The sequence below is a fragment of the Ovis canadensis genome, chromosome 17, assembly GCF_042477335.2.
Source record: "Ovis canadensis isolate MfBH-ARS-UI-01 breed Bighorn chromosome 17, ARS-UI_OviCan_v2, whole genome shotgun sequence".
NCBI lineage: Eukaryota > Metazoa > Chordata > Mammalia > Artiodactyla > Bovidae > Ovis > Ovis canadensis.
Genome location: NC_091261.1, coordinates 81,994,585 through 82,240,315, shown reverse-complemented (window position 1 = coordinate 82,240,315; position 245,731 = coordinate 81,994,585). Strand labels below are relative to the sequence as shown.

The window sequence follows — 245,731 nt, the reverse complement described above, 5'->3', positions numbered from 1 at the left end:
CGCCCACGTGACCACGTGGGTTCCTGAGCCTGCCTTCTGCCGCGGCCTGCGGACCGCACCCCTGCCTGGATGGTGGGCGGCCCCCCCCCCCCGGCCCCCGGCCCCGCCTCTTGTCCCCACCACGCCCGCTGCCACCGCCCCTGTGGTCCCCGCACCTACCCGCCCTCAGGCCCCTCCTCACGCCGCACCCGTGGGTGGATGGGCCGCGGGGCTCCGGGGCAGTGGAGCCTCCTGGTGCCTGGCCCTGCCGCCCCACCGCCTGTGCCCGTCCAGGCCCCCTTCCCGATGGCGCGCCTCCTCGCCCCTGTCCCGCCCTGCTCTCAGCCCACTCCCTGTCCGCCCCCACCGCTGGCCCACGTGTACCTGCCTGTGCCCACGTCCTGCCTGCTGTGTCTTCGCCTCGTCGCTGGGTGCGCCCACGGTTATCCCCCCATTACTACCGGCACGCGTCCCCCCAACCCTGCAGAGCGAGCGGCTCCTCCCATTCCGAGGTTCCCATCGCCCCGCGCCCCTCACCACACCTGGCTCGGGGCTCAGCCTTGTCTGAATGGACGGTCACCTCCCTGAACACGCTCTCACTTGGTCCCAGGCTCCAGCCTCCCCATCTCTGGCCCAGTGTCCCTGGCTCCCCTACCCGCCTGAGGCTGAGATGACTTCCGCCCCCCACAGCCTCGCAGTCCAGGCTCACGTCCAGCTGCTCCCCTTGCCACGTGTCCTGCCCCCGGGAAGTTCATGAGGCCTCCAGCTCCACAGCCCCTCAGTCAAGCCTCTCCCCACCTCAACAGGAGGTGCCGTCTGTCCCAGCGCCGCCGCCGCGGGCCCCTGAGCCCCACCCCTCCTCGCTGGGCCCAGGGCTCCCCTCTCGCCTGCATCACCGTCCCAACCCCCGCGGCCTCGGGCTCAGGCTCTGCCTCCTCAATATTGTTCTCTGCAGACCGATGCTCTGAGAACCTCCCCCAGATCAGCCGCCTCTGGAAGCCGCCAGGAGCGTTCTGCCTCGCGTTGGCCGAAAGCCAGAGTCTCTGCAGTGGCTGACCCCTGGCTCCCCAAACTTCCTGCCCCGGCCCCCGAGAGCTCGGAACCAGCCGGGCCTGGGGTCAGGATTCCTGACGCCGACTGCAGGCTTGGGGTCAGGCTTGGGACTGCAGGCTTGACGGATGACCCTCAGGTTTGCCAGTCTCCTGGGAGTGGTCGCGGTGCGACCAGGGGCTCTGTCAGGCAGGTGTTTAGAGGCTGAGCTCTGTCCCAAATGTGGGTGCATGGAGGGGGTTCTTTAGCAGAGAGGAGGTTAAAAGGGGACTTTAGTGGGTGGTTCTCACGCAGGCTGACCAGCGTCCTTCACAAGGACATGAAGACACAGAGGTGATCACAGGGACACGGAGGACAGTGGCCACCCACAAGCCAAGGAGAGGCCTCAGGAGCAACCGAACCAGCTGACACCTTGACTTTGCACTCCCAGCCTCCAGACTGAGGCTGGCCTCTGGGCCTCCGCACAGGAACCTACTGCTGAAGCCGCCTGGTCTGCAGGGCTTTGTTTGGCGAGCGTGGCAAGCAAACAGCCTGGGCTTTAGGGACAGAGACCAAGAGCTGTCCTCCAAAAGGCCCCCCTGGTGCCTAAGACCCCCGGCTGGCCTGACCCAGCAGCCTGCAGGGGTCTTGGAGGCTGGCTCCCTCGGCCAGGCGAGGGATGAAGGCCCGCTGTGGTGCCTTGAGGTCTATCATCTGAGCGGCTGATAGCTTCCTGGGTGACAGTCAAGCCCGTTAGAAGTAGCTGCTGTTGGCATAGCAACCAGGAGCCATCTTGCGTGCTTTCCAGATTGAAAAAGCTCCCTGCTTCAGAACTGAGGGGAGAAAGAGGCAAAAGCAGAAATGAAATTGAGTTACCGACGGGAGCGGTTGCCATGGCGCCCCGCTGGCCTTGGAGCGTGCCAGCTGCTCCGGGGGTCCCTCCCTTCTCCGGGCAGATGAGGGTTTGAGAGGTGGTGAAGACCAGCCCCTCACAGTGTAGGAGGGAAAGAGGTGTGCTTTAACTAGAGAGGGGAGTGAATAATGGGAACTCATATTTTGAGAATAGCTATGAGGCCAATATACAGAGCTGCTAAAAATCTAAACTCTCAGGCTGAGAACTTGATTGAAATGCTTGCTGACGTGCAGTGTGTCTGTGGTCCCGCACCTGAATGTTGGACTGTGGGGGAAGACGCCACCCCGTCTGCCATCCCATCCCGGAGACGCCGCATTTGAACCGGCTCCGGGGGACGGCGGTGCAGCTGTTCCAGGGTCTGTATGCTGTGCATCAGGCCTTATCAGAGCCTTTCTTTGTGCCAGAGTCTGAGAGAGGAGGCAGCTGGGCCTGAATGAGCAAGGCATGCCGCTGCCGTGCGGGAACATCCTGGCAAGGGGCCGAGAGAAGAGGCGGCGTGGCCCCAGGGCACTGGACAGGGCCTCCCGGAGTCCCAAGTGCAGCTGGGTGTCACCTGTCCCGGGGGTGGGGGCCTGGGGGCGGGCAGGGCGCTCAGAGCGTGGGCGAGGTGGGTGAGGACATGCCACCACTTGCTGAGCTGCTGAGGTCATTCCCTACTGACCGTCTGTTCTTACCGATTGTGCCGACAGGGGATGTCCATGCTGGTCCCGTGGTTAGCAGTCTGCACTGCACTGGGGCGGGTTCGACCCCTGGTCAGGGGACTAAGATCCCACGCGCCGTGCACTACGTTCGGCCAGATGTTAAAAAAGGTAAACGAACCGACAAGCCGCAACGCTGGGCAGACGCCTCTGTCCACGCGGCTCTTCTCCCAGAATTACTGTCTGGAGCGAGAAACCCAGTCCTGGAATTCCGGAGTTAAAACCCAGCTTCTGACTGGCCCTGTCTCCCTGCCAGGGGTGTTCACCGACAGCCCACCAGCACGGCCTCACAGCTTCGCACATTTGGCGTTTATCACTGCTTTTGCTAAAACGAACCAAACCCAAACAAAAGCCCTAGGAAGGAGGGCTTGCGCACAGCAGCCCTCCATCTTCGCTTTAATTCGCATCTCCCTACTTCCTAACGGCCCAGGATACTTCCCCTCGTTTAGCAAAGTTCTTGGACTGCCTGTCGGTCGAGAATGAGGCAAGGTGTTTGTGTTTGTGAGGGTCTTTTGATGCGCTGAAGTTTTCTTCTTGGGCCCTTATGGCAGCCGTGTCCCGAGCTCCTGTGAGGTCACCTGCGCGGTGGTCCTTACGAGTCGGTGTTCACATCGGATGTGGAGATGTTTCTCTCTAACCCGCCAGTTTGTCCAAAGTACTGGACTGAAAGGTTTTTTGCAGCCATTTTTCGAGTAGTCATGTACAGATGTGAGAGTTGGATCATAAAAATGGCTGAGCGACGAAGAATTTTGACACTTTTGAACTGTGGTGTTGGAGGAGACTCTTAAGAGTCCCTTGGACTGCAAGGAGATCCAACCAGTCCATCCTAAAGGAGATCAGTCCGGGGTGTTCAGTGGAGGGACTGATGCCGAAGCAGAAATGCCAATACTTTGGCCACCTGATGCGAAGAGCTGACTCACTGGAAAAAAACCCTGATGCTGGGAGGGATTGGGGGCAGAAGGGGACGACAGAGGGTGAAATGGCTGGATGGCATCACCGACGCAATAGATGTGAGTTTGAGTGAACAACACAGCAGGGGGGCGTGTGTGTCCCCAAGGGCCTGAGCACCTCTGCCCCAGGGACAGGGGCTCAGACCTCATCTCTCTCCCCCACCTCACTGCCCGCAGACCCTGCTCGCTGGCTCCGGCCAGGCGGGCTCCCACCCTCCAGGAAGCAGTTCTTAAACCAGGCTGGGCTGGGGGTGGGCAGAACCCCTCCTTCATGGCAAGCCGGGGAAGGTGGGGAACCCATGCGCCACCACCTGCAGGCCACCCAGAGGGATGGGGCCCCTGACGTCACCCAGCAGGTGTCTCCGCCCTATGGGGGGTCTGCTCGACTCCCCCCAGGCCCCAGGGACGTTCCAGGACCTCACCTCCCTTTGCAGCAGCTGTGCGGCCCCCAGCAGGCGGCGAGTCCTGGAAGGGGCCCGGCCCCAGCTAGAGGGGCAGACGGGGGGACCCTCACAGCATCGGCCGCCTGGTCCTCACCTCACCCTGTGCCGTGCGTGCTGCAGTCATCGGCTGCTCGCTGCAGGGAGTGAACCGGGACCCGTCTGGAGCCCTCTGCGCCTCCTGGCCAGGGCGGGCCAGCACCGATGGGTCACTCGCTCCCCTCAGACACCTGCCTGGCCCAGTGCGTAACTGCAGACACACGTCCACGGATGAGGCAGCTGCCCCCGCGGGCCCTCACCAGCCACGGGCTCTCACCAGCCGGCGCCAAGGCTGGATGCTCTGTTCTCCGTCCTGACGAGCTCATCCCAGCCACCTCCAGACCTCCCGGAGGTCTCGACGACATTCCTGGGACAGGAGGGCGACCGCAGCGAGCCCACCTGGGGCCCCCGGGGCGGCGGGTGTCCTGGGGGCCGTTTCTTCGCTCTTTCTGCGGCACCTGCTCTTCCCCTGGCCCCGAGGACCATCTTGGTTCCTCTGGGGAAGGAGCGGCAGGCTCTGCAGGAGGGGGACGGGTGGCATCCAGGGCTGCCCACCCACCTTCCTCTGCGGGCGAGCCGAGCTCAGCGCACAGGAGGAAGGGCACTGGCGACAGACGCCTGAAAACCCCCGCAGCGTGGGCGCGTGTGTGCGTGCGTGCAGCGCAGGCTTTCACAAGAACCCAGCCCCCCGCTCTTCAGCGAAGGTCAACACGGCCTCCCTGGCCCGCGACCAGGAGTCCCCATGGCGGGTGCCCCCTGTGGTTGTCACCTGAGTCCTCCTGCTCCCTGGGGACCCCCCGTCGCCCGGCCCCCAGCCAGCCAGCCCCCCATGCTCACGGTCCGGGAACACTCCAGCGGGGAGGTTAAGTGTTCTCTGCTTTGAGAAAGTAACGAACCTCGCTGAGGGTGGGTGGCCAGCTTGCGTGCGCCTGAGCAGCCGGTCTGCAGACTGCCCCCACCCCCAGCTCGGTCCACACAGACCCCCACCTGCCCCCAGCACCGGGGCCTGAAAGCTGTGCCCTGGGCCACGCCCCACCCCAGCGTGTGCCCTCTGCGGTCCCCCAGCGTTCCCGTGGCTCACACCTGGCTAGCCACCCTTGGGCTCAGTGGAAAGGGGGTGCTGGCTCTTTCCAAGCCAGTGGTCACAGCAGGGAAGGGCGGGAAGCCATCCTCAGATGTAGCCCAGCCCCAGCTGAGTCAGGACAAAGCCCCTGCTTCTGGCTGGTCGGTGGGAAAGCGCCTCGACGCTGGCCGTGAGCACAGTGCTGTGTTCAGAGCTCCTCAGGCCTGCGCGTTAAAAGAAATCAGGAAACGAGATGGAGAGGAGAAAACAGAAATCACTCGCCCAGAAGTCAGTGACTGAAGATGCTTTAATGTTTAAAAACTATTTGGCTACGCTGGGTTTTCGTTGTGGCACGTGGGATCCAGTTTCCTGACCTAGGCGCCTCCACTGGGAGCGCAGTCTTAGCCACTGGACCACAGGGACGTCCCCCGACGCCTTCACTCCCGCAGCGAGGGGCTCCTGCCTATTTCCTGCATCCACAGCACAGGGTGGCTCTCCCCATCCATCGAGAGACAGAGACCTGCTCTCAGGGGAGAAAAAGACTCAATTTTCTCACCGGTTGGCTCTCACATGTGCGAGTTTGTGGCCCCACGCGGACTCGGAAAGCACCATGGAGCTGCCGGACACAGGTCCTCTTGGCTTTTTCCACCTGGAAGCCCCTTCCCTCTGCAGCCAGCAGGGTCTGGCTCCGACCAGGCCCTCGGCCTCTGTGAGCAGACTCGCCCATCAGCTTCAGGGCTGGGAGCCGGAGGGTCGCTGGCCCAGACTCTTCCAGGGCGGTCTGTGCTCAGGGGACGGGCCTCCCCGGCTACCGCGGGTGAGCCAGCCGGGCCCCAGACTGCACGTGCCTCCCCGCACCCCACACCCTGCTGGCTCGGCTGAGGTTGCACCTGCCTGCCTTGGGGGCTGTCGGCCGGCCGGCCCTCCCAGCCCCGACCTGCCCGGGTCAGGGGCGCCCACTGATGGCCCAGCCCTGCAGGCCGGCTCCGGCACAGGCCCCCGGGACTGCCCCTCCTCAGCAGGCGGGCGCCTCAGTGGGACAGACATTGCGGGAGCCACCACCCCGTCCAGAAGACGACGGTGTCCTCAGCCGCCCCTGGTGCTGAGCTCCGCCCCTGCGGCGCCGGTCTGGACACGGCCCCCCTGACTGGCCCCGACTGCCCCTCCACCCGGGACCCTCCGCGGTCACGGTCAGCCCTGGACGCGCCAGTTCTGACTCAACAGAGGGGCCCGGGCTGGCCAAGCAGCCGCGAACACTGCTGGCCAGACGGGCCGTGACGCTGCTGACACGGGGGCTCGTTGGGACAACGGTGGGGAGGGGAGAGTGGTCAGGCTCCTGTGCCCACTCAGAGCAGGGCCACCTGACCACCTTCTGAAGGACGAGGATGACAGCAAAGCGCGTCCACCTCTGCAGGCACAGCGGTGCCTCACACGCCCGCCAGACACGCCCGCCAGACACGCCCCACCGGGGCGGAGTCCGCTCACTTCCCCGGAGGCCGTGGTTTCCTCCCAGACAGACGAAAGACAGGTCTGCTCAGCAGACACCACGGTGAGGTTCGGGCAAGGCGCCGTCCTAGGCCCCCTGGCCCACCGCTGTCCACAGGCCGCTGCGCGACACCCTGCAGGGCCCAGAGCCGCACGGCCCACAGTCCTGCCCGGGCTCTGCTCTGGTCTAGAGAGGTGGCCGCTGACGCTGAAGCAGACGCAGGGAGAGGCGGGGCCGGGCGACGTCCCCCACGGCCAGAGGTCCGCAGGACGCTAAGCCCGGGGGCCTTCGGGGCTCCAGCCAGAGCTCCACCGCCACCACCAGGAGCAGTCGGATGGGCAAGGGCCGGGCGGCGCCCCGGCTTCCCGTGGGGATTCCAGGAACCAAACGTGCGCAGTGCTACTTCTGCTAACACGGACACGATTTAATGATTCTAATTTTTTTGTTTTGTTTTTAAAGTCAGGTGCCATAAACATTCAAATAATCCATCTTTTAGAAAGTACGTTTACAGCATCAAAAGAATTAAGATGAAATATAAACCTTTCTACTTACAATTTTTATACAGATTAACCAAATCACAAATACCACAAATAAAGGTTAAGTTGTAACAATATAATGAATAAACATTCAGATTCTTAATAAAATCTTCCTTTAACATTTGTTTTTAACTTACCATTATACTAAGTAATCTATGCAGAATTTTGGGGCACAACACCAAGAAGGCACCAACAGTACGAAGCAGATAGGAAGCAGGCTGGACCTTTCTTGACGGCTCTACGCGGAGAACGCACAGGGAAGGCCGCGCGCTCCGGGGGGGCCGGTGCAGGCCTGGAGCAGCCCCGGTTTCCCGTCTCTGACCTGCGATGCCACGTGGCCGCCGTGCGGGAGGCCCTGGGTTCCCGCTGCTGGACACGCCTCTCATCTGCGCTAAGAGGGTCACTTCAAACACCAGCACAATTTTAAAGCACAAATGCTTTAAAACGTATAAGCAGGAGGACTGCTCAGATTTTCAAAACCACCACTTCTACAAAAATATTTCCCTTAAAAACTTGGGATTGTCCAAAACACTGACTTACAAATATAAAAGTGTCATGGAAGGGCCTAAAGCGTGTGTGCGTACGTACGTGTTAACATACCATCATGTACTGTAGAAAAGTTACCAATTTAAAACCGTATCAACACGCAAGCAACCGAAGGTCAGTCTCCGCCGCACCATCTGCACGTCACTGGCGCACGCGCGTCGCAGGCCATGCCCCCGCCTGGCTCGGGGACAGACCGGCCCCGGGGCCCCCACACGCGGTCGCGGCAGCAGTCACGTGGACACGCCGCCCTCGCCCTCGCCCACGCGGCCGTCTTGAGCCCTGGCAGGACCCCTGCTGCCTCCTTAGGAGTTTTCTCTCGTGCTCACTGAAGGGACTGGAATGTTTCAACAGGAATTTTTTGCTTACATTTTAGACACCGAGAAAGCCATCGGCCCCAAGCTGATGTGCAGGGGGCAGTCACGGCGGCAGTTGGGGTCACCGGCGTGAATCCACGCGACCTGACACGCACGCTTCGAGAGACGCAGGCAGACCCACAGGGGGAGCCTCACGCACCACAGCCAGCGCTCTTCGCGGGCGCCTTGTGTAGACAGCTGCCTGGCCCGCTGAGCCAAGCCTGCGCGAGTGAAAGGCTACAGGGACTCCCGCGCAGGGTTAGTCCTGCCCACCAGACCCACAGACAGCAAGGGGCAGGGATGCCCCAAGCCCCCAGGGGTTAGTAACCAAGGCTGGGGCTTTCTGTCTGGTTAGCGAACTGCAGGCTCTCCTCCTAACACTACTTTGGAATGTTAGTAGTAAGCACAGAGAAATAAGCGCGATAACCCGCCAGCGCTCCTTTTAAAATGTACCCGGGACAGCAACCTCCACCTCTCGCCGCCCTGTGGGCCTCCACCAGACAGCTCTGTGCACGGAGGTGAAGACACGACCCTCGGGGACGACACCCAGATGTGGTTCTGGCCTGAGGGGGGAGTCCAGCACCCGCTCTGGCCTGAGGGGGCGAGCCCTTCCTGGCGCTTGACTGGGACACAGGCCACCCTCTAGAAAGAACCAGAGAACCCAACTCGCGACTTCTGGGTGTCGTCGGGGTCTGAGAGGACACCGCAGGCCTGTGGTCTGGGCAGAGGAGCATGTCAGAACTGGTGCTCTGCTCTGTGTGTGTGTACGTGGCCTTACACAAACCCGGGTGTTCGGGCAGCGCCCAGCAGGGAGGGGGCCCGCCGGGCTTCCTGGTCTAAGCACAGCCTGAACCTGACTGTTGGTTCGGACCCCATGATCCAGAGGAAATCGACACTGAATCTTAACGTGAGCACAGAGATAGAGGACGCCCGTTTATTTTCAGGACTGTTCGTATTAGCAGGCAGTCTTTATATAACCCACTCTCCACTGCTGTCAAAAACCAAACAAGAAGGAAAGGACCGCTGAGAAATGGGAAGCTGAGAACTGAGGGACTTTTCCTAAGTGATCTGTGGAGAGCATTTTCCGTGGAGCACAACTCAGAGGTCACAACAGAGTTTCGTTTCAACCACAGGCCCGTGGCACTTGGACTCATCTCCGCACAGAAGCTGTAACAGTCATGCGAGGGGACAGTGACGGCTGGACAGGCAGAGTGCTGCGCACAGAGCTCGGGGGCAGCCGGCGCGAGGGCCAGGGGCGCGGGCGGGCTTCTGCGGGCGCCCCACGCGTGAGCGGGCCCTGGCACAGGGCAGCGCTCGGCCAAGGCGCGCCAGGCTTTAGCACACACTGTCACACCGGAGGTGGAGGGCGGACTTGAGATGCTGGCATGCTGCAGGAGGGAAGGAAGTGCGCGGCAGCTGCTCCCGAGACGCGGTGTGCCCCGGCCCGGCCCTCGGGCGTCGGGCGGGCGCCCCGCGGCCTGCGCCCTTTACCGGATCCCGGGGAGCCGCCTCTGCTGGCGGGAGTCCCGCAAGCAGGCAGGGCCGCGTGTGGCGCGTCCCTCAAGTGCTGTGCCCCCGACGGGCCTCCCATGCAGAGGCGAGGCGGTGCCCTACACGCCGGGCACGCAGCGCACACCTGGCGCCCGCGAGGGGCCAGGGTGACGTGAGGCGGCGGGAGTGCAAAGGGGGCTGTCGCTGCCGTGACGCGCCCAGGAGATGTGAGCGGCAGGGCACCGGGGCAGGGCTCAGGGGAGGAGGGCCCGCTGCATCTCTCGGAGCAGAAGGCGGGTAGTGACTGAAGCAAGGTGGGCGGGAGGGGCCCTGAGGGACGCACAGCCGCAGGTCACCGGAGGCGGCGCACACGGGGCCAGGACGGCGCCCTGGCCGGGGGAGTTCTTTGAAAGCACAGAAGCCACAACTACCAGGAGCCGCCCCTCCGACGGCTCAGAGGAGTCAGGTGGACACGCAGACGGGCTGGGGACAGGCGGGTCAGGAGCTGCAGGAGAGCCGCGGGGTCTGCGTGCCGTCCTCGGGCCCACGTCCTGTGGGGAGACAGACAGACAGATCCTCCGTGAGCCATGGACGCGCTGCGGGGAAACGGCAGTGGCGGGAGGACAGAAAAGCGGGAAAGCAGAGAAACTGCTGCAGCGAAGGCCACCTTCCCGGAACCGCCCACGGGACGGGGCTCACCTCCAGCCCCGGGGCACCCGCCCTCAGCCGCCCCAGAGACCTGCCCAGGACCCCACCCCACGGCCGGGCCAGCACCACGCTCCCAGGCGCCCTTCTTTGGCCACAACTGACAGTACGTGGTGGGCTCTGCTTCGCAACCAGTGGTGAAAGCGGCGCCCCTACCTCTGAGGTGTGGCCCACAGGGAAGCCTCCCAGAGGCCTCTCATCTCCCCCTCTGGTCTCTGTCTCTTTCTGGCCGTGCTGGTCTCCGCTCTGCACGCAGGCTTCTGCAGCTGCGGTGTGCAGGCGGGGCGCCGTGTGCTAACCGGCGGTCCACCCCGGGACGCACGCGTCTTGTGAACGCCCGTTCAAGTGGACGCTGTTGCCCCTCTTGGCAGGACGCCCGCCCCCACTCTGGACGGGCAGGTGGGCCAGAATCACCACCCAGAATCACCGCCCAGAATCACCACCTCCCAACCAGCGCTGCCTTAAACGCCCCAGTTTTCTCTGCCCAAGCGTGATCAGCACAGCCACGGGCTGGCCGGAAGGTGAGGCTGGCAGGCTGGACTGGGAAGGGCAGGAAGGGACCCCTGCCCCCCCGAGCCCTGAGAGGCGGCCCTGAGGGCCCACCAGGCCTCTGGGAGGCCCCAGCACCCCTCTAACGTCCTGTCTCACTTGAGGAAGTCGCATTCCAGGTCAAACCCGCGATCCCTGCCCACAGACCCGCAGTCTCACCGGGAGCAGGAGGACCTGCGGCTCACGCCCTCCCCCGGGACCACCCTGGGGGAGGGGCACGAAGAGACCGCGCCGAAGCCCCTGCCCTCCGACGCCCAAGCTGGCCTGTCCCAGGCACTTCCCAGCAGAGGCCTCAACCTAGTCCTGATCCTCCGCGACACACTCACTTCTCGAGCTCTGAGAGAGGCCGCGTGCTCTCCCCTTCCACAGATTCTCTGAAACTGAGATCAGTTTCCTCTTTGGAGCGCTTCAAAACACCCAACCATCACTGCTGTACGGCTCCCCACACCTCGGGCTGCAAAGCTTCCATACGAAACCCCCCTTTAATGACACCTGGTAACACCCTGTCTTCTTCGCCAGGACTTATTTACGGTTAAAGCTCCAGGTACCTGACAAATTTAAGATCGGTATCCCGGCTGGAATCTAGCAGTCTCTTCAAAAATGAGTTCTTTGAGCTTCTCCTTGGGCAAGTCATCCAACTCCATGTCAAACTTGAAGGGCGCTTCGGCGACGGGCTTGAAGACAAAGCGCACTCTGAGATGAGGGAGCCCCTGGCGGGGCTCTGGGCCCCCGCCCGCAGCACCAGCCCCCGGGGTGGGAGGCGTGCCCCGCGCCCGGGACCCACAGCTCTGGGCTCCCGCCCGCAGCACCAGCCCCCCGGGTGGGAGGCGTGCCCCGCGCCCGGGACCCACAGCTCCGGGCTCCCGCCCGCAGCACCAGCCCCCCGGGTGGGAGGCGTGCCCCGCGCCCGGGACCCACAGCTCTGGGCTCCCGCCCGCAGCACCAGCCCCCCGGGTGGGAGGCGTGCCCCGCGCCCGGGACCCACAGCTCTGGGCTCCCGCCCGCAGCACCAGCCCCCGGGGTGGGAGGCGTGCCCCGCGCCCGGGACCCACAGCTCTGGGCCCCCGCCCGCAGCACCAGCCCCCCGGGTGGGAGGCGTGCCCCGCGCCCGGGACCCACAGCTCTGGGCCCCCGCCCGCAGCACCAGCCCCCGGGGTGGGAGGCGTGCCCCGCGCCCGGGACCCACAGCTCTGGGCCCCCGCCCGCAGCACCAGCCCCCGGGGTGGGAGGCGTGCCCCGCGCCCGGGACCCACAGCTCTGGGCCCCTGCCCGCAGCACCAGCCCCCGGGGTGGGAGGCGTGCCCCGCGCCCGGGACCCACAGCTCTGGGCTCCCGCCCGCAGCACCAGCCCCCGGGTGGGAGGTGTGCCCCGCGCCCGGGACCCACAGCTCTGAGCTCCCGCCCGCAGCACCAGCCCCCGGGGTGGGAGGCGTGCCCCGCGCCCGGGACCCACAGCTCTGAGCTCCCGCCCGCAGCACCAGCCCCCGGGGTGGGAGGCGTGCCCCGCGCCCGGGACCCACAGCTCTGGGCTCCCGCCCGCAGCACCAGCCCCCCGGGTGGGAGGCGTGCCCCGCGCCCGGGACCCACAGCTCTGGGCTCCCGCCCGCAGCACCAGCCCCCCGGGGTGGGAGGTGTGCCCCGCGCCCGGGACCCACAGCTCTGGGCTCCCGCCCGCAGCACCAGCCCCCCGGGGTGGGAGGTGTGCCCCGCGCCCGGGACCCACAGCTCTGGGCTCCCGCCCGCAGCACCAGCCCCCCGGGGTGGGAGGCGTGCCCCGCGCCCGGGACCCACAGCAGGCAGCGCCCCCGCACTGCGCTGGGTGGGGAGGGCTGCGGCTGGCGGCCCGGTGCGTCCAGAGCCAAAGCCTGGAAGCTCACACACTAGCTCAGCACGTCCCAGGGGCGGGGGAGCCTGGAGGGCTGCCGTCTGTGGGGTCGCACAGAGTCGGACACAACTGAGCGACTTCCCTTTCACTTTTCACTTTCATGCATTGGAGAAGGAAATGGCAGCCCACTCCAGTGTTCTTGCCTGGAGAACCCCAGGGACGGGGGAGCCTGGTGGGCTGCCGTCTATGGGGTCGCACAGAGTCGGACACGACTGAAGTGACTTAGCTTAGCTCAGCACACGCCAGCGCCTGTCTGTGAAGAAGCCTCACAGTGAACAGAAGCCTCACGGCCGATGAAAACTGTGGTGAACGGCCATATTTACGTTAAACAGAACGAACCCTGCTTTTTCTAAATTTAGATACAAAAACGTAAGAATGAGATGGAAAATACTCCAAAATTTTAATAACAACTATCCGTGTAACCAGACTACAAAGTGATGTTTCTTGTGTTTTCTGGTGTTTTTTAAGTATCTCCTCTCCATATAAATAACCAGAGTCAGCACTGTCTCTGTGTGTCAGAGATCCTCCTCACACGCTCAGTGCTGCTGTTACCAGGTACCCCAGACCTCATCCCTGCCATCCTCACACCAGGTCTTAAGGGGTAGGAAAACACACACCCCAAATTCAGCTCTGGCCCCCGAAAAGGGGGAAAGGAGGAAACTCGCGGTTGCTCTCCCTGCGGGAGGGCTCGCTGTGTGGGGCCCTAGGCGCGCCGTCCTTCTGACACCTTGGCGCCCAGGGCAGTGAGAGCCCGGGTCTCTCCTTCTCCGCTGCAGCCCTGTCACCACAGGGAGCCGGCCGCCACTGCGCCTGGGGCAGCTGACAGATCCGTGCGCACTCCCCCTCCGCCCAAGCAGGCAGCCCCTGCCGGACTCTCACCTCGTCGCTTGGATCGTAGTACTGCTCCAGGTACGGATGGGCCAGAGCCTGCTCCACCTCGATCCTCTTGTGAGGGTTGAACGTCAACATTTTGTCCAGTAAATCCAGAGCTACAGAGAGAAAGGTTTTGCAGAGGTGAGAAACCAAAGGGGCAGTCACCGCACCGACCAGGCACTTCCTGTTTATTTAAGTCACGACCCACAAGACCGGGGCACTGAGGGGGCCGGGCGCGCAGGGGGCCTGCTCCACCTGAGCGTCTGACGGCAGAGACCACACTCAGGAAGGTGGTACGCTCTGCAGAGGCTCCACAGGGAGCCAGGATTCAGGCCCAAGGCTGCCCACAAAACCCGGCCTGGTCCGAAAGCACGGCCCCACCCTGCAGGGTCGCGAGCAGAGGCTATGCGTATTACTGCGCTCAGGTCAGCTCCAAGGTCACTTTGGCTGTGGCCACTTCCTGCCCCGTGGCTTCAGCCCCCTCCTTCCAGTTCCGGCTGACAGGCCTGTGTGAAGCGCAGGCCGCTGGAAACATGTTCCCTGCTGGAGACAGCAGGCACACAGTGTGCCCACGTGCGCTGGGCTCTGCCCCCATGAGTCGCCTCTGAGGCCTGCCACCCCTACCCACCTTCAATGAGGAGTCCATCCAAGTAGTAAACCGCTTTGCATGTGATGAGAAACTCCACACAACACAGGACGGTTTTCACGTCCATAAAGCGAAGCGTGAGAAACAGCAGGATCTTTTTAAAGTCCACATAATGAATTTCTACCTACAGCACATTTTCCAACTAGCGACAGGGAAACACGGGGCGCCTGCTGGGCCCCAGCGGCCCAGGGCCTGCCCCCCGCCCCTGCCCAGAGTGGCCGTCTGCCTCAGGACTCGCGACCCTCGTCTGCAGTGGTCAGAGCCCCCAGCACTGCCTTTAACCCCCACCTCCTGCTGTTGCTAAGAGGGACGCACCCCAGGCGACGGGCATTCCTAAATCAGACCTCGAGTTCCTTCAAGTTCAATCCTAGGCAACAACTTCAAAGGAAAAGAGCTCTTCTCTTTTCTTTGCTACTGGAGAAAGGCCTGGCCTCCAGCCTGCTCCATCTGAGCCACGCGCAGGGACAGGAGGCTGGGGGAGGCGAGCCGCGGGCAGGTGCAGGCCGGGAGCCACGCCGCACCGAGTCCTGCTGTCTGCGCACACGCGTCGCTGGGTGCGGAGGCCACCAGCCCTCAGAGGCCGGATGGCACCCCGCCGCGACCCTGCCTCTCCAGGATCCCACGCTGTCCCCTAACTCGGGAGCACAGCTCTGTGCCTCCACTGTCTGCCCCATGGGTCACTCCCCTGCCAGGCCCCAGGGCAGCGTGCCCGGCTGGCGCTCACTCTGAGCCTCCTTACCCACCAGGCGGGACTCTGACTCAGAACAGGGCTGCCACCTGTCCCGTCCACCCTCCACCCTCGGCTCCAAGTCCCGAGCGGGGCCAGAGGAGGAGGCCGCCTGTGCAGGCTGCGCCACCACAGCCGCGCTTCTCAGACTCTGGGCTCAGAGCCCTGCTGCCAAGGCCCCCAGGAGTCAGCTGCCACCAAGGGCTTCACCCCGCAGGCCCCAGGAAGGGTCGTGGGGCCTCAGGGCTGAGGAGCACACGGCCGAGACCCGCGGGGCCCCGGCCAGTCCTGCTCTGCCCTGAGCACGCCATCTCCTGCTCACGAAGGCGGGTCAGGCCCTCCCCGCAGCTGGCACACATGCCTCAGCATATCCTACAGGGAAACCAGGTTCCCCAGGTGGCCTTCCTGGACATCCCTCCAGCGGGCCCTCACGCATCCTTCTGGGAAAAGGGGACCCTCTTCCCTTCCAAGGCTGACCCTGCCTGCTGTATCCTGGCCCCCACCCCCCGGGGTCCTTTCTGAATCCCTCAGCCCTCTGAGTGGCCACCGGGACCTGAACTGGAGGCCTCCTCTTCCACAGGCTCCAAGGCCCTGCCCCCCATGCTGCCCAGGGAGGACTCCCATCCACCCCCCGAGAGTCTCCGTCTTCACCCCCCGACCTCCTCCAGGACCTCAGCTGCCGTCTGCTGAACTCTCCTGACCCCGGAGTCAGCTCAGCACCCACCGCACGAGAGACAGGACGCTGCTCACGGCCCCACTGAGAATGTGGGTGCGCGCGCGTTTACAGGGCGACGAGGAAGTCTGCATGCTGTTCAAACGGCGGGCTATCCGACAAATGGAGATACATTTCTCACAAGAACTGCGGTTTTTTAAAGTTCAAAAAACAGGGGACTTCGCTGCTGGTGAAGACTTCGAGCTTCCACTGCAGGAGCGTGAGTCTGACTCCCAGCTGGGGGACAAAGATCCCGTGGGCAACTCTTGCCCAGGGAAGCAGGGAGAGGCTTGGCCGCAGCGGCCGCCAGGGGCGGGTGCTCTCAGGACACAGGCCAGTGTGAGCCTGGAGCTGCTGGAGGCCACCGTGTCACAATGAGAAACGAGGCTGGCCCACAGGAGAGGCGGGAGGAGAAGGCACTGCTCATCGCAAAGCCAGACTTGGTCACAGCAGCTGTGCCCGGAGTCCATGGCCTGCTGGTCCCCAGGCTGGTGAAGCCCTCTGGGCTGAGGCCGGTCAGGGGCTCCCGTGGAGGGCAGAAGAGGCCTCAGAGCCGGCCCTCCAGTCTGAGGACTCCCCGCACCCACAGGCTGTCCCACCGCTCGTCCCTGACACGTCTGTAGAACCTTCCTGTGCGTCGTCTTCCACGCAGCTGAAACCACGCGATGTGCGGCAAACGCTGTTACCTCCTCAGTGAGCGCTGCTCACTCGTGTTTCCCCTTGCTACGAACACTTTGTAAAAATCACGCTTAGGGGCTGTATTCCCGACTCTCCCGTGAGGTGGGTGAAACGTGCCCCATTCTGAGTTAAGGAAAACGCGCAATGGTGAGGTCAGTGACTGCCCCAAGGCACAGGCCCGGGCGCCCAGCCGGCCCCCGGAGCCAGCCCCAGAGTGCAGGGCCGAGCAGGAGTGTGCAGCTGTCAGCCTGGAGCGCAGGGGCGCTGGCAACGCCACTTGGCCTGGCGCAGCCTGTACACCAGCCACGCCGGGCCCTCTACATTCTTCCGTGATCAAACCTACCGGCCTCTCCTTCACTTTTGTCTTCTTGATGTGTTTGCTTTGAAAGCTCAGGAAGATATTTCTCCCCCATGTAGACATCAGAAAAGTACTGACTACTCTAAATATTGTTAATTTCTAACAGTATGACTTTTAGAAAAGTATTTGATCATCAGTTGTTTTACAATTCACTCTGATGTGTGAATAGTGATTTAATCTGATTTTCTTTCAGACAGCTATTCGACCAGCCCCGTACCGTCTGCTGAAGAATCATCTCTCCCCCTTCACCACAGCAGCTCTGGAGAGAATCCCAAGCTAGGTTCCTCTGATGGAAAATCTACGCTACTACTGGTTCAAGGCACTCAGCAGCCAGAAATTGTTGACGAATGTGAAAAAAAACTCAACCTCACCCTTAATTAAAGAAAAACACATTAAAATGCCGTTTTCCTATTTGGTTGGCGACCCCACAAGTTCAACATCCAGAGCTGCTGGGACAAATGTGACAAAGCTGCCGACCTGCCCCTCAGCCTCCCGGGCGCCCCCGCACCGGCCGTGCTGACTCCAGAGCGCCAGCCGTGTGCAGAGGGTGACCCTCCCACAGCAGTGACCACACAGGCACCACCAAACTGCAATGACCTTTCAAGGCCCACACCTCATATAAAAAATCATATCAAAGGCGGTTTCCTGTATTTAAGAGGCTTCACCTTCTCTTCTCTGTGAACCACTATTAACGAGACAAACCCAGACGACAAGCTCCCTGCGAGCAGGCTCTTGCCCCGCCTTACTGCTGCTGCACGCCCAGCGCCTGAGAACAGATGCCCGTCTGCTTCCTAAGCGGACACACTCATCTCCGCATGCCGCAGTGGGAGAGCAGACTCGAGCTGCCGGCAGGTCAACCGGCCCCCACCCCCTGCAGCTTCTCCGACTACAGGGAGCAGGGCTGACCGTGAGACGTGCTCTGACCAGCAGGCTGTGGCAGAGGCGCCCTGCTCTCAGCCCCTGCAGCCCTTGCTCTGGTGCTTTTGGGGCACTGCTGCAGGCACGGAGCGCCCCGTCTGGCCCACTGCAGGACGAAGGCCAGCAGACCCGCCCGACCCGTGGGCTCAGCAGCTCCCCGGGGGGGTGGGGACTGGCCACGCACAGGCACAGTGCAGCTTTGGGGACGATGGAAACGCTCTGCACCCTGACTGGCGGTGAAGCTACAGGACTACACACATTCATTAAAAGTCAAAGGCTTGCACAACTGAAAAGGGGGAGTTTTATTCTATGTAAATAATTCTATGATAAACCTGACTTTAAAAATTATCCAATGACAAGATGACTCTAAAGACATGAACTTAATCCAAGTTAAGAAGCACCAAAAAAACCACCACGTGGAAAGCTAGACATCACCTCCAGACCCTCCGCCCACGGCCGCGCGGCTCCGTAAGAGGGGAGAGCAGTGAAGAGCCAGCACCCACCAGGGCCGTGTTAGAGCGCAGCAGCCGCAGCCCCGGGACCCAGAGCGCTCAGGACACAGGCGGAAGCACACCTACCTTTGGAGTCAGCATTCGGGAACAGCCTGTTCCATGGCACCTTATTTTTGTGTGGAAGAGAGAGCAGATAGTTTCTAGCTTTTAAATTTATTATACAATTCAGGTCTTCCTGCGACGGGGATCCAAGAATACCTATTGGATAAAATAATCTGCTGTCAGTTATCAAGAGCAAGGAAACCCAACCACGTGGCCAGCAGTCAGGGAATGGGCCCTGGCGCTCACCGTCCTCTCACCACCTCCCAGCGCTGGACTTTCTTACCGAGTTTTTAATCAAGGACGAATAGGAACAGCTCATGCCTACGGCAGGTCCCAGAGCTGCAGGAACTCGTCTCCACCCCACCTCATGAAGGCCTCTGCTGTGAACACGGGCCCCAGACCCTGAGGACCTTACCCAGAATGTGGTTCAGCTGGTCGAGGTAATGCTTCCCGGGGAAGATGGGCCTGTTGGAGAGCATCTCTGCTAGGATGCAGCCCACGGACCAAATGTCGATGGACTTGGTGTAGCCCTGCAGCGGGAGAAGGACAGAGTGACCCCTGCCGCCCCAGGACGGCGAGCGCGGCCCGCTCTCTAACTCGGAGGCGAGTGGCAGCAGCGGGCAGAGACAGACACAGCCGGCTTTCTTATAGGACACCAAAACCAAGACGGCTTGATTTCATGCCCCTCTTCAAAGCAGATTCACTTATTAAGTTAGAATTCCTATAGTAGACCTCATTTCTTTTATCAAACGATTTGTGAGAAAGAATTAAAATCCCTACAAGCTGAAGCCGGGAAAACGAGAAAGCAGTGAGCGGCCACTGACTACTCTCAGACGTCTGTGGGCCAATCACTCATTTTGGAAACTTGGAAGTCACTCAAAAGGGGCGCTGCTCCATTTCCAGAATATCTTTCTTCATTCTGAAAACCATTAAAACAAAACAGTAACCACCCGTGATCTCAGGAAACCACCACCAGCGTGCTGGCCCCGTTCCGCTTCTCGCCTTCTTTTCCTATTCATTTTTCAGCCCCGGCCCGTTTCTCGCCTTCTTTTTCTATTCATTTTTCAGGAATAGCTTTTCTTTTACAGGAATTTGATGAAAAGACATGGGAGAATTACCATACAACAGTGACAAAAAGCTGTTACTGTACTAGGCAGAGTTCTATGGAGAAGGCTTCAGTGTCGTGATAAGCAGAAAAAGAAATGTGCAGAGCAGCTACAGGGAAAGAAGATTCAGTCAAATATTAAAGGCCACGGAAACGTAGCAAAGTATTTTTTGAAAATCAAAGACTTAATGATCAGAGCTATACCTCTGATAAAGCGGGCTGCATTTCAAAATAAATCTTTCCAATAAGAACTGGAGGCTTAGGAGTATCTCCCTAGAACGTCCTAGTAGTTATTAACATGCTGCCTACCGATGCTGCTATGCTAACTAACAGCACAATACCCACAATTAGGTGGAGACCAACTGCCCTCAGGCAGCGCCTGAACCGCTGCTAGGGACGTGCAGACTGAAGCAGTGAGTGGCGGCTCATCCTCCAGTGACTCACAGAGAAACTCGCACACCGAGGGAGAACGAGGCAGCAGAGGCCAAGGGCGCAAGCGGCGAGGGGGCGCCCTCGGCGACGTGGGGGGCCCTGCGGGCTGCCCGCCTCTCACACAGCCGCGGCGTCCTGTCCCCTTGCCACTCACTCTCACACGCGCAGGAGGCTCTCCCAGCATGCCACACGTGCAATCAGACAGGAGCGAGCCTGCTCTCCCGATGCTGGGCGTTACAGACCTCACACGGCTGTGGGTGTCAGCAAGAGCCACCAGGCCGTGGTTTCACGTCGACGGGGCAGACCCCCGTCCCCCGCCGGGTTCCCAGCTTCAGGCCAAGACTCTTCTCCACTAACTCGAACCAAAACCGCAGAGTTGAGACTGAAGGCAGCGCCAGGTGAGGAGCCAGCATGCTCAAATTGAGCCAAACGCTGGAGAGGCTGGCAAAAACGAGGCCACCACTCTCCTCACTACAATGCCTTTGTGGTAGTAGACAGCAGTTAAAAACAAGAAATACCTAATTCACGTTAACTTTTATTTTAAAATACGTTTAAAAACCCACACACTAAAAATTTCTCCGTTCTAACTCTCGTATAGTAAATACTGACGGATAAAACCCACGTAAACAAAACCCGCTTAGGCTGTTGGATAAACACTTATTAAAGACGCTGAAGGGGTCTGGGGCACAGGGCGTTTGAGAACCCTTGCCTTTCCCATCCCTGCCCTATTTCTGCGAGTTAAAAATGCTATCAGGTGAAATGTCACAAATACACAGAGCACTCGAGATGGCCAAAGCTGGGACGGTGAGCACTTAAAAAAAAACGAGGAAGATAATGGACAGCAAACAAACAGAAACCCCACGGCTGTCACGAGTCCACAAAAATGTTTCAAAACAAAGATGGGGTCAGAGGAGGAGAAAGAGAAAAACCGACGATCGCTCCTTCACGGACGGATGCCAGCTCATCACTGTGATTTAGAGAACCGAGCTCTGCAACCCCAGCAGGAGTGCTGACAGACACAGCGGTGTTCACGGGCACCCCGGGGAGAGGCTTCCGGGAAGAGGGGCCCCAGATCCCGCCTCTGAGGGGCCTGTGCAGCCGAGACTGACCCGGAGCCCTCAGGAGGAGCCCGCCCCGAGAAGCAGGGAGAGCTCGGGCGGGCGTGAGGCCACCTCTGCACCCCACAACCGACCCGGGCCATGGAGGAGCGGGGGGCGGCCCTACACGGGCACAGCGCAGGAGCCGCACACGCCGCTGTGAAGACACGACTGGGCCAGCGCCGGACGAGGCCACCGTCCGGGCTTGCGGAGGGCTCAGGATGCCTGCAGGGAGAGGGCTCAGGATGCCTGCAGGGAGAGGGCTCAGGATGCCTGCAGGGAGAGGGCTCCAGGAAGGCCGGGAGAGGCGCAGCTCCTCAAGTCAGTCTGACAGGGGTCCCAGAGCTCGGTGCGGGGAAGTGAGAGCAGAGCGGGGAGCCCGCAGGCAGAAGACGCCACGCCGGTGAGGCCAGGAGTGCACAGGGCTTCCCCCGACCCAACCTCCCATGGGTGCAGGAGAAGAGGACGCCAGACGCACTGCTGGGAGGGGCCTCTCGGGCTGGAGGAGCCACGACTAAGAGGGCCCAAACCCAGTTTCTGTGACAATCACCGCGCAAGAGCGGAGGCCGCCCTCCGGGGGGGGGCTCTGGAGACGGCGAGGGGCCCCGCCGCGCCTGCGGGCGCCCCGGCACGGAGCGACTCTCACGTGGCCATCCACAGGAGCCTGCCCTGCGGTGCTGTCTGCCGCCTGGAATTATCAGAGAATCAACACAGCGTTTTCTTCTGCGAGACATGTGTTATGCCGAATTCTTCTTTACGATGGAATTTACTGATGGAATTTTACTTCTACAGCTGACTAACCCCACGTATGACACCAAGAGTAACTACCTGCTTTAAACAAATTCCATTTCCTCCCCAAAGCAACCTAATGCGAGGCCCTAGTCCTTCACGTGTCAAGGCTGGAGGGAGAGAAGCCGGCCCACGGGCCATGCACTTCACTCACTGCCCCCGAGCCTCTAGGGACGACTTCTGGCTCCGACACCTGAACGCGGCCCAGCGACCACTCTCCAGCTGTCCTCACACACGTCACGTCACGGCAGACGGGACGGCGCTCTGGACTTGAGGCCTTGCGACGCAAGACTCAGGATGAGAGAGAGGTTTCAGGCGCGCCGGCCGCAGGCCAGACACCGCCTGCGCGGGCCGTGCTGAGACTCGCGAGGCCCCGCAGCCGCCCCCGCTGCCGCCGCCACGCGCCCGGCCACTCGCGGCTCTGCCCGCCCCACAGGCTCTCTGGTGGCCTCCTGCGAGCGAAGGCCCTGCTGGCAGTGTGCTTTCCCCCTGGGGGCGGGACCGCCACGCCACTCTGAGAGTTACAGCAGCTCCCAGTTTCCCTCACCAATGTTTTCTTCCAATTTTATTGCAATTTTGCTGAAGAGGCTTCTTCATTACCAGGTAGGTCTGACTCTTACAGGAGAGCCCTGGTCCGCGCTCACAGACGACAGTGCGAGCACAGAGCCCAGCGGACAGGAGGAAGCCACCCGGGTCGAGGAGGGCTGCCCGGGGGGCGGGACGCAGGCGGCTGATGGCGGGAGCACGCCCCGCAGCTCTGTAAGCCAGCACGAGCCCAGCCGAGGGCCGGGACGTCAGTGCTGAAGGGAGACGAGACGGTACCTTGGGGCTGGCCAGACAGGCCCAGCCTCAGCCCACGCTGACTGCCACTCACGCCCTAAGTCCTCTGGTCTCCCGGATTTCTTCTGATGCAAACCTGGCCCTTACCTTGGAGTTCAGCATGATCTCTGGAGCCCGGTACCAGCGCGTGGCCACGTACTCGGTCAGGAACCCTGTGTGGTCGTGGTCCGGATCTGCAACACGGGCCAGGCCAAAGTCACAGATCTAGGGGAAAGCAGACAGGACAGCTTCTGAGAGAGTCAGGGTCGCCAGCAGCAGAGCCGCAGACACTGGCGGGACACCAGCAGTGACGGCGGCAGCAAGTGCCACCATCCTCGGGCGGCAGAGCCGCGAGGCAACGGCACACACCCACCCTTACCTGCTCCTCACGACAACGGGAAGGCAGCCACCTCGTGTCAGGAAGGAACAGGTTGGAGGGTCTTGCCCAGAACACAATTTCAGCGGTATGCAGCCTCTACTTATCTGCTTACCCACAGCAAACCTGCTTAGGCCCCTTGATAAACAGTTCTGCACGGAGAATAAGGTCACTCAAACCAGCCCCCAGTGAGCGCTGGAACGGTCACCACTGGGACCAGCTTCTCTGGCAGGGCCTCTCTCCACACGTGACCTCCCCCGCCTATTCTGCCCACCTCCTTCCCCTCCTGTAGTCAAACCCACTCCCAAAGCTGTACAAGTCGTTCCACATACTGAAGACGGATCCTTACCAAAAAAAAAAATCCAGCTTCTAATTTCTCCTGACTCACGCAAGCTGGCCTTGACCACGCAACGGTCGGGGCTGCTCCAGATCACAACGTGCAAGGAGAGTAACCGGAACCTATTTGGTCCCCAACAACTGCAGGACCTTTTAATTCCTAGCTCCTGGGGAACTAATCCGAGAGAAAGAAAGAGGGAGAGAGATGCTAACACAGACTGGAATCCAGCAGAAGGCAGCCTGGAAGACAGAGATCACTTTGGAGGCTGACTGCTTTAATTCGGTTGAAAAGTGACAAGGGTGAGCTCAGTCCATAAAAACAGAGATACGGAGGCAGGGATATTCAGAAGACTTAACGGACACCAGCCTCTGCAGAGACCCCACAGCTGGAGGTCGAGACAACTTAAAATGACTCTGAAGGCTCCGCCCCCCTCCTCAGGGCTCGTGGCTGTGGAGGCTGGCACCCGCCGCGGCACCTCTGACCCCCGGCCCTGCCGCTTCCTCGATGCAGCCCTCTGAAGTTCTGCGTCCACGCTGCCCAGTTCCGTCCTCTGAGCCCGTCAGCGCGTCTTCAGGAGGAGCAAACGCCACGCCTGCTCCGCGGCTCTTCCAGGGCCGTGCTCTGGGCACTCTGGACAGGGCTGCACAGTCGCTGCGGTGTCTTGAGGCCCCTTGGCCTCCAGCACCAGCCTCGCCTCCACAGCCAGACGGCTTGCTGAGGCCACCACACCCGGGACAGCTGCAGGCTGACGGACTGTCTGCGTGTCTGCAACGCGCCTGCGCCACACACCACCCCTTGGGCACCCTCGGCTCACACGGCGTGGCCGGGTCCAGACCTGAGTCACAGCTCTCTGTGGTCAGCGGAACCCCCGGTGAAAAGCCTGCATACAGGCCCCCAGATCAGCGGGCTCAGTCCTGGGGCTGACATCTCCACCTCCTCCGGGAGCAGAACGGAAGCAGGAGCCGCACTCGGGAGGCGGACAGGACCTCCGCCTCTACAGAGACGGCCCACGTGGTGAGAGCAAGCTAAAGACAGCCGCGGCAGAGGGCTCCGCAGAAGAAAGCCACGCCGACGCGACCCTGACCCCCATGCCGGCCACAGCTCTGGGGCCGAGCTTGTATCGAGAGGGCAGGGTTCATCTTCCCTCCTCTGGAAGCTGGGCAAGCCTTTCTAACTGCCTGAACCAAGAGAGCATACTGGAAGTGGTGCCACGTGACTTCCGAGGTGAGATCATCAAAAGCAACGTGGCTTCCACCTGGGGAACTGGGAGCCTCTGGCCGTGTCGTGGGGACACCAGGTCACATGGGCGGTGTGTAGCCATGCCGTGGCACTAACCACCAGGCCTGTGGGCGATGGTCTGAGCCTCCAGGGCGTCTCTCAGCTGCGGTCCAGAGGCTGAGCCCAGAGCAGTCCCCCCACCCCGACCCCCCCGCTGCCTGACCAAACTTCTGACCTCAGAAACTAAGCATTCAAACAGACTACTGCTGTTTCAGGCCATGACATCTTGGGGGGCTTGAGAGAGGCTCCAGCCTGGGTGGAGGGGGGAGGTAAACAGGCATCCACGTGGGGAGGCGGCAAGAGCCCCCAAGGGAGCAGGAGTCTTGAGTAGCGGGCCCAGGAACGCACGGCACCAACCAGCTACGTTGCTGGGAGCTGCGAAGCGGTGACTTCTCTGACTTCATCATCCTTTGTGCCTTTATCAGCTGGCATTTACTTTTGCCGTTATTCATCAACCGGGGCTTTGTGCCTACCTTGAAGTCCAGACCCTACTGGGAAGACAAGGCAAGCGTTTCCTCCTCCCCTGTGAGTTACCAGTTTCCAGAAGAGGGAGCTGGCTTAAGGAGGACCATGTTTTTCTATTGGTATCCTGCGCTCGTAGTTGATAAAAATTATTGGCTATAATTTAACGAATCAAGAGGTACGCGTAGGGAAACTCTGTTCACGGTCATCCACCGAACTCATGCGACGCTCACTGCAACACTGAAAGCTAATACAGCATTGACCAAAACACTGCCAAGGCTACCAAAAACACTGACTACAGCTCTATACAGAGGAAGGTAGACAACCAGGATACGGTACGAGAAACAGAAAACGACCTGGTCAAATGTCCTACCCCTCCTACCTGGCGACCTTTGGGCTGAGTAAATTCAGATTCTCCTAGAACAAAAGCCCCAAAGATCTTTCATTTCGTACCTTTTGACCCTCCTTTCTAGGCCCACCCAGAAGCATACACGCTGCGACCCCAGCAGCCGGGGCTCCCCTGGGGCTGCTGGATGGAGGCTCAGCAAGCAAACACCCGGGACAAACACTGCTGGAGATGACATACCCCTGAAGTTTCACTACGAACACGCTGCCAGCAGAGTCTCCAGATAGGGTCCACAACCCTCGCTTTTCTGTGGCCCTGAGAAATAAACAGGGTGCCCGCAGGAAGAGGGCCCGGGAGGGCCAGGAGAGGCCAGTGTGTACTGGGTCTCAAGGCTGGGTACCAAGCACGAAGCATGTTATGGAAGCCAAAACCGGAAGCTGACTGCTGTTGGCCTTGACTGTACAGAGTCAAAAGCTAAAGGTCTAAGACACTTGAAAGAGCTGACACCCTGGTGGCTCAAGAGTGAAAAATACTAACACAGAAGTCAGTGGAAACAGGGAGAAGGGACCTAATTACCTGCTTGAAAATTCAAAAAAAAAAAACCTAAATAACAAGACATCAGTAAGGCCACCGGTTACAAACTTTCTAGGTCTGGGGCTGTGGGACGGCATCAGGGCCATCCCAAGGTCTGAGGAGGGGACAGGCGTCCGATGAGCTCAGAGCCCGCCCCACTCCCCGGGTCCCTGCCTTGCCTGTGGGACACGCTCCCACGGCAAGCCCGTGACTGGGTGACACGCACGCCACACTGCTAACCGGAGTGAGACTCTGAGTGCACGTGCCCACGGGGATGGTGCATACCCCATACGGACATTTTCCAACGGGGGTCGACTGCACTGCTCTAAGCATCTGAAACATCCTACTGTGTTTCTGAGTCTGTGTTAAACTGGGCTTCGAAAACAAAGCCTGGATGGTGCAGATGGCCGATAACACAGATCAGCATGGGAGCACATCCCGGTGAGCAGGGAGTGAAATTGCCTGAGGCAGAGACAAGCCCACCAGCAGGGACAAGACAGCAGAGCAGTATGCTTCTGTGCTTCCTCTTCTCAAGGATGGGCATTTTCAAGCAAAAGTCAACTGCTCCCAGAAACATTACATACTCAAAATATTAAGAATAGCCCTCCAAAACCAAACAAAAGCAATCTGCCCTAACAGGACTGTGGTGGTAAGAAAGAGAAAGAAAACAAAGAAAGCAGTAGGAGACGTCAGAACAACCACTGTAATTTCCAAGAAAACCACTGAGAGCTGGCCAGGTCTGCTGCTCCTGAGAGCACCCTCAGTCCAGGCCACCCTGGCTCACGTGCCCAGACCCACGGACAGTGCCCTGGTGGGAGGGCGTGAGGTTGACTGAGAAGGACTTTAAGAGGCAACAGAGTCCACCCCAGCAGTGTCTGATGCAGGAAGCTGTCCCCACCACGTCTCATAGGCTGTCTGCTACACAGCTGTAAACACCCGAGACGGCAGATAAGCTAGCCATCTGAAGACAAGGCCACTGGCAGTTCCGGAAGGTCCTCCAGGCAGGGCAGGCCTCACTCCTTCGTTTGCTGCCCCTTCTGTCTGCAGCCCCCTGCGCCCGGCACGGCCACTCACCCACTGCAGGGCTGGCATGCTGGGAGGGACGGCACGAGGCCACCTCCTTCCTGGCGTGTCGTGGCCCCGGCCAGAGCTGGCGGCCTCCTCCTCCGGGCCTGGAAGAGCCCCTTTCAGAGCCTCCGCCACCGCAGACGGCGCCACAAACACCCGCGTGACCTCTGAGGCTCGCGGGCGGCCCGCCTCTCCTGCCAGGACCACCCCGCCCCGGCAAGCGCGGCTCGGCAGCGGGTCTGGACCAGGAAGAGCGAGGCCTCTAGAGCAGCTCCTTCTTAACACCGCTCTGGGTCTCCTGAATTTCTACACGCATTTCAGGATCAGCCTGTTTCTGCAAAAACAGGCACCTGGGGCTCTGACAGGGACTGCATGGAGTCTGTGGATCACACTGGGGAACACTGCCATCTTACGGACACGGAGTCTTCCGATCCGTGAACATGAGGTGTCCTCTCAGGCTCACACGCGTTTCCACTGGACTCTGTGTTCCCGTCATCGTATCTGAGCCATCTGCAGACCTCCCTCCTTGTTTACTTCTGCCACGTATTAAAAGACTAGCCTCTTTACATGCATTTCTTTTCGCCCTAGAAATGCTGCCAAGGATTTCTGGTGGTAATGCGAATAGCAACAGATACAAACATGCCCCAGGAAAGCGAGTTTTTTCAACTGCTACACCCGAAGTGAGAGCAACCAGGGGCTGACCTTGAGATCGCAGGTGGTGTTGAGCAGCAGGTTGGAAGGCTTGAGGTCCCGGTGCAGTACGTTGGCTGAATGGATATACTTTAGCCCTCTGAGGATCTGGTAGAGAAAGTAGCAGATGTGGTCGTTGCTGAGGTGCTGCGTCTTCAAGAGCTTGTAGAGATCTGTTTCCATGAGGTCCTGTACTATGTATCTGTTTGGAAATGTTAAGGTAACTCCGAAATAGCTGCTTACACTCAGCAAAGCACTGGAAACAAAAGAACAGCCTACTATTCACCCCGAGGCCCAGGAGGGGCAGGAGAAGCTGATGGAGGGCTGGCGCCCTCAGTGGAGCAGGGCCTGGAGCTGTGGCCTCCTCCTCAGCTCCTGTGAGATGGCAGGTCACACACCCGCCTGGTGCATGCACTGATGCCCCAGCAGACATGAGCAGGACGCGGGCATGAGTCTGCTCCGAGCGGCCCACCACCAACAGGAGCCTCTGGCGTCGCTGAGGGGCGGGCGGCATCGGGCACCTTCTCCTCTGGCCCAGCACCAACTCCTCCTTTCATTGGTCTCTGACCTGCCTTCCCGTGCCTCTCCTTCCCCACAACAAGCAACCGTGAAACTTCTGGAAGCACAGGCTGAGAACACACTCGCTCCTAAATTCAGCCCTCAGCCTCCCTGCCTGGCTCTGCAGCTCAGGCTGAGACTGAGAAAGTCAGACAGAGCTGCGCCCTCCAGCTGTCCGGACCCCCCGCCGCCCTCAGTCCCCTCGGAAAATAAACCATGAACGCTGCCCGCGTCTAACCTCGCCACCGCGTGCTTTCACTAGTGCCTGCGGTTTCTTTAAACTCATGTCACAGATTACACACCTTCTACAGACTCCCACTCGCGGGGACAAGAGTTTGGGATGTAAAGGAAACACGACTGGAAAACGTGTCATCTGAGAGAAACGTGATTTTTGAGCCAACAGGTAGAGTAGGACAGCAGGCAGCTGGGGGGCACTGCACTGAGGGTCAGCAGAGCAGCAGGCGGCGGCAGGGGCGGGGCATAGGGCGGGGCACCCAGAGGCAGAGGCTGGGCGCCCGGGGGCAGGGGCGGGCCCCTCGGCACAGCCACACCTCCAGCCCTGGGGCCTCGTCCAGAGTTCTAAACACCGGCCACAGTCCCCACACAGCCTGAGCTCAGCTGGGCCTGAAGATCAGAAGGGCTAGCCGCTCAGTTTTAAAGATGAGATAACTGGATCCAGATGTAAAATGCTGCTCAGATCAGGACAGTTTGGACCTGAGCAGTGCTGGGCCGGGCCCCCTCTTCCACAGTCCACGGCTCTTTCCTTTCCACCATCATAACCAACCATACCTTAAGCGGGAAAAACATGTTCACCAAAATTCTCCACAATTGCACTTACTGAAAGGAAATCTTTACTGAAAGTGACAGAGAAAAATTGGATTTGCCAAAGATACTGAGAGTAGCTACCGACCGCTGGAAAACTGAAGTGGAGAAATGCTGCCGATGCGCGTGGCAGAGTGACTGGCAAGCAGAGCACAGCTCCCCTCCCACAAGCTGCACCCCCTGCCCTCCCCATCAGCAGGGCGTGACTCCAGCAGGTGACGAGCAGCTGCCCAGGAAGGATACACGTCTTTCATCTGCTCGATGGTCGGCGCCCGAATAATGTCGTTGATTCCAATGATGTTCTCGTGTCTGAAGCGCAGCAAGATCTTTATCTCTCTCAGTGTCCTCTGGCAGTACGTCTGGTGCTCAAAAGGGCTGATTTTCTTGATGGCGACTCGGACTTTGTTGACATTATCATAAGCAGAGCTAAGAAAAGAAAGAGGGGGTGAGGGGAGACAGCATTAACAACAGGCCCCAGGACACTCTGGCAGAAAGAATGAGGCGGTAAAGGAGTAGAGCACCCGTCACTCTGGGCAGAGGCCTGCTCCGCACACAGGAAGACAGTGTGCTGTCCACAGAGAGGCCCTCACAGGGGCAAGTGCGCGCGAGGCCTCAGGACGAGCAGAGGGCCCGGCCTGCCAACCGTGCAGATGCCCGCCCATGTGACGGCCCAGGAGCACGGGCACGCCTGACCCCACCGTCCCTGACAGCAACTGCACCTGGGGAGAGCCATCACGGCTGCCTCCGAAACAGCTTCCCACAGTCGCACCAGACTCCACCGACTCAGCAACAATGCTCCAATGACCCTCAACCACGTCTTCATCCCAAGCAAAATGGACCCAAGAGGGCAACACCGATACACTGCAGGGCACGGGGACTGCAGTCACCCTCTTGCAGTAACTTGTAATGGAGCTTAATCTGAGCAAACCCCGCGTCACTCTCCTCTACACCCCAAACTACAGCTGTGCTCCAATGGGGGGCGGGGGGCAGGAGGGTGCAGTGACTGGGAGCAACAGCAGCATCTTACTTGCAAAATGACACTATTTCCTTCTCCCCACCCCCCAAGAAACTTGATCAAGACGCTTGGCTGCGCTGAGCTCAGTCGTGTCTGACTCTCTGCAACCCCATGGACTGTAGCCCACCAGGCTCCGCTGTCCATGGGATTCTCCAGGCAGGAATACTGGAGTGGGTCGCCATGCCCTCCTCCAGGGGATCTTCCTGACCCAGGGGTCAAACCCAGGTCTCCCATGTCGCAGACAGATTCCATACCGTTTGGGTCATCTTATAACAAAACCTAAAAAGTATTGTTCAAAACATACTCTCACATACACAAAGAGGCAAAAAAAGAAAAAAGAAGAAAAAGAAAAACACCTCTCACAGTCTTAACACAGGGCCCAGTTCTTTCCAAGGTGTCCTGAATGACTCAGCAGAATTCCACGCAGAAGCAGCAACGACCACACCTTCAAGCCCCTTGCTGCACGCCTTTCACAGTGTTTTGACTGAAGAACCATGTGAAACTTTTAAAAATGTATTTCAGAAATTATTCTTAAGTGGGAAAAAAATCACAGGAGAAATCCTAGAAAACTGGTAGCATATCCTTTAAAGAAGAAAGCACAGTTATTTTGGAATTCCTCACCAATACAAAACTATTTGAGAAATAAAGAGTACTTCTTAGAAAGAGGTGCAAAAATACCTTTAACCTCACGCCCACCTGAGAGAACAGCCCTAAAATTGGAACCAGGTATGCTACTTAAAACAGATACACACTCCCCCGAATAACGGAGGACGTCTTTCTCCAGCATTCGTTACGCTAACAGGGCATGCAGAGACCACAACCACTCCTGTGCCCTGAGGAGCTCAAGCCCCAGTGAGCACCCAGGCGTCTTACACGAACGTGGCCTCAGGCCCCAGATGAATTCTCTCCTGAGATCCAAAGTGGTGGGGAGGCGGAGGTCACAGCCAGAGGTGAGCACATTCAATTCTTAAAACGGTAGCTTCCTACTACTCAGCAGTAAAAAGGAAACCACTGGTAATATAATGCAGAGGAAGCGCAAAATAATTATGATGAGTGAAGCCAGACCAAAAGAAAAGTGCCCCCCTCACATAAAATGCACACTCATCAGAGGACAGAGAGCGGGGCTGCTGGAGGAGGAGGGCTGACACGACGGACATGGAAGCCAGGTAACTCTTGGAGGTCCTCGATATTCATGATTGAAATGTTCTGATAGCTTAAGGGGAGTATAGTATGTCAAAACTTAAAGTGTACACTTTAAAAGTACACACTGACATACTGATTACCAACGACTTCTTAAAGACACTAATTTAAAAAGAGCCAGGGGTCCCTGAATGCAGGACCAACCTCAGGGCCAGGGTGCAATTCCAGAGCTGTGTCTGGCGGTGAATGCGGAAGTAGAAGCCCACAGGACTCGAGAGGAGACTGTTCACCAGACGGGAGAAACGGGAACCAGCGTGAGTCAAGGACGGGCAAGGCATGCTGCAGCAACCTCATCTCCGGTTGTGACGGGGCCACAACCGCAACAGGAGGCGCCCCAGAGCGCGGTGGGGCCCAGCCACACTCGCCAAGCACTCCCTACTTCTGAGGCTCCAAGTCAGCGCCGGGGCAGAGCCAAACAGTGGTCCTCCTCTTGAGACGGTGGCAGATCCGGGAGGGAAGAGACAGGGACAGACGGCACGCACGCCTTCACCGATTCTCAAGCCCGAGAAGCCGCCGCGTAGATGACACCCAAACTGAGGGCGCCCAAGGGAGAGGCCTGCAGGGACCATGCTCTGAAGGGTGAGCAGGTGTTCCAAGGGGAGCAAGGCCCAGAGAAGGCGAGAGACACCACACGGAGGGGAAGCAAGCAGGCTGCCCGTGGGAAGGCCGGCCCTCACCCGCCTGGCCCCTCAGCTGGCGGTGTGCACAAAGTGCGGGGAACACGCCGCCAGGAGCCCCCAGAACCCCCGGGGCCCCTGAAGCAGCGAGCGGACGCCCTCTGGGGTGTTTGCCACAAGGGCGGGCCGCAGCAGCAGCAGCTCACAGCAGGGGCTGGGCGCAGAGCTCTAGCCGGGAGAGAAGAGGGCTCCTCGGGCCCGTTCTCAGGGGCTGCTGATGCCCAACTCGGAAAAGCCTGAGAGTCGGCAATTCGAATCTGGTCTAGGTCTTCATGAAGGCCTACCTGTCTCAGGAAGAAGGGACAGTGTGTTTCGTGTTTCGTGCATGCCAAGTCGCTTAAGTTGTGTCCAACTCTGCGACCCTGTGGACCGCGGCCCGCCAGGTTCCTCCAGGCAAGAATAATGGAGTGGGCTGCCATGCTCTGTTTTCTTGACCCAGGCCTTGGAAAGAAAACAAGAGGATGGGTGGGGGAGACAGTGGTCTTGTACTTTCTGACGTAAGGTCTGAGGAGGCCTGCAGGGGATTCGGATGGAGGAAGGAGAGGCTCTGCTCCCAGCAGCAGTGAGGAGGTGGAGGCTGGGAGTACGATACGGGAGCGTTTAACAAGCCACAGAGAGGGGCACTGCTGGAGAGAAGCAAGGTCTGAGGACAGAGCTCAAGAGCAGACAGAACACCAGGAACTGGCCAGAGCGTGAGGGAGCACCTGTGAGCACCAGGAGAGAGCGCCATGTCGGAAGCACGGAGTCCCAAACAGAAATGCCTGAGGAAGATGAGAACTGGAAGCCATCTGCTGACTCTGCGGGGGGGACGGGTGGGCCCTGGGTGGCGGCTGGTGGGTGGGAGTGGGGACAGCATGCAAACACGCAGGTGACCATCTTTAAAGAAGGCGAGGAGGAGCAGAGTGGCCGGCAAATCAAGGCAACAACCAGAAGGCTCGGGCGGTCAGGGAGCAGTGGAGGGTCAGAGGCTGGGGGACCCGGCAGGGTGGAGAGGAGGCTCCCCAAACTAGGCAGGGCTGAGGAGGCAGCGTGCATTCAGGCAAAGCTGCAGGGCCCTCCCTGCAGGAACCTGGGGCTACAGAGCGGGGCGCGTGTGCGACTTCCACCGCAGGAAGTCACAGGGGTTTTAAGGGAGGCAACACTGATGTCTGCCGCGAAGCTCCCTCAGGAGGCAGACTGCTGAAAGGACAGGTGCACGGGCAGGGCAGCGGGCAGTGGCCCTCTCTGCCAGCCTGAACCGTGATGAGGCCACCGCTCTGCAGAAAGCAGGGCCTATGCCACCAACCCCATGTCACCCAGCCTGGTGGCGCGTCAGCCGCACCTGACTCTGTGACCCCGTGGCTGCGGCCGGCCAGGCCCCTCTGTCCACGGGATTCTCCAGGGAGAATCGGGGTGGCCACTCCCTCCTCCAGCGGGTCTTCCCGACCCAGGGATCTAGCCGGGGGCTCCCCCACTCAGGTGGGCCTGTTCTCCGAGTCCCTGGGAAGCCCTAGCTTGGTTCCGGTTCAAATGCTCTCCATTTAAGCAGACTCAACTCCTCAAGGGCAGAAGCACACATCCTAAATTGCTTATGCCGTCTTCCGAGGAGCTAGAACCAAATTCTCGGGGAGAAACCAACAGTGGAGGAGCAGAGACGAAGCTCCCCAACACAAGAACTTGGAGCGTATGTCCATACCCTGTCCCCGCCCCCGCACCTGCGGGCGGGCAGGCTGCACCTAGAGACTCGCTCCAAAGCACAGATGGTGGCACGGGAGGGACAGTCACTCCGCAGTGGAGCAGCCTGGCAGATCCCACCGCCCCCGAGTGACACCCCGTGGATGCCTCCGGTAGGATGAGAAAGGCGGCTCATCTCTGTGGTGCTCTTTCCCAAGCCTGCCACCCCAGTCCAACAGTGAGAAAAACGTCCGCAAACCCAACGTGAGGGCTAGTCCACAAAATGACTCGACAAGTTCTCCCAAGTCGTTAAAAAAAAATAAAATAGTCACAGAGACAGGAGGCAGACATGCAACCAAATCCATGTCGTATCCTGGATTGCATCTTGGAACAGAACAAGGAAATCAGTGGAAAAGCAAATTCCAAATAAAACCCGGAATTCCACTATACCAGCGTTGGCTTTGATAAGCACATTACAGTCACATACGACGCTGATATGAGGGGAAACTGAGCAGGGGCTTGTGGGAGCCCCCAGCACTATCTGCAACTCTTCTGTAAAGCTAAAATTATCCCCACAGAAAAGTTTGTCTGAAAAAAGTCTTCCACTTAATAATACTTCCAAAACTGATGAAACAATTAGCATATAGAAAATATGGACCTAATTTAATAAGTAGAAGGAAACAATCATTTCACAGTTAGCTACTCTAACCTCTCGTAAAAATAAATGCCCAATGGAACAAAAATATTCCTAAAAAGGTAACTGAAAATTTTACCTAATTGAGCTGTAAGTTATATTCTAACTTCAGTCACTGGACAAACATTTACTAAATACCCCAAGCAGCCTAATTATTCATGCAGGTTGAAATAACAGAACATCATCCCTCCTGCCTTCCTCCCTTTGCGCATCCTTAAGAACAGGGATGATATCTGAAGATATTCACTGCAAAACTGCCTAAAAGAACAAACCGTATTGCCAAACATAAGGTTTAATACATTGTGGAATATTAATAGGTTCCTGTGCAGCCACTAAACTAAGTATGAAGACTGTACTAACTATAAGTGAGCTTCAAAATAAAACCACAGACTGCAGCTTAAAAATACTCATCCAGAAGAGCCGAACTGCAGAGCAAGCGCGGACGGTGGCCCGTGAGTGACTCAAGACGTGACCTGAACTGTCTCTGTCTTACTGCCTCTGTCTATTCTACGGGAGGAGAACCGCTGCGGTGCAGGTAACGTCAGATGAGGCCGCCTGACGGGAAAGCCGAGTTCAGATGCGTCCCAACATTCCAGACACCGTCACAGGGCTTGCTTCTAGCCACGATCAAAAAACAGAGGCTGATCTGCTCTCTTAACTAAAAGGGAAAAGAGACAGGGTTTATGGAACAACGGTCTGCAGACACCCAACAGCAGGCAGCACAGGGCAGCGAGGCGAGTGCTGAGACAGCCCCACTTTACAGCCCGGAGCGTCCAGGCTGCAACGCAGAGAAGGGCAGTCTCCTCAAGAGGAAACGGGACTCGCGATCTGGAGCGCCCGTGCTGGCCAGAATTTGTGAACCAGAGCACAGGGGAGGAGGACGTCAGAAGGCTGAGGAGGCTTCCCCCGACCGTCCAGCTCAGGACCGATCCGAGCTCACGCGCACTCCAATTCCAAGGCCAGGGAAGGAGCCACCAGAAGGAGCGGATGGGCGAAGCCACAGGGAACGAGAGTGGGAACAGCTCCCGTCCTACCGCCGCGCAACAAGCCCAGTCCTCAGAGAGGTGGTGACTCGGTCCAGGGGCTAGATTAGCCTTTGACTGAGGGCTATTCTGGACCTGCCGTTAAAACACTGAAAAGAGAGCTCTGATAGGGACAAACTGTTCCAGGAACTTGACTGCGTCCCAGGGAAAAACTCCCAAATATTCAAAGGAATAAAAAAAAATCTAGCACTCAGTGTAAAACCCACAATGCCGTGCATCCAGCCAGCACTACAAAGGACCAAAACGTGGGGCTTCCCTGGGTGTCCCGGGCTAGGATCCACCTTCCAAGGCAGGGCACATGTGTTCAAACCTGGTCCAGGAACTAAAATCCCACATGCCGTGGGGCAACTGAGTCCATCCACTTCAACGAAGACCCAGTACAACCTAAAACTCCCCCCAAACCCAAACAAACCAAAAAAGAAACCAGGAAATGTATTCAATATCTTGTAATAACCTATAATAGAAAAGAATTTGAAAATACATACATTGAATCTACTGAATGACTTCACTATCCATCTGAAATATTACAAATCAATTAAAACAACAACAAAAAGGCAAGGAAATACCATAATGAAGAGAAAAGAAAAGAAAAAAAGACCCAGAAAACAGATGATAGAATCAGCAGACAATAATGTTAGCAGCTATCATAAACATACTCCACACACTCATGGAGGTAGGACATGACATCAAGGAGAAACGTGCAAGAAACACTCGAGGAGAACTTCTAGAGATGCAGAGTACAGTGCCTGGAGCCAGCGGCAGAGCACACTCTAAAGGGAACCTGGTGGCCTGGAGGACGCAGTGGACACCAGCCAGAACGCCACGCGACGGGGAAAGGTCTGGGCGCAGGGGCAGACCTTCAGGGAGCTGTGGGACAAGGCCAAGGGGCTTAGCATATACTTAACTGGAATCTAACAACTTCACAGGTACAGAATCCGAGGGAAAGTGAGTATTTCTAGAAATGCGCTAAATGCCAAGGAGAGACGCATACAGATGCTCTTGCTACACTGGTTTCAACTCAGCAACAGGCTCCACTTAGCTGAGGCTGTCCTTAAACAGAGGGAAACCTTATTCTGATGCCCACGTACTAGCTGAGAGATGCTGCATAAGATACTTCTGGTATCAAGCTGAGATTATAGAATTATTTCTGGATTCCCACTGGGACATATAAGGATAATCTGGTATATTCCAGATTCTGAGTCATTTCAGGTCTGTGTTTGCCAGCGAGGACTGACAGCAGCAGTCTTGCTTGGGGAGAAAGTATGTAAAGGAAAAAAGCGGCCTGCTTCAAACTGCTCCAAGAAAACTGCACCCTCATTCTTTAAAAAAGCATTATTTCAAAATTTCAGTATTTCTCCCCTGTGGTGGCGAAGAAGGCAATGGTGCCCCACTCCAGTACTCTTGCCTAGAAAATCCCATGGACGGAGGAGCCTGGAAGGCTGCAGTCCACGGGGTCGCAAAGAGTCGGACATGACTGAGCAACTTCACTTTCACGCACTGGAGAAGGAAATGGCACCCCACTCCAGTGTTCTCGCCTGGAGAATCCCAGGGACGGGGAGCCTGGTGGGCTGCCGCCTGTGGGGTCGCACAGGGTCGGACACGGCTGAGGCGACGCAGCAGCAGCGGCCCCTGTGGTGGCGCTCCTCTCACCGCTAGCGTTCCTTTGGCCGCATCCCATGACATCGACCTTGAGCTCCCCTGCTTTTCTCCAGGTACATGGGTCTGCCTGGGGCCCTGAGGGCAGAGCGCTCAGCACAGTCACTGCCCTCCACGGCTGGAGGTGCCCACACCAGTTCCGCTTTCGACGTGGATGCTGCCTTCTCACACACATTCTGGGGCTGCAGACGTGAGGAGCCGCCCACAGGGCTGCCTTGCCAGCTCTCCACGCTCCAGAGCCTCCTCCTCTCAAGGTCATGTTTGCTACAGGGCAAAAGGGGCTCAGCGAACGCTCTTCCACCTTGAGGTAGTGGCCTTTAAAGCAGACGCCCAAGGACAGGCTGGAAGCAGCCGGGGGAGGGGTAGCTGAGAAGGCAAGTGTGGTGCTGAGCAGGGATGGGGTAGACCGGTGAGTCAGCAGACCCCAAAGAACGCCACAGGGGGCTGGACCATACCACACCAAGAGCTGCACTGTTCCAAATGGGCAGGAGGTAAGAACAGATGCTCGGCGTGACCATACGCACGTGGGAAAATGACGGGCAAGTCGTAAGGGAAATGCAGATTAAAGCCCCACAGCATGCCCGCTAGAATGGCTGAAATGGAGACAGCGGCCATACCCAGTGCTGATGGCGACGGGGGAAAGCTGGGACTCTCACAGCCTGCAGGTGGAGCTACAAAACGGCACAAGTGCCACGCTAACGCTCAGTGGCTGCTGAAAAAGTCAAACGCACGTTTAGCACACAACCCAGAAGTTCCAATCCTCGTCATTGACTCAAGAGACATGAAATCAGATGCCTGTGACAATCGCCGAGATACAGGCACAACCCAAGTGTCCACTGTGTGTGTGTGTGGGGGGGGGGGGGGGGGGCGGAGGGCAAGCGAGAGGCCGTCTGCAGCTCACGATGGAGCCCCACTCGGCCACGAGGGAAAAGGAAGCCGTGTTCTCTGGCACAGAGCAGATGGGCCGTGAGGGGCTCTGCTAAGCGAGGCAGGCCAGACAGAGAAAGACAGACAGCACGAGACGCCACTTATACATGGACTCCGAAACACAGAAACGAAACCACCCAGGCTCACAGATACAGAGAGCAGGCCGGTGGCTGGCAGAGGGCAGCGGGGAGGAGCCAGGGGACGGCGGCCACGAGGCGCACACGTAGAGGCTGACGAGAACCAGCCCCGGGCGTGACACGCAGCACAGGGCAGACGGCCAGCGCCGCCGCCTGACCCCGCGCGGCGCCAGACACGCACTCGCTCTGCCGGCCACGCTGCAGCAACGGTGTATGCCGAACATACTTCAATTATGAAAGAAAGAAAATACACGCCCGTGGAGACCTGCCTATAGGAGCTTTGTTCGTAACACTCACGACCTCGGAGGACGCCAGAGTTGCCAGCAAGGAAAGGGTAAACGATGTGTCACCACGCAACGGGAGAGCGCTGAGCAGCAAAAAGGGAAAGACAAGGACGGGCCGGGAAATCCACGCCAAGGGAGGAAGCCAGGTAGTGAGCACCCACCCACAGCTCTAGGCAGGCTGAGGCTGGCACGCGGGACAGACAGCTGGACCGCGGCTGCCTGAGCGCGACACTGACCGCACAGGGCAGAGGCCTTTCTTGGGGACACAGCGTGCCCTGCGTCCTCTGCGGTGGGGGTTACACAGTGCGGGCACTTGCCAGGGCTCACTCAACTGCACAAAGGAAAGGTGCACTGTGCTGTGTGTAAATCATTCCCCCAAAGGTGATTTTTAAAAATTGAGCCATGCTACAAAATGGTGGGGCTAATCTTCTTTCATGGTTCATACTGAAGACAATTTCAAGACAAATGTTCAAGACAGGCTCTGAGCAACGGCAGCATCCTTAGACTAAACACCCAGGCTTCCACAGTCATTCCCAAGGCTCTGACGGAGACACAACCTTTCTGGGCCATTCAGATCCTCCCCCATCCTCCCTGGCCCCCTGCCATTACAGTTACTTCACAGCAGAGGGTCAGTAATATTTGTGGATAATAAAATTTGTCTAATAAAGGAGGTAACTCATCATGCATTAGGCTCACATACTGTACACGTTGTTAAGCAACTAAAATGCTACTTATCAGCTGTGAATGGGTTATTTTTAGAGAAAGCTATTAAGCTGTTCTCTAAGCTACCCATTTTGGTGAACTTTAATTATTTGAACACAAAACTACAGTACTTTGTTTCACAGGCCCGGAGACCAGAAACCCATTCAGGTGAGGGTCTTCAGCGGGGGCACAGGGGAGTCAGGGCCGGAGGACCAGGAGCTGCACTCCAAAGAGAGGACGGTCCACTTCAAACGGCCACCCCTGCTCGCCATCTAACATGTGCCCCAGGAAGTCAGCAGGGACAAACAGAGGCTTGGAGGACCATCCCCAGCACAGCCAGTTTAGAGGAAAAACCCAAGTTTCTCATGAACTGAACAATGTCAGAAATATTAACACCCACTCAGACACGAGAAGGACTAACACACAAAAATGTTGAAACTGGAAGCGCACAGCATTTTTATCTAAACTGAAAAGAGCTGCCTGCACAACGCAGCAGGTGGCGAGAGGTTACGTAACAGATGCTAAACTAGGTGAAGAAGCAAACTGCAACGTACAATTATAACTCTGAAATGCCAGTAAGGAGCTCTCCGGTCAGAGCAGCAGAACTAATTTTACTTCTTTCCATTAAAAACTTTCTGCAGCTGAAGCTGTTGTTCTTTCTTTCCCCAACCCATCACGGCAGAAGCAGCAGGCAAGGAGAGGAAGGCCCTGAACCAAGTCTGCGATCGCTCACGCTCGTGTTACACAACAGGGGCCAATCGACTCTCATACACTCCTGGAGGGGAGGTAAGTTATAGACCCTCCTGAACAGGCTGGTAGCACAGTCCCTACCAAAATCATACACCTGCACCCAAAACGGAACACCAATGGTAACAAATGGACCTAACTGTATCTCAAATGACTGACTTAAGCACAGTGAAGGGCATGAGGGACTAGAAATCAGCCTAAGCAACGTCAGGAAACGGCATCGGTTTCTTTGGCCCCATGGCATGCCCCCTGCAGTGAAAGGGTGGCCGAGCCTCAACCATGGGGCCAGGGCAGGCCCAGGAAACTGGGTGCTGAAAAGCTAAAGCAGCAAAGGGCTGAACACAAGTCCTGTAACCTAGTCAGTGACCTTGTTTCTCACAAGGACAAGGGTAAGCAATTCTGAATCTACTTTATGTATAAATAGAATGGGACTGGACAAATAAGCAAACGGACGCAAGATACTGAGAGCCAAGCCGGCGGAAGGCTCGCAAACCAGAGGGAAGGCTACAGCCGGCCACAGGGCGCTTGCTGCAGTAGGAGCTGAGACACCGGGAAGAGCTCACAGATGCGTGTGCGCGCAGTGGGCTGCTCCACACACATCCGTTTCCCAGCTCTGTTCGCGGAAAAGACCCAGAAGCCACAACACCCAGCAGCAAGGAGCACACTTTTAACAACTAAGAATGTACTCAAACAAGGGTGGGGTTGTCGAAAGGGTCAATCTGAAGGCACACACACAGGTCAAAAGCGAAACAAAAGTGGAACGCGAACGGGCTTCCCTGGTGGCTCAAGCGGTAACGCGTCTGCCTGCAATGTGGGAGACCTGGGTTTGATCCCTGGAGGAGGAAATGGTACTCTTGCCTGGAAAATTCCATGGACGGAGGAGCCTGGTGGGCTACAGTCCATGGAGTTGCAAAGAGTCAGACATGACTGGGCAACTTCTCTTTCAATTTGAATTTTGAAATGACAATATTGGGTTATAATCCACAAAATAAGACCAATACCCATGAGTTTACACTGATACACATAAATAGCTGGATGGGGAGAAGGAACGGCTCTTTCTCACAGAGGCAAACCTGCGTGGAGTGCCCAGAAGGAGCAGGAGAAACAGCAAGACCATCTTTAGGGAAAGACCACAACGATCTTTCAGACAGGACCCACGGATGGGTCTTAATCCAGTGAGGAGGAACCTGAGAAGAAACAGAGCACCTGGTTAGGCTCAAAGAACACCCACTAAGACATCTATTAGCTCCAAACGGGTAAACAGACGGACATCATCTTAACCAGGTGATTAAAGTGAACGTCTCTAGGGATGAAATATTCCGACAACAGAAGCCCGATACTCTGTAGTGAGGAAGGCACGTCGTCATTCCTGTTAGAACTGCACCATCTCACTGCACCACGAAAACACAAGCAGACACGCTGCGGAGCAGTCTACAAGAGCAGTCCAGTACGCGCCACAAGTGGTATCACCCCGGAAGTCAGGAGAAAACAGGAAGTGTCACAGCTGGAAGAGACTGCGGAGACACCACAGGCTGGAGGGAAGGCAGCAGCGGCGGGAAAGCAGGGAGCTGCACCACCAGTGATTTCCTGCTTGTGGAGGTGTCACTGCAGACACAGTGTCAACTCCGAGGGCTCAGGAGAGCCCCCTGGATTCTCTGTAACTTTTCTCGAAAATTACCTCAAAACAAAAAGTTAAAAAGTAATATTCTTCTGTGAAACTTGTACGCATATATACAAATATTTGTGTGTGCATTTGTGTAACAGATTTTTTAAAAGAGCAGAGAATGAGAAGCACCTGAAAAGAGGGAACCAGACTAAGCCTAAAGGACACGGTTACTGGTGTGATAAAAGGTGAGGAAATATGGGAGAACAAATTAACACTCAAAAGGGTTGCTGACATAAATGTTCCATAAATGGTTTTAATTCATACACCAAAATGCTGAAAGAATGAACACGGCCAATGGTTCAAGCCATGATGGGGCTGGGATCCCGGCTACTCCCGCCTGGCAGCTCTCCAGCGTGGCCACTCGAGGAACAACCCACAGAGCTTTAAAAGCCACCGTGTCTCACAGTCGGAAATCGGCTCAACTGGTCTAGGGTGCAGTCTGGGCAATGCTGGGTATTGTTTCTCAAAGAGCCCCAGGGTGTTCTAACGGATAACTGAGACTGAGCCTCGCTGCTGCAGCCCTCTCATCCTCCGCCCACCCTGGCCTGGACGGGGACCTCGCGGGGGCCGGTCTGCTGGGGACGAGGCCTCCCTGCAGAGTCAGATGGAAGGCAAACGAGCCCTTCCCTTCAGGGTCCCCTGCTTCTCCTCTTTCACCTGGGGGAGCACCTAGGAGATCATACTGATGAGGAAAAACGGAACCACATTTAAATGAATAATACCAAACACTGGAATTACTTTGGAGACAGAAAATCTGGTCCCCAGTATCTTCAACTGTTTAAAATGAGATTTGGGGGCTTTTTGTTTTCTCTTTAGGCTACAGCATTTCTTTCAACTTTAAGTGGGTTGAAAGTTAAAAAAGAGAGAAAGATGACATCCTGCTCCCAACACTGTCTCACTCCACCCTCACCCCACAGGCATTTCACTAGTTTCTTCATTCTTCCATTATTTCCTTATGCAAACACATACTGACTTTATTTATATGTTTTGGAGTGGAATGATTTCCAAATCTAAGTAGGCATCAGAATCATCTGGGAGCCTTAAAAACTGCGGGTACGGGGCTTCCCTGGTGGCTCAGGGGCTGAGAGTCCGCCTGCCGACATGGGCCACACGGATTCCATCCCTGACCCAGGAAGGTGCCACACGCCGTGGAGGAGCGAGGGCTGCGGGCCACAGCTGCTGAGCCTGTGCTCGGCCACACGAGAAGCACCGAAATGGGGAGCCCGAGCTCCCCAACAAGAGCTGGGCCCCCGCTCACTACAGCTAGAGCAAAGCCTGGGCTGCAGTGAAGACTCAGCAGCCCCAGTAAAGAAAAGAGTTTTAAAAACATGTGGGTACTGTTCATCCCTACAAACCTCCAACGAGCAGAGTCTGAAACTCTTTTTACAAAGTCCCCTCAAGTGATTCCTGTGACAGCCAGCTCTGACTGCACCTCCACGGTGCTCATCCACGGGTCTGCCCCTCCACCCTGTTTGGTGCCTTGGGAGCATGGCTCCTTCCTGGCCAGGGCAGACCAGGCAACACACACACCCACAGGCTGAGCTGGGACAGCTAACTTCTCTCCTCAGAGCAGCTGGGGCTGCGACACAGACTTTAGGACACCCCGGGGCCAGGCTGGATCAGGAACGTCCGTCTGGAGGGCTGCGCACACCCAGACTCCATCCTGCAGGCCTGCTGCTCCAGGGGCGCCACTGCCCTGACCCTTGACCCTTCCCAATTCCTCCCCTCAGGCCCTAGTTCAAGTCCCCGTGCTTCAGTACCAGAGAGTGCACACAAAGGATCCCCGAGACTCCAGAGACCCACAAGAATTCCGTAGGATACTGGTCAGCACACCGAGAATTTCTGCAGAATTACTCAAATGTTTCACTGCTCAAGTTACTGTGGCAATCTTTCTGAAACCAGTTTCTTTTCTTTTCTCCCCACATTATCTCTTCACTTTCACCTTCAAACAATAAGTACATCTGCCATCAAACACCAAAACCCAAAACCCAGACAGAAAGAAGCACAGCCAGAGGCAGGGGCTGCCCCCAGACACCTCCCAGCACTGACCCTCCACACATTCCGAGGAGCAGCTGATCTCCAGGACAAGTGCTGGAACTCAGGCCTTTACGCCAGAAAGTCTGCCCAAGGGACAGACTGGTATGGATCTGAAGAAACGGCCTTAAACCCACTCAAGTTTTATTTTGGGTTAAGTTACAAAGCCCTAGTCTTGGAAGTCCTGAAGCTCCTGTGCCATCACAATTTCTGTGCTTGGAACCATGGGCAATTCTAACCACGCTGAACCTCAGTATCTTCCCCATAAAGTGGAAAGAATACTTCCCTCTCACGTGCAGGGTCACTTGGAAGAATAAGCACCTGCAAAATCACGCCGTACACTCAGTACAGATGCAAACAGCGCCAGTGCCGCCGAGATAGCAACCGCTTTAGCAGTTTCAGCCCGACAGTCAGCCCCAAATTGTCATATTATCTTTTTAAAAAATATTGCTTAACAATTACATCAATTTCCAGCTGATCACTGTATATTATTTTAATTTTCCTTATATTACCATCAGATATAAAAATTATGCTGATGTTTAAGAATTCAACAGCTCTATAGAATTTCAAAAGCACCAAGTCCTACCGTAGAGACCAAGGGTCTCAGTCAAAGCCGCCCAGTGGGAGGGCTAGGATTCACACTCGGAATTCCGTGTTCTTTCCATTATGCAAGAACGTGCCCAGAAAGTTTACACAACAGAACTTTGGGAAGGGAAGCATTAACTGAGAAATGGTACAGAATTCCTCCTCCTCTAAAACCCAACAAAATAAACATATTACAAACAAAGAACAAAGATAAGACTCCACTGAAGCAACACAGCAAGCAAATTTTAAAGGGCAATGCAGGAGTTGGGAGTGGCCACGGAGTACAAACCACAAAGGCCCAGGAGACAAGGCGCAGGCCTGGGGGAGTCAGGTCTCCAGCCAGAGGTGAATTAGGGCAGAACGGGGCTCGTTAACAGCATTTAAAGTGTCACACAGGAGAACGCTGAACGAAGAGAGACTATATTCTGCAGAACCTGACATATTACCAAAGAATTTTAAACAAAAAAGAAGTCTCAATTAGCAGAAACAAGATCTGAGAAGAAAAGAACGTTAAGCAGTATGTACATTTTAAGATAATAACTTATAAGACAGCAACAGCAGAAATCGGCTAAACAGGGAGACTGCAGGTGAAGCCGTCACAGCTGGAAAGACTGAAAGAGAGCCAAGGGCTCTGCTGGCAGCCAGCGGCTGGGGCTCCGCACTCCACCGCAGGGGCGCAGGCTCCACTCCTGGTCAGAGAACCGAGATCCTGCGAGTCGCACAGTGCGGCCAAAAATGAAAATGAAGGAGCTAAGCTACAGTAACAGAGGCCCACAAAGACTGAAGATCAACTGTTCAAATCAAACGCTCAATAAAGCTTAAAAACAGAAATTAAATCAGAGAAAATAATCACGTCATGGTTTTTGAATTGAAAAAAAAAAGGTATCACTGGCGAGAAAAAACGAACAGTGTGCCTACCAATCAGGGCTAAATCCAAGTGGAAGAGATTCAAAGAAGGAGCAGCAACGAAGTGGCACGGAGGGAGACAGGCGGCACAGAGGGAGACAGATGAGAAAGCCGCGCCGCCTGGCCGCCAGTGCGCAAGAGTGCGGCTGAGGCCACTCAGAGTCCAGGGAGGAGCACGGACCATCCACGCTAACTATCCGTCAGACTGGTTTTACGGAATCAATGCCAAATAGTAACTAAAGCCTCCGAAAGGTAAATTCTGACAACACAACAGTAAAAGAGTGGAACGCACATGAAGAGAAGCCAGAACGCAGAGGGCGCGGCGCCCTCAGCTCCACACAGGCAGCAGGCTCCCACACGGGCTGGCGGCTGCCGGACACTGGAGGGACTCTGAGACTAAGTATCCATCCCATCTCAGAAGGGCATGGCGCCCTCAGCTCCACACAGGCAGCAGGCTCCCACACGGGCTGGCGGCTGCCGGACACTGGAGGGACTCGCAGGGGCAACTTCTTTTTGGAGTGATAAAAACGTTCTGAGACTAAGTATCCAGCCCATCTCAGAAGCATGGCCTCATTTTTCTTTTTTTAGATCTCTTATCAGCTGTTAACACTTACAAGAGTTCAACTGGAGGGGATTTGCTGGTGGTCCAGGGGTTCACTGCCAAGGGTGTGGGTTCATCCCTATCGCGCAAGGCTCGTGGTTAAGAGTTCAACCTGAGAGGTATTCCTCACTCTGGAGAGCTACCAGAACCAAGGCCAGGCACGAGAGCCTGGAGCAGGAAGCCAGACGGCCTCCGAGTCCTGCGAGCGGGGACACGGGGAAAGAAGCCATCCTGATGGCACGCAAACGTCGGCCTGGCCAGCCCACTCCACCAGAGCAGGAAGACAGGCAAGGATCCGAGGCAGGGCCCTGTAAGGGAGTTAGAAGCAAACATCTGGGCACAGCAAGAGCAAAAAGCCTTATGATACTAAGTTACAGTTAAAAACAGTAAGCTAGATCAATGTAACAAGCAGAGTCCAGAAAGACGCCGGTGAACACCTCTAAATCTAATATGAAGAGTCTTGTGAAATTAGACAAAGTGGAAAGCAATGAATCCTGAGAAAACCTGTACTATTAACACGGGATAAAATATGCGAAACACACAAGCCTAGCGTTCTTCTCCATAATAACTTCCACACAGTTTAAAAGACTAAATTAAAGTGTTAAAGGGCTTTGTGTATTTCACCAACTCTAAAGCAATATGAGAACACACCAAAGAATTAGTTGATGAGTGTGACTACATAAGTATTTTTAAAGCTTTCAGAAAAAAAAGGTTTTCAGAACATTAATACTCAGCTTCTAGTGTATAAACGGTCTTATAATTTGAATATAGTTTCCCTGATAGCTCAGTTGGTAAAGAATCTGCCTGCAATGCAGGAGACTGGTTCGATTCCTGGGTTGGGAAGATCCCCTGGAGAAGGGAAAGGCTACCCACTCCAGTATTCTGGCCTGGAGAATTCCATGGACTGTACAGGACACAGGGTCGCAAAGAGTCGGACACAACTGAGCGACTTTCACTTTCAAACACCAGCTAAGTGAATAAAACTTAGAAAAAAGTTTGGCCTCACAAATATCCAAAAACAAGGCACCTATAAGGTTTACCTGACTTCTATTCAATTACATGTAAATTAAAGAATAAGACCACGTTGTCACAGCAAGAGGGAACTGGAGCTGGGCTGGGGCACACAGAGCAAAGGGCTTTTAAAGATAAACAAGGACAGGTTGGGGAGGGGTGTGGGTGGGGAAAAGACGGACAGAGACCACGAGAATCAAAGGCCGTTTCTGACCTGGTCATCCGTTTTTGAGAAGTAGGCTCTAAGAAAGTCACTCTGAGAGGGTGGGGTCCTGTTTGTGATAAAAATGTTTACAGCGGCATCAGTTAAAAATAGTGAAAACCTGAAGCAATCAAATGTCCAACAAATGAGGAACAGTTACATAAACCACCTGTTTTTAATAACATTAAACGCTGACAATCCATGCTGGGGTCACAGGTACATGAAACGGCGGTGGGAACAGGACCCACAAGAGTGTCGCATAAGCGTTCGGCAGGTGAGACGACGGCAACCTTGCTGAGGGCAGGCCCAGCAGAGCAGGGGAAGTGAGGCCCAGCGTGGGGGAGAGGGCAGAACCAGGGGCAGGCCCCGGGGAGGGGAGAGAGAAGCCTGAAGGGACTGAGGGTTCCGCCCTCCTTCCTTCAGAGGAGGGAGAGTCACCGATACACAGGACTGCGGGTGAGGTCACCCAGACAGCGTGCACCAAGAGCAGAGCCCACGGGCCAGGAACAAAGGCCAGAGGCTCGGAGACCCGGGTGTGCGTGAGCAAAGTGGGGGCAGCTCGTGAAAGAGGAGATGCTTTATAACATCAGATTCCAGAGAGGCCAAAGTCTCTGGGGCACAATCACACGGCCAGGGCAGAACCGCAGGCTACAGTCCTGAAGGGCTGAGACAGCAAGGCCGAGCAGCCGAGTCCCGCGTGACGGCGAGAGCAGCCGGGCGGCACAGCCACTCAGGGAATCCCACCGAAGGGCAGGGGCAAGCGGCTCTCCCCTTCCGACGCTGGGGACCCTGAGAGCGAGCTCTAGGCTGACCAGCGGCGGAGCGGCGTTGGGCACATGAGCAAAAGCTGATGTTCCCAGTTAAGAGCCTGAAACCCAGCTTGCCGAGCTTTGAAACTCTTTCGCCACAAGGGCTTCTGGTGCTCCAGTGGACAAATCCGCCTTTCAGGACCGAGCAGGCAGGTCAGACCCTGGGTCCGGGCACGCCCCAGGGCAACCAAGCCTGCAGGCAGCAGCTGGAGCCCGAGGGTGGCCCAGCTGAGACCTGATGTGGCCGGAAACATTGATCTTTTCCAAAAAGTTAGGCAGTGTGTATACATAAAAAATATCTTTCACCACAGAACTGGCTAATACACCTTGAGAAAGGTAAGAATGTGACTTTTAAATAATGATTATTATTTTAAGTAAAAAAGAAACATTGTACAAAATCCCTATTCACTTAGCAGGCCTCTAATATCAGGAACAAAACAAGAGTCTCTGGCTCACCCCTTCTCTTCAACACAGTATTTGAGGCTCCGGCTGGGGAAGGTAGGCAAGAAAATTAAATAAAAGGCACACAGCAGCAAAGAAGTAAAACTCTCTCTATCTGCAGATGACACAATCTTATATACAGAAAATCCTAAGGAATCCAATCTAAAAAACCACTAGAATTAATTAACAAGGTCAGAAAGTAGAAGAATACAAGCTTAATTTATAAAAATATACAATAAAACCAATTGTATGTATTTCCAATGAACATTCCAAAAAAGAAATTAAGAAACCATCTCCAGGGCTTCCCTGGTGGTGCAGTGGTTCAAGACGCCACCCGCCAACGCAGGAGACAGGAGTTCGACCCCTGTTCCGGGAAGATCCCACACGCCACAGGACGACTAAGTCGCACCTACGGAGCCTGCGCTTTAGAACCCGGGATCCGCAAATACTGAAGCCCACAGGCCAGAAAGTCGGTGCCCGGCAACGAGAGGCCACTGCAGCGAGGAGCCTGCACACCCCAGCTGGAGGGCAGCCTCCACTCGCCGCAGCTACAGGAAAGCCCTCGCAGCAAGGGAGACTTGGCACGGCCAGAAGAAAGAAAAGACTAAAACCAACACGCCCACTCACAGTGCCATCAACATGAGATACTCAGCGATGGACTCAACAAACGAGAGGCAAACTTACACTCTAGAACTCTTTGCTGAAAGTTTTAATTCAAACAGACAGGAAAATATCACATGTTCGTGGATCAGGAGACAAGATACTGTTAAGATGGCAATACACTCAGAGTTGATGTAAAGATTCAACACCATCTCTGTCAGAAACCCAGACTTTTCTTTGTAGGAACTGACAAGCTGATCCTAAAATTCATGTAGAAATGCAAGGGAATCAGAAAAACCAAGAAAATCTTGCAAAAGAAGGACAGAGTGACAGGAACCACGGTGCCCATCCGAAAAATTTATTGCAAAGCAAGTAACCAAGTCGGTGTGGGGTGTGGTGCTGGCACAAAGAGATACGGACCAATGAAACAGAGCAGAGGGGAGTCTGGAAACACCCCCATTTCTACGGTGAGCTGGTGCTCCACAAGAGGGGCAAGACCGCTTAGCGGGGAAAGGACAGTCTTCTCGAGGAAGGCTGCTGGGACGACCGGACAGCCACACGCGGCCGGATGGAGCTGGACCCTCACCTCACACCACAGACAGAAATCAACTCTAAATGGAGTGGAGACCTAGATGCGAGAAGTAAAACTAAAAAAACCTTTAAAGAAACCAGAGGGGTTGTCTTATACGTGGGCTGCTAAAACCAGCAAACACACTGCTTCACAGACTGGGCAGCTCACAGGCCGCAGACACCTGTTCCTCACAGTTCTGGAGGCTGCAAGTCTGAGACGAGGGCGCCAGCACGGTCGAGTGAGGACTCTGCTCTTGATATGCAGAGGTCTCACCATACTCTCACACTGTATTAGGCTGACCAAAAGTTCTCTGCGTTTTCAATATGATATTAAGGAAAAATTCAAATGAGCCTTTTGGCCAACCCAACTGAAGGGGCCAGAAGCTCTGTGCAGTGTCCTTTACAAAGAGCACTGATCCCGCCCGTAAGTGGACTATGGACCTGCGTGTGTGCAACCGAGGGACAAGTTCCAACCCTGAGAACCAGTTCCAGTGGCCACGGCCCCTCCCTTCAGGCTCTGCTGAGTAAAGAGCTCAGGGGTTGTGGGCGTGAGGAGTGCAGACTGCTATCTGGAGATGAGACAGAGAAGACAGAAGGCGCAAAGGAAACCCATGCTGCAAAGGACAAAGCAGAGCCCTCCTGCCAGCGGGGGTGCGCAGGCCACCAGGCAGCCCTCTGAGCATCACCGTACTGACTCAGCCCGTGAGGCCGCACTGCTGGTAGTTTACTTGAGTTGTGTCATTTTATAGCTCTGCTGAGCCTTGGAGATCTAGTCAGCAGGCATTAAAATGTGGTACACTTCACATAAAAAGCACTACAGCTTTAAAGCTTAGCCACATAAATTCACACATGGAAGAGTCAGAGCCCTAAGAATCATCAGCACATTTTAAGACAAGTGACGACGACGGAGGACGAGATGGGTGGACAGTGTCACCGACTCGATGCACACGCGGCCGGCAAGCTGTGGGAGCCGGTGATGGACAGGGAGGTCGGCACGCCACAGTCCGTGGGGTCGCAAAGAGTCGGGCACAGCTGAGTGGCTGCACTGAACTGAAGGCAAGTGACATTATGCTAAACAGACACTGCGATGAAACAGTTACAGGAGACAGGAGCACTGCACGTTGCAAGTCCATCAGATTAATCCACGATGTCAGTGTTTATAAATAGACTACAACCACGGTAACAGTCGCTCAGTCGTGTTCAACTCTGTGTTCAACGATACAGTCCATAGAATTCTCCAGGCCAGGATACTGGAATGGGTAGCCTTTCCTTTCTCCAGGCGATCGTCCCAACCCAGGGATCGAAACCAGGTCTCCCGCACTGCAGGCGGATTCTTTACCAGCTGAGCCACAAGGGAAGACCATGTGGTATCCACTCAAGGCAGCAGATATTAAGTTTCCAACATCTCACTGAAATCTCTATTCTATTTTAGAGAGTTTAAAAAGTCAAATACAGCTGTGTCAGCTACAATTCCATTAGGTGAGTCCATGTAACAGACGACTTCCCTAACCTCCAAGTGACTGGTTCTCCTCCCGGGGAATACAGTGACTTGCTTGCCAAGTGAAACAGGGTGGAAGCGGCGCTGGATGTCTTCCGAGGAGAGATCACGGAAAGGTGCTCTCTGGGGAGAGCTGACCAGCCATGATGCGGGGAGGACAGACAGGCCTCCACAGGGGAACTGAGCCCGCGCCCCTCAGCTCTCCCCACCATACACAGCAGCACCAAGGTGTCAGCTGGGTGTGGCTGGAAGCAGATACCCCAGCCCAACTGAAATCCTGGCTGCAACCCTGGGAGGCCCTGAGCCAGAACTGCCCACCAGGCCCACTCCTCCATTCCTAACTCACAGGAAGTGTACGATAAATATTTACTGATTTACTGACAGAAAGCGAAGAGGAACTAAAGAGCCTCTTGATGAGGGTGAGAAAGCCGAGTGGAAAAACTGGCTTAAAATCCAGCATTCAAACATGAAGACCACAGCACCCGGCCCCATCACTTCACGGGACATAGATGGGGAAGCTGTGGAAGCAGCGACAGACTTTACTTTCCAAAGTCATTATGGATGGTGACTGCAGCCACGAAATTAAAAAACACTTGCTCCCTGAAAGGAGAGCTATGATGAACCCAGAGAGTGTTAAAAAGCAGAGACATCAATTGTTGACAAAGGTCCGTGTAGCCAAAGCTATGGTTTTTCTAGCAGTCACGCACACATGTGGCAGTTGGGCCGTAAAGAAGGGTGAGGGCTGAAGAACCGATGCTTTCAAACTGTGGTGTTGGAGAAGACTCTTGAGGGTACCTTGGACTGCAAGGAGATCAAACCAGTCCACTCTAAAGGATAAGGAGATCAATCCTGAGTGTTCACTGGAAGGACTGATGCTAAACATTTTGGCCACCTGATGTGAAGAGCCGACTCACTGGAAAAGACCCTGATGCTGGGAAAGATTGAGAGCAGGAGAAGAGGGCAGCAAAGGATGAGATGGATGGCACCACCAACTGAATAAATATGAACTGAAGCAAACTCTAGGGGCTAGTGAAGGACAGAGAAGCCTCGTGCGCTGCAGTCCATGGGGTCGCAGAGCCGGGCATGACTTAGTGACTGAATAACAGTTAGTGTTTTAAGTCACGGAGCTGCAGGGCATTTATTACACAGCAACAGATTCATACCACAGCAACGGAATGAAGAAAACCATGGTAACAGAAAACTCTGTAGGGGTCATTTAGGAAAGGAATGAAGGGAATGTGAAGACCACCTAAGAACGTCTTCCTTCCAGAACTGGAGCTTCCAGGGCACAGCCAAGCCACAGGGCAAGTCCTTCCCTGGGCTGTCAGGGGGACACTTTAACAATCAGCTGTGAACCACAGACACACACAATATGACGCTCACAACTGTTAAGTAAAGCAAACCGAGGTATAAAACCAGGCAAACGCTGCAAGTCAGGGAGGCGAAGGCTTGAGCAGGGGCTGAAGGGAAGGACGCAGCAGGCTTCTGGAGGGCCATCACTCCAGTTTCTTGATCCGGGTACTAATTACCCAGTTAGTGAAGACTCACTGGACTAAAAAGTTTTTACGTGCACCTGGCTAAACGTATATTTCAGTAAAACATTTTGAAAGATAAAATACTATTTATTATTGCTATTATGAATAATAACCCATGATTAGTGCTTTTCTTCAACTACAGGCCTCTCATTAAAAAAAAATCTGACCACCATGAAACAACTAGGCAGTTTCACTGTGTGCATTAAAACAAGTTTTAAAAAGTCCAGGGCTTCCCAGGCTGCTCAGTGGTAAAGGACCGCCTGCCAACGCAGGAGACACAGGTCCAACCCCTGGCCCGGGGTATCCCGCACGCTGCAGAGGCGCCCAGAGCCCGCGCTCCGCAAGGAGAGACGCTGCCGCAGTGAGCAGTCAGCGCGCCGCCAACAGGGAAAGCCTGAGCAGCAGCGGGGACCCCGCACGGCCAGAAATGGCTAAAAAGGGAAAAAGCCAGTTCACGCTCACTCCAGAAGCACGCTTTCCAGAGACAATCCCAAAACCCCTCGGGGGAGGAAGTGTCCGTGTCCCCACCGCCACTCCTCACAGAGGAGGGCTGGCCGCTCCCACCCTCTCGGCACACGCCTCCCTCTGGCGACTCACTCTGCCCCGCTGAGTGGCAGTGGGACCTGAGGGCAGTGCCCACCTCCTCCCTTCAGGAGGCCGTGAGCCTCACCTGCAAGGCCACCCCAGGAAAGCGCAACTGAGAGGCAGAGGTTGGAGGCCCCGTTGTGGAGCTGAGGGGAGGGGAAAGCCTCCCAAAGCCGCCTGTTGCGTTACGAGGGTCAGAGTGCACGCGCACGCTTGTCGCTGCTGGTTCAGCCGCTCAGTCGTGTCCGACTCTTTGTGACCCCATGACTATAGCCCACCAGGCTCCTCTGTCCGTGGGATTTCCCAGGCAAGAGTACTGGAGTGGGCTGCCATTCCCTTCTCCTGGAGATTGTTCCAACCAGGGATGGAACCCCCAGCTCCTGCTCTGGCAAGTGGATGCTTCACCACTGATCCACCAGGGAGGCCCAGCTTCTATACTGACCCTTAAAAACAAAGAAAGATCTACGGAAGACAGTAAGCCACATCTCCCAGAGTCAGCCCACGCGGACCACAGCCTGGCAACGTATCAACCCCAGTCTGACTGACTTCTAGAATCCCACTAAGAACCTACAGAATAAAAACAAAACATTCCTGTGACGCTAACCAACGCCGCAGATGAGCTGAACTTCAGCTGCGACAGCAAGCAAGGCGCTCTCTGACTGCCGGCGCCCGATGCCACTAACCAGCAGCGGCGACACCAGCCAGCCACTGAGAAGGCGCTGTCACTGCGGCCTCGGCACAAAGGGAAACTACACGTACGCGCATACACGCTGACTTCCGACTGTGAGCTCCCTGCGGTGTTTATTACGGGTTCCTCTGAGGCAACAGCGTTGTTTCATTCATATTTCCATCCCAGCAACTGCTTAAGACACTCTTTATTGAGTCGCATCCATTTCAGCCCCCAAATATTTAGTGCTGATAGACAACACACCAGACACAAGAGCAAAAAACTCACGGATACAAGCTCCCCACTTCACGCACATTAGAAGGGCAACTGTCAAAACCCAGAAAGTCAGCACCGAGAGGACGGGGAGAAACCGGACCGCCTGGGCACTGCTGGGAGGAAGGCGCAACAGCGCAGCCGCCTTAAGAAAACCGGCAGGACGACGCCCCTGTGCCTCAGTGGGTGAGACTCCTGCTCCCAGCGCAGGGGGCCCAGGCTCAGTCCTCGGCCAGGTCACTAGATCCCGCAGGCCACAGCCAAGAGTTCACAGGCCGCGCCGCTGAAGATTCTGCACAGCCAAACACACAAGCACTAAGGAAGAAGGAAAAAGGACCCACAGCCGGCCCCACAGCTGTGCGTCCGAGAAACACCTCAGCCAACGTCTATCCTACTGGCTTTCCGATGATGGGACCTCCAAGAAATGAACGAGAAGAGAGAGGCAAAACGGGGAGAAAGGGCATCTCAGCGTCAGGCAAGCGGGTAGGCAGAGCAGGCTGGATGCCTGGGAGGCAGCTCTAGGTGCCTGCTGCGGAGTCGGTTGCTTCGTACTTAGTAGGAGTGTCGATATAAGAGGAGGAATACTTGCAGATGGTTCCTTGGAAAATGCGACCTGGACGCTCTACATGAGAATCTTTTTATAAATACTTGAAAATTGAGAGCATACAAATTAAATTCACAGGAATGGCTTATCAGTTACAGCTAACCACCAGCAGCACATTGTCAGGGACATTCTTAATATCAAACTTTGCTATCCTCGCACCGAAAGCCGTTCAGAAACTGTGGCTCTTCTGTTGCTCATCTAGGCTGGTCTTCTCACACCTCTGAGCTTCAAAAAGCATGGAAGAGACACCTTCATGAGAAGTGAAGCTAGCTGCAGCTGAGGAGAGCGAGGAGTCTGAATCCAGATGCGCTTCAGGTCTCGCTCTACAGCTGACATACACTCCCGCTGGCCCTGCCTCTCCAGCAGGCGGCACTAATACCAGCAAGTTCCAGGGAGGGCAGGAGGGAGCGCTCCTCCAAGCGCTGTTGGAGGCAGAGGCAACCAGTGCAGGTGTGTGGAGGAGATGCGCCTGAGAGGAAGGAGGCCTCGAACAGGGCCCAGGGCTTCTCGGGGACACGCGGCCCAAGTCTCTCCAGGACGCTCCTCCGGGGCAGGCCGCCCAGCACTCCTGCCTCCACCGCACACACAGCCCAGGTCAGGAACGCCCCCGGCCAACCCAACAGCCAGAACCAAAGCAAAGCCCACATGCAATTAAAGCGCGGCTGGAGGAGGGGTGAGAACCACAGGCACCAGATACCCTGGCCAGGCAGGCAGACGAGGAGAAAGAGCAGCGGGCAGAGAGAGCACGAGGGACAAGGGGCCCAAATGTGACGGGGACTGGCAGGAGGGGCATCCTCTAGTGACCTTCACCTGCAGAACCAAGGCTGAGCTCCGGAGGCAGCATCCTGCACCGTGTGTCTCAACTCCAAGCCTTCTCCCGATGGCGCCCAACCGACACGCCGCCTTCCGAGACCACTCCGGGCGTTCCTGACCTGAGGCACTGATCTCACACCTCCGGGTCTTTGCGTGTGCGTCTACCTCGACTTAGAATGCACTCCTCAAAGCAGACTCCCAGCCAGCCATGAACACCCAGCCAGGCTTGTGAAGCCACACCTGCACGGCCCCGGCACGTTCTCTGCATCATGCCCAACTCCACCCACTGCCTGAACGAAGAACTACTACAGGGCTGGGATCACGTCAATCTTGGTATGCAACACTGCTCAGGAGGAGTTTTCTAGTGAATGACCTTGCAAGAAAGGTTTTCTTAAAGGCTAAAACATGACACAAGCAAAAAGCAGACAGCAGGTATGCTGTTACTGTCAGAATACTGTCTGATTCTGTCAACTCGAATCTCCGGTTGAGCATCACAGGAACAGACAGATGGGGAGGCCCTGTCACTTGCAAGCTGGGTGTCCGTGGTCCTGTTCACTAGCCTCTGCCTCAAATTTCCACTTATTCACAGTAACCACCTCTGCACTGTGGTTGTGAGGATTTATTAGTGTGTGCAAAAAAAAAAAGCAAAATGCAACAAAGTGTTGGCTAAACGGGAGATCTGCTAGTCTGCCTTCATCACAAAAACCACAGGACAGGGCACTACACAATCAGGAGCGTGGTCACAATGGGGTTTTGGTTGGAACTGCCTGGGGGTGTTTGTTTAAGGTCTCACATGTTACTAAGCCAAAGGACTAGCGCAGAAAGACACAAAGAAAATCATTTTCCCTATAAAACAGGTCCAGCTGTTCAGACAGCAGTGATGTTCAGAGCGACATGCTAGGAGGCAAACGACCTTGGCGCAGCCGCAGCATAAACAGGCGTGCCACCTGACACGCGAGGCTCCCTACAGACCCAGCTTGGCGGTTCTCCAGCATCTTCTCTTGGCGTTGTGCCTGATTTTATCATCACTTTTCACTCGAATTCGTTGGGGAATGGGACAACTCTGCTTTTGTTTCTTGGCCTGGAATCACTTGATTCTGACAGTCTTATGAGAAGACACAGCGGAGAGCAAACTCAGCCACACACAGGACGGCGGGGAAGACGAGTGAGCCCACCTGTCAGGGGAGCTGAACGCCAACAAATCCAGCAGCTCCTCTCCCAGCGGCACAGCGCTCCCTATAGTATCAAAGCAGTCCCTAGTGACCCCGGCTTCCGCGGGCCCCTCTGACAGGGCACACTACGCTCCTCTGGTCTCTGACCACGCTCCCTCTGCCCTTTTCTGAAACTTGCCCTCTAAAGACACCTAAAGTCAGGCATTTCTTCGGCTCAGCTCTCACTTTTTTCTCATCTTGTCCGCTCTCGAGGCTTCAATCCCTATCTCTGTGGAGATGACTCCATGATCTCTGTCACATCCAACAAGTGTTTCAAACTGAACTTACCCGAAACACTTTATCTTAGACGATTAAGCAAAGAGCTTCAATTTTCCTCTTTGATACCATTTTTTCCAGTTTCCCGATCCTTATGCCCCTCACCTCCTCAGCCTCCTCTTCTGCTCATCTCTTAAAAGGACTCACTTGTTCCCTTGTCGGTCTTCCTATCTCACTGCTTCTTAACCTTCCTGGGACAATGGAGCTTTTGAGAATCTAGTGAATGTTCTGCGCTGTTTACTAAAAAGATAAAGACACAGCACATATGCGTGCCCCTCACCCCTCACCGTGACCTCAGTGAGAATCCGTCCTTCACTTGGGACTGTCACTGACACACAGCTTCACCTCCAGATTCTCCTTCCCTCGTATTTTCAAGACGCCTTCTGGATACAGCTTATACGGCCCACTGCATCACAAACGTTAACAACTCCAAACCAGGAATCGCCGTTTCTCCTTAAGAAGCCTCCTCTGCTGATGGCACTCCTCCTCTCGTAAGGGCATCCCCATCCCCCCCGGCCCCCACGCCAGAAGATGTGAAATAGCAACTATGGCCATGCTCTACTACCAAGCCTGCTCTCAGAAACCGCTCTCAACTCCAATCCCACCCCTCTCAGCCTCTCACCCTTCAAGACCTCGTAATCCTTTGCTTCATCCCACACCTGCCATGAGCAGAAGCCCACCACTCTTCTGACAAGAGTCCCATTACCGACTCTGTCTTTGTAAAGGCTCTCATCGCCATCTGCCACAGTCCTCGCCTGCTATATTACTTCACCTCCAGAAGGTCACAATAGCCTCGCTGATTCCCCACCCATTTTTTCCCCGTAATTTCCGCCAGTGTTGACCTATCCCCCTCCACGCTCCAAAACTGACCATGCGCCTGCCTCTTTTTATTTTATTTTTTTCGCCTGCCTCTTTTTAAAGACACTGGTGCATCTTCAATGTGCAGATACAGCCAACTCAGGTCTGCCTCTAGCTTCTTCTATGGTCTGCCGCCTGAACGCTTCGCCAGGACTGATTCCACGGCTCAGACTGTCAGTCTCAGCTGTTATCTTTCTTTCTTTCTTTTAAATACGGAGCACTTCACGAATCTGCGTGTCATCCTTGAGCAGGGGCCATGCTAATCTCTGCATCGTTCCAGTTTTAGCATATGTGCTGCCAAGGCGAGCACTCAGCTATTATCTATCAAAATCACACTCTCCCCTAAAGGCCCAATTCAAACTCCACTCTTCATCTTTGTATCTTCTACATGAGGATTAGGAAAAGGACGCACAGAAAAGGCAAATTCCTAAGGCACTGATTCAGGAAATGAAAGGAAAAAAACTTTTCCCTGAAAATCCTTAAATCTTTCTGGAAGCTGGGTGGTTTTTTTTCTAAATTACTATTCAAATACTAACATTTCAAACAAGAAACCCTCCTTAAACCCAGCATTGTTAACCAACATTAAAGGCTAATAATGTACAATGTAGCTTAAATTATTAAGTAAATATTAACCTCAAAATAAAAAGGTATAATCTAGACCCAGGATTCTAATTCCAGTAGTATCTGTACTTTGATCTTAAGAAAGGAACATCACAGTAAGAAGACTTAATGCTTCACCTGATAAGAAACTGAGGTCAAATAAGTCTACAGCAGTGATAGAAAGCTACCAGACCTAAATCAGCTTCAGATTAGTAAAAATTCTTATCAGATTAAAAAAAAAACTTTCAACTGAAATGTCATAAAACTATTTTTAGTAGTTATATTAAAGGGCTGGAAGATGTCTGAACCTCTCACAGAGGGATGGGTTCACAAGCAAACTTCCCAACAAGTGAAACAGCAATGAGATGTATCACAGAAGCAACGCTGCAGGCAGTATATTCTACTACGATCTAGGACCTTATTTCCTTTAAGCCTGACCTAATCCAAATTTTCTCTTCACTCCTAAGCCTTTTGAGTTCGTGTTAATTTTCAGTTGGACATAGTGAAGCATTTTGCTTCCAAAAAGAATGAACACACTCAAGATTACTTAGAAGACTTTAATTGAAAATCTTTTTTGAAAACATGTTAACACTTGGCAAAAATTGCCCTCTATGGTATTTATAAAACTATGATCATTCAAATTTGAATACATTTTTGAAATAGAAATGTTTATAACAGCAGAACAAGCTAAAATCCTAAAATTAGTCATTACATTAAGGAAAGCAAGGGCTCAGACGGTCAAGAATCCACCTGCAATGCAGGAGACCCAGGTTCGATCCCTGGGCCGGGCAGATCCCTGGAAAACGGAATGGCAACCCACTCCACTGTTCTTGCCTGGAGAATCTCAGGGACAGAGGAGCCTGGCGGGCTGCAGAGCCCATGGACTCGCAGAGTCAGACACGACTGAGCAACGCGCGCATGCGCGCACACACACACAAGCACGGTGTAACGGAAAGCGCTGCAGCAACGGCAACAGGGCCTCAGTCTAGGGTCTCGGGTCTGACTCTGGTTGCACGGCTGCAGGAATTGGCTTCACCGGGAAATGCTTTCTCATTTGACGGGTATCATCACCTTTCTCTCCCTCCAGATGGCTGTTCAAATAAAATGAGGTAATGGACCTGGCACAGTACCTACCACGAAGCGCTCAACAAATACTAGCTTCCTTCGTTCAACAGAAAAGACACGCTCCCAAGAAGATTCAGGCGTGAGGGTGTCTACACTCGCACAAGTCTTCACCAGCACAAAACACGGCAGCTAGTTGGTTCTAATGAAAAGCCAGACCCCCATTTCACGAACGTTTCTGAGGACACACTGGATGGGGACGAGAGCCTGCATGTAACTCTGGAGGACGCCGTTAGAGCAGGGCTGCACACACACACGAAGACCACTAAAATGCCCAGGAATCGGGGTTCAAACGTCTGCAGCCTTTAACGCTGGTAGGAGAGCTCACGCTGCGCGAAGAAAAAGCAAGTCAGATTGGGCCCAGCTCCGGATGACTACTCTAATGAACCAGGAGAGCGACGCGGGCTCATCCTCCTGAGGCGCTAGCAGCGCGGCACTAAAACCCGTTTCGAGGCTGAAAAGAATGCACCACGAACGCCCGCTCGCAAGCTTGCGCAGGAGAGCCCCCGGCGTCGCGGAGGGCACCTCACGAAGGCCGCAGGCGACGGGAGGAAAAGACCACGGGCTAAGGTCGGGGCTGTGCACACCCGCCGCGGCGAGCGTCCGAAGGAATTCGCGGCCGCGCTGCGCGCCCCCGGGCGGAGGGGGCGCCTCGGGGGCCTGGCCCCAGCCCCCCGCCCGCGCCCAGCGACGCCCAGGCCCCAGGCCTCCGCCCCCCGCCCGAGGCCCGCTCGGCGCGCAGACGGCAGCGCAGCCCGGGGGGCCGGGGCCGGGGCCGGCGTCCGGCCGCGGCGCGGGCGAGGCCGCGGCGGCTGCCCCGCCAGGCCCGGGCGGGCGCGGCGGGCTGCGGGTCGCGGGCACACTCACCACACCATGCCGTAGGCGCCCTCGCCGATGTACGAGAGATTGGTGTAGCGCGGCCCCACGTCGAACACCTGCCCGCGGACCATCTCCGGGCCCGCGCCCGCCGCCGCCGCCGCCGCCATGTTGGCTGCCGGGCCGCCGCCGCCGCCGCGCTGCGCTCGACGCTCCGCGGCCGCCGCTCGGCCCACGCCGCGCCTCCCGGGGGACCGGGCCGCCGCAGCTGCCGCCGCTGGCCGGAAAGGAGCGGGGAGGCCGCCGCTCGGGAGAGCCGGGGAGGCACCCGCCGCTCGGACCGACTGCCTGCCTGCCTGACTGACTGACGGGCGGGCCGGCGGGCGGGCGGAGGGCGGGGCGCGCGCCGAGGACGGCGTCGGGGCGGGGCCGGGCGGCGTGCGCGCAGATTGGCTCCCCGCGTGCAGGGGGCGGGGCACGCGGCCGGCGGAAGAGGCGCGCTGGGGGCGGGGCATGGCGGCCGGCGCGGCGGGGCGCGGCCACGGGCGCTCGAGGAGTTGGGGGCGGGGCGGGGCGGGGCGGGGCGGGGCGGGGCGGGGCGGGGCGGGGCGGGGCGCCCCCACCCCGCCCCCGCCCCGCTCGCCGACAGCCAGGCGCTGGGGACCCGCGCGTCAGACCCGAAGGCCTCGCCGACCCCGCCGCAGCCAGCCGTGCCCCGGACCTGGCCTTTGCGCGTGCGCGGTCCACACGAACTTGAGGCCTCGACGCCCGGATAGAAACCGGAAGAGGGACGGAGACCGAGAAAGATATCTGCATCCTGAGACAGGGTGAAAACCCAGGGGTGGAGGCCGAGGGGAGAGTCTGGGACGGGCGGGGCCCCTGCTCGGACAGAGGCTCATTCAACGGGTGTTCCTTACCGTGATCCTGCCGGTCCAGGCTCCCCGGAGTTACCTTCCAGCGGAGACAGACGTGGATGGACAGAAGAAGCGATGAGTCGCAAGGAAGACTGGGCGGGAGACGCCAGTCGTGATGCTGTTATGAAAAAATATGAAGCAGAGTAGGAGGTTCGGGCAACCTAGACAGCATATTAAAAAGCAGAGACATCACTTTGTCAACAAAGGTCTGTCTAGTCAAAGCTACAGTTTTTCCAGTAGTCATGTATGGGTGTGAGAGTTGGACTACAAAGAAAGCTGAGCGCGGAAGAATTGATGCTTTTGAACTGTGGTGTTGGAGAAGACTCTTGAGAGTCCCTGGGACTCCAAGGAGATCCAGCCAGTCCATCCTAAAGGAGATCAGTCCTGGGTGTTCATTGGAAGGACTGATGCTGAAACTCCAGTACTTTGGCCACCTGATGCAAAGAACTGACTCATTTGAAAAGACCCTGATGCTGGGAAGGATTGAGAGCAAGAGGAGAAGGGGATGACGGAGGATGAGATGGTTAGATGGCCTCACGGACTCAATGGACATGAGTTTGAGTAGACTCTGGGAGTTGGTGATGGACAGGGAGGCCTGGTGTGCTGCAGTCCGTGGGGTCGCAAAGAGTCGGACACGACTGAGTAACTGAACTGAACTGAAAGAGGTTCCGGAGTAGGGCATTGAAACACTGAGAAAGACATTAGATTCAGAGACTTGAGACCCAGATCGGTAGACATGAAAAGAACCTCAGACATAGGACATGCTGAAATAAAAACGCAAAGATAGAATCACTGAAAACCAGAGCAAAAAGATCTAGAGAGAAGGAGACAAACACACTGAGGCTCAGAAATAGTCACAGACATCACAAGTTCAAAAATAAGAGTTGGGCTCTTGAAGCAAGTGAACACCGAGAATAGCTAAGACGAAGAGGGGAAACCCATCTCCCCGCTGCTTCTGGACCTCCAGCCACGCCCTCTTTGGAGGGGAATCAGAGTGGGAGACCCTGCATCCTGACTGTCCAGCGCTGTGGTCTTGAGAGCCTGGACTTCCAGGCATCAACAAAACTCAACTAGACAATCTCCAAGCAAAAAAAATAAATGAACCCTCTAGGGAAAGAATGTGTGTGCAGGAGAAAACGGAGTGCTGGAGCCAAAAGCTCCTTTGCAATAAATATATTTAGCCTGTGAAGCAGAACCCAGGTTTAGAAAGCACCTCATTCTTATTCTCAATTAAAAAGAGGACATTGGTGTGAAAGAACAGGCTGAGAAAATGGAGCGTCTCCTGAAATTAAAATCACGATAGCCAAAGTAAAAGTGGTGGTCAGAGCAGTAAAAGGCATATGGAACGACGCAGAAGGGCCGATCAGCAACGTAGAAGACAACTATGAGGAAAAGTAAGTGATGAAGCTCCTGGAGAAGAAAACGCACAGGAGAACGCCACAGAGAGTCGAGCTATAGGCACCCCCGAAGAAGACAGCAAATCCATTAGACGTGATAAATTATACCGAAAGAAATTTTGCCTTCGGTCTAAAAAGATCTGGGGTGGAGGGGGAGAATTGAGTGAGTTCTCTGAATCCAGAAAAATAAACAGAAACCAACTTCAAGAAATAATCTGGAGGGGCCTCCCTGGTGGCTCAGTAGTAAAAAAAAAAAAAAAAAAAAAATGCCCAATGCAGAAGACACTCCCTCTGTCCCAGGTCCGGGAAGATCCCACATGCTGTGGAGCAGCTGAGCCTACACGCAGCAACTGCTGAAGCCCGTAGAGCCTGCTCTGCAACAAGAGAAGCCGCTGCAATGAGAAGCCTGCACATGGCAAGGAAGAGTAACCCCCACTCTCAGCACCTAGAGAAAACCCACACAGCAGGAAGACCCAGCACAACCAAAAGTTAATTAATGAATTAAAAAAATAATAGTCTGGAAAAGTCCTGAATTCTCAGAGATAGAAAAACACAGTATTTGATCATTTAAGAGAGAGAGAGAAAAAAAAAGGACTATTTGAAAAGCTGAAAGCTGGGCCTTCCCTAGTGGTCCAGTGGTTAAGAGCACCATCTAATGCAGGGGACGCAGATTTGATCCCTGGCTGGGAAACGAAGATCCTGTATGTTTCAAAGCACAGCCGAAAACTAAAAAGCTGAAAGCTGGTTTTCTGCAGATGTCTCCTCTGTAATAATAAAATGCCAAATAAAAATGGGAACAAGTTGGCAGGAGTCTGAGAGGGTAGGTTATCCATTAGACAACCTACAGGGGCTTCGGCTCCACGTTTTCCAAACTGTCGACGATTACCCGCAGGAGCCCTGCACTCAGACCGCAAGGTAGAGCTTGAACCTTGGCTTTTCTGCTTACTACCTGTATGACTTTGGCCTCAGTTTCCCCACTCTTAAAACAGAGATCACAACAGCACTTACCTCCCTATTGCACAGAATAAGACAACAGATGCAAAGCTCCTGGCACCTAATCAGTTCAGTACAGTTCAGTTCAGTCGCTCAGTCGTGTCCAACTCTGCGACCCCATGAATCCCAGCACACCAGGCCTCCCTGTTCATCACCAACTCCCGGAGCTCACTCAGACTCACGTCCATCGAGTCCGTGATGCCATCCAGCCATCTCATCCTCGGTCGTCCCCTTCTCCTCCTGCCCCCAATCCCTCCCAGCTTCAGAGTTTTTTCCAATGAGTCAAGTCTTCGCATGAGGTGGCCAAAGTACTGGAGCTTCAGCTTTAGCACCATTCCTTCCAAAGAAATCCCAGGGTTGATCTTCAGAATGGACTGGTTGGATCTCCTTGCTGTCCAAGGGACTCTCAAGAGTCTTCTCCAACACCACAGTTCAAAAGCATCAATTCTTCGGCGCTCAGCTTTCTTCACAGTCCAACTCTCACATCCATACATGACCACAGGAAAAACCATAGCCTTGACTAGACGGACCTTAGTCAGCAAAGTAATGTCTCTGCTTTTGAATATACTATCTAGGTTGGTCATAACTTTTCTTCCAAGGAGTAAGCATCTTTTAATTTCATGGCTGCAGTCACCATCTGCAGTGATTTTGGAGCCCCCCAAAATAAAGTCTGACACTGTTTCTACTGTTTCCCCACCTATTTCCCATGAAGTGATGGGACCAGATGCCATGATCTTCGTTTTCTGAATGTTGAGCTTTAAGCCAACTTTTTCACTCTCCTCTTTAACTTTCTTCAAGAGGCTTTTTAGTTCCTCTTCACTTTCTGCCATAAGGGTGGTGTCATCTGCATATCTGAGGTTATTGATATTTCTCCCGGCAATCTTGATTCCAGCTTGTGCTTCTTCTAGCCCAGCGTTTCTCATGCTGTACTCTGCATATAAGTTAAATAAGCAGGGTGACAATATACAGCCTTGACGTACTCCTTTTCCTATTTGGAACCAGTTTGTTGCATGTTCAGTTCTAACTGTTGCTTCCTGACCTGCATACAGATTTCTCAAGAGGCAGGTTAGGTGGTCTGGTATTCCCATCTCTTTCAGAATTTCCCACAGTTTGTTGTGATCCACACAGTCAAAGGCTTTGGCATAGTCAATAAAGCAGAAATAGATGTTTTTCTGGAACGCTCTTGCTTTTTCGATCATCCAGGGGATGTTGGCAATTTGATCTCTGGTTCCTCTGCCTTTTCTAAAACCAGCTTGAACATCAGAAAGTTCACGGTTCACGTATTGCTGAAGCCTGGCTTGGAGAATTTTGAGCATTCCTTTACTAGCATGTGAGATGCGTGCAATTGTGCCATACTTTGAGCATTCTTGGGCATTGCCTTTCTTTGGGATTGGAATGAAAACTGACCATTTCCAGTCCTGTGGCCACTGCTGAGTTTTTCAGATTTGCTGGCATATTGAGTGCAGCACTTTCACAGCATCATCTTTCAGGATCTGAAACAGCTCCACTGGAATTCCATCACCTCCACTAGCTCTGTTCTAGCGATGCTTTCCAAGGCCCACTCGACTGCTCGGTATATGTCATCTCTGATCACTATCGACCCCACCCAGACCTGTCCCTCATCTCAGGCTTCTGGGTCCTACCACCACCCAGGTCCTGCAGCTGAGGTCTGGGGATGCTCCTCGCAATGCATCTTACCTTACTCCCAACCCCTCCCTGCATCTGACCCATTGCAAACTCCTATACATTCTATTTTTTCAGTATTTTGGAAATCACTGCTACTCAAAGTGTGGCCTTCAGACCAGCATCAGGTGAGGGTCTGTTCGGAACACAATATCCTGGGCCCCACCCCAGATCTACTGACTCAGGATCTGCATTTTAACAAGATCCCTAGTGGTTTCATATGCATCTGACACTTTGGGAAAGCACTGTTTTATTTTCTTTTTAGCTGAGATATAAGTGATGTATGACAGCGCCTGCCCTCCACCCTGATTTTGCCCGCTCCCCGTGCTCCAGACAGACCAGACAGCTCTCAGCTCTTTTCTGCCCTCCAACCTCGCCACGTACCTGTGTCTCTGCGGGTAACGTGTCGTCTCCTCATTCTTCTAGCATCTGTGGGCGTTTTAAAGTCACTGACTTTCTCCGGAGAACTTCTCTTGCCTGGTTCTGTGGTCGCTAAGCAACCCTGTGATGAGAGTCTGGCTTCCCTTGTGGTCTTCGACAGGGAAAGTGCACTGACCAGGAGACAGCCCTGCTCAGGTCCTTTGGCAATTGCTGTTCCCTCCGAGATGGGGTTTAGATACACATCAGCCTCTGCCGAGTCAGGCTGGCACGAGCCAGGCCCGGTGGGGAGAATCACCTAGCTAGACTGACAACGACAAATTTCCAGAAGCAGGGAGCTGAGAACCTGAGAACATGGCTCTGGAGAGCCAGGAGCCCACGGAAGCCGCTATCCAAGCCTAAGTGAAAGTTGCTCAGTCGCGTCAGACTCTTTGCGACCCCATGGACTATACATACAGTCCACGGACTTCTGCAGGCCAGAATACTTGAGTGGATAGCTGTTCCCTTCTTCCGGAGATCTTCCCAACCCAGGGATCAAACCCAGGTCTCCCACATTGCAGGCGGATTCTTTACCAGCTGAGCCAGCAGGGAAGCCCAAGACCTAAGCCCCTGCTTAGAGGGCTTGCTGGATGTCTTCCTGAGTGTCCCTCTAGAGGCGACAGTGCGCAGATCTGTGGTCTTGGAAGACATGGGCATCTGTTGTTTTCTGCCTACATTGACCCCTTCTCCTTCTGGTAGCAACAATCCAGTTTTCTTTCTGTGGGGGGTGAACTCTCCCTTCTACACACTTAGAGCATTTGGCCCCACCCCCCCAAGTCAGGAATAAGCTTGTGACCCAGGGATCCCCAGTCAGAGTCACAGATGTTGGTTCAAAAGATGAGCGTGAGACCTGATCCAAGCCAATGGCACTTAGCCCAGCCTTCTGCAGAAGCAACTAGAAAGGGGCACTTCCCTTCCGCCAAGGTTGCCAGGGCAGGGGGTATGGGACTGGGGCCAAACACGCCACAGCCTGAGAACCACCCTCCAGGGTAAAGCTGGGACGGGGAAGCAGGGTCCAGGGACGGAGCCAATTTCCTGACGACACGGTCTAACGATTCAGCCAAGGCTGGACTTCACAAGTGCGTGAGACAATATCTATTCTCCTTTTTAACTGAAGTCAATTTGAGGTAGGGTTTGTCACTTGCAACCACAAGAGTCTGTGACTAATACACGACCCAACTAACTCCCTTTTCTGCAAAAATTGCTCAGAATCATACAATAAATCACTGGGACATGAATCAGAAACTCATGAATGATGAAATGAGAGAAAAGAACTGGCAGTGAGCCTCGAAACCAGCTAAAGATGGAGAGATAACTGAATAAAAACACCACTCAGTAGAGACTGAGGCTGATGAGCTGAAGTAATTGTTGTTGCTATGGTAACAAACAAACGGCAAAAGGGAAAAATTGAGAAAGAGAATTTTTTTTAAACCGGGGTTTTAACCTCAGATTAATGCAATGGAAACCAGAGAGGAAGATAGAGGGAAAAGCAAGGTACTAAGCCTTCGTTTTGCATAAAACGGAGAAAAGAGTTCTTGTAAAAGATCGCGTAATTTCTTTTTTTTTCAGTGTAAAAAGTTTTATGTCTGCCTGATCGACTATTTACCGCTTTTGTTGTGGTCCAGTCGCCGCGTCCTGACTCCTCTGTCCTCCACTCTCTCCCGGAGTTTGCTCAAGTTTGTGCTTATGAGTCAGTGATGCTATCTGGCCATCTCATCTTCTGCCACACCCTTCTCCTTTTGCCTTCAATCTTCCCCAGCATCAGGGTCTTTTTCAGTGAGGTAGCTCTTCGTGTCAAGTTACAAGAGATAAAGGGAAGAAGGTAATTCAAACAACAAAAATCGAGACCTATAACCAGAGGTGTAATAGACCCTTTCCTCACATTGTAATCAGAAAAGAAATGGCAAGGAATCATTAAAAAAAATAAATAAAGTCAAAATACTAGAAAATTAGATGACAGAAAGTTAAAGTAGGTCTAACAAATAAGGGAAATGTTAAAAAAAAAAACACCTAAGTAGCTAAAATCCCTGTATAAAAATATGAAAATCTCAGCTCAAAGGACAAACTCTGAGTATTTACTGTTGTTAGCAAAGATGGTCAAAAGAGCAGACAGACATTGTATATTAACACATGCATTTGGAACCTAGAAAGACTGATAAACGTGTTTGCAGGGCAGCGATGGCGACCCAGGACAGACTGTGGACACGGTGGGAGAAGGGGGGGACGAACAGAGACGGCAGCCTGGAAACATGTTCATTACCGTGTGCAAACCAGGCAGCAGGTGGGGATTTGCCTTGCGACACCCTGGATGGGTGGGGTGGGGAGGGAGAAGGGGGGTGGCTCACGTGGGAGGGACGTACGTCTACCTGTGGCTGACTCATGCTGAGCTATGGCAGAAACACAATATTGTAAAGTGCTTATCCCCCGATAAAAAAAAGACAAGACGCGCCAAAAAATACACACAGAATAAAAAGTCATTGCGAAACCAACTTCACCATATTACACAGCAGCAGAAAACAGGAGACGAATAATCTTTGGAAATACAACGAATAGAGAAGCCCAGCTAGAGTAAAGTTTATCACAGTGAAACCCATGACCTAGATGGGGGCATATACAGCCAGGATAAAGATAAGGGGAACAGCACCATAATAAGGCTTAAAAGCACAGGCAGAGTCCTACACCTACATAGAATGCAGAAGATATCTTGCCACAAATAGGCCTTTGCTTTGATTGCTGACTTGTTTGGCCATGAGGCATGTGGGATCTCAGTTCCCAGATCAGGGACCTCACTGGTAGCCCTGCAGCAGAAGCCCGGAGTCTCAACCGCTGAGCCACGAGGGAAGTCCTGACCGGCAAAACGTTATACTACGCATATCTCACCACCAAAAGATCAACTGGCTACATTTCCAATAGCTGATTTCTGGAGTCTCTCTAGTTCCATCGAACTGTGGGTCTACCCTTGTGGCAGTATCAGAGTATTAATTCAAAATTTGTCTTTTGGCTGTGCCATGCGGCATGTAGTTCCCCAGTCAGGGGATCGAACTTGCTCCCCCTGCACCGGAAGCTCGGAGTGTCAGCCGCTGGACCACTGGGGAAGCCCCCGGACTGTCTCAATCACTGCAGCTGTAAAGGAAGTCTCAACGTCAGATGCTGGGGGTCCTCTAACTTCATTCATGTTTTTCTAAACTGTTTGAAATACTATATTTCTTTCGACTCCCAATATCAATTTCGGTCATGGCTTTCCTTCCAAGGAGCAAGGGTCTTTTAATTTCACGGCTGCAGTCACCATCTGCAGTGAATCTGGAACTATGACCAACCTAGACAGCACATTAAAAAGCAGAGACATCGCTTTGCCAACAAAGGTCCATCCTGCCAAAGCTATATGGTTTTCCCAGTGGTCACGTATGGATGTGAGAGTTGGACTGTAAAGAAAGCTGAGCGCCGAAGAATTGATGCTTTTGAACTGTGGTGTTGGAGAAGACTCTTGAGAGTCCCTTGGACTGCAAGGAGATCCAACCAGTCCATTCTAAAGGAGATCAGTCCGGGGTGTTCAGTGGAGGGACTGATGCCGAAGCTGAAACGCCAATACTTTGGCCACTGGATGCGAAGAACTGACTCACTGGAAAAGACCCTAATGCTGGGAAAGATTGAAGGCGGGAGAAGGGGATGACAGAGGATGAGATGGTTGGATGGCATCACCAACTCAATGAACATGAGTTTGAGTAAACTCTGGGAATTGGTGATGGACAGGGGGGCTTGGCATGTTGCAGTCCATGGGGTCGCAAAGAGTGGGACATGGCTGAGTGACTGAACTGAACTGGTCAATTTGGACTGTGGCGCTGGAGAAGACTCTTGAGGGTCCCTCGGACTGCAAGGAGATCAAACCAGTCCATCCTAAACGAAATCAGTCCTGAATATTCATTGGAGACTGGTGCTGAAGCTTCCAAACGATTTCTTTCAATTTCTATTCTTTTTAGCCTTGCCATGTAGCCTGGCCCCTGAGCAGAAGGGGTTATGGTCAGATGGCAGAACTTCCCCACATGGTCATTTAGGGCCAAGAACAGGAATCCAACTCTGTCCCGTTTCTTCAGAAAAAGTCACTCAGTGGTCCATATACATATCATCTGCCTATTCTCTCTGGTAACCAAGGAAATGCAATGAAAACTACTCGAGTTCAACCCCTGGGCTGGGAGGAGGGCATGGCAACCCACTCCAGCACTCCTGCCTGGAGGATCCCACCGACAGAGGACCCAGGCGGGCTATACGTAGTCCACGGGGGTTGCTAAGAGTCGGACACGCCTGCAGTGCCTTAGCACGCGCGCAACCAAGGAAACGCAGCAAAACCACGAGCAATGCTGTTGTACACGCCGTGCTGGCTGCGCTCAGCCGCGTCCCACTCTCTGACCCACGGACCGTAGCCTGCCAGGGGCCCCGTCCATGGGATTTCCAGGCAAGAAGGCTGGGGTGGGCAGCCATCGCCCACAGCAGGGGTTTATACTCCTTACATCGATGAGTTGTAGAGTCCGGTGGAACCAAGCGCAGGTGAGGACGGGGAGCGTGGACACGCCGTGTGCCAGGGGCTGCCGCACGGCACAGGCCCTTTGCGCAGCCCTCGGCGGGGGTGAAGATGCGTCCTGCACCCAAATGGTCGCCCAGCTCCCGGTACCAGGCTCTGCAACTGCCGTGTTGAAACTCCTGACGATTTATCCCAGGGCCCCGTTTTGCTCTGTATCAGGCCCTGCAAATTCTGTGGCCAGTCCCAGCCGGAGGTTCCACTCCTCAGTACGTGGGCACCCGGACCCTGACCGAGGATGTTCACAGCAGCTCTGTTTCTGCAAGAAGCCAGAGCCCCACCCCACCCCCTCGCCCCCAACACAGATGAATCCCAGAAGGACACCATGAATAACAAGGACAGGGAGCAGAATGCGGCCAGCAGGGGCCCCGTCAGAATGACAAGCAGGATGAACAGGCAGTGTCAGGAGACGCACAGGCGGGCAAGTCCACACAGAAACCCTTTACAGCACGAGGCAGAGGCTGGGCAAGGTTGCTCCCAGGTTGGCTGATAGGCCCATAGTTACGACCAGTTACGTCTCATCTGTGACTTTGCTTCTCATGCGTTTGTGTCAAACGCTTGATGGAAGAACCGGCCCAGGCTGGATGAGGGGGCCGTGACAGGCGGCTGTCCTTGGCAGGGACGCGCAGGCTGGACACAAGCGGCAGCTGCCTAGAACTAGCTTCCCCCCTGAGGCCCCGGTCACACAGGGCTACACAACGGACCTCAAGAGGACCAAACTGCGGCCTGTTTCCGTTAGGTGTGTCCACGCTGTCCCGACTCGTACATGTCTGCACCTCGTACATGAAATCTGTTTCATTTCGGCAACTTTCTGTTGCTTGCCTTTCTGGGCAAAATGGTGAATTTCATTTTCAGAGGTGGGTTTTTTTTTTGGTTTCATTTCTAAACATCTACCTTGGTTGTTCTGTTGCACACCCGGAGTCTTGGTTTCCTTCTCCTTTCCAAGATCTGTCCTGTCCTGCCTGTCATTTCACTTCCATAATTTAGCAATGGAGGCGGGGGGGGGGGGGGGGGGGGGGGGAGGGGGGGAGGGGAGAGGGGGAGGGGAGGGGAGGGAGGGGGGGAGGGGAGAGGGGGAGGGGAGGGGAGGGGAGGGAGGAGGGGAGGGGAGAGGGGGAGGGGAGGGGAGGGAGGAGAGGAGGGGAGAGGGGGAGGGGAGGGGAGGGAGGAGAGGAGGGGAGAGGGGGAGGGGAGGGGAGGGAGGAGAGGAGGGGAGAGGGGGAGGGGAGGGGAGGGGAGAGGGGGAGGGGAGGGGAGAGGAGAGGGGGAAGGGAGGGGAGGGGAGAGGGGGAGGGGAGGGGAGGGAGGAGGGGAGGAGGCAGGTGCCCCAGTCGAGCTGTGAGAAGCAGTGGGAAGTGGTCTCAGGAGCAGCCTCCTGTGGCACCGGGCGGGACCCCCGCCGGGCCTGGGTTGGCCCCCAGGAGTCTGCACGCACCCCTTGGCCCTGGGCACCCAGATATCCAGGCCTGAGTACCCCAGAAGCAGAGCTGGGATGAAGTGCAGCTTTATGGGTGGGGCTGGCTGAGGGTCTGTCCTGACAGGGCCAGAACCAGGGTGGGCATGGGGCTCCCGCACCCTCTGCAGGGACTTGGGGGGGCAGTGCTCACTGGCTCTCCCGGCTGGTTCCCTGCCTGTCTCCCCGCCTCTGGGGGCTGTCAGCAGCTCTCCCGGGCTGGAACCTTGACCTGGTGGGTACAAGACCCAGTGTCTGGTCCCCGCTGGCTCCCAGCTCTGTGTGTGTGTCTCTGCGTGCACGTGTGCACACGTCCCCCATCTGCCCGCAGCCCAGCTTCAGACACGTGAGGCCGCTCAAGAGGGAACCGTTAAGACAGCCTATGCTTAAGGAGGAGGCTGCCGGCACTTTCTGCTGGGAGCCAGGAGGCGGAGGGGGCGGGCAGGGCGAGACAGATGGCTGAGTGGGTGGGCTGCTTGGGAGCCCCAGCCTCCCTTGGTGGCGGGGGGGGGGGGGGGGGGGGGGTAGACAGATCAAGCTGCCTCCCTTGCTGGGGAGGGTTGGTTCGGAAGGTGGGAGACCACTGCCCCGGCCATGGAGCCGGGGGCAGGCACGGGGAGCTCAGGGCTGATCCGGGAGTGCCCGGCAAGGCCCACGGTGACGGCTGGCAAAGGCATGGCATGGGGGCGGCCGGGCTCCCTGCAAAGCACCAGCACCACCTCCCACCCCATCTTGAGACACTTGGCTCTGAGTGCCCCACACATGATCAACTTGCATGCTCCCCACGTTCCTGAGAGCTGAGCTCAGCCAGAGCACAGAGGACCTCCCGTCTAAGTGCGAGGGCGGAGGGTCTCCGGCCTTGGCCTCCCCAGGGATCAGGCCCCCAGTGAACGGCTCTCCTGCTGCTGCGGCCCGTGGGCTCGGGGACAGGAAGCAGGTGGGCCGGTGGCTGGGGCGCTGTGGGCCGGCAGGGCTCTCCCGAACGGCCCGCTCGCTGCAGGACTGCTGGACGGCCCCTCTCACGCGTGTGCTCTTTGTGGCCCCGTGTGGTCCACCAGGCTCCACCGTCCACGGGATTCTCCAGGCAAGAATACTGGGGTGGGTTGCCATTTTCTCCTCCAGGGGATCTTCCTGACCCAGGGATGGAACCTGCGTCCATCAGCAGCTTCCAACACCACATCCTGATGGCTGGGGGACAAGGAGGTAAGGAAGCGGAAGAAGGCAGGACTCCGGACTTGGTGGAGGGGTTCAGAGCTTGTGGTTTATTGACATGAGCATGGGGGCCCTGGGACTTGTCCCTCAGATGGGGAAACCGCCACCCCGTCTGGGAACCCTTCACATGGAACACCGCTTCCAGGAAGCCCGCCGAGATGCCCACAAATAAACCCCTGGCAAGGCTGCAGGCACATGTGGAGACTTGGAGAAGAGTGCAGGCCTCCGGGGATGCCCCCAGGGCTGCAGCCAGAAGCCAACAGCTCATCCCACCCAGGCCTGCCTGATCCATTTGCCTAGGGGCCGGGAGCAGTGGAGCCGTCCACCGTCCCTGGGAATACTGCAGAAGTGGCCAGGACACCCGAGTCCACGGTGGAGCTCCAGCTGCGGGGCACGGGTGACGGGGAGGGAGGGCCTGAAAGCTGGCCTGGGGAGGGCAGGGGTCACCGTAGCCGACTCAGGACCCCAGACTGACAATCTGCGCCTCTCCCTTGGGGCCTGGCCCCTGCCACTCTCCCAGGCCTGGACGCTGAGGGTGGGCTGCGTCGAGGGGCCCCGCCTGCCCGCCCCTGCTGGCTGCAGAGTGGCCCCACTGGCAGAAGCAGGGCTCAAGGGCTCCGGCTGCCATCTTCCACACAAGGCAGGCGCCGGAATCCATAGCTCGATTCTTCCCCAGCCTACTTAATGTTAAGAACAGACACTAGTAATACTTAATCACCCCTCCCTGCGGGCGGGGAGGGCTGCTAGCCTTGGCACCATTGCCCCTGAAGCCCCGGGCAGCCCCATGCCCTACCGAGGGGGCATGGAGGCCCAGGGCCGCATAGTGACCAAGGAACAGAGCTGGGATTAAGGGGGGACCGTGGACCCTAGACCGGCGCCCCCACTGGGGGCCATCTTAAGACCGTGGCCTGAAGGGGCAGTGGGTCAGGACTCGAGGAGCCGACGGTGCCCAGTCCAGGTTGGGGCGGAGGGGGACAGCCCTGCAACCAGGCGCTGCAGGAGGCCAGCCCCTCTCGGCGGGAGAACAAGGGGCGCCCCCTCGACGCCCCCCCTCCCCAACCTGAGGGCCAGCTGACCCCTGTGCCGGGAGGGCCTGACGAGGGGCTTCTGGCTCCCGGAAGGCGAGACCTTCGGGTTAGATGGAGTGACACCTGCTCACTTGGCCACCAAAGCTCTGAGCTGCAATGACCAGCTTAAGAGGCTTTTAGAGCGAGCCCGGGACCCCGCTCAGCCGCTTCATTCCTGCTGCTGGGGCTGGGGGCTGGGGGCGGCAACGCTGAGCCTGGGAACCGGCCTCACGAGGGGCTCTCAGCCCCCTCCCTGGGTGAAGAGGGCCTGGGTTCCCTTAGTGCAGCCTGTCCTGGGCCCTGCTGCTGGGGGGACTCTGACCGCCTCCTCCACGCACCCCGCAGCCTGGGGACCCCCGTCCTAAGCCCCTCCTGCGGCCCAGTCCCCAGTGACCTTCTCTGAAGCCTCGCCTAAGTCACCCACCACGCTTCCCCACCCATCATGAAGATCCTACGTCCTCCGGCCAGAGGATCCGCCCCGCCCCACTTCCAACTCCATACCAACTCGGGGGGAGCCAACCTATCACGCACTTCCTGAAGCCTTGGAGCTGCAGGGGCCAGTGGGTGACGGGCAGAGGAGGGCAGCGAAGGCTGGGACCAGAGCAGACTGCCTCTGCTCTCCCGCTGCCTCCAAACGCGGCCAGGGCCCCTCGGGGGTGTGTCCTGATGAAACCAACTCAACCGCTGACACGCCAGGCCCTCCGGAACATCCCAGACAGCAGCACGGACCTGCCGTCAGGTGGAGCTCGGTCCCTTGGCCTGGGGTCCAGAGACTGGGGGATGGGACCAGGAGGGTGGGGAGGCAGGTGGGGCCACGGTCACCCCAACTCTGGAGCCCTGAGGTCTGGCCCAGGCCGTGCAAAGGCAGAAAGAACTCTGCTGGGGAGAATTCTGCTCAAAATCACGCCACTCTGACAAAACAAATCCTGCTTTTGTTAAAAAAAAAAACACAAAAAACTGAAGCGTGCTCCGGGCATCCAAACCAGCCCAGCGGCCCCAGCCTTGCCCATAGCTGTTTAAGGCACTTGAATGGCTTATTTACACCACCTGGAAAAGGATGTTTCTCAATCCTGATTGAGGGGAAAAAAAATTTCAGTAATACTGCAAAAGGAGCGTCTCACAAAAAAAGAAAATCAATACTTAAAAGTGTCCTAGGGAACAAAATAACGTGTAACTCCTTAAGTTGCATGACCCACGGAACCTCTCGGCACTGACAGGACGTGGACCCAACCTGAAACACTGCTTCTGAAGGAAACGCTTCCCGGGGAGAAGACGAGCAGAGACGGGACAGGCGTCCTTGTCTGGGCGTCCCCTCCTTGGAGCGCGAGCTGCGTGTGGGCACCAGGGGGCCACGGGTGGGCGCCCCGCCTCTTTCCCACGAGGCCCACCCCTTGCACTCAGGTGCCGGCAGCCCCGGGCACCCCCCAAATCCTCGGTCACGGGCAGTTGGGGGGAACAAGAAACCTCTGCGCGGCGCCCAGGGCACTGGACGACGCCCGTGGCCCCAGCGCCCAGCCACCCCGAGCGCAGGCCCGGTGTCTTTGGTGTGGCTGCGGCCGCCACCCGCAGCCTGGGCCCCGACCCCGGCCCCTCCAGGAGGGTGCTCTCTCGAGGCGGTGGGGGGCATCGCCTGCCCACCTCCTGCCGGGTCCTAAGGCATCTGTGGGGGAGGATCACGGGGTGGGGGGCAGGGGCCCGCGCCTCCTAGCTGCTCCGCGGAGTGTCAGGCTCTGGTTCCAGCAGGTCCTGGGGGTCCCGCAGGAAGACCACCACGACCGTGATGTTGTCGTGTGAGCCCCTCTCCCGGGCGGCGGCCACCAGCTCCTCGGCCACGCGCAGCCCGCTGCCCCGCGGCCCCGCAAGGTGGCTGCGCACGAGGCCGGCCACCTCCTGGTGGGGGACCACGTCGAAGAAGCCGTCGCAGGCCAGCAGCAGGTAGTCCTCGGAGCCCGTCAGCCCCCAGGAGGCCGCGTCCGCCTCCCCAGACACGTAGGGCTTCTGGAAGACGTCCCCTGGGCCAGGCGAGGGTGGTGGGGAGGGTGGTGAGGGCCGGGCGCCCTGCTGCTGCCCTGGCCAGCCTGCGGCCACCCCACCTCCGAGGCACGGCGGCTCACGGGGCACACGGCTGCCAAAAGGTAGCTTCGCGCGGCACCAAGTGCTCTGGGCGGCAGACAGAGCAGGCCGGTGAGAGGAGGGGCTGGGAGGGGCTGGGAGGGGCTGGGAGGGGCTGGGCTCCTGGGGGGTGGGGTTAGAGAGCCAGGAGGCATTTCTTCAGCCCTGGGGGGAGACGGAAGCCCCATAGTCGCGGAGGCCGAGGGGAGGAGACAGAATGCTACTTTGTTTTTAAGCTAGAAAACGCAGGTGGCCAGCCTCCTTTACAGACCGCCCCAGGGCCACCTTCAGCCCTCTCGGGCGCAGCCGAGGGCCTCCCCTGGGCCCTCCCGAGAGACTGTCTTAAGGTGACTGAAACTGCCGTTATGTAGCTGGGAGGCAAGCTGCTAAGGCGTCTGCATGTGTGCCCCGGGTTCACCCGAGCCCCTCCACAGGTGACCCTGCCGCGCCGGGCCCCCTCCCAGCCCCTGGCCTCCTTACCAATGGCTCTGGACACAGCCAGGGTCCCGTTGACCCTCCAGCAGTCCATGTGTGACACGAAGCCGCCCAGTGCCTCGATGCGGTCCTTCTCGTCCTGCGGAGACAGCCAGGGTGTGCCCACGCCGTCCGAGGGGAGGCCAGCTGGCATCCAGGGCAGCGCTGGGAACCGTGCGGCGGGGAGGCAAGCCAAACCACCTGAACTGCCCCGCTGACGCAGGCGCGGCTGAAGGTGCCAGTGCCGAGGCGGATGCGCGCCCTGTCCCCGCGCAGCTTTTCGGGCTTGGGGAACATGCTCGCGGCAGCGGAGAGAGCCAGGACCCAGGTCGCTGAGGGGCCCTCCGCTGCCGTCTCTCAGGGACACTGTGCCTCCCCTGGGCAGGGCTGGGTGACGCTGAACAGGCCCTGGACGAGCCCTGGGCCCCTCTACCCGCCATACCCCCGTCTGGCTCCCTGGAGCTCCACCACGGGGCTCCAGGCCTGAGAGGACCGCACAGGCCCGGCCCAGCCTCGGGCCCTGAAACTGTCTCCAATCTCTGGAAGCTCCCCGAGCAGAGGCGTCTCCAACGCGGCTGCAGTCACCCCCATGCCTGCCCTGCAGCTCCCGCCTCTACCCCCCGCCCGGTCCAGGCGGGGTATCCTGGGGCACGGGCCCCCCACCAGCCCGGCCGCCCTCTCACCCCAGCCTCCCCAAGGCCCAATCCAGGGCTACTGGCTAGGGGTGGGTTCCCGCAGCTCCGCTCAGCCCGGGCCCTGGCCACTGCGTCCGCCCACGGACCCCACCCTCCCAGCCCGCTCACCTGTGCCCCCCACTTCTGAGGAGGCTCACCCATCGCCTGCCACCTCCCCCGTGCAGAGCCCGGAGCTCCACGACCCCAGCCCTGCTCAACTCACAGGTGGGTGTGTGTGTCCTGCAGCCCCTCCAGGCCCCACACCCCCAGGGAACATCCCACCAACAGCTCCAGGGCCTCAGGCCAAAGGCACGGCCGCCCTCCTGGGTGCCAAGGTCTCCCGGACTCTGCATCCCTGAAGCCCATACCCTTCCTTTTCGCCCCCCTCGCCTTCATGGGCAGGCCCTCCCCAGAGCTGCCCGACAGCCTCCCCGTGACCCGGCCCCCAGCTCGCCCTCTGCTGGCCCCACTGTTCTGGGAGCTGCCAGGCTCCCTGCCAAGTGGGTCCTGGAGTCTCAGCGGCAGCTCCTGCTCACGCACCCTCCCTGGCCTCCGGCAGCCTGCCGCGGGGTCTGCGTGTGTTCGCATCCCTAGCGCCTCCTCGCGGCCTGCTGCCCCAGGCTCGGCCCCGCCCAGCTCCGACCGCGCGCCACCCCCGCCTGAGGCCTCCCCACCGCCCGGTGCGCCCCGCCTGCGTGTCAACCCTGCCTCCTGGGCCACCTGCCAGCGGGCTCCGTGTCGCTGAGACAGGAAGGGCTCTGTGAGATTCCTGGCAGCCAGCACGCCCAGCTTTAGAGGACCCGCTGGGGCGGGGCAGCCCCCTCTGGAGGAGCGCCTGGAGCCCCCTGGGAGGATGGGGCCCCTTACCTGCCGCTCGGGTCTGTGCGGCTCCATCAGCTTCACTGCCTGCCCCTGCTGCACCAGAAGAACCTGGGAGTCCCCGAGCCAGGCCACGTGCAGGGTGTTGCCCGCGATGAGCGCGCACACGCCAGTAGTGCCACTCTGCAGCCGCTGGAGGGAGAGGGCGCAGGCGGGTGAGGGGGGCGAGGAGGCCGTGGGCAGGCGCCCACCCTGGCCAGATGCCCCCCCCGGAACGGCGCTCAGTGGCAAACATGAATGGACCCACGCACGCAGGGACCCCACGGCGTGAAAGGGGCGTCTGCATCAAGTCGGCATGCACAGACGCTGCCATCTGCGACATCAGAAAGCAGACGGCTGGGGGGTCCAGGGAGCAGGGACCACAAAGGCTGGAAGGAACTTTTGGGGGTGACGGGGATGTCTGTTACCGCAGTGAGGGGCACACGGGCACAGAAACACGTGCCAACATCCCCCCAGCCGGTACTCTGGACACATGGAGCCCGTCACGTGTCAATTACACCTCAGGAAAGGCGAGTCGGGATCGTCACAGCCTGAGCTAAGCACCTGCTGCAGGGAACTCTTTCTCACTCCTGGGTGCCTGGGCGCCCACCCCGGGGTCTCAGACCTGGAAGCTTTTCTGTTCAGATGCAAAGTCCAGCCTTGTTGAGGGTCTGTGCTCAGACTGTGTCCCCTTCCCCACACCCCCTCCGGAGACACCTGGCTATTTCCAGGTCTCTAAAACCATCTTAGCATCCACCCTGCGGGGCTGGAGGACCCTGAGGTGCGAGGGGAGGCGAGGTGGGCAGTCAGGTCAGGAGCCAGATGCCCCCTTTCTTCTTTCAGAAACAAACGGTGGGTCCGCGTAGCTGCCAACACCGGCAGTCCGGGCGGGCCTGCCTGGGGGGCCGGGGGCGGTGGCTATAATGCTGGGACAGTAACACCTTGACTCTGTCTCAGTGATCTGCAGTCGGTCCCCTCACATCTCCACGGCAGAAAGCGCACGCGCTGCGATGGAGGCTCCAACGACGGGGTTTTTAGCAACTAGCCGTTGTTTCAGGAGCCTGCTGCGTTCAGACATGACGCAGCTGCCTGCTTGCAGATGAGGGCAGAGAGCAAACCCAGCCTTTATCTGCCGGGAACCTGACAGTCACGAGACTTGCCTCCTCACTGCGTGCACGTCGTGGAGGCGGTCCATAACCAAACCCTTGAGGCCTCTGAGGTCTGCCTGCCCTGATCCTGTGCTTCGTCTTCTGCATTTTACGATGTGGAGACAAACCGAGGGCCTTCTGAACCCTGAAGCGGGCCCTCGCTCCCAGAGCTGACTCCAAGAGAGCGCTAGTGTCTTCCCGGACGCGCTCTGTGACCTGCTTGAGCCAGCCGCTCTGGGCCCAGGTCCTCAGCACTTGCGTGGCTCCTGGCCCAGGCCATCTTCCCTGCCCTGATGGCTGGGGACCGCCCTGTGGGCCAGAGCCCCTAGGCCTAGTCAAACCATCCGATTCTCAGCTTGCCACGGTGCCTGCCCACGGGAGCCAAGCCGTCCTTTGTCCCCTGGCCGACCCTGCAGGCTTCCCGCATGGCCCTGGCGTGGGGTGGCGTCTCCTCTTGGGAACCACAAGGAAGAGCCCCGCACCTGTCATCCCGCCGCCCCTGATGACGAGACAGTCTCGCTGCCCGCCCCATGAGGCCTGCACACCCTCTGCTGGAGAGAGCCCCACGCGGGTTCCAGCCACAGGCCCGTCGAGGCAGGAGCGAGGGCCCGTCCTGGCACCCCCCAATCCGCGCTCACCTCTCGCCGGGCCTTCCGGAGGAACATCTCGTCGGTGCAGCGGAAGGCCGCGCGGAGGGCCTCCGCGGGGTCGGTGGCCAGCTCTGGCCGGTGGGCGGCAACCGCGTGCGCGTGCACGGACGCGTACCTCGCGGCGTCCGCTCCTCCGTGCCCGTCGAACACTGCGAAGTAGGCGCGCTCCACCGAGTCCTGGCGGGGAGTGAGGGGCGGGGTCACGGCCTGGCCGCCCCGGGCACTGGGGGACGCACAGCCTTGCCACCAGACAGGCCGAGCTGTGGGCGGGGGGTCTTGGGGAGGACGACCCTCGGGAGCCTCAGCTTCTGCTCTGGCCTGGTTGTGGGGGCGCGTGGACAGGGGCAGAGGCCCCAGGCGGCTCTAGGGGGTGGTGGGTGGGGTGCAGCTCGGCAAGCAGGGGGCCGAGTGGGCGGGTCCCGGGCCTCCCCAGCCCAGCTGGGAGGGGACGATGAGCCTGGCCACCCAGTCCCCGGCAGGTGCTTATGGCAGCGGTGGGCATCCCACTTGCTTGGGGCTCCGGCCGGCGGCCCCGCTGGGCACCAGGGTCCCCTCCCACCCCGGGCCCCACTCACCTCCAGGCCGAAGAGCAGGTTGAAGGCGGGGAGGCATACGTGCCGGTCCTCCATCCTGCGGCGGGCGTTGCGGATGGCGTGTGCGGAGACCAGCCACTGGCGCTGCGGGGCCCGGGCCGCCGGCGGCACGTGTTGCTGCCACTGGCCGCACGCCTGCCAGAGGTGGTTGAAGAGGCTCCGCGCCAGGCCCGCCGCGTCCAGCACTGAGGGGCAGGACAGGGTCTGTTAGGGAGGCACCCCTGCGGACCCCGGGGCTCCCTGATCCCACCCCCTGCTTCCCAAGACCCCTGGAGTCCATGAGCCTGACTGCCCAGGCCCCTGGACACAGCAGCCTAAAGATCCCCGCTCACAGCCTGTGTCACCAGCTACGACATGCCTGGTTTGGAAACACACACGCACACAGGAGCCCCTGCCCGACTGCATGGCTGCACCCCCAGGAAAGAGCCAGAGACGCAAAGATAACTTAAGAACAAGTACAAGGCCGCCGCTGCTGCTGAGTCGCCTCAGTGGTGTCCAACTACTAACTGTGCATTAATGAAAAACAACATACATCCAAAAACAGAGTAAGTTACGGTCTGTTTTCCCAATGAAGATCAAGAATTAAGCTGTTATTCTCGTACACAGCGCCCCGGAGAGCGGCCAGCGGCCAGCGGGAGGGAGGAAGGAAGGCGCTCCTGACACACAGGGGCCTGGTGACTCTCCAGGGAGCCCCGCTCAGCGGAAAAAGCCATCGTGCATGACATCACTTATCTGCGTCCTCTAATGATAAGAACATAGGGATGGGGGGCTGTCAGGGCTTAGGGCGGGGGCAGGCGGGTGTCAGGGAGGCCATAGCGGTAAGGCGCCGTCTGTGTGGAATGAAACTACATCAAGATCCTAGTCTTGCTATTTCATCGGTTTTCAAGACGTTACCACTGGGGGACAAAGATGAGAGGGTCCTCACTGCCACTTCTCACAACTGAGGCCACAGCTACCCGAGTGTCAAGTTTAATTTTAAAAAGTTCAAGGATGGAACGGAAATTGACCTTGCAAGCATACGAAGTGCTTACGTCACAATCTTTTTGAAAAATCAACACTAAGGGAAAAAAACTGTGAAAATAAGAGAGAAGGGAAATTCCACATTTGATCATGAGAACGTGGACGCCTCTGATCCATGCGGGCCCAGATTTCAGCGGCAGGACAGTCACAGACCCCACAGGGTCAGCAGAGGATGTCTGCAGGGCAGGGCCCCGGGCCAGGCTTTCCCTTAAGGGCACTGTTTGGTGCTCTCCCCGTCTCCCACTGCAGCCAGAGGCTGGTTTTTGTTTTGGGGGCTGTGTGGGGTCTCAGTTACTGCACGTGGGATCCAGTTCCCCGACCAGGAAATCTACCCAGGTCCTCTGCATGGGGACCGTGGGGGTCTCAGCCACCACCGGGAATCCCAGGAGCTGGTTTTCAAACAGGTCCATAAACGCTGACACTTTTCCTTGCAGAGTGGGGCCCAGCTCTCTGGGATGGGGCGGGCAGAGGCTCCCCCTGCCCTGCCACACTGGGTCTCAGTCACACCTCTGCCCACAGCAGGGGTTCTTAGAACTCCCGAGCGATGCCGGTCTTGCAAGAATGGCGTCGAGGGACAGACTTGCCTGCGCTCCACTCCCATGACGGGGGTGAGCTGATGAGCGTGGCGGGCCCAGGCCTGCTTGGAGGGCAGGGAGGGCTGAGCCGGTCCCCCTACCCTGGCCCTCGGAGCCCCCAGGCCTAGCTCTGGGCTGTGAGCCGCGCCAGCTCCTTTGCGCCAGCAGGTGGTGCTGGCTTCCCGCCGAGGGGCCAGGGGCATTTGTGGGCTGGCAGGCAGGCCTGGCAGGGGACAAAGGCGGTCTATCATCGCCTGCCCGCCAGCCTTGGGGCAGGAATGCGTGGTGGGGCTGGGCTGGAATGCGGCTGGGCGGGGAGCAGGGAAAAGGCCGTGTGTGTGTGTCCCTCTGACCTGCATGTGGCACTGATGCTGGGGGTAGTAAATCACGTCAGGCGGTAGAGGTGCCAGGTAGCCCCCTGTAACATATATGGAGCAAACCGATGCACCGCGGGCTCACGTTACATGTCAAACATCAGTTGTGTCTCAATTAAAAATAAGGACAAAGCAGCAGTGGGTCAGGAAGGGGCATGAATGGAGAGACCTGAGGAGGCTCTCGCCGCCTGCTCCCCGGGGCTGGACCCTGGGACCCACCCTGTCTCCCGGCAGGCATACCACCCGACCCCCGCACCCTCGCCAGCCCAGCAAGCGCGCAGGAACCCAGGCCCTGCTGATGGCGGGCCCAACGGACGCACCCCACGGCCTGGCCCGAGGCTGCAGTCCCGGTGCAACCTGAGCTGACCTCCGCCCTGGGGGAAAAGCCACCAGGAGAGCGACAGAAGGGCCTGCAGAGCAGGCCTGCCTGGCGGGAGGCTCACTCCTGGCCGGGCGCCTCCGGGCGCGGACTGCAGGCTCGGGAGCAGGGCACTGCTCTCAGGGACCCCCAAGTCACCACCCGCCGGCTTCCCAAACCTTTGCAGCTGAGACACGGCCTGGACTCTGAATTTTCCACCCCTGGACCCCACGGCCCTTGGACCCCGCGGCCCCCGAAGTTGGCTCCCAGGTCACCCCCCACGTGTCGTGCAGAGGTGGGAGGGCAGGCCCACGAGGGCTGCAGGCACCCCGGGCTCCTCCGGACAAGGCTGTCCACCGCCCAGGCTGCGGGGCTCGTCCTGCACGCTGGGGAGGCCTCTCCTGGGGCTCAGACTCTGCCACTGTCGTGAGCCTGGCACTGCCCACAGCGAATGGGAAGGAAAGGGCCCCCCGCAGCCGGTCTCCTGCTAAGCCCCCGGGGCCCCCAGGGGGAACTCACGTATCACAGGGGCCTTCTCCTCCGCTCTGTCCCCGTCCTCCTCCTGCTCCGGCAGCTTCCTGAACTCAGAGAGGTCTGACCGCAGCAGCTGGGAAACCGCCTCGTGGGCCAGGCAGGCGGCGAGTGATGGCGGTGCGCTCCTGGGGGTGGGGGCCTGGAGTGAGGGGCCTGTTCCTCGCCGGAGTCGGGACCCTGGGGTCTGCCCCACACTCCAGGGACAACCCCGGCCCCCTTCCCCTCAGGGCGGTCCTCCGGGAAGGAGTGGCGGCCACTCGCACACTGCCCGAGGCCAGGATGAGGAGGTGGACCTCGGGCCCTTGGGGAGCCGGATGGCCGTCCAGGCAACACCGTTTACGGGCTGGTGCCTCGCTGGGGCTGCTGGGAGGGGGGCCCACGGACGCGTGGGCTGAGTCTACGGGACAAACAGCCCAACGCCCAGCCTCAAGACAGCTGCTGGTCCCCAGTACCAGCCGGGGATCCCAGGGGGTTGGGGAGCCCTACGAATCGAGTCCTGTGTGAGTCTAAGCCCAGCGCCTTGGCACGTGACCAGGTGTGGACGCTGCGCTGTTGCAGAAACTACCAGTTATGACGAGATCATGCTGGCGTCCTTACTGAAGGGGGAAACGGGGGCAGAGACCCCAGGGAGACACCCTGTGAAGACTGCTGAGCGGCTCTCCAGCTGAGGACAGCCAGCAACGGCCAGAGGGACCGGCCCCGCAGACACGTGGCTCTGTGACCCCGACCTCCAGAATCTCGGGACAACACGGCTGTCGTTGAGGCTGCCCAGCCCGTGGCGCTTCGTCGCCATCACCCCAGGAATCCGGGGAGTGCCACACCCACGGGCTGTGAGCCCCCTTCACTTGGGGCCCCGAGGCAAGCAGGCCGTCCAGGCAGCTGGGGAAGGGGCTCTGGGGAGGCGGCTGCCAGGGTGACAGGGTCATATCCTTGGTGTGGCCAGAGAAGGGATGTGACGCCACCTGACCAGGCTTTTTCAGGCCGGCCTGGCCTTGCCACGGAGGGTGGGCCTGGCAATGGACCGGAGGGGTCGGGGCTGGTGTGTTGGGCAGGGGACCGGGCAGATCCGCAGTGCGTCTCAGGCTCCCCAGAGGCCAAGCGGCCTGGGGCAGGTGGGCAAGTGGTCTGGGTGGGAGAATGGGGTGGGGCAGAGCAGCTGAAGAGGGCTGGGGAAGCACGGTGATGCCAGGGGAGCCACCTGGGCTCGAATCTGGGAAGCGAGACCTGGCTGGCCGCTTCCCAGGGCAGACAGGCTGCACAGAGCTGAGGGTCAGCGCAGGCCAGGGTGAGGAGCAGGAGGGGCCAGGAAGCCTCCCGGCAGAAGAGGGTCTCGTGGGGGCTCTGGGAGGCTAGGGGTGGAGAGAGCGAGGCCAGCGGGAAGCAATATGGGAAACTCTCACCACGGGCTCCGGGGTGTGCGGGCACAGCCCCCGGACTCGAGGACCGGATCCCACCATGGAACGCCCCAGCTCTCTGGGCCCCAGAGCTGGCATCCTGGCCTGTCCCCACGGCCAGGCACGCCCAAGGGCAGCTAGGCACTGTGCCAGGCAGAACCAGGCCCTCCCGACGGCTGGGAGGGTGTGTCTGCCTGGGCAGTCCTTGGTGAGTCTGCAGAGGGCCTGAGGGAGCTGCTGGGATGAGTCTGTCGTCTTTTTATAAAAATGAGAAGCTGACTCAGGGGCGCAGCCTCTGGAACCCGCTTTTGAAAAACAGCCAGCCGAGACCCAAGGAGTGCGCTCCTCAGCCCCGTGGGGATCTCCTGCCTGGAGCTGGGCCCCCCTGCACGGTGGGGAGAACTGCTTCTGTTCCCGGGTCCCAGTTCGGGGCGAGGCTGCAGCGGCTTCCTGTGGCCGGAGCCCTGGTCAGGGGGGTCAGGGAGGTGGCTTCCGGCCTTGGGGACAGGACAATGCCTGAACGTGGGCCCCACCCGGTGCCCTGAGGCCACCAAATACTCCATCGAGCATGCCTCACGACAGGGACCAGGTAACCAGGAAACAAGAACCACTCTGGGCCACTGCCTGCTGGGTTCCCAGGGAGCCCGCAGGCCCGCGGCAGAGATGGAACTTCCTCTCAGTGACTACGGGGTCCAGCCCGCCCAGGGGCCTGGGACTGACCCCTGACGATGAGGAGGAGGAGGAGGCTCTCACGCAGGATCCATTCACAATCGGCACGCTCGGGCCTGGACGGCCAAGCGCCTGCACACGGGCTGCTGGGTGTGCGGGTGGGCGCTGACCACCAGACGGCAGACACACAGGAAAGAAAGGCTGGGAAGGACGAGAGCAACGGAAAGCAAGTCCATTCAAACGGCTGGAGGACCTTCCCTGCTGGGGGCCTGGGTGCCATCCCTGGTCGGGGACCTGAGATTCCACAGGCCGCGGGATGCAACCAAAAAGAAAAACAAAAGCTGAAAAATAGGACTTTTAAAATGACGCGTTTGAGGACCCTTCGAAGGGCGTCCCTGGCTGCTCAGTGGTAAGGATCCACCTGCCCACGCAGGAGACGCGGTTCGGGCCCTGGCGTGTGACGCTCTCGCGCGCCAGGGTGGGGGGTGGGTAGCTGGGCCCCCGTCAGCACGACTGCTGGGCCTGTGCTCCGGAGCAGCTACTGAAGCCTGTGCCCCCGGGAGCCCCTGAGCCACAGCAAGGGCAGCCCAAGGCCCGAGCCAAGAGCAGCCCCCACTCGCCGCTCCTGGAGACAAGCCTGTGCAGCTCGAAGGCCCAGCACAGCCGGAAACAACAGAAACACCGTTTAAACAATCGGTCAAGGTTGAGAATTCCCTGGTGGTCTGGCGGTTAGGACTCTGCCGTCTCACTGCGGAGGGCGAAGGTTCGATCCCTGGTCGGGAACTGAGATACCGCTGGCTCTGGGGCTGTGACCCCCGACCTGTCACCCGTCACCAGCTGCAGGCCTGCACCGTCTGCCCGCGTGGACGGACCCCTTGGGCCGACCCCTGTCTTCGGTTCAGGCCCCTTCCTGGGCAGGAGGGTCCTCTCGCCCTGTTCAGGCTCGGCAGGGACAGTGGCCCAAGGGGCTGCTGCGGGCTCGGGGCCCTTGAACATCCCTTCCACCCCTCGAGTGCCACTGTGGTGCCCGGCCCCTCGTCTCGCCCCCCATCCAGCTCCCCAAGCCCCACTGTGGCCTCAGCTGGCCCCAGGCCCGCTCGACTCCCCCGGTATGCCTCTGAACTAGTTCCCCAAAGTAAGAGCAGCCAGCCTCACCCTCTGCACGCGCCACGTGGACGGACAGGCCACCCACACTTTCGGATCCACGGCCGTCATGCCCCCGCGGCCAACTGGACAGGCCTCGGGCCCCTCCCAGCAGGCGCCAGGGGTGCAGGGCAGGAGCTGGCCTACCTCCAAGGATGCTGAAGCGCCGGGGGTGAGCACTGATGGGCGAGGCCCCCGGGAGGGATGAGGCTCGGAGGCCACCTTGCCCCCCAGCCCCACCCACGACCCTCTCCCTTGGGTGGCCTGTGGCTCTCCGTCTCCCCAACTTCCGCTAAGCTGCTCACATCCCTCTGACCTCATCTTCGTGGCCTGGGCAGTGGGGACACGCCCACCACCACTGGGGGCTGGGTGGCTAGGGGCCAGCGTGGCCTCGGGCCAGCCTCTGAGCCTCTGCCGCCCCGTCTGTGAGGGGACAGAAAGGGGACGTCGCACCAGTACCCACAAGGGGCTGGACTGAGTCTCCCGGGAAGGCTCGCTGAGGCCCCTGGTCAGAGGGGAGCCTGTCGGGGAGCAGGGCCCCGGCAGGTGGGGGACGGGCGCCCTCACAGGGAGGCAGACACGGACAGGCAGGGCCCCAGTGCGCTCACGGCCGGGTCAGGCCTGTGCCAACAGGCCAGGTCGCACACAGGGCCCGCCACACCGCAGCTGAGACCAAGGTCGGGGCGGTCCTGACTGCTGGCCGCCTGGGTGCGCAGACGGGGCCCTCGCGTTGATCGAAGACCCCTACCCTGCAGGCCGCAGCCCCAGGAAACTGAGGTGGCTGGTGGTGGGGGGATTCCCATGTGGAACGTGATTGGCACGAGCGGAAGGTGCGGGTGCAGCCGACAGGGTGGGGGTCACCATCCCGGGCCCCCCGCCCCGCCCCTGGGTCCCTGTCGGGGTCACGGTCCCGTGCCCGCCCCCACGTCCCTGTTGGGGTCACGGTCCCGGGCCCCCCTCCCTGCACGCTGGGTCTCTGTTGGGCTCACGGTCCCATGCCCCGCCCTGCCCCTAGGTCCCTGTCGGGGTCATGGTCCCGGGCCCCCCTCCCTGCACGCTGGGTCCCTGTTGGGGTCATGGTCCCGGGACCCCTCCCCGCCCCGGGTCCCTGTCGGGGTCATGGTCCCGGGCCCCCCTCCCTGCACGCTGGGTCCCTGTCGGGGTCATGGTCCCGGGCCCCCCTCCCCGCCCCTGGGTCCCTGTTGGGGTCATGGTCCCGGGCCCCCCTCCCCGCCCCTGGGTCCCTGTTGGGCTCCTGGTCCTGTGCCCCGCCTCACTCCTGGGTCCCCATCCCGCACCCACACCGCTCACCGGCTGCTCAGGAAGCCCAGCGCCAGCTCGGCCAGCTCGCCCTCCGCCTCCTCGAGGGTCAGCACCGGCCCCGGCACCTTCCATGGCAAGGGGCTCTCCGGGCTCAGCGGAGCTGGGAAGTCACGGAGGAGCGTGTCCAGGAAGCCGGGGGTCTCCTCTGCTGTCTGGCCGCTCTGCCGCGGGGCCCCCTCGGCCATGCCCAAGGCATTGGAGGGGCCGGGGAGCTGCTGCCGGGGTCCTTGGTCTTTTCTCTGCGGGGAGACGCAAGGGTCAGCGCCTGGGGCTGGGGGTGCCCGTGCCCATGCCCTGCAGCGCTGAGTGCCCACTTTTCCCTGCTTCCTCTTGGAAGCCAGGGCCACACCAAGACCAGGGCTCCAGGCGGAAGGGCAGGGCCACCCACCCTCGCACGCAGTTGGTTCTGAGGCCCATGCGGGAGGGGCAAATCCTGATGGGGGACCTGGGGGCCCAGAGGGGTGGCTTCTGGAGACAGAGCCGGGGGGGGTGGTGCAGAGGCATTCCGGCTAGAAGCAGAAGGCGTGCTCCTGGCAGAGAACAGCCCGAGCAGCAGAGGCAGGCAGGAGGGGGCCAGGCCCAGGCCCCGGAGGCAGGCGGACGCAGCCTGTGGCCTGTGCAGGGGGTCTATGTGCCCCGGGCGGCCGCCAGAGGCAGCCCCATGGTGCAGCAGAAGGCTCCCCTGGGACACTCGGGGCCTGGGGAAGGTGGTCAGGCCTTATGTCCTCCCAGGAGGAGTCCCAGGCCTCCTGAGGCTTAAAGGGCTTGACCAGGGGGCACGTGTCCTTAAACATCCTGACTGTTCTGGGCTTTGAATGGCTGGAGGATGGGGGTCCAGGGACCCCCGACCCTCTGAGGATCAGAACTCCTAGCTCGGCATGAGTCTCTGGGAAGGACAGGTGGGTGCAGGCTTGGGGGAAGGGAAGCAAGATGGGTGATGAGCAGAGGGTCGGGGGGGGCAAAGAGCAAAGAGAGGTAAGTTAAGAAACACGTGGAGCAGGAAATGGCAACCCACTCCAGAGGCCTTGCCTGGAGAATTCCATGGACAAAGGCTACAGCCCATGGGGTCACAAAGCGCTGGGCACGACGGAGCGACGGGCACACACACACCCGTTCCGCGGTGCTGTCGCTGCCCTCGGGTAGAGACGTGTGTCTTTAGGAGAAACACGAAGGCGTGACCTACAACGCACTTTCGTATTTAAGGAGAGACGGTTCTGGGGACAGGCTGGCACTCACGGTCAGCCCTCCCATCTGTTCACAAGTGAGGGAACACCGCGCAGCCCCCGGCCGCAGCGTGAGAACGATGCAGGGGACACCGGCCCGGCCCCTGCGATTCCAAGCCCCGAAATTGCTCGTGAGATGTGTCATCAGGGTCAAACGGCCAGACCGCCGCTCGCAGACCTCCCAGGACCGGAGGGAGGCACACAGCGGCGATCCAGAACCTTCACCTTCCACCTCGCTGCCAGCGCGGGGTTGGGGGTGTTTGGGGGCCAGGCCTGGGGACGCTGTTCCCCAGGCCTGGAGCCCGCTCCCCTCTGAAGCAGCTGAGCCTGGGTTCCGCTCTGTGCCCAGCGCCCCTTGCCCAAGCGTGACTGCCCCTGCGGGGTGCTGGCTGGCAACTCTCCTCAGAGGGGCAGGTGGGCATTACCAGCACCCCGGGCTTGCTTTCACACCACCCGGCAGGACAAAGGGCCGGAAACGGGCAGGACACGGCGCGGCCTTCCCCAGGACACCCGGGGAAAGCGATGGGGCGGTCTCCTTCCTGCACATGCTCTTCTCGACCGGCTCCGGGACCCAGGGCGCATCCCTCGCCGATGGGAGCCCAGGCCGAGACGGCAGGGGGGAGGCAGCCCTGGAGGGCGGGCCGGGGCCCTGGACTCTCCCGGGACCACCCGAGGAGCCAGTCGGTGGGGATGGAGCCTGGTCACCGGTCAGCAGGCTGGCAGGACGCAGCAGGGCTGGGCCGGGTGTGAGCACCGGTGGGAGGGGCTGGTGAGAGGCTGGGGCGGGACCCAGGCCTGAGGACCTGCGGGGGGTGAGGGAGGGACCCTGGGCCGCCAGCCCCCGCTGCCATCTGCTCGACCCGTCTGACATGGCCTGTGGCCAAGCCCTCCCGCTCTTGGCATGAGGCCCCCCAGGCGCTGCTTGCAGTGGAAATAACGGTGCTGCCACCAAATACCCACAGGGGCCAGCGCGGTGCAGGGCACTAAGGGGCCCCTGGCCCCTCCTCTCACCCCCAGACACGGGGCTGCAAAGAAAGGGCCAAGCCAGCCACCCAGGGTCCCCGTCACGAGCCTGGCTCCCAGCCCACTCCTCAGGGGCTGCTGACCTCGGGGGGCTGGCCGCTCCCAGACCCCTCCCTCATATCTGTGCCCAAGACCCCGAGACCCGCACGCTCTGCCCCACCTCGGCCGAGAGCCCCACAAAGTCCTCAGGGCTCTGCAGCCCTTCCCCTCGCACCTGACCTGTCAAAGTCCCTTCTCTTTTTTTCCATTTGAAACATCTGCTTTCCTCTAGTTTACCCATCTTGACTTAGAAGCTCAGCTCGCATGTCCGTAAGCCTGGGTTTTTCTCCACCACATAGACAAGGCGGCTACTTGTGGAGTCCTGCCTGACTTCCCAACAGGAGGGAAAAGAGAGAGAGAGAGCCTTAGGGAAGGAAAACCGCACCACTGCCACGAAGCATCGTCTTCACTGTTTCTGCAAGTGGAGAGTCTCGTTTCTTCATTCCTAAACAGCCAGTGGGAAGAGTATGGTGGAAACCTTTCCAGATCTTTTCCCACGTATGTGTCTTCTTCTTTTCAATACATTTAAGGTGAAGGAACGCGCATGCTCCGTCAAGTCTGACTCTGTGGCCCCATGGACTGTAGCCCGCCAGGCTCTTCTGTCTACGGGACTTTCCAGGCAAGGATCCTGGAGTGGGTTGCCACTTCCTACTCCAGGGGATCCTCCTGATGCAGGAGTCGAAGCCGCGTCTCTTGCGTCTCCTGCATTGACACGTGGATTCTTTGCCATTAGTGCCACCTGGGAAGCCCGACGTAAAGTGTACATAACACACAGTTTATCGCCTCATTCATTTTCAGTGTGCTTCCCTGATGGCTCAGTGGTAAAGAACCCACCTGTCAATGCCAGGGATGAGGGTTCCATCCCTGTGTTGGGAAGATCCCTTGGAAAAGGAAATAGCAACCCACTGCAGTATTCTTGCCTGGGGAATCCCCGTGGGCAGAGGAGCCTGGCGGGCGACAGTCCGTGGGGTCAGCAGGAGTCAGACACGACTGAGCGACCAAAGGGCGACACGCGACGGACAGCGCATCCTTCCATTCGTCTCAAGCGTGCGGTTGTGCCGCGCTGGGCACACTCAGGCTGTGCAAACACCGCTCTCAGGGGTTGACTTCTCATGAGATTGTAACCTGCCCCCCGCCCCGACCCGGTCTCCGGATGTTAACAGCACCCTCTATGCGAGGCCCCTTGGAACACAGCTGCTGGCAACATGAGGGCAGAGAGGCGGGTATCAGCTTCCTCCCAACACCCTCTGCAGGTGCAGCCTGAGGCCTGGCCCTGGCCCCTTGAAAGAGGAAGCCAAGACACTCGGTGGAACGCGGTGGGCAGCAGACAGGTCCTACAGACAGTGCTGGCTCCGGGCCGCATTAGAAAGGAATTTTAGGAATGAGCCTGCGGAGGTCGGCCTAGCTGTCTGCGTCCTGTTTACCTCTCACGACTGTGCTGACTACAAGCCTGGACTCAGCCGCTCTGCAGTGAAGACACAGGCTCCGGGAGGACCAGCAAACGCCCACGGAGGCTGCACAGGCAGGAAACGGCCAGGCCGGAATCAGGCGGGGTCATCCCGGCCTTTGTCATTTCCAGCTCAGCGGCAGGGGAAAAAGACTTGATTGTGACCATCGGCCGGATATGGCAGGAAAGGCTGAAATGAGCCTCCAGTTCTACTGCGGGCGCCCCGGGGGGCACAACTCGCCCTCGGAGCCTGCCCCAGGGTATGTCAAGAGGATGTGTGTCACTCAGCACGTGTCCCCGCTGGGTGCCAGGCTGCGGGGCGGGGCCCAGCACTGTCGGGAGGGCCTGGTGCTGTTAGGCCTGGTACGAAGACCCCTACCACGGCCAGCTGCCACTCCCCTGCTGCACAGAGAGGCTGAGGGGCCCGCCTGAAGCCGCACAGCTGCAGCGCGGGGCCTGCGCCTGAGGTTCCATCGTACACGCGTCTGGTTAACGCCGCTGCACGCAGCCCGAGGGCTGGCTGGAAACGGAAACACTGGGATACACTCGGGGCCGGGCCGGGATCGGGGGCCGCCGGGGCGCAGCTGCGGCCCGGCAGAGGTGCGGGGGGGCTTGCTGGCGTAGGGGTTTGGGCCAGGGTGCGGAGGGGAGCGCGGGACCCCGGGCAAGCGGGAGCGTTGCGCCTCGGCCCCTCACCGCGCGCCCCGGCTCGGCCCGGAGCTCCCCGCCGCACCCCCGGGCGCGCAGCCCCCAGGCCCGCCCCGGGGCCCCGATCTGCAGCCCCCAGCCCCTCGCGGCCCCCAGCCCCTGGCGACCCCCCAGCCTGCTCTTCTGCCCCCGCCGGCGCACCCCTGCCGTTAGCACCCTGCCCCGCGCCCCGCGCCCCACGATCCCTGCCGGCCTCACCCTCCGCGCTCGGCCGCTCGGCGTCCGCCTGCCCGCCTGCCCGCCGTCCGCCTGCCCGCCTGCCCGCCGCTCCGTCCGGCCCCGCCCACTTCCCGTCCGTCCGGCCCCGCCCACTCCGTCTCTGGCCGGCCCCGCCCACTTCCCGTGCGGCCGCGGCGCAGGCGCAGTCTGGCACGGGCCGGCGGGGCCGGCCTCTGCTGCCCCCTGGCGGCCGTCCTGGCGGCCGCCGCCGCAGGGCGCGCGTCTCCTCCGCCCGCGGCGGCCCGGTAGGTGGACAAAGCAACCCCTTCCTCGGGGGCGCCCAGACACTCGGCAGCTTGCACAGTCGAGAGCGGGTCAGCGGCTGTGGAGCGGGGGTGCCACCCGACACTGCCCGGGGCTCACGACCCTTTCAGGGACCCTTAATTTCGTACTGCCACAAACAGACACACTTAGTATCTGCAGGCCTGGAGGTCGGAAGCCTGCAGGGTCTCAACGGCCTACGTTCAACGGTCATCAGGGTGCCCTTCCCTTCTGGGGACTCTAGAGGGAGTCTGTTTTCCCTCCTTTTTCAGCTTCTAACTGCCCCGCCTCTTTTAGCTCATGGTCCCCTACCTTCAGAGCCAAGAAGACCCTTGTGATGACTTTGGGCCACCCAGATGACCCAGGGTTATCTGTTCTAAAGTCAGATGACCAGCCCTAATTCAGCCTGCAGCCCTGGCTCCTCGTCACCAGGTCATCTAAGAGCAGCACAGTTCCAGGGCCCAGGGCCCAGGACCCAGACGCCTTCGGGGGGCCGCTTCTCTGCCACCATAGAGGCCAAAGGAGAAAACTGGGGGCCGTTCTACACAGCTTGTGGGATACTACTTCCCCGACCGGGGACCCTCCACGTCCCCGGCCACGGAAGTGGGGAGTCCTAAGCACCGGACCGCCGTGGAATTCCCTGGAAGTGTTTTAACACCGAAAGATAAAGAACGTTTAGGTCAAAGAAAATGTTTTAATATGTAACATGAATATGTTCATCTTTATATCAACGCAGTTGTGAAGCATAAGCTTTTTTGGAAGAGCCCTCAGAAGCCCCACTGGAGCCCTGCCCACCTGACCTCCGGGTGGGCACACGGCCTGTGCCCGGCCCAGGAACTAAGATTCACTACCAGGAGTCTGGAGAACTATGAGTGGGCCGGATTGGAAGGACAGAGACTGGGTAGGGGAAGATCTAGAAGGCAGTGGGCATCTGGGCAGAGAAGGCAGGGTGGGGCCCCTTCTCAGGCCTTCCTAGACCCTGTAACCCGACCCCAGCTGCAAGTCAGCATGGTGACCCCAGCAAGGCTGTGGTTAAGTGCTTGTGACGTGTGACCTTTAACATGTTCCTTAGCTGTCCCATATCGTTTCCGTATCAAGAAAAAGGGGATCAACAGGTGCCAACCTATCCTCCTGGGCTGTTGTGAGACTCTGCCTCAGTGTTTCTCAAAGTGTACCCAGAACAAGTATGAGGTTTGAGGACCACCGTGTGGGTGAGGGGCTCCCGGGCAGGCCCACACAAGACCCCTCAGAGCACTGATGCCAAGGCCAGCACCGGGAGGTGGTGGGGAAGCAAGGCGTGCTGCCTGGCCAGCAGTGTGCCTCCTCTAGTGGGCACCGGGCCAACCCTACACCCAGGAGCTGACCCGCCCTGTGGCTGGTGTCTGCTCCTCCCACCCCACCTCGCCCGCCTCAGCTCCAGCCCTGGCTCTACCGCTGGGAAAGGAGCCTCCCGTGTGGCCTGGCCCACCAGGCCTGAGTTCCAGCCTCCCGGGCGAACCTACAACTCAGGCAGCAGTCCATGTATGGGCACCACAACTCCAACCTGCCCCGCATGCAGGCTTGTGGAGGCGTTTCACAGGGGCCCCTCAGGCAGAGGCCTGGCAGGGGGCAAAGTTCCAAGGTGGGCATGTGGTGGGCTGAGGGGGGTGCCCTCAGGTGGAGTGGGCACGGGAAGTGGGCAGGTGACCTGAGTCCTGCAGGTGGTGTGGCCCCCGACCCTGCCATCTGCTGCCACCCACCTCTGCCTGAGGGGACACGTTTGAGAACTGGAAGGCGAACAGGTCTGGGGTGCCAGGGTCACATGCAGGCCCCCCCCCACGCACACCCACGCAATGGGCAGTGGGTGGAGTGAGGGCCAACACGCAGGGAGGTGCCCCCCCCCCCCCCCGGCCTAGGACAGCTGGGCATGGGCGGCAGGGGCTTCTTGCCTCCCTGGCGACCAGGCACCCTGACATAGGGACACTGTGCCCCATCTCACACACGCCGGAGCGTGGCGGGCACCCTGGACTGGGTCTACTCCTGGTTCTGTGTGCAGTTGCCCCCCTGCAGGACTCGGGCGGGGCGGGCACTCGGGGGGCATGTGCAGGAACGGGGAGAGACGAGGAGATGGGCACAGCCCTCTGACAGCAGGCGAGGCAGGGGAGCCGCTGGCTCTGCAGAAGACACCGCCTTTAATGACCCCCGTGGCCCGGAGGCTGCGGCACGGAGCCTGCCGGCCGTCACACAAAGTAGGCTGCCAGGGCTGACATCTTGTCCTTGGGCCGCCGGGGACCCGGCTTCCCCGCTGGCCTCCGGCCCCGGCCCCGGCCCCGGCCCTGCCTCCGCCCGGGCCCGCGGTGCATAGGGTGGCATGAGGCCGCGTGCTTCAGCTCCACCAGCTCCTGGAAGATGGGGTCGCAGAAGACGCAGCCCGTGTGCTGCGTGCCGTTGCCCGGCAGCGGGGACTTGGCCTTGTTGAAGTCCACGTCCAGCAGGGCGGCCTCGCAGGCGGCGCACGTCTCGGCGGACACGCGCACGCGGTGGGCATTCTCGAAGCAGTGGGCCACCACGCTGCACCTGTTGCAGGCCACGCGCCACTTGGGGCCGGACGTGGGGTCGAGCACCAGCACGCCGCTCTCGCACTCCACGCACTGGCCGACGCCCAGCATGCTGAGCGAGTGCTGGCAGCCGGGGTGCGTGCACTCGTTGCAGCCCGCGCCTGCGGGGAAGCCCGCGTGAGGCGCACGCGCCGGCCCCACCGGGCAGGGCCCCGCCTCTCGCCCCGCGCACGCGCCCTGGGCTCCGCTTCTCCAGGGCGTCCTCGACCCCCACGTCTCCCCGCCCCCGCTACCCCCCCCTCCCCACCCCCACCGCCGAGCTTTCCGGAAGGGCGTCCGGGCGGCCCTCAGTCGGGTCCACCCTCCTTTATCTCTCTGCCTCAGGCCCAGGTGGGGCCCCTGGCCGCCCTGGAAGCTACCGGAGGCAGGGACGGGGCGCCCGCCAGGCGGGCGGCGCTCACCCTTCTTCATGTCCCGGAAGGGCGGGTGGTTGGAGCAGTAGGGGCACAGCGGGTAGCTCTTGCCCCTGGAGCCCGACGACCACAGCACCAGCTCGAAGTCGTCCAGCGGGCACCGCAGCTCCTTGTAGAGCTTGATGGTGCCGTTCTGGGGCAGCGTGTAGGTCTCGTCGCAGTGTGAGCAGTGCAGGCGGCTCGGCTTGGCCTGGGCGGGGTTGGGGGGCAGGGGTCACGGGGCTGCCGGGGCCTCCTGCCCCACCGGCCGCCTGCCGCCCTCCACCTCCCCGGGACACTCGCGGGGGGTGGGCGGTGTGGAGTATCGCCAGGACCTCAGGGCCTCTGGTCACCGAGTCTCAGGGTGTTCACTGCTTCACACACACACAAAGGCGCTGCTAAGGTCCCAGCGTGCGTCAGTTCCCCCGACAGCGAATAACGCGGGGTCAGGAGAGCGTGGACGGCACGTGGTTCAGGGGCCCCACGGCTCACGCGCTGCTGGGCCTGAGTGCAGCGCTGGGTGTCTGCTGGAGAAGCTGCCCGGGCCTCGCAGTCACTCCACGTGAAGGCCGCGGGAGCGAGGCTGCCCGTCGGGCACACGTGCCCTCCTACCTGGATGTACTTCATGAACCGGTGGCACTTCCCGCAGCGGGAGAGGGGCTTGCCCGTGGCCGCCAGGGGCGAGAAGGACACCTCCATCAGTTCATCCATGCCTGCAAGCCAGCGGGGCGCGAGTCACGGCCCAGCCCCGGCCGCCGCCTCCCCAAAGCATGTGGCCAAGGGTGCCCCTGACGGTGGGTGACGGCACGGCGAGGGCAGCCCCGTCTGCAAGACGAGCCACGTGCACCGAGGGCTGCCAGCACGCTCGCCTTGGGGTCCCGACAGCCCCCTGGAGCCAGGGCCTGGGAGCGGGTCTCCCTGAGGGGGATGACAGCCCTGAGCCGGGCCCCCCTGCTGAAGGGCAGGGAAGGGGCACACTCACCTGCGATGGAGTCCACGAAGTAGTGGAACTTCCTCTTGAAGACGTCCAGGGTGTGGCCCAACACCTGGCGGAAGTCGGCTCTGCCTTGCGCAATCAGGTTCAGCTGCTTCTCCACGGCGCTGCGGATGGTGGGCAGCACCAGCTCGGCGTCTGCGGGCGGGCGGGGGCGCTGTGAGCCCTCGCGCCGCGCGCAGGGGTAGGGCTCCCACCTGCGATCTCCCCAGGAGTCCTGCGCGGGCGACCAGAGCACCCCCGTCACAGGATGCTGTCAGCGGACAGGCTGCCCGGCTGAGCTCCCTGCTGTCTCCCACGGCCCCTGGGGACCTCTCAGGGCAGATACACCGTCCAGCAGCAAGGACCCCAGGGCCGGCCAGGAGCCAGTCTGCAGGAATCCAGGCCCCTGCTCTCAGACCCCCAACACTTCCAGGAGACTATCAGCCCGGCCGGGGCGGGCACTGGGATGGAAGCTGTGGCCGGGCGGGCCCTGCAGTGGGCGGTGACTGGGGCGGGCCCTGCGGTGAGAGGCGTGGCCAGGGCGGGCCTTGCAGTGGGGCGTGGCCTGCAGTGGGAGGCATGATTGGGGGCGCACTGGGGATGGGAGGCGTGGCCCAGGCGGGAGGCGTGGCCGGGGCGTGCCCTGAGGTGGGGGCGTGGCCAGGCTCACCGATCTTGTAGTAGCCATGCACCAGGACGATGCCGAGGTTGGTGGGCTTGAGCCGGCGCCCGCTCTCCACGACCACGTAGTTGCGCTGGCAGATGTTGTTGATGTGCACGGGGATGCTGGCGTCCGTCCCTGCGCACAGCACGGACTCGGCTCTCCCTCCGCCCGCGCTGTGAAGCCGGCTTCTCAGCCCCGACTCCCAGGGCCGCTCGCAGGCCTGCCCCGGACTGTCCCGCGGACTTGACGCGGAGGTTCCGGGTGGCTCAGAGGTGAAGAAGCTCAGCCGCCCGCCCCTAGCGTCTGGTGAATGTGACCTCCCAAGCCCCTCTCCGCCTCGCCCCACGGCACACGCACCGTTCCAGAACCACGGCCCAGACCCATGCACACAGAGCTCCACTGCCAAGTGGCCCCCAGCACCTGGCACACCCGCCGGCTACGTGGCCTCGGGGCCCCTCCTGATTGGCCCCATGGACACGTGCAGCTGCGGAGCGGCCTCCGCGGCAAGTCCGCAGGACAGTCCGGGGCAGGCCTGCAAGCTGTCCCACGACCGTCCAGAGCCTATCAGCCTCTAGGGGCCTGGTTCACCAGAGCGAAACCTCAGGAAAAGGCAGGGCCCCTCCTGCGGTACGGGGCTGGCTCCAGGGGTGTGAGGACTCGAGTCACAGCCCCGGGCCTGGGGTCTCGGCAAGACCCCTCACCTGCGCAGCGGTGGCCACACAAGCTCCTGAAGACGCCGCCCCCACGTGGAGCTTCCGGCCCCAGGGAAAGTGCTGTGGGGCTTTGGCCTTCCTGTTGTCCGTGGACTTGACCTGAGCTTTACGTCCTCCCTGTGGGTGAGTCAGTGGCCCCCTTGGCCAACGCTCAGCCCTGGAGGTGGAGGTAGTGCCAAGGACACATCTCTAGCCCCAAGGCCAGGTCCGGAGGTGGAGGCCTCAGCCAGGGTCCCCAGCTGCCCTGCCACGCTCGGCGGGCCACAGCAGGCCCTGGGCGGGGTGGGGGCCCCGGGCGGGACCCACCGATGCCATGCTTCTCCATGAGGGTGATGAGCTCGGCCTCAGTCAGGTAGTCCGGCGGGCTCGTCTGCTTCTCCAGCAGCTTGACCTCGGCCACGGCCAGGGTGTCGCCCTTCTGGCAGGTGGGCAGGCTCTCCTCCAGGGGCACACTCTGCCAGGGCATGATCTCCGTGAAGCCTGCAGAGACACCGGCCCTCAGGACACTCGCCACGTATCCACGGAGGGGGAGCCGCCGCCCGCCGCCCCTACCTGGGGAGATGACGGTCTTGCCCGTGCAGGTGAAGTGCTCGGGCCCAATCCGGAAGGAGACACTGCTCTGCAGGTACTTGCAGTCGTGGCTCACGGTGGCGATGAAGTGCCGGGTGATGTACTCGTAGAGGCGCCAGGCCTCGCCCCCTGCCACGGGCGCGGCCACTCAGCGCCAGGCTCCAGCTCCAGGCAGCCCCACGCTCCTGCTATGGCACTGGGGCCCCTGCGCCCAGCCCCCGGGACTCCCCACCGCTGAGCCTGTCACCCGGCCCCGCCTGGCCTTCTGCCCCAGGGCCTCCCGAGGCAGCACCTGCCCCCATCACCACCTCACTCCTATCCCGGCCCAGCAATGCAGCACAGCTTTCAGACGGCCCCACGCTGCCGTGGGGCCTGACCCTCCAGAGATCGGGTTACCAGCGCGCCTCACCCTGCTCTCTTGTGAAGCTTGATGCATGCGTGCGTGCATGCTTGTGTGTGTGCCAGGGGGTGTGCCAGTCTGGGGGAGCCCCCATACCTAACTCAGCCTCCGTGGCAGACTTCATGGGGGTGATGGGGGGATGGTCACCAGCATCGTGACCTTTCCGTGGGCGGTTGAGACCTTCTGCTAAGAGCCGCTTCACCTGCGGGGGCAGCCGGGACGGAGCGGGGCGTGAGCCAGGCTCGGCCCCCGGCCCTCGCAGGGAGCGCGGCTGCCACCCTGGCCTGGCGCAGCTCACCGTGTCAGCCCAGTAGGGGTGGTTGGCCTGCTGCCGCAGGGGCCCCTTCAGGTCGAAGCTCTCGGGGTAGTGGGTGGTCTCGGTGCGCGGGTAGCTGATGTAGCCCTGCGTGTACAGCCGCTCGGCGGTCTGCATGGCGTGCTGCGGGCCCATTCCTGCCAGAGACGCGGGCTCAGCGCCGACACCGGGTGCCCCAGGCGAGATGCTCAGGCTCCTGGGAGGCCAGTGCCCTTGTCCACTGGCCCAAGGCCAAACTCCCCCAGCAGGGCAGGCGCAGATGACCGGCGTGGCTCTCGAGACAGGGCCGGCCCCTTGCCTGGCGGCAACCATCCCTTCCTACAGCCAGGCAGCTTGTGCTTCCAAGTCACGGGGCCCTGAGAGAGGAACAGCGCCCGCACTTACCCAAGGCAGAGCTGGCCACACGCAGCATCTCCACAGTGTTCAGGGCCAGGGGCCGCTGCTTGGCCTTCTCCTTCCTGCTTGTGGCCTCCACCTGGGGGTGGGAGGGGTCAGGGCAGGGCGGACAGGGCGGGCAGGCACGAGAGGAGCCCGGAGGGTCTGACTCTCACTCGTCCTCCGGGCTGCTCTAGCTCCCGTTACAGCGGCCTCACGACGCGAATGAACGTTTGTTCAGGCCCAAGAAAGGAAAACGAAAGGGAATTCTAGAGACTTTTTTTCGGGAGAGAAAACCTGGAGGAAGGGAGGAGTCAGGAGAAGAGGCTGCACGTTGGGAGCCCGCCGGGAGCCAGCATCTCCATCTGCAGAGAAGGCGGGGGTCCTGGGGTGAGGGCCCATCGCAGGGGCAGCTGCTTGCTCCTCATGGTGCCCGCAAGTGTAGCTACACCTTCTGATTCGTCAGGAAAAGCGGGAAGTCGGAACTTTTTCTGTAAAATCTCCTAACTTCTAACTGTGGGTCACCAGGAGGAACTTCAGTGAAAAGCTCCCACTCGCGGAAAAGCGAGGTGAGCAACCAGCTCAGCCTCTGGGCTGAACGGCTGTTGAAGAGGTGAGCATCCTGCCTACGGCAGAAGCAACCCAGGCTTCTCAACTGCCACGCTCACCCCTGCCGACCCCACGTGAACCCGGCCAGGGCCACACCCCGAGCTCTGGACAGACAGACGCAGCAGTGGAGCCTGGGATCACGACGGGGAGGCCCAGGTGCGGTGGCTGTCACAGGCAGAAGCGTGGGGCAGCTTTAGAAGCAGCTCCGGTGCCTGAATCAGCTGCACTGGGCAAGAGGGACCCATGAAGGCGCGACTGCAGGGCACAAGCCGCCACGACCGTGGACCTGCCAGTCCCATGTGGCCCATCCCCTGGCACGTGGCATCAGCCTCTTCCTACCAGCCACGCAGCCACGCCTCCAATTCCTGAGACCCGAGCGGGGAGCGTGGCAGGGGAGCCAGGAGAGCCATCGGCCCGGAGTGGCCGAGCCGGCTGTGGGCCCTGGGCAGGCTCTCGACGGGCACAAGGGCCTCCAGCTGGACGTGCCACCGAGGGCGGACAGTGGGGCGGGAGCCCCCGAGCAAGGGGGTGCCCGCAGGGCATGTTCACCAGTCAGGCAGCTGTGTGGCGGTCCCAGCCTGGGGGGCGGGGCAGGACCGTGGTGGGGGCGTGTGTGGGAGCAACTAGTCTTCTCTCTAAAAGGTGTCTGTGTTCCAGAGAGACAGAGGGAGCCCTGCACCCTGGTCAGCAGAGGCCCCCGCGGCCCCAAGCAGCGCACCTGGGCCTCCTCCTCGAGCCTGGTCATGTTCAGGAACATCTGTGCGACCTCCCGGTCGAACACGCGGACGCGGTCCCAGTCCAGGAGGAGGGAGCGGTCCTTGTCGACGTCCACCTGCGGGAGGGCGCAGGAGCAGAGGCAGGGTGAGCCACCGCCCGCGAGGAGAGGCCAGGCAGCTGGAGCCTGGCCTGGCTGGAAGGGCTCACGGCCGAGGCTGTTCAGGGGCGCAGCCCAGCCCCTCCCCGAGCACAGGCTGCTCTGGCAGAGGCCTTCTGCTGAGATGAGGGAGGCAGTCTCAGGACAGGAGCCCAGCGCCAAGGCTGAGCTGTCCACAGGGGCGTTGCAGCGCCCCCACAGGGGACCCCAGCCCCGTGTGGAGTGCAGCGGCCCCGAGTCATACTCGGAGCCTTAGGAGAACCTTCCTTTTATCTCACTTGGAAAACGTGTTCCAAGGCTTTTTAGGAGCTGGAAGGCCAGTGGCCCACGGCCCTCAGTGCAGTCCCTGGACCCGATCGCCCCGGCCGCGGACCTTGGCCTGCGCTGGACGGCCCTCTCCCGCACCCATGGTGGGACGGCGGCCCACACCCGTGCCCTGGGCCTGGGGACGACGACAGTGGAGGTGCTCAGAAGCTACACCCAAGCCCAGCAAGCCCCAGTGCGAACGGGAAAAGGCCGCGGACCTTGGCCTGCAGCACCCAGTAGGTCTCCGGTTTGAAGGACTGGATCTTGTCATGCCTTTCCACACAGAACCCCAGCGTGGGGGTCTGGCACGGCCCGAAGGAGATGAGCGAGCTGTCCAGGTTGCCGTATTTCCCTTGGAAGTATTTAGTCTGGAACCTGTGAAGGGGGGTCAGGGAGATGAGGATGCTTTGGTCAGGCACCCTCGCGCTTCGGCGAGACAGCTGTCTCAGGGACCGAGAAGGCGGACAGTCTCCCGTCTCTGGTTGGGCCTGGGGGGGCAGGGGCACCTCGTGAAGGCGCAGCCGATGCGGAGGTCCAGCTCCTGCCGCGCGTCCACCGAGAGCGCCTCGTTGTGGTCGGGCTCGCCCAGGCGGGCCATGGCAGCGCAGATGTCCGTGTCCGTGATGGAGCTGAAGCGGGCCCGGAACACCGTCTGCTCGCCGCTGTGGGTCTGCTTCATGACAGGCAGCACCGCGTCCAGCACCTGGGGGGCACCCGGCAGTGACGCCCAGGGCTCGCCCGGGGGCCCACCCCAGCCACTTCCGCCGGCCAGCCACCGCCCTGCCCTCCGCAGCCTTCGTGTCTACGGGCCTCCGGCCACCACGCTCCCTTCCCCGCCCCGCTCACACCCCTCTTCTTACAGCGGCTTCCACCCTCAACCAGGAGGCGCTACCACCAAGAACGCAAGAGATCCCGGCTGCTAAGCCCACCTTCTCGAGGAGAGCATGGGGAGGGGGGCGGCATCTGGGAGACCCTCCAGCAACGGGAGGAAATATAGAGACGGCAGAGAAGGCAAGGCAGCAGGCGGGTAGCAGCAGCAGCTCCAGGCCACAGCCTGGCGGGCCTGGGGTCCCAGAGCCCAGACTCGCCCAGAGTCTGCAGGCCATGTGGCTTCCTCACGGGACGACAGTGTCCACCCCACACGGAGGGCCCAGGGGAGGCGTAGGGGCAGGGGCGGGGCCGGGAGAGGTCCCCGAGTGACAGAGGGGTGTCAGAGCCTGAGGGGCTCCTGCGGAGGCAGGCCTGGGAGCGGCACCTGCCCTGGGGTGGCAAAGGCGGGGCGGGCATCGTCGTGGAGCACAGAGCTGGCGGGGGTGGGGAGAGGGGTGAAGGGGTGCGACAAGGCACCTGGCCGCAAGGGGCCGCGCCCGACACTCAGAACCCACACTCCCCTCCGGGCAGCCCTCCGCCAGGGAAGTCCTGCCTCAGCACTTCCTCACAAGCTGCCCGCCCGGCGACGGGACGCTCCTAGCCCGGGCAGAGCCCCTGCACCGTCAGCGTCCACGGGGGCTCCAGAGCCGCAGCCCGCGCCCCCGCGTGGCGGCCCCAGCCTCTCACCTCGAAGCAGATGTTCTCGCCCTCCTTGTCGCAGTCCAGCCACAGCACGATGCAGTCGCAGCCCCTGCCCTCTACCTGCGCAGAGACACGGGGTGTGCGCTGCCCAGCCCGGCCACCGCTGCCTGGCGCAGAGAGCGCGGCCCCGAGCCCCCCAGACAGCCCTCGGAAGGCCTGGAGCCCAGGGCAGGAGTCACCAAGTGGAGCCACCGGCCTCTCAGCAAAGAATGTAGTTCAGAACTGCTAGTTTTTAGACCAAAAAACATAATAAATGCCACGAGACCTTGACCCCCAAAACTGAATCAAAAAAAGAAGGCTGAACTGAAACGCCTGAAGGTCAGCGGCAGTCGTCCTAGGCGGTGAGGTCACAGATGAGCTCCTTTCCTCCTCATCCTTTTCTAACCTTTACCTAAAGGTCAGCGGCAGCCATCCTAGGCGGTGAGGTCACAGATGAGCTCCTCTCCTCCTCTCACTCCTTTTCTAACCTTTACCGTGGGTCTGCGTTCTTTCCATTGTTCTTGACTTCTTAAAGTTCTGTCTTTTTATTTTTGCTCCTGGCTGCACTGGGGCCTCGCTGCTGTGTGTGGCTTTCTCTCGTCATGCGACGGGGCCACTCTCTCGTCATGGCGCAGTATGAAGCCCCAGCTCTGGACCGCTGGCGCAGCACTCGGGGCGCTCAGGCTTAGTTATCCCGCAGCACGTGGGGTCCTCCCGGCCCAGGGATCGAACCCGCGTCCCCTGCACTGGCAGGGAGATTCTTAACCCCTGGACTCCCAGGGAAGTCCCCGTGTTTACGTTTGTTTTAGAATCCGCCACCACCAAACCATTTTAAAAGCAGGAGGCTGGTCTGGGGGCTGAGTGGCCGGGGTGCCCAGGCCGTGAGGGGAGGCGTGGGCGCCAGGGGGCCCGGGACACACCTGCAGGAACTTCACCATGCTCAGCTTGGGGTTGGCCTCCTTCTTCTCCGTCGGGGCCTGGCTGAACAGCTCGGCGGGGTCCACTCTGTCCCACTTGTTGTACTTTCCTGTGACACACACAGGGACGTCAGGATCACACGTCACACCTACAGGGCCCACGACCCCAGGACAGGGAGGCTTGGAGCAGGGCCTCCCTTGCTCAGGAGTAGGCCAGCTCTGGGCAGGCCTGCAGCGGGGGCACCGCTCCTGGCGGGCTGACTGCGCAGCAAGAGTCACGCCGCTCGCCCCGTCTCCTCTCCAGCCACTGTCTGCACCCTCTCCCCGCCCAGCGCTTGGCCAGCCCGGACAAGCGCGCAGCGGATCCCAGGGGACCTCAGTGTCCTCAGGCCCCGTCCTGTGCACTGCTCCCCGCTTCTCCACTTGAGGCTCGGGGTGCAGGGGACCTGGACGATCCTGGCAGGGGACGGCACTGTCCTCAGACCCTCCACACATGAGGAGCAGACAAGCTGCGAGGCCCAGAGCCCCAGTCGGACCCACAGCGACCGTGGGCCTGGAGCCAGCCCAAGGGGTCACTGGCGCTGGACTTCCGGTGCCAGCTGCCAAGTGCCCGCAGACAACGGGCACCCTGGCAGGCGGCAGCTCTCACCACAACAGCTGCACGGGCCAGGCCCCCGCTCAGGGGCAGGCCACCGCCTCCACGCTGCCCTCCACGAGGGCCACTGCTGGAGCGGGAACTGCAGGGCAGCCCCCTACAGCCTGCTGGCCTCGGACTCACCGGTCCTGGACAAACCTGTCTGCCCCGAGCCCGCCCCGGGCTTCCTGCGGGCCGTGGGCAGCACGGGGCGGGGTTCCTCGGTGGAATGGGGGTGGGCGGGGCTCACCCAGGAAGTCCAGCGTCATCACGTGGCCGCAGACCGACGTCATCTTGAAGCGGGCCGGCTGGCCCTCGAAGGCCCCACTGTACTCATGCACCGAGCAGGCCCCGTTCAGCCCTTTGCGTGAGGACATGCTGCCTGCGGGGGGCACAGGCGGGCCGGGCCTGACGCAGCCTCCCGAGGCCAGGCCGCCCCGCAGTGCTCGCAGACCGCTCGAGGGCTGTTCTCCACACTTCTGAGTTCACTCCTGAATTTGATTCCTGCCTCTTTCAGACCCTCCCCAGAAATGCCCCGGACACTCCCTCACTGTCGACCCCAGGGTGACCTCCTGACACCCACGGAGGGTCCCTCTGCTGGTCTCTCTCGGCCTCTGGGGACCAGGCACGTCTGAGTCTCCCCTCCCCTCCCGACCACAACTTCTCAGCCTGCTGCTCTGGGGCCGCCTCTTCCCTCAGCCACTGGACCAAGGGAAGGTCAAGGCAGACGCCTGCCATCTCTGCGTCCCCAGCACCCAAGTACCCAGGGCCAAGCTAGGGCGAGGGCAGGTGCCCTGAGGCTGCGGCTCAGCCTCGTGGCGCTCTCGAGTGGCATGAGGGGCGTGGGTGTGGCTGGGTGTCCGTGGGGCAGTGGCGCTGACGCCGGGCATGGCCCTGGCAGACCAGGCTGGGGCCGCGGCCTTGCAGTGGGCTTCCTGCACAAGTTAGCAGGGCCGGCTTCTGCCGTTCGAGGGCAGCCACACTGCCTGCACATCGCTCCCGCAGCAGCCTGCCTGCCACGGGCTCCTGGTCGTGCCTGGGGAGGCCTGGCTCACGCTGAGTGTGGAGGAAACCGCACCCCACAGGAACTAAGTGACTCAGGGGCCAAGGGCTCCGTCCATGCCTGCTGTTCCTGAACAGACTCGACTCCAGGGGCCTGGGGCCGCTTCAGAACAAGGCAGGCCTGACCGGCAGGGCAGGAAGGCCCACGCTCCCAGACCAAAGCCGCCGGACGTCGGAGCTGCCCTCCTACCTCGAGAGAGGATCCTGGCGATGGACTGGGCCAAGGACGGCTTCTCAGCCACCATCAGCACGGTCTTCATCTCGCCTCGGGCTGCCAGCGCCCCGCCTCACTCCGCTCTCGGGAAATGGCTCAGACACCGCGCTGGAGCAGCGTCACGCCAACTCCTGAGACAAAGACACACAAACAACAGCGAGGCTTCTGGCACCACCTGCCACTCTGAGCGATCAAACACCCCCGAGGTGAGAAAGAGGAGCTTGGGGAGACCTGAAGGCATCTCAGACAGCCGCCCAGAGCAACTGAACCGGCCGCGGGCTAGGGTTTCCTGTCAGAGAGGTGAGGTAGCCCCACGACCCCAGGCTGATTTTGGCCCCAGATTTGCACTAGGAAGCCTGAGGGGGACAGAGGGGGGCCTTGGGCCTGACCCCCTCCAGTGGAGCTGTCTTTTACCCCTGGGGCCAAGAGCGGCACCCCCACCTTGGCTGAACTTCACGGCGTCCTGAGCCAGGGGATCCAGCCCCCAGCAGAGCTCACCTGGCCCTTCCCAACAGGCTCTGACCGACCTCCCCGCCTGCCCTGCCCCACCTCTGCGGGCCGGGTGTGAGCCAGCTAACTGGAGCGCTGTGGCCTAAAGCAGGAGCTACACGCCCCTGGGATTTCCCACCCTGATGACGAATCAGACATCCAGGCAGTCGGGGAAAGGAGCCTTTCTCACCTCCTGCTTTGCAGGCGGTGCTACGGCTGCAAACACCACTTTGTTGAGTCTTTAATGAGCAATTCTGCAAGGCCCGCTTCCCTGGTGGCTCAGCTGGTGAAGAATCCGCCAGCAATGCGGGAGACCTGGGTTCGATCCCTGGGTTGGGAAGATCTCCTGGAGAAGGAAAAGGCTGCCCACTGCAGTACTCTGGCCTGCAGAATCCCGCAGACTGTCTAGTTCAGGGGGTCTCAGAGACTCGGAATGACAGAGAGACTCTCACTTTTCACTTTCACTGTGAAGCCTTTGTTGGAACTCCTTAAACTATGAGTAGACTGAGGCTGCACTCATCTCACATGCTAGTAAAGCAATGCTGAAAATTCTCCTAGCCAGGCTTCAGCAATACGTGAACCGTGAACTTCCAGATGTTCAAGCTGGTTTTAGAAAAGGCAGAGGAACCAGAGATCAAATTGCCAACATCCGCTGGATCATGGAAAAAGCAAGAGAGTTCCAGAAAAACATCTACTTCTGCTTTATTGACTATGCCAAAGCCTCTGACTGTATGGATCACAATAAACTGTGGAAATTTCTGAAAGAGATAGGAATACCAGACTACTTGACCTGCCTCTTTAGAAACCTGTATGCAGGTCAGGAAGCAACAGTTAGAACTAGACATGGAACAACAGACTGACTCCAAATAGGAAAAGGAGTACCTCAAGGCTGTATATTGTCACCCTGCTTATTTAACTTCTATGCAGAGTACATGAGGAGAAACGCTGGGCTGGAAGAAGCACAAGCTGAAATCAAGATTGCCTGAGGAAATATCAGTAACCTCAGATATGCAGATAACATCACCTTTATGGAAGAAAGTGAAGAACTAAAGAGCCTCTTGAAGAAAGTTAAAGAGGAGAGTGAAAAAGTTGGCTTAAAGCTCAACATTCAGAAAATGAAGATCATGGCATCCAGTCCCATCACTTCATGGCAAATAGATGGGGAAACAGTGGAAACACTGGCTGACTTTATTTTGGAGGGCTCTAAAATCACTGCAGATGGTGACTGCAGCCATGAAATTAAAAGACGCTTACTCCTTGGAAGGAAAGTTATGACTAACCTAGACAGCATAAGAAGCAGAAACGTTACTTTGCCAACAAAGGTCCAACTCGTCAAGGCTATGGTTTTTCCAGTAGTTATGTATGGATGTGAGAGTTGGACTGTGAAGAGAGCTAACCACCAAAGAACTGATGCTTTTGAACTGTGGTGTTGAAGAAGACTCTTGAGAGTCCCTTAGACTGCAAGGAGATCCAACCAGTACATCCTAGAGGGGATCAGTCCTGAGTGTTCATTGAGAGGACTGATGTTGAAGCTGAAACTCCAATACTTTGGCCACCTGATGCAAAGAGCTGACTCATTGGAAAAGACCCTGATGCTGGGAAAGATTGAAGGCAGGAGGAGAAGGGGACGACAGAGGAGGAGATGGTTGGATGGCATCACTGACTCAACGGAGATGAGCTTGAGTGAACTCCGGCAGTTGGTGGTGGACAGGGAGGCCTGGCGTGCTGCGGTTCATGGGGTCGCAAAGAGTCGGACACGACTAAGCGACTGAACTGAACTGATCTGAAGTGAGACAGGTTCAGAACAGCTGAGACTAGTGTCAGACCTTTGCCAAGGCTCTCAGGACCCCCGGCTCGCTGACCACCAAGCCCACGCTGGGCTGACTCCTCACGTCCCCTTCTCGAGCGACAGCGAAGCCACACGAGGCCGCCGGGAGAAAGCAGCGCTCAAGACTCCAGCGGATCTGCTCAGACAAGTGCCTGTCGCCGCCCCCGCCCTCTCGTACACCCCGGGCGCCCTCCGGGCCGGACCGGGCCGGGGGCGGAGCCTGGGCCCCAACCCCGCCCGACGCCGCCTCGGTCCCCACCCGCGACGCGGACCCCGCTCGGTGCAGAGGGGCCCCGGCCGCAGCGCCCGCGCCCTCCGGACGCCCCTCGAACCCGCCCGCCCGGGAGGAGGCGCCGAGACTGCCGAGCCGGCCTGGGGCCGGCGCCCAGCCGCGGGGCTGGACCCGCGCCCCAAACCGCCCAGCCCCTCGCCGCTCACCTGCTTCCCGCCTCCCGCTCCTGGAGGCTCGCCGCCATCTGCTTCCGGGTCCGACCGCGGACAGCGTTCCCCACCCCCCTGCCCTCCGGCGCCTCATGCCCGCACTTGTGGGTTCCGAGGCTCGAGAGTTCCGGGGAGCACCCTCCAGTCGGCCCGAGCACGTGGGGTCACAGGGGTTCCTGCGAAACCTTCCATGTCATTCTTCCCTCGCTGCGGGGAGGCAATAATGGCAATTATTAATAAACTAAAAACTACCAATGCGGGTATAGCAGGCTTCTTTGAATGCTATAAACATTGTGGAACTCGTGTTTGAGCTAATGTAAAACCTATCTGGAAAAGGGATTGGAAAATAAAAATAACCTTTTGTGTTAGAGTAATGGGTTTATAGGAGACTTAAAATAATTTCCGTGGCTTTATTTTAATATCTTTCTTTAAGGAGAATGCTTAAAGTTAATTTATTTCTGGTTGCGCTGTCTTTGCTGTGCAGGGGGCTTCTCTAGCTGCTGGGGGGGGGGGGGTGGTCGTGCCCCTCTGCACTGCCCTGCGCAGGGTGCTCGTTGCAGTGGCCTCCTGGGCAGAGCACGGGCTCCGGTTGCAGCGCAGCAGCTGTGGCGCACCGGCTTTAGTCGCCCTGAAGGAGGAAACAGAACAGGCTCTGTCTTGAAAGCAGGACTCCATCTTGGGCTGAACTGTGAACTTTCCACATGCCCAGTATCTATGGAAACGACATACCGGCTGGAAAACCAGGCCCCTGAAGGAAGGGCTCTCCATGCGTAGAAGAATACCCTAATTATCTGTGTAACCGAACAGAATCATACATTCTATTATGCTTATCGGGGCATGGCCCCAGGCCTATCGATAACCGTCCACTGTTAACTATATAGGCTTAAGGCATATGATTACCGGTTAACTTTGATTGTATCTTTCTTTTTCCTTTGTTCAGACTAGTTTCAGGGAACCTTTTACACTTAGGGTATATAAAGTTTTCACAAAGACTGGTGGGGGTCCTTGGCTAAGAGGAGACTCTGCCTTGGGCCCGCCGGCGTAATAAACTGCACTCCACTATCTGCCTCGTCCTTCTGAGTGAGTTTGTTTCCCGTGGCTACAACAGCCCCAGGGCGTGTGGAACCTTCACACACCAGGGACCGAACCCATGTCCCTTGACCGGCAGGCGAGTTCTTGACCACTGGACCACCAAAGTCCCGCAATGTGATTCTGACCCCGGCCACATGGAGTTCAGGACATTCGCACAACTTAAGGACACGACCCTGTTATGCCCAGTGTCCGAGTCCCCAAAACTGAGAGAATAAGACGTCCACAGCAATGCAAAAGCATAAAGGGGTTTATTGCTAGCTCGACCTAGGGCTCAAGTCTCATCCAGGGCAGTGGAGTCTTGACGAGAGCCCCGAGCTCTGAATCACATCTACTTTTATACAGACAGTTCTTTGTTCCTGCAACAGCATAGCTGATTGGTTAAACCATATGCGCGCGGGACTTTTAAACCTCGCATCCCTATCCGGATTGGCTCAGGTCTGGCGCGGGCGGGGTCTACGGGGATTTTTTTCTGATTGGCCGAGCTACACTGTCTGCGGGAGTTCCCAGTGCCTCAGCTTTCCTGGAGACTAAGCCTCAGGCCTAGCCTGCCCCTTAGAGCCTGTCCAGGCTTCAGTTTGGTCCTAACAGACCCCACCCCAAAAAAACCCATCCCTCATTTCAGGCACCAGCTGCAAACTCAGCTATCTGCAGGCCACCTGTATTTCTGACCAAATGGCCACAAGTTTGGGGGGTGTTCCCCAAACCCCTCAGGCTGAACGACTTGGTAGAGACCCTTACAGAGCTGAAGAAAGCTCCATCCTCACGACCCCAGTTTCGCTGTAAAGCCTGCAGGCCAGGAGCAGTGAACAGAGAGCTGCACCAGGGCGTGGGGGCCCCAGAGGTGGGCTGCTGTGTCTTCAGGCTCTCTCTCCACCCTGCATGTCCACAGTCCAGCAGCCTGCGAGGCTCCCCTGAACCTCGGTGTCCACTGGGGTTTCATGACTCAGGACAGTTGCGGGGACCACTGGCTCTGTGATTGGACTCGGTCTCCAGCCCCCTTCCCCGTCCTGGGAGCTCAGCTCAAAGTTCCCATCTTCCCATCGTTGGGTGGGGCTTTCCTCATGGCCAGCATCCTTCGCAAATCACCCATTAGTGTAAACTCAGGGGCCACCCGAATAACAAGCGCTGTATTTAGAGGCTGCCTCCCACGAACCAGGAACAAGGAGGAGCTGTTTCTTTACTATACACACCGTGGTCCATGCACCACATCTCATTTATGGACCTGAGGACCCAGGGGCAGGAGTGGACCCCCAGGACCATCAAGCTCACAGACGTCTCCTCCCCAACTCCCTGGGGAGAGCCCCCTGAGGACGAGGGGCAGAGGCCTGGGGCAGGGCTGAAGGAGGTAAGGCTACCTCTGCTGCCTCCTGAAAGCCCGCCCAGATGCTTCCTTTTTGGGAGCTGCTAGTCACTCCGGGTTCACTCCAGGGGGACAGGGGCTGGGTCTGGAGGGGGCAGGGCATGTTAGGGGCATGGGAGGGGACGGAGCGGACCCTCACCCAGGGCCCCTACACCTTCTGCAGCACCCAGCAGGTGTTTCCCACCATGAGGACCTGTCCTCTCTTCCGGTTCACCACACACAGAAGTGTGCACAAGAACCTCACTCTGTGGGGCTTAGCTTCCTTTGGGGGATGCGGAGATCACCCCCTTGGGGACTCCATCCTGGCCTCCTGGGCACTGGGCTGTGAGCCCGGGCAGGTGCTTCCTCCCTCAACGCTTCCCCTGGGTTAAGGCAGGAGCCACAAAAGCCAGCAGGCGGCCGTTCCCCCCAACCGGCATTGCAAACCCAGGGAAGTTTGGGATGGCCATCGGAGCTGCGGGTGCCAAGACCCCACCCCTGGGAGGTGGGGAGGAGGGTGGAGGAGGGGGCTGGCCCTGCTCCGAGAGGACTCTGGCTGCAGAACTCTGCTCCGCCGCACCATGTCCTGGGCCCCGGTCCTCCTGGGGCTCCTGCTCCACGGCACAGGTGAGAAGCCCCGGAGCTGGCAGCCCCCGGCCCCTCCCCGCGCCCTGCTCTGCCCCGGTGCCCACACTCCTCTGTGTCCCCAGGCTGCAGCCCTCAGCCCGTGCTGAGTCAGCCGCCTTCCGTGACCTCATTTCTGGGAGCCACCGTCCGCCTGGCCTGCACCCTGCGCGGTGACCACAACATCGGCCTTCACAACATCTACTGGTACCAGCAGAGGCCCGGCCACCCCCCGAGATTCCTGCTGAGATATTTCTCCCCCTCCAACAAGAGGCAGGGCCACCAGGTGCCCCCTCGCTTCTCCGGCTCCAAAGACCTGGCCAAGAACACGGGGTATTTGAGTATTGCTGAGCTGCAGGCCGAGGACGAGGCTGTCTATTTCTGTGCTGTGGGGGCCCGGGTCATGGGGCAGAGGCGGGAAACGCAGAGAGAGGAGGGGGAAGAAAGGAAGCTGGCCAGCCCGGGCCCCTGGGACACGCTCCCCTTGCATTAAAGGCCGGAGGGCCACATCCCCGCGGGGTAGGGGTGTGGGCGAGGAGGCCGGGGCGGTGGGCTGCCCAGGGCCAGAAGACACTCCTGTGAGCCCCCTTGGAGGCTGGATTCGGGGATTAAAGCTGCTTGAGTCTTGGGAAGTTGTTCCGCCGAGTGGTCTGAATTGGTTCGGAGGAGGCCCAGGATGCTTTGCGAACCGTCAGAATGAGTGGAATGCCAGGGTGAAGGTCCCAGGAGACTGGCCGGCCGTGGTCTGCTTGGCCGGAGCCCCTGGGCTTGTGGGTCTACCGGGGCGGGGCTGCTGACATGGCCCCGCGGGGGTGCCCCTGCCAAGGACAGGACCCGCTGTTGCCACCTGATTGTGGGCAAGGAGTGAGCAGCTTAGAAAGCACCTTCGCTGGCCCTCTGGGCAGGAGAGCGGCGCCCAGGGATGGGTGTGGACTCAGTCCCCCACTGGGCCAGACTGTTCTGTGCCGTGGGGGGCTGGCCGGCACTCCAGGGGGTCCAGCAGCATCCCCGGCCTCCACCCCGCCCCAAATGGCCTTCCACCCATAGTTATGACAACCACAGACATCCCCAGACATCACCAAAGTTCCCCAAGGTGGCAAAATCGTCCCAACCGAGACACCCTCAGCCAGGTGAGAGGGAGTGTTCTCTGTAAAAGGCACAGATAGTAACTAGCTTTGGCTTTCTGGGCCATACGATCTTTGTGGCAACTGCTTACTTCTGTCCTGAGAGCTCAGAAGCAGCCACAGACCCTCTCTGAATGCATGGGCATGACTGCTTCCTGTTAAACTTGGTTTACAGAAGCAAGACAGGGCTGGGCTGGCGGTGGTGCTTGGGCCGTGCTCTGCTGACCCTGCTCTGGAGAAACACCCTTTCCTGCCTCCAGGTTGCAGCCAGACCACACTCGGTGGGGTGAGCAAGGCCGCCCGAGGCCCCTTGTGCCTGTGGACTCCAGGGTACCAACCCCTCAGGACCCCAGAAGACCCCGCGGGCAGGGATGCGGCCTCGTCAGTGGGCTTGTTGGGTGAAAGGGAAACCGTGGGTTCCTGCTACTCCGGCCCATATCTGCACCCCAAGCCCCGAGGTGCGGGGTCCACGTGTGCCCTGCAGAGAGGGACCCCGTACACCCACATCCACACCACATGTGGACACGTCTCCCATTCAGAGAGGCGCCAGGTGAACCGTCTCCCCTGTGACTCCAAACTGGTCTGAGAATGTCCATTTCTCAAGACTGAAAAGACCCTCAGGGGCAGCCCTTCCCTGTGCGTGTGTGTGTGTGTGTGTGTGTGTATCTCCTGTAAAACCATTTATCTCAGCTCTGGCCGCTTTCCAGCCCCTCTGGGCTTCAGCTGTCTGAAATGCACTGGGTTCTTCCCGCATCAGACCTTTGCCCCTGAGTGCTTTGCTTCCTGCATCAGACCTTTGAACTGTGGAGTTGAAGAAGACTCTTGAGAGTCCCTTAGACTGCAAGGAGATCCAACCAGTCCATCCTAAAGGAAATCAGCCCTGAATATTTATGGGAAGGACTGATGCTGAAGCTCCAATACTTTGGCTGGGAAAGATTGGAGGTGGGAGGAGAAGGGGACGACAGAGGATGAGATGGCTGGATGGCCTGGTTGACTGGATGGATATGCGTTTGAACAAGCTTCAGGAGTTGGTGAAGGACAGGGAAGCCTGGTGTGCTGCAGCCCACGCGGTCACAAGAGTTGGACGTGACTGAGCGACTGAACTGACTGGGCTTCCGCTCTCTGAAACGCACTGAGTTCTTCCTGCCTCAGACCTTTGCCTCTGGTCACGGACCTCCAGGCCCCGGCTTCCAGAGGCCAGCTAGGTGGTCCTCAAAGAGCTCTGTCTCTTGCTTGTAACCAGCCCTCCTCTTGCTTCCATCCTCTGCGATTCTGGGATTCAGAGTCACAGCGAGAAACCCAGAGAGCAGGGAGTCCTGTCGGCCGCTCCATCATCCCGCTCCCAAGTCTGACCCAGAAACGCAGAGCCCAGCTGGCTGGGACACGTCACCAGTGGCACTGAAGGCCAGGGCCCAGACGCTCTGGCCCGAGTTAGACACTGAGGCCCGGGGAGGGGATCTGAGGAGGACCCAGGGGTCTGGTGGGAAGGAGCCCACCTACCAGACGCAGCGAAGTGCAGGGGCTCTGCACGCACACCGAGGCCCACGTGGTTGTGACGGGGTGTGACTCAGAGGCCGGGGTGGGGCTGCCATTCAGAGGCCCTTGAGCGCAGAGGGGCCTGGCTGGCGTCTCATTCCACATAGCGTTTTTGTGATGTGCACACAGCTCACGACAGGATGTGAAATGAGGACATTTTCATTCCAGCAGAACTAGGAAGGACACGTCCCCTCATCAAGGATTGAGGCGCCCCAGGGACTTTCCTATAGTAAAGGCAGGATAAACGTCTGATCTCCACCCCCCTGTATTCACCAGTCATCGAAAATCACAAGTCAGCGTGCCAGCATCCTCCAACTTGTCAGCACCATCACGAGTTCATGGGTAAAACATACTGAGGTGTTTAAATCCACTGAGACTGTGGGAAGGTTTTCTGTCTTCAGGCAGCACAAGGCCTTTCAAGTCGGTGCCTAACCAGAGACTCGGTGGTGTGTTGTAAACAGCCCATTCAGTTTCGTCTTTAGAAAATTTGGGCCAAATCACCTTCACTTCAGCTGGTTCTCTAAAAGATGGTGTTTTTTTTTTAAAGTGTTGGTATACGGATCTTCAGTATTGTTGTTTTCCCTGTATTTTCAGCATTGCCATTCATCTCTTTTATTATTAATTTAATATTTACTTTATTTTGGAGTATAGTTGACTCAGAATGTTGGGGCAGCTTCGGGTGTACAGCCGAAACCTTCAGCGACACGCGTGTCCATCCTCCTCCGAGGGCCTGTCCCAGTTAGGTTCTTACAGAATAGCGAGCGGAGTCCTCTGTGCTGCGTGTACAGAAGGTCCCCATCAGTCATCTGTGCCACCGACTCTCAGCCTCTCCTGCCATCACGTTTCCCCTTTGACAGCCTCTGCTCTGGAGTCTGCGAGTCTTTTTCTGCTATGTACACAAACCCCTCTGTATACTCTTTTCGACTCCACATAGAAGTGATAGAGTATGATATTTGTCTTTGACTGACTTCAGCGTGATGGCCCATCTCTGTTGCTGCAAGTGGCATTAGCTGATTCTTTTTTATGGCGGAGTAATATTCCATTATGTGTGTGTATATATATATATATATATATACGCTGCTGCTGCTGCTAAGTCGCTTCAGTCGTGTCCGACTCTGTGCGACCCCATAGACAACAGCCCACCAGGCTCCCCCGTCCCTGGGATTCTCCATACGCATATATATATATAGTGGCTCAGATGGTAAAGAATCTTCCTACAATGCAAGAGACCTGGGTTCAATCCCTAGGTTGATAAGATCCCCTGGAGAAGGAAATGGCAACCCGCTCCAGTATTTGTGCCTGGAGAATCCCAGGGACAGAGGGGCCTGTTAGGCTACAGTCCCTGGGGTCGCAGAGTCGGACACAACTGAGCGACTAACACAGCGCCTATGAGTGTCTTCCCGGAAAGACTCATGATTTATAACTCCCTGAATGGAGGAAGAGGACGAGAACGAGAAACACTTGAAACCATCCATGTGATCCTGGTGACGGCTAAACCAGGCTCCCAAACACTTCACTGTCCTGAGAGAAGAAAAATTAAGGAGAGATTCAGGAAAACACAACCCACCTTACACCACTCACTCAAAGTTAAAAAAGAAAGAAAGCCATTAAAAAACAAAGTTAAAGCTCTGTTTGCCATCCTCAAGGCACAGTGGCACCCGGGCTGGAAGTCGTGACAGGTTCTCCTCTGCTGGACGCTGTGTGGACCGCAGAGAGGGAAGTGGGGCTGGGAGGCTGGTGGTCCTTACGGGCCGACCTTGACCCCTCCATTCCCAGTGACTGCCGTCCAACTGGGGGCGGTCTGGACTAGTCCCTCAAATGAGACACCTCCTGTCCTTCCCAGCGTCTCATCAGCTCATCCTCGACCCAGAGGCCCAGAGACGCAGCAGCTTCAAGCTCAGTGTCAGCTCCGCGGAACTCAGAGCTGTCCTGGGGAAGCACCATGAGGGCACGGTGCAGGGCACCCACGGGCTGGCAGCGCCCAGCGTCACCTGGGGGCTTGTGAAGAATGCCACGTGTCCAGGCCGCCGTAGACCTGCTGAGTCTGAACCCGCATCGTCACAGGCTCCCTGGCGGCTCCACGCACGAGGAAGAGCCCTTCTGGCGCCGTTGGCATCCGCTTCAGCTTCCCTTGTTAGGACACTTCCACTTAAGCTCCACGTGTGTCCAGCAGCTGATGCTCTGAAGAGGCTTCTCAGCCGCCCACCCCTCCAGGGTCCCCGGGGTCCAGCCAGACGCGGACTTCCGACCACGGCCTCAGTGGGCTGCGTGGTCTGCAGCAGCGGCCAGGCACAGGGCACGGGGCGGGTGGGCTGTAGCTGGGGGTCCCTGGATTGAGGGACAGCCCCTTCTTGTCCCCAAGACCTAGGGCTGTCCCCGGGGGAACCACCGCTTCCCTGGGCAGTGGGGGAGTGTCACACCTGCCCGGGGGACTGGGAGGGACCAGCTTCTGCCTGGGACTCCAAGCGAGATTCAGCCCCCAAAGTGTGAGGAGCTTAGGTCCCAGGCTGGAGTGAGCCAGGCACCACAGTGGGGAGAAGCTGGACCAGGTCGGGGACCCCAGGGGCTCCCTGACACTCAGCACATAGCAGCTATCAGGGTGACCGCACCCCATTGCTGTCCAGGGCCTGGCCCATCTACCCAAGAACTGTGAGGTCTCGTGACTCAGCATCAGGCCCTTGCCGATGCCCAGTCAGTGTGTGTGGAATACGGGGATCCAAGCTAAGTCACGTGGTCCCTGGAGCCTGACCTTACCTTCAGGGACTCCCGGTCACCTGGAGAAGTCAGTCTCCCTGCCACGGCATCCCGTGACTGCCCTGGGCAGGTGCCGACAGGATGTCTGGGGCGGCCTTACCACGCGGGCACGTGGCTTGCATGAAACTCACTCTGGGGGCCTCTGGGGAGAGCGTCACAGTGAGGACGAACCACGGGGACCTGAAGCAGAGTAGTTTCAAACACGAATCTGATGCGCAAGCGCGGGTGGGACGACAAGCTCCGTCTCCTGCAGACGCTGGATCAGAACCACATTCTCCAAAGGCTCTCCTATCAAAACCTCCTGTAAGAAATCCATTTCCCATCACCTTCCAGAGGGTATAGATATTAGCACGTGTGTCTGTGTGTGTCTCTGTGTGTGTGTGTCTGTGTGTGTGTCTGTGTGTGTGTTGTGTCTGTGTGTGTGTCTGTGTCGGTGAGTGTGTCTATGTGCGTGTGCGCGCGTGTGTCTGTGTGTGTGTGTCTCTGTGTATCTCTGTGCGTCTCTGTCTCTGTGTATCTGTGTGTCTATCTCCGTGTGTCTCTGTCTGTGTGTGTGCCTCTGTCTGCGTGTCTGTGTGTGTGTGTCTCTGTGTGTGTATCTCCGTGTGTCTCTGTCTGTGCGTGTGTCTGTGTGTGTGTGTCTGTGTGTGTGTCTGTGTGTGTGTGTATGTGTGCACACATGTGCCCCGTCGTGTCCAACTCTTTGGGGCTCCCTGGATTGCAGCCCGCCAGGCTCCTCTGTCCATGGAATTTCCCAGGCAGGACTATCTGGTCCCTGCTGCTGCTGCTGCTGCTGCTGCTAAGTTGCTTCAGTCGTGTCCGACTCTGTGCGACCTCACAGATGGCAGCCCACCAGGCTCCCCTGTCCCTGGGGTTCATCAGGCAAGGACACTGGAGTGGGTTGCCATTTCCTTCTCCAATGCATGAAAGTGAAAAGCGAAAGTGAAGTCGCTCGGTCGTGTCCTATTCTTAGTGACCCCATGGATGGAGCAGCCTGGTAGGCTGCAGTCCACGGGATTTTCCAGGCAAGAGTAGGAGTCAAAATCATAGACCCTGAAAGCAGAAGACGCGTGGTTCACGGAGCCTGGGGGGACGGGGAGCTGGTGTTTAAGGGAGATGGAGCGCCAGTGTGGGGAGAGGAGGACTGCTGGAGGGGCTGGGGCTGACGGTTGCTCTCGTTATGTTTGCTGTGAGGGTGTGTGTGCGAGAGATGCACGGATGTGTGTGTGCGAGAGATGCACGGATGTGTGTGTGTGAGACGCACGGATGTGTGTGCATGTGAGAGAGAGAGACCCGCGGATGTGTGTGTGTGTGTGTGAGACGCCTGTGTGTACGTGTGACCCATGGCGGAGGGGGTGTCATCCAGGGGGTGCTGAACACGGCGCCTTATGCCCAGTTTTGTGATGAAACCGCGGTTCCCTGCCCTGCAGCTGGCCTGTAACCTGGGCCGTCTCCTCACCCCCACCTCAGCCTCGGCCTCGCCCCCTCTCGACCCCACCCAGGAGATGCCCAGGGCGCCCTTGGGAACAAGGGCCGGAGCAGGTGTGTCCCCCTGGGTCCCTGGGGCAGGTTGGCAGAGACTGCAGTGTGAGGCGGTTGAGCCCTGGATCCGGACCAAGCAGGGCAGCTGGCAGAGGCCCCTGGGAGAGGCCCCCTAGTACCAGCCCTGGGCCCTGGGGGAGGGGGCGGGGCTGGGGGCAGGGACAGAAGGCCCAGGCAGAGGACGGGCCCCCAAGGGACGGGGCGCACCGAGACGGCCCCTGCCAGCAAGGGGAAGCAGGGGCACTTTCAACCCCCTCCAAGGAGGAGCCCACACCAGCGCGCATGAGGCCCAGGCCAGGCCAGGGGGCCCGTGAGGCCCCCAGGGGTCAGCGCGGTGTCCCCAGGCAGCCCTGGCCTCTCATCCTGCTGGGCCTGGCAGTGGGCGCCCACGGCCTGCTGCCCCCGACGGCGGCGCCTCAGAGCACGGCCCCCCGCATGGAGGCCCCGGCAGGAAAGAGCCCGTGGAGCCTGTGGGGCAGGTAAGGGCCGGGGGGGTCGTGGGGGTGCACGGGGGTCCCTGCTCCCGACACTGGGGGTGAGGACAGAGCCGCCGTGAGGGCAGATGGCGGGGAGGGGAGGCGCCTCGGCCGGAGGGTGGGGCCTGGAGGTGGAGGCTTCGTTCGAAGCATCGGCATGTTGTGTGGTGTGGACTATTTTGCATTGTTTTTACTGGATTAAAACATCATTTTTCTGGATTGCTGAGCTTCTTGGCCTCACTGACCATTTGCACCCAAGACTGGGGTCTCCCCGCCCGGCGCTGGTCCTCCGAGTGGAGCAGCACAGGCAGGCGGGGGCAGGAGGTCTTGGGGGTGACTGCCCTTGTCCTGGGGTCCCCGGGGCGCCCCTAGGCTGCTGAACCACCTTCTTGCCCTTCCCCTTGCTGGGCAGGCGCTGGTCCCTGGAGCACCAGGGCACAGGCTCTGCCAGGTGATGGGGGAACCTTTCCCAGTGCCCTGGGGCCCCCAGCCAAGGGCAACCTCCTGCAACTGGCCCCCAGGAGCCCGAGCCCACCAGGGTGCAGGTGCGTCCATGGGAAAGGCCCAGGCGAGGGCCTGGGGGTCCACGGTCTGCCCCCCTGGCCGTGTGGCTCCCGTCCTCCTCTCTGCGTGTGGTGGGGGTCCCTGGACAGTGCGCTGACCACCAGGGATGGTCTGGGACCATCAGTGACCCCGCGGCAAAACCGTCATGGGCACTGACCGTTTGGGGGCACAGCCTCCCTCTCAGCAGCCCCCCAAGCAGGCCCCACTGTCACCCTCAATTTACAGATGAGGACGGGGGCCCAGAGAGGTGAGGCGGCTGCCCAAGGACGCACGCTGGTGCTGACTCCCAGCGCACAAGCCTCCAGCGGCCCCTGTGCGCACCCCTCTCCCCGACGCTGGCTGGGCTGACAAGTCCACCCCTCTGGGCCTCAGTTTCCCCTCTGCAAAGTGAGGGGTGCGAGCTAGATGAGAGCCTCGCAGCCTGACACCTGCCCCAGAGAGGCGGGGGTGCCGCGGCAGCAGGTGGGAGGGCTGCTGCCTGAGCTGGTCTCACGGGGCCGGGACGTGGACCTGGGACGGGGTGCTCCAGGCAAAGGGAGCGGGGGCCGCCCCGAGGCGGACAGCGGGGGGCGCAGGCCTGCAGGGAGCTTCCAGAGCCGGGCGGAGCAGTCTGCACACCACCCCGTCCGTCACCCTAGGACCCAGGGGGAGGGGCTGAGGGGTTCAAGGGCAGGGCTCTCAGAGTCAGGTTGTCGTTTTGGGAAAACAGTTCTGGATCAAAAACCAGTGTGAGGCCAGATTAGAGGCTGGAGAAGAGGCCGTGGAAAGGCGACCGGAGGAGGGGCCGGTCCACGGGGACCCAAGGAATCGGCAGGTAGATTTACAGTGACGTCACCAGCGGGCTGATGGGGAGCAACGGACACTCAGGGACTGTCAGTGGGAGACTGAATTTCTAGAGCAAACAACACCACGTGCCAAGAGTCATACAAACGGGCATTCTGCTTAATCACGCAACCCCACCTCTACACACGCATCTCGGGACTTCTCAGGGTGGTCCAGGGGTTAAGACTGAACTTCCACGGCAGGGGGCCTGGGTGCCACCCCTGGTCGGGGAGCTAAGATCCCACACGCCATGTGGTACGGCCAAAAAATAAAAATAAAGGTAAAAAATGAAAGAGGTTTACCTTGATGATATATCAGAACTTTGGCTGAATACTGTGTGTCCTTGGGGGAGAAGGAGACAGCCTAGAAGCAGACGCCCAGTGAGAAGGGAGGTGAGACGCCAAGAGAAAGTCGCTCGCGCGCGTCCGACTCCTCGCAACCCCACGAACCGCAGCACACCAGGCCTCCCTGTCCATCGCCAACTGCCGGAGTCCCCCCAGACCCGTGTCCATCGAGCCGGTGATGCTATCTAACCATCTCATCCCCTGTCGTCCCCTTCTCCTCCTGCCCTCAGTCTTTCCCAGCATCAGGGTCTTTTCAGATGAGTCAGCTCTTCGCATCAGGTGGCCAAAGTATTGGAGTTTCAGCTTCAACATCAGTCCTTCCCATGAACACGTGCTAATGAAATCATAGAGCTGTGTAACCCCCACCCCATTCAAGACACAGAACATTCCTACCACCCTCCCCAGATTTCTCTGGGTTCTTGTGTAAAGTCCTCTTTCCATCCCAGCCGTGAGAACCACTGGTTTCTTCCTTTGATCTGCCACGCGGAGTGGCAGGTGGTATCTATAGTTTCCCCACCGGGGACTGAAACTATGGCCCCTGCAGCGGAAGCTTGCAGACTTAGCCACTGGACAGCCAGGGAATCCCTATGGTTCTGACCCTATAGTTTTGCCTTTTCCAGATATCGGCATCATCACGCTGTGTGTAACCTCTTTTTCAAGCAAACATTTTATTTGGGGATATTTGTAGATTCACATGCAGCTGTAAGAGGTAATACAGGGGGTCCCACGTACCCTTCATCCAGCTTCCCATAACAGTGATGTCTTGTAATATAAAAAAACCACAGCCAGGGTACGACCGGGATGCAGTCAAGTACAGAATATTCCGAGCCCTTCCTGGCCATGCCCACTTCCTTCCCTCCAGACGAGCTGGCAGCTACTAACCCGGTCTTCTTTTCTAATTTTGTCCCCTTCAAGATGGTTCTATAAATGGAATTGTACCGTTAGCAACCTTTTCGGGACCAGTCTTCTTTTGAAAATGTTTTTTTGTTGGAGTATAGTCGAGTTGCTTATTTCTGCTGTACAGCCTGGAGAAGGCAATGGCAACCCACTCGGGTGTTCCTGCCTGGAGAATCCCAGGGACGGAGGAGCCTGGTGGGCTGCCGTCTATGGGGTCACAGAGTCGGACACGACTGAAGTGACTTAGCAGCAGCAGCAGCTGTACAGCAAAGTGAATCAGTCAGACGCAGACATCTATCTACACTTTTTTAGATTCTTTCCCCACGTGAGCCATTCCATGCCATGTTCAGCCACGTCTGACTCTTTGCGACCCCATGGACTGTAGCCCTCCAGGCTCCTCTGTTCGTGGGATTTTCCAGGCAAGAAGGCTGGAGTGGGTTGCCATTTCCTCCTCTAGGGCATCTTCCCGACCCAGGGATCAAAGCTGTGTTCCGTAAGCCACGGCAGAGTGTCGGCTAGAGCTCCCTGCGCCGCACAGCAGGTCCTCATTAGCTGTCTGCTTCATATACAGCAGCGCGTACGTGCCAGTCCCGATTTCCCAGTTGATCTCTTCCCTCTCCCACCCTTGGTAACCGTAACCAGAGGAGAAGGCGGCGGCGGAGGGTGAGCTTGTTAGACAGCATCACCCGGGGTGCCCTGGATGCTGGAGGGCTGGCTGCCCACACCTACTCCCGCAGGACACAGCCCGGTGTCCATCACGCCTCGCAGGTTCCCACTCCGGCCCGACCCCTGGGGGACAGGCCCCAAGTGCTGGCCTGGTGTCTGGTCTGAGGCTTCCTTACCGTGGTATGCCTTTGGCAGCGGGACCGAGGTCACCATCTCAGGTAAGTGGCTCTCACTCCTTACCCAGCCTGTCCCACCCTCTGCTCTCTCGGGAAAGTCACTTTTCTCTGTCTCCCGAGGTCAGGGCCTCCGCCAGGGACGCTGGCCCGATGACCTTCTGTCTCCCTACCACCTGCAGGTCGGCCCAAGTCCGCACCCTCGGTCACCCTGTTCCCGCCCTCCACGGAGGAGCTCAGCACCAACACGGCCACCCTGGTGTGTCTCATCAGCGACTTCTACCCGGGCAACGTGACCGTGGCCTGGAAGGCAGATGGCACCCCCATCACCCGGGGCGTAGTGACCAGCCAGGCCTCCAAACAGAGCAACAGCAAGTATGCGGCCAGCAGCTACCTGACCCTGACGGGCAGCGAGTGGAACCCAAAAAGCAGTTACAGCTGCGAGGTCACGCACGAGGGGAGCACCGTGACGAAGACAGTGAAGCCCTCCGAGTGTTCTTAGGGCCCTGGGCCCCCACCCTCCTGGAGCCCCGGGACCCCGGGGGGGGGTCTCCCCTCCCACCTGGTCCCCTACGTCCCTTCCTCCTGCACCCAGTCTGCTCGCAACAAAACGGCCTCATCGTCATTCAGAAATCCTGCCCGCCGCTCGTTTTTTCCTTGTCTCGTATTTAATCGGCAACCTCTCCAGGATTCTGGAGATTCAGGAATCCCAGGCACCAAGGAGAGGACACCCCAAGGGGAGAGGCTCACAGTGATGGGGCGGGGGGGGCAGGCATTGCCCAGAGACTAGTTGGGAAACCCCCCCACCCCGGCTCTCCTCCTCCAGCACAGGGCCGTGCCCAGCCCTGCCACCTGGCCGGACACAGCTGCCCGTGGCTGGTGTCGTCCAGAGGAGCGCTCCATCCCTGCCTGGTGGGGACCCCGCACCTGCTGGCCCCCGGCTTGCCCTTTCTCTGCGGTATGACAGCTGTCACCATTACTGACCCGGGGCCTTGGCCTGCATCCGTCTCTCCGTGTCCTGCCGGGTCTCCGGGCTGGGCCACTCCTGAGGGTCTCCCAGCCCCGGCTCCCCCTTCCTTTCTCCCTGGCCCCCTGGGCTCACGGGGAGGGGGCTTGGACTTTAGCTTTGGCTCTGGGGCACAGCTTCCCTCTACCCCGAGTGCTCCAAGCCCGCCTGGACCCAGGTTCCTGGCCCCCGGGACCCACGGCCTCAGGGAGGGAGTTGTGGGCCTTGGGTCGGAGGGACGGGCTTCCTCACGCCCCGGCCCCTCCTCTGGGTCAGGAATTAGGGCCGGGGCATTCACGGAGGGGCCGGGAGAGGGCAGCCTCTTCCTGGAGACTCTGCCCCAGTCCCGGTTCCAGGCTGGGGGCGGGGGCAGGGGTGCTCCCTGTGCCCTGCCACCGGAAGGGCCAACCCGGCACAGGGCCTGCCTGGCCCAGCGGCAGCATCTTGAGGATAGAGTTCAAAGGCCAAGCCCCCAGGACAGGTCCCTGTCCCTTCCCCAGTCCCGCTTTCTGCTGCCTCTGGCCCCCAGCGCCAGCTCCCCCAGCCCAGCGTCTTCGTCCCCCGAGGCCCCAGCTTCACGCTCCCCACACTCCGGTCCTGCTGACCCCTCCGCTGGGCTGACAGACCTGGTCCCCACCCTCCAGGAGGACCTGCTGCCCCTCCAGCGCCCTGAGGTCCACTCTCCTGACGTGACCCTCCCAGGGACCCTGAACCCCGGTGATCTGGGCTGACTGAGTGCATGTGGGCTGAGAGGAGCTGCTCCCTGGCATGCCCCCCACTCCTGATCCCAGGTTCCCGGGGCCGCTGGAGGCAGGTTCTCACACCTCCGGTCAGGATCGGGGACGAGGCCCGGGCCCCACCAGCTGCTGGCCACTGACCTGCTCAGCACAGCTGGGAACAGGTCTTTGGCAACGGGGACTCCAGGGGAGCTGGCTGCCCCCCCCCCATGTCCCAGGGGCCCCGCTGGGCGCTGGGTGGGCGTCACGGAGCCCCCTGATGACGGTGGCCAACTAAGTGCAGCGCCGCCGCCTGCTCCGCCCGGCCGGGGGCTGGCTGTCCCGGGCTCAGCCGCGGGTGTCATCTCTGCCGTGAGGATGGGGCTGGCCAGTGCTGCCCGGTGGTCCTGCTCTCCCTTTGGGCCCCAGGCCACCCCGGGAGGAGGGTGCTCCCTTCATGGGTGAGGACACTGAGGTCCCCAGAGCCAAGGCAGCCTCCCGGGGCCTGCTCGGGACCACACACCACCGGTGGGCACCCAGGGCCTCTCCCGGGGTCACCTCCATCCCCAGGAGCCAGGAGCTGGGCCCACGACCCCGCAGCCCCGGACGTCAGTGGCCTCCGGAGGCTCCGTGGGGTGGGGGTCCCTGGTCCCTCAATCTATGCTGACTTGGCTCGGGGTAGGGGGGCAGGTTGGAGGGGGTCATGGACCCTCTGAGTCCATATAGCAAAGCAGGGCAGGTTCTGTGGGCCCATTTCACAGAGGAGAGAACTGAGGTTCAGACAGCAAGAGAGGGGTTGGGACCTGCCCCGGGACACAGTGGGAGCTGCTGGCTGACCAGCCGCACCCCCTCACCTCACCCCACCCCCCACTCTTTCCATGGCTCCTCAGCCATGACGAGTCACTCACTCACTCACTCACTCAGCAAAGCCTCAGTGAGCGCCGCTGAGGGCCGGTGCTGGGGGCAGAGGCTCAGGACCACCTGCTCTGGAACTGCCTGTGCACTGGGGGGATGGCAAGGAGCCCACCACTGACGCCACCGCGTCCCCCAACCCTAGGCCAGCTCCCTGCCTGCCCGGGGAGAATCGCCCCACACATTTGGGGCCTCGAGGTGGCCAGGGGCCAGGATGGCCCTGATTCAGGGTTCCCTCCCTGCAGCTGGGGTTGGAGATAATGGAACCTCACTCCCTGGAGGGCTGGGAGGGCCGGTCAGGTGGAAGATAAACGTTTGTGGCCTCTGGGGTTGACAGTTGCTGCTGCCGTTGGTGACCAGCTGCTCGGGGCCCAGCAGCCTCAGGCCAGCACCCCCGGGCACCCTCACCCCCACGCAGCTGGCTACTCCTGGGAATCTCCAGGCGAAAGCTAAGTCTAACTTTGCCCTAAACAGAACTCTGGGAGACAGCAGGGAGCCGGAAGGGGAAGAGAAACCGAGCCAGCGGTCGGCGGGGCGTGGGACGGGGGACAGACGGCCAGGTGTTGGCCACACGGCGGGACAGGCCAGGAAGAGAAACCGAGCCAGCGGTCGGCGGAGTGTGGGACGGGGGACAGGTGTGGCCCGCACAGCGGGACAGGCCAGGTTCAGGGCTGACGCCGGATATTTGTGCAGCTCGCGGGTGGGGGTAGCGGAGCTGCCCCTGGTCTGGGCCTGGCCTGCCCCAGCAGGTCCTCCCCATCCTGGGTCCTGGGGTCCTGGGGTCCTGAAAGGCCCGACCACAGGGATTCTCACCTCCCCCTTCAAGGACCCTCACTGACAAAGGAGAAGCTGCTGCTCCTGTAAAGGAGACCCAGCTGCACATGAGAAGACACTCAAGTCATTGTTGCCGTTCAGTCGCTCACCTGTGTCCACTCTCTACGACCCCATGGACGGCAGCACGCCAGGCCTCCCTGTCCATCAGCAACTCCCGAGCTTGCTCAAACTCATGTCCAATGAGTCGGTGATGCCAACCAACCATCTCAGCCTCTGTCGTCCCCTTCTCCTCCTGCCTTCAATCTCTCCAGCATCAGGGTCTTTTCCGATGAGTCTGCTCTTTGCATCAGGTGGCAAAGTACTGGAGCTTCAGCTTCAGCATCAGTCTTTACAATGAAATTCAGGGTTGATGTCCTTTAGGATGGACTGGTTTAATCTCCTTGCTGTCCAAGGTGCTCTCAACATCATTAGCAATTATTGAAAATAACAATTACCACCACAATGAGATGCCACGTCACACACCCAACAGGATGACTGTAATGTTTAAAAAAAATGTAAAATCACCAGTGTTGGCAAGGATGTGAAGAAATCAGAACTTTTGTACACTGAGGGTGGGAACATGAAACGGTGCAACTGCTGTGGAAACCAGCTTGAGAGTTTCTCCAGAGGTTACACATAGAACCACCATATAGTCCAGCAATTCTACGGCTAGGCAGGTACCCCAAAGAATTGAAAACAGGTATTCACATAAAAACTTACTCATCCATGCTTGCAGTAGCACTGTTCACAGTTGCCAAAAGGTGAAAAGAACTCCAGAGTCCACCCACCGCTGAATGCATAAACAAATGTTGATATACGTGAAGTGGAATTTCAACTGCCCGTTAAAAGGAATGGAGAGCTGATACAGTACTGATGAGCCAGAAAAACACACTTCGTGCGTGACACCACACACAAAAGTCACCTGTCGTACGATTCCATTTACATGCGCTGGCCAGAATTCAGGGAAATCCAGAGAGACAGGCAGCAGTGTTAGCGGCTGCCCGGGTCTGGAGCCAGCGGGGATGGGGAGCAAGCACGTAATGTGTTCAGGGTCTCCCTTCGGGGCGATGACAGTACTTTGGAACTAGATGCAGATGGTGGTTGCAACAACATGATGCCTGTACCAACCCACGGAATCCACTTCAAAATGGATAATTTCATGTGATGTGAATTAAAAAAAAAAAAACACAAAAACCAAAAACCTCTATTGACTCTCTCCCCCAGGGGATCTTCGGTTCGCTGGTTCGTGACCTCGTGCCGACAAAACCCACACCAAACAGATGGAAACACAGCGTGTCAAGGCGGGTGTGACCTGGTTCTGCCAACGGACCTGCAGGAAGGAAGGATCTGGGCCCGGGGCGGAGTCTGTGTCTCCTCCGGGGCCGTCCTGTCCTGGCAGAGGTTTGGGTGGCGCTGGGGCCCCAACTCCGCTTTCCTTCCTTTTATTGAGCACAGGGGCCAGTGACGGTGTCAGGATGGACCCGGGTCCGCTCAGCAGCAGCGCTGACCGACTGTCTAGGACACGTGTGGCCCTGATCTCAGCACCGAGGCCTCCCCTTTGGCAGGGTGGGTGAGGGTGAGGGCGGCCCCTGAGATGGTCACCCTGCGGGTCGTGATCAGTCAAATCCATTCCGCCTGCCCGCACTAATCAAGGGCCTTGATTAGATTTAATCAAGTCTTTAAAAAGTCTCACATGTCCTCCAATCACGAAGCCGGAACATAAAATACCCGCCCGGAGTGTTCTCTAGAAAGCCGGACTCAGCGGCGTCTAGCTGGAGCTGAGCTTAGGACTGGAGGGACCGCTGACCCTCCCACTGGGCGTGGCCGCGTGTCCCTGGAAGCTCCGCCCCCAGAGCGCAGAGGCGGAGCTTGGGTCCACCGCGCGGGCCGCGGTCCCCGCACCTTGTCCATCGCTTTCCGCAGGCTCCCCGCGCCCTGCGCCGCCTGCTGCTTGGTCTTCATCCGTGAGCCCCAGCCCCGTGCCCGCAGGGATGCAGATTCCAGAGCGGGCTCTGGTTGGTCTCCTTGCCTGGTTGCCTTGTGGATGAACCTGCTCTTTGCTGCTAACCTCAGCCTCTCGGTGTTTGGGTCTGCTTCTTGAAGGGGGAAACACATCAAAACTGGTCCAGTAACAACAGGAAAACCGTTACACGTAGCACTCACCCCTCCATCCCCCACAGATTACTGACCACCTAAGTTTTCTTCGAATCCCTTCAATAAAGAATCTTGGAGGAAGCTTCCGTCTAGCCCAGGCCTCCGTTTTCCAGATCCCTGGAGGGGAAGTGGGGAAAAGATAATATAAACAGAAGTCCCGGGTCCAGGTAGAACCCAATCGCCATTCGCTACGGGGAGGGATCCACGCCTCCACAGCAGATCAGGCTGGTCGTCTGGGGTGGCCTCTATCGAAGGTTTCATGGGAAACTGCCTTCCGGGGACACAGCGCAGTATTTTGCCTCTGGCCCCTCGAGACTCCGGGGCTCACCTCCCTGCTCCACTCCCGGCCTCTGGGCTCTGCTGGCGCTTCTCCGGGCCAGGACCCCGCACCTGCAGACAGCCAGCCGCCCAGGGGAGAGCAGGAGGCATGGACCCAGGCCAGCCCACCCTCATGGGGTTGGACCAGAGGGGAGGGGCCAGGCGTGAGGACGCAGGCAGCTGCTCTGGGAAGGCCTTGGGGGGAGGGGTAGCAAACGTGGGTGAGTCTCCAGCCTCAGCCCCACCCGAGTCCTGGAGGCTGGGTGAGTGTGTGGCCTTGGAGTGGGGGATGCAGAAGGAGGCTGAAGTTCTTCCCTCCAGCCCGTGCCGTGCAGGGCGGGGTCTCCAGGATTACTGAGCTTCACCCCCAGGACAGTGTGGCCGGAGGGGCCCGTCCGGGGGTGTGTAAAGGATTTATGTGTTTTCCAGGGACCCAGAAGATGGGACAGGTGGGGACCACATGCACACACCCTTGAAAACCCTGCAGGCACGTCAGCAAGCGGGGAGACCAGCTTTCCTTCCCCCTCACCTCTCCCACAGGCCACTTCTGTGACAGGGAGCCCGGACACTCCGCTCTGTGTCCCCTGAACATTTCCTGCTTCCGAGTGTCAGGAGGGCAGGAGACCTGGTCCTCTTCCCACACCTCTTACCACTGCTTCGAGGGCAGACGTGCTGGCTTCAGGAGTAGCCCTGAATTTAAAAATTGTCACGGTTTTGAAAAATGACTATCCTTCCGTTTAGGGCTTTTCATAGAGGAAACCTCACGGGAGGTGAGAGGACAGTGGAGGTGACGTGCTCAAGTCCAACCTTCCAGGACAAACTGCCCCCAAGGAGGCCGCACTTGGCTTTTTCTAGAACCTTCATGTGTGAGATAAGGACGGTGGTCACAGAGCAGATAATTAAGCTCAGTGTGGCAGCGGTCCCAGCCCAGGATGGCGGGTCACAGCTTCGGAGTGGACGCAGGACAACAGGCTTCTGAGCCGCTGGGTCACAGGCTCGGGTCATTTTGCCTCCAGCAGAGGGCCGGGGTGCTGGGACACCTTCGGTCAGATCAACTGCGGTGACTGTCCTCTGCTGGAAGGCAGTGGGTGAGGATCCCTGGCTCTGATGCTCAGGGGGTGGGGACAGATGGGTCTGAGATGGTGGGAGCCCCCACAAGGAGGGGCCCAGATGCTTTATGCCCTTAAGGTCTGGCTGTAAAGCAACGGTCCCCAAAGCAGCCCCTCTTCCCTGTTACTTCACTGCTGGCCAGCAAACCTGGGCGGCGACGGTGCTGAGATGCCTCAATACATCCTTTAGGGTCACCTCTACATCTGCTGAGACCGCTGCACAAGTCCACAACCAGGAGGGCAACGCTGGACACTGACTTTGGAGGGACACGGGGCCAGAGGCCCGGGGAAGCCCATGTCTGGACAGCCCACAGCTGACCCCGCCCAGGGGGCGCGATGCCTGTGGGCACGATGCAGACTGATAGCTCGCCCCCTGAGCCGACATGCACCAAACGCGCCTGCTAGTAAAGCACCATCTGCCTCACCTGGTCACTAATAAATACCGCCAGGGTGCAAAACAGCCATCTCACACGCTAGTAAAGGAATGCTCAAAATTCTCCAAGCCAGGCTTCAACAGTACGTGAACCATGAACTTCCAGATGTTCAAGCTGGATTTAGAAAGGCAGAGGAACCAGAGATCAAATTGCCAACATCCGCTGGATCATGGAAAAAGCAAGAGAGTTCCAGAAAAACATCTACTTCTGCTTTATTGACTATGCCAAAGCCTTTGACTGTGTGAATCACAACTGCGGAAAATTCTGAAAGAGATGTGAATACCAGACCACCTGACCTGCCTCTTGAGTATCTGTATGCAGGTCAGGAAGCAACAGTTAGAACTGGACATGGAACAAAAGACTGGTTCCAAATAGGAAAAGGCTGTATATTGTCACCCTGCTTATTTAACTTATATGCAGAGTACATCATGCGAAATGCCAGGCTGGAAGAAGCACAAGCTGGAATCAAGATTGCCGGGAGAAATATCAATAACCTCAGATATGCAGATGACACCAACCTTATGGCAGAAAGTGAAGAACTAAAGAGCCTCTTGATGAAAGTGAAAGAGAGTGAAAAAATTGGCTTCAAGCTCAACATTCAGAAAACGAAGATCATGGCATCTGGTCCCATCACTTCATGGCAAACAGATAGGTAAACAGTGGAAACAGTGGCTGACTTTACTTTTTTGGGCTCCCAAATCACTGCAGATGGTGACTGAAGCCATGAAATTAAAAGACTCTTGCTCCTTGGAAGAAAAGCTATGACCAACCTAGACAGCATATTAAAAAGCAGGGATACTACTTTGTCAACAAAGGTCCGTCTAGTCAAAGCTATGGTTTTTCCAGTAGTCATGTATAGATGTGCGAGTTGGACTATAAAGAAAGCTGAGTACCAAAGAATTGATGCTTTTGAACTGTGGTGTTGCAGAAGACTCTTGAGAGTCCCTTGGACTGCAAGGAGGTCCAACCAGTCCATCCTAAAGGACATCAGTCCTGAATATTCATGGGAAGGACTGATGTTGAAGCTGAAACTCCAATACTTTGGCTACCTGGTGGGAAGAACTGACTCATTTGAAAAGACCCGGATGCTGGGAAAGATTGACGGCAGGAGAAGGGGATGACAGAAGTTGAGATGGTTGGATGTCATCACTGAGTCAATGGACATGAGTTTGAGTAAACTCTGGGAGTTGGTAATGGACAAGGAGGCCTGGCGAGCTGTAGTCCATGGGATCACAAAGAGTCGGACACGACTGAGCGACTGAACTGAACTGAACGCGAAACACCTTTCAACGCTAGAGGGCGGGGGAGACCGTGGAATTCCTTCCAGGCTTGGGGGCACCGCACAAAACCCACCTGCAGGGGTGCGGGGTGCAGTGTGAGTGCTGGGCGCAGGCCGGCCCTTCCTGGTCCCCCTTGTGGGGTGATGGGCAGAGACAGGTCCAGCCCCAAGAGGACTGTCTGATGACCTCTCGATGTTATGGGTACTCTTCACCACAAAGGGTTCAAAAAATTACAATTCAGAGTGACCAGGGCTTTAATCTGTAAACCGTGTGACCTGCAAAAAAGAAATAATATAAATACATTTTATTTATTTTTTAAAGGTGGATTAAAGAGTATGTCCTGTGCAATGTTTGGGACATACTTATACTAAAAACAGAGAAGGCGATGGCACCCCACTCCAGTACTCTTGCCTGGAAAATCCCATGGACAGAGGAGCCTGGTAGGCTGCAGTCCATGGGGTTGCAAAGAGTCGGACACGACTGAGTGACTTCACTTTCACTTTTTACTTTCATGCATTGGAGAAGGAAATGGCAACCCACTCCAGTGTTCTTGCCTGAAGAATCCCAGGGACGGGGGAGCCTGGTGGGCTGCCGTCTATGGGGTCACACAGAGTTGGACACGACTGAAGCGACTTAGCAGTATACTAAAAAATCATTCACTGGGCATGGAAGAACTGTACAAAAAAGATCTTCACGACCCAGATAGTCATGATGATGTGATCACTAATCTAGAACCAGACATCTTGGAATGTGAAGTCAAGTGGGCCTTAGAAAACATCACTACGAACAAAGCTAGTGGAGGTGATGAAATTCCAATTGAGCTGTTTCAAATCCTGAAAGATGATGCTGTGAAAGTGCTGCACTCAATATGCCAGCAAATTTGGAAAACTCAGCAGTGGCCACAGCACTGGAAGAGGTCAGTTTTCATTCCAATCCCAAAGAAAGGCAATGCCAAAGAATGCTCAAACTACCACACAATTGCACTCATCTCACATGCTAGTAAAGTAATGCTCAAAATTCTCCAAGCCAGGCTTCAGCAATACGTGAACTGTGAACTCCCTGACGTTCAAGCTGCCTTTAGAAAAGGCAGAGGAACCAGAGATCAAATTGCCAACATCCGCTGGATCATGGAAAAAGCAAGAGAGTTCCAGAAAAACATCTATTTCTGCTTTATTGACTATGCGAAACCCTTTGACTGTGAGGACCACAATAAACTGCGGAAAATTCTGAAAGAGATGTGAATACCAGGCCACCTGACCTGCCTCTTGAGAAACCCGTGTGCAGGTCAGGAAGCAACAGTCAGAAATGGACATGGAACAACAGACTGGTTCCAAATAGGAAAAGGAGTACGTCAAGGCTGTATATTGTCACCCTGCTTATTTATGTTATATGCAGAGTATATCATGAGAAACGCTGGGCTGGAAGAAACACAAGCTGGAATCAAGATTGCCGGGAGAAATATCAATAACCTCAGATGTGCAGCTGACACCACCCTTCTGGCAGAAAGTGAAGAAGAGCCTCTTCATGAAAATGAAAGAAGAGAGTGAAAAAGTTGGCTTAAAACTCAACATTCAGAAAACTAAGATCATGGCATCCGGTCCCACCACTTCATGGGAAATAGATGGGGAAACAGTGGAAACAGTGTCAGACTTTATTTTGAGGGGCTCCAAAATCACTGCAGATGGTGATTGCAGCCATGAAATTAAAAGACGCTTACTCCTTGGAAGAAAAGTTATGACCAACCTAGATAGCATATTGAAAAGCAGAGACATTACTTTGCCGACTAAGGTCCGTCTAGTCAAGACTATGGTTTTTCCTGTGGTCATGTACGGATATGAGAGTTGGACTGTGACGAAGGCTGAGCGCCGAAGAATTGATGCTTTTGAACTGTGGTGTTGGAGAAGACTCTTGAGAGTCCCTTGGACTGCAAGGAGATCCAGCCAGTCCATTCTGAAGGAGATCAACCCTGGGATTTCTTTGGAAGGAATGATGCTAAAGCTGAAACTCCAGTACTTTGGCCACCTCATGCGAAGAGTTGACTCATTGGAAAAGACTCTGATGCTGGGAGGGATTGGGGGCAGGAGGAGAAGGGGACCACCGAGGATGAGATGGCTGGATGGCATCACAGACTCGATGGACGTGAGTCTGAGTGAACTCCGGGAGTTGGTGATGAACAGGGAGGCCTGGCGTGCTGCGATTCCTGGGGTCGCAGAGAGTCGGACACGCCTGAGCGGCTGGGCTGAGCTGGGCATCCTGTGTTTTGTCTGCAGCCCTGTTCATGCCCGTGAAAAAGGGAGAACTGCGGAGACTGCGTCTTTTCTCTTTGCCGCTTTGCAGGTGTGTTATTTGCGTTTATTAACCACGTTCTCTTCTTCTCAGTATTATTTTATATAGAGTTGCTGGAGGCTAGCACACTTACTCCGTGGAACTGTGAGTGGACTTGAGGAATAATTAACAGTTAATTGATTGTGATTATAAAGACCCTTGGAGGCAGGTGTCCTTCATTTTGGACGGAGGGTGCTATCTCGGGGTCAAGGATGGGGCACCCAAACGGACACCGAGGTTTCTGTGCAGCGGGTGCCATGCCGGGCTCTGCCAGCAGATGGTGATGGAGGAACGCGCAAGGCCACCGCGGCCAGAAAGCGCTTTTCCCGCTTTCCTTCCTTTTATTGAGCACAGGGGCCAGTGACGGTGTGAGGATGGACCCGGGTCCGCTCAGCAGCAGCGCTGACCGACTGTCTAGGACACGTGTGGCCCTGATCTCAGCACCGAGGCCTCCCCTTTGGTAGGGTAGGTGGGGGTGAGGGCGGCCCCTGAGATGGTCACCCTGCGGGTCGTGATCAGTCAAATCCATTCCGCCTGCCCGCACTACTCAAGGGCGTTTTAAGACACGCATGTCCTCCAGTCACGAAGCCAAAACAATAAAATACCCGCCAGGGTTGCTGTCTAGAAAGCCGGACTCAGCGGCGTCTAGCTGGAGCTGAGCTTAGGGCTGGACGGACAGCTGACCCTCCCACTGGGCGTGGCCGCGTGTCCCTGGAAGCTCCGCCCCCAGAGCGCAGAGGCGGAGCTTGGGTCCACCGCGCGGGCCGCGGTCCCCGCACCTTGTCCATCGCTTTCCGCAGGCTCCCCGCGCCCTGCGCCGCCTGCTGCTTGGTCTTCATCCGTGAGCCCCAGCCCCGTGCCCGCAGGGAGGCAGATTCCAGGGCGGGCTCTGGTCTCCTTGCCTGGTTGCCTTGTGGATGAACCCGCTCTTTGCCGCAAACCTCTGGTGTTTCAGTGTTTGGGCCTGCTGCCCATGGGGAAAAAAAGATAAACCCAGGTTCCGTAACAAATGTAAAACCATTATTACATAGCACTCCGTACTCCCAACCGCCCCACAGACTGCTGACCACCAAAGGTTTGTCTTTGACTGTCTGCAATAGAGAATCTTCTAGAAGGCCCCGGCCTCCGTTTTCCAGATTCTGGACGGGCAGTCGGGGGAAAGGTTATTAATCCATATGTAAATCCCCGGCTGCCGTTTCTGTCTTCCTGCTGCCGCTGCGTCCTCAGGCCACGTGTCCCCACCCCGGAGCCGCTCCTGCCGGCCGATCGCCCCCCCCCCCACCCCCGCAGCGGTGACACTTCCAGGGTCCAGGTGTGGCCCTGCCCCGTGGCCAGTGGCTTTGCCTCTGGAAAGGGGGCAGTCTCAGCCTGTGTGAGTCGCTTTCCTCACCGTCCAGCCTTCCTCTCCCTGGCAGGGCTGCGTAGGGCACGGTAGGCCCCTCAGCACCCTCCGTTACCCTTCCAGGCGTTATCTACCCTCGATCTGAACGTTTGGGTCTCACATTACTAGTGTGGTTTGTTTCCTAATGCGACCCTGATTGGCACAACCCAGCATCAAAAGTCGCCCTAGGAACAGGGGTCATCTCACGACTGTTGCTGCCTCCGATCTAAAAACCAGAACTGGGACTTCTTGGTTGCCCAGTAGTTAGGACTCCAGCTTCTGCGACAGGGGGATGTGGATTCGAAATAAAAATTAAATATATGTATATATTTGCCAAAACCAAACAGAGGACACCTTCCAGAGGGAAGTGGGAGATGGGAATGGGAGGTGGCATGAGGTTATGAGTGTTCTTCACCCCCAAAGGGCTCAGAAAGTTAAACTTCACGGTAACAAGAGTGTTAGTCTATCAACTAATGTGTGACCAGAAAAAAAAAAAACAATTTTAATTTAAAAAGAAGATAGGTTTGACTCACTAGGAATGTCTAACCTCAAGTCTCCCTGTTCCTTCCTTCCCGATAGTCCTCTAAGCATCCAGTTAGGTGTCCACTTTTGGAATCTCAAAAGCCCATTTGGGAGGTGGACAGTTCCCATTCTGAAACAGCATGAAGTGAACCACAGACACACTCCCCAGAGAAAGTCGTGAAAATTATTTTTAAATTTATTATGGTGTTTAGATATATTTATTTCTATATTTAGAATTACATATTTATATATACAAATAAATGTTTATAATACTACATAAATACATTTGTTTAGTTATCTACATAACATATAAATATAGGTTTATAGTTATGTATGTATAACATTATATATTTGTGTTTATTATTTATATATTTTAAATCTATACATACGAATTTTAAGAAATAATACGTGATTTCTATATGGAGAAGGCAGTGGCACCCCGCTCCAGGACTCTTGCCTGGAAAATCCCATGGATGGAGGAGCCTGGTGGGTTTCAGTCCATGGGGTCACGAAGAGTCAGACACGACTGAGTGACTTCCCTTTCACTTTTCACTTTAATGCGTTGGAGAAGTAAATGGCAACCCACTCCAGTACTCTTGCCTAGATAATCCCAGGGACGGGGAGCCTGGCGGGCTGCCGTCTCTCGGGTCGCACAGAGGCGGACACGACTGAAGCAGCTTAGCAGCAGGGATAGCAGGTTATTTCTATATAAATATATATCCTATATAATACCAAATATATACCATATAGATATAATATACAAGTATATTTATTTGTGTTTATTATTTATACATTTTAAATCTATACATATACATTTTAAGAAATAGTATATTATTTCTATATAAATATATACCATCTTTATATACATGTAAAATCTCTATATATTTAATGTCTCTGGAAATCAGCCTAAAGGCATACAGAAAATGAAATATTTATTCAAGAAAATCTACTAAAGCTTGGCAAAGGCAGCGAAAGTCTGGGGCATCACAGCCTCGACCTGTTTCCTTCTTCCCCCCACCAGTCCCAGGTGATGGTACCCCCACTCCCCCTGGGTGCAGGCAATTCAGGGCACCCTCCCCACCCAGCTCCAGACCAAAGTGACATCTTCCTCAAGCATCTTCAGTGGCTTCCATCCCACCTTGCTTCCCCTAGCCACCTGCCGCAGAGGCTCCATTCCAGGTGAGTGAAGTCTGTGACACGGAGGTTCTGCACGCGGAAAACACCAGGACGTCCATCAGCCTAGCCCGACTCGCTTGTACAGCGCGCGTTCCATGCTGGAAGAAGCGAGTCACGCAGATCCAAGGTGCCCTGGTGACGGCCACCTCCTAAAACAGGATTGTCATCCTGAGAGATGACACCACGGCCCCTGCCCCAGCCTCAGAGCGGTAGCTCAGAGGCTTTTTCCGGGGAGAGAGGAAAGAGCCCTGTTCTAAGCCTGTCCATAAACGAGCTGACTTTATTTGCAGCAGAGTATGAGGAAGTTCAAAACAGCTGAGTTTGAGGTCAAGCGCGAATAAAAGGAGACTGTAGTGTCTTTAGGTGTAAGTTGAACCACAGGCTGCTAATCTACCAGAGAAAGGGGACAACTCAAAAGAGGTCAGAACGAATCTCAGACACTGACCTCAGAAACGATCCTTGCTAAACGAGCCCAGATTGAACTGGATCAGTCTGGGAATAACTCAAGCCCCAGGGTTTGGTCGAGATGCTAGAGCAATCAGCTGCAATCAATGAAGCTTATTTCCAACTCATATGTCCAACAAGGGGCTTGTGTCCAGAGCATTCCCATTAGCTAGAAATGGAAACAAAGTTGGCAAATATAGAGACTTCTAAAATTATTTACATCTTGTTAAAGGATAAGAAGCTATGAAGAGAAATAGTACCATTTATAAATAAAAATGCAAAATGCATAACAATAGATGACAAAAACACTGCAAAGCCTAGGAGGGGAGAGATGGAAGTACACTGTTATAAAGCCCTTACTCTGTAGCCGACGTGGAGTAAGTATCACTTGAAGGTGAGCTTGCTTAGGGAGAAGATGTGTGTATAACATAAGCCCTAAGGCAACCACTGAAAACACGAGGGGTTACAGCTAGTGAGCTGGCAAAGGAAGTGAAATGGAAACACACACGTGTGAGTGTATGCACACACACATACACACGCACACACACGTCGATTAGTGAAAAAAAAGAAGACCGAAAACATGGGCCGAACAGAGGACCACACGATGCTGAAACCACCACCAGCAGCCACAGCAAATGCAAGCGGCCTAAACGCGCTGATTAGAGTCTAGGTTTCTGGTTACATAAAAAGCAAGACCCAGTTGATACTTGCTACAAGAAATCTGCTTTAAATAAAACAGTACAAATAGGTCGAAAATAAAATGATAGCAAAAGCTATACCATGCAACTCTAAACAAAAGAAAGCTCAAGGGGGTTATAGTAACGTCACTGGCTTCAGAGCAAAGAACATCGCCAGGTACAAGAGGGGTCATTTTGTAACAGTAAGGAATCAGTTCATCTGAAGGACACCATGTTTATGCGTCGAAGACCTGGGCTTCCCTGGTGGTGCAGTAGTAAAGAATCTGCCTGCAGTGCGGGAGGCTTTGGTTTGATTCTGGGTGGGGAAGATCCCCTGGAGAAGGGAATGGCTCCCCACTGCAGCATTCTTGCCTGGAGAATCCCATGCACGGAGGAGCCTGGCGGGCTATAGTCCTTGGGGTCGCAAAGAGCTGGACACAGCTGAGTAACTAACATGCTCGCTTTCACTCTTCATGGCAGACATATTTATTGGGTGTGTGAAAAATAAAGGTGAGACAGTGAACACTAACATGGAATTTTAACAACTGCATAGTGGATTTGATTTTAAAATGTTTGCTCTGTGGCAAAATATATATATATAAAGTTAGTTGCCTGGAATCAGAAACAAACGTCCAAAACACATTGTGATGATTTTTAACAGAATTTGAGTTTGTAACTTTGGCCAGATTTAAAATAGCTTGGAATCTTGCACCAACAAGAAAAACAATTTACATGGCCAGATGACAAAGGGAGTTGTTTCGGTTGTGGAAATGTGTTAGGAAATTATGAGGAAAATACTATTCAAAAGATATTTTGCAGAAGTGGGAGATTTTTCAATGAAAGCCTCAAAACAAGTGCCCTTGGAATACAAGGTCTTTCCAATAACAGCAAAAATGAGTTCAAACTTTGAAACGGTGCAAGTATTTCCCATTAGTTTTAGTCGAGTCATGTGGCATGAGATCCTGCCCAGTGAATCCTCTGAATGCCTTTCGTCTCAGAGCACAGCCAGATCCGGGAGGAAATGTTGCCAGTCGGTGACCGAGCAGATTGAACTTGGGGAATTCCCTGGTGGTCCAGTGGTTCCGTCTCCCTGCTTCCACTGCCAGGGGAGCCGGGGTTGATCCTTGTTTGGGGAACTAAGATCCCACAAGCTGCAGAAAAAAAAAAAGATGGAATTTGTGGCTTGGATCTTTCAAACCAGTGACATTGTCAAAGAAGAATTTTAGCTAAATCTGAAGGGAAAATAGTTGCTGTATTGTTTTTTATCATGACAGACACTGTTCTACCAGCGTTCAGGTTAAAACTCCAGATTTAATGGGATTATAAAATACAAAAGGTAAACTGCTTTATTCAAATTTGTGATATATATATTTAAAAATTTTGTGCTTAGTTTTTATAGCAGACTTTATGAAAAGCATCACAGACAGGTACAATTGTTTAAATCACTCAGTGTATATTTGCAACTAGTACAAACCATCACTATTTTACAGAACTGTTGAGAGAAATAGAAGGCTATGGATTTGTCGATGTGATTTTGCCAACGCTCATTGGCTAAATCTTGGAAGTTTTACAAAGAATTACTGTAATGTCAATTTCAATTCAAGATTTTCTAGAAATGAAGCGAATGTTTGTTGAATATTCAATAATCAAAGGTCCAAAAATGGCAGTCTGTATTTATACATACTTATGCTCGATGGCACCCCACTCCAGTACTCTTGCCTGGAAAACCCCATGGACGTAGGAGCCTGGTGGGCTGCAGTCCATGGGGTCGTGAAGAGTCGGACACGACTGAGCAACTTCACTTTCACTTTTCACTCTCATGCATTGGAGAAAGAAATGGCAACCCACTCCAGTGTCCTTGCCTGGAGAATCCCAGGGACGGGGGAGCCTGGTGGGCTGCCGTCTATGGGGTCGCACAGAGTTGGACACGACTGACGTCACTTAGCAGCAGCAGCATGAATGAGCTAAGTTTGAATAGTTGAGAACAGGAAAAGCTTATTTGCTGTGCTGTGCTGTGTCTCTCAGTCGTGTCCGAATCTTTGCGACCCTTTGGACTGTAGGTCACCAGGCTCCTCTGTCCATGGGATTCTCCAGGTAAGAATACTGGAGTGGGTTGCCATGCTCTCCTCTAGGGGGTCTTCCCAACCCAGGGATGAAACCCTGGGTCTCCTGCGCTGCAGGCAGATTCTTTACCATCTGAACCCTCAGGGAAGTCCATAAGCCAGCTACCCAAGTGTAAAAATTTATCCTTGAGTATATGAATTGATACTTGAGTATGTGAATTGATACTTGAGTATATGAGTTTTTACTTGAGTATATGAATTTTTACTTGAATATATGAATTGTTACTTGGGAAGCTTCATAATACAAATCTATAATAATTATTTTACACATTCTTCTGACACATCAATATGTTAAAGATTTTAACTTTAACTGGCTGTGGTTATGTAATTGATAGCAAAAAAATCAAGGAAAAATTTGAAGGAAGAATGCTTTGTGATATTGATCAATTTAGAGACACTTTTCAAATTATATCATGCCTCTGAATTCAATGTTAATGATACTCAGTCAACAAGAGTTAGTGAATTACTTAATTTGGAAAAACATAATTTTGAACCTGATGAGCTTTTGCATCAAAGTCAAATCAATTCATCTAAGAAGATGAACTGTTTTTGTCATTAACAAGGGAAAATGAAATTGTGGTACTATATTCAGCTCCTGGAAAAGTTTCAAGTATATTTAGAGCAACGTAGTAAGTGAATCTCTCTTTTCCAACTGTGAATTTTGTTAAATCTAAAGACAGATCAAGCATTTCTGATGAAAAGGTAGCATGCAAGTTGAGGCGTGCTCTAAGTGTAAATATACACCAGGTTTCAAAGACTTAATGTGGAAATGTACAGGTATACAATAGTCCAACAAGTTTACATTGACTGTATATTGAAATGTTAATATTTGGGATTACTGGACATATTGGCTTAACTAAAATAAGTATTATTTAGATTATTTTCACCTGCTTACTTTTTTAAATGTAGCTACTAGAAATTTTTAATTTTTACAGCAAATAAACAATGCACAAAGTGAAAAAGCAGCCTAAAGAATATGGGAGAGGATGCTCACAAGCAATGCATCCAGCAAGGGGTCAATATCCAAAACGCATAAGGGACTCACACAATCAACAGCAAAAGAGCAACACCCAGATTAAAATCTGGGCAAAGCTCCCAAATAGACATTTTTCTAAAGAAGACATAAAAGTGGCCAACAGGTATATGAAAAGATGCTCAATATCACTAATCACCAAGAAAATATAAGTGAAAGTCACAGTGAGATATCACCTCTCGCCTGTTAGGATGGCTTCTAGCAAAAAAGTCAAAAGATAACAAGTATCGGCAAGTACTGGAAAAAGGGGAATACCAGTACACTGCTGATTGGAGTGTAAACTGGTACAGCCACTATGTACAGCATGGAGTTGCCTCAAAATATTAAAAATGGAACTATCCTATGATCTAATAGTCACACTTCTGGGTATATGTCCAAAGAAAATAAAATGACTATCTCAGAGTGATGCCTACACTCCTTTGTTCATTATAGCATTATTTACAGCAACCAAGATACAGAAAGAGCTAAGCGTTCATGAACAGATGAATGGATTAAGAAATGTGAAATCCTGCCGTTTGCAACAGTGGAGAGGCACTTTGAGGGCATTATGCTAAGTGAGATAAACCAGACAGAAAGACAAATATTGCATGATCTTACATGTGAAATCTTAAACAAAACAAACAAAACCTTCATAGTAACAGAGAACAGAAGGATGTTGACTAGGAGCAAAGGGGAGATATGGATCAAAAGATACCAACCTTCAGTTATAAGAGGAGTAAATTCTAGAGACCCAAAGTATGCTAGGAGGCGGACATGACTGAGCAACTTCACTTTCACTTTTCACTTTCATGCATTGCAGAAGGAAATGGCAACCCACTCCAGTGTTCTTGCCTGGAGAACCCCAGGGACGGGGGAGCCTGGCGGGCTGCCGTCTATGGGGTCGCACAGAGTCGGACACGACTGAAGCGACTTAGCAGCAAAGTACAGCACAGTGACTCAGTTCAGTTCAGCTCAGTCGCTCAGTTGTGTCCAACTCTTTTCAACCCCATGGACTGCAGCACGCCAGGCCTCCCTGTCCATCACCAACTCCCGGAGTTCACTCAAACTTACGTCCATCGAGTCGATGATGGCATCCAGCCACCTCATCCTCTGTCGTCCCCTTCTCCTCCTGCCCCCAATCCCTCCCAGCATCAGAGTCTTTTCCAATGAGTCAGCTCTTCGCATGAGGTGGCCAAAGTACTGGAGTTTCAGCTTTAGCATCAGTCCTTCCAAAGAAATCCCAGGGCTGATCTCCTTTAGAGTGGACTGGTTGGATCTCCTTGCAGTCCAAGGGACACTCAAGAGTCTTCTCCAACACCACAGTTCAAAACCATCAGTTCTTCAGTGCTCAGCTTTCTTCACAGTCCAACTCTCACATCCATACATGACTGCTGGAAAAACCATAGCCTTGACTAGATGGACCGTTGTTACTGTGCTGTTAATAACATATTGTATACTTGAAATTTTCTAAGAGGGATCTCAAGCGTTTTTACTACACACAGGAAAAATGGCAGCTAAGGTGATTGATATTAGCTTGATTATAGTAATTATCTCACAATGTATACTTATACCAAACATTGCATCGTACATCTTAAATGTACTTTTATTTGCAAATCATACGTCAATCAAGCTGGAAAAAATGAAGATCCGTGCTTCACATTATATATCTTTTGAATAGCGCTGATCTAAGCTAGGACACAGAGTTCTGCTCAAGAAGCTGAGGCCATAGACTTCTGACCAGCTGCAAACCTCATGCCCTGCAGTCCTAGCCATAGACTGACTGGTTTTGGGGGAGAATCGAATGGGTTAATGGGCTTCCCAGGTGGCAGCTAGCGGTAAAGAACCCACCTGCCAATGCAAGAGACTTAAGAGACGCAGCTGCATCCCTGGGTGGGGAAGACCCCCGGGGTAGGGCAGGGCACCCTACTCCAGTATTGTTGCCTGGAAAGTCCCACGGACAGAGGACCCTGGCCGGCTAGAGTCCACGGGCTCGCAAAGAATCAGACAGGACTGAAGCGACTTAGCATGCATACAAACCGGTTAATACATATAAAGTGCACAGAAGTCAGTCTATGTGTTAGCTCTTATTATTGTTACTGTTATTTGTATTATTGACCAAGATTTCTAGAACTTCAACTCAGCAGAGAAGCACACCAAGGAGAGTAAGGCTTGGCCCAGCTTGAGAATTCGCATATCACCCATAAAAGGTCAGACTGCAGAGAGCTGAGGACCCTCTGTGATCAGCTGGTCCGCTCAGGGCCCTGATTTGGGAGAGGTCAGCAAGGCAGTTTCCTCGATGCAGAATTTAAGAGGGGGGGAAGCAAGAAAACTCAGGACTCTGGATACATAATATTCAAACACAATATTTTAATAAATCCAAGTCAATGTCCCAAACCCACAAGGAACAGAAGGTCGAAATGGTAAATAAAGACAGGAGGGGTGTTGCTGGTTTCCACCACCCCAGGCTCCATGCGGCTCGGTAGCCTTGAGCCAGCCCCACCCCATGACCAGCTCTCGGTCCAGGGCGGAGCGATCCTGGCGACCAGACGGACGGCGCTGTGCCTGGACCGGCAGTCAACGGGCTGCCCTCAAAGAGCGGCCTCCAGAAAGTAGGAATCGGGCCGCGCGGGGCCTGCCGGAACGCCCAGGCTGCCCCGCGGCCCTTCCCAGCGTGCCCCGCGGCCCTTCCCAGCGTGCCCCGCGGCCGAGTCGCCAGAGCCCCACTGAGGCCGTTGCGACCTTCGGTCAGCGGGTGGTGCTCTCTCGCCGGGAGGCACCACCATGGTGTCCGCTTGGCAGGGCTTCGGCTGGACGGCTCAGCTCTTCACCTCCATCAGTACCCTGGACGTCCTGGTGATAGTGTTGTACTTCCTGTTGGTTCTGGGCATCGCGCTGTGGGTAAGTGGGGCCTGGAGTGGGGGGAGGGGAGGGCTGAACCCCAGGCCAGTTCCCGACCCTCCCCTGCCTGTCCCCTGGTCCCCCCTCGCCCCCCTCTTGTCCTGCTCCTGCGCAGCCCTTTGCCGGGAACTCTCCAGCATCCCTGTGCAGCCGATCTTCCAAGGAAGTCCAAGCCCATCTTCCCTACCCACCCGCCCAAATAAACAGGTCAGATGGACCAGTGCGCACGGCCTGGCACCCACGCTGCGTGTAATACGGAGTTGCTGTTGTGACGGTCGCAGTAGTGACCGCTGCCCAGTAGTGGCCACAGGCCCCTGCAGGGCTGGGTTGGGTTTTGAGGGCTTTAAGCTTGGCACAACCGCATAACCAGGCTGTGGGTCACAGATGAGGAAAAACAGGTTTGAGGAGGCTGAGTAACCACAGGGAATGATGGCGTGCAGCTTTGAACCTAGAGCTGCCCCTTCCTGAGGCATGAGGGTAACCATGCAGAGGCCCTAGCTGGCAAAACCTCAGAGGTCACGTGTGTTTCAGGGCCCTAAGTATTCCACTGAATTTGAATTGAGCGCTTACATACTCGAGCGTAAGGTTCTCTTCATAGGTTGGTCCTGGGTCTGTGGTACTGCCATCTGCCTGCTAGCGTTTCACCTGTTCAGTCACTAAGTCGTGTCCGACTCTTCGTGACACTGTGGACTACAGCATGCCGAGCTCCTCTCCCTCGGAATTTGCTCCAGTTCATGTCCATTTAGTCAGTGTTGCTGTCTAACCATCGCGTCCTCTGCTGCCCCCTGCTCCTTTTGCCTTCAGCCTTTCCCAGCATCAAAGTCTTTTCCGATGAGTCGGCTCCTTGCTTAACTTGTAAGCACTCACAGAGATGTCCCGAAGATATACCCTCAGAGCCAGACAGCAAAAGGTCAGAGGGCAGGGCAGAAGGCTCTGGCTTTGGTCCTGGTATGGCTAAGCTGTTAGCCATCAGAAGCCTCTCCCTGGCCTGCTTTATGAGCGGGAGTACCTGGTGGCAATGTCACTCTTTGCTGATGGGGGGGGGGGGGGAGATTTCATTCTGGGCCTCTCCCTCCCAGCTGGAGCTTTTCTGCCTATGTGACCTTTAAGCGGAGTGCTTCATGAGGTTATGAGCAGGATCTTAGTGTGCAGAATCTGACCCTTCCAAGCGGGATCTTTGGGCAGTCTCTTGAGGGCTCACCATGCTGTGTGAGTGGGCAGACAGAGTAATGGAAATATGGTCTTCATCTTCTTAAGAGAATGTTTTTTATCTCTTCCAAGTGGAAAGAAGTCTGAGATTTATCTAGATCATTCAAATGAATGATTTTTTTTTTTCTAAATTGGCTTCCGTTATGGGAAACATTCCAGGTGGCACAGTGCTAAAGATTCTGCCCTGCCAGTGCAGGAGATGCGAGAGATGAGGGTTTGATCCCTGGGTCGGGAAGATCCCCTGGAGTAGGAAATGGCAATCCACTCCAGTATTCTTGCCTGGGAAACTCGCATGGACAGAGGAGCCTGGTGGGCTACAGTCCATGGGGTCACAAAGAGTCGGACATGACTGAGCACACTCGCACGTGAGAAGCATCCTCCTGGGCAGCCTCGGCTGGGCTCCAGGCAGTGGGCAGTTGTTTGGGGCCCTTCCCCCAGCTGCCCTTAATTAGGAAGCCCCACCCAGTTTTCTTCTGGGCCCAGCTGGGGGAGGTCTGGCCAAGCTCAGAGGACCTGTGAACCATCTGGACGCTTCCAAAGGAAACCTGCTGTTCCTTTTGTTCCGCTAGGGGCCCAAAAGCATGCGCTGTTGTCCAGAATGCTTCCATCTTTTTCCTTCTCTGCATTGTTATTTTTCCTTTGGTCCTCTTAAAAATTCATATATTGTTTTTAATCACATGTTAATTGTAAGAAGTAAAAAGATTCATTAGCTGTCAGAAGCAGTTACTGCTCTCCTCATCCTTCCCCAGCCCCCGAGATCCCCAGGGGCCATGTGTTTCTCCTCCCCTTTCTCAGTGACACATCCCTGAAAGGGAAGTGGGAGCCCACTCTAGTATTGTCTGGAGAACCCATGGACAGAGGAGCCTGGCGAGCCAGAGTCCATGGCGTCCCAAAGAGCTGGACATGACTTAGCGCCTAAACAGCACCACAGACACATAGGTAGTTTTTGCATTTTGGTTTTACAAACAATGTGGTCATGTCATACACAGGACTCTGCAGCTTGCTTCTCCCCCTTACCACACGACGTGAAGTGCTTCTGGGCTATAACTGGAGATCTAGCTCGTGTCTGTATCAGTTGTACGATAGCCAGACAAATGTGTGAGATTCAGCTCTTCCTACTCACCGACACCGAGGATATTGCCGGGTTGTAGTTTTTAGCGTGTCGTGCTTTTAATCTGTGTAGCATGGATTCCTGAAATCGGAATTGCTACATAGCACATGGGCACACCCTTGCCCCAAGCTCTCGCTGACCTGGTGTGTTGCTTCTGCTTTGATTTTGGGAAGGAGGTGGGGGCAGGCTGATGAACGGTGATAACAGCTTTGCCTTGCACTTTCTAGACTCCACCTCCTGTGAAGCTGACCATCTCCTCGCGAGCTTGTTGTCCACTGATTTTCTTCTTCTGTGAATAGCCAGGTCATGTGCCCATTTTTGAATTGGGTTGTTCAACCTTGCATTTATCAGCTTGTCTGTCTTTTGAGTTGGCTAATCTGTTTTTCCCAAACTATCATTTTTTAGGCCAGCGGTTCTCAGCCTCAGGACTACTGACGTGTGGGACCAGATAACTCCTTGTTGTGGAGGTCTTTCCTGCGTACTATAGGATGCTTAGAAGCACCCCAACCCCTACCCCTTCGCAGCCAGAATTATCTCCAGACAATGCCAGGTGTCTCTTGGAGGGTGGGGTTGAGAACCCTTGGTCTAGACTGTTACTGGCATCTTTCTGACACTTCAGTAAATCAAATACCTCTCCTTTCTCTTACATCTCGATTTCATTCCTGGTTGCTCAGGAAAGTTTCCCCACTCCAAGGATATACAAATATTATTCTAAATTTCTTCTTATATTTTATGGATTTTTACAGGTATTTAAATCTCTTGAACATCTGGAATTTGCTTTTGTATACAATGTGATGGAAGACCCGAGCTTTATTTTCTTCTGGTTATTAAGTAAACCACCCTTTTCTTTACTGATAGGAATTGGCCACATTTGCTCCTTTCTGAAATCATCCATCAGCTTCTGTCCATGAAGCCCCACAGGGAAAGCTTGTCTTTGTTGCTGGTGTCTTGGGTCCTTTAAGATGCTTAAGGGGGAAAAATTTGCATATTTGTTTGTTTGTCCCTGTTATCAGTCTCAGCCTGGGATCTTTGAGACAGTGGTGAATGCACCTCCCACCCCAGCAGCCCTCCTGCTGTGGTCCGTGGATCATTCTAGAAGGAGGGCGGGGAGGAAGGAAGGGGCCATGGTTGTGTGTAACCACGTTCTTCCCAGGACCTCCTCTCTTCCTGTCTGGTTCTTTCTCTAATGGAAAGAGACAGTGATTTTATTTGTCTTAGAACATTTTGTAAATTCCTTCTAAAAGTTCTAAGGCACATGTCCCTGCACCCTGCTGATGCCTTCCTTAGGAAGGCCAGCTCTGGCATCACAGGCTCTTGATTAGCACTTAGTGGATGGACGAATGAGACTGGCTTCAAGTGCCTGACTTAGAGAGTTTTTCTTTGGTGATGTGAGGGGACTTGGCTATAATGCAGATACTCTGGATGGCTGTCATAAGTTCACTCTTTCCACGGAAATGCGTTTTTGTCAGCCAGCGGTCATCCTTGGGTCCTGCTGCTTTGGGCAATCCAGGAAAGCCTGGGCTTGTCCCTTGACCATATTGGAGTCTGATGATCAGAGCTAGGAATCGGAGAAGAGAGCCTCTGGGTATGTGGCGAGGACACCGTAATCTTGGCAGCGTGACTGCCCTCCTGGAAGAAGCTGGGCTGTGTTCACCTTCTCCATTCCCAGTCGGTTAAGGCATTTGCACGCCACTCATCTCCCAGACTCTGATGGGAACCACAACACTGGTTAACCATTTGGGGCGGGGCGGAGGGGGGGAATAAAGCAATATGGTTTTCACAGGAGTGTAAAGAAATGGGAAAGCCCGTGCAGTCTCACAGCTGGGAGGGACCACGGGCCCTCCTCTAACTCAGTGGGCAGACTTCTGTTCCTAAACGAACAGACAAAACCAAGAGGGGAATGGGATCTCTGCAGAGGACATTGACCTGTAAACGAAGGTCATCACTGGTTGCTTGGCCTCCCCCCACCCCATCTTAAGGTCATCGTGTCGTGCAGCCGTGGGACGGCGGAGGACTTCTTCCTGGCTGGACGGAACCTGGTGTGGTGGCAGGTGAGCAGCCCCGTGTGGTCCCTGCGGAGCTGCGCGTGGATCTGTTTATGGCTCTCCTGTAGATGCCTTTCACCCCGCGTGATTTGAAGTCGCGAAATCAGGAAAGCCAGTGCATTAGTAGTTCCCTTAGCCCCCAGGCAGTGTCTTGCATAAGGGCTCCCTTGGCTCTCTAGGTGCCTGGGAGGTACGGAGCCTTGCTCTGGTCTGGGGCCCAGAGCAGGTGGAGCGCGCCCTGCTCTCTGAAGTGCACGGAGCAGAGTGGGCGTTGGATGGGACTCCTGTTTTCATTCTCAGAGTTACTGCCTAATGAATAAGCTGTGGTATGGCGCTATTAAAAGGCACTGCAATAAAAGAATAGTCTTGCCACTCCAGCTTTCTTTCTTTCATACCTCTACTCAGGCAGTGAATGCCCCGTGGGTACGCATTGCTCTCATCGGGGCCTCCATGAGGCTTATTCCTGGGTTGGTGCTCAGGCCTCCTCTTACCTGGCTCCGTGGGGGTGAGACTGACACTCAGGGCCCCCTCCTGCCCCCTGTTGCCTCTGGGCTTCCCACCTTCCCTGCTGCTTCACCAGCTACTCATTCGAGGCCCCCTGGCTGCGTCCTTCCCACCCCCTGGCTTCTTAACACTGCAGGTACACTCCACCTGGGGCGTGGCATTCGAGACCACTTGCTGGAGTGCTGGCAGGCCCCAGCTCGCTGCCAAAACTCCAGTCCTGGGTCCCTCTGCCCATCTGGCCCCTCCCTTGAAAGGCCTGCCAGCCACTGCACACGACACGTTCTCTGCGCAGTTGCCCCCCCGCCGCGCCGTCTCTTGTCCCTGAAGGGCAGCGTCAGCCCTCTAGCTGCTCAGGCTGACGCGCGGGGAGTCGCGTCAGACTCTCCATTCTCTCTCGCCCCATCTTCTAGTCCATCAGGAAGTCCTGCAACTACGTTTAGAGCACAGATTTGAAATCTGACCGCTTCTCATCATGCTTCATGCGGGTTCATTGTAACAGCTTCTCTCTGGACCCTCTCCTTCCACCTACGCTCCTCCACACCCAGCCTCAACAAGGCAGCCAAGGGGTAGGGCATGCCGCCTTGCTGCTTGCGGCCCTCTGGGGTTTCCTGTGGCCCCCAGAATGGAAGCCAGTCTGTCAGGCCGCAGATGGATGGCCCGCACCTCCTTACCTCCTTGGCCTTGAGAGGTTCGCCAAGCTCCTCCCTCAGGGGCTCTGACTCTGCTGCTCCTGTCTGGAGGTTCCCTCTCGCAGCGCCCTGGGCTGCCCTCAGCCCTCCTCAGGAAGGCCAGCCCCGCCCGCCCGCTGCTCAGCGCTCCCTGGCTGCCTTCCTGCCTTCTCCTTCTTTAGGAGTTTACTGCTTACCGCTGGCCACTGTGCTGCAGAATCACCCCTACTTTATTCTGCTTAGACTCTTGTATAACAGGCTGTTAGCTTCATGAGGGCAAGGAGCTGTCTGCTCACTAATGTCTGGTACTTGCAATGCTGCCTGGCACATAGTTCGCAGTGGACATTTATTTATAGTTAATTAATAAATGATGACTTTTTAGCATACCTTTTCATTTAACTGGAGAAGGGAATGGCATCCCACTCCAGTATTCTTGGCTGGAGAATCCCATGGACAAAGGAGCCTGGCAGGCTTCAGTCCATGGGGTCACAAAGAGTTGGACAGGACTCTGTGACTAACACTTTCATTTAATAATGTACTAAGGTCTCCCTGAGTCTTTATAAATGTTGGTAGATAGATAGACTTTTATACACAGTTGCATAGTGGTATGTCATATGGACAGTCCGCTATTTATGTACCATATTTTTGGGCAATTTGAACCGTATGTAGTTTTTCATTATTATGATAAAGATAGCAAGTAAAAGTAACTCCTTGAGTAATTAGGTGCCTCTCCTAAGGTTTTGCCTTCTATTCGTTGCTGCTAAGATGTTTGGCGCCTGTGTGTTCTCAGCTGTGTCTTAACTGGTGCATTCTACATTTCGTGGTTTAAAGAAACCAGCAACCCCCGGTCATAGTTAGCGCTCTTGGTATTGAACGCCGCTAAGCCCCGGCCATAGTTAGCGCTCTTGGTATTGAGCGCCGCTAAGCCCCGGCCGTAGTTAGCGCTCTTGGTATTGAACGCCGCTAAGCCCCGGTCGTAGTTAGCGCTCTTGGTATTGAGCGCCGCTAAGCCCCGGCCGTAGTTAGCGCTCTTGGTATTGAACGCCGCTTTATCTCAGGGTAGCTTTGTCAGTGCTTTTTTTGTTTTTACCTAAAAGCCTTGTTATTTTCAGCCCCTCTTAATAATTTGGTTTTCAGGGATCTTCTGTCAAACACAGCACAGTATTTGGGTTTGGATTTTTATGGCTATCTCTACTCAACTAAAAAGCTATTATTGGTTTAGGAGGGATTTTGTTCATTTTAAATGCCTCTGGGATTTTTTATTTTGAAAGTAACAGATGCTGGCTGTTAAAAAAAACACACACAAAGTCAAAATCCAATCATAGAACTTGAAATGTTCTCCCTATTCTATTCCTATAGCAGTGATTCTAGCCCCCAAAAGTATTTCTTGTGCATGTGCGGCCAGAGTCACACCGTCTGCACGCAAACGCGCATGTGCGCAAGTGCCCGTGCACACAGGCGTTTGGATGAGATTCTGTTACACACGCTGCTTCCCTTATTTGCGTCACTGCATAGAGCTCCTTTAGTCTGTCCGTAGGCTACACTGTATTTCGTCACATTCACTGCCTTAGTATTTTAACCATTCCCTTATAGTCAGGTCAGTTGTATGAGGTTATACTCCAGCTAATATTTCTGCAGTTGCAAGTAAGTCAGTGGGGTTAGGGCAACATAAGAAGGGCGGTGCGGCTTTTTTCACTTCATCCCTGTTTTCACTTGGCTTCTAATTTTCGGTGAGGCTTCAGTATAGAAAAAATACAAATGGGAATTCTGCCCAAGGTGTAATCTCTTTTGAGGAACTGTGGAATTCAGTTTGAGGTCACATTTGTGAAAATTGGTTTTTGGAGTTGGGTAAGAGTTCTGACCTGTAACTGTCTTTTGATTTTCAGATAGGTGCTTTTCTTTTTGCCTCAAATATTGGCACTGGCCACTTTATGGGTCTGGCTGGAAAAGGGGTGTCTTCAGGGATCGCTGTTGGGGCCTTCGAGTGGAACGTGAGTAGTGCCTTTGGTGGCAGCGAGCCTCCACTTCTGTCCAGATGAAATTCAGAGAGGCCTGAGTGAATGTACAAGACTCCTTGGGAAGTCATGGAAGAGAGGAACCAAGCCTTTCATTTCTCAAAAAGATTGTGCTGGTTTTCATTCTCCTTAGTAAAGTAATAGAGAGAAAGAGAGTGTTTTTATTCCAGGGACCATGGGAATACAGTTAGGAGACTAGTCAGGTAGGATCATAGTAACAGATGTATGCAAACATAAACATCCGTGTATATGCACACAGGCACATGTGTATATGTGTGTGTGTATTTGTCTGTCTATATACATTTCCAGTATACAATTGACCCTTGAACAGCACACGTTTAAACTATGCTGGTCCACTTACAGATCTTTTCCCGTAAATACAGTACCTGTATTTTCATTTCACAGATCTTTAAATTGACTTAAGTGGGGACGAGTTTGTGTTTGATTAGAGATCACCGTATGTGGAATCAAAAGAACTAGGGTTTGAGTCCTGATTCTGTCCAAACTCTTTCAGCTTCACCCTTGGGTGAGTCATTTCTCAGTTTGTTTTTGAGGCAGATTCAGCATTATGCAGATTTTCCCCTATGTGGGAGTTGGTCAGCTGTACATTAACAGGGTCAGCTGAGTTCTTTTTCAAGTGATTACTATAAAACTCCTAACTGATCTGTGAATACCAGTTTCAACTATAAAACTTATAAAATGGATTATTTATTTTTAATCTGTGGGATATGGATATATTTGTTGTAGGATGTAGAGTTTGTTCACCTAAATTATAAGTGAATTTATAAGTTTTGGGTTAATTAACCTATATCTATATAAATCACCTGACCTTTTTTATCAATCAGAAAGCTCCCTCTTTCTGGGTCTCATCTTTCTCCTGGTAGATTACAAAAAGAAATAACACTTCTAACAGAGTCAGCTCCAAACCTAAGAAGGAGCCCTGGTCTTTACCACAGTTTACCTCTCAGAATTTACTAGCATCTCCTTATATTCAGCTTACCTCTTCTTCGTAAAGAAAGCCGAAGCAAAGTGTATTACTTAATTTCAATAACTTGTGTAAATTTTGATTTAAATTCTGATTTTTTTCAACCTATATTTCTTTGTTTAATGATCAGTTATCTTTGATCCTACCTAGAGCTAAGGAAACATAAATTTTAATAAATACCTTGAAAATTGGCTTAGTTAAACACAACCCCCCGACCCCGAAAAAATTAAGAGTGCACCTTCATAGGCAAAGCTCAAGTGCCTGTAAGTTAATTTTGTTCTCCTAGAGGGTCTATTCTTAGGCTGTTGTTTGCAAGGTTCCCAGTAGTGATGCATTTATTGGGCTCAAGACAGTCAGTAGCCCAGTTTGCCGCCCCTTTAAGAGCCTGGTCGAGATGGGACGCTGACGTGATTGCTCTTCTCTCCTTGGTTTCAGGCTGCGTTCATCCTCTGTGCTCTTGGCTGGGTGTTTTCCCCTGTTTACATGAAGTCTGGGGTGAGTATCCATGATCAGTTAGTCTGGGCTCTGCAGTATTTTTTCTGACAAATATTATAGTTGTACATAAAAACATTTTAGAGAACAAGTTAAACTTCTCAGTCTTTTGATTCTTGTACCGACATCCCTAAATCCTAAGAAATGCCTGAAATAATATCAGCTGACATGGATAAACAGTAGCCAGTAACTGCTAGTGTTTCATTCTGGACCTTATTCAAGGGTTCCCCTTTGAAGGCTTTTATAGAAAACATTTTAAAACTTTGTTAAAAAAATAAGACGTAAATTAATGAAGGGAACAACTCTGTTAACAACTGGAAGACAGCAGTCTGACAATGTTGTTAGAACTAACAGTGTTCAGTTCAGTTCAGTCGCTCAGTCGTGTCCGACTCTTTGCGACCCCATGAATCACAGCACGCCAGGCCTCCCTGTCCATCACCAACTCCCGGAGTTCACTCAGACTCAGGTCCATCGAGTCCGTGATGCCATCCAGCCATCTCATCCTCTGTCGTCCCCTTCTCCTCCTGCCCCCAATCCCTCCCAGCATCAGAGTCTTTTCCAATGAGTCAACTCTTCACATGAGGTGGCCAAAGTACTGGAGTTTCAGCTTTAGCATCATTCCTTCCAAAGAAATCCCAGGGCTGATCTCCTTAGTTCTCCCTAAATCCAAAAGAGGATGTGTGAGGAACTGGACAGGCTGATTCTGGAGTGTACACAAGAGATAAGGGGACAAAGCCGTGTCAGCGCCTGGCTGAGAGGGGACAGAGAAGAGAGGTCCGGGGCCAACGTCCACAGGGGTGCCTGGAGCGATGCCACCAGCGTGGTAGGCAGAGCTTTCTGTCGGAGAATCCACTTTAGACGGCAACCACAGACGGGGGCCTTCGTGGAAGTACAGGAGTCATGCTTTTGGAAAAGAATATCCCAGGCTGGATGCACTGAAGAGGGTGAGACGGGCAGGTCCACTTTACCCATGTCGCCACCCCCGACCCCAAGGTGGCAGAGCTCTGTGCCAGGAGAGCGCGGCCCAGCCTGCGGCTTCTCCCGTGGGGGGAGGGAGCGCGTGGACGTGCTCGGCTGCACCGGCCATGCAGCGCTGCCAGCAGCTCGGCTCTCCCTCCCTCCAGAGTGCGCAGTGTGCTGCGTGCCCAGGGCTCGGGTAGCGACTTGGAGAGCAGCTCCCAGGGCCGTCAGACGGCATCAGAGGAGCCCAAAGCTCCCTCGCGGACTCTTACCAGGAAGACTGCCAGCAAGCGGCTGTGGGCTCCTCACCTGCAGATCTCCCCAGCTGCCCACAGACACCCCTGCCGTGCTGCGTGCATCGCCCGCGTATGCCTCCACTCGTCAGCCCGCTCCCTCTGCTTATCCCCAGTGGCAGTGTGCTGAGCCCCGGCGGAAAGCTGGTGGCACGTGCAGAAAACCAGCCTGACCTGTGGAGCTGGGAAAGCCACAGAGGGGCGTTCAGCCCACCCTCGGGAAGGCTCTCAGCACACAGCCTGGCCTTGTAGGATCAAGGAGGGCGTGAGAGGCCAGTGCGTCCACAGACAAGGTCTGAGGAAGTCTCAGAAGCCCTAGCAGGACTCATGGGAGGTGTCTCTCTCCAGAAGCAGTCAGGGGAACGAGCTGCTGACCGCTGCCTCAGTGCAGAGACAGCAGCCCAAGACCACAAGGAACAGGAGCAGTCAGGAACACGTGACGGCACCCGAGGAGTCCGATAGCCTAACGCTGACGGACCCCAAAGACCTGCCCCGTAGAGAGCTCAAGGTGGTCATCTGAAGGCAACTCAGTGAGCCACAAGAAAGCACAGAAAGACAGTTCAGCAGGATCAAGAAAACAGCACATAAAGGAAATTCGCTCAACAGAGAGAAGAATCATAAAAATAACCAAATGGAAATTCTGGACTGAAGATTGCAGTGAATGAAGTGAAAACTGCAGTTGAAAGCATCTTCAGCAGACTTAGCGAAGCAGAAGAAAGACTCTGTGAGCTCAGCGACCGGCCACTTGAAATTATCCAGTCAGGGGGAAGCAGCTTCCCAAGAGGCCAGGGGCAAAGAATCTGCCTGCCAGTGCCAGAGACACAGGAGGTGTGGGTTCCATCCCTGGGTCAGGAAGATCCCCTGGAGGGGGAAATAGCAACCCACTCCAGTATTCTTGCCTGGGAAATCCCATAGACAGAGGAGCCTGGCAAGACTGCAGTCCCTGGGGTCCCAGAGTCAGACACGACTTGGCAACTGAGAACGCACACTCAGTCAGAGGAGAGCGAAGGGAAGGGAATGAAAACTGAAGAAAGCCCCTGTGAACGATGGGACGCCATCACAGAAACGGTCAGCATGCTCCTGGAGCCCCGGGAGAAGAGAGGCAGAAGCAGGCAGAAAGGCTGCTTACAGACTGAGAACTTCCCGAACTAAGCAAAGACTTGACTCACCAAGATCATGGCGCTCATAGGTGCCCCCCAAATTTTAACCCCAAACATCATTTGAAGAAATAATACCTGGAAATATCTCCTCTGGTGAAAATGTTAGTTTACAGATTCAGCAGCTTAACCAACACCAGATAGAGTAAACAGAAAGGAAGCTACACGCACGGGCACGGCAGAGTGAAGATGCTGGAGCGGAGATGAAGGGGACACTGAAACCGGCGAGGGAAAACCTCAGCAGGGCACGCAGGGGGGCAGCGACACGCTCGATAGACGCCTTCTGCTCAGAAGAGCGGAGGCCGGAAAACAGCAGAGTGACGGTCAGGTGCCGAGAGGAAGAAAAAGCTGTCAACCCCAAATTCTATGCCCAGCAGGTTCAGTGGTTAGGACTCTATGCTTTCCTTGCCCAGGGGCCAGGTTCAGTCCCTAGTCTGGGAACTAAGACCCTGCAAGTTGTGTGGTCAAAATAAAAGTGAAGATGAAATATATACAAATATTGAAACATTATGTTGTACACTTGAAACCCATATAAGGTTATATGTCATTTATACATCAATTTAAAAAAGAACCATTGCTTGTATATTTTTGAGATTAGTTGTCAGTTGTTTCATTTGCTACTATTTTCTCCCATTCAGAAGGCTGTCTTTTCACCTTGCTTATATTTTCCTTTGTTGTGCAGAAGCTTTTAATTTTAATTAGATCCCATTTGTTTATTTTTGCTTTTACTTCCAGAATTCTGGGAGGTGGATCATAGAGGATCCTGCTGTGATTTATGTCTGAGAGTGTTTTGCCTATGTTCTCCCCTAGGAGTTTTATAGTTTCTGGTCTTACATTTAGATCTTTAATCCATTTTGAGTTTATTTTCATGTGCGGTGTTAGAAAGTGATCTAGTTTCATTCTTTTACAAGTGGTTGACCAGTTTTCCCAGCACCACTTGTTAAAGAGATTGTCTTTACTCCATTGTATAGTCTTGCCTCCTTTGTCAAAGATAAGGTGTCCATATGTGTGTGGATTTATCTCTGGGCTTTCTATTTTGTTCCATTGATCTATATTTCTGTCTTTGTGCCAGTACCATACTGTCTTGATGACCATGGCTTTGTAGTAGAGCCTGAAGTCAGGCAAGTTGATTCCTCCAGTTCCATTCTTCTTTCTCAAGATTGCTTTGGCTATTCGAGGTTTTTTGTATTTCCATACAAATCTTGAAATTGTTTGTTCTAGTTCTGTGAAAAATATGGCTGGTAGCTTGATAGGGATTGCATTGAATTTGTAAATTGCTTTGGGTAGTATACTCATTTTCACTATATTGATTCTTCCGATCCATGAACATGGTATATTTCTCCATCTATTAGTGTCCTCTTTGATTTCTTTCATCAGTGTTTTATAGTTTTCTATATATAGATCTTTAGTTTCTTTAGGTAGATATATTCCTAAGTATTTTATTCTTTTCGTTGCAATGGTGAATGGAATTGTTTCCTTAATTTCTTTTTCTACTTTCTCATTATTCGTGTATAGGAATGCAAGGGATTTCTGTGTGTTGATTTTATATCCTGCAACTTTACTATATTCATTGATTAGCTCTAGTAATTTTCTGGTGGAGTCTTTTCCAGAAAAATAAATGACCCAATCAAAAAATGGGCCAAAGAACTAAATAGACATTTCTCCAAAGAAGACATACGGATGGCTAACAAACACATGAAAAGATGCTCAATATCACTCATTATTAGAGAAATGCAAATCAAAACCACAATGAGGTACCACTTCATACCAGTCAGAATGTCTGCAATCCAAAAATCTGCAAGCAATAAATGCTGGAGAGGGTGTGGAGAAAAGGGAACCCTCCTACACTGTTGGTGGGAATGCAAACTAGTACAGCCACTATGGAGAACAGTGTGGAGATTCCTTAAAAAATTGCAAATAGAACTACCTTATGACCCAGCAATCCCACTGCTGGGCATACACACCGAGGAAACCAGAATTGAAAGAGACACATGTACCCCAATGTTCATCGCAGCACTGTTTATAATAGCCAGGACATGGAAACAACCTAGATGTCCACTAGCAGATGAATGGATAAGAAAGCTGTGGTACATATACACAATGGAGTATTACTCAGCCATTAAAAAGAATACATTTGAATCAGTTCTGATGAGATGGATGAAACTGGAGCCGATTATACAGTGTGAAGTAAGCCAGAAAGAAAAACACCAATACAGTATACTAACACATATATATGGAATTTAGAAAGATGGCAATGATGACCCTGTGTGCAAGACAGCAAAAAAGACACAGATGTGTATAGTGGACTTTTGGACTCAGAGGGAGAGGGAGAGGATGGGATGATTTGGGAGAATGGCATTGAAACATGTATACTATCATGTAAGAATCGAATCGCCAGTCTATGTCTGATGCACGATACAGCATGCTTAGGGCTGGTGCACGGGGATGACCCAGAGGGATGTGGGGAGGGAGGTGGGAGGGGGGTTCATGTTTGGGATCGCATGTACACTCGTGGTGGATTCATGTCAATGTATGGCAAAACCAATACAGTATTGTAAAGTAAAATAAAGTAAAAATAAAAATTAAAAAAAAAAGAACCATTGCAAGGAAAATAATGAAGGTTATTGGTTTCTTACACAAACCGTAAGGGGAGAAATTGATATATTGGACTTCAAAGAATAATTTTAAACTTTAACTCTTTGAAAGAGATTTTTAAGAAAATGAGAAGTCAAGACTGCGGAGGAATATTTATAGAACACGTTCCTCGTGCGAAGAGCTGACTCGTCGGAAAAGACCCTGATGCTGTGAGGGATCGGGGGCGGGAGGAGAAGGGGACTACAGGGCGTGAGATGGCTGGATGGCATCACCGACTCGATGGACATGGGTTTGGGTGGACTCCCAGAGTTGGTGATGGACAGGGAGGCCTGGCGTGCTGCGGTTCATGGGGTCGCAAAGAGTCGGACACAACTGATCGACTGAACTGAACTGAAATGATTCATAATGAAACACTTGTGTCCTGAATATACACATTTTTTTTAAAAAAAACTCATAATTTGTAACAAGACAGCATTTCACCCTACATTCCACCTTACAAATGACAGATGATGACATGAAAGGATGTTCACGCTCACTGATTGTTAGGGAAATGCTACTTAGGATCCCACATAGACACACTGACCCGCTGAGATAAAGAGGGCTGATGTGTTGAGAGCAGAAGAGGCTGTGGAGCTTCGGGGACCCCCTGCCTTTCCAGAGAGAACTCTAGGGTGGCAGTTTCTTGCCCAGTTACGCCTTAGGACCCAGCTGCCCTGTTCCTGAGTGTGGCACTTCCCCCAACCCCAGAGACATGGTCAGGTCCACACCCAGACTGTACAGGAAGTTCTGGTCTAATGGCCGAACCTAGACATAACCTGAATTGTAGGGGGATGGACAGACAGCCCGCAGCATGGTACTCGGTGGCCCTAAGGAGTCAGGTGCCAGCGCGCTGACCTACAGGGCGTGGCAGCAGGGGAAAGTAGCTGGACAGGATTTGCGCTCCAGGGAAGGTGAGCTGGATATCCAGGATCAGGGGTGCAGAGGGTCCCAGACTCACACCGTCGGGGGCTTTGAGGGGCACTGGAAACGCCTTATATCTTGAGTGTCGTGGTGACCACACAACCGTGTACATTTACCCAAACTCCTCAGATTTTAAAATGGGATTATTTTACTGTGTGTAAACCATGCCTCATAAGACTTAAGCATTTGAAATACCTGTGGAGAGGGCATGAAAATCGTGAAAGGCTTGGTTTGCCTTGCAGTCTAACGCTTGAAATTAGATTGCGACTGGACTGTGACGTCTTTCGAGATGGGTCTTTAAAGCAGAAATTGAGTTAGAATGAGGTCGTGAGGGTGGGTCCTAATTCAGCATGACTTTATGAGAAGAGGACGTTGCACACAGATGCGTCCAGAGGGGCGGCTGGGCAGACGCGGGGAGGCGCCTCCGCCAGCTGAGGGCAGGGGCCGGGCCCGTCCTTCCTCGTGGCCCAGGGGAACTGGCCCCTGGACACCACGCTTCCAGCCCTGGGGCTGCACGGCAGTGTGTCTCTCTGGGAGCCGCTGCGCCATACCTGTGCTGGCGGCCCTGGGTGTGGGGCGGCTTGGGGCTGACTGGGAAAGTCAGCGGAGTGCGTCAGGCGTGATTGAGGACCAGGCGGAGGGGAAGCGAGTAGAAGCTGCGGGTGTCACACCCCCAGCCAGGGCTACAGGGAGCAGCCGGGACGCGCACGTGTGAAGCAGAGGGGTGAGCGCATAGGAGGACACTCATTGCCGGGGGTGCCTTTACCTTCGTGAGCCGCTGTGCTTGGGGCCAGGCGTCTGCTGAGCGAGGGGGGTGCTGCTGCCCCTGGGCACACGCAGCGTGAGGTGGTGGAGGCAGAAATGAGCAGGATGGTTCTGGACACCCGCATGCACACCAGCAGCGCGAGCACGGGGGGCTGGGAGAGCTGTGGAGTCAGTTCGTGTGTGTCTCTCAACAACGTGGTATATTTGTAGTATCTGATAAAACATTTGATTTTGCTGTGTGATTATGTCACGAAAGTCATTTGTCATCATAGACAACGTCATTACTTCCGCTTTCCAAAGACTGGACAGTAGCTAGATTCCAAGCTTCTTGAAGACCGCGGTATCGCCTCTCCTCCCTGATACCCCGCGCCTTAGCAGGTGTTCGTGTGGAGCACCTGAGACTGCTGGGCTGTGTCTCCGTGCCCGCCAGCACTCTGTGAGCCCTCTGCCTCACGCGGGCTTCCCTTACGTTCTTCAGGTAGTGACGCTGCCCAGATACTTGAGGAAGAGGTTTGGTGGCTACCGGATCCAGCTCCTCCTCGCCGTTCTGTACTTGCTCATCTGTATCTTCAGTAAGATCTCGGTGAGTTGTGTGAAGGCGAGTCCACGGAAGGGAAGCACAGAGAAATCGATAGGCAGGACCAGGTGTGCCCCAGGAGTTTACTCTGGGGCTGCCTAAGTTACATGTCGGCCTCCGCTGTCTAAACTAAAGCGGAGAGAAAATAGCTACTACACAAGGTAAATGGCAGAGCACCTCCTCTGCCTCCCGAGCCTGTGTCCCCAGAGAACCTTGGGCTTGTTCCCGTCGTGTCCCCCGGAGGCGCCCCCCCTCCTTCAACCAGTCCACGTCCGTCCACCCTCACAGAGACCGGAACCCCCAGCCGTGACCTGTGAGGCCTTCCGGGCCTCTGACGTGGTCTCCTTCCCGTACTGGTTTTCAGATCCTACGAGCTTATTCCCACTGGAAGCCCCTGACACCTGCTCCGCACCATGTCTGGAATGTTCTTCCCCCAGACCTTTCCAATTTCACCTCCCTGGAGCGGCCTCCCTTGGGGCCCCCCGTCTGTTCTCCTGTTTCTGTTTCCTAATACATGCCACCACAGAAGATTGGTCTGTTTCCTTCCTTCCTGTCTGTCTGCACTCCGGGATGAGCTTCTCGAGCCCCTAGGCCTTGCCTGGCTTGCTCCCTGCCTTCCCAGCCAGCTCTGGGGCCGGAAGCTTGCTGAGAACACAGTTGGCACAGAAACACTGAGAGAAGTGCTCTTTGAGTGGCTGAATGAGTGTCGCTCGCCGCACTGCATGGAAACTGCCCATCTGGTGGTCTGCCTCCCTCCTTAGGAGGGAGTCCCCGTTGAGGACTGGCTGAGTTCGGTAACCCTAGGGCCCTCTGAACCCTGCTGAGTGTCCACCGTGTGTGCACGGATATGTTGGGAAGACCTCTGCTGATCGTGCCCCTGGGGGTGGTGACCAGAGGGGCAGGGCAGCAGGTTAGCCAGCAAGTGGAGTGCACACGCTGCAGGGTCAGCGAAAGCACAGCCCACGCTCAGCAGAGCCACCCGCAGGCCGTCAGCCGAGAGGTCTGCTGTGTATAGCGCTTGAGCTAAAAATGGTCGTAAAAACCAGAAACAGCCTATGTCTCACAAAGCCCACAGCGTTCAGCATCTTCCCTTTACAGAAAAAGCTCGCCAGTCCTAGTAAGCTGTCCACTCTGCCTGCCCCACTGGTGGAACTGTGGAAAAAGCCCGCTCTCTGAGCACGCTCCCCACTCTGGGGCTCCAATCAGGAAGAGGCTAAGTTGCATTAACTGGATTAGCCCAAGCCTTAAAAGTGCTGCCCTTGGCTGAACTCACGGCCACCAGCCATGCCGCCCAGCAGAACGTGGAGAGGCCCCCCTAGTGTCCACTGGGGAGGCAGCAGGCCTGATGGCTGGAGAAGGCCTCTGAGATCAGGGTCTTCCTGGGAAGCAGAAGTGCAGCCACTGCCTCTGGACTCATTTCAGGTGGAGATCTGCACGGGCGCCGTGTTCATGAGGCTGGTGCTGGGGCTGGACGTTTACCTGGCCTCCGTGGTTTTGCTGTCAGTTACCGGCATATACTCCATCACAGGTGAGGTCACTCGAACCCCACAGGTGTTTGTATTGAACAAAACTTCTGCTTCTTAGTGGAGACCCGAAGACAGTGAGATAGGTCCCGCTTCTGCACTTTCCCTGAGACTGCAAGTCATATTGCTGAGGCCTGAGAGAGCTGAATACTGGAAAGCGAGGCAGGGCTGCCCGAGTGGTGCCCTGCTCCTGGAAATGTCATCAGGCTGGCAGGGGCTCTCCAGGGGCCTGGGCAGGGCTGGCAGTGGCTGTGTTTGGGGTGGGGCCGGCCTGATGCCCCAGGCTGTGGGATGACGGGGCGGGGGTGCAGACGGGGAGAAGGGAGGTGCCCGCTTCAGGTCGTCCTGGTTGCCTGGTGACCTGGGCAGGCCATCGGATGAGACCTTTTAGGTGGACATTTCAATTCTTAATATTGATTCCATCTTGGGTTAACAGCGCGTGACGTGATACGGCCATGGTCCTGGGTGGCAGCCACTCCCCGTCAACCACAAGACCATGGCGGGGGGGGGCAGCCATCCTCTGCCCAGACAGTCTGCAGCATGGTCTTCGGTAAATTGCCCGAGATGCCAACATGTCATGATAAAGTAGGTGTGGCAGTGACTCTGCCCGGCTGTAGGCTAGTGCGTATGTTCTGAGCTCATTCAAGGCGGGCAGGGCTAAGCTGTGATGTCCGGGGCTGAGGCACAGAAAATGCATTTTCAGTCTAGTGATCCCTTCAGCTTAACAGTGAGTTTCTCATGATGTAACCCCGTCAAAGCGGGGAAGACCTGTATACTTTTTTGCTTAGGAAAACTACCAGATTTTCATCCAGAAAATGGGAGTAAAAGGCAATTGGGATATAGCTAGGCAGAGTAAGACTCCAGCAGCAGGTCACAGAGGCTGTTCAAGGGGGAAGAACAGCACTCGCCTGGCCTCAGCATAGAGGGCAGCCAGGCCCGCTGAACCGAGGAAGGAGCTGGGTGTGGGGACGGGGACACGCGTGTGCGCGCGGCACGCGCAGTGACTCCCTCGCGCCTCCCTCGCCCGTGCAGGTGGCTTTGCAGCCGTGGTTTACACTGACATCTTACACGCCAGCTTCATGGTTCTGGGCTCTGTCTTCTTAATGGTCTATGGTGAGTAAATCTAGAGGCTTCTGGGCACCACAGTGGGGTTGGGGGGCTCTGGCCACTGCCTGGGGCCATTTCAGCACCGTCCTCTCACAGACGGGACTGAGGCCCTCAGGACCCGTGGGTGAGCATTGTCTGAGGTCATGCTGACCACCTGGGGTGGAAACTTCTGCTCGTGGAGAAAGAGGAGTCGAGGAGCAGGGCGTGACCGCAGACCCCGGGCTCTGAGCAGCAGTCAGGAGCGGCCCAGCATGCTTGGCCCCGCTCTGAGCCATGCCCTTCCTCTCCGTCGGAAGCCCCTCTCCTTCTGTCCATTGAGTTAGACCTGTCCGTCAGGGTCAGCGGAACACCCGCCCCAAACCTGTGGCTCCATGACTGCCACACCTGTGCCATAGCTGCCAAACCTGTGGCTCCATGACTGCCACACCTCTGCACCCTCGTTCTCTGGACGTGCATCACGACCCCGCGACATGGCGCCTGCTTGCTTCCAGCGTGACGTGCTCTGTGGGTGCTTACTTGATGGTTCATTGCGTTACAGAAATAAGTCACGCCCCCAGGTCTAGAGCTTCTGAGAGCCAGAGCCATCATACCCTTCACACAGTGCGTAGTTTGATGCCCACAGTAGGTGCTTAGTGCCACGAGCGAGGGTGGCAGCTGATACGAGCTGAGAACCAGGTGCCAGGCAGGGGTTTGTCTGTCCTGTCTCATTTAACCGTCACAGAACCAGGAGGCCTTGCTGTTTTTATTGTCCTTAGTTGACTGATAAGGAAGGCAAGTTACTCAGTTTAATAACTTGCTGATGAAACACACCAAAAGAGTAGAACTCCGAGCCACATCCCTCGAGCACGAAAGCCCCTGATACACAAACAGCCTCTTACGGTGCCTTACCCACTGGCTGGGGGAGCCTTACTGAGCTTGGCGGTGGGTCGTAGCTTTGTCTTGCAGAAACTTAGAAGGAAAAGCTCTGGGCTCAGGTACTGGAAAATTACTGAACTGATACCTGAGTTGAGTTGAAGGATTATGGTTCCATAGAGCAGATTACTGAGCCCACAGGAGGAGAACATGTAGGCCCGCAGAGTCACAAACCACAGTCTCCCCATTCGGGAAGCATTAGGGCTCCCTGAGCTTTACTCAGCACCGTGCTTCTGGGACACAGAACACGCTTCAGGCATGTTCCAGGGAGTCTGAAAAGGATCTGGGAAGGAATGGCCGATTTGAGTGACAGAATTATAAACCATAAAATACTCTTTAAGTCACTGTGTTTCTTCGTGTGCTAGTATTAAATGTAAACTTTATTAAAATCTGCCAGGACCATCCCAATACTTGACAATGATATCCAGTTAAACTTTGGGGGCAGGTAGAATAATCCATTTAATGTTAGGAGTTATATCTCTAAATAATTATGTATCATTTACTGTTACAGTCTGAATTTTTCTATCCCCCCAGAATTCATAAGTTGAAATCCTAGCCTCCAATGTGATGGTATTGGGAGGTGGTTGGTTCTTGAGGGAGGATCCTGTATGAATGGCTTTAGTACTGTTGTGAAAGAGACCCCAGAGAGCTCCCTCGTCCTTTCTGCCACCTGAGGACGTGGACAGCACCTAGTCGGTCAGCACCTCGAGCTTGGAGTCCCAGCCTCCAGAACTGTGGGAAGTAAGCCACCCACTATCTGGTGTTTTGTTGCATCAGCCCAAACAGACTGTGACATTTTCTGAGAAATGTAATGTTTTTTGTTTTTTTTTTTAATTGGGGTATCCATGCTAGTTCTTCTGATAAGTAAACTGTTGTGGGGCTTGTTTTCTTTTTAAAATACACAAAAATTTGTAGTTACAAATGAATGTTGTCTTCAAACCAGTCGCTGTGGGAACTGATGCATATACAGCTTTTTTCACTTTTAATTAGTGTATACACAAGGCGGGCGGCCTGGGTGGCACTAATGGCAAAGAATCTGCCTGCCCATGTAGGAGACATAAGAGGCGCAGGTTCAAGCCCTGGGTTGGAAAGATCCCCCGGAGCAGGGCCTGGCAACCTACTGCAGCATTCTTGCCTAGAGAATCCCACGGACAGCGGAGCCTTGCGGGCTAGCGCCCATAGGGTCGCAAAGAGCCGGACATGCCTGAAGCAGCTGAGCACGCGTGTATGCATGCGCACACAAGGCGAACAAAGGAGAAGCGTTCCAGGTGAAATGCTTAGCGCTCAGTTTCTCGGCGTGACTCCCCAGAGCCAACCAGTGTCCTAAGGTTTGTGTATATCCTTCCAGAGGTAGCGTACAGGCAGACCTTGGAGAGAGAGTGGTTTGGCTCCAGGTTACAGCGATGAAGCGAATGCCGCCGCAGAGCAAGTCACACAAGGTTTTTGGTTTCCCAGTACATAAGAGAGCTGCGTTTACACTGGAGCGCAGTGCTGTATTCAGTGTACGGTAGTATCATATCTAAAGCCGAGGTGCATGCCTTAATCTAAAACCAGTGCTGTTAGAAAGACGGCACTGAGGGACTTGCTTCTTGCAGGGCAGCCCCAGACCTTCAGTTTGCAAAACACAAGCAAACAAGCAGCGCGACATCTACAAAGTGCAGTGACGCGAAACACAAAGTGAGGGGTGTGTGTGTGTGTGTGTGTGTGTGCGCGCGTCTGTGCGAATGTGTGCGTCTGGGGGTGCGCATCTCACAGGACGGGAACGTCCGCATGTGTGTTCACCCCGGAGCTCTTTCTTAGGCGGATTTTCATGTCAGCAGATGGAGACCTACTGTGTCTGCGCTGTGTTTGGTATTAACTTCTCTTTGAAAAGGGCACGGATGACAGTAGGTAGTGAGGGCAAGCATCACCAAGTGAACGCACTCTGCATCCAGCCCCCAGGAGGAGAGTTGACTTTTTGTTTCCTTCTTTTCCAAACTTTATACCGTTTGTGTCTTTTTCTTGCCTCATTACACTGGCGAGGACATACATAGCAGGGGGAAGGCCCCAGCCTCCCTGTCTCTCTTCTAATTTAGCAGTAAAGCTTTGGCTGTTCTACCATTAAATATTTGCTGTAACTTTTTTGGTAGATACTTTTTGTCATACTAACAAAGTTCCCTTCTGTTCCTAGCTTGCTAAGATTATAATGAGCAGGTTTTGAACAGTGGAAACATATTTGTTTTTTCCACATCTGCTTAGGTGATCAGGTTATTTTTTTCCCTTCTCTGTTAACGTAGCACATTACGTTAACTTGGTTTTGAGTGTTACCCTTGCATTCCTGGATTTGTCAAGAAACCCCTCAATTCCTCTCCTAAGTGGCAGTTTTAACTGCATTTTCAGAAATGTATGAGAATGTGTGTTTCCTAACCTCCCATCTAACACCTGATGTCTTCAGTCTTTTTGAAAATAGGCCCAGGGACTTCCCTGGCAGCCCAGGGGCTGACACTCTCCACCCTGAGTGCAGGGGCCAGGTCAGGGAACTAGACCCCACATGCAGCAACTAAAAAGACCACGCGTACCGCAACTAAGACCCAGTACAGCCAAAGAAATAAATAAAGTTTAAAAATAATAAAAATAGGCCTAATAGGCGAAAGGGCGTGAAAGGATCTCATTTTTGTTTCAATTTGAATTCTCCGGACACCAGTGAGGCTGAGCATCCTTTCACACACTTAATGGCCATCTGTACTTCCTGCTCTGTGAATTTCACATTCACGTTCACTGACGTATTTCTTTCCAACAGTTTTCCTTGGCCTTTGAGGTGTGAATCCTTCATATATGGTGCCGATTTCTTGTTTCAGTCTAACAAATTTTTTATTTGGTTTCCATCCTTTATATAAATTTGAAAATTTAGCATCACATTTATCAACCTCTCTTTTCTTTCTGTGCTTTGTTTAAGAATGTCCTACTCCCTCACCCAAGGTCATAAAAGATACTTTTCCTGTTTTCTTCTAATATCTAGGTGGCTTTGTAGCTCACCTCTTAAAAATCCACGTGGAAATTGTTTTTAGAAATGCCGGGAGGTGTCTTACTCACTTCATAGTCACTCAGTATCTTTCATTGACTAGTCTTGACTCCAAATGACTCGGGATCCATTTCAAAATTCCGAGGAACTTGGCCTATTATGCCAAAGCCCTGGGTCGGGAAGATCCCCTGGAGGAGGGAAAGGCTACCCACTCCAGTATTCTGGCCTGGAGAATCCCATGGACTCTAATCCCTGGGGTCGCAAAGAGTCAGACCCGACTAAGCGACTTTCACTCTCTCAAGGTGTTTTTCAGTTATGTAGGTGGGATTATGTGTGTTTTAGTGCCTTTTAAGACATTTTTATTTAAGAATAAGGTTTTACACTGGTTAGGATATGGAGGAAGAAATGCTTGGAGCACTGAGGAGAATCCCAAACATGAAGTCTCACAAGTATTTTGCTGGGATTGCAGGAAAATGAATCTTAATTTCTGATTTAGTTGAGATTCTTTGAGTAACTTGTGATAAAACTCTAGTTCAAAGCTAGCTGAAGCAAATTAAGAACTTCCTTGACTCACATGACTGGAAATTCCAGGGCATCTTACTTTTGAGCATGGCTTGACCCAGGCTTCTGCAGGAGCCAGGTGGACAAAAGGACCTCACACTCCCCTTCTTGCTTAGCACCCCAAAGCAAGGAAGCAGGCATTTTTGGTGCCTTAAGCAGAAGGCTCCTGGAACAAGTCCTGTTTAAATTAGTTGGGCCTGGGTCTCAAGTCCATTCCTGACACGTCAGCTGCCTGGGGACAGGAGTACTGGCCAGGCCTCGGTCATGTGCCAGATCAGAATGCATGGTGGACGGTTTGACAAGGCCCCCCTGAGCCATGCAGGGTGGAGTGCAGCTGGAGAGAGGGCTCTGTCCCCAGCAGCAGGAGGACGGGGAGCCTGGCACACGGCCCCCAGCGCCCACTCTGCTCTGCTCCCGCTTTGGAGGAGAGGGTCTCTTCTCTCAGCACGCAGCGTCGGCTATCTGCCATCCTGTCAAGTCTCACGTTGCTGTCTTGGCTCCTGTGCAGTTGAAGGTACTGACCGGCTGTGTGGTGTTTTCAAGCCTTTAACGAGATAGGTGGATACCAGGAGCTAGAGAGCAGGTACCCGGAGGCCAAGCCAGCCCTCACCTCGGAAGGGAACTGGACTGCCCCAGTGGAGTGCTTCATGCCACGTGCGGACGCCTTCCATATCTTCCGAGACCCCATCACTGGAGACATCCCCTGGCCTGGGGTCATCTTTGGCCTCTCCACCATTTCCTTGTACTACTGGTGCACCGACCAGGTAACGAGACACGCAGCGCTGAGGGGTCTGCGCCGGGGGGTAGGGGTCTCGAGGTCTCTGCGGCCACAGGCAGGCTTCCCTCCCAGCCTTGTGCGGTGCCCAGATGCCACAGCACCACACGCTGTCTAAAAGAGGTCTCTAAAATCTGGAAAAGTTTAATGTGGCATAAAATAAGAAGGTGGTGGCGGAGGACTTCCTGGTGGTCCATTGGTTGAGACTCTGCCTGCCAGTGCAGGAGACACGGGTTCCATCCTTGGTTGGGGAACTAAGATCCCACATGCTGTGGGGTATGGCCAAAAAACTTTAAAAAGCTTTAAAAAATGCCGCATGTTTAAAAAATAATAATAAAATAAATTTTAAAAAAGGGGTCTCTGCCCCAGTCCCATCTGTAGCTCAGCACCTGTTTCCATTTCTTCTTCTTCCCTCTCATTGTCTGCAAAGCACCAGTTTTTGCTCATGAACAATGTCAGTTCTCCCAAACCGCGTCTAAAATCAAGTGCTGCCAACCAGTACTTCAGTTTGATTTTTTTTTCAGGACTCAAAGCTTATTCTAAAGATGACATGGTTCTATCAGCGGTCGATCACTACATTGTGAAATGTTCGTCCAGTGGAAAGGCGACAAAGAGAAGGAAGCACAGCTGCACGGCATGACCTGAGGGAGCCTTTAGAGCTCGGTGCCGAGTGGAAGGAGCCAAACGCAGGAGGCCGGGGCTGCGCGACGACGCTCCGGAGCGGAGCACAGACAGTGCGGAAGGCCGGGGCTGCGCGACGACGATCCGGAGCGGAGCACAGACAGTGCCGCGACATGTTGTCTCAGTCCACACAATCAAGTAGCAAAAGATTATACACAAAAGCAAGGAGGAAACAAGATGGTCATTAAAGCAGTCATTTCTGAAGCAAGGGGAAGAGCTGAGCTTAAAAAGAGGCGCACGAAACAGCGTTATCGACCATCGTTAAAAAGTGGAAATGACCCAAATATCCACCAAGGAATGAATGAACAAAGCGTGTGTCCATGTGTGGGAATATTATTCAGCCATAGAAAGAAATGAAATTCTGTTACATGCAGCCCGTTTGATGAATCTAAGAACGTTAAGCTCAGTGAAAGAAGCCAGGCTCAGCAGTTCACCTGTTGTGTGATTGCTTTTATATGAAACATTCAGAACAGGCAAATCCATGGAGACAAAAGTCCAATCAGTGCCTCCCAGGGGAGGAGTGGAGGAGGAATGGAGAGTGACCACTTTTGTGGGTCTGGGTGTTGTTCTGGGTCATGAGAAGGTTTTGATGTTGAAAAGAGCTGGAGATCATGCAGCCTCAGGGATGCACTAACCACTCCTGAATTGTTCACTTTAAAATGGTTAATTACAGAGACGTCCCTGACAGGCCAGTGGCTAAGACTCCTCATTTTCAACACGGGGCACTAGGTTGATCCCTGGTTGGGAAACTAAGATCCCACATGCTACACAGCATGGCCAAAAAGTAAAAGATAAACGGATAGTTATATGTTACGTGAATTTCACCTTGATATTTAAAAAAAGGGTCACGGAGAGAGGCTTCTGGGGTTCCGCAGAGTTGCACCTCTTGAATTGGCTGGTGGCTCCACGGTAATGGAACTACAGCGCTCCGTGATGTGCTGTAGCATACCTCTGTGTGTTATATCACAATAAAAAGGGTTTAAGCCTTTTATGAAAGGAGATGTCATAGATAGCCAACCCGAGGTTGAAAATGAAGAACAAAGTGGGAGACCTTGCCCGACCAGATATTTAAGCATCGACAAAGTTACAGTCATGCAAGCAGTTTGAAATTCCCAGGAACAGACATACAGACCCACGGAGCAGAGTCAAGAGCTCAGAGACAGACTCACGCACTTGTAGGGATTTAATGCATGTTCTGGGGGCTCCACCAATCAACAGGGGAGACCTCCAGTGGATTAAAGACTTCACTGTGAAAAGGAAACCCGAACGCTAATAAGGGAAGGTAACGCTGGCGAATACTTTCTTAGTTGTGGGGAGTGTAAGTCATAGCGATTTGACCACAGTGCGCGGAGGGCGTTTTTAACAAAGGTGCCCTAGACAAAGTTGGCAGACGATGGGCTGGAGGAGACCATTGGGAATGTTTGCAATGAGCAGGGGACTGATAGCAGACCCACAGGAAAAAGGCACTCCAGCAGCCATGCAGCCACGGGGACTAAAGACAGGGGCAGGCAACTTAGAAGATGAAATTGGGCGCAGCATTATCAGGGGAGCGCAATTTACAACCACCGTGAGACTGGCAGAAACCAGGACGCTTGGTGATGCAGGCGCCGGGGAGGACGTGGATGCATAGGGATCCTCGTGCGGTTCTGGTGAGAGTGCAGACCCGGCTAGCCTGCTCTGGAGGACTGCATGTTAACTCAAGTCTAGCATGCTGTGCTCTGTGACCAAGCAGTCATGTTCCCCAGAATGCACCCCCAAATCCTCACCCAGGTTCACAACGGACCACATGTGAGGCCCTGATGACCGCATCGATTGGACTGAGGTGGGCGGATGAGACCGGCTTGGGTGGCAGGGGCAGCTAACACTGAGGACTGCTTCGCAGCTGCCAGCCACGGGGCCTCCGTGCCCGGAACAGCGCTGACGGAGCGCCAACCTTTGTGGACTGGAGGGCCGGGCGGCCAGAGGAGGAGGGCTGGCGGCTGGAAGAGCGCCGGAGCCCCGCGCGCTCTGTGCTGTGGCACGGCCTTGCTACCTGTATTCCTCCTCTTGTGCTTATCACGTGTCTCGTTATGCTGTCTTGCCTCGAAGACAAGAAAAATCCTTCTGTAAAAAGTAGAAAACAGGCCGAACCTAACCACCACAAGCAAGAAACCCCCACACTTCACGGAACTGAGGTGTTAGATACCAAACACAAAATAGGCATATAAGGAAGGAAAAATGGGCCTGAAAACATGAGCACACAATTCCATCAAAAATGACCAGTTAGGGTTAAAATCGAACTCCTGGAAATGCAAAACATCCCTGTTGAAATGTAAAGTTCAGTAACTGTTACAATAACAGATTAAACATAGCTGAAGGAAAGAGTGAGCAACCTAGACGAGAGAGCTGAAGCGATTGCCCCAACCGCACAGAAAAGTGCGAACGAGAGACTAGGTGACGTGGATGACAGAATTGAAATACTTCCTTCAAATTCCAGGAGGAAAGAGGAGAAGCAATATTTGAAGAGAAAATAACTGAGAATTTTTACAGTCGTTGCAAGAGCAGGACTTTTCAGATTTAGGAATCACAGTGACTCCCATGCAAATCTACACAGAGTCACCTCTTGGTGAAGTTTCAGAACATGAAAGATGAGACTTTGAAAGCCCCTGAGATAAAAGATCACTTGTGGAGGAAGACAGGTATCCCCAGCAAACTTAGCAGCAGCATGGCCCAAGGGAGAGGAGGAAACCTTTTGAAGGACTGAGGAAGATGCCCGCTTTCCATTAGGTGCCCAGCTAAGCATTACTCAGAAGTGAGGGCAAGATAAAGTTGCACTGGGACTATCCTGGTGGTCCAGTGGCTGAGACTCCACTCTCCCAATGCAGGGGGCCCAGATTCACTCCCTGGTCTGGGAACTGGATCCCACATGCTGCAACTAAGACCCAGGACGCCAAATAAATACATATTAATAAAAGTAATGACCTTCCCTAGATAGTAAACGAGGTGCGTAAGGTAAAAGGAGGTCCTGGAGGGCAGAAGGGGTGGTTAGAGATGCTGGCCAGCACACGCACAGAGCTAAAGCGCTGCCTGAGAGTCATTGTAGTTATGCTCGCCGGAAGTAAAACACAGAACAGAGCTAAATTCGGAGACCACAATTGGAGTTCAATCTGTCTGTGCACCTGAAATTGTTGAGGAGTGTGTGAATACTGGTTTTCTTTAGATCTGGAGTTGTATCCATGTTAAAATGTTAAGGGTAATTATTAAGAGCATTAAAGTAGAATTTCTGACTTCCAAACTAGTAAAGAAAATGATTTAAGAAAAAATTTTATTTAAAAAAGAGGCAAATAAACGGACAGAAGGAAAACTGTTTTCCTTTGCCTACCACTGTGGATGGTGACTGTAGCCAAGAAATCAGAGGACTCTTGCTTCTTGGAAGGAAAGCTATGACAAACCTAGATAGTATATTAAAAAGCAGAGACATCACTTTGCTAGCAAAGATTTGTATAGTCAAGGGTATGGTCTTTCCAGTGAGCATGTACAGATAGGAGAGTTGAATGCTAAGGAAGGCAGAGCACCAAAGAACTGATGCTTTCGAACTGTGGTGCTGGAGAAGACTCTGGAGAGTCCTTTGGACAGGAAGGAGATCCAACCAGTCCATCCTAGAGAAAATCAACCCTGAACATTGATTGGAAGAACTGATGCTGAAGCTGAAGCTCCACTACTTTGACCACCTGATGTGAAGAACTGACTCATTGGAAAAGACCCTGATGCTGGGAAAGGTTGAGGGCAGGAGGAGAAGGGGATGGCAGAGGCTGAGATGGTTGAAGGGCATCATTGACTCAATGGCTGTGAGTTTGAGCAAACTCTAGGAGGTGGTGAAGGACAGGGAAGCCTGGTGTGCTGCAGTCCACGGGGTCACGAAGTCAGACACAACTTCCCGACTGAACAACAGTGCCCGCCGTTTTAAACAAGAACTCGTCCGTCTCCCCACTTGGTGACACATGGCCACCTACGCAAGTGCTGAGGGCCCTCTGCATGCAGCGACTTCATGCCCCACGGCCGTCCTGTCCTCAGAACAGGAGTCGGCTCCGGCCCCAGCCCTCCCCCCGCCCCTCGCTTAGAGCCCATACCCTCTGTGCACAGGGCTAAGCAGGCAAGGGAAGTGCAGCCCAGCTGCCCACCTGCTCAGCAGAGGCCCCCAGGGCACCGGGTGCCACCTGGTTCCCTGAGAAGCAGTGCCTGCTGCGTGAGGCAGGACTGCTCTGGGGTTCTTCCTTCTATTAATAAAGTAACACATTTGGAAAAGCAAGAGGGCATTAGAGGAACACAGGAGACTCCTGCCCGTCAGGATTGGCCGCCGGTGCCGCGCCAGTTCACCCCTGCGGACTGTCTCTAGGCACAGAGTCGCGGCCTCAGCGCGACTGCTGCCCCCGGGCCGTCCCGCGCCGAGCGCTCTCCCCACGATTGCAGTATGCCTTGAGCGCGTCATTTTGCGCCTGCAGAATGCTGCCTCCTCTCCGTGCAGCAGAGCACGCCTGCATGCTCTTCCTCACACGCTTCTCTGCCCGCATGCGCTCCTGCTCGGGCGGCGTGCACACCGCCGCTTAGAGCCCGTGACACGGGCCGTGACGTGCCCCCAGGAGACTTGGAGTGCAGGGTCTACACTGGTTGGCTTCCGCTGGGACGAGTGAGGTTGGCCCTAGCTCTGAACGCCCATTTGTTGCGAGGGACACACCTCACTGGGATTGATGTCACGGGCAGAGGCGCTCTGTGTCCTCTGGGAGGGAGTCTCGTCCTTGCCGGGGGGCAGCTGGTAAGCGCCGCACCGCTGTGCTGGACGTGCGGCCTTAGCGATGAGGCCAAGGGCAGGCTGCCCCCATCCGCTCGGGCAGCTGTGCGCGGAGCAGGGCGTGCTGCTCTGTCCACGTGTCTCCTGAGGCCCTGCGTGCCCGGGGGCGCCGGATGAGCAGGGTGAGCTGCCGGGCACCCCCTGCTGCTGCAGGTCCCAGCCGTCCTGTCCTGTCCTGTCCTGTCTGTGCAGAGGCGCCCAGGCTCACACACTCTGAGAAAGCCCCCCACCCCCACCCCCACCTGCGTTTCCTCTGCAGACTTTCGTCCAGGGCTGCCTGGCAGGGAAGAACTTGTCCCACGTGAAAGGCGGCTGCGTCCTGTGTGGGTTCCTGAAGCTGCTGCCCATGTTCAGCATCGTCATGCCGGGAATGATCAGCCGGGTCCTGTACACGGGTAACTCCTGCTCTGCTGCGCTCACACCGAGCGCCTTCCCGGCTCTCCCGCCTCGGGAGGGCAGCCTGCTGGTGTCAGGGTGCCCCAGGGTGCTTTCTTGGGGGCCGATGGGTTTAGATGAGGGGCGTGGCTGAGTGGAAGTCTGGCAGGGACTGTGGAGGCAGGTGGCAAGAGAGGATGGCAGAGGGGCAAGTAAGACGGGGGAGAGGCTGACCCTCCCTGCAGCCACTGCTGGGTCTCTGTATGGGGCTGAGGCCCAGGCCTCGGGGAGGTCACCGCGGGCATCACTGTGCGAGCCCTCCTGGGTGCTGGGTGCCGGGTGCCGTCACCCTTCTCACAGCCCAGGGGCAGCATGTGTATGAAACCCCCAAAACAACCCACGTTCTTCCCATTCAGCACTACAAAGATGTCCCCGCTTCCCTGAGCGAGCCGTCGTAATTTTGTGATGTCCCTCACCCCCATTTCAGCCCTGTTTTACTGGCTGTACTGCCTTTTGGTACTAGATTTGTTTATCCCTTACGCCTTTATGGGGAGAAGGGCATGGCAGCCCACTGCAGTATCCTTGCCCGGAGAATCCCACGGACAGAGGAGCCTGGCAGGCTGCAGTCCGCAGGGTCGCATAGAGTCGGACATGACTGAGGACAAACAGCTCTACGCCTTTATGGCGCACGTGCTCCGATGGCGCGGCCACTGGGGCAGAGCGGGCCGCTCCCATGGCGTCTCCTGCCACGGTGCCCGACAGGCCCGGCAGACGAAGGGGCACGTGCAGGAGATGTGGCTCAGCGTAGTCCAGCCGCCAGTCTGCCCTGGAGACGTGCCGCTCTTACCGCTGACTCCTCGCAGTCCCAGCAGAGAGGCGTGCTCCATCTCCGCATCCCAGGTCTGCTGTCTGGCTGTCAGGCAGCTCTTTCTGGAGCCTCATCGGTGGTGCCCCCTCAGAGGGTAGAAAACAGGCCCCATGGGACGTCCCTGGTGGCCCAGTGGCTAAGACACTGCCCTCCAGCGTGGGTTCGGTCCCTGGTCAGGGAGCTGAGGTCCCCGGTGCCTCTCAGCCAGAAAACCAAACCATAAGCAGAAGCGGTATTGTGACACATTCAGTAAAGACTTAAAAAGTGACCCGCATTGAAAGAAGTCTGTAAACTGTATAAAAAGAGAAAATAGTCCCCTCCCCTCTGCTCCCTAGGACCCCAGAGTCCCCTGGGCTTGGCAGCCCTGCCTCCGCAGCCCCCCTGCACAGCACAGACCACCCCACCTACTGAGGAGGAAGACTGGGCGAAATCCTGCGACTCCTGGACTCTAGAGGTGGCTGAGGGGGTGGTGGAGGGCGGTGGGACGTAGGAAGAGCCAGCCTCCCGCGCCTGCCCCCTCCAACTCTGCCTACCCACCAGGTGAAGAGAGTTGGTGGAGTGCTCTGGGGACTGCACTGGGGCCTGGGACCACTTGTTCTCAGTCCTAGAAAGAGCCAGACCCTGCGATGGTGTCCGCAAGCCTGGGGTTTGAACAGAGCCAGAGAGGCGCTCAGTACAAAAGCTGGGCCTCCACCCGCTTCCTGGGAGAGTGTGGCTTTCCATTAACGCGGAGGCCTCTGGCCTAGATTCTGGGTCTCATGCGGCCAGAGCCGGGGTCTGCACGCCCCCAAGTGGTGGTCCGCCAGTCTGGCCTGCCGGGGCCGTCCCCGTGTTAGGTAGGGCTCTAGGTGGAAAATGGTGTCGTTCCAGCTCCTTCAGGCTGGTGTTCTCGCAGTCTCTCTGTTGTGAGTCGACCACCAGTGGCGCCAGGCTTCCCCCCTCCAGCCCAGAAAGCCCCGGGAAGAGTGCTTCCTTTCTGGGCATAAATGCCAGGGGAGCCTCAGCGAGCCCACCTGAGTGGCAGGGCCAGTCCCTGTGTGTCCAGAATGGCCGGGGGCCCGGGGGCCCTTCTCGGGCCACACGGAGGGGGACTGGGGGCCTGCTGGCCGGGGGGCGGGGCCGGGCAGAGGACAAGCCGCCCCTTGGTTTTCACGTGCTCCCCTGAGCTCCCCTGTGAAACTGCTTGCTCTCCGAGTAAACCCAGGCCTGCCTGCCTCTTCCTAGTCCATGAGGATTCCTTGTTTCTGCTTTTCTCTGAGGTGGCAGCTTTTTCTCCCTCGTTTAAGCTCTCGGTGGCCCATCACTTTCCCTTATTTACTTGCCTTTGTCCACATGTCTCCCCAAACCCTCTGAAACAACAGCCCCTGCAAGATGAAGGGGGTAAGGTCAACAGTGGCCCTCCAGTCAGTGTGAGGCCGAGTCACTGTTTGCTTCTCCAACACCGACTGGGTCACCGGGAGGCTTGCTGGGGTCACAGGACTGGCTGCGGGTTAAGCAGTGAACCGGCAGAAGCCCCGCCTCCCCCAAACTCCACCCCGAGCTCCTGGTGAGCCGGGGGCCCATGCTGGTGCAACTGTCTGTTTGCAGATAAGGTGGCGTGTGTGGTACCTTCAGAGTGTAAGAAGTACTGTGGCATCCAAGCCAGCTGCAGCCCCATCGCCTACCCCCTGCTGATGGTGGAGCTGCTGCCTAGTGGTAAGCAGTGGAGCTGTGCCTGGGGCCAGGAGTTGACGGTCCCAGGGGAGGCGGAGGCTGTGGCAGAGGCCCTCCGCGATGCTGGAGCCTCGGGGCCTCCTCTTGCTTCCTCACTTGGACTCTCGGGTCTCACCGGCGTTTGCACCAAGTAGGGGGTGGCCCTCTGGGTGGGGGCCCTCCCCTGGGTGGGGGCCCTCCCCGCCGAGCCTGTTTCTCCCCCACCCCGCCACCGCGGATGGTTCATGGAGACACAGAGGGGAGCAGGGCGGCACCCCGCTCGCAGGGAGCTCAGGCCAGTGGGCCGTTCCTCTCGCCTGCTTCCCCACCTCCAGAGGAGCCGAGCCAAGAGTACGGGCTTCTTAGATTCCACATTAGCAGGCCAAGAGCACGGAGACATCGATTCCCCTAAAACACGCTGCAGACGGCTCCCCTGAAGGAAGCGCCAGCTGCCCCACAGCTCAGGAAGGAGGCTACCTGGCTTCGCCAGCCGGGCCTTTGTCCGTGCGCCGGGGCTGCGGCCCGGGCCGTGGGGCACTGGGAGGGCTGCCTGGCCTGTCCCCGATGAATCGGGGCTGGGGGCGCTGTTGCACGGGCCCTGTTACCCCCCCAGGCTCTCCTGTGGCACGAGGGACTCGCTCTCCAAAGTCCCTGCCACTGAGTAGACTTTCAGGTCAAAAGCTGAGCTTGTCGTGTTTATAGCTAGCGTTTGTTGAGTACTTGCCCAATGTTGGGCATTGTCTTCACCTTAACAACAGCCCTGTGTGGTAGTTTTAAACCCACCTTGCAGATGGGAACGGTGAGGCTCAGGAGCTGTATCACTTGCTTAATGCTCTGGTCCTCTGGGTCTCATCTGTCAAAGGGGGACACCAATGGTTTCCTTTCCACAGGGCTGCAGGGGGGCCCTCAGGCTGATGTCCAAAGTGACCACTCTGGTTATTATACAAGGACCCAGCAGGAGACTGCGAGGCTTGTCACAGAGCAAGGACAGCTTCATGCACTGACCCAGCTTGGCGGGACTGCCACCCTGAGCAAATTCAGCGCGTGAGAATGCTCCTCGGCAGGCCTCAGGCACCTCCTGGGGCGGCCGGGGTGCTGGAGGCCCAGGCAGCGTTCTTCTCCCGCAGGCGTTCGCGGCTTGGTGGTGTCTGCCCTCTGGGCCTCTCTCATGTCCTCCCTGACTGCTGTTTTCAGCAGTGCCAGCGCTGTGTTCACCATGGACATCTACCCCCAGATCCGGCCGACGGCCACGAGGAAGGAGCTCATGATAACAGGAAGGTGCAGTATTCCTCTAATCCCACGAGTTTCTGCTGTCAGTGAAATGATGCCCCCAATAAGTCATTACGTGATACATTTAGGCTCTCAGAACTGACTCAATAGAAAAGACCCTGATGCTGGGAAAGATCGACGGTGGGAGGAGAAGGGGACGACAGAGGATGAGATGGCTGGATGGCATCACTGACTCGATGGCCGTGAGGCTGAGTGAACTTCGGGAGTTGGTGATGGACAGGGAGGCCTGGCGTGCTGGGGTGCATGGGGTCGCAAAGAGTGGGACACGACTGAGTGACTGGACCGAAGTGTTGTATATGGGGTTAGCATCTTTACGTGTGGTATGGTGGGGTCGCAGAGAGTCGGACACTACTGAGTGACTGGACCGAAGTGTTGTATATGGGGTTAGCATCTTTACGTGTGGTATGGTGGGGTCGCAGAGAGTCGGACACGACTGAGTGACTGGGCCCAAGTGTTGTATGTGGGGTTAGCATCTTTGCGTGTGGTATGGTGGGGTCGCAGAGAGTCGGACCCGACTGAGTGACTGGGCCCAAGTGTTGTGTGTGGGGTTAGCATCTTTGCGTGTGGTATGCTGGGGTCGCAGAGAGTGGGACCCGACTGAGTGACTGGGCCCAAGTGTTGTGTGTGGGGTTGGCATCTTTACATGTGGTATGGTGGGGTCGCAGAGAGTCGGACACTACTGAGTGACTGGGCCCAAGTGTTGTGTGTGGGGCTAGCATCTTTGCGTGTGGTGTGGTGGGGTCGCAGAGAGTGGGACCCGACTGAGTGACTGGGCCCAAGTGTTGTGTGTGGGGTTGGCATCTCTGCGTGTGGTGTGGTGGGGTCGCAGAGAGTGGGACCCTACTGAGTGACTGGGCCCAGGTGTCGTGTGTGGGGTTGGCATCTCTGCGTGTGCTGTGGTGCTGCTTGTTTTTTGTTGCACTTTTGCAATGAAGATGTATTGCTTTTATAATCACAGAGGAAATTGTTTCCACTTGGGAGAAAATTAAGTGGCGAGTACAGCGATAATGAGCATAGTTTATTAGCACCCCCCAAAGCAGTCCTTGTGAACGAGTGTGTGCCCATTATTGCAGTGTCTCTTTCAGTCCTCAGGACAGCCTTTAAAGGTAAATTTTAGTTCTTATTCTTACTATACAAATCGGGGGTAGTGGCTCAGAAAAGGGAGCTGGTCTGCCTGACCACGTGGTAAGCAGAACTCACCCGTCTCAGGGCTACACCGTCAACCAGGAGGCCACAAATGCTGGGCATAAGACGGGGGTACGAACGTGCAGACCTGGGCCTTGACACCCTTCCATAGGGTGATCCACCTCGAACCGCACACACTGAACTTGGCCTGCGTTGAACCTCGGATGCTGTCTCCGCTCCTCGCCCCTTGCTCACGGTCTTCCCTGTGTGGCCCCTGCAGGTTGAGTTTGCTGTGACATTTTATTAGCATTTCACTCTTTGAGAAGCACTTTTGTGAGAAACTTTAAGAAACAGATACAGGTTTTCTGGAAATTGTTGCAGCACATGGGGAGAAAGAGAACACACAGTCACTTTATAAAGTTCAAGACACTGATGCCAAAACCTAACAAGTGCAGCACAGGAGAAATTAACCTAAAGCCTCATCTCACTGTTAGATACCAGTGCAAAAGCAGTGAATAAAACGGTGGACACAACTCCAACAAAATACTAGAAAGAACGTTGAAAGAATGACATTTCATTGCCAGCTGTGATTATTTTCCAGAAGTGCAGGAGTGGTTCAGTATTAGAAAATGTGGTAATATACCTTGCCATATTAATAGATCAAAAGAGGAAAATCATATGTATCCAGATGATGAAAAAGTATCTCGTGAAATAGGTACCTTTCAACCCAGTAAAATATATCTGTATCACCCTGAAAATCCAGTCACGTCTAATGGAGCGAGAGGGAAACAAGGAAAGGATGTCCCTCTCTACCACTGTATTCATACTACCACACGCGTGAAAGAAAACATGTCACATATATAGAACTAGACCTACAGGTGAAGCTAGCAGACAAGAGGCTGTGAAATCCCCGTGGTTTGTATGTACAAGGAAATAGATGGAAAGAATTTGGAAGTTTTCCAAAGAGTTAGAATTTGTAAAAATGAGCAGGTCTAGAATTGACAGGTGTCTGAAATTAAGAGCTCAGTGGCGGGGACTTCCCTGCTCGTCCGGTGGGTAAGACTCCCCCTCGCAGTGCAGGGGAGGCAGGTTTGACCCCTGGTCAGGGAACTGAGATCCCACATGCCTCAGGGTCACTGAGCCCACATGCTCTGAAAGGCCCTCCATTACGCAGAGATCCTGTGCGCTGCAGCTAAGACCTGGGGCAGCCAAATCGATGAGTTAAAAAAAACAACTCGGTGGGCTAACAAGTGATTGGCTGAAGCAGAGGACACAGTAAGTGGCTTGAAAACGGATCAGTCGACAATTTGCAAGATAAAGCATGCAGGAAAAGAAAGACACACCTGGAACACAGGTGAATATAATATATTATGTCATTGGAATTATATATGTGTAACTGTAGGAGCAATTTTGAAACGATAACAACCAAGAATGTTCCAAATATCTGGACAGCTATCCAGAGATGCAGGAAATTCCACAAATCTCAGGCGGGATAAATCCAAAGGCGACCATACCCAGACTGCATGGCGGTGGAGCTGCTGGAGATGGAGCTGGACGACCTCTGGAGCAGCCAGAAGGAAGGGACTCGCATCGCCTGCAAACGGCGACCAGGGCACGGACAGTGGCGTTCTCAGCAGAAACCGCAGAAGCCAGGAGGCAGTGGGATGGCATCTTCAAGTGCTAGGAGCAAACTGCCCGCCTGAAATTCAGTACCCGTCAGGATAGCCTCCGGAGTGAAAGTGAAACAAACATGTTTCCTGATAAATGCAAGGTGAGAGAATGTATTCCACTGGAATTTCATGATAAGAAATACCAAAGGGGAGTCTTAGGCTGCAGGAAAAATAACCTGGATGGAAGAACTGACCTTCAGAGAACGATGGAGAGTGCCATCAAGTGTGAGTATATGGGAAATGGAAGAGAGCGGGTGCTGACGTCAAAGGAGAAACGCCTGTGGGAGCAGCAAGCCAGAGGAGCAGCACACACGCCGGGAATCCCAGCGGGAGTGAGAGCGGCTGCATGGAGCGGAGATGGTCCCAGGGTCTCTGGCACCACACCGAGGCGTGCCAAGGGTGCGTGTGTGGCCTCCAGACTGAACGACGTAAGGACAGCTCTAGGATGCATAACAAGTCAGTAAAACACGAGCGAGCCAATGAAATATTTGATTAGCCCAAAAGAAGTCAGGAGAATAAAAATTAAGTGAAAGGTAGGTTGAACAGAAAACAAGTAATAGAATGATTTCCCCGGTGGTCCAGTGGTTAAGATTCTGTGGTTCCAATGCAGGGGGCTCACGCGGAGTGCCTGGTCAGGGAGCTGAGATCTCACATGCCTTGAGGTGGGGGAGGGGGGAGAAGAGGAGAAACAGGCTGTGCACGTGCCCCGCGCATTCTGTGCTCATCCGTAATGAGCATGTAGGCTTTCCTCTGTCTCGGCTATTAAAAACAGGACAAGGTGTGCAGCAGTCTCTTCAAGACAGCGATCCATGTTTCCTTTCGAGACATACCCAGAAGTGGAATTGCCAGGTCACGTGGTATTTCATGCAAAGATGGGCACAATAAAGGACAGAAATGGTATGGACTTAACAGAAGCAAAAGATATTAAGAAGAGCTGGCAAGAATACTCAGAGGAACTATACAAAAAAGATCTTAATGACCCAGATAACTACAATTGTCCGATCACTCACCCAGAGCCAGACATTCTGGAATGTGAAGTCAAGTGGGCCTTGGGAAGCATCACTATGAACAAAGCTAGTGGAGGTGATGAAATTCGAGTTGAGCTGTTTCAAATCCTAAAAGATGATGCTGTTAAAGTGCTGCACTCAATGTGCCATCAAATTTTGGAAAACTCAGCAATGGCTACATGACTGGAAAAGGTCAGTTTTCATTCCAGTCCTAAAGAGGGGCAATGCCAAAGAACGTTCAAACTACCACATATTTGCACTCATCTCACACGCTAGCAAAGTAATGCTCAAAATTCTCCAGGCCAGGCTTCAACAGTATGTGAACCATGAACTTCCAGATGTTCAAGTGGGATTTAGACAAGGCAGAGGAACCAGAGATCAAATTGCCAACATCTGTTGGATCATCGAAAAAGGAAGAGAGTTCCAGAAAAATATCTATTTCTGCTTTATTGACTATGCCAAAGCCTTTGACTGTGTGGATCACAATCAACTGTGGAAAATTCTGAAAGAGATGGGAGTACCAGACCACCTGACCTGCCTCTTGAGAAACCTGTATGCAGGTCAGGAAGCAACAGTTAGAACTGAACATGGAACAACAGACTGGTTCCAAATAGGAAAAGGAGTACATCAAGGCTGTATATTGTCACCCTGCTTATTTATCTTATATGCAGAGTATATCATGAGAAATGCTGGACTGGAAGAAACACAAGCTGGAATCAAGATTGCAGGGAGAAATATCAATAACCTCAGATATGCAGCTGACACCACCCTTCTGGCAGAAAGTGAAGAAGAGCCTCTTCATAAAAATGAAAGAAGAGAGTGAAAAAGTTGGCTTAAAACTCAACATTCAGAAAACTAAGATCATGGCATCTAGTCCCACCACTTCATGGCAAATAGATGAGCAACAGTGGAAACAGTGAAAGAGTTTATTTTTGGGGGCTCCAAATCACTGCAGATGGTGACTTCAGCCCTGAAATTAAAAGACACTTGCTCCTTGGAAGAAAAGCTATGACCAACCTAGACAGCATATTAAAAAGAGACATTAGTTTGCTGACAAAGGTCCGTCTAGTCAAGGCTATGGTTTTTCTAGTAGTTGGGTATGGATGTGAGAGTTGGACTATAAAGAAAGCTGAGCGCTGAAGAATGGATGCTTTTGAACTGTGGTGTTGGAGAAGACTCTAGAATCCCTTGGACTGCAAGGAGATCAAACTGGTCAGTCCTAAAGGAAATTGTGAATGTTCATTGGAAAGACTGATGCTGAAGCTGAAACTCCAGTACTTTGGCCACCTGATGCGAAGAACTGACTCCTTGGAAAAGACCCTGATGCTGGGAAAGATTGAAGGCAGGAGGAGAAGGGACGACAGAGGCTGAGATGGTTGGATGGCATCACCGACCCGAAGGACGTGAGTGTGAGTGTGCTCTGGGAGCTGGCGATGGACAGGGAGGCCTGGCGTGCTGCCGTCCGTGGGGTCGCACAGAGTCAGACACGCCTGAGCGAGGGAGTGAACTGACCTGAGCTGTGGTTCCGTCTTCAGTTTCTCGAGGAACCTCCATCCTGGTTTCCATAGTGGCTGCAGCAGTATTCACTCCCAGCAGCAGTCCGCCGCGGCCCCTCTTCTCCACCTCCTCACCGCGCTTGTCATCTCTGTCTTTTTGACGGCAGCCGTTCTAACGGGTATGAGATGGTACCTCGTTGCCGTTTTTTGCCTTTGCCTGGTTAGTGGTGGTGAGCACCTTTTGGTGTGCCCGCTGGCCATTTGAGCGTCTCTTCGGAGGAGCGTCTGTCAGGCCCTCTGTCCGTCTTCAAGCCTGCTGTCGCTGCTGCCGAGGCTGCCGAGCGCCTCCTCTCCGATCAGGGGTCGTCTGTAAGTCCTAGCGCTGCTCTGTGCACGGAACGTGCCTTCTTTCCTGTGCGTTTACAACTTTCCCTGCATTTTTGGTTTTCGACAGTTTTGCTGTGGGTGTGCTGGTTGGGTTTTGCTGAAATTCTTGATCTGTAAATTCATGTTTTTCACCAGGTCTGGGAAATCGTTGACCGTTCTCTCTCTGCATATCTGCCGCGTCCCTCTTCTGCTTACACACCTGTTAGCTGTTTGATATTGTCCCACAGCTCACTGAGGCACTGTTTATTTTTAAATTTTTTTTCCTCTGCGTTCTTCAGTTTCCATTTTCATCAGTCCCCCTTGAGGATATTGGCCCTTTCTGCTGCCATTTCCAATCTACTGTTAAGGCCAACCTGTGCGTTTTTCATTTCGTATTTTCAGCTGGAATTCTAGTTCTGGAGTATCTGTTTGGTTTGTTTTAAAACTTTTTTCTAGTATTCCATTTTCTGTCTTGATTTCCCATCTGCCCGCTCGTAACTCTGATTTCCTCTGAACCCTTTCCGATAACTGTAGTAGTTGCTTTGAAGTCTTTCGTCATTTTAATACCTGAACCATCTTGGGGTTGATTTCTATTGACCTCTGTTTTCCTTGACTATAGGTTACATTTTCTTACTTCTCCCCATTCCTAGAAAAGCTTATTATATACTTAACATTGTAGATAATAGGAATTCTGGATCATGTTCCTCTGAAGAATATTGGCTTTTGTTCAAGTATGCAGGTAAATTCCTAGCTGATTCCCTTGAACTTAAGGAGGCCTGTTTTTTTTTTTAATTAATTTATTTTTTATTGAAGGAGAATTGCTTTACAGAATGTTGTTGTTTTCTGTCAAAGCTCAGCATGAATCAGGCAGAGGCGTGCACATCTCCCCTCCCTTGTGAGCGTCCCTCCCATCTCCGTCCGCGCCCCGCCCCTCTGGGCTGACGCAGAGGGCCTGGCGCTTATGCTTGGTTAGAGCGCCTCGGTGTCAGTTTTCTCTAGTCCTATCGTGAATTCTTAGTCCTGGACACACTCTCTGCTTCCAAGGCATGGCTCTTCAGGGGTTTCAGCGGAAAGCCCTAGGCGGCTCCCTCTGCAGGCAGTGGGATCTGCGCTCAGCCTTTTCTGTCTTTCACCGGTTGCTCGGTTGCTCATTGTGGACTGTTGGGCAGTTTTCTGGCGTGAGCAGCCGAGGGCTTAAGGGAGCCGACACCAATCTGTGAAGCCAGGCGCATCACTGCTCCATTTGAAATGTGTAGAAATGTGTTATCCCTCAAGAAAGTAACATTCTCCATGTATTATATATTTTAAGCATGACCACCTCAAGACACACCCTCCAAATGTGATGGAAATCTACCCACGATCCAGTCCAGAAGTTGAAGGGGTTTTAGGAACCCTCGGGCCCTGTCAGAGTGCAGGGGTGTGGCTGTCTCTGCCATACTTCAGGAACAGGCGTCCGAGTTTGACCTGAGGCGTAATCAGGACGAGCTCACAGCTTATGGTTTGCAGATATTTTATTGGCAGGTTAAAAAAAAAAACTCATCAAACTGTCGTTGACTTTTGGTTCAACTTCCAGGTTTTTTGTTATAGTCTTGCTCGCTGTCTCCATCGCCTGGGTCCCTGCTCTGCAAGTGGCTCACAGGGAGCAGCTGTTTGAGTACATGCACTCGGTGCTGAGCTACCTGACGCCCCCCGTGGCTGCCATGTTCCTGCTGGCCATATTTTGCAAGAGAGTCACTGAGCAGGTAGGTGGGCGGGAGGCAGCCTCTGATCTGTCCTCCGCCCTCCCAAGGCCATCCACCTCCAGCTGTGCCGTGCGTGGGGCAGCGCACATGGGGCCCTCCTGCACCCTTGTCTGGCCACAGGAGGCCCTCTGCTGTTGGTCTCTGCAGGAGGATGCTTTCCTGCTCAGAGATGTCGGACGCTTGGGGATGTTCAGTCCCGGGCTCCTATTCCCTGCACGAAGACCGTCTCCCCCACCACACGTAGAACTAGATAAAGAAAGATCCCAGCTAACTGTTTGACCATCTCACCCTTAAGACTGGAAGCATGGTGTGCCAGAGCGTTTTCGCTGGTTAGTGGAGTCGCAGCCTGACCTATCTCTCCTGCCTTGCACACGTCCTGAGCTCAGCGCCCCTGAGACCTGGCTCCTGCCCGCCCACCGGCCCTGGCCTCTCCGCCCGGGCCCGGCCACTGCTGGTCACGTGCGGTGCTGACTGCCTGTCCCCTGCCCTCTACAGCCCCTCTCCTTCCCCACGGAGTCTTTGCTTTGCCATGAGAGTCTTTGTCCACCTCCATCTGGCTGCTGGCTCCTGCAGGCTCAGGCCAGGCTCGGTCCTCCAGGCCAGTCGGCTAGTGCTTCCTGCTCTGCTCAGCTCGTGGGCGCACGCTCAGTCACTCAGTCGTGTCTGATTCTTTGTGACCCCCTTGGACTGTAGCCCACCAGGCTCCTCTGTCCATGGGATTTTCCAGACAAAAATACTGCAGTAGGTTGCCATTTCCTACTCCAGGAGATCTTCCCAACCCAGGAATCGAACCCACATGAGGCCTGAGTCTCGTGCGTTGGCGTGGATTCTTTACCACCGAGCCACAGCTCCGCTCACCAGGACTCAGTTTAGCACTGAGAATGGGGTGAGGGGGCATCTGGGCTCCGGAAATGCTCCTCCCTGTGCTCGCCTGGGAGCGGTGTGGGCGGGAGGAGCAGGCGGCCGGGCCGGCCTGCCTCCCGCCTCTGCGGCACGCTCGGGCTGCTGGGGCCTGCCACCGAGGGAGGTTGGGGAGCTGGTCAGGGGCTGTCCAGCTACCCTGCTCCAAGGTCACAGCATGTTGTGGTCCCTTCCTTGGCCTAGAGAACTTCTCCAGGCCGTCTCTCTCACCCTCACCTGTTGCTTGGTCTGCCCTTTCCTGCACGTCTCCGTCAGTAAATGGGGCCTGTGGACCGCTCACCCGGCCTTTGGTTTCAGTTCTTTCTCCAGGACTCTTCCCACACACACTGCATCCTCTCCTCCTCCGACATCCAGCCTCCCTGAGCCGGGCTGCAAGCCCAAGTCCAAGTCCTCACGCTGAGGAGTGCAGTGTCTCGGCGGAGGAGACAGATGATACCCAGCGAGCAGATAAGATTTCTGGGAGTGGAGTAGTGCTGTTTAAAAGGAAAGACCGGGGGGAAGTAAAGAAGTCTCACGGAGGGGAGCAGGGCAGACGCTGGGGCAGGGCGTGGGGCACAGGGGCCCAGCCAGGGCCCCGGGGGATTTCTCCTAAGAAGGTGGCCTGCAGCCGGAGTCCTGAAGGGTGACTGGAACCACCAAGGTCTGGGGAGAGACCAGGGCAGAGAGAAGGGCACGTGCAGAGGCCGGGCAGATGGGGAGGGCACGCCTGGTGGCCAGAGGGGGCCGACGGGAGGGCGGAGCCAGGTGAGGTCAGCTGAGCCGCCGAGCCTTGCTTCTCAGGGCGGCCAGGAGGGCCACCAGGGCTTCCGCAGAGGCAGGGCACTCCCTGACCTGCGCTTCGAAGAGCTCATGCGGGCTCCGCGAACTGCGGGCGAGCAGAGACCAGAAGGGCGTCCCCCTGTGTGAGAGACAGCGGACGATCGCGACGGAGGGGGTCTCCGTGGGAATGGCAGCCTGGCTTGCTGATGGATCGGTGGCAGGGCAGGGTGGACGGAGGAGGAGCCAGGGATGACTCCTGGGGTCTGCGCCTGAGTAGCTGGGGAGATGGAGGTGCCCCCACCGCAGCAGGCGAGACTGAGGTCTTCTCGGACACTGTGTGGGATGCGTCCTCATCATCTGACTTAGACGTGTCTCCAGTACTCCCTGAGTTCTCCGATGGATTTGGTAGAGTGTGCGCGCCCCTTGGGTCTTTGTTCTGCCCCGGGTGGTGGTGTCTCCCGGTGCCGAGACGGCTCTGCGAGGTGCGTGCAGCCCTTGCCGTGCCGGGTTCAGCTCCGGAACCGGGCGACTCGGCTCAGTGCCGCCTTGCTCCCGGTGACTCGGGCCCCTCCTCTGCCAGGGCGCCTTCTGGGGGCTGGCCAGCGGCCTTGTGATCGGCTCCGTTCGCATGCTGACCGAGTTTGCCTACGGGCCCTGGAGCTGCTCCGTGAACAGGAGGTGCCCCCAGGTCATCTGCGGCGTGCACTACCTCTACTTCGCCTTGATCCTCTTCACCATCAGCCTCCTCACCGTCCTGGGCGTCTCCGCATTCACCGAGCCGATTCCAGACAAACACGTGAGTGCCGCGGCGGGCGTGCTCCGGGTCGGCCTGCGGCCCCTGCGTCCTGGGAGCAGCTTGGGAGAAAAGCAGCTGAAGAGAAGCCGGAGGGCTGGGAGTCGGGGTGACATACGGGTCAGAAATGGGCAAGTGACCTCCGTGCCTTAAGCACAGAGCCGAACTAAAAGGCAATCTTCCCATGAGGTATTCTCCGAGAGTGAGACGTTTGAGTTTTAAAACACAGGTTTTCCGTGAAGCGCTGAGGTCACTCACTCTGCTGTGGGTGAATGTAAGCGGGGTCACCCTGCCCGCCGGCCTGGCCAGTGGGGGTGCTGGTGGGGGTGGGGGGCGGTACTGCCCGCAGAGCTGTGGCCAGCGGCCCGCACGCCCCAGCCGCTTGCCCTGCCCAGGAGGAGGTGTCTGCTACTCCAGTTGGAATATAAAATGCCTGGGCTCAGAGGAGTGTGGTCACTTGTCCCTGACTCCAAGACCAGCCAGCGGCCCTGCTGGGCCTGAGCAGACGCCGGTGCGTCCCCCGCGTGGGCCTGGCCAGAGGGCCTAGCAGGGCTCCCCAGGGCTTGGCTGAGCTGGAGGCCAGCAGGCAGGGTCCTGGGTGTCCCGGGTGAGAAACGGGAGGAGGCCCCTGCCCCTGGGTCTGGACGAGAGCTGGGCCGGCTCTGCACCTGCAGACGCCTGCAGAGTGTGAGTGGCTGAGCCCTGCCAGGGCCAGGCCACTGGGCACCAAGATGAGGCGGGCCGAGCCTGCCCTGGGCAGGGTTCTTCCGGCAGGAAATCAGCCCCTGGGTCCGCCCTGTGGGTGACCCAGGAGCAGCAGACCAGGGGTGAGGGGCCGCTTCTCCCAGCCTGGAGGGCACAGCTTCCTGGACCTCAGTTGCCTTCTGGTACTGAGGTGTGCCTCGTACCCCCAGTGTCCAGCCCAGGACACTGAGCTCGCCCTTTGCGAGGCCAGGACTGAGACCTGGGGTTCCCGAGCACCACGCTTTCACCACCCCACCCCTTCCTTCCTCCCTTGTTGGAACCAGTGGCCACACCTCTTTTCGGCCCCTGGAGACCCTGGGGCCCAGCTCTGACACCGCAAGCCCGACGGCAGGGCCCTGGTGGTGGCAGGCCCCTTGTCTCCCCTCAGCTCCACCGCCTCTGTTGGAGTTTGCGGAACAGCCAGGAAGAGAGGGTGGACCTGGACGAGGACACGGAGGTGAAGAGCCCCGAGCCCCAGGCAGAGCCAGGTGAGAGGGAAGCCGGAAGCCAGTGACCAGAGGGGCCTGCTCCCGCCCCCGAGCCCGCGGTCTGTGCCTCGAGGTGGAGGCCTCGTGGTGCCTCTGAGACCCCTCTCTGGGGTTCTGGCCCAGGAATATGGAGGTGGGAGGTGTCAGCACGTGCAGGGGGAGGAGGGGAGGGTCTGGCCCAAAGCTAAGGGCAGAGAACCAGAAGTATCTGGCAATCTAGAAGTGTCTGCGGTGGGGCGGGAGGGATGCACGGATTACCGTGTGCCCCAGGACGGGGTGGGGGGAGGGACAGCGTGTCACGGCACCTCTCACAGCAGTTCAAGCCAGAGGCTCCTGGGAGCAGGCAGGCGTTGTCCTCAAGGAGCAGTGGGCAGCTGCCCCCGAGAGGGTGCCAGGGACGCCTCTATGGACACCTGAGTTTCAGTCCCAGCAGCAAGAGTGTCCAGGAGAGGCTTGGGTCGGGGTCTCCAGGAGGCCCAGGGGAAAGCGCTCAGCAGGGGGTCAGAGAGGCGTGTGGGGCCGTGGGGAGGGCGCCTGCACCTCCTGAAGCTCTGATGCAAGCGGGATTAGAGCCTAACAGGATTAGTGCTGAGTCTGCAGCAAGGGACCGGGGCGGGGGGGGGGGGGGTGCGGAGGGGGCGCTGTGGCAGGCATGTCTTGGGGACATCGTCCTGGGGCCCCGCCTCCACTGCTGCCAGGGGCCCTCTCCTGACACCCACAACCAGGCGGCCCCAGGTCTCTGGAGGGTGCCACGCTCTCGGGAGCGCTCTCCCTGGGGGACGGGGGAAGGTGCCCGTCAGGGCCACTGTGCAGGGCCTGTCCTTGGGGCCCCTCGCAGTCCTGTCCTCAGTCGTGGGCGACCGTGATGACGCTGTGCACACCTGCCGTGCACAGGGGATGTGCCAGCCGCTGGGTGTGACGGGGCCGTTATCGTCCCAGGTCAGAGACGGGGAGACTGCGGCCCCACCCAGGAAGTGTCTGCCCCGGCTCGCACACGACCCAGCGGTGGTGGGGCTGGGGAGGCCGGGCACAGGCGGGCTGACTCTAGAGCACACGCTCTCGGCCGCCGGCCTGTCCCACCTCCCTTCATACAGCCGTTGGGCTGTGGCTGCATGGTGGGTCAGCCCTCTGGGCCTGGCAGCTGACAGTGGCATCTGAGAGGCCGGGCCTCGTCTCTGGGGTCCCCGGCGGCGGCCCCTCCCCCGCGACACAGGCCCCAGCAGCAGCGGCTGGTGAGTTCCACAAGCCCAGGTGCTGCCTCAGCCTCGGGACTCATCTGGTGCGGCCGCTGCCCAAGGGGAGGAGACGCAGAGCAGGTCGCACGCACTGCTGGACACACTGCTTGTCATCAGGGAGGGCACTGGTCCCAGCCGCGTGCGCGTGGAGCTGGCCGTGGTGCTGGCCTGGGCGGGCCGTACTGCCAGACGCCGGAGGCAGGCCAAGCCTCAGAGGGAGGCGTTTCACTGATTTGGCCCAGAGATACGGGTGGAAATTTGCCTATAATTCCTGGGCTTCCCCCCCGCTCCTGGAGAAAACCACCAATTCCCCTTCCAAGGACCCAGAAGGTCCTCGGGTCGGGCCGTGAGGCTGGTGCTGCCTGGAGAAGACACTCCCAGGGCTGCTAAGCAGAGACAGCAGGGCAGCGGGGCTCTTCTGTCCTCCGAGGCGCAGCCTCTCACCCTGGACCTGCAGAGCTGGGCTCAGTGCGGGCCCGCAGGGGAGGCCTGCCCTGTGCCAGCCGGGCTCTGGGCTGGCTGAAGTCTCTGCGGATGCCAGGCGATCGTGGCCCCCGGCCCCCTCTCTGTGCCCCCGAGGCTGGTGGGAGGCGCTCCTACCAGAGCAGCCAGGGCTGAGGCTTGCTGTCCGCACCGGGAGCCGGGCCACTGGCCTCCCTTCGGGGCTCCCCACAAGACGCCAGACCCTGGGAAGACCCCTCCTGTGTGCCGGCCTCCTGACCCTGCCCATCCCCTCGGTTCCAGACATGTTCGTAGAGGACAGGGGCTGCCTCTGGAAGGCCTGGGACGTGTTCTGTGGCCTGGAGTTGCTGCCCAGCCCCAAGCTGGCCCCGGAAGAGGTGGTCGTGCCTGAGGCGGAGCAGGATGACGTGCTTGAAGGCCCGGCGCACGGCGCCACATCGGAAGGGCCGGAGCAGCAGGAGGTGCTGGAGGAGCAGCTCCTCTGGAGCAAGGTGCTCGGCTTCTGCGGGCTCCTCCTGCTCCTGCTTACGGGCCTCTGCCACGTCTACTTCTACTGACCGCCGCGCGGGGGCGGGCCCGTCCGGGCGGCCCACGGACGAGGCGCCGGGCCACTCCGCCGAGCGTGCGCCCCGAGCCCCAGGGCTGCGGCCCGCGGGTGGCGAGGGCAGGCACTGGTGAGCACGCCTGTCCTCTGCTCGCTGAGCCACTCTCTACAGACCACCCCGCCGCACGGACACTGGCTCCCACGCTAACTCCGGCGCTTTGTCTCTTGATATGCTTGGGAGCCTTGCCTGCGTCCACTGCCACCATTTCCTTCCCGTGCCCACCTCTATTGGCAGTGTTCTCTCCTCCTCTGGAAAGGTGCGGCTGCTGGCAAAGACGCCCGCCCACAGGGGCTGAGCCCACCGCCAAATGTCACACAGGCCAGGGCCTCCAAGGACAGAGGCATTGGCAGCTGCCTGGACGGTGGTGGGCTGAGCTGCTCCCTGCCTGAGGACTGGGCCTCCCTGCAGCCCGCTTCTGTCTGGCTGCGCCTCTCGGGGACAGACGGAGAGGAAGCGTCCCTCCTTGCCAAGCTCCGCCTAGCGCCTCCCAGTCTGCCTGCTCCTGGGAGTCGAGCCCTGGGCTGGATCCCCTTAGCGGTCGGGTTGAGGCCACTCTTGGGCTGTGTCTTTGCAGGGGCGTCCTCAGCCACCCCGTCCTCTTTCTTCTTCTCAGACCAGAATAAATGATTCGCGTCTTTAGAAAAAGTCTCAGATACGTCAAAGGGATTTGGGGGAGGCCCACAAGCACTGCAAACTCACCCTCTGAAGGTGCGGTCAGAACCGGCCCATCTCCCCCTGTTCAGTCCTTCCGCTGACATGTCTGAGTGCCTGCTGTGCCCAGCACTGCTGGGAAACCGTCGTGGGCAGAACTCGTGGTCTCGGGAAGCAAAGCGCTGGTGGTGATGGGCAGCGCCGAGTGTGGGGCCCGCTGTGCCCTGCCCGGGGCTGTCACCACCTTCAAGCCGTGGAACCAGCCCAGGAGGAAGGACCAGATCAGCCAACGCTTCACAGGGCAGGAGACTGAGCTCAGTCAGGAAACCCAGTAAAGGGGGCCCTCCGCACACATTCACAGCGGCAGGAGTGCCCCAGGGAAGAGGCCTCCCTCGACTAAAGCAGAGGTCAGCGAGCCAGCGGGGCGACAGCGGCAGGGTGTGGGAGGACAGGTGAGGCAAGGGTGTGAGCAGGCCCGGGCGCAGAGCTGTGAGGGCGGGGAGGGCAAGCGTGGGCAGGGGCCAGCCTGCAGGCCTCACATGCTTTGGGATGCTGAGTCGCTGGGAGCTTCAGCCATGAAGGGATAGGACCAGGTTTGCTGACTGCTGCTGGGGAGGTGAAAAGGAGGCGAGAACACCCACCAGGAGGCTGTTAGAGGAATCCAGGCAAGTCAGCAGCAGAAAAGACAAGGGAACCAATCAGCACCAAGGGAAGCCAGCAAGCAGAAGTCACAGGACATGGGTCACTGGGCTTCTGGAAGGAGGGCCCAGCAATGGCTCTCCAGCTTGAGCACATGTCGCAGCCCCAGCGCTGGGCCACGCAGGACGGGAGCAGGCACGGGGGGAGGCGGGGCTCTGTGTGGGGCACGCGGACTCCGAGTGGCGTGAAGACGCCCTTTGCCATCTTGACCGCGTCCGGTCTTTCTGGTCCGTGAACGTGGGATGTCCTCCCGGCATTTAGGGCCCCTTCCATTTCTTTCAACAGCATGTTGTCTTCAGCACTCAAGTTTCACGTGTCCAAGTTGATTCCTGGGTATTTTATTCTTTTTGATGCTTCAGTGAATGAGGCTTTTTTAAAAGTTGAGATATAGTTGATGTACAATACTAGGTAAGTTACGGGTGTGCAACGCAGTAATTCATAATGTTTAAAGGTCACACTCCGTCTATATTAAAAAGTTGGTTTTGTTTCCTGTGTTGTACAGTACATCCTTGTAGCTTATTTTATACACAATGGATTCTGCTTGTCCCCTACCCTTCATTTTAATTGCATTTTCAGATGGGTCATTGCTCAGGTGCAGGAAAACAGAAATTGTATCTTGATCTTGGAACCTGTAACTTTGTGGAATTTGTTAATTCTTCTATTTTTAAAGTGTATTCCTTGGAATTTTTTCACACATAAAATCATGTAATCTGCAAGTACAGACAACTTCTTTCCGACCCGGATGCCTTTTATTTCATTCTCTTGCCTAAACGGCCCCAGCTAGAACCTCCGGTACAGTGTCGAGTTTGGAGTGGTGACAGTGGACATCCTTGTCTTGCTCCCAAGTCTTGGAGGAAAAGCATCGAGCGTCTCACGGTCGAGTGGGATGTTAGCAATGAGTTCTTGCAGATGTGATCGTGAGGAAATTCCCTCTATCCCTATGTTGCTGTTTTTCAAGCTTTATTTACGTGTTTATTTTTGGCTGTGCCAGGCCCTCACTGCCGTGCCTGGGCTCTCTCTAGCTGCAGTGAGTGGGGCCTCTCACTGGGGTGGCTTCCCCTGTGCAGAGCCCAGGTCCTCGGACACGCGGGCTTCAGTGCTTGCAGTGGGGGGCTCAGTATTTCTGGCTTTTTAGCTGCTCTGGGGCGTGGAGGGTCTCCCCAGCCTGGGGCCCGGGCCCGTGTCCCCTGCCCTGGCAGGCGGGTTCTTGGCCCCTGGAGCACCAGGGACGTTTTTGCTGAGAGTTTTTTATTTTGTTTTAGTTTTAAGGTGTTTTTTTTTTTTTAATGAAATGGGTGTTGGATTCTGTTAAGTGCTTTTTCCTGCGCCTGTGATGGTGACCGTGTGATTTCTGCTCTTTATTCTCTTCACCCGCTGTTCCGTTGGTTTCTCGTCGCGCGTTGAACCCATCTTGCGTCACTGGGAGAAATGCCTGTTGGTTGTGGTATATGAGGCTCTTTCCACGCGGCTGGGTCTGGTTTGCTAGCATCTGGTTGAGCTCTTGTGTCTATTCATGTAGAGGACACTGGTCTATAGTTTTCTTTCCTCGTGAGGTCTTTGCCTGGTTTGGGGATGGGGGTGATATTAGCCTCACGGAATGAGCTGGGAAGTGTGCCTGCCTATTCTCTTTTTTTCAAAGCAGTTGGTGAAGGGTTGGTATTAATTCTCGCCGGGAGACATTTAAGGGTCGGTATCAAGTTGCTTGCAGGGGTCTGGAACTCGGGAGAGAGAGGAGCTGGCGGTAGCGACTCAGATTGCAGGGAAAGAAGACAGCGGGCCGCCCTAGCTGAGAAGGGAAGCTGGTAGAGGAAGCCCGCCAGGCAGGCGAGACGGTGCGGGAGAGCGGGACAGAGCGGCCAGGTTAGGAAAGGGGGATCTTTCTACAGAGCAGACCAGCGGGGCACAACCGGGGTCCGGGCGGAGGGCCAGGACGGCGGCCGCAGGGAGGGAGGGGCCCCGTGCTCGGGTCTCGGCGGCCAGGAGGTGGCGCGCTGGAGGGAGGGCGATGGGGCGGGCCGACGGGCCCCTCAGAGCACAGCGCCGCTTTATGAGGGTTAACCTGAAAGCCCCCTGGGCCCGGCAGCCGGCCCCTCCTGGAACAAGGGGGCCTGCCTGGGGCTCATCCCCGGGAGGCAGGCGTCCCTGTGTCCCTCCTGGGTAAGGGAAGGCCTCAGTCCCCGGAGGACGCGGGGAAGGCACTCAGTCCCCGGGATGCTAGTTTTGTGGGAGGTTCTTTCCCACAGGAAGTGGGGCTGCTGTTTGCGGATGGAACGAGGGAAAAAAAGCTGGTGTGAGTCCTGGAGAGCAAGGCCCTGGTTCAGCCCAGGCAAAAGAGCCCAACCCTGAAACAGAGCCAGACCGCCAGCCAGGGTGGGCTGGGGGCCCCCGGGGCCCCGCGCCTCTTCGTCCCCTCATGAGCCCATCCCAGCAGCCTGTTTTCCTTGCCACGTCACCTCCCATCCCCGCAGATGCAGGCACAGATGCTCTAGCCTGCAGACAGCAGCGGGAGGGCCGGGGGAGGCCGGCCCAGGCTCACTTAGGGGACTTGGCTTTGGGGAGCTCAGCTGTTTGAGGGGGAGGCCTTAAGGGGCTACCCTGTGCGGAGCACTCATCCCTGGGGTGCAGGGGGGGGTCCTCTTACAACTCACCCTCCTCCAGCAAGAGCCCAACAGGGGTGGTACCCATGACCTTCCTTCCTGCCATCCCATGTGGGAAGCTGGCTGATCCAGGGAGCAGGGCCGCACCCAAGGGCCCACTCACCCCAGTGTCCAGCCCCCTCCTCCGCCTCATCCCTGCTCTCTGCCCTCCCAGGGGCCTCGACTGCAGCAGGGGGGTGCAGGGAGGCCTCCCACCCGTCCCCGGGACCCGAGGTCAGCCTGTGACCCAGTCCTCCCAAGCCGGGCGTTTCCCCTTTGGCAAGAGAGAGGAGACACGTGACCCACTCCAGACCCATCGGGTGCCACCATTCGGACCGAGATAGAGAGACCCTGTGCGTTTATTTGGGTGTGGAGTCGCGGGGCCGGGGGTGCGGTAGGAGACTCAGGGCTTCCACTCGATGACTTTGATGGCGATCTGCGCCGCCCGCTGCACAGCCGGGCTGAGGTCCTCCTCGAGCACCCGGAAGGTGGCCACGTGGGACTGCAGGAGCTTGCGGCCCTCGGGCGCCTCGGCCAGCATGGTGAGGGCCTTGATGGCGTTCAGGCGCGCCTTGCTCAGAGACGAGGTCAGCAGCTGCAGCAGCGGTTGGGTGGCCTCCACGTCCAGGGCCGCATACTTCCCTGCCGGCCACCGGTGCCAAGTAGTCCTGGGGTGGGGGGAGCCCTGCCCACCTCCCAGGCCCCCTGGCCGTCCCTGCCCGCAGCCTGGGCCCCACCAGCTCCCACACTGGCTTCTCCCCAGCCACCAGGTGCCTCGCCGGGCAGCACGAAGGATCTCTTGAAAGTTAAACTCCAGTCGCTGCCCCCACCCCGCCCGCTGAAAGGCCACGCTTGCCCTCACCCTCCTGCATCAATCACTTCTCGCTGCTGTCAGGCTGGCCAGCCCCCTTGGCCCAGGCGGCCCCCCTCATCCTGTTGGTCCACCCCACACCCCTGCCCCCAGGACACCCCGCCCCTCTGCTCTGTCTCGCGCCCCCAGGCCCCCAAGCCGCAGACCTCAGAGGCCGAGGCATCCGCGTCTCCACTGCCCGCCCTACCACCGCTGGGGCCTGGCCTGCCGCGGGAGCTCAGGGTCCCTCGGCAGGAATGCCAGCTCAGGGAAAGTGGCCTCACGTCCCCAAACTCCCGTGTCGCCAGGGTCCCCTGAGAGCCCCCAGCCCTCCAGGCGCCCACCCAGGACGCCCGGGGGAACACTGAGCGTGGCCCAGAGCGGGCGGGGGTGGGGGTGGCCGGGGGGCTGCGGGGGGGGCTCCTCAGGGCAAATGGGGAGCAGCGGGACTCCCAGCGCTGGGGGGTCTGCCACTGACTGAGGATCAGAGGCCCAGGCAGCCGGCAGGGGGGGACAGCAAGGAAGCTCAGTGGACCCGGCTGGTGCAGGCGGCGGAAGGTGCTGCACGGACCCCGCCTCCAGGCAGGGAACCAGTCCGGGCCCCTCCGACCACCCAGGGTGCTGACTTGAGTGTGGGAGTCAGGGTGGGGGGTAACCTCAGTTCCTCTTCGCCCCCCGCCCCTGCCCACTGAGGAGAGCACTGCTGGGCTCCACCGTCTGTCCGCCGGGACCTCAGGAGGACTGGCTCACGGGTGTGGCAAGCGAGTCAGTTGAGAATTTTGGTTCACAAAGGGCCGGGTCAGAGGCAGGAATTCCAAAACGGAACCGAGAGGATGACAAGGAGGGGCCCAGAAGAAGAGGGCGGAGCCCAGGACCGCCCTGGAGGGGGCGATGCCCGGCCAGTCGGGGGCGCGGCGACCCCGGGGCAGGCGGCAGACCCCCGCCCGGGCCGCCTCACCTTCGGTGGTCACCGCGGCGTTCATGAGCGCCCCCGCCGCGTTGGCCTGCACCTCCTCGTCCCTGTCCTTCAGCAGGTGCACCAGGATGGGAATGACGTCATGTTGCCACAGCTGGACCTTGCCCTCCAGGGGGACACTGCGCCGGGCACAGGCTGTGAGCACGGCGACCCTGGCTCACGAGGGCCTCAACGCCCTGGGCTCCCTGTCCCGACTGGGCAGATGGCGTCTCCTGGGCCTCCCTTCCTCACGGGAGGGGGCGGGGCTGGGGGCCTCCTGGGGCACAGGACTACTGGGCCGCCCTGGTGGAGGGGTCCTGCTCCCCCAGGGCACAAGCAGGCCGGGGGCGGGGGGCGGCCAGCCGGGGCCTCACCTGACAGCGATGAGCGTGCGGGCGGCTTTGCTGCGGATGCCGCTGTTGGCGCTCAGGAGCTTCTCCTTCAGGAAGGGCACCGCACGGCTGGCCAGCGCCTCGGTGGCGTCCTCCGTGAGGCAGGCGGCCAGCGTGTCCAGCAGGAGCGCCTGGATTTCTTCCTCCTCCCGCTGCAGCTTCCACACCAGCGAGGGGATCAGGCCGCTGTTGACGATGCCCAGGGCCCCTGCGGGGTGGGAGCGGATATGGGCCGGTGGCCACCCACCACCTGTCACGTGTGCTGGAAGCCGGAGGACTGCCGGGGGGCCTGCAGTATCCGACCAGATAAATTACAAATCCCATCCTCTCCTGCTGCCAAGCAGGGGCCTGAAACCACGGCTGATATGCTGGGGTGGGAACTGTGAGGTCATGGAGGGTCCCAAAAGGTCCAGCCCTTGGCCACCTGGGATTGGGGGGCACCCACCTGGAACAGTGGCCTGAGGGGCAGCAGCCGCCCCTGCGGGACCCAGGCACACGGGGGGTCCATGACCCTCCCCAACCACCATGAACCAGAGGGAAGCCTGGGATGGAGGTGGGGGGCATCAGTCTCTCCTTCCACCCACAACGTGACGTGTCTGGGATACCCGGCCAGCCCCGGGGATGGGGAGAGAAAGCTGGCCAGGTACAGGAGGAAGGTTTAGCGTCTCACGTAAAAAGGGCTGCGCCCCCAACCACAGTGGGCGGGTGGTCCAGAGTCCAGCCGAGGGGTCTGAAGGGGCCCAGTGCCCAGCAGGGAGGGGCCCTGCCTGGAGCCGCCTGCCCAACCCCCGTGAAAGCTTCTGACTTACTCCTCCCAGCCTGCCCACCCAGGGCGTCAGCATACAGCTGGCTGCCGAGAGGAGACCCCAGAGATGGCCAGGCAGCACCCCAGGGTGCTCCTGAGTGCTCAGAGCTGCTGGCAGAGCAGCCCCCACAGGGCAGGGAGTGGGCCCCCAAGGAGGGCGCCCGACAGCCCACCCCGCCCCAGCAGCCCAGGCCGCCCACCGTGAAGCCGTCCTCAGTCCCCCGCTGGAGCTGCCACCGCTGTCTCCTGCCTCCCCGGCTCAACCCTCTAATTTACTCCAGAGAGACAAATAAACAGGTTAATTAGCCTACAGGTCTCTGAGTGCCAATTAGCACCCAGGGACTTCCCCTTTGAAGACATCGCACAGCCTTCCGCCCTCGGTCCTCGAGAGCTCGCGTGACAGGGGCCTGCGGAGAGGAAGGGCAGTGCATGCAGGGCCCCCGGTGCCCCCGGTGCCCCTGGCTGGCGCGCTGCTGGGGCATCAGGTGGAGCCACCAGCGCCGCCCGTTTCTGCTCCAGGTACTCACAGCTCAGGAAAAGCGTTTTCCTGTTGCCTCGAGAGTACTGGCTTCTCTAAGTTGTGGGGTTTTTTAATATTTACTTTTGGCGGCCCTAGGTCTCCGTCGTGGCTCACGGGCTCAGCATCCGCCCTGCAGCACCTGGGGCCTTAGTTCCCTGAGCATGGCTCGAACCCATGTCCCCTACACAGCAAAGCAGATGCTTAGCCACTGGACTGCCAGGGAAGTCCCGTGGTTGGACACACAGGGATTGAAGGCAGAAGGCTAACCACGGTGGGCTCCTAACTATCCAGCTGTGTGATCTTAGACAGCCGCTCACCCTCACGGAGCCTGGTGTCGTTACTGGCACAAGCCCACCTGGCAGGGGGCAGTGCGGTGTCAGAGCAGGAGGGGTGGGAGGGGGCTAGCGTCAGGGACTAGTATCCCCGTGTGCCCGGACACAGGCCTGGCACAGCAAGGGTCTCAGAGCCCACAGAGTTCCAGCTGCAGGCCGGGGCCTGTAGGTGCGGGTGAGGGGTGGGAGGGGTATCAAAGGCTGCACAGTTCCCACCCTGCAGGAACACCTCTCGGCGGTCCCCGCCTGCCCCTCGGGGTCTGAGCACCCTCTCCCCCTCAGCCCTGCTCTCCGGCCCAGCCACCACCAGATAAGCACACCCGGGCCTTCCGCTCGGGCCTCCCAGCCAGTCCTGCTCAGCCACAGCCGTCTGGACTGCCGCTCCCCAGCCCAGTGCAGAGGTGACCGTCTGACCCTCCGAGAAGGACGGTGCTGGCCGACCGAGGGATGTGGTTCCTGCCTGGGGGCTGCACCACCCATCAGGGCTGAGTGGGGTCTCCACACCCGAGCCAGCCCAGGGAAGGTGCTGTTGTGGACAGGTGAGCAGCGAGAGTCACGCGGGAGGGAGAGGCAAGGCCTTCAGCTGCCCAGGGCTTTCCTTCCCAGCATTGCTGGGCCTGGCTCATTTGGAAACGGGAGATTTAAAAATAAAACGTGTGCGGGGTGCGCCTCTCTGCTCGCTCACTTCGCTGCTTTTCAGCTAAAAGGAGAGTCGAAGGCCTGGCTATTTATAACTAACCCAGATCTGGCTTGTTCTAGTTGGGGGGGTGGGTGGCAGTGGTGGTGCACAGACCCCAAAGAAACCTGTCAGAAAAACCCATCAGGACCCCCGGCAGCCCGAGACCCAGCGGCGGGGTTGGGGTGAGCAGGATGGACAGGTGGGGCTCGGAGAAGAGCTGGCCAGAAGGGGGCGCCCTAGGGCGGTGGGGAGGCCAGAGCGAAAGTCAGCAGAACGGTCGTCCACCTGGAGCTGACCCGCATAGATGAGGCATTCCAGGCCCTAGGGGCCCCGGAGGCCCCGGGGGAGCTGGGCCTCGTGGAGCAACAGCGTGACCCCTGCCTGTGCCCAGGGAGACCCCGGTCCAGCGCAGCTGCTGGGCCAGGAATGGCTGGGACCGAGGGTCGTGATCCCCAGGCGTAGAACTGCTGGGGTGGAGGTTCGGCCACTTCCTGAATGCTGAGTGGGCTCAATCAGCAGGGAGCCCCGTCCCCCTTTCTCCCACGGAGCCTGCGCTGTGCTCTCCTGTCCTGCGCTCCTGGGCAGTGTGGACCCGGCCCCAGGGCCTGGCATCCGCCCGAGTGCCCAGACCGCAGCAGGCCTGGCCTCCACCTGCCTGTCCGTCTTTTCAGCCTCCTGCGGCCCCCGTTCCACCCTCGCACCTGCCCTGGCTCATGGGGACCCTGCTCTGTCCTCAACTTCCTCGGCCCCTCAGGAGCGCCTGACACGGTGACCACGTCTTCCTCCCAAGGTGCCCCCACCCCGCGGCCCTGGGACGCCCCCCTCCCAGCTTGCACCTCTCCAGCGGCTCCTCCGAGGGCTTCACAAGTGCCTCCCCCCGCTCTGGCATCCTGCCCCACTCCCCGCACTGGCTCCTCTTGGCCCCCAGCCTCCATCGGGCCATTCCCAGACATGCCAGGTCACCCGTCATCTCCCGGCCTGGCCTGAGCCTCACAGACGGACTATCTTTCTTCCTGTCCCTGGGCTGACTTGTTGACGTTTTCATACTTGATTCTACACTTGACTGCACACTGCGGGACCAGGCCTACTGTAAATAAACGTGAAGACTGTAAAAAGAAATGGAGGTGAACCTTGCCATCCTCCTCCTTAAATTTTGAGACCCAAAACTCTCCCGCGGTTCTTAGGCCAAGCTGCGCAGTCCCATCCAAGGGCCTCCAGCAGCTACTACCGTCCCCTGACCTGCCCCAGCCTGGGTGGCTGGCACCCTCGGGGCTCCAGCTGGGCTGGCCCTCTGGCTTCGTCCAGGCCGCACGTGGCTCACGCTCGGCGGTCTGCCCCAGCTCGCGGGCCCCCTCCATCCCGAGTGCAGAGAGAGCGCTTTGCTGAAAGGAGGATGATGGTCGCTGCTCGAGGTGGGGGAAGCACTCACTTCCGCAGTCGGGGGGCCGGGGGCTTGAGGGGGCGGCGGGCGGCAGCCAGGCTCGTCGGGCCCCTCATCTCATACCTGGCTGCCCTGCGGGGTCTCCCCATGCTCACAGCTACACGTGCCTCTGCGAACAGCTGAATTTGGACCCCTGGTCCCCCAGGTGCCCCCGCCCCTCTCTGAACACGTGTCAACGTGCATCTCCCGTCGGAATCACCCTCTCGGGACCGACCACCTGCTCGTGTCCCCTGTGGCAGGAGCAGCGGCTGAGGCTCATCCGGGCGAAGTCACTCCTCCAGCGTGTACAGGGGGTGGCGGCGGAGTCGGGGCTGTGCTTCAACCCCAGATTCCTCCGCACCGCCCCGGAGCAGGGCCTGTCACGACCACTGGTCTCTGAGTGGCCCTCTGGGCAGAAGCCCATCCTGACCCGGCCTGGCGGTCGGCCACTTCCCATTGGTCCTCAGGGGCCACCTGCAGCCAGCACACGTCAGACCCAGTCTAGCCCTCGGTGAGTCATCCACCTCGGGATGTCCACCACCGACATCTGTCCGGTCCCTGGGCTTGGCCCACCACCCCATCTCCTTCAGCCAACAAGTGGCCTGACCCTCGTACTGTGACCGTACCAGGAGGTGTAGGGGGGTAAAGAAGGGTTAGCGAGGGGCATCTGCAGGAGCATTTGCGTGTACCTGGGGCTCTGAGACGCACGGCGCAAACGGGAGGACGGGGGTGCACTGACATCTCGGTTCTGGCCTGAGCCCCACAGGGACAAGGGGCTCCTGGCTCTGAGGCCCGCAGATGAGCTCCCCCTGAAACTGAAAGCAGAAGCTGGCAGACTGCCCTTCGCTGCATTTTGCTGAGCATCCGAGCAGTCTGTGAGCTTCCCGATGGCGCCCATGGGCCCTGGCCTCAACAGAACTGGCTCCCTCCCGCCTCGCTGGTCTGGAGGCGCCGCTCCTGGGCCCCTCCCACTCTCCTACCCTCCCTTCCAAGGCAAACGCTCTGTGGCAGGATTGCCAGGAACCCTGATGAGCCCTAACCCTGCTGGCCCGAGCAGCAAAGACGACGAAGACCCCTTCCATGGCGGCAAAACGTCGCTGGCGTAAACCTCCTGGGTCCGCACGGCCCTTTCCCACGTCCTAGGCGACCGTCGCGACACGTCAGGGCAGCGGGTGCCACTAGCCCCACTTTGCAAACAGGCCTCACAGAGGTCAACCGGGTGTCCAAGGTCGCGGAGCTCAGGCTAGGTTGGGATGTGGGCCGGGGACGGCGGACGCGGCCGGAGCCACGCACCGCTCGCGCACTCGGCCTCCCGGGGGCAGCGGCGGGGAGCGGGGGTGGGCGCCCGGCCTCGACGCAGTGAGACCGCAGGGCCCCTCCGGGCGCCGGCCGAGCGGGCGGCGCGCGCGTGCGGGGCCGCGGAGCGCACGGAGCCCCGGCCCCGCCCCCTCGGCCCGCCGTCGCTGGGCCGCGGGCCTGTCCGTCAGCCGCTCCCGCCCAATGGGCGGCGGGCCGGCGGGCGCGGGGGCCTCCGCCCGCGGTTGGCCCGGCAACACTGCGCGCTGGCGGCTCCGCCTCCTGCCGGCGGCGCGGCGCGGCGCGGGGCGGGCGGGCGGACCCGCGGGCGGCGGCGGCGCGGGAGAGCGGGCGGAGGGAGCCCGGCCGGCGGAGCGTGTGCGCCGCCCGCGGCCCGGTCACGTCCCCGCGCGGGCGCCGCCGCCCCGCGCCGCCGGAGCAGCTCGGCCGCGGCCCTGAGGTGAGCGGGCGGCCCCCGGACCCCGCCCGGGCCTTTCGTGCGGACGGGGGGCCCCGCCTGGGCCGGGGCGGGGGGCGCCGGGATGCGGGGGCCGGGCGCGGGGCGGCGCGCCGCGGGGGCCCGCGCGCCGGGCAGGGGCGCCGCGCGCCGGCAGGTGCGGGCAGGGGCGCCGCGCCCGGGGGTGCGGCGGGCCGGGGACCCCCGGGCGGCCGCCGGCGCGGGGCGCGGGCCGGCGAGCTGCGGGTGCGGCGGGGTCTCCCTCCCGGGGCGGCGACGGGGATGGTGAGGGGCCGGCGCGTGGCCTGGGCTGAAGCGGAAGGCGTGGGTCCCCGAGGCCTGGGCCCCCGGGGGACGCACGACTCTCGCTCGTCGCTCTCGCACCCGAGCAGGTTCCTCGCAGGCGTTTAGAGCGAGAGGCGAACATCGACCCGCTGCCGTTGCGATATGTTCCCGGCTCGATATTTCTTTTTCCCTTAAAAGGCGGTGGGGGCCCTGGGGTGCGGGGGGTGGGGGGAGGAGCGGGCCTTCGGCCGGGGCTCAGTGCGCTGCTGCCCGGGGCCCGAAGGGTTCTTCTGGCTTCAGGGTGGCAGCCGAGCCTCCCGGGGCGTCGGTGGCAGAAATCCGCCTAGGCCGAGAATCGGGGTTCTCTGTGAGCAGAGAAAGGGGATGGGAGGGCGGCACCCAGGCTGGGAGCCCTGTGTCTGTCTGGGGACGCGGGGGCCCACCTGCTAGGAGGGTTGCTGGTTTCTCCCTCTTCCCCCCCCCCACCCCCACCGGAGATCGTGTCCCTCTGCTCCCGTCTGGAGGAGGCTCCTTGGCCAAATTCAATTAAGCAAATGTTTACTGAGCCTTTGCTCCCCTAGGCCCCAGTGCTGGGGTGGGAGTGGACTGGCCCTGCCCTCCCGGGACTGACTCACCGCCCCAGGAGGGACAAGTGTCTGCTCCTCGGAGAACTCAGCCCTGAGGGTGGGTGTCGTCAGGGAGCCCCTGGGTGGGACCGGACTTAGCTGGGCCCTGTGGGCAAAGTGACGTTTGAACTGGAGCTTGAAGGACACACGCACGGCTGGGGTGGGCCTGGCAGGCAGAGGGCAGAGCGTGGACTGAGGCACGGACGTCGGGGCCATTCAGGCAGTTGGGTCTGGCAGGGGCATCGGAGGTCAGGCGAGAAAGGGCGGAGGCTGCCCGAGGCTGGAGCACGGGAGGCACAGCCAACCCCCTGCGCCCGTCAGCGGTGGCCGCTTCTGGGGAGGCTTGCAGTGTCCTCACCCGAGTGAGGGGCAGCGGCATGGCCCAGAGCCCAGCGGACCGGGAAAGAGCCTGGAAGACCCCGGGTGCTGGCGGCCTCCGCCGGCCCTTCCAAGCAGGGCTGGGCTCCTGGGTAACCGGCTGCCCCTTCCTGGCCCGCACGGAGGGTGACGGTGTTGAGCTGGTGGCCTTGTTCCTCCGGGGCGCACACCTTCCTGAGCCGTAACCGTGGAGACGTGGGGGTCTCCGGGGAGGGGCCGATGGCACGGGAGGCCCTGGGTTAGGCAGCACTGTGCCTTCAGCGTGCCTCACGCTTGACGGACAAGACGCTGGCGTCTGGGGTAGAGCTCGTGTGTTGTACAGACGCTGATTTTCTCAGATGGGAGGTGAAGAGTCAGTTCCGTGCCCCTCGGCAGGCCAGGGTGACCTTCCGCTCTGGATCTGTTTGCCTGCCCGCTGCCGAGGGTGTGTCTGCCCTCCCCCTGAAGGGGCTGTGTGTCTATCTGTGTGGTGCGCCCCCCCAGACACACACCCGCTCTTGGCTGAGGCCCAGCTCGCTGCAGGGAGAGCGGGGCGCCTGCCTGCCCTCGTGGGGCGTGGCCTGTGCTCAGGGGGCTGGAGCTGCTCGCCACACAACTCCAGACGGCGGCGCACAGGGAATGAATTCTCTGCCCTGCCCTCCCCCCTGCTTCTCAGCCCTGCTGTCTCCTGGAGTCCCGGGAGGACAGGTTCCTGGTCTAACTGTCCGGAGCTTCTCCGGCGATCCCAGGAACTTCTGGGTAGCCAGGGGCACGTGGCCAGGCTGCCCAGGGCCCACGCAGGAGGCTGGGGAGGGGGGACGCAGAGCCAAGTGGCGGGGAGGGCTGGCCTCAGACTCAGGGCATGGCCCCAGCAGCCTGGACCCCACTGCGAGGCTGCCCGTGGGCACACACGATGACCGCACGCCCGCCCTCCTGCACAGCCCCGAGGACACGGCCTCCCTGACTGCCCCACGCCCGCCCTCCTGCACAGCCCCGAGGACACGGCCTCCCTGACTGCCCCACGCCGGCCCTCGAAGAGCCCGGACTCTGTGTGGTGTGCTCCCGGCTGCCAGCCGCGACTGGCCTGGCGGGAACCCTGGAGGAGGTGGGTTAGCCACCCCGCACCCCAGGAAGGAAGCCTAGGGCGGCCGAGCCCCAGGGCCGGTTCTGTGGGCTGGCAGGGAGGCGGCCCCGGGAAGCGGACACAGACGTCGGGGCGGACACTGAGGCTCAGCCCTGGTGGGGGCCCTGAGACACTTGTGCAGCCTTGGGGAGCGCGGCGAGCCCCAGGGCGGGCGGGCGCAGAACCCCCGGCCCCCCAGCCTGTTTCCGTCCCCGCCGCAGGCAGATGCAGGAGAGCCCTGCCCGCCCCTGTGTGGTCCTCCCTGGCGTCCACACGGCCAGGGCGGGCACTTCCCGCAAGTAAGCTGTCTAACAGGGACCAGCCCGCAGGGACCACCTGTCTCCCTGGGCCCCCCCCGGGGAAGTGGAACCTCACCCGCTCGCCCGGCTCAGCCCCGGGTTCCTTTGGCTGATCTTTATGCGAGGGCTCGGGCCGTGCCCAGTGCAGGGGCAGGCACACTCAGGCCCCGAGGACTGACGGACACCCCGTGACCGGCATCAGGCAGGACAGTTGCCGTGAAGGAGACCAGCGTGGTGGCTGGGAGGGGCGTCTCTGTGGCGCAGCTGTTAACACAGCGCCTTGGAGAGGCGACGGTCGAGCTGTATGCCCCCCAGGGAAGAGTGCCAGGGGGAGGGTGGCCGCTGCAAAGGCCCGGGGGTCAGGGAGCCGCTGTGGGGAGCCGGGCGGGTGGGATTGCCCTTTTAAAAGAGGCCCACCGCTGCGTTCGTGGTGAGGGGCTGCTGACCCAGGGCAGGGCCCGGCGCTGAGAAGGGGTCGGACGCAGGGGTCAACTGAAAGCGGGCCTGCCGACGGGGCAGAGGAAGGACGGGGCTGGCCTCGGCGAGGAGGAGGCCGCAGAAGCTGAATGGGACGCGGGGAGCCAGGAGCGACACGGGTGGACCCAGGCGCGTGTGGTGGTCTGAGGGGAGAGCTGGCGGGTGCTGGAGCCCTGAGGTCCGTACACCAGGAGCCGGGGTACGGGGGCCGGCGAGGCTCCTCGGGGTCGAGGACGGGTGGGCCCCGGAGGAGCATGTTGGCGGGAGGGGTGGTGTCCCCCGCGGGGACTCAGCACCGAGAGCAGGGCCAGCTGCACCGTCTGCGGGGCCTGCGTTACAGGTCATTAAGCATCTGTGAGGCCCGTGGCAGCAGAGCGTCAGGCCGGGGAGCCCTGTGTGTGTGCCCAGCAAGGCCCGTCGTGGGGTGGCGCCCCGGGCCAGCGCCCACCCCCGGCCCATGGGCGGCTGGGCCGGAGCTGGCCGCAGGGGCTGCCGGCCCTCCCGCCACGCTTCTCCCGCTCTGTTCACGGGCCCTGGCCCTCGGGCGGGAGGCACGGCCAGATGGCGGCGGCCTGGGCCGCCCGTTGGCAGGAGCGGGCACACGTGGTGCGCAGCCTCACAGACAATGGCTTGCCTGAGTTCGTCTCTTTTCCAAAGGGACCTGCTGCACGTCACAGGGTTTGGAGCTACTTGCTTCTAAATTGACGGTGGCACTCTCTTGCAGAGAAGTCCCTGGAGGATCCGTGAAAGTGCTAAGGAGGGAGCCTGTTAGAATCCTCCGGGCTGGGGCGGGGGGTGGGGGTCACAGACCGTCGGGTCCCGCCTGCGGCCGGCAGCCGCTGACCACCCGCGCCCTCCCCAGCTCCTCCGGCCCCCACCTCTCCTGGTTCTGTGGTGCCCTGACCTCCTGCTCAGCGCCCAGCTGACCCGAGGTGTGTGCGTGCCTCCGGCCTGCCCACCTGTCCCCCCTTGCTTCCTGGGGCCCCTCAGAGTGACCCCCCAGCCGTGGCCGGCACGTGTGGGTGCGGGGCTCTCCCCTGGCGTGGCTGCCTCCTCACCCTCTCCGTTACCTCCGACGCGCTGTGCAAACATATTTCTCCAGAAAACGCCGGGAAGAAAAAATAATTAGAGTGTTGCCTCCATTATCCAATTTCTGATTAATCAAACTCTCTTTGTCCTCGGCCAAAATCTGCTTGTCTCCCGGAAGCACTGGGCCGGTGCCAGGCATCGGTTGCCTCGGTGGTACCTCCACGCACGCGTGCCCATCCCCGGCCTCGCCCGGCGGGCGGCGGCCGGGAGGAGGGTCCAGGCCGGCCGCCTCCAGGAAGCCACCCCGTCCGGGGCTGGGCCCTGCCCTACGCGGCCCCGCGGCCCGCTCTCCAGGCGCGTTGGCCTGCTTTTCGGCCCTGCTGCGCAGACGCGGGGGTCTTTGTCCCCCGGCCAGGGGTGGAAGCACAGCCCGCGCTCTGGAAGTGCAGAGGCATGCCAGTCCCGTTCCTGGCTGTCCTGGGCGCTTCTGGGGCAGGAGAGGGAGGAAGGGAAGGCCGTGCGCGGCACCTGGGTGCCCAGGATGGGGGTGGGGGGTGGGGGGGTGGGGCCTGCGTTGGGCCTCAGGGTGGGGCGAGTGGCACGGGGCCTGCAGGCTTACCAGCCTGAGGGCCAGCCTGGGTCGGGGGCTTGGCAGGCTGGGTCAGGGTGTGCGAGGCACACACCTTGTCCATTGTGGCGAGGGTCGCCCCGGCCTTGCTGGAAGGCTTCCCGGAAGTCCCCGCGGGCCCCTCCCTTGCTCAGTACAAAGGTCGGGGTGCGTTCATCTGGCAACGGCTTCCTGCCGGGTACCTGTGGGCCGCGGGACACCTTAGTGACAGGACCTGCCCACAGCCCCCGCCCCGCCCCGCCCCGCGGAACCAGCGTCCCTCAAGCGTGAGGGCGCCGCTGCACACGCTGATCCAGCCACAGGTTAGGCAGCCACGGTGTCATGGGAGGGGGTCATAAATAACGCTGGGGCGGCGGGTGCTGAGCTCAGAGTGGCTCTGCCTTGTGTCCCCTGGGAGCGGGGAGCAGGGAGCCGGGGCCTGCTGGCTGGTCGGGGGCAGTCCAGAGCAGGGCCTGGGGCCTCGGCCTGCAAGAAGGAGGGCCGGGGCTGGGCGAGGCTGAGGAAGGCCCTGTCCTGGGGGAGGTCCTGACCCACTGCTGGGTGGGGGTCCCCAGAACCTCGGTTCAGGGTCCCTTGGGAAAGGCATCAGGTCTCAAAGGCGCTGCTACGGCTGGGCGCTCAGGGGCAGAGTCTCCCTGGCCTTGGGGGGGTGTGGGCAGGGTGCTGTGGGCAGTGGGGGGCTGTGGGCCGGGTGCTGTGGGCAGGGTGGGAGGTTGGGCAGGGTGCTCTGGGCAGGGTGGGAGCATGGGCAGGGTGCTGTGGGCAGTGAGGGGGCGCAGGCAGGGTGCTATGGGCAGGGTGGGGGGACGGGTAGGGTGCTGTGGGTAGCGGGGGGCACGGGCAGGGTGCTGTGGGCAGCGGGGAGTATGCTGAGGGAGGCCGGCTTTGCCCAGGGGGCAGGTGCTGGGAGGGCGGCCTGCCCCGTCCTGTCCAGTGCTCCTGGCATCTGGGCACGTAGGGGTCATCTCAGAAGGTGCTGTTGTGTCCGGGAGCAGCAGAGAGTCTGGTTCTGCCGCAGTGATGTCAGCCAGGCCCCCGCCTCCCGCGCCAGCAGCGCCGGCTCTGGAGGATGGGTGTCTCCAGGTGGGAAGCATGCACTTTCTGCCCTCTGGGCCCTGGGGGTCCCTGCCAGGGAGCCCACACTGAGCCACCCCCTGGGGAACCGTGGGAGGGACGCTGCTGGGGCGGGCTTGCCTGTAACCAGGCCCAGCAGGTGCCCGCTGCCCCGCGAGTCCTCTCTCGGGCAGTGTCAGCCCAGGTGTCCCAGCCTGGCCTCCCCGACCCCGTGTGATGGTCTGTCTCCTCCAGCGTCAGCTCCCTGGACCTCCCGCCACACTCCCTGGGGCAGCCCTCCAACACACACCCTACTCCCATCTCCATGGCGCTGCCCTTCCCCGGTTCCCCCACCAGAACACAAGCCCCGGGTACATAGGCCCACCCCTGTGTCCCCGAGCCCAGAGTGGAGCCTGACACCCAGCTCAGGCCCCCGACGGCAGCACGGCGGTCAGACGGGCCCGGGTGAGGATGGTCGCCCATCGGCAGGGCCTCAGGCTGTGGTCTGATGAGGTGGGCTGAGGGGGTCAGGGCGGAGCAGTCCTCTGAGACAGCGTCCATGCCAAGCGAGGCCGAGGGAACGGCACTGACCCCCGCCCGGGGGGTCCAGCAGGGAGGGGTTCAGCCTGGGTGCGCCCTTCTGCATGCTGGGGGCTGGGTGGTCGCCGGGCCACAGAGAGGGCCTGAGACCCCAAGCTGCGAGAGGTACCCTTCCCCCGGGTCGGCTGCCTTCCTCCTCTGTCCCTTCCCTTGAGGGGAAAGCCCCCGTGTGGAGCCCGTGAGCCGCGTGCTGCCACCCCCCGGTCTTGCTGACCCCACTGTCCAGCGGGAGCGGGCCCATGGCCTGCCCCCGGCAGTGCCCACACTGGCAGCTACGACGCTGCTGGCCTCGGTCCTTCTGTCAGAGCTGCGACGCGGGCTTTCCTGCGAAGCAGAACGTCGAGGGCGATTTTAAAGCAGAGATGTCTCAGTGAGAAGGCAATCAGCTTAGGGAAGACGGGGCCACATACGACAAGAACAGGTGACCGGTTGTGTTGGCGCCAGGGGTCCTGGGGGGTCGGAGGGCCCCCCACCCCACAGGCAGCCCCGGGGGCACTGCCCATTTCCCAGACCTGAGTCCTACACCCAGGGCGCCATGCCCAGCTCCGGGCACCCCGTGAGGGTGACGCGGGAGCCGTGCTCAAGGGACGGCAGTGAAGGCCGTGCCCTATGGGTCCCAGACACCGAGGGTGCAGCCAGGCCCTCCCTCGGACCCCACTGCGCCGGCTTCCCGGGGACACAGCGTCCCCGAGGCCCAGCCCACAGCTGCCCTGAGTTCGAGGACGCGAGCAGACCGCCCCACGTGTCTGTGGACCTGGGCCAGCCGGGTGGGGCCATGAGCCCCGAGGTCAAAGCCACGTCCTGGGGCCACAGCTCGCGCTCAGTGGGTGCAGGCAGGTCAGAGCTGCAGGTGAAGGACACAGGCCTGCGGGGGCCGCAGATGGGCCTAGGCCGAACTCCGGCAGGCCCAGCAAGGGCACACGGGGCCTGGCGCTCGGACACGAGTATCCACCCGTCGCGGGACGTGGGAGCGCAGCTGAGCGGGCCTACACGGGGGGCAGAGACGCGTCCTTCCTGGGAGGCGGGGGTGGGGTCAGCAGGGACCGTGGTCCAGGAGGGCGGGGCCGGGGCCCGGAGTGAGAGACGATCCCGGCCCAGAGGCCCGTGGCAGAGGCGCGTGGCCAGGCCCCAGGCGCTGGGGCTCAGGCCGGCGGCCCCCAGGTCCCCATGGAGGCGTCAGTCCAGGCGCAGCTCTCTAGAGCGTCAGGCTTGCGGCCTGGTGCTGGGGTGGTCTTGCCTGACTGTGCCAGCCCTGGGGTTCTCCCCTGATCCCCCCGCACGGCTGGCCAAGCGAGTGACCTCTGCTCAGACCCCACAGGCCCCCTCAAGCCCAGCCCTGCCCGGGAGCCCAGGGCTCAGTGTAGAGCAGGCTTTCCTGGGGGCGGGGGCTCCCCTGTCTCATCTCTGCCTCCCTGGAGGAAGCCGGCTCTGGGACGAGCCCGCCCCGCCCGCCGGGTCCAGGGCTCCTCGGCCCCCTAAGCCGATAAGCCGTCTTCCGTCCCAGAGACCCTCTGGCTTAGGCCGGCTTGGGCACGACACCCTAGGTGACCTTGGCCCTGGCCTCCCTGCCTGCACCAGGGGTGGGGACCGCAGGGGGCCTCTGGGCACGCAGTAGGGGCTGCCATCCCACAGCCGTGCTCCAGCTCTTGACGTGGCCACGGGGAGGGCGGCGGCAGGACCGGGAGTCATGGGGCTGGAGGGCTGGGCCAGGCCCCGGGGGGCGTCCAGGGGGCAGCGCACCGGATGTGCAGGGCCCCACGGAGCCCGAGACCCCGCCCTGGCCCCGGTGGCCCCGTGCCCTGTGACTTGAGGCCTGAGAGGGGCGTGTCCGGGGAGGGGGCCAGGGTGGGGGTCGAGGTCGGAACAGGGAGGCTCCAAGGGGAAGCATCTCTCTCAAGGCTGTGGGAGGGAGGGCGGCTTCCAGCCGCAGGGTCCGGAGTGGGCTCTGGGTTTGAGGTCCTGCCCAGGCGGCCCCCCGGGTCCACAGGCAAACGGGTCAGCGAGGCGGCTGAGGGGGCCAGGGTGGAGCTTCAGAGGACGCGGTTGCCCTCGCAGCAGTCGGGGAGCCCGGGCTGGTCCACCTGTGAACACTGAGCCCGTTTCCCACCAGGGTCCCCCTCCCAGCCTGGACCAGACCCCGGGGCGCCCGCCAGCCAGCTGCAGCCGTCCCCTCCGGCCCTGGGACAGCTACGTGCAGAGCCTTCTGCATCCAGGGGTGCTGTTCACACCCAGACGGAGCGCGGTACTCGGCCCACCCGACCCGGAGAGTAGGCTGCCCCCCGCTGTCAGGCCAGCCCCACGCGTCCTCTGCTTCCCCCAGGCCGGCCCCGCGCAGCCCAGCACCCCACCCCAGCCTTCGCTCTAAAGCCGGGTCCCCATCACCGCTCACTTGCCGCCTCTGGTCCAATGCCCGCCCTCCTCGGTCGAGAGTCTCCAGCAGACCCCCACTGCCCGCCGGCCAGCCCAGTGAGTAACTGTGGGTGAGGGCCCTGAGTCCGCGTGCAGCCCTCATCACACACCACGCGCGGCGCACAGACCTGCATGCGTGTGGCCACAGCACGTCGGCACACGCACCACGAGGTCCCCGGCGTGCACCGTGGGCTCTGGGCCGGCCTGCTCGCCCGCCCGCGTCTCTCCCCTCCTGTCGGGGTCCTGCCCTCTAAGTTCCCTGCTCAGTCCATCCCCTGCGCCCCCCGCCTGCCTCTCCCAGCCCCACGCCTCAATGGAATCCAGGCGGACCCAGCGGCGCCACAGCAGGACTCCCAGGTGTCAGGTGCTGGGGACCGGAGGGCGGCTCCTGGCCAGGGCGGAACGTGGCGTCGGCCCCGGGCCTGTGCCTCTGGGCTGACTGGAGGCGCCCTCAGGGGTCCCAGGAAGCCCAATCGGACCCAAAGTGCCAGCCCACCGCGGAGACCCCCAGGGCTGTGGCTGAGCCCCGCAGAGCTGCTGGGAGGCTCTCGGGGGCCTTGGGCCTGGTTCTGACAATCCGCGCACGGCCCACCCCTCGGGCACGGTTGCCCCCGGCCACATTCCCCTGTGACCCCCGCGGTGCCCTGTGGCCACCCCGGTCAGGCGCCACGTGAGCAGCCCCACCTTTCTCACGGGGGCGTTAAAACACGCGTAACCATTCTTTAAACGTGTCTTCACTCGCCTCTCTTTGGCCGTGCTGGGTCCTCTGGCCGCGGGGAGCTCTTCTCTTGTGCAGGGAGCAGGGGCCCCTCCCAGGTTGGGGTGCGCAGGGGCCCCACTGCGGAGGCTCCTGTCCTGGTGGAACGCGGGCTCTGGGCGTGGTAGTTGCTCCTCCTCGGCACACGGAACCCTCTCGGTTCAAACCCGTGGTCGAACCCACATCTCCTGAACTGGCAGGTGGATACCTCGCCGCGGGACCTCCAGGAAAGCCCCTTCAACCGTGTGTAAACGGGTGCAGTCCCCCAGCATCAAGCACGTTCACGACGTGCAACCACGACCGGCATCGTCTCCAGAACCTGCCCGTCTCCCTAAAACGAGATGCCTTCCCTGTTAAGCCCCGCCCCTGCCGCCCCCAGCCCGCGCCACCGTCAGCTCCGGCCTCTATGCCTGTGACCCGGGCCGGGACCGCCGGGAATCACACAGCAGCGCTTGCCCTTGAGGCCAGGCCGGCCTCACTGAGCGTCGTGGCCCCAAAGTCCATCCCCTGTGGCTCGCGTTGCGAGCGTCGTTGCCTTCGAGGCTGACGAACGTTTCCCTCCCAGTCTGTCTGCCCCTCGGGCTCGTCGGTGGACGCGGGGCTGCTTCCCCTCTTGGCCGTTGAGGGATAGCACTGTTGTGAACACGCGTGAACGGGCATCTCGCTGAGACCCGGGGCCGGTGCTTTCGGGCCTGCACCCGGAAGTGGGCTCACCGGGTCGTGGAGTAGATGTGTGTTTCGTGTTCTGAGGGCCCTTCGGGCTGTTTGCCACGGCAGCCGCACCAGCGGGCTTTCCCAGCAGCAGTCTGCAGGGATTCCACCCTCTTCGTGGAGTAACTCCCCTCACAGCTTGTGAGGTGGTTCTTTAGTGTGGGTTTGATTTCTGTTTCTCTGATAATCAGCGATTCTGAGCGTCTTTTCACGTGCTCTCGGCCATTCGCGTGCCTTTAGATAAACGTCCACTTGAGTCCGTTTCCAGCGTTGACTCCGGTTGTGTGTCCTCGTGAGTTTTGGGAGTTCTCCATGCTCGAAGCTGGTCGCTCAGTAGGTGCACAGTTTGCGGGCGTTTTCTGCATTCTGCGGCTTGCCTCTCAGCCTGCTGACGCCGTCTTTTAACTTTTAACTTTTAATGAAACGTTTAACTTTTGATGAAATCCAGTTTGTGGTGGTGTCTGTGTGTTTGGTGTCGCGCCCCAGAAATGGATGCCAGGACCCAGGATCAGGCAGCCTTTGCTCTGCTTTTCCCTGCGAGTTCTATAGCTTTAGGTCTTTGCTCTTTTTTAGGTTAATTTTTGTGTATGTGGTGTTTGGTAGGGGTCTCAACCCCGTAGGAGAGGCCTGAGAAGGGGTGGGCGTGGTGGGGAGGGGGGAGCCCACTGGGGGGGTACGGGGGCCTGAGGAGGCCCATGAGGGAGCAGGTGGGTTGCGGATGGGCCCCCAGGCCCCCCGGGGAGGGGCTGTGCACAGCACCGTGAGGACGGCCGTCGGTGCTGTCTGTCCGGACGCCGCCCTGCATGCAGAGGGGCCGCTGGACCCCGGGCCACGTCACCTGCCTGGGCTGGACTGTGTCCTGAAGGGTGTGGGGGTCACCTTGGGGGGCCTGCGTGTCTCTGGTGGCCCTGGACAGCGGGAGGGACCTGCCCCCTGGCTGACCTCTGTCCCTGTCGCCGACCAGCTGAGGGAGCTGGTCACTTGGGCCTGCACATGACCCGAAATTGAGAAAATCAGAACTGACGCCACCAGGCACCCCGGTAATGTGGCAGGCATTACCTTCAGGAGGCTGGGCCCCCGGGAGCCCTGGGCGGCTGCTGGGCCGGAACCAGACATGCAGAGCCGCTGGCCAAGGGCTGGGCGGAGTCAGCACCCGGACCAGGGAGCAGCCGCTGGGCCCGCCCGGCTCCCGGTGGGGACTCCTGTCTGCAGACCTTTCTTAGGGCACAAATGGAGGAGCCCCTGGAACTGTCACAGCCTAGAGCTCACTGCTGCTCGGGGCGACTTCACAGGCCCTTGCTCACGTGTGTGCACACGTGCACACTGGGGGTTCACGCGTGTGGTTGCTGCCGACATAGTGTTCACGTCGTCCTCAGCACTCGCTCTGTGCGGCCCCTGCATGCCCAGTGGGGATCATCTGGGGGTCTCTGCTCTAAGCCAAACGGCCAGCCTTGCTGGGGCTGCGCCGACTGGCCAATTGTGCAGTCACTGCCATCAGCAGAGGCGTCTCTGGGGTGTCTCCAGGTGCGCCCCTCGCCCTGGGCTGCGGGGTGAGCTCCACGGAAGGGAAGGGCTCTGATTCCTCATCCCCGCCCACCAGGCCCGTCCAGGGCTCCCCGCCCTGCTGGCCTGTGTGGGAGGAGGCTCACGCTGTTCTCTCGTTGGCAGGTGAAGGGCGGATGATCGGATGATCGAGGCCTCCGGGGCTGCAGGGAGAACCCTGGACGTCAGCATCGATACCGGGGACCCGCCCTCCAGTCACGCACCTGGGAGCCGCACCCCAGCCACCAGCAGCCGAGCCGGCCTCCCGCCATCCGGAGGACAGGGAATGACGGAGGTGGCCCCGCGGGCCTGGGGGGCGGCGGAGTGTCCCTGAGGAGGGGCTGGGCCGCCTCCCGCGGCGGGAGCGCCATGCCAACTGGAGCGGGGGCGCCGGGGCAGGGGCTGCAGCGGGCCGTGGCCTCGCCCCCCGAGGCGCACTGAGCGCCTCCGCCTTGCACCGGCTCCCACCGCCGGGGCACGCGTGCGTGCGTGCGTGCGTCGGGCCCGAGCCTCCCGCCTCGGCAGCGTCTCAGCATCGTCGTCGTCGTCCGAGCTCGCCCCGCGGCTGGTGGGCCCCCGGTGCTGCCCGGCCGGACCATGGGATGCCGGCAAAGCTCAGAGGAGAAAGAGGCGGCCCGGCGGTCGCGGCGCATCGACCGCCACCTGCGCTCGGAGAGCCAGCGGCAGCGGCGCGAGATCAAGCTGCTGCTGCTGGGCACCAGCAACTCGGGCAAGAGCACCGTGGTGAAGCAGATGAAGATCCTGCACAGCGGAGGCTTCAACCTGGAGGCCTGCCGCGAGTACAAGCCGCTCATCGTCTACAACGCCATCGACTCGCTCACGCGCATCGTGCGCGCCCTGGCCGCGCTCAAGATCGACTTCCACAACCCCGACCGCGCCTACGACGCCGTGCAGCTGTTCGCGCTCACGGGCCCGGCCGAGAGCAAGGGCGAGATCACGCCCGAGCTGCTGGGCGTCATGCGCCGGCTGTGGGCCGACCCCGGCGCGCAGGCCTGCTTCGGCCGCTCCAGCGAGTACCACCTGGAGGACAACGCGGCGTACTACCTGAACGACCTGGAGCGCATCGCCGCGCCCGACTACGTGCCCACCGTGGAGGACATCCTGCGCTCGCGGGACATGACCACGGGCATCGTGGAGAACAAGTTCACCTTCAAGGAGCTCACCTTCAAGATGGTGGACGTGGGCGGCCAGCGGTCGGAGCGCAAGAAGTGGATCCACTGCTTCGAGGGCGTCACCGCCATCATCTTCTGCGTGGAGCTCAGCGGCTACGACCTGAAGCTCTACGAGGACAACCAGACGGTGAGTGCGCCGCGGCTCCTCCGCGCCTCCGCGCGCCGGCCCGGGGCCCCTTCACGGGGAGCCGGCGGCCATCGCCCCGCGAGGACCGCAGGGTCGGCGCCTGCCGCCAGGACGTCCGCCTAGAGCGCAGCTCGCGGTGGTCACTCCATTCCAGGACCCCCGGCCCACTCTGACCAAGTAACCACTATACCCGCAGCCCCGGGCAGGGAGACTGCCCTGGGCCACGGTGCCCTCAGGGTGCTAGCGGGGCCGGTGCCCAGGGGGCCTGCACCTTGGTGCTGCGCGCAGGCCACACCCCATGCCTGCTGTTCTCGGGTGCAGTGGGCCAGCTGGGGCCTGCCCCCCAGCCCTCAGAGCCCGTGGACCTCCCAGGGCAGGGAGGAAAAGGGCTGGCACCCCGAAAGGCTTCGCTGCGGGTGAGGTCGGGGGCAGCAGATGTGTGGGGAGGGGCCCAGGAGGTGGGACTGAGGCTGGCTGCTGGCAGGACCAAGGCGGGCAGGCGGCCAGTCGTGGGCCCGGGCGGCGGTTCCCCCCAGCTGAGCACCAGGCTCGGTCCCAGGAACCTCGGCCCCACGACCTGACCCAGTCCTGAGCATCCGTCAGCCGCAGGGTGAAGGAACTCCTCTGAGGCGTCGTCCCTGGGGTCGAGGACGGACTGGGAATTCTCTCAGGCCCTCTGCCCAGGCTGGGGACTGCCCTGTAAGCTCAGCCTTGAGCGTGTGGGCGAGTATAGGAGGTTGCCGAGGGGCAGCTGGGCCTGGGGCTGAAGCCACTGGGGCTTGACGGGAGCTGCTGGGCAGGCTGGGAGGCAGGCCCCCGGCAAGGAGGCTGGGCAGTGCCCCGCAGGCCCAGCTGGGCAAGAGACCCCGGGCGCCAGGAGCCACAGTGCTGGGGGCCGCTCAGCTGTACAGGGGTGGGTGTGGCCGGGCAGCCCCCCAGCAGAGGGTTTAAGACAGGCAGGACCCTGGGGGGGGGGTCTGAGTCATGGCCCTGGGCCCTGAGGCCCAGATCTCCAGGCCACCTCCTCTGTCATCTCCAGGACCAGAGGACAGGCGGGGTGAATTCCCTGGGCACTGGGCAGGGTGCCCAGGCTGTTGGCCGGCGCATCCTGCCACAGAGCTTGCGCCTGCAGGAGTGCTGGGTCAAGAGGGGCGGGGGGGCCAGGCCCCGGGGCGCCCTGCGTTCCATGGAGGCATGTGGCCGCCCTGTCCCCTGCCCCCCACCCTGCCCATCAGGTCTCAGCCCAGGCATCATGCCCGCCCGGCAGGCGCCCACACACTGCCGCTCTGCACACCAGGGCCCCGTCGTGTGTGGGCAAGCAGCCGCCTGGCTGAGCCCACCGCATGGCCAGGCGGACAGGCGGCTTCTCCGAGGCCCGTGGGTCGTCACGGTGTCTCCTGGAGCGAGAGACCCCCAGCCTGCCCCCCGCCTGGGCTCGGCAGGCCTGGGGAGGTGACTGTTCACCAGAAAAGGAGATTCTCAATGAGAAACTCAAGCAGGGCTGGAAATTCACTGGATTCCAAGTGGTTCTGACCTTTCATGCTCCACCAGCAGTATCTCGATGGAAAACAAACACTGCCGGGCGGAGACAATGCCGCCCTGAGTCGACAACGGGGGCTGGCTGCCAGGGAGGGGGTTGCAGGGCTGCCCCCTGCCCTGCCCCTGCCATTGCCTTTCCAAGAGCCCCGGTGGAGGCCGGGTGGCCCTGAGAAACCAGAGGGGGCGCGACCCAGTGCCAGGCTCCTGACGCGGCCCGGCGGAGCTACCCCTGCCCCCCACTCGGCGTCTGCAGCCTTGTCTCCCCCCACCAGGGCCCCCTCCCGCCCCTGCCGGCTTCTGCGTCAGCGTGTTGCCAAGGGTGACGTCAAGACCGCTGGGCTCGAGGCGCGTGCAGGGCAGCCCCTGGGCAGGGGCAGATTCCGGGGTGTCCGTGGACCCTGGCAGCCCGCGGGTCGCAGAAGCCACGCGCAGCCTCGGGCCTGGTGCCGGGCCCTGGTCCCAGGAGGGTTCCAGCGGTCCTGAGTCGGCCCGGGCTCCGTCCCCCGTGCTGGGCTGCCGGAGCTCAGCCCAGGCGTCACCCGTGGGTGCCATGGGCCGGCGCTGGTGCCCGGGTCCCTGCCTTGGCATGAGGACAGCTCAGAGGCCGAGCCCACCGGCCCAGCCAGGCTGCCCGACCCCACCCACCCTCTGTGGAGCGCCCCACCGCCCCCCACCGTCAGGGTGGAAAAGATGATGAGCTCAGCTGTGGCCCCCGCGGGTGCCCACCCGCCCGGACAGCCCCCAAGTGCCCCCGAGTGCCCCCCAGACAGGGCCCCAGCACCCTGCTGTCAGCCTGCTCCGGCCTCGCTGGCGGGGCCCCCAGAGGGACAGGCCAGGCGGCCGCGAGGTGTCAGTTCTCACGGGAGCACCTTCAGTGGCTTGCCATGCTGTGGGCTGTGGGCTGTCAGCTGGCTTGTTGTGCGCCTGCTGTGCGCCTGCTGTGTGCCTGCTGTACACCTGCTGTGTGCCTGCTGTATATCTGCTGTGCATCTGCTGTATACCTGCTGTGCGCCTGCTGTGTGCCTGCTGTACGCCTGCTGTATACCTGCTGTGTGCCTGCTATATACCTGCTGTGTGCCTGCTGTATACCTGCTGTGTGCCTGCTATATACCTGCTGTGTGCCTGCTGTGTACCTGCTGTGCGCCTGCTGTGCGCCTGCTGTATACCTGCTGTGTGCCTGCTGTACGCCTGCTGTATACCTGCTGTGTGCCTGCTATATACCTGCTGTGTGCCTGCTGTGTGCCTGCTGTATACCTGCTGTGCGCCTGCTGTATACCTGCTGTGTGCCTGCTGTATACCTGCTGTGTGCCTGCTGTATACCTGCTGTGTGCCTGCTGTGCACCTGCTGTATACCTGCTGTGTGCCTGCTGTGCGCCTGCTGTATACCTGCTGTGTGCCTGCTGTATACCTGCTGTGTGCCTGCTGTATACCTGCTGTGCGCCTGGTGTGCGCCTGCTGTGTGCCTGCTGTGTGCCTGCTGTGTGCCTGCTGTGTGCCTGCTGTGCGCCTGCTGTATACCTGCTGTGTGCCTGCTGTATACCTGCTGTGTGCCTGGTGTGCGCCTGCTGTATACCTGCTGTGTGCCTGGTGTGCGCCTGCTGTATACCTGCTGTGCGCCTGCTGTGTGCCTGCTGTGCACCTGCTGTGTGCCTGCTGTATACCTGCTGTATGCCTGCTGTGTGCCTACTGTATACCTGCTGTGCGCCTGCTGTATATCTGCTGTGCGCCTGCTGTGCGCCTGCTGTGCGTCTGCTGTGCGCCTGCTGTGCGCCTGCTGTATACCTGCTGTGTGCCTGCTATATACCTGTTGTGTGCCTGCTGTGCGCCTGCTGTATACCTGCTGTGCGCCTGCTGTATACCTGCTGTGTGCCTGCTGTATACCTGCTGTGTGCCTGCTGTGCGCCTGCTGTATACCTGCTGTGCCCCTGCTGTATACCTGCTGTGTGCCTGCTGTGCGCCTGCTGTATACCTGCTGTGTGCCTGCTGTGCGCCTGCTGTGTACCTGCTGTGTGCCTGCTGTATACCTGCTGTGCGCCTGGTGTGCGCCTGCTGTGTGCCTGCTGTGTGCCTGCTGTGCGCCTGCTGTGTGCCTGCTGTGTGCCTGCTGTATACCTGCTGTGTGCCTGGTGTGCGCCTGCTGTATACCTGCTGTGCGCCTGCTGTGTGCCTGCTGTGCGCCTGCTGTGCGCCTGCTGTATACCTGCTGTGCGCCTGCTGTGTGCCTGCTGTGCATCTGCTGTGTGCCTGCTGTGCGCCTGCTGTGTGCCTGCTGTATACCTGCTGTGTGCCTGCTGTGCGCCTGCTGTATACCTGCTGTGCGCCTGCTGTATACCTGCTGTGTGCCTGCTGTGCGCCTGCTGTATACCTGCTGTGTGCCTGCTGTGCGCCTGCTGTATACCTGCTGTGCGCCTGCTGTATGCCTGCTGTGTGCCTGCTGTGCGCCTGCTGTATACCTGCTGTGTGCCTGCTGTGCGCCTGCTGTATACCTGCTGTGTGCCTGCTGTATACCTGCTGTGTGCCTGCTGTGCGCCTGGTGTGCGCCTGCTGTGTGCCTGCTGTGTGCCTGCTGTGTGCCTGCTGTATACCTGCTGTGTGTCTGCTGTGCGCCCGCTGTATACCTGCTGTTCGCCTGCTGTATACCTGCTGTGCGCCCTCTGTATACCTGCTGTGTGCCTGCTGTATACCTGCTGTGCGCCTGCTGTATACCTGCTGTGTGCCTGCTGTGCGCCTGCTGTATACCTGCTGTGTGCCTGCTGTGCGCCTGCTGTATACCTGCTGTGCGCCTGCTGTATACCTGCTGTGTGCCTGCTGTGCGCCTGCTGTATACCTGCTGTGTGCCTGCTGTGCGCCTGGTGTGCGCCTGCTGTGTGCCTGCTGTGCGCCTGGTGTGCGCCTGCTGTGTGCCTGCTGTGTGCCTGCTGTGTGCCTGCTGTGTGCCTGCTGTGCGCCTGCTGTATACCTGCTGTGTGCCTGGTGTGCGCCTGCTGTATACCTGCTGTGCGCCTGCTGTATACCTGCTATGCACCTGTTGTGTGCCTGCTGTGCGCCTGCTGTGTGCCTGCTGTATGCCTGCTGTGTGCCTGGTGTGCGCCTGCTGTATGCCTGCTGTGTGCCTGCTGTGCATCTGCTGTGTGCCTGCTGTGCGTCTGCTGTGTGCCTGCTGTATACCTGCTGTGTGCCTGCTGTATACCTGCTGTATGACTGCTGTGTGCCTACTGTATACCTGCTGTGCGCCTGCTGTATACCTGCTGTGAGCCTGCTGTGTGCCTGCTATACACCTGCTGTATACCTGCTGTGAGCCTGCTGTGAGCCTGCTGTATACCTGCTGTGTACCTGCTGTGCACCTGCTGTGTACCTGCCGTATACCTGCTGTGAGCCTGCTGTATACCTGCTGTGTGCCTGCTATACACCTGCTGTCTACCTGCTGTGTGCCTGCTGTATACCTGCTGTGTGCCTGCTGTGCGCCTGCTGTACACCTGCTGTATACCTGCTGTATACCTGCTGTGCGCCTGCTGTATAGCTGCTGTGTACCTGCTGTGTGCCTGCTGTATACCTGCTGTATATCTGCTGTGCGCCTGCTATGCGCCTGCTGTATACCTGGTGTGCGCCTGCTATACGCCTGCTGTGTACCTGCCGTGCGCCTGCTGTATACCTGCTGTGCACCTGCTATACACCTGCTATACACCTGCTGTGCGCCTGCTGTGTGCCTGCTGTATACCTGCTGTGCGCCTGCTGTGCACCTGCTGTGCGCCTGCTGTGTACCTGCTGTGTGCCTGCTGTATACCTGCTGTGCGCCTGTTGTATACCTGCTGTGTGCCTGCTGTGCGTCTGCTCTATATCTGCTGTGTGCCTGCTGTATACCTCCTGTGCGCCTGCTGTACACCTGCTGTGTGCCTGCTGTGCACCTGCTGTATACCTGCTGTGCGCCTGTTGTATACCTGCTGTGTGCCTGCTGTATACCTGCTGTGCGCCTGTTGTATACCTGCTGTGTGCCTGCTGTGCGCCTGCTGTATACCTGCTGTGCGCCTGCTGTATACCTGCTGTGTGCCTGTTGTATACCTGCTGTGCGCCTGCTGTATACCTGCTGTGCGCCTGCTGTATACCTGCTGTGTGCCTGCTGTTCGCCTGCTGTATACCTGCTGTGTGCCTGTTGTATACCTGCTGTGCGCCTGTTGTATACCTGCTGTGTGCCTGCTGTGTACCTGCTCTATACCTGCTGTGCGCCTGCTGTTTGCTTCTGACGTGTCTACTGTATGTCTGGTATATGCTTGTCTTGCGCCTACTATATACCTGCTGTATCCCTGCTGTGCACCTGCTGTGCGCCTGCTGCACGCCTGCCATGTGCCTGCTGTGGGTATGAGGCCCAGGTGGGCCCAGATGCCATGGTGAGCCCGAGTGTCCGGGGTACAGGGTTTGAGGTGGGGGCACTCACCCCGGCACAGCTGATTGTTGTGTCTGCAGACCCTCTTGGTGCCTAGGGACTCTGCCCCTCCTTCAGGACCTGGCAGGCACATCTCCCAGGGGTGTTTTCACTTTCTCACAGGGCTCCTTGCAGGAGGCCTGGTGTCCCCACCACTACCCAGCAGTATCCGGTCAGCCATGTCATCTGGGTTGAGGATCTCGGGCAGGGGACACAGGGACATGCTTCTTAGGGGTCAGTGTGTGCCTTAGCGGTCCCTCCTGGTCCTGGGGAGCCTTTCCCTACCCACAGATGGTTGGTAGGGGCTAGCACACAGTGGCGTGCCATAGACGTGGCCAGGATCGGGAAGAGCCAATGTCTGGGGCCCTGGCTTCTAGGGCACAGCTGAGAGGGAGCCCCTGCAGGTGCTGCTGAGGGGGGCCGCTCCAGGCTGTCCTGCAAGTCCTGTGACCCGCCACCCATACACCACGCATTGACATTCAGCCCCGAAAGGGCTTACGTTTCACTGCCGTAAGAAGACTGTCGTTGCAGAGCAGTGCCGCCGGGAGTGTGGCCCAGCAGCCAGCATCTGCTGGTGGCAGAGCAGGAGGCGTTTGTCCGACAGACGTGGCCAGAAGGGGGGGCCCAGCGTGGGTGACGCCCAGCTTAGCCTGGAAGGGGCTGGATGCAGCCTCCAGGGCCCTTACCCAGTCAGCTCCGCAGACGGGGAGCCCGAGGCTCAGGTCGCCATCGTGGGCCCAGGGCTGGGAGCCAGGGTGTGGACAGCGAGTGGGCCTGAGGGGCTTGAGCGGCTATTGGGGTTGGCGCCGCCCTAGCAGCACCGACCTCGGAAGCAGGACCCCCTGAGTCCCTGGCGGGGATGTGACGGTGCCTCCCAGCCCAGCTGCAGCAGGCACAGGGCTCAGCTGGCCACATTGTGCCTCCCCGCAGGTGTCCCTGCGTGCTCGGCCTGGACCTGCCTCTTTGTGGCCTGTCACCCCTCCCAAGGGAGCCCGTGGGGCCGGTCGCACGCTCGCTGCCGGGAGCGGCTGCCAGGGCTCATGGGCCCTGGCCGCCTCCGCCCGGGCACCTCCGGCCCTGGCATCGCCTGGGGCTCCTGCTCCCCCACCCAGTCCTCGTCTCGGCCCCCCTTGGTGGCGGGGGGCATCTGGTCCTCCGCTCTCAGGCTCTGGGCTTCACTTGGGGGTGGGCAGTGCGGGTGGAGAGGCAGCACCCACGGCGGCCCCCCCACCCTGGCAGGTCAGCGGCCCTCCCCTGGCAGGTCAGCCTCCCCAGCGCCTGCAGGCAGCCGGTGGTGGGCATGTGCCCACTGACATTTCAGCCCCAGACGGGGCCCACCCCGCCCCACAGGGTGCTCCCAGAGCCCCTGCCTCCTGCTCCCTTGGCGCCCAGCGTCTGCCAGAGTCCATTCTCCCCCAGCCATCAGCTGGACGGAAGGATGCCTGCCGCTCAGAGGGCCTTCCTCCAGCCCCGCTGCTCACTTTGGGTCCTTGTGGACTTGCTCCTCCATGGGGTTTGCCTCTTGCCGTGACCCTGGAGGCCCCCCGCCTGCCCCCGAGGCCGTCACTGGACACAGCAGGGCAGCTGGGATACAGCCCCTCCCTCCACCCCAGGTCGCTCTGCCTTCGCCGCGTGACCTGGTGGATTCTGCCGGGGGGTGTCCACGTGTTCTCGGATCTGAGGCTGGGGCCCTCTGCCTCACAGGCGGGTCGGGGTCAGCCTCTTGCCAGGTCTTGGGCTCTGTAGGCAGGGCTGCCCCCCGCTACGCTGCACCCCCGTCCTCTGAGGCAGTGGACATCACATTAGCAGCTTGAGATCAGCCAGGTGAGAGCGGTGATGCCGCAGACATCCACAGGTGCTATGGCCACCCCCCCCCCCGACAGGTGGATGTTAAACGGCCCCCGCCTCCTCCAGGCAGTGGTTCCCCCACGTCCCTGCCCAGCAGGCTCGGTCTTCAGTGAACAATGGTGCCCGCCACCGGCTCCTCGTAGAGCCGGGCCAGCCGCCCCCGACCCCTCAGCGCCGCCCTGCTCTGGGCCTGCGGCCACACACGTCATTTCTGCTCGCGTTTGCCCTGCTGGGGGACGGCCCTTTGCCAGAGCGGTTCACGCTCTCTGCAGGCAGGGAAATCGATGCTGTGTGCAGATGGGCCGCCTGGGAGCCGGGGGCGCTGCTGCGTCCGTCAGCGTGTTTGTGGCCAGCCCCGGGGTCCTCCCCCGCCCTGGCCCGAGGACAAGCCCCCATTCCTCCCCTGAGGTCACACGGGGACTGCATGGAGCGGTCTCTGGAGACTGAGACTGGCTTCCGTGGGGCCTGGCAGTGAGGCAGCCCCAAGCAGCAGCCAGGGGCTCTCCTGCCCCAGAGACCAGCGTGTGGGCAGAAGGGCCCAACATCGGGGGCAGGGCCTGGGGCGAAGCTGGGGGTGCTGGCCGGGGCTCCCCCTTGCCAAGCTCGCCAGGGGCAGCCCCTTGAGGCAGGACCAAGGGGTTTGGGGGGCCTCCCGGGGGAGTCCAGCCCACAGCCTGGTCTCTGGGGTGGCCGTCACAACCAGGCCTCCGTAGCCCCTAGCTCTGTCCGCCCACGTCCCCCCAGCGTGTCTGTGCTCAGCGGGACGTCGGGGCAGAGGACCCTCCCAGCTCGCAGCCGCCAGGCCAGTGGGGTAATTCACTTCCTGAGCGTGTTCGTCCTGCTCCACACACACACATACACACACACACACACTCATCAGAGCGGCCCTGGGGCTTAAGACGCAGGTTATTATTCTTTCAAAGGGTTTCTGTGACCCGAGAGCTGCAAGACAGCTCCTCTGCTTACCAAGGACAGGCTGCAGGGACCAGGCTGAGACCTCCGGGGGGCCCCCTCGGTGGCCTTGGTGCTGACAGAATGTGGGGGGCAGCCCCCGAGGCCCCGCCGGCTCTGACAGCCCAGCTGGCTCTGACAGCCCAGCGTTCGGGTTAAGGTCTGAATACAGTCAGCGACGCGGAGGGAGTCCCCCCACAGAGCAGGCGCCCCGCCCCGTTCCCTGCACCTGGCTCCCCACTGGACTCGGGTCCTCAGATCTGGAGCTGAGCTCAGCGGGCCCCGGGGGCCTGCCCTGAGGCTCCCTCTGAGGCTCGCCCAGGCCGCAGCCCTGCACACCTCTGCTGCCCTCCAGCGACCCTGCCAGCAGTCCTGACTGAGGAGGCCCAGGCCTCCTGTGGCCAGCCGGAGGAGACTGGCACGGCGACCGGGCGGCCCTTGCTTCCAGTGCAGCCGCCCCCTCCAGCTCACCTGCCGGAGGATGGGACCCCGGGAGGCAGGAGGGCAGGCCTCGGCCATGAGGGTCCAGCCCCGACTTCCCACCCGCAAAGCTGGGCGACAGGCCTGTGACTCGGGGACAGGACCCAGTTTTGACGTCTGCCGTTCCCGGCGCCCATCTCTGGCACCCGCGGGGCCTGGGGCTCTGGGGCTGGCGCTCAGATGGAGATCCCCGCCGGGCAGTGGAGTGTAGACCCCTTTCCCTGGCCTGGTGTGCTGGCTAGGAAGGCTGTGGGAACCCCAGGCCACCTCCTTTCCTCTCTCTCACACGAGAGAGCTGGACGCACAGGTGGGCTGGGCCCCCACGCAGCACGACGCCATCAAGGTCAAGACCAGCCCATCACAGCATGACTGAGCTGAGCCTCGGAGCCCGCTGGTGGCCATTCTGCCGTTCCCCCGCCCCCCGCAGTCCGGCTCAGGCCTGCCAGGGTCAGGCTGCAAGTGCCCCCCGGTGCGGCATCGCCAAGGCCAGAGGCCACCCCGGGCAGGGATGGAGGCGGTGCCAGGCTACGCTGTCACTGGGTGCTCCCCTGACGCCCATACCTAGCAGGCTGGCCGGGGGCCCCGGCACAGGGCCCGTTCCCCCCGGGGCCTCCCAGCCCTGCTGCGGTGGTGGGGGGCTCCAGGGAAGGCAGGGCACTCTGCTGGACAGCCGAGAGCCCATGGGGGCGGGAAAACGGACCGTCCCTGAGGGCTGTGGAGGGCCTGGGCGGGGCCCCCACATGTGATTCCAGCCCGGCCCCAGGCACAGCCACTGTGACCCCACAGCCCAGATGCTTCCTGCCACACTACTGTTTGCCGACTCGGCCCAGGGAGTGATCCAGGGAGTCCCAGCTCGAGAAGGCAGGTTTCAGGGACCCACCAGGGAGATGGTGACCTCTGAAGGGCACGTCTTGTCTCTCTCAGGGGGACTGTGGCTTGGAAACCAGACACGGGGCCCCGCCCGGCTCCCTCACCCCCTCGCCTCCCCTGGGCAGGGGGCTGCGGGGCTTGGAGCACCTTGCAGGGCGGGGGCTGGGGTCAGCCACGGTGCCAGCATTCTGGGCAGAGCGCCGGCCGCTGCCCAGGCCTGGCCTGCCGTGGCCCCAGGGTCCTCGGGAGGCCCTTGGCCACGTGTGGGCGTCCTTCCCAGGAGAGGCTCTGTCTGGCCCTGGCCCAGCCCCACCCCGCACCCCCGCTGATGAGAAGCCAGTGCTGGGCGGTCATGACCCAGGTGCCCGCTAAGGGCGAGCACTTCTGAAACCATCTTGTTGGCCCAGGGCAGAGGTTCCCCACTGGGATGCCTCCCCACCTACTGCCTCCGCTCGGGGAGGGGCGGCCCAGGGCTGCAGGAGCCCCGCTTGCTGGGCCGCGTCAGGCAAGAAGGCTGGGCCCCTGGGGTCCCCCTTCCGGTCCCAGGCCGGCTGCTGGCCCCCCGCCGGCCCTCCCGCAGTGGTGGCAATGGTCTGCACATGGGCCGGGCCCGCCCACACCTGCGTCCCGCCGCTGGCCAATTTCTCATCGGTGACGGACGCTCGGAGGGTGAGGGGCATGTGGATCAAGCCCGCAAAGTTTAAGAAAGACAAGTAGCAGGCAGGTCTCATTTCAGCCAAAGCCAGGAAGGACGGGGGCTTCGAAGGAGGCGTGCTCCCTGCAAGGCAAGGGTGAGGGCGTTGGGGCTGAGGGGAGATGATGTGAGGGCAGGTGGGACCCAGAGCCTGGGCCTCCTCGAGGCTAGCGCCCACCCCCGCTGGGCCCAACTCCAGGCTGGGCGGGGAGCAGCGTACAGGGGCTCCGTGCCCGTCAGGGCGAGTGCTCCACGCGTGGCCTTGGGACTCTGGGGGTCGACCCTAACTCGTTCCCCGCCCGCTGTCCCCCTGCCCCTGCCCTGGCCCTGCGGCCGCCCGTGGGCTCGGGAGCCGCCATCTCTGGCTCTGAGACCCCATCGGCCCTTGAGGTTCCGTGAGAGCGGGTCCCTGATGCGTGCGTCCGGCCGCTCACGCGGATTCCTGCTGCACGGGTGGGCAGGGCCCCCGCGTCGGTCCTGAGCGGGCTGGCAGCCTGCCCGTGTGGCCGTGGGCTGTCCCCGCCTGGCCCCCGAGGACGCGGGGCGCCCCCAGGCCAACGTGGCTGTGGCTGTGAGGGTCGAGCACGCTTGTCCTGAGGCGCCCGGTGGGACCCAGGCCGAGCTCCTTCCTGTCCGGGGGCCGGGCTCCCTGGGAGGCTGAGGGCGCCTTCGTGCAGACCTCTAAGGCCCCCTACGCAGATGGCCCATCCCAGCTCGCCGAGCCTCCCCGTGGGGGGAATCTGGGACCTGCTCCTGGCGGGGGGGGGGCGCTGGGTGGGGCGGCAGGGGCAGCCGGCGAGCTGCTCTATCAGGGCCTGAGCACAGCTTCCCCGGCAGCCTGTTATCTTGTTTAAACAGCCCTGCTGTTTGAAGGGGCTGGCCTGGCCACACGGTTACCACGAGCCTCACAATTGTTCCTGGAGGGCGGGGGCAGGGGACAGGCCTCCAGAACACAACACCCCCCCACCCCCCGCGGAGCCGCATCTGTCGATGGCCCCAGGCCTGTGGGGCCAGCGCCCCCGCCCCGCCCACCCCTGCCCGCCCAGGATGCAGGGAACCACCCTCTGGGGTGGGGGCAGGCCGGGCCCTTTTCGGAGGCCCCTTCTGGTCCCTGGGGGTGGGGGTCCGAGGGCCGTGAGTGCCCGGTGGGCGAGCACACCCCCCACCCCGACTGCTGATCCCAGTGCTGCTCGCTGACCCCCACTCTGACCCCTGACCCGGACCGGGCTGCCTGTCTGCAGGGTGCTGCAGACTCTGGGGGAGGGTCAGGGTCCCGGCGGAGGGCACGAGGAGTCGTGGAGTCGGGTCCTGGGGCCATAGCACCGACCCCGGGCAGGACTGCACTGTCTTGGCCCTGAGTCCCCAAGGGGTCGAAGGCCAGGGCAGCTCCGAGGGCTCGCGGATCCGGGCAGGAGGAGACGCGGCGGGCGGCCTGCTTGCCCCGCTGCCCCCGCCCCGACCGTGGCTTGCAGCCGCCCCCGCCGACCAGCCCCGGACACCACGGGACTCCGGCGCCCATCAGCCTCGCTAACCCAGTCCTGGGTCCGGGGCAGCCGGCGCCTGGCCCTGCGGGAGGAACACGTGGGCAGCGCTGACTTGATCGGCCTGGGCGCGACCTAGTTGTCTAGCTTTTTCCCCAGGTGCTGGGAGCAGGGTTTAGGGTGTGGGCCAGCGGGGACTGCAGGTGGCTCCGGCTGTCAGAGGCTCTCCCTGGCGCAGAGGGGCCCTCAGCCCAGCCCCCACGTGGTATAAACGGGGGCCGTGGAGAGGAGCGAGGCTCAGCCTGCGGGGCGGCCGTCGAGGCCAACACGGCCTCAGGGCTCCCTGCAGACTGCCCCGTCCCCCGCCCACCAGCAGCAGGTCCCCAGGAGGACTGCCCCCTTGCCCGCCCCGTGCCCCGGGGGGCCACGAGGGCTCCTGAACCCCCAGGTGCCCTCCCCCACTGCCAGCAAGTAGATGGTGGTGGACAGTGCCGCCTGGCCGCCGGCCAGCCCGGGCCTCCGTGCCCCTCCAAGAGGGCCGCCTGGCCCAGCCTGAGGGTCTGGGCCTGCGATGCTGTGCAAAGCTGAGGGTGGAGGCTGCCTCCCTAGTTGCCGTGGAAATGGCAGGACTGCGCTCAGCCGCCCTGGTGGCACAGACTTGGCGGTGGGAGGGGCCCGAGGGGCCATGGGCATTCCCAGGCCCCCTGTGGGCAGGCCAGCCGGGACCATGCCTGCCCCACCCCCCATCTGCACAGGGCGGTGGTGACTGCACGCTGGCCGGGGTGAGCCAGGCTCGTGGACTTGTCCACAGGGGGCGCGCGATCCCTGGGACTGGAAGTCTAAGTCGCAGCCCCAGGCCTCCAGCCTCTGCCTCTTGCCGCCTCCTCCCTGTCCCCAGGGGGCCCTCCTGCCTGCGCCCCTCAGCCTGAGGACTGTAGCCACAAGCCGGGCCCTGCACCCCCGAGCACACCCCGCCCCTGACTCACGACAAGCTGGAGCCCAAAGGGAAACGCACAGCGGAGGCTGAGGACCTTTAGTGGATTCGGGGTTGGGGGGGATGGGTCGGGGGCAACCCAGGGCTTCAAACCGCCACGCAGCCTGCGATCCGGGCCCGGTCCCTTTCCTGTGGAGCCCAGGGCCAGGCGGCTGGCAGCCTCTGCCTGCCCCCCCAACCCGCAGCCTCCCAGCAGGGCCCCCAGCACCCCCAGGCTGTGCTAGACTTTTCTGCAGCTTTGCATGGAGACGACACAGCCCACTCTCAGCCATAGGCTGCAGCCCCCGACTTGGGTGACGAGCCTGTCTCCACAGCTGCAGGTGCAGCTGACACGGGCCCCCCCCCCCCCCGGTGCCCCTGCCAGCACCTCGGGACAGACGGGGTGTGAGGCCGGGGTCCACTCTCCCTGTCCTCAGCGGAGGAGATCCGTGCAGCAGGGCTCAGGGCGGGCCAGGGAGGTCCCGGGGGCTCCTCCCACCCAGGGCACAGGGCTGTCTGGATCTCAGCTGCCTTGCAGGCCGTGGGGGAGGGGGCGGTCAGTGCCACGCTGAGCATGGGCCCCCCCGACGGCCCTGCGGCCAGCAGCGCCCTCACACCCCGAGGACCGCCGGTGCCGCCTCGACGTCCAGCCCCTGATGGACCCTCCCCGTTCGGCCCACTGAGCCAGGTGCCGCCAGGCGTCCCCGCTGGCAGCCCCCGCCCTCGGCGCCCTCAGTGCCTGGCACTGTGGTGAATGGAGCTCATTCACGCCTGCAGCCCAGCCTCCCCGCCTGAAAAGCTGGGTTCACGGCTCCTGAGAACAAACACCCCAGCCTGGTCCTGCAGCAGGCAGCCCGGGGCCCTCCTGGGCCAGGACCTCATGCTGGGCTCCAAGGAGCCGAGCGAGCGCCGGGCCGCACCCTGCCGCCCCCTCCTGGCCACCAGGTGCCCCCCGCCCCCCGCCCCAGGACATCTGGCCTTGTGTCTCCAAGTCAGCACATGATGGCTGCTGCGGGCCCTGGTGCCCAGCGCGGGGCCTCTCAGCTTCCCATGGGGGTCCCGTTCTGCCTCCAACCTCTGGAGGAGGGCGGCCGACAGAGCCCCCTTTGCCGGGGGAGCAGCGGGCCTGACACACAGCTGGAGGCTGGCAGAGCAGGGTGCTGGCTGCCCGGGGAGGCGGGGGAGGTGTGAGGGGAGCCAGCTTGAGTGGCAGAGGGTGCGGGGATGCTGACGGGCCGGGCTTTCTGGGGCCCCTGGAGGGGCTGTCGGGGTGGGAGGAGGTGCTGGGGGCCCCCACGGACAGGTGGCCAGTGGCCCACACGCCCTGGCCCTCCATGTCCACTCCGCCTCCCCCCCAGAGGCCAGAGACCCCGCGAGCTGGCCAGGGAAGTGCCCTCCCTGTGGGGGCGGGCGGGCCCCCGTTCCCTCCTGCCCAGGGCCGGTCAGACCGCACTCCTGTCAACGGGTTCCCACCCCCCACCACTGCAGGGCGGACCAGCAGAGCCCCAAGTGACCCCTCGGCAGGCGGGCTGGACGCAGGAGCCGCCTGTCTCCCCCCACCCCGGTGACCCAGCAGGGCCCAGACGCCTGGACATCCCAACGGCTGTTGCCCCCACCGCGCGCTGGCCCAGCCACCCTGGAGCCCCGCCACACGCAGGGCCCCCTGGCCGCTCGGCCTCCGGTCTCTGGGCTCCGGCACCCGCCCGCAACCAGAGACGTGCTCGGCCAGTGTGTGCTCGGTGATTGGTGAATACGTGCCCCTGGCCGCATCTGTTGTTTATTGTACGTGTGAGATCTGGGGTCGGGAGCACCCTGATTAAGACATCATTCCCGTGAAATGACAGACAGCTCCGCCACTGGTCCTTTCCACGCGGCTTCCGGGAACCCATTAGCGTTCGTTGCCACCCAGTGGCAGGCGGTGTTCCTGGACCACCAGCTACGGGGAGGGCGACTCCATCCTGATCTCAGACATGCTGGGGGCTGGCATCCTGCTTCTGTCTGGGGAAGGATCACCCCCCCAACACACACAATCACGCCCAACACACACACGATCACCCCCCAACACACGATCACCCCTCAACACACACGATCACCCCCCAACACACGATCACCCCTCAACACACACAATCACCCCCAGCACACACACAGTCACCCCCAACACACACGATCACCCCCCAACACACACAATCACCCCCCAACACACACGATCACCCCCCAACACACACGATCACCCCCAACACACATGATCACCCCCCAACACACATGATCACCCCCAACACACATGATCACCCCCAACACACGATCACCCCCCAACACACATGATCACCCCCAACACACGATCACCCCAACACACGATCACCCCCCAACACACGATCACCCCCCAACACACATGATCACCCCCCAACACACGATCATCCCCCAACACACACGATCACCCCCCAACACACACACACGATCACCCCCCAACACACACGATCACCCCCCAACACACACACACAATCACCCAATACACATGATCACCCCAACACACACGATCACCCCCCCAACACACATGATCCCCCCAACACACACGATCACCCCCAACACACACGATCACCCCCCAACACACACGATCACCCCCCCAACACACACCCTCCCCAAGACCTGAGACCAGGCTCTTTCTAACAAAAGCACAGGAAGGGTTTGGGAGACCAGCCTCCCAGGTGGAGCGCAAGGCCTGGAGTCTATGTCTCCGTGGTGAGGGGGTGGCGGGGAGGGGTGCCTTGTCAGCCCTGATACCATCAGACCCTGTACGTCCGAGAGGGCCAGGCCTCTGGGAGATGAGGGCGGCCCCGGGCACCCCCACCCTGGGGCCAGCAGCTCTGCACACTGCCCCGGAGGGTCAGCGAGCCCGGGGGCCTTGGAAAACATTTCTGGCCCCTCCTGGCCTCGGTTTCTTCATCCGCAGAATGGGGATGATAAGGTCGAGGGCGGTCAGCAGGGCGTCCCTGTTCATTGCGCATGCTCAGAACAGTCCTTCACCCAACAGCTCAGCTCTAGACTGGCCCTGCCCTTGGGACACTCACCTTGTGCATCTTAAAACACAGGGCAGCTCGCCACCCGCAGGTGTCCGTTTAGGAGCAAGGAGATCAGTTGTGGGGGGCAGGGGGGAGCAGGCGAAGGCCCTGGGCTCCTCCAGAGCCCGCAGGCTGCACGCATATCCTTGGTTCTCTTGGGGGGGTGGAAGGGGCCCCCTGGGCCACACTGCAGTCACGGGGGCTCCGGGGGGCCGTCCTCACCTCCTCGGGGGCGGCGGAGGGCTCCTGTGTGTGGGGCACCAGGTGAGCACTCAGCCACCAGGGGCTGGGCTGGCCCAGCTCCGCCCTGGCACCTTTTAGGAACAGAGGCCTCCTGCACGTTGAGACTCTGTGAGGCCTGACGCCTGGCGGGATGGAGGCTCCCTACCGGCCCACCCTCGGCAGGCGGGGCTGACCACGTGCTCGCTGCAGGGGGCTGTGGCATGGACGGTCTTCCGTGGGAGGCAGCGGCTGGCCTGTGGCGGGGGTGGGGGGTTCCCCTGCCGGCAGCCCTGAAGGTGCGTGGGGTCCGCAGCCCCTGGGGGGGCCCGGCTGTGCTGACCGCCCCCGCCCCTCCCCCCAGAGCCGGATGGCCGAGAGCCTGCGCCTCTTCGACTCCATCTGCAACAACAACTGGTTTGTCAGCACGTCCCTCATCCTCTTCCTGAACAAGAAGGACCTGCTGGCGCAGAAGATCCGCCGCACCCCGCTGACCGTGTGCTTCCCCGAGTACAGCGGCCAGAACACCTACGAGGAGGCCGCCGTCTACATCCAGCGGCAGTTCGAGGACCTGAACCGCAACAAGGAGACAAAGGAGATCTACTCACACTTCACCTGCGCCACGGACACCAGCAACATCCAGTTTGTGTTCGACGCCGTGACCGACGTCATCATCCAGAACAACCTCAAGTACATCGGCCTCTGCTGAGGGGCCGGCGGGGCCCAGCCCGGGGCGGAAGGCGGGGGCAGAACGCGTCCCCAGCCCGCCCCCTCGGCCCCCGCGGCTCTGCAAACACGACTGTATACGGATAGGTTGCTAGGTAGGTAGACACACTTGGGCGCGTGCACACACACACACACACGCGCGCACACACACTCCCCGCAGACGGGCAGGCTCCCCGCCCGGCCGAGGTCCGAGAAGGCTTGAGGAGCTGTCGCCAAGTCCGCCCCCCAGTCCCCAGACCCTCCTGCCAAGTCACTCTGCCTTCCCGACGCGGCCCCGCTCCGCGCGGGGGGACCACAGGGCCGGGCGGCCGGCTCCCCGGGAGGAGACCCAGGGCCGGAGCCATGCCGCCTCCACCGGCACACGCGGGCACCGGGCACCAGGCCGGCCACAGCACTGACTGGCCCTCCAGCCACTCACCGCCCTTTCAGACGCGCTTGGGGGAGACGCAGCAAGCCGCACGGTGACCCACGTGGCGCGGCCCGCTGGGTTCCCGCTTTTCTCCTACGAGTCGGACGTTTTATAAAACCGAACCCTGGTTTTTTTCCTCTGATATTCTTTGTTTTTCGGAGTGGGGGGCAAATCTCGTGGTGTTTCGCAGAGATACAGAAAATTTCCAATGCAGTTGAGTATTCTTTTTTAAACGCAGAGTTTCAAAACCTATTTTTTCTTTCCCCCTCCGCGTGGCCCTCCTCTTGTCCTGGCTGCTGAGTGTCAGAGTCGTCACTGGACGCGTCTGCCCGTCTGCCCGGCGGTAGCCTCGGGGCCGCGTTGTACATAGGCCCGAGCAGTGTCCCCTCGTCCCTGGTGCGGCCTCCGCTTCGTTTTTCTTTCAGAAAATAAATGTGCCGTGTTCACAGAAGGCCCTTCACCGCGGGAGCGGATGAGCAGTAGCTTGGTGTCTCGGTGTTTAAAACGGGAAACGACCTGTGGCTTCTCCGCATGTGAAGGGATGGGAGGCCTGAGGGGCAGCCGGCCTCCTGTGAAGGCTGGGCCGCCTGAGGGGGGCCCTTCCTGCCCGCGGGGCCACCCCCTGCCACGTGGATGGCCCCGGCCGAGGGCTGCCCACAGAGCCCTCGCCGGGCGGACCCCCTCTGGTCCCTCATCCGGGACTCTGAGCCGGAGGCCGGTGCCCAGAGTCGCAGCCAAGGACTGTCGAGGGGGCGCGAGGAGCCGGGGGATGGCGCGAAAGTCCGAGATTGTCTCCTTTATGAAAATAAAATACCCTGAATGAGCCAGGCCTCGTCCCCGAGTCCTCTGTGCGGCGCGGGGTCGGGGAGGACGGTGGCCGCGCCCAGGTCCCTCTGCCCGCTTCCTGCACCCCTTTAGAAAAACCATCTGGAGATGAACGTCAAGAACCAACAAGCCCAACAGAGACGGAGGCCCGCCCGCCTGCGTGTCCCGAGGGGCTGCAGCTGGGGACAGTGGGGGCTCCAGCCCAAGCTGCTCGGTCACCTGGACTCCCTCTGCCCTGAAGACACCACGTCCAGGGTCAGAGTCATCCCTGCAGGGCGGGCTGGCGGTGCGGAGCAGGGTCCCCAGCCCAGCACCGGCTGACTCGGCGGGGTGGGGAGCGGCATCGCCGAGGGTGGAAAACGCTCCTCAGGGAAGGTCATCCTCATTGCGCGGGGTCCTCTGGGGTGTCAGTGGCGACCCATTTGACAAGAGGACTGAACGTGCCCAAGGTCGGGGGCGGGGGCGGTGGAGCCATCCTCTCCAGGAGGGGCAGAGAGGGGGCTGGGGGCCAGCGCCTCCCAAGGCCTGGGTCTTTGTTCAGCTCTGCCCCCGAACGGCTGCGGCAGGGGCCCGGGGATGGGGGTGCACAGAGCCACCCCAGGGCGCCGTCCCAAACCCAGGACCGGGCCAACGCCCCGAGGGAGGGACGCAGACCATGTGTGCAGGCCTCCTGCTCATCCCCAAGCAGCGGAAACCCTGGGGGAAGCTTTTGTATGAGAAGAACCTGCGAGTTAAGCTGTTGGAGGCTTATTCTGTGCTTTCGTGCCAGCGGGGATAAGAGCCGTAGCCTCACTGTGAGCGTCTTTAAAAGCACACAACTGGAGGGAAACAGAAGGCGTCTGCCTCCTGCCCTGATGCGTTCAAGGAGGCGAGAAGATTCCCTGCGACAGCCTTTTACTTGCTCAGTTCCTCCTCTGACCAGCTGATCCCTCTGCTGAGGGGGCCCGAGACCCACCGCCGGCGCCTCCGGAGGCCCCTCTGCCGGGCAGCAGGGCTGGGGCGTTGGCGAGGATGGAGCCGCCGCCTCCCGGGAAGTCCGAGCCGAGCCGCGGTGCCGAGAGGCCCAGGCTTCGCAGCGCGGGGGCTGGGACAGGCGGCGGAGCTGAAGCAGCGCGGCCCTGAGCGGGGAGAGGGTCCGGCTGCGGGCGCCCGCGCGCCCCACCCCGCGCTCCGCTGGACGCAGCCCCCGTCGCCGTCTGGCCCCGCGCTCGGGACTCCAGGAAGGCCGGCCCCGCGCTCGGGACCCCTGCCGGCAGAGCGCCCGAGCGGCGGGAGCGCGTCCGGGGCTGCGCGCGCGGGGAGGGCGGCGGCCGGTCCCTTGGGCCCGCGAAGCGGAGCCGCCGCGCGCGGCGGTGGCCGGTGCTGCGGCGCCCCCTGCCGGCCGCCGCGGGAGCGGTGCCAGAATCAGCGGCCCTCGCCCACTCGGCCCCCGACACGGGCCCCAGCGAGGGCACGCCCCGGGACACGGCCCCCCAGGCCGGCGCTCGGGCCCCCGCCACGCGCCCTGGCCCTCCCCCCGTCTCCGTCCAGGCTGCCCACCGCTGGCCGCCGACCCCTCCCCAGAGTGTCCCCGGCCTCCCTTGGGCGGGTCACAGAGGATGAGAGCGCCCAGGAAATCCTGAGATAAAGGGGGAAACTCTGGCCTCCCTGCTCCCTGGGTGAGCCTAGCCCCTGTGAATTTCAGAAAAATTTGCAGGAGGCCATAGAGCGCCTCTGTATTGAAAGTGGGAAGACAGTGTTGGGCTGGTAAGGGCCTTTTGGCTTCAGAACACACAGAAATCCACCGTGGTCCCTTCTCGAGCTGAGTGTGAAAAGCAAAACTCTCAACTTTTAGAAGAAAATGTGACAGAATGCCTCCACGAGCTCTTAGCACCAAAGTCTTAAATGGCACCCCCCAGCAAAAGCCACAAAGGAGAAGATTGAGGGAAGCTCACTACCATTCAGATGAAAAACTGCCCTTTTATTAAATACAAAGTAACTGTTTATTCAAATGAACAAACAGTGGAAAGCTATCAGACCGCCTGGCACATGGTGTTTGCATTGTGTGTGACCAGCTAAGGGTAGAATCTGGGAGAAATGAAACACTCCCTTGAATCGATGACGCGGAGCAAACAGCTGGACAGAATGGACTCGAGCTCCCAAGAGGCTCCGGCTGGAGAGAAGACACCCCTCTGCCAGCCTGGGGACCTCTGCAGAGCCACAGTCAGCGACAGCTAAGGCTATGCAGCCAGCAGCGTGCAATGAGGGGGCACACCCGGCCCTCCCGGCCGGGATGGGAACACTGAGAAGCGATTGTATCTGCAGCCCCATGACACCATCCCCAGGGGAAACCAGCACACGCAAGGTCAGCCAGGCTTAGGGCGAGTTTACTGAAAATAACTGTAGGTTCCAACACGGGATGGGCAGGCGGAGGTTGCAATCAGGAGACAGAGCCCGTGACACACGTCGATACATCCCTAGTCATGGCATTTGGTGTTTAAAGTACCAGGCAGACACGTACAACAAGATCCACCTATATACAGCTTTTAAAACAGGTGAGGCAAGATCTGTATATAATTCATGATAGTGAAAGTCGCTCAGTCGTGTCCGACTCTGCGACCCATGTACGGTTCATGGGATTCTCCAGGCCAGAATGCTGGAGTGGGTAGCCATTTCCTTCCCCAACCCAGGGATCGAGCCCAGGTCTCCCGCACTGCAGGCAGATTCTTTACCAGCTGAGCCACGAGGGAAGCTCAGTGTATATAATTACGCCTGTGGTAATATGCAGAGACGTGTGTTGTGGGTGTAGCAACCCACTCTCGGCTCCAGGGAGGGCAGAAGGGAGTATGCCCGGTGGGGGGCGGTGTCGCGGTTCACAGGGGACTGTACCTTTTTCAGCAGAAATCTCAAGCAATGTGAAGGGTGGTAGAAATGTTAAGATTCAGCAAAGCTGGTGGTGGTTCCTGATGCTTGTTATCATTGCCTCTCTGTTCCCCCAAATGCTCACAGAGGTCACAGTAACTTTACGAGTCCCGGGTGAGAACGGCAAGTGCCCTGTCGCCACACCCCGAGCAGGGGTGCCCCGACACGGTGAGCAAAGGTGAAGCTCAGCCCCAGAACTGGTTCCTCCTGGAGACGCCCCGATCTCCCAGAAGCCCTCGAGCATGGTCGCCCAGGAGAAGCTAGGCAAGGGGTGTTTCAGGAAGACGTGGGCCGGGGGCGGCGGCGGGGGCGGGGGGTCTTTGATTTGTGTGTTTATTCCGCCGTGTTGGGTGGTAGTTGTGGCATGCAGAATCTAGCCACACGCGTGGACGTTGCTGCTCCACGGCACGTGGGATCTTAACTCCCCGACCAGGAATGGAAACAAAAGTCTCCCGCATTGCACGGCAGGTTCTTAACCACTGGACCCCCAGGGTCGTCCCAGATCGGACTTTTTAAAAAGACCCCCTCGGGTTGTGCCCTCCAGCCGAGCTGCGGGAGGGTGTGGTCCCCGCCGATGCCTGCCAGCCACAGTCGCAGCCCTGGGGCTCTGCTTCGTTCAGCCGGCCCCTCTGTACTGACTGGCTCCCTTGGCAGTTTGTCTCTGGGCCCAGGTTCAGGGAGCGCCCCACTCGGTCCTCACTGCGGGCGTCCGAGGTGGGGACAGTCCCGTCAGCCTCCCTTCCCCATGAGGAGACAGCCTGTCCCGGGGTGCGCGGGGCTCCAGGGGACAGCAGACGGACCCGGCCCGTCTGACTCCCGTGCCTGACATCTTAAGGCCTGGGTCAGGCTTAAGGCCCTCCCTCCAAGGCCTGGCCTCCTGCCTCTTGGAAGGAGCCCCTCATTTACAAACGCTCACTGCGTCACGCGACGGGACGAGTGTTGCCCTGATGCAAATCCCCACCATCTAGTCGCGATCAGTCAGCGGGTGGTGGTGGGCCTGGACTCATCGGATTAGCAGAAGCGGTCAGCTGGAGGGATGGTGACCCAGGGGCTGGGGTCTTCCGTCCTTAAAAACGCGCTCCGGTGCTTCTCGGAAGAGGGTGTTTACAGGGCTCTCGTCTCCAGGGAGGTACAAGTGCAAACCGGAATGAGCCACGACCACCTGCCCACCAGCACCGCCGAAAGACCCCGTGGGGCACGGTACGGGCCACCCGGGGCTCCCTCACACAACTCGGGGGGGCGCATATTGGCGAAGCTCTTTCAGGAAATCATTCCTAGGACCTTCTAAAGCTGGACTGACAGTTGTCTGTGCTCAGCAGTTCTCTGAAAGGCGGATCCCAAAAGAAACGCATACGCGTGGCCGGCGAAAGACAGGTTAGACTGTTGGTGGCCGCTGCATTCTCGGCTGGCACACACCAGAAACAATTCACACATTCTCAACGAAAACCCACACGGGCAGCAGAAGGGATAAATAAACTGTAGTCCCCTCGTACAGTGTGCTTACCACGCTGCACCGCAAATTGGTAAGAACCAGCCACACGCGACCACACAGCAGCGACAGAGAAGCCAGGGGCAAAATATTAAGACTGTGTCCACCAGCTCAGGCCAGAACACGGGCGTGGGTGGCCGTGCCCTCCTCCAGAGGGTCTTCCCGACCCAGGGGTCGAACCCGGGTCTCCTGCAAGCCGCAGGCAGACTCTTGCCTGTCCGAGCCACCAGGGAAGCCCCATGCAAAGTTTAAAGAAGCACAGATCAACCTACGGCCTAATACACTAGAGACAAACTGAACCGGCAACCTTTGGGTGAGGGGCGGCGACTTCCAGGGGGTAGACCCTTGGCACGTTTCTTGATCTGGGCAGCAGCGGTGCCCAGAAGTGGCAGGCTCACTTGGTACAAGTTAACCAAGCGTTCGTGTACAACGTCGGCCTTTTTAACAGGTATGAAGGTGAGAAGTGGGAGTGAAGTCCCTCAGTCATGTCCGGCTCTTCGCAACCCCCCCAGGAGCCCCCCCAGGCTCCTCCGTCCACGGGGTTCTCCAGGCAAGAGTGCTGGAGTGGGTTGCCATTGCCTTCTCCAGAGGATCTTCCCGACCCAGGGATCGAACCTGGGTCTCCCACACTGTAGGCAGACGCTTTACCATCTGAGCCACCAGGAAGTCCCATTTAACAGGTATGTTGTATCTCAATAAAAGCATGGCGTGCTGTAAACTGTGATCGGCACAGCAGGTGCCCGTCGGGAGAAGGGCCCCTGGGCTGCCTGTGTGCCCATGGCGAGCTTACCTGCAGGCACCTGGGCCAGGTGCTTGAAAGCCGTGTAGAGGTTCTCCCGGCAGGCTGGCTGGGGGTCACTCAGCAAGAAGGACAGGGCTTGGATGACATTGTGCTCCAAAAAGCCCTCTCTGGGGAAGAAAAGTCAGATTTAGACATGGCCAAGGCATGAAATTAAAAGACGCTTGCTCCCTGGAAGGAAAGTTATGACCAACCTAGACAGCATATTAAAAAGCAGAGACATTACTTTTCCAACAAAGGCCCGTCTAGTCAAGGCTGTGGGTTTTCCAGGAGTCATGTATGGATGTGAGCTTTGGACTATAAAGAAAGCTGAGCACTGAAGAATTGATGCTTTTGAACTGTGGTGTTGGAGAAGACTCTAGAGAGTCCCATGGACTGCAAGGAGATCCAACCAGTCCATTCTGAAGGAGATCAGTCCTGGGTGTTCATTGGAAGGACTGATGCTGAGGCTGAAACTCCAATATTTTGGCCACTTCATGTGAAGAGCTAACTCACTGGAAAAGACCCTGATGCTGGGCCAGGTTGAAGGCAGGAGGAGAAGGGGACGACAGAGGATGAGATGGTTGGATGGCATCACCGACTCAGTGGACGTGAGTTTGGGTAGACTCCGGGAGTTGGTGATGAACAGGGAGGCCTGGCGTGCTGCAGTCCATGGGTCAGAGTCGGACACGACTTAGCGACTGAGCTGAACTGAACTGAAGGCTGTGCCCGGAGAGGACCCAATAAGAACCTAGAGGCAGGGGGTCCGCACCCCCCCAACCCGCTGGAGCCTGAGCCCGGGCCGGCTGGGACAGACTGCATCCCTGCAGCCTCTGGGGAGAAGGCAGAGGCTGCGGTGGTCCTGGAATCGAGCCCGCCTGAGTTGTGGTGGAGGACTCCGGGCGACAGAAGCCAGAGGCCGACCTCCCTGAGCACTGGGCTGGGCTGACCGCGCTCTCTCCACCTGCCGGACACACATCTATGCTCCATCTAGGCCCTCCAAACCCACGTGAGCCTGTTGTGCTTGTCGTTATAATGACACGTTCATTAACTATCAGGTAAGCCCATTCGAGGGCTTCCCGGCAGCTCAGCGGCAAAGAACCCACGTGCAGTGCAGGAGTCAGAGGAGGCTCGGGCTCGATCCCTGGGTGGGGAAGATGGGGAGGTTCCCTGGAGGAGGGCATGGCACCCCACTCCAGGATTCTTGCCTGGAGAATCTCCTTGGACAGAGGAGCCTGTGGGCTACAGTCCATGGGGTCGCAAAGAGTCAGACACGGCTGAGGGGACTCAGCATGCTTGTGAGCTAATCCGATGAGAGAAGAGTTGTTAGTTTCTGGGTTTCTTTTTTTTTTAAACTTCCTTGTCAAAACAAAGTTGAATGCTTTGGAAATATGTAAAACTGAGCGTCTGAAACAGTAGGGAGATGACTGTAAAGATTCTAGAAGGGTCTGGCCTGCAGATTTCTTCATTAATGTCTGAGTTCTTGGTTAACTTTAAAGAAGCGAAGCTACTGATTCACGATGGTACAGGCGTGGTTTAAGCAGAAAAGATGACGGGAAACATGGTCTGCTGGGCACAGGGATTGGCGGCTGCCTAATTGTTCAGGGGTTTGGGCTTAAGATGAACTGTGTGGGGAATTCCCTGATGGTTCAGTGGTCGGGACCCCGAGCTTTCACTGCTGAGGGCACAGGTTTGATCTGTGGTGGTCGGGCTTCCCAGATGGCTCAGCAGTAAAGAACCCACCTGCCAGGAGACGCGGGAGACGCGGGTTCGATCCCTGGGTCAGGAGGACCCCTTGGGGAAATGGCAACCCACCCCAGTGTTCTTGCTGGGAAATCCCACGGGCAGAGGAGCCTGGTGGGCTGCCATCCATGGGGTCGCAGGAGTCAGACGAAGTGGAGTGTACACGTGGCGCTGCTGCTTCAGGGAACACAACTCACACGGCGGCAAACACAGACCAAGTGTTGAAGGGGATATACGGTTTCTGTCCTGGCTTTTTTTTTTTTTTTTTAATTTAAAATTTAAATTTTTTTTTTTAATTTTTTTTTTAAATTTAAAAATGTGGACCATTTTTAAAATCTTGGTTGGATTTGTTACGCTATGACTTGTGCTTTATGTCTCCGGTTTTTGGACACCAGGCACGTGTGATCTTAGCCGCCCAACCAGGGACCAGACCCCCGCCCACCGCATTGGAAGGTGAAGGCTGAAACGCTGGGCCACTGGAGAAGGCCCTCTTTCCCGGCTTTTCTGCCCCTTCTGGCTTTTTAACCGTTCCATTTGATTAGCCGCCTCACTGCTGGGCCCGGTCATGCCTGGTGAGGGTCTCCAGGCTGCGGTCGGGCCTAAGAGAGAGCTCGGTGTGGGGCCTGGCCCCGGTTGGCACACAGGAAGTGCCCAGCTGTGCTCTGCCTGAGGTCAGCCTCGTTCTGGGAGGAGGAGGTCACGGGGGTCCTCCAGGTGGCCGGGCCCTTCCCGGCACCCCGAGTGAGGTGTCCAGGCCTCTCCTCTCAGCGCCTCGGTGCCCACCCCGAGTCTCCCCGACGGTAAGTCAGCTCCATAAGCTGTAACTCCCCACAGTGACGGGGCCAGGCCCCCGCACCCATCCGCTCCCCTCGTGAGGGCGGCAGCTTCAGCGTGGGCAGGGGCCCGGGCGCGAGGCTCACCTGCCCACGTTGTGGGTAGCCATGACGCACAGCACCTCGGTGGTCTTGATGCGCACCAGGTCGTTGGTGTCCTTCAGCAAGGCTTTCAGGCTCTCCAGGCAGCCTGCGGGGCAGAGGGACCGATGAGTGTCCTCCAGGCTCAGAAACGGCTGACCCGGAAGTCGACGGGTGTGCCGATGTTGGGGTCAAGAGCACCAGGGCTCCACTGCTTGCGGGCGTGGGGACGCCGTGTGGGCGACCGAGTGCTTCAGAGTCACTGTCGGGGCCTCTGGACACCAGAAAGGCTCACCCCAGGGACCCTGTCTCCACACCGCCCCCCGATTTCTGTGCATGCCGCTCGCTGGTGCCGGCCCTCCTGGCCCTCCCCGGGGTTCAAAAGACCCCTTTTATTTGGAGAGACTGGAAGTCAGATTCCAATCTTGTCGTCAGCCGTTGCATACCCTTGAAAGGGTTACACCGTGGCACGCCAGATCGAGCGCCTAGAAATCCTGCCTTTTTGTGGGGCGCCCCCTGGCCTCACAGTCCTTCTTGCTGAGACTCCGCTTGTTTTGTGCTGGGCTGAGGAGGCGCCTTCCCTCACCGGGCCAGTGCCACGAGGACTGAGACAAACACGGGTGTGCATACGCTCGTCGCGGTCCCGGCCCGGAGTCGGGCTCATTAAATCACAGCCTTTATTGCCAAAGTTCCACCCAGCCTCTGAGGCCAGGTTGGGACCCCTGCTGCCCACTCTGGGATCAAACTGCTGCTGCTGCTGCTGAGTCGCTTTAGTCGTTTCCGATTCTGTGCAACCCCGTAGATGGCAGCCCCCCAGGCTCCCCCGTCCCTGGGATTCTCCAGGCAAGAACACTGGAGTGGGTTGCCATTTCCTTCTCCAGTGCACGAAAGTGAAAAGTGAAAGTGAAGTCACTCAGTCGTGTCCGACTCTTCTCGACCCCATGGACTGCAGCCCACCAGGCTCCTCCGCCCATGGGATTTCCCAGGCAAGAGCACGGAGTGGGTGCCATCGCCTTCTCCAGGGATCAAACCCACGTCTCCTGCACTGGCAGCCGCCAGGGAAGCCCCATGTATGCGGGAAGCTAGGAATGTGGGAGAAAATGGACAGAGGTCCCCGCCTCCGCGTGGCTTCCGCAGGGCTCGCGCCCAACTTCTGTGACAGTCTTGTGAACGAGACAGATAAACAGGCCTCTTTGGAGAATGTGTGGCCACCGGGCTGAGTCCTGGCAAGAGGGGCTGACCACTGGTGGCATCCAGCTGAGGACCCACTGACTGGTTGGGAGGGCTGCTGTGAAGGGGCCAGGTCAGCTCCTCCCACCTACCCACCCCCAACCCTCCAGCTGCTCTGCGTCTGTCCCCCCAACCCCAGTCGTGGTCCCTTGGGCTGCGACACGCTCACCGATGCTAATGGCTGTGTAGACGTGCTCGGGGTCATGCATGAGGTCACACAGAGCCATGAGGGCTTTCTGCCTCGTCAGCAAGTCATCCGACTGCAGCTCCTCGTTCAGCTTGGGCAGCGCGCGGCAGCCGTAGGCAATGGCAGCCTGTGTGGGGTTGACGTTGGGGGGAAGGTACATGGAGATCTTGGCGTCCGCCATCGTCCCGCGCCTGCTCGGGGAGACTCTGGAGCTTTCAGAGCAATGCTCCAAGCAGACTGCTGGTTAAAAGAACCCAGACGTCATCGTCACTGCTACTGTGATCTGGCATTTTTTTACTTCCATTTTACAGATGAGCAAACGGAGACTAGGAGCAGTGAAGGAATTTGTTCAAGGTCACAGCAGAGGTAAGTGGCAGCCCAGACCACAAACTTCAGTGTTCTCCCGATAACTATATAGATTGGGCCTCAGGACAAAGACATTGAAAAAAGGTAACTGGGTGGGGGGGGAGGCAGTGGATAAATTGGGAGATTGGCACTGACGTACATGCACCCCTATGTAACTAATAAGGACGCGGCGGGTGGCACAGGGAAGTTTACTCGATGCTCTGTAATGACCTATATGAGAAAAGAATCTAAAAAAGTGGATATGTGTATAACTGGTTCACTTTGCTGTACAGCAGACACGAACACAGCGTTGTAAATTGAGCATACTCCAATGAAAATGAATTTAAAAAAAGAAAAAGACACACTAAGTCAAACAAGCAAACACTGATTGAACAGCTCCATTTAGAGGTTATCTTGCGCCAGCAATACCTAATATGCAGCTCAGCTACCCCAGGAGGAGGCGGGGAGGTCTATGACCCGGGAGGAAACTGAGGTTTCAGGACAAGGAGCCTTGGAGGTCATGAGCTAGGCTAGGAGCCAATGTCCTAATCCAGGTCTGGGACATCCACCCATCAGGGACCCACAGTCGGATGCCTCCAGCACATCCGCAGAGAAGGAATCAAGGGTAAAGTGTGACTTATTTTTTATTACACGCACACTTGGAGCAACTGTACGAAGTGTGGCTGAGTAGTTAAAAATGGGCTCCAGGCCCAAGCCGACGGATGGCCCTTAACAAGCAGCTTGAAAGGGAGAGGATAGTATCCCCCCCACCCCCCCATCCCCACCCAGAGTTGGCATATTCGCTGAGAATGGAGCGTAGCTCACCAGGGCATAGATGGTTTGGCTGACATTGTTATTACGCGGATGGTGGTTGTGACTGCGTTTCGTTGGCAGTGACAAGCATCAGCCCTGTGCGAATCCACCCCACTAAGAGAGGTGGTGAACTGGACCCTGGATTCCTGGCAGCAGGTAATTAGGGATGGAGGCGAGGAGGTGGGGATGGAAGAGGAGGTGGGACCCGGCCATTTGGGATCAGGGCTCCCCGGGCAGGAAACGCTGGGCGCCTGTCACCCTCCAAGGGGCACGGGCTCTCTTGATTGGGCCTGGGTGAGTCTGGGGGAGCCCCTGTCCCAGGGGCCCCCAATCTGCGGCCGCCGGCTCACCTGCCTCAGCGCGCGAGTTTCTGTAGCACTCGCCCGTTGCCAGGCAACCCGGTTGCCAGGCGACCCTGGGCGGCGTCCGCTGGGCAGCTTTCCGCACACCGGGCCGCCCACCGCGCAGGCGCGAAAGGCCCCAGGCCAGGGCTGGCTGTAAAGTGGGGTTGGTGCTCTTTTCCGGGGTTACTGTGGGGGAACAAAGGCGGGCTCAGCTTTGTTCGTAATGCAGAAGGGAAGACAAGTGACTGTGTGCGCCTTTCTCTGTACTGGGCACTTGGCACGCCTTTAATTCTCAGCGTAAGCCTGGGAGGTGATGCATTCTCTTATTTTACGGACAAGCATCTCAAAGAGGTTCTGCAGCTTTCCCGGGATCACAGAGGCCTGATCCCGGGACTGCTTAGCCCTAGCCTCGGCTCCTTCCTCGGCAAGCTGACTGGCTCGTGAGGACGCAGGCCGGACGCTGCGGGCGGGCTCAGCGCAGCGCTGGCAGGAGCAGCCATTGAAAGCGAGCCAGGCTGAGCCGCCACCTGCGCCAAACCCTCCCCGGGCTCTCCGCTGGTCTCAGGACAGAGTCCAGACGCCTAGCCTGCCCCTGGAGGCCCTGGGTGATGGACTCCTC

General features: G+C 58.5%; 8 protein-coding genes and 1 non-coding gene across 14 annotated transcripts; 4 read left to right on the top strand and 5 right to left on the bottom strand.

The window, feature by feature from the left end:
- Nucleotides 1-7,000: 7,000 nt before the first annotated feature.
- MAPK1 (mitogen-activated protein kinase 1) lies at nt 7,001-60,317 on the bottom strand. Its single transcript, XM_069558418.1, has 9 exons — nt 59,950-60,317; nt 29,124-29,306; nt 27,513-27,702; nt 22,479-22,595; nt 18,544-18,658; nt 18,153-18,284; nt 13,542-13,651; nt 11,326-11,451; nt 7,001-10,074 (listed from the first exon to the last, which is right to left on the bottom strand). Exons 1-8 carry the CDS (start codon nt 60,066-60,068, stop codon nt 11,335-11,337), a joined length of 1,083 nt encoding a protein of 360 aa, XP_069414519.1. The 5' UTR covers nt 60,069-60,317; the 3' UTR covers nt 7,001-10,074; nt 11,326-11,334.
- Nucleotides 57,567-57,670, bottom strand: LOC138423008 (U6 spliceosomal RNA). Its single transcript, XR_011250114.1, has one exon. It is a non-coding gene; the product is annotated as a U6 spliceosomal RNA (small nuclear RNA).
- Nucleotides 60,318-72,563: 12,246 nt separating the features above from the next.
- Nucleotides 72,564-92,236, bottom strand: PPM1F (protein phosphatase, Mg2+/Mn2+ dependent 1F). 3 transcript variants are annotated; one of them, XM_069558415.1, is made up of 8 exons: nt 92,145-92,236; nt 87,495-87,745; nt 82,963-83,102; nt 80,099-80,301; nt 79,512-79,700; nt 77,735-77,878; nt 76,200-76,293; nt 72,564-75,619 (listed from the first exon to the last, which is right to left on the bottom strand). In XM_069558415.1, the coding sequence occupies exons 2-8, from the start codon at nt 87,689-87,691 to the stop codon at nt 75,312-75,314; spliced, it is 1,275 nt and encodes a 424-aa protein (XP_069414516.1). In that variant the 5' UTR covers nt 87,692-87,745; nt 92,145-92,236; the 3' UTR covers nt 72,564-75,311. The 3 variants fall into 3 exon arrangements, with proteins under 3 accessions (XP_069414516.1, XP_069414518.1, XP_069414517.1); XM_069558417.1 differs by having other exon boundaries at nt 72,564-75,884; nt 92,145-92,225; XM_069558416.1 differs by having other exon boundaries at nt 72,564-75,767; nt 92,145-92,225.
- Nucleotides 92,237-94,578: 2,342 nt separating this feature from the next.
- TOP3B (DNA topoisomerase III beta) lies at nt 94,579-108,423 on the bottom strand. Its single transcript, XM_069558414.1, has 19 exons — nt 108,352-108,423; nt 106,276-106,431; nt 105,573-105,727; nt 104,571-104,702; nt 103,690-103,796; nt 102,776-102,850; nt 101,725-101,921; nt 101,437-101,593; nt 100,757-100,870; nt 99,439-99,529; nt 99,037-99,191; nt 98,835-98,940; nt 98,321-98,467; nt 98,075-98,248; nt 97,062-97,190; nt 96,398-96,547; nt 96,028-96,128; nt 95,425-95,626; nt 94,579-95,124 (listed from the first exon to the last, which is right to left on the bottom strand). Exons 3-19 carry the CDS (start codon nt 105,640-105,642, stop codon nt 94,646-94,648), a joined length of 2,586 nt encoding a protein of 861 aa, XP_069414515.1. The 5' UTR covers nt 105,643-105,727; nt 106,276-106,431; nt 108,352-108,423; the 3' UTR covers nt 94,579-94,645.
- A 2,840-nt stretch (nt 108,424-111,263) lies between these two features.
- Nucleotides 111,264-112,041, top strand: VPREB1 (V-set pre-B cell surrogate light chain 1). The gene is made up of 2 exons (XM_069556874.1): nt 111,264-111,412; nt 111,496-112,041. The coding sequence occupies exons 1-2, from the start codon at nt 111,367-111,369 to the stop codon at nt 111,900-111,902; spliced, it is 453 nt and encodes a 150-aa protein (XP_069412975.1). The 5' UTR covers nt 111,264-111,366; the 3' UTR covers nt 111,903-112,041.
- Nucleotides 112,042-118,273: 6,232 nt separating this feature from the next.
- On the top strand, nt 118,274-122,940 carry IGLL5 (immunoglobulin lambda like polypeptide 5). Its single transcript, XM_070289342.1, has 3 exons — nt 118,274-118,844; nt 122,237-122,352; nt 122,490-122,940. Exons 1-3 carry the CDS (start codon nt 118,648-118,650, stop codon nt 122,807-122,809), a joined length of 633 nt encoding a protein of 210 aa, XP_070145443.1. The 5' UTR covers nt 118,274-118,647; the 3' UTR covers nt 122,810-122,940.
- A 20,442-nt stretch (nt 122,941-143,382) lies between these two features.
- LOC138422865 (sodium/glucose cotransporter 1-like) lies at nt 143,383-193,045 on the top strand. Its single transcript, XM_069558413.1, has 15 exons — nt 143,383-143,607; nt 147,907-147,978; nt 151,031-151,135; nt 152,580-152,639; nt 159,845-159,949; nt 161,366-161,471; nt 162,499-162,579; nt 167,591-167,811; nt 173,591-173,726; nt 176,162-176,269; nt 177,394-177,544; nt 184,794-184,962; nt 187,223-187,438; nt 188,568-188,667; nt 190,647-193,045. The coding sequence occupies exons 1-15, from the start codon at nt 143,491-143,493 to the stop codon at nt 190,919-190,921; spliced, it is 2,022 nt and encodes a 673-aa protein (XP_069414514.1). The 5' UTR covers nt 143,383-143,490; the 3' UTR covers nt 190,922-193,045.
- A 2,251-nt stretch (nt 193,046-195,296) lies between these two features.
- Nucleotides 195,297-245,292, bottom strand: RSPH14 (radial spoke head 14 homolog). Of its 3 annotated transcripts, none has more exons than XM_069558408.1 (7): nt 245,119-245,292; nt 243,593-243,850; nt 242,200-242,302; nt 239,549-239,667; nt 197,135-197,360; nt 196,764-196,900; nt 195,297-195,597 (listed from the first exon to the last, which is right to left on the bottom strand). In XM_069558408.1, exons 2-7 carry the CDS (start codon nt 243,789-243,791, stop codon nt 195,359-195,361), a joined length of 1,023 nt encoding a protein of 340 aa, XP_069414509.1. In that variant the 5' UTR covers nt 243,792-243,850; nt 245,119-245,292; the 3' UTR covers nt 195,297-195,358. The 3 variants fall into 3 exon arrangements, with proteins under 3 accessions (XP_069414509.1, XP_069414510.1, XP_069414508.1); XM_069558409.1 differs by having other exon boundaries at nt 243,593-243,847; nt 245,119-245,150; XM_069558407.1 differs by lacking the exons at nt 239,549-239,667; nt 242,200-242,302; nt 243,593-243,850; nt 245,119-245,292 and adding exons at nt 201,598-201,723; nt 203,046-203,289; nt 203,582-204,346.
- GNAZ (G protein subunit alpha z) lies at nt 202,489-234,368 on the top strand. 2 transcript variants are annotated; one of them, XM_069558411.1, is made up of 4 exons: nt 202,489-202,664; nt 211,249-211,604; nt 214,684-215,877; nt 232,773-234,368. In XM_069558411.1, exons 3-4 carry the CDS (start codon nt 215,155-215,157, stop codon nt 233,115-233,117), a joined length of 1,068 nt encoding a protein of 355 aa, XP_069414512.1. In that variant the 5' UTR covers nt 202,489-202,664; nt 211,249-211,604; nt 214,684-215,154; the 3' UTR covers nt 233,118-234,368. The 2 variants fall into 2 exon arrangements, with proteins under 2 accessions (XP_069414512.1, XP_069414511.1); XM_069558410.1 differs by lacking the exon at nt 211,249-211,604.
- Nucleotides 245,293-245,731: the final 439 nt, after the last annotated feature.

Bases quoted from the DNA above. Each gene is read 5' to 3' on its own strand.
- MAPK1 (XM_069558418.1), bottom strand. From the start codon at position 60,068: ATGGCGGCGGCGGCGGCGGCGGGCGCGGGCCCGGAGATGGTCCGCGGG. The intron at 18,285-18,543 runs GTAAGGTCCTCA...TTTATCCAATAG, and splicing joins CCAGCTGAACCACATTCTGG to GTATTCTTGGATCCCCGTCG. The intron at 11,452-13,541 runs GTGAGAGTCCGG...TTTGTCTTCAAG, and splicing joins ACTACGATCCAAGCGACGAG to CCCGTCGCCGAAGCGCCCTT.
- PPM1F (XM_069558415.1), bottom strand. From the start codon at position 87,691: ATGGCCGAGGGGGCCCCGCGGCAGAGCGGCCAGACAGCAGAGGAGACC. The intron at 80,302-82,962 runs GTGAGTTCCCCC...CCTGCCCCTCAG, and splicing joins GGAGAAGGCCCCTGTGATAC to TGCTGGACGCGGCGGGCCTG. The intron at 76,294-77,734 runs GTAAGGGGCCCC...CTGTCTCCGCAG, and splicing joins CGCACAGACCCGAGCGGCAG to GACGAGAAGGACCGCATCGA.
- TOP3B (XM_069558414.1), bottom strand. From the start codon at position 105,642: ATGAAGACCGTGCTGATGGTGGCTGAGAAGCCGTCCTTGGCCCAGTCC. The intron at 99,192-99,438 runs GTAAGTGCGGGC...CGTCTCTGGCAG, and splicing joins TGTGGCCAGCTCTGCCTTGG to GAATGGGCCCGCAGCACGCC. The intron at 98,468-98,834 runs GTATGGGGGCTC...CGCCCGTGGCAG, and splicing joins TGCCACGGAGGCTGAGTTAG to GGGGCGAGGCCTGGCGCCTC.
- VPREB1 (XM_069556874.1), top strand. From the start codon at position 111,367: ATGTCCTGGGCCCCGGTCCTCCTGGGGCTCCTGCTCCACGGCACAG. The intron at 111,413-111,495 runs GTGAGAAGCCCC...CTGTGTCCCCAG, and splicing joins GCTCCTGCTCCACGGCACAG to GCTGCAGCCCTCAGCCCGTG.
- IGLL5 (XM_070289342.1), top strand. From the start codon at position 118,648: ATGAGGCCCAGGCCAGGCCAGGGGGCCCGTGAGGCCCCCAGGGGTCAG. The intron at 118,845-122,236 runs GTAAGGGCCGGG...CACGCCTCGCAG, and splicing joins CCGTGGAGCCTGTGGGGCAG to GTTCCCACTCCGGCCCGACC. The intron at 122,353-122,489 runs GTAAGTGGCTCT...TACCACCTGCAG, and splicing joins GACCGAGGTCACCATCTCAG to GTCGGCCCAAGTCCGCACCC.
- LOC138422865 (XM_069558413.1), top strand. From the start codon at position 143,491: ATGGTGTCCGCTTGGCAGGGCTTCGGCTGGACGGCTCAGCTCTTCACC. The intron at 152,640-159,844 runs GTGAGTATCCAT...TACGTTCTTCAG, and splicing joins CTGTTTACATGAAGTCTGGG to GTAGTGACGCTGCCCAGATA. The intron at 159,950-161,365 runs GTGAGTTGTGTG...GACTCATTTCAG, and splicing joins GTATCTTCAGTAAGATCTCG to GTGGAGATCTGCACGGGCGC.
- RSPH14 (XM_069558407.1), bottom strand. From the start codon at position 203,788: ATGGCCCCGACGTCCGTGCCTCAGTCCACGCTCTGCCCTCTGCCTGCC. The intron at 203,290-203,581 runs GTGAGTCAGTCC...TTCTCGGCCTAG, and splicing joins CACTTGTCCCTCCTGGGGCG to GCGGATTTCTGCCACCGACG. The intron at 196,901-197,134 runs GTGAGGCCCCGG...TGCCCGGCGCAG, and splicing joins CGCACGCTCATCGCTGTCAG to TGTCCCCCTGGAGGGCAAGG.
- GNAZ (XM_069558410.1), top strand. From the start codon at position 215,155: ATGGGATGCCGGCAAAGCTCAGAGGAGAAAGAGGCGGCCCGGCGGTCG. The intron at 215,878-232,772 runs GTGAGTGCGCCG...CCCTCCCCCCAG, and splicing joins TCTACGAGGACAACCAGACG to AGCCGGATGGCCGAGAGCCT.